This window comes from Eulemur rufifrons, chromosome 26 (assembly GCF_041146395.1).
Source record: "Eulemur rufifrons isolate Redbay chromosome 26, OSU_ERuf_1, whole genome shotgun sequence".
NCBI classification, from domain to species: Eukaryota; Metazoa; Chordata; class Mammalia; order Primates; family Lemuridae; genus Eulemur; species Eulemur rufifrons.
Window position 1 is genome coordinate 5,755,583 of NC_091008.1, and position 287,501 is coordinate 6,043,083.

At 46.5% G+C, this 287,501-nt stretch overlaps 4 protein-coding genes, 1 long non-coding RNA gene and 1 other non-coding gene across 11 annotated transcripts; 2 read left to right on the plus strand and 4 right to left on the minus strand.

Annotated features, from left to right (window-relative positions):
- Positions 1 to 22,867: 22,867 nt before the first annotated feature.
- On the minus strand, positions 22,868 to 31,133 carry LOC138375471 (uncharacterized). Its single transcript, XR_011231522.1, has 3 exons — positions 30,853 to 31,133; positions 25,460 to 25,560; positions 22,868 to 23,531 (listed from the first exon to the last, which is right to left on the minus strand). It is a non-coding gene; the product is annotated as an uncharacterized lncRNA (long non-coding RNA).
- On the plus strand, positions 30,904 to 140,612 carry LEF1 (lymphoid enhancer binding factor 1). 4 transcript variants are annotated; one of them, XM_069459055.1, is made up of 11 exons: positions 30,904 to 31,116; positions 33,454 to 33,520; positions 34,963 to 35,096; positions 108,765 to 108,897; positions 114,909 to 114,999; positions 116,561 to 116,644; positions 118,987 to 119,109; positions 120,216 to 120,378; positions 123,645 to 123,752; positions 127,068 to 127,116; positions 127,787 to 127,821. In XM_069459055.1, the coding sequence occupies exons 1-11, from the start codon at positions 30,904 to 30,906 to the stop codon at positions 127,819 to 127,821; spliced, it is 1,200 nt and encodes a 399-aa protein (XP_069315156.1). The 4 variants fall into 4 exon arrangements, with proteins under 4 accessions (XP_069315156.1, XP_069315157.1, XP_069315158.1 ...); XM_069459058.1 differs by lacking the exons at positions 30,904 to 31,116; positions 116,561 to 116,644 and adding exons at positions 32,302 to 32,331; positions 139,407 to 140,612 and having other exon boundaries at positions 127,787 to 127,827; XM_069459056.1 differs by lacking the exons at positions 116,561 to 116,644; positions 127,787 to 127,821 and adding an exon at positions 139,407 to 139,501.
- Positions 140,613 to 145,761: 5,149 nt separating this feature from the next.
- Positions 145,762 to 187,557, minus strand: HADH (hydroxyacyl-CoA dehydrogenase). Of its 3 annotated transcripts, none has more exons than XM_069459067.1 (9): positions 187,311 to 187,509; positions 166,707 to 166,835; positions 163,142 to 163,299; positions 160,431 to 160,557; positions 156,699 to 156,788; positions 152,653 to 152,725; positions 148,313 to 148,429; positions 146,895 to 147,044; positions 145,762 to 145,955 (listed from the first exon to the last, which is right to left on the minus strand). In XM_069459067.1, the coding sequence occupies exons 1-8, from the start codon at positions 187,440 to 187,442 to the stop codon at positions 146,926 to 146,928; spliced, it is 945 nt and encodes a 314-aa protein (XP_069315168.1). In that variant the 5' UTR covers positions 187,443 to 187,509; the 3' UTR covers positions 145,762 to 145,955; positions 146,895 to 146,925. The 3 variants fall into 3 exon arrangements, with proteins under 3 accessions (XP_069315168.1, XP_069315167.1, XP_069315169.1); XM_069459066.1 differs by lacking the exon at positions 145,762 to 145,955 and adding an exon at positions 146,204 to 146,703; XM_069459068.1 differs by lacking the exon at positions 145,762 to 145,955 and having other exon boundaries at positions 146,204 to 147,044; positions 187,311 to 187,557.
- Positions 187,558 to 199,205: 11,648 nt separating this feature from the next.
- On the minus strand, positions 199,206 to 212,185 carry CYP2U1 (cytochrome P450 family 2 subfamily U member 1). Its single transcript, XM_069459027.1, has 5 exons — positions 211,710 to 212,185; positions 204,680 to 205,315; positions 202,806 to 202,967; positions 201,041 to 201,208; positions 199,206 to 200,297 (listed from the first exon to the last, which is right to left on the minus strand). Exons 1-5 carry the CDS (start codon positions 212,173 to 212,175, stop codon positions 200,119 to 200,121), a joined length of 1,611 nt encoding a protein of 536 aa, XP_069315128.1. The 5' UTR covers positions 212,176 to 212,185; the 3' UTR covers positions 199,206 to 200,118.
- Positions 212,186 to 230,306: 18,121 nt separating this feature from the next.
- On the minus strand, positions 230,307 to 250,945 carry SGMS2 (sphingomyelin synthase 2). The gene is made up of 5 exons (XM_069459054.1): positions 250,393 to 250,945; positions 245,809 to 245,926; positions 238,972 to 239,125; positions 233,113 to 233,279; positions 230,307 to 231,052 (listed from the first exon to the last, which is right to left on the minus strand). The coding sequence occupies exons 1-5, from the start codon at positions 250,848 to 250,850 to the stop codon at positions 230,849 to 230,851; spliced, it is 1,101 nt and encodes a 366-aa protein (XP_069315155.1). The 5' UTR covers positions 250,851 to 250,945; the 3' UTR covers positions 230,307 to 230,848.
- On the plus strand, positions 236,117 to 236,178 carry LOC138375537 (U7 small nuclear RNA). The gene has a single exon (XR_011231529.1). It is a non-coding gene; the product is annotated as a U7 small nuclear RNA (small nuclear RNA).
- Positions 250,946 to 287,501: the final 36,556 nt, after the last annotated feature.

Consider the following 287,501-nt stretch of genomic DNA (forward strand, 5'->3'; position numbering starts at 1 on the left):
TTTTTTGAGGCAGAGTCTTGCTCTGTTGCCCAGGCTAGAGTGCCGTGGCGTCAGCCTAGCTCACAGCAACCTCAGACTCCTGGGCTCAAGCGATCCTCCTGAGTAGCTGGGACTATGGGTGAGCACCCACCACGCCTGGCTAATTTTTTCTATTTTTAGTAGTTCCTGGCTAATTCTAATTTTTCCTATTTTTTAGCAGAGACACGGTCTTGCTCTTGCTCAGGCTGGTCTCGAACTCCTGACCTCGAGCGATCCTCTCTCCTTGGCCTCCCCGAGTGCTAGGATTACAGGCGTGAGCCACTGCATTTGACCTTCTCTTTCTTGGTGAAACTCACAAACCATGGGTCAAATCTGTAGATTCTGTCTCATGCTCTTTACGTGTTTGCCTTCCCTTGAGTCAGGAAGGTGCTGGCGTGACACATCAGTTCAGATACGTAAACTTGACTCATGCTCTAATGTGCTTTGCACAGTATACGAAAGGAAGAACAGTTAACAAGAACGATCAGTGCCTCTTACAAATGCTTTAGCAGAAAAACCTGGACTTTAAGGTCCACTAGATGTGGATTTAAATCTAACTCCCTGATCTGCAGATGCTCATTTGTGAAATGAAGATGGTAAGACCTCCCTTTCAGGGCTGTTGTGAAGACACAGTGAAATCATGTGCAAACAGTGCTTAGTGCAGTACTTGGAACAGGGTAGAACTTAAAGGCAACCATTTTTATCATTAAGAAAATGTTTTCCCAAATCACTGAGGAACTCGTAACATCATTAATCGGGGTATAATTTTCTTTTCCTCCCTAAAAACTGTATTCAGTACTCCTTCATACAAACCTTTTTATTTTTACTTTTGGAAGCAGGGTCTTGCTGAAACCCCTGTCCTCGAGCGATCGGGTAGCTGGGACCACAGGTGCAAACCACCATGGCTGGCTACAAGCCCTTTTTTTTTTTAGACAGAGTCTCACTCTGTTGCCCGGGCTAGAGTGCCGTGGCGTCAGCCTCGCTCACAGCAACCTCCAACTCCTGGGCTCAAGCGATCCTCCTGCCTCAGCCTCCCGAGTAGCTGGGACTACAGGCATGTGCCACCATGCCTGGCTAATTTTTTTCTCTATATATTTTAGCTGTCCATATAATTTCTTTCTATTTTTAGTAGAGACAGGGTCTCACTCTTGCTCAGGCTGGTCTCGAACTCCTGACCTCAAACAATCTGCCCACCTTGGCCTCCCAGAGTGCTGGGATTACAGGCGTGAGCCACTGCGCCCGGCCTAAAAGCCCTTTTGAAATGATGAACATACAACATAGAATGTGAAATTAAAGAATGAATATCCCTCACTAGACCTTTAAGTAACAGTGTCTAAACGACCTCAAGAGGAAGGCACCGTGAGTGGGTGTCACAGATATCTGAATGCTTCCTGTCACCTGCTCACGTAGGATACAGACTGGTCCCATCTTTGGCTGGGGAGGGCGGGGATGATACTCAAAGTTAAAATTCATCAGTATCCCAAATAACTCTGCAATATCCCTTAGGAAAGTACACTTGGTTCTCACTATTTGTGGTAGTTCCGTTCTACACAGTTTCTAGAAACACCGCGTTAGCAAATACGAAGTCAGTGCTGCTAAGGGAAAGACCAGTTAGGTTCGTTCAAGCCTCTGATCACAACATTTTCATCACCCAGTTAAGGTATAACCTGTTTTACGCATATGTGTTTCAGCTTAAAGACACCTTATTTAATATATATTGTTGATTCACTGACATTGAACTCACAGCCAACAGCGCTATGACTCGTGCCTGAACAAAGCTTATCCAGCACACATATTTTCTCTGCAAGGCACATCAAAGATTTCTCGAGCTTAGGAACACTAGAAAGCGCTTCAGTGCTATGCTTGGGGGCCATTTTAGAAGGTGAAATCGCCCAAAAAATAAAAGCACAGAAATGCAAAAAAAACATGGCATTGAAGTGATCTCAGAAAGGACACATAATACGAGAACTGAAACCAGAAGGCAGAGTTTTGCCTCATTCAGCCTCCGCTGGGAACTTAACACATCGGGCGACTCCAACTTTTCACTCTCTGTTTCGGGTCTGTGAGTGCGTGAGAAGGGACCGCAGGTATCAATCTTAGCGGGCAGGTGACTTCACACACGTGAAATCGAGCTGGGTGTTCTCTGTTCCCTCCAGCTGGCGGATTCCCACTGCCCTGCTGGGAAGTGACCGTGACTCCCAGACCTGATTCCATGTCCCTGCTCTGCCCTCCCTCCACGCCCAGTGCCCCCCTAGCCACCACGGCAGGTCCCTGTGCCGATCTGTTTGATGTCCGTCTTCCCCAAGAGACTGTAAGCCTTGTGGGGCCACCGTTATGTGTGTCTGGTTTGTGACCCACCGCAGTGCCTGGCTCATAGCATCCCTCAAAGAATATTCGTGAAAAGAATGAATTAATAGGCCGGGCGCAGTGGCTCACGCCTGTAATCCCAGCACTCTGGGAGGCCGAGGCGGGAGGATCACTGGAGGTCAGGAGTTGGAGACCAGCCTGAGCAAGAGTGAGAACCCGTCTCTACTAAAAATAGAAAGAAATTATATGGACAACTAAAAATATATAGAAGAAATTAGCCGGGCATGGTGGCGCATGCCTGTAGTCCCAGCTACTTGGGAGGCTGAGGCAGGAGGATCGCTTGAGCCCAGGAGTTTGAGGTTGCTGTGAGCGAGGCTGACGCCACGGCACTCTAGCCCGGGCCACAGAGGGAGACTCTGTCTCAAAAAAAATAAATAAATAAATAAATAAAAAGAATGAATTAATAAATTAAATTAATTAATACCTTGAAGAATAAAGTCCCATGGGTACAAAACCAAAAATGAGTCTCAACACCAGGAATCAGTCCACATGCACTAAAACAACCCAGGTTTGGGACCAGAGAATAAGAGAGGTATCTGGGTCACCGCTCTGTGCCTCAGTTTACTCATCTGTAAATCAGGCATACCGGAAAAGCCCACGTTAGAGGGCTGTTGTGAGTATTAAGGTAGTCAGTGTAAATAAAGGACTTAGAATAGGATCCGGGATGTGTTGGCATTGTATATGATTAATATTATTATTCACTTTGGGCATTTTTCCTGGGTAGGGTACCCCAGGCCACAGGGCGAATGTGGGGGCCGTCTACGGAGGCTAGCACGTGCTGGGGGGCACATCTGTGGGCTGGTGATGCCCAGTGTCCCACCCTGGAGGAACACAGAGCAGGAACGGGCTGAGGCAGCTGCTACTCCCTGAAGTTTCCCGTTATCTACAACTTGGTACGGAGGAGAAAGTTACAACCCTGCTCAGATGCGCATACACCATTGCTGCTGTGTTTTCAGCCCATCTGCAGAGCTGGGCCAAATGAGAATTCCGTCTTTATCCTCCCAGGTCCCCAAGAATAACACATCAAAGAGCGTGTTTGCATCCCTGCAACAGATAACAGCATTGCCATAAGCTTCAGGGTCCACGCGTGCTACAGATAGAATGAATTAATAATCTCACATATTTATAAAATATGAATTAACCCAAGACATATAGAACTCCAAGTAAAAAATCCCTGCTTTTTTCAAACGGAGCAGAGAAAGACACTTGGATAAATGAAAGTCTAGTAAATTGGCATGATATGGCGTCACCCAATTGGCATTTAGCACGTGGAATAAATCACTCCTCTCTGACATCTGGGTGCATGGGGCTACCTCGGGGCTGGGGGGTGGGGAATCCAACAACTGACTTTTTAAATCACATTTGGTGAGTTGGCTATTTTTTTTTTTAACAATAGAAAGCAAAGTAAAAATGATCAGTGAGGATTCTGGAGGCTCTAGTGCATTTATAGAAGCCCAGTAAATTACTCACAAAAACCATGAAGCATTTATTGTCTTCTTTGTGTATAATACACCACGTCTGTGTGCAGCTTTGCTGCTTTGATGGTAAACAGCTCTTCTCTCTGAAACCCTGCCTCTGTGGCCCCGCTCTGTATCGAGAGAGGTTCCCTAATAACTGAACTGGTTTTCCCGGAAGACGGAAAAGAAAGCAGGGCAAGAAATGTATTAGACATCTTTCTTTTCCATAGTGGTGTCATGTTAATTTACACTCGTATTCAAAGATGTAAAGTTGCATACACTAGCTTTGAAGAAAAGTGGTAAAAAAATGTAAAACAGTAGCCTATATTAAACATATCAAGGCAAAGAAAAAAAATTGTTAGTTTATTCTACGAGGACACAATACACTAAAAATCAACCGTTTCTATTCTGATGTCCCTGATCCTGAAACAGAACAGTTTTCATATCTGCAAGAATGCTGTAGGCATGTGGATTATTTATTGCTGGGTTTGGGGATTATTTTATTGTTGAGTAGGCTTGAGGGAGACTATGCATTATCTATAAGATATTTCCAAACATTTTTAAGAACACCATCGTTAGAAAGGAAAGCAACTCTGGAATGTGAGGTTTCTATTTTGCCCGTAAAGAATTTTCCATTCAGAACCTAAAATAATACTATAGCTTTAATTTTTTTTTTTTTGTATATCTATCTATCTGCATATATAGATACATAGAGTGTAGGATTTTGGACCATGACGGAAAAAAATAAGATTTCAAAGAGAAGAAATCATTAGCATCACCCCCAGGTAAAGAAATACGTGAGCCGGCATGGAAGGCCTTTATATGTAAAGCCAAGAACACTTATTTCCATATTGCAAAATGTGTCAAGTTTTGCAGAGATAATAGCGTTGACTGAAGAATGTTAATTACAGTAAAGCTCCCAGAAATACCCTGAGCTAGAATCTTCTCCCTCTAGCTCGGGAGGGTCACCTTTGCCCTCCTCTCCTAATCTCTGGCCTTTTCCAAATGCTCCCAGGGGAAACTAGAAAATTTCCCTTTGGCAGCAGAGGCTGGAAGTGGCATCTAGAAGGACCCAGAATTTCCTTTAGCAGAAGCTCTCTAAGGGCCCTCACCCAGCCGCAGCCACGGGACAGACAGCAGGAGATTTGCCCAGAATCAGGTCTGCGAGCTCCGCCCAGCCGGGGCCACCCAGCCTCTTGGCAAGGTGTCACTGAGCTACAGCCACACGCAGAGCCACCTGAGCGAAGGGAAGCCATTCCTCCTGGTCCACATTCCTCCACTCTTCATGTGCCTCTGAGCCAATCCCACCCTCCCCAGCAGCCAGCACGCCCGGGAAACTGCACAGAATAAAACAGCACCGCTGGGAAGGAGCAGAGGTTGGAGCAGCCTGTGGTCTCTGTGCTTAACCAGAACCCCCGTCATCCAAACTTTCTCCTAAACCTGTTTGTTCACAGCGTAAAAATTACATTGCTGCTTTCCAAGCTCTTGTCCTGGGGGACGTGTGAGGCATAAAGGTTATTCGAGAAGAGGGATGATGAGAGATGGCCCAGTGCATACAAAATATACCTTGCATTAGAAGTTTCTGGTGTACTACGGGCTCTGCAGAAATCATCTCTGGAAGTTTCTATCATTGTTCCATTGCACAGAGGACAAAACTGAGGCTCGGAGACATTAAGTAACCTGCCCGAGATTACATAGCTAGTAAGTATCTGAGCTAGGATTTGAACCCAGATTTTTTTTTTTTTTTTTTTTTTGAGACAGAGTCTTGCTCTGTTGCCCGGGCTAGAGAGCTCTGGCGTCAGCCTAGCTAACAGCAACCTCAAACTCCTGGGCTCAAGCGATCCTCCTGCCTCAGCCTCCTGAGTAGCTGGGACTACAGGCATGCGCCACCATGCCCGGCTAATTTTTTTCTCTATATATTTTTAGCTGTCCAGATCATTTCTTTCTATTTTTAGTAGAGACGAGGTCTCGCTCTTGCTCAGGCTGGTCTCGAACTCCTGACCTCGAGCGATCCTCCCGTCTCGGCCTCCCAGAGTGCTGGGATGACAGGCGTGAGCCACCACGCCCGGCCTTGAACCCAGATTTTGAAGACCTCATGCTTTTAACCACAGAACCAAACCCTGCTGCTTATCTTGGTAGATTAGACAAACACAGACAGAATGGGAAAGAACTCATTTATTGATTTAACAAGCAATAGTTTCATCGAAATATGTATGTCCAGCTTATCAATAGCATTGGGATGTGAGGCATTGCAAAGGCAATAAAAAATGTTGATTTGTCATGAACACATATGCACACGTGTAGGTTCAATGAATGCAACAGGGCAAACACAGGAAGGCACGTGTCGGGCAGAAAAGCTGTATCACGTGATCAAATGATCTGATTCTGTGGTCAGAAGGGGTTTCCGCCAGCCTCGTGGACAAGGGCCTTTAGGGTTAACCCCAGAGACTGCAAAGAGTACGTTGCCGTTTCCCCGTGTGGGCTCATCGGAGCACACCGCTGCTGAAAACAACGTGGAATCCCGATTGGATCCTGGAACAGAAAAAAGACACGAACGGAAAAACTAACGTGAACGGAAAAACTAACGTGAACGGAAAAACTAACGTGACCTGAATAAAGTCTAGAGTTTAGTTCCTAGTGATGCACCCACAGTGATGTCTCGGCTTTGACAAACACACCGTAGTTATGTAAAATATTAACAGCGGGGCAAATCCGGTGAAGGGAACACAGGAACCCTGTACTGTCTTTAGAACTTTTCTGTAAAGCTAAAATTATCCCAAAATAAAATATTTCATTTTAAAAGTTAAGTAAAATTTGAATGTAAAAATAATAGGGAGAGACCGGGCGTGGTGGTTCATGCCTGTAATTCTAGCACTCTGGGGAGGCCGAGGCGGGTGGATCGTTTGAGGTCAGGAGTTCAAGACCAGCCTGAGCAAGAGCGAGACCCCGTCTCTACTAAAAATAGAAATGATCTGGACAACTAAAAATATATATAGAAAAATTAGCCGGGCATGGTGGCGCATGCCTGTAGTCCCAGCTACTCGGGAGGCTGAGGCAGGAGGATCGCTTGAGCCCAGGAGTCTGAGGTTGCTGTGAGCGAGGCTGACGCCACGGCACTCTAGCCCGGGCAACAGAGTGAGACTCTGTCACAAAAAAAAAATAAAATAAAACAAACAAACAAACAGGAGAGAGGGTGAGAGAGAGAGAAAGTGAGAGTGAGCACAATTTTAGAGGCCAGGAAGTCATCTTGCTGGTCTCTCGTATCTGCAGAGGAAAACCATGCAGGATGATTTTGCAAATGTTTTAAATGTTCTTATATGTTACTAATATGGTATAAGATCATTGACTGTGTATATTTCAGTAAATAGAAAAACGATTCTCAAAGATTAGAAATATACATCAGTTAGGCTGAAATCTTGATTTGCCGGAGTAACTAAGTCTCCAGCGAGCTTTTATCCTCCTGTGAGTACTTCATTAGGACGGATTCTCTTTGTGGGATGGGCATTAAAAGAATCTGCCGCTAGACACAAAAGAAGAATGAAAAAAAGGTAGCAAAAAATACCATGTTCTTAAATAAAGACTTATCCCAACATGTCAGGTTTCCTATATCAATCGGTAAATTTAACATGTTTCCAACAAAAAAGCGAACAGTATTTTTGTATTGGAACTAGACAAGCTGATTTCACCATCTACAAGTAAAGCAAAAAAAAAAAAAGCCATGAAAATTCAGAAAATTAGTACCAATAGGAGGGAGAAAGCTCTGTCTGACTTTAAAATACATAATAAAAATATAGTTTTTAAAACAAAATGGTACCGGTGAGTGACTAAACAAACTCACCCATGGAATAAAACAGAATGTCCAGAAATAGACCTAAATTTGTGAGTCAATTTAATATATAATACTAATTTCTTAAAACATTAATGGAAAGATGTTTTATTCAATAAATGGTATTGAGGCAAGCAGATGGCGATAAGGAAAATATCACTAAAGCTGCTTTTTTACATCATAAATTCCACTAAAATAAATTCCAGATGTTTTAAATATGAATTCATAGACAAAGCACATAAAAAAAATGGAAGTCTTTTTAAAAATAATCTATTTTGGGAAAATCCTCTTTAAGTATAATATAAAACCCTTAAGTCATAAAAGATAAGAAACGGATATCTATGTAAAAGCTTTCTGCCTGGAGGGGAAAAAAAACCTAAACAAAGTAAAATACATACAGCAAGCTGGTAAATATGTTTGTAATTCATATCCCTGAAAAAAAATACTAATGTTATTAATATATAAAGAGCTGTGGAAAATCAATAAGAAAAAATATAACAACCCAATAGAAAAATGAGCAAAGGATATAAACATAGTTTGCAGAATAGGAAATACAAATCTTTCTTTAAACTTTTGCAAAGGTGGTCATCTTTACTTATGTAAGTACACATTAAAGTACTCAGGGAGGCAGCAAATTCACCTTCCAGCCTGGCAAAGATGCAGAAGTTTGAGATCACACTGTGTTATCAAGAGTGTGAGGAAACACGTACTCCCATATATGGGTAGTGGGAGTACAGATTGGTACGATCTTTATGGAAAGCAATTTGGCGATCAAATTTCAATCAGAACCACAAATGCTCATAGCTTTTGACCTATCAATCCCTCTAATTATTTACCCTCCAGATACATAATTGCCAAATCACACGCGCACAAGAATATTAATTGCCACATTGTAGGTTCTAGCAAAAGATTCGAAACTACCTCAGTATCCATCAACAGAGGGCAGGTTGAATAAACTAGGGAACGTCTGGAATATTATGCCACAGGCAAAAAGAAGGAAGCAACTCTACAGGGACTGAGAGGGAAAGGCTTCTGCAATATATTAAGTTAAAAAGGCAAACCATGAATCAATGAATGGATGGCGTGCTGTCATTTGGGGCGTGTGTGTGCGCGCGCGTGTGTGTGTGTGCGTGTGTGTGTGTGTGTGTAGAAATGGATATAAAATCTGTGCAGGGGAACAGTATGGTTAGGGGGTCGGAGGAGGCTTGGTGATGGGATTTTGTAGGTTTTCTCTTTTGCCTAATTTTTTTTAATAATACAATCAATTCCATTTTTAAATAAGGAAAACCAACACAGTTAATTTTTTTAAGGAACTCAATCAAAGGCTCCATAACTACCCAAATTCTTTTCTGAAAAGAGAAGAAAGGGAAAACAAATAAAGCCACCTGGCTCTTTGGGCCCCTCTCCCGGGTCCTGGGCAGTCTCCGCAGTCTCGTCTTCTCCCCAGGAAAACAATGTCCTGTTAAACCCTCAAAGCCTCCCAGCTCAGTTGTTAAGGTAATTGTGTTTACTCTTTTCCAAACAGAGTAATTTGAATCAGAAAAGTAAATGTGCTCCGTCTTCAGGTTCTTTGATGTCATCTTCCTCCTTGCCCTGCGTGTGTGACACCCGCCCACGGCTCTGCCGCCCAGAGCATGACACACGGATTCTCTGGGCATTGCCATAGCTACACCATTCTGCTTGTGATAATGATGTAAACCAAATAAAACATAAGGAAAATCGAATTTGAAATAAAACAATAGGCCCTGAAAAATACGAGCTGTGTGGGTTTTTTTTTGTTTGTTTGTTTGTTTTTTTCTCTTCCCTTTGAACACTCCAGGCTGATGATGAAACTTTGGAGTATTTTAAAATTTCAGAACAATTTTTAGTGTGGTAGAGCCCCGGAGACAAGACGATTTTCCTTCCTGAAAATAACGTCTGATCAAGGCGAATGGTATGTTCGAGACATCAAGAGCCGGTGTCTGTGCCTCCTGAGCCTGTCGGATGATTTTCCCTCTAGACGACTCTCGTTAAACATCACATCGGCTCTAACTGTGATTTTAGGATTTTAGGTTCTTAAGACTCCGAGGCTGGGGGTGGTTTAGTCATCCAGCCCAGATCTATGCAGGGAAAGGACTGAGCAGTTCCTGCTGCATTAGATGAACTCTCTGAGTCATCCAGATAAAATCCTCTAGTCTGTAGGACACCTACTGTCCCCACCGCCCAAACCACCCCATGGTCACCCCCTGGTCGCCCTGTGACGTCCTGGGTCTACTCACCTGGACCTTTAGCTTCTTTTTATTGTTTCCCCCTTTTTTAAAACACTCCTTTGCCCTCTTTCTTTTTTTTTTTTTTTTTTTTGGTGACAACAAATTTGGGGTTGGAAGTTATTTTAAAAACAAGACAAAATTAGGGAAAGATTCAAAAGCAAGCTGCTAGAATATCCTTTGCTCATTTACCACCGGGAGGTTGAACTTCTATGATGGCATTTAAATCCTCAAGGTTTTTTTTTTTTTTTTTCCATGACTCTATGTACTTGCCATAAAAACATTCCTTTAGACTTTAGAAATTCTAAATAAAACAAGAACAAAAGAGTGTTCCTTCTTTTCAGCTCTCCACCCAAATGTTACCATTGTAAATCAAGGTAGCAAAGTAAAATTAACTCCTGGCATTTTAAATGTTTGCTGTCCCAGATATTTATTCCTTCCCGCTCCCCCAAATTTGTTTCATACAAAACAATGCTCATAAAAACAATAAATACTCATTCTTTGTCTGCTAAAAAATTTTAGATCAAAGTGCCTATGTGGCCCAAATCCTGAATACTAAAAAATAACGCTGTTCGTTCGGCAGGAAGACTTCGAGGCCCCAGTAGCAACCTGACCAAGTTTGGTTTCCAATTATCTCTAAGCACCGGCGGTGCTATGTGTATATACAATAATATGATACGATCCACTCCATATTTGCATAATACAATTGCAACAGGAGTTTCATTTACCCCTTAAATGCGGGCTGTGCCAGAATGGGATGCATTTTGGCATCAGACACACCGTGCAACCCTCTTATGGCTACAATTCAGTTTTGTCTTGGGCAAGAGGAAGACGGTATGCCTACGTCCCGGGGTTGCTATGACGACTGGGTGCAATAATGTATCATCCATCATGCTGGCCCATAGTGGGTCTGCCCAGCGTTGCACATGCCATAGTAGGTTGTTTTTGTGTTTATATTGACATATTGGCCTCCAACTACTAAAACGTCAGTTCCTCTGGGGAGGAACTAGGACTCCTCTCTCTCTGCAGCCTTGGAGTGCGTTCCATGCACATTGTAAAAACCTGACTTAAGCAAATACTGATTTTTTTTCATTCTTTCCTTGGGCTCAAAAGTGCTCCTATGTCCCCGACCCACGCTCCCTGGCGAGAGGGGCCTAGAGCCTCCCCTCCCCTGTTCCCCTGCCACGTTCTTACCTCTCCTGAACGTTTATAGGAGCTGTGAGAACCTCTGCTCCCCGAATCCCGAGCCCTGAACCGGGCCGGGTTGGCACGAACCGTCGGTACCCTTGGCAACCCTGGCCTGGCCGGGCCTCACCGTCTTCCACTAGCTGTGCTTCCCTTGGGGACACGCCCCCACCACGCACACACACGTGCACACACACACATGCACACACACACACACACACACACACAACTCCCAGGCTCAGAGTGCCAGGAAGCCGGAGCTTTCCACCCAGACCTGCAGACCGCGGCTCTCACACCTTCCTGCTGGCTTGACTTCCTCTGCCCAGAGGGTAAGGACAGCTCTGTGCTTCCCCGAGGTGCAATCCCCACCCCAGGACCTTTGCCTGTGCTTTGTTCAGGGACAGAGTTGTCGTCCCTGGGGACGTGCTCTTGGGTAATGAACTTGGCAAACGACTTCAAAACGAAGCCTGACAATCTGCTCCGGGGCGGGTTCTCCCCGGGTGGGTGTGAGCTGCCCACCTTTGCAAACTCTTCTGTGGTCCTTTACCTGGGCGTGTCTTTCAGAGCGTACTCGGAGAGATGGCTGAGGTTAATTCCACAGTCCAGGTTGACACCACTGTCCCGCTAACTTACTCAGAGACACGTGTGTAAGGATGGATCAGGGGGCTGCCCGTGCCAGGGACTGCAAGGGACACAAGCGTAGACTCAGTCCGTGTCTTCAGTGTCCTCGCTCAGAGGCAGCGCAGGACACAGGTTCCAGATGGCAGCTCAGCCGCAAGCCACCTGCATGACATTGACTCGAGCGAAAACGAGCTTTGCTCTGCGTGGTCATCGGGACCGGAGCCGCAGGGCAGCGGGTTGGGTGGGTAGTTTGCAGATGTTATCGGGAAAGAACAGGAAGGAAATGTGACACTGTCACCAACTGCCACTTCAAGGTGTTGCGCCCATAGGTGACTGGTATTTCCTTCTGCTCCTAGGAAAGAGCTCGGGGGTGAGGGAGAAAGGAGCAGGTGAGCTATTCCAAACGGAAACAGTTTTCAGTGATACAGGTGAAGCAAGTTGATCCGACCTGCTCCAGCATTTAAAGTAAAAAGATAGCAGCTTTATGGGGAACATGGCATGAGATGACACGGCCCCTGTGTGTCACTGCTTGCTGTCCCCCAAGGGCCCCCTCGGAGCACGGCGTGACACTCTCTCATCCTCCCAACGATCCCACAGAGCCGTGTCTGACTCATCATGCCCCAAAATTATACCCAGAAGGTCCCCCCGACAAACTGTAAACGCAACCTCATTAACATGAGCCAAAACCAGATGTCATCTTGATTCCTTCCCTCCTGTCCTGCACGCGCCATGAGGAGCCACACGGGGGGCTGGTCCCCAAACTTCAGCCATTTGAGTCTGTGATTTTCTCCAAAACCCTTCACCACCGGTCCTGTTATTCGATCAGCATTCTATTTAAACCAGCTATTTCAAAGGGTATCACAACAGCAAATAGAAAATCACTGTCACAAGAAATAGAAGACAATGAAAAAATAAATATAATGAAGACAAAAAAAAAAATACACCCCTGAGTCATTCCAGCAAGATGCTCCCAGCACCCCAAGGTTTGTAGCGTGAGGCCTGATCTAGCTCTCTGGTCAAAAGGGAAATAAGGCCGGGCGCGGTGGCTCACGCCTGTAATCCTAGCACTCTGGGAGGCCGAGGCGGGTGGATCGTTTGAGCTCAGGAGTTCGAGACCAGCCTGAGCAAGAGTGAGACCCCATCTCTACTAAAAATAGAAAGAAATTATATGGACAGCTAAAATATATATAGAAAAAATTAGCCGGGCATGGTGGCGCATGCCTGTAGTCCCAGCTACTCGGGAGGCTGAGACAGGAGGATCGCTTGAGCTCAGGAGTTTGAGGTTGCTGTGAGCTAGGCTGACGCCACAGCACTCACTCTAGCCTGGGCAACAGAGTGAGACTCTGTCTCAAAAAAAAAAAAAAAAAAAAAAAGGGAAATAAATTAACAAGTGCTAGAAGTGGTCTTATTAATAGAGTGTGAATTTTCCCAGAAGCAAATTACAATTCGGGTGCAAGGAGTTTACTTGAAATGTGTGGGGGGAACAGGGGAAACACACCCAGAAAGGTGTTGGGGAGTGAGGTAGAAAAAGGAAGGGAGCCAATGCGTGATGTGTGTTCTTGAGCCAGTTCTCACTCTGGGCAGGCAGAGCTTGCTTGTCCCACTGGGGAAGCTCTGGGGGGGGGAGGTATTCACACTACCAACTGTGAAGGCTGGTGCCCGGGGACGTTAATTCCCCAGCATGCCCGGGGTGCTTCTTGGGCAGCAAAGTGTGCTGCACCTGGGGTCTGGCAGGCGATGAAGGTGGAGAGATACAGGCACAGTTCAGGTACTGAACTGAAATTGAAAGAACAGAAAAGGAAATGGCTTTCTCATCATTTGAGTCAAAGGAATGAACTGCCGGGTCTGGAAATCACTCAAGAGCATCGGCCACACCACCGAGCTCAGGCTCCCCCGTGAAGATTTCTCCTTACTCTGTAAAGCCTGAGACAGCGCGGCAGGGACAGGGCTTCGCCCAGCTGTGCTGAGGGGCCTGGCCTCATTCATCCCCACCAGGACACTGAAAAGCAGCCCTTTTAAGATATTTTGTTTACTTTTCTCCCTATCAATTAGAAATAGCTTCGTCCCATCTGCCTGCCCAATAGACTTGTCTGAAAAATTCTTCTCAATAGAAGTAAGTCATTCAGATGGAAATCTATATTGACAACATAGACAAATGAGAGAATGATTGGTCACTTTTTTTTTACTACCCCCAGACTAGAGTGTAGTAGTGCAATCACAGCTCACTGCAACCTCCAAATCCTGGGCACAAGCGATCCTTCTGGCTCAGCCTCCCGAATAGCTGGGATTACAGGTGCATGCCACCATGCCTGGCTAACTTAAAAAAAAAAAAATTTTTTGTAGACAGGGTCTTGCTATGTTGTCCAGGCTGATCTCAAACTCCTAGTCTCAAGCAGTCCTCCTGCATCAGCCTCCCAGCGTGCTGGGAATACAGGCATGAGCCACCATGCCCAACCTAATTTTGGTCTCTTTTAAAAAGAATTTTTACCCTTATAAAAAGACCATCAAATTCCTTCAATTGACAGCTCCCTTGACTTGTTTAAAATACGATTTATTATTTACAAATATCAAACTACACCCATTTTGGGAATCACTACTATAACAGAGGATAGAGTAGCTATTAAATAGGTACAATAGGCTACCATACTTATATGTATTATGTATTTTTGTAGGTATTCTTTCATTCAACAAACATTTATTTGACTCTATATGTCAGGAACTATTCTGGTGCCTAAATATACAGCAATGAAGGAAACAGACAAAAAACTCTTTCCTCCAGAGAGCTGCATTTCAGCGGGGAAGACAGTCAATAAATGAGTGAATAAAACATACAGATGTCAGCCGGTGATAAGTGCCACAAACCAAGTGAGGAGAGGGGACAGGGAGTACCAGTGGCTGGGGGAAGAGTCATGCTTTTAACCGGGGTGATCAGAGAAGACCTCACTGGCAAGGGATATTTGGAAAGACCCCAGGAAGATGAGGAGCAAGCATGTGAGGACCCGGGGAAAGGTAACTACAGAGAGAGGAAACAGCCTGTGCGAAGTTCCCGGGGAAGAATGTGCCCAAGATTTGACACACAAGGAGAAAACTCACGCGGCTGGTGCAGAGTGAGCACGGGGAAGAGCGAGAGATGAGATCAGAGGAGTAAGTGGTCCACGAGGATGCTGCGGGATGCTGTGGACGGTGCCCTATTCAGGAGTTCCAAGCAGAGGACAGACATGATCTGGCTCAGGCTTAAGAGGATCACGCTGGCAGCCTTGAGGACAACAGTCAGGGACAGTGAGGCTCCTGTCAACGTCCAGATGCAAAGCGATGGCACCTTGACCTGGGTTGGTGAGAAGCAGCTGGCTCAGGCAAAGAAGGTGTCGACACACTGGATGGAGGAGGGAAAGACAAGGGTGACCGGTGGCCTGAGACTTCCGGCCTGAGCGGCTGGGAGAGCAGACCCACCATGGCCTGCGGTGGAGAAGACCATGGCGGAGCAGATATGGGGAAAGCTCAGAAGTTGGGTTTCAGACGCCCACCAGACCTCCACATGGAGAAGTCTGTGGGTAGTTGGATATGCAAGTTTATAAATCGGGGCTAGGTCAAGGTCAAGGTCAAGGTCAAAGATACCCCCCTGGGAGCTGTTAGCACAGACACGTGTTTGAAGGCATGAGACGAGATGAAGTCATCAAGGGAATGAATGAGAGAGAAGAGAGAAGGGCGTGAGAGGCTTTGCCACAGGGGCACCCCACCAGCTAGAGGTCAGGGGGAAGGTCATGAACAGGCCGAAGGAGTCCAAGGATCTGCCCAGGAGACCAGGGAAGAGCCAGGAGCGGACGGCATCCTGGAAGCAGGGGAGGAAAGTGTGATTGGTTGCGTCAAATGCCCACGAGGGGGTCAAGGAAGGGGGTTGAGAACTGACCACAGGGTTCAGCAGTTTTGGCCGAGAGCTGGGATGCAAAGCGTGTCCAGGGTGTGTTCAAGAGAGAGCGGGAGAAGAGGAATGTGTGTTCATCTGCTGCCTTTTTTGCGCCTGTGATTCCAGCACTTACTGCCTGGAAGCTGAAGAAATGTCTAATTATTTCCCTGACAAAATAAGGTCTAATTGAATATTAGCGCTGTTCAATTTAATTGACTGATTAATTTGGGTTCAAAAAAAAACAAAAAACGAAACAGTTTTTCTTCAACAGTAAAGGATGTTGCCTAAGTTCGCTAAATGACTGGTTTAAGTCTCTACTTTTTATATAAACAAAATGCTGGCTACATGCTAGAGTATGTGTACGTAGTGTATATAATGGATACACTGCATGTGCAGTGTCTATAGTAAATAAGTGACTTGTTTGTTCTATGTACGTCAGTGAGGCTATTCTCTTCTGGTCTTCTCTGTTATCTTCTGGTGAAGATAGCACCAGCCATCTGGAAGATAGGAAAAGGGAGCTAGCAGGAAGAAACAAGAGGAGCATACAGTGCTTTTGCATGATCTCCAAGCAGAGCGATGGAGTCAGTTCTATCTAATCCAGTACCAAGCGGATGCTCAGCGGTGCTCACAGTGAGGCTTGCAGCCTAATCACTGAGCTATCGCACAGCGTAAATTCAGTTACCAAAATGCAAAGAGAAATCTCCCCCTCTTTCCTTTTAAATTAAACCTTGTGTCATGTTCTTGGTCGGATCTGAATACAGTCCTGAGTTTTTAACTGCATAAATCAGCCGCGATGTCTGCGATACTCCTCTTATTTGATTGCAAACTCCTCTTTCGTCTCATTAAAACTAGAAGAAACTATGAGGAAATAGGATATTACTCATCCCCTGATTATTTGAAAAGCAAGGGCAGAGTTTGATTCCTAGGATCATAGTCCTAGGCTAGAAATATAATTATTATTGTTTTGTTTTCTTTCTTTTTCTTCTTCAATGAAAAGGGAGCAGAAAGACACCTTACAGCTGAAACAGAGTTACTTCCATGAACTGTTTCTTCCACAGTGCTGGGAACCCGAAGATAACAGCCTTGTATTCAAATATGAGAGGCAGAAAATGTCATTTACTTGAAGCACTCAGTGAAACAGAATAGGTTTTTTTTTTTTAAATCATCCATAGTAAGTGAGATACTCCCAGTAACCAATGTACAACGTCTGTGATGATTTTCAACATTTTTTCCATTTCAGTAACCAAAAAAAAAAAATGAGTGATTTTCATTTAAAGATCATTGTTGCTGTTGTTAGGATAATAAATATAATTAATCACAGAGCACTAACTCTCGGATAGAAAACAAAAACACACCTATCTTGGTTTACAAGTGAAGGAGAGAGACAAAAGAAAATATTGAGTTATTCTGTAAACTCTTTCTCCTGCTTAACTTCTCAGATTATAACTTTTATTATTTTCTCTGTCCGGTGGGTCTTCTCACAAAAATGAATCCTTTGTGTTTTAATTGTCAGCTCACTTAATGTTTCTAACTCACGTGGCTGCTATGCAAAGGTGTTTCTTGCCTGGGTAACTTTCTGGCAACCGATTCACCACTTAGGGCACCAAATCACCCTTCCTATCGGTTCTAATTCCCTCCATTTTCAGGGGTCAAGCTATGGAATTCTCCCAGCACAGGGGTGCAAACAGGTGATCAAGTGGTGTCACACCTGGCACAGGCTGCAGGGCCCACGGAGAAAGGAGAAGGGACGGAATCCACCTGGGAACAGTAGCAGGGGCAAGGCGCAGAGCCGGCAGCTGGGGAGAATTTTGCAGCCATACTTAGAGCAAATCCTTAATGTTGCTTTCCTATTATTGTTTATATTTCCCTCCCAGCAGGCAATGTCTCTGGGGGCTACCAATAATCCAAGCAGCTCTGACACCTCGCTAGCAAATCGTGTGACCTGAACCATGCGCTACAATCCATTCCATAGCCCTCTTTGGGACGGTTTTGACCTATTTCTTCATCAGACTATTTTGGCATGGACCTTTGAACCTATATTTAAGTTGATTAAATTCTGCCCTTCCTGAAAGGCGAGGTTTATCTTAGAGAGAGAGAGAGAGAGAGGGAGAGGGAGAGAGAGAGAGAGAGAGGAACTTCAGTTATTTCACAATGAAGGGAAAAAACGTCAGACTGCGTCCTGTCTGTATTTTTTTTAACACTTCCCATACAAGAAATTCAGGAAATGCTCTCTTTTCTACAAGAAGTACAATTTTGTGCTGCAGCCAGAAGATGTTCCTGTTGGCTGTGTTTAACTGCATGTGTGCAGTGGACGAGAGCAGACAGAGCCCAGGGGATGCCAAGCCTGGGATCCGTGGTCTTCCTCTCCCGTGTTTCCGCACCCACCAAAGGGCCTCGCGTTCCCAGGTCTCTGGCACAGAGCTGCCTCTGGAATCGCTCCATCGTCACTTGTTCCCATGGCCCCCTCCCCCAACGAGCAGTCAAGACCTCTTCTGACTGCTGTGTCTGCTGGGACCACAGGCGTCATTGCATCTGTTATACTGAAAAGCAATTCACAGTACAAATTATTTTACTACATGTACTGGGTCGGTGTTTCAATTCAGCACTCTGATGGTCAACCTCATACCCTGAGTTCTATTTCTCTCCTTCCTGCAGGGCGTAACAGGATTAGCATATTTCCTGGAAAGTCAGACTCCAAACTGACAAGTTTTTCAGATGGAGAAAGTCGCAGGGAGTTGAAGGAATATGTCCAAAACAGCCAGCAAGAGAAAATAGCACGCTAACGACAAGTGACATTTCACCGAAAGTGCAGCTTAAAAAGTTGCTTCGAAACAAGTTCATCTCCACTGGGCGCGGTGGCTCACGCCTGTCATCCTAGCACTCTGGGAGGCCGAGGCGGGAGGATCGCTTGAGGTCAGGAGTTCGAGACCAGCCTGAGCAAGAGCGAGACTCCGTCTCTACTGAAAATAGAAAGAAATTAGCTGGACAACTGAAAATATATATAGAAAAAATTAGCCGGGCATGGTGGTGCATGCCTGTAGTCCCAGCTACTCGGGAGGCTGAGGCAGGAGGATCGCTTGAGCCCAGGAGTTTGAGGTTGCTGTGAGCTATGATGATGCCACTGTACTCTAGCCAGGGTGACAGAGCGAGACTCTGTCTCAAAAAAAAAGAAACAACAAAAAAAAGTTCATCTCATAGGGGAAATTTTGGGGTGATTGAAATGTTCTGTATCTTGATTGGCGTGATGGTTTTACAGCTGTATATATTAAAACACATTGAATTGTACACTTCAGACCTGTGCATGTCCTGTGTTTAAATTTTACCTTTTTTTAAAAAAAAAAAACCCATGTTTCTGATTGCCATAAACTCCCACAGCCCCTTTGCATTAACTTCCGCATGTCCACCAGGTGGCCCTGACATCGTGTCCCCAACGATGCTGCGGCTGTGACACTGCTCCTAGCTCCTTGCTGCTGTTGTGCCTGTTGTCAAAATTCCCTGGGATCAGCTCTATTGTTTTAAAAATATTTTTTATGATATTGTATTTAAATTTTTATCTTACTACTTGAATAACGTTGTTTCATTGCATTTGAATTTCTTTACAAACACAAAGAAGAAAATAAAAATCACTCATGGCTCTGCCGTTTGGAGAAAACTGTTAGTCTTTTAGCGTCTGTCCTTCTAGATGTGGTCAACAGATACTGACTAAGTGCCTAAAGTGCCTACTGTGTGCCAGGAATTGTTCTAGACACCAGGCACACTGTGGTGAACACGATCGGGCCTCTGTTCCCGTAGAGTTTACACTCTGATAAATAAGATGTAGAGTTAGACCGTTCAAAGTTAAACAAAATACTTCTCTGAATATCTCACTGAGAGCCTTTTGAATATATTTGCAGTGTTCTTGTTGGCAAAATAATCTCAGCGATCATTAACGCGCTTAACTTTTTCTCTTAAACACCCTTCACTTTGGAGGTGGCATAAGCTGAATCCTTAACTTTCTGTCCTTCGGATGAAAGAAGCTACAGGTCAATTTTAAAGTCACGGCAAAAGATAACGTGTCCATGTGCTTAATTCCAAGTAATGCTGCTCCAACATAAAAGCACATCAAGGCCTTGGAGATAGATCTCTCACTAGAAGATTCTTTACCCATTTCTTCCAGGAAATGGCCTTGCTCTCTCTTTTGTTCACCTTCATCCTCTTATTGCATCGGGGGCTTAAATCTCTGAAATGAGGGGAGGACTGACTTTTGCAACTTTAAAGCTTTTGCCTAGGCCTAAGGTTAATGCCCTAATTAAGGTACTTTGGTGAAAACGCCAAGCGCAGGAGAGAGTAGACTCACTGTCTGGTCCGTGTGAGCCGAGCAGCAGCTGAGGACGTGAGCCTGAAATGAAGCCTGCAGTGGGACTGGGCTGTCCCCACGTCCCGTAGGTCCTGAGAAACCTTTGATCCTGCGTGACTCTTACAGCAAACTGCGAGTCTGGCGGCTACACAGGCAGGAGAAAGTTATTCTAGAAAACATAATGCAGAAAATCTTCAACTTACATATTTCCTAAAGTTCAAGGGTAAATCTGTTATTTTGAATGTAGAAAAAAATACCCAAGCCATTCGGCAACACGCTTGGAACACGACTACTCCCTGCACGCCTACTATGGGCAAGGCACCGTTGCAGTGTACTTAACATGATGATTATAATCTCCAGCTAGCTCGCAAAGACTTAATTCACACGCCAGAAAGTTGAAAGTCTGTATTTGTCATGAAAAATAGTGTATAAGAACATAGTGCTGTGATATTCTTTAATGCATTTTTGATTTTCTACTGTTTTGAGGGAAATGTACGAGGCACTATGGGGGTTACAAAGATGAATCAGACAAAAACTTGTCACCGAGGAGCTGACCGACTGCAGCTGCACTAATACAGCAGCCTCTGGCTGTACCTTCCACCAAACACTCACAATGTGGCAAGTTTGAGCCAACGTGTGCTGTGTGCAGACTGTGCACTGGATTCCAGACACTAAATATGAAAAAAGAATGTGAAATCTTCATGAATAAGTTTTTATGATGATTATATGTTAAAGTGGTAATGATTTCAACATTTAGGTTGAATAAAATATATTATTAAAATGAATCTTTCTTTCTAGCTTTTCAATTTAAAATTACATATGTGACCTGCATTATATTTCTATGGGCAGTGCTGACCTATACGATTATAGTTGCCACCCACTGAGTGCCAGGTAAGTTTGGTTTTTATTTTTATTTTTGAGACAGAGTCTCTCTCTGTTGCCCAGGCTACAGTGCCGTGGCGTCAGCCTAGCTCACAGCAACCTCAAACTCCTGAGCTCAAGCGATCCTCCTGCCTCAGCCTCCCGAGTAGCTGGGACTACAGGCATACACCACCATGCCCGGCTAATTTTTTCTATATATATTTTTAGTTGGCCAGATAATTTCTTTCTATTTTTAGTAGAGACGGGGTCTCGCTCTTGCTCAGGCTGGTCTTGAACTCCTGACCTCGAGCGATCCTCCTGCCTTGGCCTCCCAGAGTGCTAGGGTTACAGGCGAGAGCCACCTCGCCTGGCCCAGGTAATTTTATATTAATTATTTATTATCTTCCATAAGGGAGGTATTGCAGAGAAGGAAACTGAGGGTTCAAAGGTGTGTTAAATACTCATCCCAAACACCTTCCTAGTGTATTTTCCATGTACCAAGACCGGTTGCTGGCAGTGAGGATACGACACAAAAAAGTCCCTACCCTCATGGAACCTGCTCCAGTAGGAGAGAAAGCTAATAAACAACTACTGTAAGGGCAAAAAATACGCCAGGCAGTGACAGTGAAAGAAGACAAAGCCCACAAAAGAGTGGAGAGTGACTAGAATTGGGGTGAAGGGTGTCTATTTTTAAGATGACAAGATCTAAGAAAAAGTTGTCGTCCGAGCAGAACCTGGGTGAAGTTAGGGAGCGAGCCCTGTGAATGCGCACCTGGCCAGGAGCTTCTGGGCAGAAGCAACAAGTAAAGGACCAAGTTTTGTGTGCGTGTGTGTGTGTGTGTGTGTGTGTACACAAGAGTGCTTTGCACACTGGGAGCAGTGAGCAAGAGGAAGCCAGGCACCGGTTCACAGAGAGACTTAGAAGCCACAAGTAGGAAGTGTTACAGGATGACTTTCGATATTCTACGAGGCAGGGACTGTCACGGGGCATGCGTGGGACTGAGCAGTAGCAGAAGCCAAGGCCTGGCGCGGTGGCTCACGGCTGCAATCCCAGCCCTCTGGGAGCCCGAGGCAGGAGATGGCTTGACCTCAGGATTTCAAGGCCAGCCTGAGCAAGAGCGAGACCCTGTGGCTACAAAAAAAAAAAAAGAAAAAAGAAAAATTAGCTGGGCATGGTGGGGCATGCCTGTAGTACCAGCCACTCTGGAGTCTGAGGTAGGAGGATCGCTTGAGCCCAGGAGTTTGAGGCTGCTGTGAGCTATGATACCACTGCACTGTAGTGTGGGCGGCAGAGTGAGATCCTGTCTCAAAAAAAAAAATAAAATAAAAAATAGTGGAAGCCAGAGACTAGTTAGGAGGCTACTGCAGGAAAACAATCTAAAAATTATCCTGAGAATTTGAACTGCAAACATCAAATATCTGGATAATTCAAGCCTCAAAATATATCTGGGAGTCTGTGGTTATCTGAACTGGCAGTCAAAAATTACTGTCTAACTTCATAGGATAGTAGTTTATCTCTGTCCCTCGCTTTCTGTCAATTTAACCTAAAGGAAGTGGACTTCAGATTTGTTAATTGGCAGAGTGGGATCGCAGGACCTTTAAGTCAAATTCAGATAAGGCAAATTAGCTTCACTTTTGCCAAAAAATAGTGTTCCGTTGAGCCGGATGACAATTTTGTAGCCTGAACTACTTGTGCTGGCTCTCCCCACCTTTTGAATTCACGCCCATAATTGTTAGCTCTGAGTTTAAGCATAGCTGCACAAGCGAAATAGAGTTAAGGAAAGAACTGGAAATTGGCTGTGTCTTGGAGAAATGTGTATATTAGTAAAGATAACCTGACTTAATGCGTCTGTTTTTATGGACAGAGTGCTTAAAAAAAAAAAAAAAAAAAAGCAGGCATCCTCAAGGTCAAATGTTATGTAGGTCAACCCCTTCCTCTGAGAGCTAAATGAAGATTCAAAGCAGTCACCCAGTTTCAAATGAAAACAATGCAAATCAATCGCCAAGGACACCCAAAAGTCATGGCGTGAGAAACAGGAGGCTCAATCCCGACCCTCCAGGTTGGTTTATTTACTTTGATGAAACTCACTGGAAAATTGTTCGACTCCACGCTCCGCTGTACTTGTGTGAGCTGGGTTTTCTGGGCATGGGACGTGGGGCCTGTCACTCAGGCACTGTCCTGGAGCACTAGAATGTACAGACTGCACACATCAAAGGCAGCCTGCAACCGCTGGAGCTGAAATTTACACAGCTCTGTGCTGCGAGTAACTGGATAAACAATGAGACTAATGACCTTGTTCTACATTAATCTCCATATGGCTCAATTGGGACTGCGCTTGCCTGTAGGCGAGAAGGTTGTGGCTTTGGCTTCCAGCCTCAAACCAGGGATTAGGTGCTTGCCCAATCCTGACAGAGCCCAGGAAGCCTGAGAATACAACCCAGGCCGTCCATTTTACGAGGTGCATTTACCACAATTCGAGAAACACCTCCATTGCCATAGTCACTGGGGAAACAGATTTATAAAAACAAGTAAATCCCTTGGCCATGCCTCCCCTTCAGGGAGTTTATTTTCTTCAATAGAAGGACCCAGGTTTTCCATGAGTATTTTCAGAGCCTCCCCGTTCCCCACCCCCCAAACACAAGATAGAATCCTCAGTGCCTTGGTCTATGTTCCTCTTTGGGCCAATTATGAAATTTCAAAAAGCTTCATCTGTAAAGAAAAGTGAAAGGAAGGATTGAAGTCCACCAGTGAACTTGATCACCATCCACTTCTAATCCGGGGCATTTTTGGAAAGATGTTAAAAATAGAAGCTGCCTCCTAGGTGCCAGCAGAAATTGCTAGAGTCCCTTCAACATGCTGGGCAGAGCCTGAGGGTTGCTGCTAGCAGGAGGCAGCCCAAAGAGATGCATGGGGCATCTCTGCAGGATTCTGCACCCCAGGCAGCCTTGGGCCCCCGCAAAAGGGTACAAGAACACTGGAATAACCCCTTCCCTTCATCACTTTGTACACAGGTCACGATAAAAAGTTTATATTGGGAGGCTGAGCCCAGGACATGACTCCATTGGTAGGGTTACCTTAGGTTAGTTAGGAAGGATCACTAAGTACCTATGGTACCCCTGGTACTCCCATCATTACCCAGCCCTAGCAATAATCTTTACAGCACTGCAACTTGAGATGCCTTTGCCTGAGATATGTAATCACATTCTATTCTAAAGCACAGATTCTGGTGGGGTTCCCACAGTCTCAAAAAATACCTCTCAGACCCCTTTCTAGTCACTCTCCCAACCCCCAGGTTCTTACTGCTGATGTTAGGAGTATCTGATCCGCATATAAATTACCCCTGAGAACGGGCCATCACACTACTAAGGCTGTCTTCAGAGCTATTGTTGAGCTTTGTCAAATGCCTCACAGAAATAACATCGTTTACAGTCTCATTTTTCTTCGTCCATTTCTGAATTCACCAAGAGCCCAGGATAAACACGAGTGAAGGCATATTCCCTCTCTCCTTAGAATGTTCTCTCAACACACTCACTCTGGGGTAACAAATGCTACGGTGACTTTGGTGGTCTTTGTAACACCACTGCTGGGGATGTGGAGACGGTCACAGCGGTGGACCTGTGAGTGTGACACCATCCCCATTGGCACCTGTGGCAAGGGTTCCTAGAGCTTCCGAAGTTTTTGGGTTTGCAACTTAACAGGTCTCTTTAAAAGGATCGTGTTTGCTTCGAGCACTAATAATTCCTTCCATTTGTGCATACTTTCACAGGCATTATCTCACTTAATCGTAGGGTATTAGTACACCCATTTTTCAGAGAGGAAACTGATTCTGGCAGGAGTTAAACGGCCTGTCCCAGGTCACTCAAGGTTGGAGAAGGAGTGGCAGAGACAATCTCCAACCCAGGATTTCTGACTCCAAATCACACGATTTCAAACCAGTCTTTTTTTTTATCAGTTACCTGCAAAACTGCAGAATCCCCCTCAAGAAGTGTATTCGAGAAGGGATTTTGCAGTTTTCTAACCATAAAGACCAACATTTCTGACTGGTTGCCTGTAGGAAAGGATGCCCGGTGTCTATCAACAAGAGGATTTCAATTCACGGAGACCCACTGTGATAGTAGGAGTGCTTGGCTAACAACATTAACTCACACTGGTTTGCCAGCATCTAACCTCTGTGTAAGAAAACTACGCGGGGGCCGCATTGTGCGCAGAGCAAAAAAACCCCGATGGTGCACAAGGAACACGTGCCCACGTGTCGCGTCAGCAGCAGAAAGTGCGAAGCATCCTCCAAGAAGACCATATTTATGGCTGAAAAAATTCGCCTTCACATACCGGTCATTATGAACAAGATACTCTCCCTCATAAAATGACTGCAAAACAAAATCTGGAGAAAGTAAGTGTTTCCCTCTGTTCTCCGCATGGGATGCCATCCATGTGCTGGAGACCGGTCGCCGGGAAGCAGAGGGGACAGAGGCAAAGAGAGAGAGAGAGAGAGAGAGAGCGAGCCACGGAGGCAAGGCCTCTGATGAGGGTTGGTTTTGCTTTAGAAACTGGAATGTGTCCAGGCTTGATTTTTATTTTCAATTCCCATTTCAGATCCAGCTCCCCAAACTCTTTGATCTCGCTCCCTGTCTCCTTACCCGGAAGAGAACCCTTGGCCTTCTCAGCTGGGAGCGGGGAGCACACGTGGAAAGCCTGGCTCCGATCCATATTCTCGCCAAATTTAGTCACACAAAGGGGCCTGCGAGGGAAAGAAGAAAGGATGAAAGCGGCCGCCGCCGCGACTTCAAAGGCCCCGCCGCCGCGCCAGGCCCCGCGCAGGCGCCGCCCTCGGCCGCTGCAAGGCGCGGCTCGTGCGCGCGCGCGCGCGCCCCCTCTGCGCGCCCCCGGCCCGCGGGGGGAGGGGCCCTCGGGGGGTGCGGGGGTGCAGGAGGGGGGAGTGCAGGCCGTCGCGTCCACGCGGCCCGCGGGCTTCCCGGGCCCGGTCCCCACGCCACGTTCAGGCGCCGGGGAAAAGTTTTCAGGCTGGAGGCAAAGCATGGCACGTCCTGGTCCCCGCAGTCACTCCGGCCCCCGACGCCACCCCGGGCGTCCCCCGTGCAGCCCTAGCGCCGCCCCTCCGGATGGGCGCCCGAGTCCCTGTCGCGGAGCCGAGCCCCGAGGGCGCAGGGCTGCGCTCTCTCTGGCTCGTCCGCTCCTCTGCGCGCGCGCCCCGGGGTCCCCTGGTGCCCGTCGCTGTCACCCCGCCTGTGGCCCCTTCCTCGGGGTTGGCTCGGGGCGCGGAGCCCGCAGTAGGGTGGGGTGTCCTCCCTCGCGGACCGGGGTGGGACCCAGGTCCCCGGACGGCCGCGCCTCGCGCCCCCCTCCCCGTCGAGGCTCCCGGACGCCGGGCTCGGGAGAAGCCACCGGAGGGCGCGGGGGGCGGGAAGACCCCAGGCTGGAGCCCCGCGAGCTGCGCCCGCCCCGCGGAAGCCCGACGTCCGCAGGCGGCAGGATTTGGGAACGACATTGTCACGGTCCCACGATTTCCCTGTTACCCCGGGGGGGGGGGGCGTTGAGTTTGTCTGTCTTAGGAGGAGGCAGAAGAACCCCTGGGACACAAACTGCCACTTCCCTCGCCCCCCCCCTCTTTTTCCGCGGAGGCCGTTAAACCGAAGATGCCCACAGCTTTGACATCCTGGAGAAGCGGGGGCGGGAAACCGAGGGAGGGGGTCGCGGTGCCGCGTCTGGAATCGCATTATTCGTTTTCTAGCCCTTCTCCCCGGCTTCTCGCTTCCAGCACCCTCCTCCGTAGGCCCCCGCCGCCGCCTCTCTTTGGGATCCCACCGAAGTCGGAGCTGGGAGAGTCCAGGTGGCACAAAGGGGACACCCGACGCCGGGGCGGGGGCGAGGACGGGGAGGGGGGCGCGGAGAGGGCCGCGAGGGGCTCCGAGCTTTTCTCTGGTCTCTGTAATTAAGGGCTCACTGGACTGTCGGTCGCAGACTCGATTTGGCTGCAACATCGCCGGGGGGAGGGGTTTCTGGTGTGGGTGTGGGTCACCCTCGCGGTCCCCTGCCCCCGGCGGGGGGATGGGCTCGCCCCCCCCAGGCGCAGCGCGGGCGACGGCGCCCGTTGCAGAAGGAAGTGTTGATAGAAAACAAGTTCGCTCCCAAACTAAACCCAAACCAACCAAAGCCACCAGGAGGGGAAAAACCAACAGCCATTCAGCCAACCCTTAGCAATTGTTTCACGGTCGGAATTAAATCACATCAAAACGCCCCCTGAAACCCACATCCTGCGGGAGTGAACCTACAGCAGCCAACCCCCCCGTCGCTCGCTCGGGTTCACACGCGCAACCTGCCCCTGCCTCCGAGGGGAGGGGGCGGCGGTGCGGCTCCCGCGCCGCCCCCGCGACATCCCGGACCTGGGAGCCTAGCGGCGGCTGCTCGTGGTGACAGCGGGAGAGAGACCGCCCGGGGACAGAAGTGCCTCTGCCGGGAACCACACCAAATCTTGGAGGGAGGGAGGAACGTCTTCCCGGGGTTCCTTCGCTCTTCCTGTGTCCCCCTGCTTTTTCCCCCTCGAGAGAGACAGACTTTACGTGGAAAATGTCAACCCTGCCCCCAAGCAAAGCTTTAAAAAAATTGGGGTGCATGGTTTCTAGCAAAGCCACTTTCAGTGCAGCTCATGAGAAGATTTGCAATAATGCTAAAGACAATCAGCCGCACCACTCGCACGCTCGCGAGGACAAACCGCCGGGCAGATGCAGCCCGGCGCTCGGTGATTTCGTTAGAAACAATGTTTCCAATAGAGTCGCAGCAAAATGCCAAACGCAGCTACCTACCCTCGAGGGCCCTTCTAACAAACAGTTCCCACTAGTTATTGTTCCAAAATTTCCCATCTTGTTGAGCTCCTAATCTGCGGGACACCTGGAGCTGAGCTCCAAATGACTCAGGGAGTCCAGATAATTAACGTGAAGGAGAAAATGGATCCGTGTGAGTTTCAACACTTAAATAGGGGGGATGGAGGAGTCGTCATTTAATCTCTCCTCGGATTCCAGAAACTACCCTCTGGCCATTCTGTGTCCTCCCGGCCCCCGGCCCCCAAGGTTTGATGAAAAGGAACGTCTACTCAGGCTGCTTTTGTGAAACTGCATTTTCCAGTTCTTTTTCTGTTGGTCAAATTGGCACAGTTACGGGGAGGACTTTTGACTTTGTTTTCCCATATTTCTTTTAAGAACAGAGGGTACAAATGCCTCACACAGCTATCCTAGTCACCTTTCTGGGACATCCACTCACCCTGGTGCCTAAATTCAAGGGAAGTTGAATACCACCACCACCCAGAACACAAAAATTGGGTTTCTTACACACTGTAGCAGAATATTCTTTTTGTTTTTCTTCTCTAAGGCGTAGCACTGTCAGCTATTTAAAGCAGATTTAATGTTTTACTTTTCCTGGCTTCCTTCGACAGCCTTTAAATTTTACCCCAATCTCCCAGACAGAATTTACATGTGACTACCGGCCATGCTCTAGGGACCAAATGAAACCCTTTAAATGATGAAGTTTTAGAAATTGCTTCCCAGTACATTCTCATCCCCAAGTAGCAATCGGTAGGGGAAGTTTTAAGCGTTTATAGCGTTGTTACAGTCTTATACAAGGTCCAGCAGCCTGCAATTTCACCATCAGGAAGAGGGATCTTTGCCCGCCCATTTCTATATAATAGAGCAAAGCTCTGATTCTGTAGGTTTTCCTTATTTTCAACTTAAAGAAGATGGAGCTGCATTGCTTCCTGTCTCCTGTTTGCTGTTCTGAGGTTGTACAGATGGCCACTGTATTGGGTGTAATAATGTTGCCTAGATTTTCAACCCAGGGGGGTTGAGAGCCAAGGGAGGAACTGTGATGTGTTTTCAAACTTCAGCTCCGCTTATACTGTAACTTTCACAAGGATCTCCTTAAAACGCCTGTCCTTGTACAGAATGCATCAAAGAGCCTGTGGAGACTGGGGAATTTTTGAGGTTGTGTTCGGATTTGCATCTTCAAGGGTCCCTTTCAGCGCGCAGCCCAAGGTGCCAGGGACTGACTGCCCGTCCTCCCTCCCTCCTCGGGCTTTGCTCTGCAGGGTCCCTTTTTCGCCTTCTTTCGCCCCTTCTTGTGCTGCCTTTTCATTCTTTACGAAGTTGCCACACACTGCGGCGTGTGTTTCGGAAAACCCACGACGAGATCCAGCGTCAAACTCTCTCCTTTCAGCCCGTGGTGAGGACGCAATGAAAGAGAGATTGTTTCAAAGGCGCTCATTAAGACCCAGTCTTCAGTTTCTTCTTCCTCGTGCTATTTTTCTGGGTGAGCCTGGAGATTCGATTTTCTCCAGCGTGTGCTCCCTCGTCCCCTGTCTCCAAAGAGCGCGCGTGTGCGCGCGTGCTACTACACTTGGGGAAAGCCACGACTGTCTTTTCCTCGTCCTCCTTGCTTCTGCTCTCTGTCATTGGCTGGGCAGTGACTGCTGTGTCCCCCGTGCCCTCCTCTGGGTCCCCGATTCCCGCCTCGTCCCCTGTCAGAGCATCTATCAGTGCGGTGCGGATCGCAGCGCGCGGGCGGCTTCCCTTTCATCTTCCTCCCCGGCCCGGGCGAGGGCGGGAGAGTGGGAGGCGACAAGGAGGTGGGGGAGAGACCGGCCGGGGAGGGAGGGCGAGAGAGCAGATACTTAGATGTGAAGTTAAGCCACTCCGGCAGTGTTTCTGGTGCATTCCACGCGGGCACAGCGAGCCTCGCCGTGGGTGACGAGCAGCGCGGGTCCTTCCCTGCAGGCGCGCGCGCGCGCGCGTGCACACACACACACACACACCCCAAAACTAGGACTCGTCCTACAGGCTCTGGGAAAAGAAAAAGAAAAAAAAAAAAAGCTCTCACCACCTCCTCCTCCTCCTCCTCTTCGCCGGCTCCCCCACCCCTCCCCTGCAGCGGGCAGCCAAGGAAAGCTGGGGGCGGGGGAGGGGCGGGGAGGGAAGCGACGCAAGTGGGCAGCTTTTCAGCGCCGGCCCGGCGCGGGCGCAGGAGAAGCGCGGGGAGGCGCCGCCGCTCACCTGCGGGGCCGGGGCGCGGAGGAGGGACCGGGCCGCGCGCGCTCGGGCCGAGGAGCCAGGACGCGCCGGGAGCCCCGCACGCGGCCGAGCGCGGGCGTCCCCTCCCCTGGGCCGGCCGAGCCCAGGGCGCAGCTCCCGGCTGTGACAGAGCGGCCCGGCGGGGGGCGTGGAGCGCGGCGAGCGAGCCGCCAGGCGGAGAAACTCGAGCCGGGAACAAAGAGGGGTCGGGCTGCGTGCGTGCCGGCCCCGGCTCGGGGCACCAGCTTTTGGGCCCGAGGCCCCCCGCGGCGACTCCCCGGACTCGCCGTGCACCCCCGCACTGCCGGTCCCCAGAGCTCCCGGCGCGAACTTTATTCTTGGCAAACTTCTCTTTCTCTTCCCCTCCTCCCTGGCACCCCCCTCCTCCTCCTCCTCCTCCAGCAGATTAAATGCGCCTCGAGAAGGAAAACCGAAGCGAAAGGGAAGGAAATCAGCAGCAGCTTTGCAGCGGACACCTCCGGCCCGGGTGGCTCTTTATTTTTTTTTTTTTAATCCTTAAGGAAGTGGACATTTCATTATCTTCTGATTCTCCTTGCACCTCCTCCGCCGGGGCAAACGGAGCCTTTCTGCCTCGCTTCCCTCTCTTTGCTCGGAAAACCAACCGCTCCGTCGGCGTCCGGGGCAGCCGCAGTGGAGAGGTCTGCGGGGAGACGCGCCGCCGGGCTCCCCGCACTCCTGGGAGTCGCGCCCGCCCCGGAGCCGGCGTCCTCCGCGCGCGAAGCCCGGCCACGCGGGGGCCGTGAAGCCGCTGCCCGGGCCGGGGCCGCCTAGCCCAGCGCAGACGCCCCCGGAGGCCTCGGGGTTGGGAGCCGGCGTCGGGCTCCGCGAAACGGGAAAGCGCGGGCGGCCGCCGGGACTCGGGCGCCACCGCCGCCACCGCCGCGGCTGCTGCTCGGGCTGCGGGTCGCGGCCCCGCACGCGCCCTTCCAGCTCGCCCCTCTTTCCTGCTGTCGCCGCGGCCGAGCGGAGATTCCTGGGCCGCCGGGATGCCCCAGCTCTCCGGGGGAGGCGGCGGCGGCGGGGGGGACCCGGAACTCTGCGCCACGGACGAGATGATCCCCTTCAAGGACGAGGGCGACCCCCAGAAGGAGAAGATCTTCGCCGAGATCAGTCACCCCGAAGAGGAAGGCGATTTAGCTGACATCAAGTCGTCCCTGGTGAACGAGTCCGAGATCATCCCCGCCAGCAACGGACACGAGGTGAGCGGCCGCTGGCCGGCCCGGGGAAGCGCCGAGCGGGCGGCGGGGGGCGAAGGCGCCCGGCAGCCCCCGCTCACCGGTCCCGAGTGGACCCCCCGTTTGTTGGGGGGCGAGGCTGGGCCCCTGGTCGGCACTCCCGTGTGCGTTAGGGCGGGAGGTGGCAGAGTGTGCAGGAAACTTACTCCAAGTGGGTGAGACCAGGGCTTCGGTGGCTAAATGGCTGGTCTGCAGGCAGGACAAGCTGCCCTTGAGCGTAACGTTTCTCCTCCGGACTTTTCGGTGGGGCTAAGGGGGGGTGCATTACAGCGAGCGAGTCTGAACACTGCTGAGCAGCTCTTCCGTGGGACGGAACACAGCGTGCACCCGCTGTCTCTCTCGGTACAAGTCTGCAAAAGTGCGTTAAACCACCGAGGCTTAGGTGGAGGCGAGCGGGAGGAAGGGGCGGTGGGCGTGGGCCGGGGGCAGGCGGCGCCGTCCCAACCGCCGCCGAGCCGGGCCACGAGCAGCCGGCCGGCCCGGGGGGCGCGCGCCCGGGCTGCGGGGGCGGTGCGGGGCTCGGTCCTGCGGCCCCGGGAGCCGTGGGCGCGCGGAGCCGGGCCACGCCAAGGGTATACACCCTGGCTGCACCGCCCTCCAACGCCGGTCCCTTAAAGAAAAAAAAAAAAAAAAGTCTTTATTTGGGGTTAGTCTGGGCCCCGATCAGGCCTTAAATCAATGCAGAAGAAAGGCGAGCCCCACGGCGGCGGAAGCCGGGCCCCGGGCAGGCGGGGTGGAAAGCGCTTTATCAGATCCCCGGGCGCGCTGCGGGCGACAGCGCCGGTAACCTGAGCAGGGTAAATAGAGACACGTGGGTGCCGGCGGGAGAAAGTCCCGAGCGGGCTGCGCGGCGCGGGAGGGCGGGCTCAGGCCGGGCCCGGAGCTCCAGACTGGGGGGGGGGAGGGGGAGGAAGGGACCCTGACACCGGACTCGCCACTGGCCACCCCGGTTCTGGGGGAAATCGGGTACACAAGTCCTGACACCCAACGATTTCACCGACGCTTCTTCCCTCCAAAGAAACGTGGAGGGTATACTTTTTTTTTTTTTTTTCCCTTACATGGCATCCTTCTGCCCCCAAAAAGAAAGCGTGCGGTTTTGGGGGCGGGGACATTTTTGGGTTTTAAACAAAACGTTTAAGAACACACCTCAGATCGACCTCCTCCCTCCCGATGGCAGGGGTGAGTACACGTAGTATTGGAAGGCTGAGGCCCTGGGCTCAGAAAACTGTAAGGCTGTTTGTTCCTTGTCCGCTAAATGCAGTTTGAGGAGGACGTGGAGGGGGCCGGGCCTGCACCAGGCCCCAGCAGAAGATTTGTGACTGTGTGTGTTCTTGGGGGAGGAGGTCACTGTGGGGACACAGGTCCAAGAAACCAAAGAAGATACACACACTCAGGCTTTCTGCCAAACTCTCCTATTTGCAGAGCAGCCTCTTTTTTCTTTCTGCCCATTTTGCTTGTCCTCCCTTCCCTCAATAATTCTGCCACTTGCTTCCCATTTCCTACCCTTTTCTGGTCTGGGAGGAGGACTCTACTTTCAAGTCTGGGAACTCAGGTGTTGGGGCTTTGCTGAGCTGGTGATGGGCACGGGCAGACCCAGGGAAGACAGCGAAGAGGCGATACCACTGATTTGCACGTGGTTGAGTCTGGGTGGATGGCGGTTACCAACACTGATATCAACCGGGCTGCCTTTTAGATGTCTACAACCCAACTCTCAAATTTTCCTCCCTTTAAACCACAGAGCCGTTCTAATTTTCTCTCGCACTCAAGCCAGCCGCACTTCATTCAGTGTGAGCCTGAGCGGAGGGCACAGGACTTTGGCTCAAGACCTCATCTGAGTGGTTGACTTCTTTATGTTTAAAATATCATTTTCAGTTGCAAAATGACATTTCACGCTACTTTTAATCAGATCTCACTGAAGTGAACCGGGGTTGAAGAGGCTCCCGAAATGATCAACGCCATAAACAACTATCATATTAGGCATCCAAGTAGCCTTGCTATGTTTTCATAAACAGCGGTCAGAACGGCGTGTGGGGCATTCTGAAATTTACCATATTTTTGTTTTTCCTATTATTTTATACTTTTTTTGGTCCTGGGTGGATAAAATAATCACTCAAAAATACGTGTTGACAAGGAAAAGATGCCCCAGTACTCACCCTGAGCCCTGTCCCTCTTAGATTAGCAGAATAGATTGTGTTCCAAGACTCTTCCTCTGAGTTACCAGTGTGCACACACTTGTGTCATTATTGTCACAAACTCTAAGGTGATTTTCTTTCTTTTGGGGGTGGGGATTTGTGACACCAGGTGGCCAGACAAGCACAAACGGCCCAGGAGTCCTACCACGACAAGGCCAGAGAACACCCAGATGACGGTAAGACCCTGATGCTGTTTCTCCCAACCTAATCACGTAGCACATGTAATTTGTGTATATGAGTGCATTTCGCTTATTGAAGTTCAAGAAACTGGGACCAGGGGTGATAAAACTGTACCTACTATTTTAATACAAGGGTAAAGAAAACCCAGGAAACTTATCTCTAATGCATATTACATAACTTAAAAACCATCTCTGAAAGCGTTAGAGGCCTTTGGATTTCAGTTGGTTTCCAGAGTCTTTGGGGAAGAGGGAATGTCTATAATGAGTTTTTTTCTTTTCTCCCTTTTACCTTAAGTTCTAATTAGCTTAGACCTTTAATATTTTTTTCATGCATTAATATGAAGAATAATAGTGTACATCCATTTATTTTGCAGCAAGAATAATTTTGGGCGGATTTTCATTTGCGAAATTGCTGTTCCTTATTTCTTGTTACAATAAGAAGGCAGACAGCGAATGAACAGACTGAACGTGGTTCAGCAAAGCAGAATCTAATTGGTGAAAATATAAAATTTTGTAGGAACTGTGCATTTGAAGATGATAGATTTTCCCTCCATTTCTATTTCTTGCTAAAAACTTTAAAAATTATGTATATATTTAGATTTAAAAAGAACTCTTTGTGCTGTTAAAAGAATCAAGTAACCTACAGGGTTCCCTTGTCAACCAGCCTGCATTTCTGTTCTCCTTTAATTACTTAACAATTGGCCTGACCAGAATTGAAATGTTCTGCATACAACATGTCAAAAGGAGAAGGAGGGAAAAGAACTATACAGGCTTCCTCCATAGCTACAAAGTAGTTACACGGATTAGAAATCAGAAATACCTATGTCTATACTAAACACAGATTTCTTTGGCAGACTGATGTAAGTGTAGCATAAAACTAAGCCTCCCGGAGTTAACCTTTTAAAAATTTGAATAGTTGCCTGTATAACTAGCTACAACTCTCTCCCTCAGTACAATTTAGAAATTTTCTGGAACTCTAAAAGCACAGAGAGAATTTTTGAGTTTGCCTAAAAGGAGAAGCATGACTTCCAATGTATAAATATATGTGTGTATGTAGATAGCTGGCCCAGTGTGTTAATATTATAGCTTTACGTTTGTGCATGTTTCTTCACGTATCTGTATTTTTTAGTCCAGTTTGTTAGTATTAATAGAACAAATTAAATTAGATGGGTAACCCTTACTTTTGTAAAAACCTCAGTGAGTAGTGGAAGTACTGTTTGAACCACATGTTTTTAAAACATTTGGTTTGCTGTTAAGCCCGTAAGAGAATAAATACTGTCAATCTAAAATAGAGCATAATAATCCAGTTACAGTATTTTGTAAACACATCTTTTGTGTGAGGTCTGATTTGTCTTCGGACTATTAGAGTCTCAGAGGAAAAATACCGTGATATAAAAGGGAAGTCAATGCGTCATTGATTGTTCTTCGGATTCTCCCAGGAAAGCATCCAGATGGAGGCCTCTACAGCAAGGGACCCTCCTACTCGAGTTACTCTGGTTACATAATGATGCCAAATATGAATAACGACCCCTACATGTCAAATGGATCTCTTTCTCCACCCATCCCGAGAACAGTGAGTAACACACTGATGTTGCAAATTATTTTCAGAAATACAAATTAGTTTGCATTTTGGCAGAATGGTTATCTTTTCAAACTCACTGGAAATGCTTTCATTATGTATTGCTATATAAGTCATTGCTAAATAAGAGTGTTGTGAGGAATGGCCACCTTAAGGTAGTGCTACCTTTGATGTCTTGCACTTGGAATTTTAGCTTTTGGATTGTTGGCTAAAATTAGTAAATAACAGATCATGAGTTATAAAATAAAATGAAGTTTCATCAACAGATCCATGATTTTATGAGCCTTGTGCCTTCTATGTTAATGAGAGTAAAAACTTGATTTAATCTTGTATATGCTAAGGACTATATAGCTTTCAGTGTCCACAGCTGTGAAGAATCAGAACTGCTTCGGCTCATTTGGAGCAGAACATTCAGAATGTTATTTTGCCTTTTAAAATAGTGTCTCATTTTATTGTATTAGCTCATTGTATTTAAGATCGTTTGGTGGTGGGGGCGGTCAATGAGCTACTTTTACTTATTGTCAATTGTAGAGAAAGTATCACTTAAAGATAACCCTAATGAAAGCTGTTCTCTTTTAATTTTGTGGTTCAGTTAACTTTTAATGTTCTAAAAGTGCAGTGGCATTATAACTGTATGATGCAAGTTTGTAACATTGTGAACAATTTCAGGTTTGTTACTTGATGGCAGTTCTGTTTTCTTGGGAAGTATAAACTTCATTGACATAGCGAGAGAACATTTAAATGGTAACTTGTCTGGTATGGGAACATGAACTGTGGAGATGATGGAGTTCTCTCTGGGAATCATCCTCCAGCAGTGGTGATGGATTTTTACTGATCCATCAATATATTTACCTTCTCTCCCACCCCACCCCCCACTTTCCCGCCATCACCCTCCCCACCCCAAAGAAAAACACATGCGTATGGGTCTCAGGGATCAAAGTTTCATTCTCACTGACCCTCCTGGCTGTCAGATCCTGGACCCTAAAATGGAACCTGTGTTGGTTGACTTCTTTGCCCAGTGCTTTTCTACCAACTGCAAAAACCAGTTGCAAGCACCTGGGAAGAGGAGTGTTGTGAATACAACTCAGTGAATAGAACCTGCGAGGGTGGAGATCATTGAAGCAGCAGAGAGGAATGGCTCATAATCCACAGTTTGCAACAAGAGTGTTTGTGGTTCTCTCGATTATCCGGGGCCATCAATGGTTGAGATAATAAGTACATGAAATGTTATCACTTTGTGTGGGCCCTGCGATTTAGAATTTATTACTGTCCCACAAATCTCAGAAAAGATATTTGACCTGTCAGATAAGGGAATAAGATTTCTCTAATTTCCATATAACAGTTAGAACACTGATCTTAAGGATCTCATCTTGGAGATCTTGTGATGGTTGCCATAGGGAAATAGCTAGTTCGTGTTTTGTTTCAAAGGGATTCTGAAATATTTTATGATAGAGATGTCTTGTGGCACATACGAATCTCCTCCCTAAAAAGTGAATGAATTAATAAAAGCAAATATAGTTTAATATCCAAAGACCACCTGAAATAAATGCTTCTGAGTTATAAAAGTTGTGGGGGATTTTATATGTGATGAACTAAATATGCAAATATGTCATATTTCTTTGATAGTTGAGCAGGTTTTTTGTTGTTATTTTGGTGGGGAAGAGGAGAAGAATGTGTTTTAGATTAATAATTGAAGATTCCTGTTGAAAGCCTTTTTAGACCAACAGATCTTTTCAAATCAAAGGCTAGTCTTGGTCACAACAGAAAATACCACTAAAACAGTGTTACGCGTTTCAGCTGTGATACAGTTGATGTGTATTTGTAGAATTTATTCCTTAAAGTGATCAGCCACTTCTTTCAAAAACAATACTTTTTAAAAAGTCAGTATAATAAAAAGCTTTTGGTATTTATTAATAATCTCTAAGCATATTGAAAATGAACCTTTTCTCTCTGGAAGCCAACATTCTGCTTTACTAACCATTTTGAAAATTTCAGTAGAATGGAAGGTATTTATTGTTAGTATGTGTATTAAAATTTTGAGGTCGGTGAATCAAACAAGTCATTCATCGTTTAGGGAAGATTTGTGGCCAGAATTCATGTCGGCAGGGGTGTGGTCAGGAAACAGTCGCCTTACCCTGTGATCTGCCGCTTTGCTTTATTCTGTCGCATATTAGACTGTATTTAGGTTAGGCACTGTTTTTTCTGAGATATTCTGCAGTTTGCACAATTCCAGAAGCTTTTCAGTTTTAACCACAAGACGATGTCAATTTTTTTTTTTTTTTTTTAGGGTCTGACCAAAGTGAGTTACAGTCTTTGGTTTTTAATACCTACCAGCTGTTTTTAATGTGTCTGAGATCAAAAACACTTTAACCGGAAGGCGGCCTCTCTTCTTCACCCCTAACCACACTAATGCTTCCTTGCTCTTTAACTCTGTCCTTTAGCAGGGCTGAGTGTTTATGTCACTGACATCCACAGTGATGGGTTTTCATCTAGGGTGTGAGGAGCAGAGTGACCATTTGTGTTTGGGCTTAGGATGGGAGCCTGGCCCACTACTTATTTGCATTACAAACAATTGCTTGTTTACTGTATCTGCTGCCTGATGTGTTAGGACCAGGAGAACATCAGGGTGCAGGGGAGGGACTTGGCCACCATTTCCCTATAGAGAGCCTTGTGTTTGTGTGTTAACTACAGGTAATCCAGAGACTCCCCGCTGTGGCCAACTGGCAGGCATAGAGATGTTTCTGCTAGAATCTCATGTTAACAGGTCTGTGCGCTTTTGCTCCTTTTTAAGACAAACACTGGCCTTTGCATGCTCACATCGCTTTTACCTGGGACTTAAATGCAGTATTACCTATTCAGGAGAACCACCTTGAATCCAGCTTTTTTTTTTTCCTTCTGAAGGAGAATTTCAGTCGGCAAATGAACGTCTTTCTAGCACTGGAATTCTTAAGGGTGTAAATATGAAATAATAAATTTTTAGTTTAGAGACATTGAGCCTGCGAAGAAAGCGCCTGTCATAACACGTTTGGTGTCAGCGCGAGTTCATCAGGGACAGCAAACCCTGGCTTGAGTTGCTGTTCTTCCCAGAGTGGCCCGTTCAGGATTTTAGAGCGGGGACCCTGGAGAGTTTATGAAGAGCATCCTCCCAAGCCTCTCATTCACTGAACCTCATTTACGAAAATCCCTGTAGGCCCAATGGTAATGTGTTAAAAAGATCTTTGCATCCCTGGTTCAGTCCCGGCATTGGTGAGCTGGGCTGGTTTCACGTGGTGGAAGTTCCCATTGGCCTCGTGCACCGTGGTGGCCCATCTTGGGCGTCAAACTTCCATTTGTCCCTCTGCAACCCAAATGTTTAACACCCCGGGAGAGAAACATCGCCTTTCTCTTCAGATGCCTGGGGAGGGGATGGCAGCCAGTGCAGGAAGTCACAGCAAACGGCGGCTCAGGAGCCCCAAACCACAGTGACACCTGGTCACCGCAGCCCTGCCACCTCCCTGGCCCCCCAGAGGGTCTGTGTGATCTTTCTTAGAGTGAATTTTTAGGTGAGAAAGGAAGATATCTGGGTTCTCATTTCAGCTGTCTTTTTGATTATTTTTTTTTTTAAGTGGAAATTGCTATGAAAATGCTCCAGAAGTTCTTTTAAATTATTTTGAATCGCTTAGTTCTATTATAGGAGTTTTACCTTAAGGGAATTAACATTTGGATTTCTGACTAACAGGATTATACCTGTCATAACTTTGTCTCGCCAGCAACCCCCTGTCCCCCCTATATTGGCTTTTGCTTATAAGGAGCTAAAAATTTGATTTTGTCGTTGCTCGTATCTGGAATTCAGGAACTAAAGTGGACTTGTCTAATCAGTAAGCTTTGGAATACCACTGTACGTCACACGGCTGCCTAGCTCTGAAAATAATCACAGAAATAATAATTCAAGGGCGGAGGGAGACTGGCTTCTATCTAATGCAAGATTTTTAAGGCAGAGCGTCTTTATTTTACTGCAGGGAGCTACTTGACTTACTGATAAGTTATTTTTAATTTTCTGATTTCAGTTGTGCACTTTTCGAAGCTAAGCATATTGAGTTTTCCCCTTTATCTCAAGGATAGGACAAGTTTTAGGAAATGTATTCTATCTCGAATTTGGATGTAGATGTCAGGAGAACATGTGGGAAAATTCCTCAGGGCCCCACAACTTTTCTGTTTGATCCCTTCTTTTATTTATTTTTATTTATTTTTATTTATTTTTAGAGATTGGTATCTCTCTGTGGCCCAGACTGGAGTGCAGTGGTGTGATCATAGCTCACTGCAGCCTCAAACTCCTGGGCTCAAGCGATCCTCCTGCCTCAGCCTCTCCAGTAGCTGGGACTATAGGTGCATGCCACCATGCCTGGCTAATTTTTTTTTTTTTTTTTTAGAGGTGGGGTCTCACTACATTGCCCAGGCTGGTCTTGAACTTGATCCCTTCTTCACTGCACGTGCTAAAGCTATTGCTTAAGTGAGTATGCTGAGCTGAGTCAGTCTATAGGTAGCTAATACTGTAGTAATCAAGAGACTTAGTACTGCTTCCCACTATCCTGACATGTCCTTACTCGTGTAGAAAAGGCAGCCACTGGATGTTATTCAGATAATTTTAAACATATATTTTAGGCCAGGCGTGGTGGCTCACGCCTGTAATCCTAGCACTCTGGGAGGCCTAGGTGGGCGGATCGTTTGAGCTCAGGAGTTCGAGACCAGCCTGAGCAAGAGCGAGACCCCATCTCTACTAAAAATAGAAAGAAACTATATGGACAGCTAAAAATATATATAGAAAAAAATTAGCCGGGCATGGTGGCGCATGCCTGTAGTCCCAGCTACTCGGGAGGCTGAGACAGGAGGATCGCTTGAGCTCAGGAGTTTGAGGTTGCTGTGAGCTAGGCTGACGCCACGGCACTCACTCTAGCCTGGGCAACAGAGTGAGACTCTGTCTCAAAAAAAAAAACAAACAAACAAACAAACAAAAAAAAAAACACATATATTTTAGGTTCATTATTACTTTTTAAATACTGTGATCTTATGAAGCCACAGTAGAGGAACTATAGACTCTGCTGTAAACCCTTAAGTCATTTTAGACATATAAATGATCCAGTCTCTACAGTTTGGAGGCTCAAAGCCTGAAAATGATTTAAAGACCAGTAACAAAGCCTGGGGGTGGGGGGCAGGGTGGAAGCAGGAGGTTGCAGGGTACCAAAAGGAAGAGTGGGGAGTTGAGCAGAGGACTGGCCAGGGAGCAAGGATTGCTAACTCCGAGATTCTGGTAATCTAGCTGGGACTATTTGCAGAGTGTCGTCAGAGGCTGTGTAGGGGATTATAAAGTTTCTGTAAAAGAGTACATTTACACACAGTGCCCATTCTGGCTAGACTTCCAAACTTGCTGAAGTTATCCACATGCTGTAGGTGGATCGCTTACGAAGCTCACTGAGGGCTGGTGGTCAGATCCCTTCAACCTGCGTGGGGAAAATGCCAAGGGCAGTATAGAGCAGGAAGCTTCAGTTGCCTCCTACCCCCTTTCCCCTGCCCATCAGAGAAATATGACTGGCAGAGATACTGCATCACAGAGCGCGTAGAGATGTGTCTTATTTTTGCAGCTAACCAGGGGCCAGTAGCATCTTAAAAAAACTGGATTGTTGACCTATGCCTACCAATAATCCTGGGTAGAACTTGATGACAATTTTGTGGAATTGACTTTTGATCTTTGTTATAGTAATTTATTGTTGTTATGCTTACTTGTAAAAAAGATGCCTATCACTACTCTACTCAACATAGAGAACCATTGGATGAAGGGGTGGATAGAGGGAAGGCCCTCCAATATAAAAAGAGGAGTGGCCATAGGGTACCTTTTCTTTCTTTCTTTCTTTTTTTTTTTATTATGTCGTCAGCTTCTGTATGAAACAGTTATGAAAACAGAATTTTAAAATCTGACCTAAGATATTTTCATAAACCTATTTTTAATCCTGAAAAACTTTGCCATGAAAGCTGTCAAACATTGGTGATAATTGATTATCTAGTGATCAATTCATCAGGGACGATGAGATAGTTATAGTCAGCCTAGCACAGAGTAAATACCTCAGTAGATTTGCTGAATTAATAAAGCATGCACAGGAAATTTCTCATGTATGTTTTTGGATGTTTCTAAATAATCTCTCTTTATCAAACCAAATGCTGTGTGAATAGCAAAACTTGAAAGTATTTGCTAAATAATCCTTATTATTTTACTACTTCTCTGATTTGTTGCATCAGTGAATAAAAAGCGCATTAGACCAAGGTTTTTAATGAGGAAGTGAAAGTCTGTCCTTAAAGAATGTTAAGTTTCTAGGTAACCACTGAAATTAGCCAGCCAGGGGAGCTCACTGCTAGAATAAAAAAAGAACAGGGCCCTCAGATGAGGATTGATCTTAAGCAGCACTTATCTGTTACTTAGGTCCTAGAAACCTAATTGAAGAAATGGAGATGATAGAATGCTTTTTTTTTCAGAAGGATTCTTGAAATGGGAATATAATAGTCATACAAAGAAAAGCATCTTCAAGTATGTTTTAGTATCATGCGGTTAATACTTTTCGATTCACTTTTATTCTCTTCCAAATAGAAAGGACTTTTTTTTTTTTTCTTCCCCCAGTAACATTTAGGGTCTATTCAGGTCTTAAAAAATTATCTGTTCTTTCCAAATCCATGTGGCAACATCAGTGCTGAATTTTCTAGGCCACTGAGTATTGTAAATGGATTATGTCCTTTTGCAACGTGAAGAACAAAATTTTGGAGCCTGTCTTTGGGGGAAGTAGGCAGTGCCCGTGGAGGCGGAGCCTGTGGAGGCGGAGCCTGTGGAGGCGGAGCCTGTGGAGGCGGAGCCTGTGGAGGAGGGAGGGACTGGGGTGGATGCTGAAAGACCTGAGGTCTAGCCCCACGTCCATCATTTTCCTCCAGAAAGCCTTGGGAAGGCATTTCACCCCTATCAGCCTTTGTTTCCTTATTTACAGAATGGCATGTTAATATCTGGCTTACCCACCATTGAAGTTGATGGGAAGTTAAGATGGCACAAAGCCTGCAGAAGCACTGGGTCTTCCAGCTATGGCAGCAGGGCAGGAGTCTTAAGATGGAACCAGTCGGTGAGCGCCCTGGTCCCCAGCTGGTGGGACTTCTGCAGCCACAAGAAGTGCTTGGCTGTAGCTGGGAAACTCCCAAGAAAGGGAAGACACTTTTGGTTCCTCTTGTGTGCCCTGCTGACCCAGAATCTGGGCGCTGAGTGAGGAGGGCCTTACATTAGCCTTCAGAACACGTTTGCAGAGATAAAAGTTTGGGGGATTGTCATTGTGTTTTTACAGAGGTGGTTTTCCTCTCTTGGGCTCTTTTTTTCTCTTCTAATTGTTAGGAGAGCTCTGGATTCTCCTCTTTAGCCCTGTGGGCTTCTGTTAAAGGAATGAGATACATGAGGGGACAGATGTCTAAATTTCAGATTTGTTAGCTGAAAATTTCATATCCTTGTGATACTGATTTAACTACTTGGATGGGGGGAAAGAACATAGTTTTGGTTAGGAGAATTTTTGTTCCCCTCAATCCTTTAGGAGCTGGGTTCATTCTCCCCACTGGGAAAATGGTAGACAGAGGACATCTAAGAGCCACGAGAATGTGGAGGACCACAGGAGGGTTATTTTTTTCCCCTTTCGCATTTTCTTCTGGCTTAAACCTTTCTAGCTTGCTTGGCACCTGAAACAATCATGTCCAAAAGGATGTGTTGGCTGAGCAGCAAGGAGGAATCTATGTTCTTCTAGCCTCCTGGAAAATTCCAGTTTTCTTTTTCTCTCAGTAAAAGCCAACGGGCATTAAGTATATATCAACCTGGAGCCAGCTTCTGTTGTGCAAGATTCCTCGATTTTGAACGTTATATATGGTACCTGATAACGATTATGATCTTATCATCTTGGTATACTAGTTCAAATGCTGTGCATCAAGGAGAAAGGTGTATAATCTTACCTCCAATGGATTAGACTTTGACTTAGATTTTTAAGTCTGAAACAAAACCAAAAGCGCTGAAGTAAAAAACATTTACTGTTTGCTGCAATTGGGCAAACAGTCAGCTGGCTGGCAGTGTTAAGAAAAGAATCAAGTCTCCCAAACATTGCTGGAATTGTGTTTTTTTTTTGCTAATTTTTATGAATACATTAAAATTTTAGATTAAAACTCAAGATTTTTTTTTTTTTTTTTTGCTTGGAAGGGAAAAGGGAAAGCAAATGATTTTATTAAAAGTGTTACCTTGACTCAGACACTGTGCTAGGCAATTTATGTGGTTATCTTATTTAATTTAATCGTAATGTGGAAACTATGGGTGTTAGGGTATTAGGTCTCTGTGTTAAAGACAAGGACCCTATCGCCAGGGACCGCAGTCAGCTTCCCCAGCTTAATAAGCACTGGAGTCAGGGCCCTTCCCTAAGGTCAAAAGTGTTGTCTGTGTTCATTAAAAATAATCATATTTGCCTTTAAGAACACAAAGTACTTATTAAATGAATCATAATACTGATTAAAATGTGAAGCAGAAGGCAATTATTATGATGATTGTATTGGAAATTTCTTTTCAAAAATAACTTTTTTATAAAAATAAAAAATAGTCTTTTTATTAAAAAAGCAATTCATGTTCCCTAGAAAAATTAGAAAACTTGGATGAGAACAGGAACAACAAATATTAAAATCCCAGAATCCCATTGTCAGAGATTATCACTCTTTTAACTTTCTATGTGGCCTTTTAGACTTCTTTCTATGCACAAATGTAAATCTACATAAACATATACAAATACTTGTTACATATTCATGGCAATGGGAACATAATATACCATTTTGTAGCTTTTTCCCTCACCTATGTATATAATGGATATTTTTTTTCTATTTATAAATACTCTTCTGTATCATCATTTATTGCCTAATTTATTTAACCAGTATTTTGTTGATAGACATTCAAATTGTGTCATTTTTTTCCCCCCCATCTTATGCAGTATTATGATGAAATGCATATTCTCTAACTAAATCTTTATAAAATTCTGAATTGTTACTTTGGAATAAATTGTTAGAATCGCAGAGTCTAAGACAGCGCACCTTTTTAAGCTGGGGTTCACCCACCATTGCAATTTAACCTTAAAAATACAATTATTTAAAATATGTACCTGTTTACATTGAGCTTTGGTTATGGTTGGTGTTTTTGAGGCTGATCATTTTCATGCTGCTTCCGGTCAAGAATCAGGGCAGCAATAGATAGGAAGTCAGAGAGAGGGAGAATGTAATGGCAGCTTTGTTATTAATCAGGCTGGACGACATCTGGCAGTAGAGTGTCAGATTGGTTATTGGTAAGGCTGGGTGGGAGAAATGTAGCTTGAACCATGACACACACCGTGGACTTCCTTTGACTTCCCAAGTGAAGCCACCACTAAGCCACAGGTTCCCAACGCAGGCACGGGGGAGCCTCATGTCAAACTGGGGGAGAGAACAGACCCATGCTTGGGCAAGCTGGTCCCCAGAGAGAGAACAAGGGGTCAGTCCATCCTTGCCCAGTTTCTTCTTCTGGATCACCGAAGAGATGAGTCTCTCTTCCATGGAGAGGGGTGAGTGAGAAGCTGGGTAGATTGGCCAGGCTCGGGAGGCTGGGAGAAGGAGAAGAAGGTGCTTGTCCCTTCAGTCATCATTTGTGATCAATCAGAGCGTGGGCCAACTACAGCAATGGTAAAATAAGTGAGTAAGTAAACAAATTTATTTTGGGGCTGCCGCAGAGCACTGCTGTTGGAGCCAGGATGCCGGGACCCCTGTGCTCTCACTCGCTGTGTGTTCTTCACACTCCCTGCACCTTGGTGTCCTCACCTGGAACACTGTCACCTGTTCCACCGGTGGCAGTATATAGCGCTCGGCATTGGTAGTGGTGTTTCTGGAACGGGAGACGACTGCCTTAGAGTTACTGGTATCTCTGTTACAAAGGCAGGTGCCTGGGACCCTCTGCAAATGTCTCCCATCAGAGTCTGCAGGCAGGTCACATGGATGCCCTTTTAACAAGCTCTGGGCCGAGTATCCCGTAACATACATTTTGGAAAAACACTGACACGGTAGATGCCCAATAATTTCACCAAGGTTCAGTTAACACACAGGATTTGCTTACACCGAGAAAGCAGTGAAGCTGGGACTCCAAGGGAGGTTCCCTGGCCCCAAAGCTCACGTTCTCTTCCCTCCGCCCCCTCCAGCCCCATGGAGACCCCTGCACTCCACTCTCTTCTGGTCAGACCTCGAGAGGTCTTAGCCTCGAGTGCCTCCCCCAGTGATGGCAGAATGCAGCTCACATTCTTCAGCATCCTTTCAGGAGCTTTCCACGCTCTGGAACCGTCTGCCTTTGAGGTTTACCTCTTCGCCACCCTGCCCTGCAGCTTATGATCCAGCTGGGTTCCCCGACCCGCACCCTAAACCCTTTTCCAAATCCCCGTCCTCTGGTTCTTACAGCTTGGTCTCCCTGGAATGCGGTTCCCTCCTCCCTGCCGGCACCGTCTTGTTCGTCCTTACGGGCCCAGGGCAATGGCACCTGCTCTGTGAGGCTCCTCCTAAGTCCATCCCCAGTGAGGACAAACTGCTGTCTCACAGCTCTGGAACCAGGTTTTCTAACAGCCAGTTGTCCCTGTGTCTGTGTTTCTCGCTGATTGTTAGTCCCTCCAGGATGGGGAGCTTGTGTTGTTATTCATCTTGCTCGCCCAGAACCTGTTATACCACCTGCCACAGGGTAGGTTACTCACCAGATGTTTGTGGAATAAACACAGCAGAAATTTTAAAACTTGAAGAGCGTGAGACAGTGACACCAAATATCAATCCCTATTTAAACGGGGCCGCTTGAAAAACGTAAACTCATCCTGGATCACAAGGCTGGAATTGAGCTTAGAAATTATCTGAGGTTTGAATACAGAGTCCATTAGTTTTGAGTACCTGGTACGTGCCAGGAACTGTTCCAAGCGCTTTGTATGTATTAGCTCATTTAATCCTCACAATAACTCGATGCCGTCCCTAATATCCTGCCTGCATTACAGATGAGGGAACTGAGGCATAGAGAAGATTGGGAAATAGCGTAGGGGGGCATAGAAAGGGTTAAGGACCACTGTGAAACAGGTCAGGAAATGGAAGGGCAGATAAAGTGGGACGTCTGCTCTGACCACACAGCTAATGAGTAGTGGCATCAGGGTGGCATCAGCCCAGGTCTTGGCTCCCCTGCAAGGTACTTTCTGCAACTTCAGTTTCTCACCCACCCCTACTGGCAGTACTAGCTCACAGCAGGCGCTAGATGGTTGTTGAATGAGTGAATTTCTCATCAGGAAGATGGAAATGCTTTTCAACCTAGAGGAGTTTGGCAGGATAAGATGAGATAATGTACGAAGTTGTCCATTTCTTTAATAGAACCTTTGGTAGTAATGGCTTAGCGGGGCACATGAAGTTCAAAGGCGACCAGTTAGCTCCAGAGGGAGGAAGACGACGTGTAAAAGATGATGAATGTTCTAGTCTGATGACAAGGGGGCCATGTTAACGGAAATAATGAATTTAGAAAGAGGAGCAGGTTTATACACAGGCATTCGTGAGTTTGGCTTAAGGATTATTCTGTTTTCACTCTCATGCTAAGGAAACAAAATTAACCAAGATCTGGAACCAGACCATTCTGCGTTATGAACGTCTTTTTGGTCCCTGTTGCATTTGATGGAAGTCAGCGATGCCTCACAGAATCACTTTCTTTACCTATGCAGCCCCCTGGACCTTGACCAGAAACCTCTGTATGGTTATGAGAAATAGACTTTTTGCCCAGGGGTTACAGAGAGTAACAGTATTAATAATATACTAGCAAGTAATATTTAATGCATGTACTTTACATGCAGTTTTCTTATTAAATCTTCACTGTAGCACTGTGAAGTGAATACTATTAATATTCTCATGGTTTCAGTGAATAAACTGAGGCACCGAGAAGTTACCCGGTTGTCCCTTATCCCAAAGTTTAATAAGTGGCAGAACTTGGATTCGAAGCCTGGTATTTCTGATTCAGGAGCTGGGACCCAATTAATTCATAAACTAGTATGTCTCTGGAAAAAGTGTTGAGAGTAATCCTCAGTCTGGAAACTCCTTTGAGGATTGACAGTATCTGTTATACTATTTTATTAAATCATGTAAACGGATAGGTTTGAGCGATGGCTTAAATAACAGGTTCTACGAATGCTTGAAAATTGTCTTCTGGTTTATTCAACACAGAACCATGAAATTGCTCAAGGTGTTCCTGAAAATTCCCAGGAAATAGTTGTTCTTTGGGCATATCAGATATATTTTGATAAATGTCTGATTTTTATGGGATGGGATTCCCTATTGCTCATTTCTTGGGACCCAGTGTCCCCAAGTCTTAAGGACGAAATAGATTAATCAGATAGCTGTGTGAACACAAGTTTTTTGATTCTCAGAATCTTTTGGTAAATAATGTTGCCTCTTTACTCCATATGAACTCCATGTACAGGCAAAAATGTGTTGCCAAAGAGTATTCTTTGCATCATAAGCAATTAAAATGTGGTATGTGCTTCATTTTTAGGAATGGTTAGTGGTGATTTTTGTGGTGTCATGATGTTACGTTAAGTAAGAGAGATTAGTTTAGAATTAATTGGAATTGTGATTGTTGCTGAGAAGTTGCAACAGTTAGTTTCCTTTAAAAACTGAAGAAACTTTTCTTGTTAAGGAGATACTAGGAAAAAATCGTTGTGTCTTTCTCTCAAATCTTTTTTTGTTTTTTTTTTTTTGGTTGTTTGTTTAAAGGTAGTATATAAAAAAATGTCTGGGGAAAACCTGTGAAAGAACAGAAAAAATAAATAAAAATAGCTGCATTTCTATCATTCAGATACAATGGTTTCATTTTGATATACGTATTTTCAGATGTTCTTTCTGCATCTATACCTATAATACAAGCATTTTTATAAATGAGCTCATAAGGTTCTTATTCTATTGCAATCTTTTTTTCAATAAAAACATACATGTGTTCATCTTTCTATGTGAATAAATATATGTCTGTATCATCAGTTATAGTTATCTGGTGTTAAGGATATTTTTGTTGTTGTTTTAAGTAATACTACCATGAAACCATATTGAAAATATAATCTTTTTGTTTATGTAAATTACTTGTTCATAGCTTTCTTGAGCTTTTTATATATAAAGCATATTAACGATTTTAATCAACTCCTCTTGAATTAATAATGGTTCAAAACTATTTTACATCAAAATTACGATGTTCTTCTGTTTCTTTGCTACTGCAAAATTGAAATCTACCTGCCAATGTGTAAGCAATGAACTATTTACTAACAAGAAAATACTTTGCAGCATTGGTTTGGTTCATTATTTACATTTTATCGCAGGAGAGAAGATGCTAATAAAATTCTTTCGACTGTTGTAGGATGTACAACAAGCAGAATGCATGTCGTACTCTGGTTCACTAATCAGAAGGTATCTGTTATAGGGGCTCTGAACTAACCCTAAAGTTTAGGGTTAAACAGCTGTCCACGCGGAATGAAGATAAATTCCAAAGAATGTGTATTTCAGGAATGATTTCCATCCTAGAAATATTCACTGGAGGTACTGATTTTGATAGTGTGCTGAGCTGCATTGTGGACACACGCTGATAAAGGCAGTCTCCACCCTCAGGGAGCTTACACACGAGCACTGGGCCAACAGCTGTGTGTGTGGCACAGCTGAGCACAGAGGGAGGCAGGAGCCACATCACCAGCACAAACCCGGGGATGTGGGTGTGGACAGAGACCCCCCCAGGTCACCCCGCAGTATTACAGACTATTTTAGCAGACCCAGAGGCCTCTGGATTTTATATGTGCCATCGTTTCTTCCCCTGCTTTCGGTTCCGTGTGGCCCATTTGAAGCATGGTAGAGAATGTTTGGCTTACTTTTATTTTAAAACGGTCCTTTAGATATCTCTGTTTGAGCTGGGCCAGGAAAGTTGCTTGATAAATAGTTTCTTTTAACTAAGAGGGCATGCATATTCAGCCACCTAAGGCTACTTCAGAATAGAACTTAGAACTATTTATAGAGCATTTTTAAACGAACACGTTTATCAACGTTTCTGCCAAGTTAACGGAGAGTTGCTAAGAGTGGAGGTAGAAGTCAGACCCTCCTCTGTTTTATGTTGTCGGTACGATGTCAATTTTTCATTAGCACCACCAGCAGAGAGCTTTACTTGTAAGACATTTGCTTTGTGGACTCTTTTAGTGCATTTTAAACGGTGGTTGTCAAATTTGACTGCAATGAGAATTAAGCAAACAGAATTTCATGAAAGTAGATAGGTTTCCATTTATTTATGTGTATCCCACAGTGGCTAAGGATACCTGCTTTGCATCATGAGTGCCTGAGCCCGGATCCAGAATTAGCCAGTTACTAGCTACATAAGGGAAAAATTTCTTGCACCTTTTTGTTGCTGTCTCTTTACTCACCAGTACTTTGAAAAGTTCAGACAGCCTAAAGATGGTTGGAAACATAGCGGGAAATGACCAGTTTGAAAATATGACTTAGTTTACCACATATAGGAACTGTTTGGTCAAAATCCATGGCGGGAAGTCACTGTATTGCCAGGAATAGGTGTCTGCGTAGGTCTGTGAGTGGCAGGCCTGAAGATCCCTGTCCTAGACGTCACTTAGTGGATAATGCAGACTTTATGAGAGGTTCTTAATGTATCTAGTTGGGAAAAAAGAGCCAGAAATTAAATTTTTCTAAAAGAAATGTTTCCTTCTAGAATAGCTGGGCCTCAGGAAAGAACAGAGGCCCGTGTGTAGCAGCAAGAGAAGGGGGACTTGTAACTTACAAATGAGAACACAGTGAATTCAGGGACATCTGAGATGTTTATTCTTGTTTATTGTTTTAATGGTTCTTAAGTGAATTCAGTGATTTCTATGCAATGTGAAATTTGAAAATACTTGGTTTCCTGAGAAAAACATTTCAAAGCCTTTATATATATATATATATATATATATTTTAACCCCTGTTGTTGCTAATTTCATGGCAGGGAAAAAATACTGACATGAAGTTAGGCGAGTCATTGCCTAAGCACGTATCCTTGAACAAGTCCTCAACCTCTTGAGCTTCGGTTTTCTTACCTGTAAAGTGGTCACAGCAGAGTGGGCCAGGGGACACACAGTCATGTCAGCGTCCTTTCTGTGTTTCAAAGTCCTTGGACTTCTGGTGCCAGACTTTTAACCCTCTCCGAGAAGAAAACACATTTACATCTCTCTGGAGTTGTTTTATCAGTACAGGTCGAGTCTCTTTAAACCGAAATCAGAAATGCCCCAAAATCCGAAACTTTTTGAGTGCTGACGTGTGACACTCAAGAAAAATGCCCCATTGGAGCATTTAGGATTTCAGTTTTCAGATGGGGATGCTGAAGCAGTAAGTGTATAATGCAAGTATTCCAAAATCTGAAAAAAAAAAAAAAAAAAAATTGGAGATCCAAAACATTTCTTGTCCCAAGCATTGTCTCGGATAGGGGTTGAAAGCATCAGAATTTACCTTGGTGCTATGGCAAAGGAAGTTGTTTCTGCTCTAGAGGTGAAGCCGGGTCTGATGGCATGAGAAAGGTAGAAGATTGACCCAGAACTGCTTCTTGCCTGGCTCTGGGAGGGCATCTGATGCATTGACAACTTTCTGGGGGCACCAGAAGTGCAGACCTGTCATGACCAGGTGAGATCCGGGCAGCGAACCTGAATCATTCCACTGGCTTGCGTTGCTGGCTGGGAAAAGTCTGCCTTCAGAGCACCAGCCCGTACCTCCTTTCTGCTCTCCTCGTGCACGTGGCAGAGCTGAGCACAGAGGGAGGGCAGGAGCTACATCACCAGCACAGACCCAGGGATGTGGGTGTGGACAGAGACCGGCCAGGTCACCTCGGAGTATTACAGAAGAGTCTCGCCACCTAGCAGAGTCCTAGAATTCCTTGACCAGCACAGACCCAGGGATGTGGGTGTGGACAGAGACCAGCCAGGTCACCTCGGAGTATTACAGAAGAGTCTCGCCACCTAGCAGAGTCCTAGAATTCCTTGACCCCAGTTGTCATCCAAATGCTTCATTTTCATGGGTAAACATTTTGGTGTTTTAAAGTCACAATGTAGCGCAAGAGCAAGGAGTGAGCAACACAATACTTAGGAAGAGCATGTCCCGGAGAGTCTTCCCCTCTGGCTTTTTTTTTTTTTTAACTTGGGGAAGGAGAAATTTATTCACTTATTCATTCAGCAAACATTTTTTTTTTTCCAGTAGCTACTTATTTTTTAAAAACCAGTTTCAGTTTTATTGAGATATGATTCACTTACCAGACATTTCACCTGTTTAGGATGTACAATCTGATGGTTTTTGCTGTATCCACAGAGTTGTATCACTATCATCACAATCAACTTTAGAAGATTTTCAGCACCTCGAAAAGTCACCCCACACCCTTTGGCTGTCTCTCTCTTCTGTCCCCTTCCCTCAGCCCACCCCAGGCCTAAGCAATCACTGATCTATTTGGTCTCAGTAGATTTCCCTGGTTGGGACGTTTCATAAGAACAGAATCACACGTGTAACTTACAGACCCTTTGTGACTGGCTTCTTTCACTTGTATTCAGGGTTATTCGTGTTGTAGGTGTAGGTGTCAAGCTTCATTCTTTTTCCATTCTGGCTTTTCGTGGCCACTTCTTGCTTCCTGAAGGTTAGATCAGTACAGCGAGGAAAGGAGTTGTTTTAGTCTGTTTTGGGAAAAAGAGAAGTCAAAGTCGATTGGTATCTCAGATATCTAAATAGTAAGGATTTTTTTGGCTGCAGATCCTTATCAGTTAAAAAATTGACCATTGTATAAGTGTGTATGAATGATACACCTGAACTACATAATTATTTAATAACTTTTCATTTCAAATAAAATCAATAATTTCTAAATTACCTTGGTCAGCTTCTCGTCAAGTCTTGTCAAGTGTCATTATAGATTTTAACTCTAATGCAAGCTCTTAAAGATTGGGTATTAAAGGTAAAACAGTTAGCTTTGCCATTTTCTTGATGTTTCTTGTGCTTGCGTTGCTAACGTCATCCTCAATCCGGTTGGCATCCTTGACCATCTGACATACAGCGCAAAAGGGCCCCAGTGGCAATCTGTATGTTAAACATTTTTGTGAAGCTTAACATTTTTCATATAAGAATGTATATTGGGGCCGGGCGTGGTGGCTCACGCCTGTAATCCTAGCACTCTGGGAGGCCGAGGCGGGAGGATCGCTCGAGGTCAGGAGTTAGAGACCAGCCTGAGCAAGAGCGAGACCCTGTCTCTACTAAAAAAATAGAAAGAAATTTAGCTGGACAACTAAATATATATATATATATATATATATATATATATATATATAAAATTAGCCGGGCATGATGGCGCATGCCTGTAGTCCCAGCTACTCGGGAGGCTGAGGCAGGAGGATGGCTTGAGCCCAGGAGTTTGAGGTTGCTGTGAGCTAGGCTGACACCATGGCACTCTAGCCTGGGCAACAGAGCGAGACTCTGTCTCAAAAGAAAAAAAAAAGAAAGAATGTATACTGAAATTGTATTTTCTTCCTGTACCCCAGTGGATAATGTCGTGTGTTCTTTGCATAGTACTTTATAACCCAGTCCTCCGGGTTGATGGCTGGAGACAGTGAAGGGAAACTATATTCTTACTGGTTCCCATAAGATGCTTCTGACAGTCTGGTGGCTTCGTGCTTCATGCGAAGGTGTTTTTATGAGACCAGCAGGTTGGGCAGGATTCATGACCATACTCCCCTTCCTGGCTGGTCCTTCACCGCACAGGTTAGCTGCAGGTAACCCACACCTGGCGCTGCCGCACGCACGCTGCGTCACATGACTTGAGGTTGTGCCTCACGCTGACCTTGTGGCCTCTCCTGCTCCCGCTCCTTGTGGCCCTGCCCTCCAGCAGCCGTGTGGGAATTGCGGTGCCTGCCTTCTCCCAGATTAGATGTCTGCACCGGGGCACTGGCTATTTTAAACCAGAGATGTGCTCTGTGTGTGTAAGTGATGAAACTGCTTGAAAAGAGAGGCCTGTGCTTTCCTGAGCGTGTTGGAAATCGGGCACCATCGAATTTCTGACATATTCTTGTAGACCCTGATGGCAGAACTCTGCCAGTGCCCAGCGGGGACCTGCCCGATGAGAAGCTGTTCCTTGGGGCTGGAGGATAACGCAGGAGGCCAGTGCCAAATCATCTCTAACCACACAGGACTGTTTCCTTAACGTGTGTTTGGGGACCAGCTTTGTTCCTCACCGAAGAAATAACCCAAGGAAACAGGCTTAAATTGTTGGAAGAATTTAGGCTGGAAGAATTACTGCAGCGAGAGGGATTAATAAACACTGGCAGGGTTTATCAAAGGAAGGCATGCGATCTGATTGCTTAAAGGTTTTAAGAATAAGCGTGTGTTTGTGTGAGCGAGGGAAATGCCTCACCTGGAGGGGTCCCAGGCTGCGGGGGGCTGTGCCTGCTGACTCCTGTCCCCCACCCCTGCCAGCCTCCCCTCTGAGCAGTTTGGTTTTCTTTTCAGTAAGGAGCATACAGGCCCTTCTTGAGATTATATTCCTTCCTGAAGGGGAAAATAAATAGGCCGGCATATAGATGATGCTGTATAATGAGTCCCCTGTGTGTCATTAGAGTGTGTCACCTCACTTCTCAATTGCACGGTGTTTGCCGAGGGGCAGTCTTAGTGGTGCAGGAGCCCGGGGCTGCCGGGGTTCCGTGTGCCTCTAGCTGAGCCACCACTGTGTCCGTGTCAGGGCTGGTGGCAGAGCAGATGCCACTGTCTTCTCTCGCGTGCTGCCCAGGTGACCAGAATCCTGAGATGCTAAATTCATGGTTTGCAGAGGAGAGCCCTGGAGAAGGCTGGACTCTCTGGGAGGAGTTTGGGAAAAGCTGGACGCTCGTTTGCAAGCAGGGGCCCGGGTTCCTGCCATCAGCCAAGTGCTGACTTTTCCTTAGGTCTGAGTGAGGCCTGGACGCTGCCGGTGGCTCTTTGGCTTGTTGCTTTGCTGGAGAAGGCCGATGATAGAATCCTCAAAGAAAACTGGTTCTTGCCCGATAATCTCAAACCAGGCTGGGGCCTTGGGATATGGAAAATGTGATAAGCTCATTAGGAATGCAACCTAGAGAAAAAAATGTTTAATAACACGGGAACTTACTTCTGGCATTTTCTGAAGATGGCAAAAATAAGGAAAGATGGCATTTTTTTTCCCCCCAAGAAAAAAAGGATTTAGACTCTGAACTGTCCTCATTCATGTTTTCTTGCTGAATCCTGCTTTTGCAATTCTGAATTCATGCAGTTTGGCGCCCTTTCCTCCAAAACAAAACAAACAAGAACCCCCCAGTAGAACAAATGTCAAAACTAAAGCTGTTTTTTAAAGGGTTTTCTAGTTCAGCACAGTTACAGACAAATTTTTCAAAGAGAATTTACAGTTGAGTACCTTATACAGCCAGGTCTGTCGATTCAAAGTCCTTTCAAACAAAGGCAGCTTTTGTTCACCCTTTACTTGGTGTTTGGGAACTAAGAGGTTTTGTGCAGAATGAAGGGAGGCAGTTATTTCTTAGTCATTTCTTCGATGTCAATAAGTTTTAGAACTTTGTCGACTTGGAAAAGTAAACGAGTGATGGTTCATTGACTACTATCCACATAAACAGCACTAAATCCTTGTGAAAATGGGGACTTTATTAAATGGACATTCTTTTGGAAGTCTTCTATTTTCCCACTCTTTCCCTCCTAAAATCTTGTCATCCGATTACGTTTGGAGTTTCTGTATAGAGCTCTGTATATTAATTGGGGCAGACATTTTCAAAAGCAGCGATTTCAGTATTGGAATTAAAATATCAGAAGGTTTTCTTACTAGGAAGTGATCACTGGACGTACACACCACCACGTATGGCATTAGAGATACAGTGTAATGATTATGGCTGACCTGCTGGTTTTCTGTTGATTTTTTTAAATGCAGAAATGGATTAATTAATTACGCAATGGACTTAATAAGTCCAAAATGCCTTACTTTATTAACAACTCAGAAGTATTAATAATTTCACTCTTATTTTCCATTTTAAGAAAGAACGGTGTTGGCATATTTTGGTTAGTACGTTCTTAAGAATTTTTCCGCCTTGTTTGGTGGCCTCAGGGTTTGATTCAAATGCCAAGGTGTGAGCCTGGCAGACTGATCTGTGTCTGCGTCTAGAGCCAGAATGGAAAAGCCTCCTTTGGACTTTTCTGTTCTTCCTCTCCTGTTCCTAAGGAATCAGGAATCGTGCATTTACAATTTCCTGAATAAACTTACAAATGCAAATTTCGGCTCTGCTAAGTTGATTGAAGTGGGAAGCAGGTGAGGGGGAGGGGCGGGGCTGGAACAGCAGCCCCGGTGATTCACCTTGTGTCAGGTGTCTGCGTGGTCTCCCGACCCCCGGTGCCCATACGAGTCCCCCTCCCAATTGGAATCACTTACCCCCTCGTTTTCATTTTACCCTTTCGGCTCGCAAAAAGTGTGCATTTAGCCATCAGTTCATTTTGTGTGGTCTGAGTTATAAAATGCCCCCGCTGGTTTTTCCATATGAAAAACATGTTTTTCATTTGCGGAAACTTATATAATTTTTTTTTCCCCCTCCCTGGGCTTTCTTTTGTGCTGCTTCAAATTAAAAGCAAATGTATCTCCCTCCCCTTCCTCCGTGCTTCCCCACCCCCATCTTTGCATGTTCCAATTACAGAGTTGTGAAAATAAGTCATCTCTGGGCTTTTGTTACTTTCCAACAGCTATCGGTGATGTCAGAGTCAATACTAAAAGCATTAAGAATGCTGGCAGAATGTAATGCAGCTGCAATCCAACATGATGCTGGAAATGGGGTTGAGAGCATAAAGGCTTTCCATATTCCCAGGGCGCACAACTGCTCGCGGCCTTGGCTTTGATCTCTTCAAAGGCTGCTGCCTCCTCCTAGATGGAGAGGCTTGGCTGCCACTGGCTTGCATTGAAAAAAGGCAGAGGTCTCTATTCAGGCAGAAATCAATCACTGTGCAGAAACAATTATGTGTAATTCAGCCATCATGGAAACAGGACGAGATTACGGGTTTGTTACCTGAGTGACTGTGAGAAGACGGGGAGCAGGGGACACTGGAGTCCCGCTGGCTCGCCACGTCTCGATGACAATTATAGCCACATGAATGATGTGGCGGGCGGGGGAGGCCCGGTGACAAATGCCGGTCATGCTGTCCAGCAGAGCAGAAAATGAGGTTACAATTGGGAGATGATGTTTGCATGTGTAACCATATTTCAGCAAGCCGAACAACTTCAGGGAGCAGAACCTCAAAAACTCTTGTGACTCTTTCTAGGTATATACGCTAGTCTGTGAATTTGATATTGGCTTAATCAAGGGCAGAAATATTCCTGATAATTTGAGGATTATACTGAAAAGAGAAGGAAAGCCAGTTTAACTTTGGGTTATTACATTTGCTGATAGGAAGTCTATACTGCTGCTGGCCCTGAACTCTGAAAACAACTGAATTTCTATCTTAATATAGAAACTTAGTGGGTCTATCTTTAAACATCTTCTGGTTCAAGGCTACCATTTTTTTTTTGTTTTGAATCTGTTAATTTGGCTCAAAGAAAACATAATGTGTTTTCATCTTGATTTAAGAAGCCCTTTGGGGAAATTATTTTGTCAGTTGTACCATCTTCCCTTGTTTCCAAGTGTTATTTTTCTAAAGCAACCTTCTGAAACGCACTGAAGTTTCCTTTCATTGTGAATGAAAGCGAGGCCTTTTTTTTTTGCTGGGTAGGAAATAACTTTTTACTTTAAGTACCAGTGTATGTAATCTCACAGCCCTGGCACACAAAGCTGTCAAGGCATTCATTTTTATTTTAAACTTGCTCTTGTCACCCAACAAAGGCGTAGGAGTCACCTCACGCTTTGCTAGCTAGACCGACTCTTTGGGGGGAGGAAAAAAAGGCGAAATGAGTTGGAAATCTAGATGGCTGATTATAAAATGGCATCGCGGCTGCTCAGCTTGATACCCAGGCCCGGGCTTACCTTTTATGCCGCTCCAGCTCAAACATCAGAGGCGTGAGAGCTGCTTTGAGTTACAGATCTTCAAACAATAAGTCAAAACAAAAAATCAATCCCCTCCGGTCCCTGGGTGCAGTTATCGCAAGATAAAAGAGAAAAATAAAGTTATGCTAGAGCAGAGAGAGAGAGGACAGGAGCAGCTACGCCAGGGAAACACGGAGGAAAAGTGCAGAGTTGAAATGGGCCAGGCGTGAGCCAACATCAATGCATTTTTATCTTATCAGAAAGTTCTGGAGTTGCCAGTTCTTTTCCAACTGGATCCAGGCTGCTCCGGGCCTGCCTGGAGCATCAGCCTCAGTGAAGTTGCTTTTCCCTTCCCTGTCCAGTGTGGCCACGTGGGAATCAGACTGCATTTCACCCAAGGTATAAAACTTTGCCACATTCACCACCAGCAAATTAGGGGTTTTGAGAATCCCTCATATTCTGAATCTACGTCGAGGCGGGGAGTGTGTGCGTGCGTTTAAATGTCTCTTGAAAGCTGAGATTTACATGAAAAGTCAGGCAAATCTCTCTAGTGTGTATTCTTTCTTGAAGCCAGATTTCGAAAGGAGAACTGGAAAGTCCCCACGAATTCCTTCCGAGGTGAGAAATCTGTGTTTTTCCCCTTTGTTTCTCCTGGGTAATGGCAGATATTTTTGGAGATGCATTTGAACTGTCTGAAGCCATTCTGGTCAGCATTTTACTCTAGGAGCCAGAATGTCTTTTTGATGAATCCAAGTTATAGTTTAAAAAACAACAACAACAACAACAACAACAAAAAGAGCTTACATTTTTAGGTAGTCTTATAGAATAGTAAACCCAGTGGCTCAAATAATTAACTTCCCTCAAGGTCTTTCACAAAATGGCAACGTAGGTTTTGTTCTTATCCTTCCCTTTGGTTCTTCTGTATTTCCTTCACCGACAGAATCATGCACCTGAGCTGCTATCTAGGGCCAGGGTGGGAGGCCAGGCTGTCCCTGACCACTGGGCAGCCCGGTGTGCACCCTGCCCTGCAGGGTGGGGGGTGGGTGGGGGGCTGCATTTCCCAGCCCTTCTGCATATTAGCCTCCAGGTTTTGCGGGAGAAAGGGATCCTTAGCCTGTCATTGTAAAACTAGATGCCCTGCTATTTCAAGAAACCTGTTCTATATATAAACTATAGTTAATCATTTGAGTAAAACCATCGTAACTTTCATTTGCATAGCTCAGATGACTCACTGTTTTGAAAATTAAATTAAACGCAAATGGAAAACAACCCAGCCCTGCTGGTCGCAACTTTTATTTCCTGGGCATAGAGTTAACGAGCAGAAAAATGGCAGAGCCATCGCCACACATCTGAGACTTAGTTTTGTTTTGTTTTTTTTTTTTTTTGAACTATGAATGAATGTACTTTGCTGTAAATATTGACGCTCAGCGGTGTGTGCTGGAAGCCCTGAGAGAAGAGGTGAAATGATTCCTCCCAGTTTCTCCCCGTGGAGCTCTGGTGGGGAAATCTCAGTCTGTATTTTTAGGTCTTTGTCCCCTGACTGCCCTTCAGGCTGGGTTCAGCTAGTGTTTCCACTTCGGTCCCTCTGCCATTTCCTATCCTTAATCCCTGCTTGTTGTCCTTCCAGGCTGCTTAGAGGATGTTGTTGTAAGTGGCTTCATGTTTGCATGCAAAGGAAGGCAGGCAGAGGAGGAACGGGGGCAAGGTGGTATAGAGGGGCACGTGGGCACCATGTCCCAACAGCCTCCGTCCTGTCCTCAGTGGAAGCACCTTTGGACCCCTGACATTCTCAGCCCTAAGTTCTCAGCTCCTTGACTCTCATGTAGGCAGAGGCAGCTCCAAGGGGTTGGGGGGAGGAAGGCGGGCGAGCTTCCATGATCTCTGGCAATACCCTTAACCACCCCAAATAAGCATGCATGCTAAGGGAAAACATTCTTCCAGATGCAACATCTAATCACTTCTTCTAGCCAGATTGCTGTTCCTAAGCCACCTTCATGTAGGAACGTATATGCCAGGTAAGCTTACCTGTGTGTATAACTATAAGCAAATAAACATATATACATTATATATATATATATATATTTGTACACATAATGCAGTGTATAAAGCTCATGAATCAGATGCCTGTCCTCGAATCCCATTTCCACCCCTTAATGGCCGTAGGGCCTCAGGCACGTTACAAAGCATCCTAGTCCTCACTTTCCTTATCTGTACAATGGGGTAATAGTAAGGCGGTGAAAATGCAAAGCATACTTGGTATTTAGGTGCCAATAAATGTTACCTATTATTGTTTTTTGTTGGAAAAGAACAAGCCTGTTCTGTACTCAAAACATTACTTGAATTTTGGGACTGACTTTTTAAGATGCAGTCTCTCCTCTATTTGTGCCTGTCTGATATTTGCAATTTCCACACTCGACTTGTTCCCAAAGCCCAGGATGTGGAAGGAAATGTTGAGTCATGTTTCATCTCAACCTGTATTTCTGTTCAAGAAGCAAAACTAGGAGATCTTATTGTGGTAGTCCTCAGGATTGCACAGTCATGAAAGCAAATATACGGTTAATGATTTGTTAAACTCTTTGGTTTCAGTCACTTGGAATTTAGGAAAGCAAAATCATAATTCCCATTTTTCCCTAGCCTTTTTAATATTAATACGCTAAAGATGATTAGCTATCTCTCTCAAAGGAAAAACGTTTTAAAATTGCATGAACTTTATATTTTGACGTATTATATTTGGTCGATAAGTTCTGTAGGACAGTATTAAGTTTTTATTACAGAGTCTATGTACAATGTAATTCATTAGCATTTGGAATAATTGACGAGAAAGCTGTATTCCAATATTTTGGATCACAAATCAAATATAAAATAAGGGTTTAAAATTTATCACATTCAGGAATATGGTTGATGAGGCGAGCAGGATTCAGGTTAATAGATTATTACAGCCCTGCAGGATAAAACCAGACTCCAGACAGCCAAGTGACTGACACCTCCTAAATCCAGGCTTTGTCTCTGTTCCCACCTGCACGCACAGCCTCTGACCCTCACGCCAGCAAACCCTCAACGCCCGCTTGGCTCTTCTCGTATCTTCCAGAGCGTTTTTATCCCACGCAAACTCCAAACTGAAAAATCTAAGTTGCAGCGTGAAGAGAGTTTTATGATATTGAAAATATTGTTTGAACCTTCTATTTTAATAGGAAATTGCTAACTTCAATGATTTGTGGTGTTCTGCAAAAGATGTTGAAAATACCTATTTAAAAAAAAAATCTTACTCTTTGTCACTTCACAATTCTGTACTGCTTGAAGAACAATTATAATATTTATTTAGAGGAGAAGCCCCAAAATATATTTTAGCTAACACTAAAGTCCATTTTAAACTATTTAAAAATAAAAGAAAAATACTGACTTTTTGATAAGCCAAAAAACTAAAAACCTCAGTCTGAGTTAAATAGCTTTATCCTTACCAGAAATGACCACGTGGCGTCTCAGAATTTTAAAGAAAGACTTAGAACTCCTATTGGTAGCTGTTTAATTTTTAATGACTACTTATATATCATAACTTCATAAAAATTATTGGAAGTTATTTCCCTTTTTACCCTTGGCTATTTGGAGTAGAACGTTATTTTCAAAATCTTACAAGCATAGTAGTGGTAAATAATCACAAACATTTATGTTTTTTAAAGGAAAAAAAGCCAACTGTATTAAAGGGCAGATGACCCTAAACTATTTAATTTGCCATTCAGGCATACTAAGAATTAAACAGCATGTTTTATATGACGTGCAAATTATAACTCTAGCTCCATAGTTATAAGACCCCTAAAAAGAAAACTTCTGGCGTTTTGTCATACACATTGCTGAGCTTTCCAGATTTGATGTGAGGTCTCCAAACCTGGAATTGTTATTATTACAGCATAAGCATCTAAAATTTAAAAAAAAAAAAAAGGCAGTTTTAAGATGAGAAGTATTTGCACTGGCCCTGTGCTATATAGCATATACCTGTTTTTATAAAGATGAATTCTTTGATTTTAAAATACTTCGTAGAATAGCCAGTGGAACTGAAGTAGTGAATGTTTGGGGGAATAGGTGTAACAGAAAGACAAAGCAGAAATGGTAGTCAGAAGGATAGGAATTTTATAAAATGCAAAACCAATACTAATTGGGAATTTCATTGGTGAGAGACCTTCATGGAACTTGCAGTGTTTGCTTAGGTATCATAGAAAAGGTGAACTGTGCTTCACCATTTAAAATGATAATCTGAACACTGTTTTGCATTTAAGTTCAGAGTTCTTTCTTGTTTTCCTCTCTCATCTACCACGTCTTGTTTTTGTTTTTTTTTTTCTTTTTTTGGTTATCCTACTTTTAACTCTTGAAGGATTTGTCTTTTTATACCAAATTATCACCTTCCTGCGGGCAGTTGTGCTGCTTGCTGCCAGGTAAGATGACCACACGACCTCTCAGAATTTTAAAGAAAGACCTAGAACTCCTATTGGTATTTTGTTCATCTGGCCTGATGGTCTAGTAATTTATTTTTTGTTTTTTTTCTTGACTGGTTTTCTTTATGGATGGGTAAGGAAGAAGCCATACTGCTTGATGAGTACATGTCACATTTGGGCAGCGTTGGGGGTGGAGGGTGTTGAAGCCAAGAAGAGGAAGTTCTTGCAGCCAGGCTGGGGGTGGTGGGGGGCTGTGGGAGGGGCCAGGGAACTGCAGGCTCCCAGCTAGTTCCCCCCTGAAGGGCTCAGAGTGGGTAATTACCTACACTGCATGGCGGGAGGAAGGCTACAAGTCTCCACTTGCCTAAAAATACCTCCCCTGCTGGCAGGCCATTGAAGTGTCACTCAGCCGGCTCACTTCCCCCAGTACCCACTGTTAGGGGCTCTCCCCAGACAAAGGGGGTTGCTGTTGCCCAGGGCCCCTGTCCTTTCTGACTAGGGAAGCAGCTTTGAGCCCCTCTTGGAGGAACAGCTCCCTCTCCCGGCTCTCTCCAGTCATCCCCAGCCCCTCTGGGAGGGGACCCGTGTTGCAGGGTGGTCACTACCAGACCAGATGGGAGTCGCTTGCATCCCTGCAGTCTGGCTTTGCCCACCCCTCCAGGCTAAGCCCACTGTCTTCATGCTTCCAAGCCTCCTGGTTTGGGGACATTTGCTGTTCTGATCCCCCTCCTCCTTGCACGCTCCGTTTTGGCTCAATGGAAGTTTGGGTTTCAGACTCTGTACTTAGTGCTCCAGATTGGGCCTGACCCCTACCGGGTGGGGCTGATGACACAAGCGTCCCTCGTCCTGGACATTAGAGTTCTGTTCATGCAGCCGCAGGTTTTGGAATCTTAATAGCCACCTGGGCTCAAAGTGTTATACATTTTGGGCAACTAAAACTCCTGTCTTCGTCGGGCCTGTTGGTGTACGGACCCACGAACTTGAACTTGCAGAGTTTTATTGTGATAGGTATGAAATCTCCCCTTCTCAGCGTCGCTTGGCCATTTGTAGCCATTTTGGGTCTTTTGGAATCCAGCGATGCAGTGTTTTCCATTTTCTTGTCCTATGGAAAACTGAAGGCAGCCATCTGCACCCTCTTTAGAGTCATCGATTTTTTTTTTTTTTTTTTTTTTGAGACAGAGTCTCACTCTATTGCCCGGGCTAGAGTGAGTGCCGTGGCGTCAGCCTCGCTCACAGCAACCTCAAACTCCTGGGCTCAAGCGATCCTACTGCCTCAGCCTCCCGAGTAGCTGGGACTACAGGCATGCACCACCATGCCCGGCTCATTTTTTCTATATATTTTTAGCTGTCCATATAATTTCTTTCTATTTTTTTAGTAGAGTTGGGGTCTCGCTCTTGCTCAGGCTGGTCTCGAACTCCTGAGCTCAAACGATCCGCCCACCTCGGCCTCCCAGAGAGCTAGGATTACAGGCGTGAGCCACCGCGCCCGGCCTAGAGTCATCGATTAATGTGCGTGTAGAATCAGACTTACGCATATGACGGAGTGATTAACGGTACCCTTTGGGGATGTTGGGAGTTGTTGGCCTTAGACTTTGGAGTCAGATAAGAGCCCTGGATCTGCCTTTGGCTGGCTGTGTGTCATCAGCAGTTGACTTAACTTCCCAGGGTCTTAATTTCCCCATGGATGAAATGATGTTACCTCCTACTTGGTAGAGCAGGGTGAGGATTGGAGATCAAACGTGGAAGTCATCACGCACAGTGCCTGCCTAGCACGTCATAGCGGTCAACAAGTATTGGTTGTTCTCCTCTTTTTTTTTTTTTTTTTTTTTCCTGTTTTGGAATCACATTGATAAAGCTTGATCCTTCACCCCTGTGTGCCGGAGGGCTTGAAATAACTGTGTCGCCCACCAGCTGCACACGTCTTCTCTTTTCTAGAAGGTTCTACCGGTTCTTTTGACTGTTCCTCCTGTCCCCGGCATTATTGCACATTTGAACTTCAAGTAAAGAAGTAAAACAAATTAGCCGGGCATGGTGGCGCATGCCTGTAGTCCCAGCTACTCGGGAGGCTGAGGCAGGAGGATCACTTGAGCCCAGGAGTTTGAGGTTGCTGTGAGCTAGACTGACGCCACGGCACTCACTCTAGCCTGGGCAACAGAGTGAGACTCTGTCTCAAAAAAAAAAAAAAAAAAAACAGAAGTAAAACTGCGTTGTTTGAGTAGTGGAGCTTTTCCCTGGCCCTCTTGGTTAGTTTATCCGTTGGTGATTTAGGAGAAGGGCGACATGGAGGGGCAGAGGATGAGGAGGGAGGGAGCGTCATCCCTGTTTTCAGGGAGGTGAAGGACAGCTGGCGTGGAAGAAGTAGTGCACAGACTTGTGTGTTCACCGAGGACAAAATAAGACAGGTCCACAGTTCTTTATTTGTAAATTTGGAATTAAAAGATATCTGAAAGTTGCTCTTTTTTTTTTTTTTTTTTTTTAAATCTGGCAGCCCTAATTAACATGAAGTTATTTGTATTCTTTATTCCAGTAATTGTGAATATTCATATGCTTAACTGTAAAGGTATAAATGTGCTTGATTACAGAGTGCTGCCCCGGACCCCACTGGGGGCAACATACGATATACAGCAGCGGTCCCCAACCTTTGTGGCACCAGGGACTGTCTGCATGGAAGACAATTTTTCCTTGGACAGGAGAGGGTGTGGGGTGGCGGGATGGTTTCCGGATGATCCAAGCACATTATATTTACTGGCAGTTTATTTCTATTATTATCACATTGTAATATATGATGAAGCAATTATACAACTCACCATGGGTTGGGGACCCCTGGTAAATAGCGTGTGTGCCATTACTTCTCTAAAACCTGAAAGATTGAGTTATGTATGAGAGAGATGGCCCCGGGGTTTCAGATAAGAGCTTGCAGGCCTACACCAGAGGGTAGATGGAAGTCTTGACTGGACAAATACCAGTGCAGTTTAAGGAAGACTTTCCCACATGTTTAACAATAGAGTGAGATTCTTTTCCCACGTGGAGACATCTCAGACACAGATTATCACGCACGGTGGGGGTGAGGGAGGGTGCTATGAAACCATCTCTCCAAGGTGCTGTCAGAGGGAGTTTATTGGGTAGGAAACTGGACCCCTACAGTCCCTTCCAACCCTGCACTTGTTAACTGGGAAAACACAGTTTTGTACACGCCTGCAGTCCCAGCTACTCAGGAGGCTGAGGCAGGAGGATCGCTTGAGCCCAGGAGGTGGAGGCCAGCCTGTGCAACATGGTGAGACCGGGTCTCTTAAAAAAAAAAAAAAAAAAATCTGTTTAGCTCTAGGTAAATGAGCTCCCACGGAAGTTTCCCTGGGAGAACAGCCCTGTGGCGCTGGCCCATTCTGAGAATTAGGACACAAATTAAACAGAGAGGAGGAGCCTGTACGTACTTGCCTCCCATTTATTGCTTGCTCGCATCCCATGATTACACAGTCGCTGTAGAATTTAAATAAAAGCTGCGTGGTAAACCTGTCATGAGGTTGACGTAGCCCAGTGGGGTGTCAGAGTGTGGTCCCCAGATCAGCATCACCTGGGAGCTTCTCAGAATTGCAGGTTTCCACTCCTGCCCTGTGTCCCTTGAGAACTCTGCAGGTGAGGTCTAGAAGCCTGTGCTTACTCACCCCTCCAGGGGATGCGGATGCGGCTAACTCAGTGAGCCTCAGTGGCTACTTTTCCTAAAAGAAACAGCTGGAGGGGCCGCAGGACCTGCACGTTAGGGTCAGTGTAAGGCTGGGAGACGCACCGAGGCTGCTCCATGCCCAGGTGCTGTCCCGAAGTAGCTGTAAATGACACTCAAAACGTGGAAGGAGAATAGAGGAGGAATAGAGGGATCTAACTGGGACAATAAGAAGAGGCTTTTTGAGAAGCGTGTGCTTTAAGATAGGGGTGGCTGTTAACGGGTGCAGGATGGGACAAGCATTCCTGGCTGAGGGGACGGAGCCCTTGACCTCCCCACTGGGGAACTGCGCTGTTTCTCGAAGGCCAGTGGGGACACCGTAGGGAGTGCTAAGACAATACTGTCCGCCAGCTGCTTAATTACATTCCTCACATCATGTAGTTATGAAATCAGTTTTCTTTGGACCCAAGTGCCTTAGCCCTGTCTGTCCTTGCTAAAGGCCAGCACGTCAGTCTAGTTCTATGATTTGTTCTGGATTCCTGAATCTGTCAGCTGAGCCACCTAATTGGATCATCGTCCGAATCATGAATATAAACCTTGAACTGGCATTTGAAATCTCCCTTCGGGTTGGCAGTTGCAGAAAGGCAGGGTTTTGTCTAGGACTTTTAGCCTGTCAAAAATTTGAAAGTTTTATTTATGTTCCCAAAGAGCCCACGCCTCGCAGAAGCCACTGTTGTGACTCCTAGCATATATTGCCTTATATCCGAATTCTACCCCAAAACAAGGGCTAACGGGTGGATCTTCGACCACCTCGTTTTTAGACCACGTGGGCAATTCATGGAGGTTGACCTTGAGGCTGTTGCTTGAGAGTCCAGTGTTTCTAAGTGTCTTTCTTTCAGCCAAAATGATGGCTAGTGAGACAGGGAAGTGTATTTTTGTGGTGGTTGCTTGCACAAGTGTATAGGCACTGTCTGGATACTCCTAAGGGGTTTAAGTTCGAAGAAAGTATTTCTATAAAACACCTTGCCATCACCACCATCGCCACTGCTATCGCCATGTAATAGTTTAATATTGTTTAAGACAAAAAATAGGCTGGGCGCGGTGGCTCAGGCCTGTAATCCCAGCACTGTGGGAGGCCGAGGCGGGAGGATCGTTTGAGCTCAGGAGTTCGAGACCAGCCTGAGCAAGAGCGAGACCCTATCTCTACTAAAAATAGAAAGAAATTATATGGACAACTAAAAATATATATAGAAAAAATTAGCCGGGCATGGTGGCACATGCCTGTAGTCCCAGCTACTCTGGAGGCTGAGGCAGGAGGATCGCTTGAGGCCCAGGAGTTTGAGGTTGCTGTGAGCGAGGCTGACGCCACGGCACTCTAGCCCAGGCAACAGAGCAAGACTCTGTCTCCAAAAAAAAAAAGACAAAAAATAGGTATACCTCATCAGTTTTCTTCCTTTGCTAGTTAGGGAAGGAATCTTAAGTTCTGGGAAGCAACATGGAAGGACAAGGAAGGAAATATGTTATTGTCCTTAGTAGAAAATTAACTGGAAAATCTTTTGATGAGGTATAAACAGTTAATATGGTCTTAGGCTGATAATCCATCATCTTAGCACTGGCAGGTCACACAAGAGAACATTCTTGTGCCTTCCAGGACCTCATCGGAACTATCTAAGCAGATAGTTATCTGTCAAGCTCATAACAGTTTCATGTAAGAAGCATCATATAAGGAGTCTTAATAATTGGTTCTGGTCACCGTTCCTCTTTTTTTTTTTTTCCAACCTAAATTCCAATTGCCACTTTAAAAGTCCTTGTATGAACGGCAGGATTTGAAGGGCTATTTTAGCTCATCCTGAAACTCAAAGGGGAGTGTGTGAAGTAGTATTTTTTTGTAAGTGATCATTGGAACTAAGGGTGTTGTGGAAGAAAAGAAATGAAAAGCGGATCAGTAGTGAATACCTTGGTTACTATTCACTGTGCAAATAGCATTGTTACTCCTAACTCCGCCTAAGGGGACCACGTTTCTTTCCTAAATAGATACCGTCTGTTATTGGTGCTTCAGACATGCTAAGAAAATTGTTCAAAGAACACACAATGTGATTCCTAAGTCTAATCACAATGTAATTGTAGCCTAGTAAATACCCAATACTTAGAGCACATTTTTTGTGCCTAGGATTTGCAACCAAGTTTAACAAACATAAAATAAACTAAGCATGTTTCTACCTTTATGAAACAACTAGAATGCTGGGGTATGACCTTTTTATTAATAGTGAATATTTTGTTGTTGGAAAGACTTACAGAAAATGAGTAGAACCACCAGAGTTGTGTTGTTTGTTTATTTATGAAAATGGAACTTCCTGGCAAGGTTTTTATTTTCTACCTGGAGTTTTCTCAGACTCCAGAAAAGTGTTATTTTACTTGAATTGTTCTCTGTCTCTCTTTTTGCCTCTCCATTATTCATGAAGGATCATGTTTTTTTTTTTTTTTTTTTTTTTTAGAACAAGGCATCCAAAATTTATGCAATCCATACATGGTTTGAACTTCTAACTACTCCTTACAGGAAAAATCATGACTCTGAGGCTTAGTGAAACTATGATTCAGTGATATTTTTTTCCTCCGAAAATTATAATTTGCTTTGGAATTCCAGTGCTCCTGGAATGCTGGGGGTGAAGGGAGCGTTCTAATTGGCCACTGGTTCTTGGGAATGGGAAGGGTTTGTGTTTTTCTACTTTCTCTAGTGATTTGGTTGACTAATGTGCATTTTATAGTAGAAACAATCTGGAACTGACCAGAGTTCCATATAATCAGAAGGACTTTGAAGTGGCCACCATCCGTAGAGGTATTTAAGGAAACTTGTTTCCCTGTATTCCCTTAGAAGCAGCAGGTTTGGTAATGGGAGGAGTTGGAGAAAGAACAGAAACAGAAGAAATGTCCCGATTCAGCTTTGAGTGGCAGGGGAAGAGGCAGGGAAGAAGATGGGATCTACTGTACCCTCTCTAGGATTTTTCCTGGCCACCTTTTCCAAAGTGAAAGTGTCAGCCTGTGATTTAGAAAATGCTCTTTTGTTTTATCTGTGATACTATTTATTTGATTGCTATAAACCACTTACGACAGGCATTTTTATGGGTTTCTTTTCCTCTTTTTTATCTTTCAATCTGTATTAAAGCAACAACAAAGGAAGTAAAATGAGCCATACCACCGTCATAACTAACTCTATTCATTGTTATTTACAGTTTTTTCTAGTCCCTGCCCATAGACAGATGTGTGTATTTTTTTGCATTTTTATAATCCTGTCTGATTAGGATTATAACAATCAATAGGATGACACTGATTGTCCTTTCAATAAGTATGGCTGTTGTATCTTTTATATATTTATTTTCTAGTTTAAATGAACATATTTGACATTTTAGAAAGAGGACTCCTTTAGAGTCAGGCTTAAAATAAGTAATCTCTTTCCAGAGGTCAAAAGAGAGTCTAACTCAGAACTTTCAGTCATCAGTTTATCCTAAAAAGGAAAAAAAAAAAAAAAAGCCCTTTCCTTTATTTATATATTTATTTATTTTGCCTTGAGAATTTTAAAATCCCATCTTGTTTTTCTGCCAGTGACATTGATTTTTTTTTTTTTTGCCAAGCTTTTTTTTTTTTTTTTTACGGAACTATTTTTTTTAATGACAACTAAATAATTTTGTTTATATTGTAATCATTGACACGTAGGAGTTCTTGTTTTAATTTTCTTCACCTTTTTCTTATTTTTCTTGGACTCCCAGCTTGTCTTTGTGTAGGGCAGGGCTGAAGATTCTTGGGAAGATCCTGACTGCTGGTCTCTGCCTCCATTAGTAACATTTTTTTGGTGGGAACTCCACTCCTTCCCAATAGGCAAATGCTCTCACTTTTATTATATAATAGGGTTTTTGCATGCGTGTTTATTTTTGAGAGTCTGTTGCCTTCTCCTGAGAACGGTGTATAATTAATTTGCTAATTTTTTTCAATACTCACACATCATATATATTTAAACACACATATATAACATATAAGCCAAACTCCAGGGGCTGGAGAGTTAAAGTAATAGGGCCTGCGGTAACAAAATGGCCAGTATAGACCTTACAGAGAAGATCTGGGGCCATGTGGAAACCTCCAGAAAAAGGGACACAAGGACAAATACCCAGTCTCTGGCCTCGTTCCCTTTGCCTGGTCCCAAACATTTCACTACTTAAATTCCCGTTTCCCAGCCATCCAGACTTTTCTATGTTGTACAAGTCACACACCTGACTATTGCATCCGTAAGTTCTCTGTGACTGCCATTTTTCTGCTATTTATCTTCTTTAAATCTTTGGTTTTTTTTTTTTTTTATAGTGGCAAGAGTGCTATAATACATTTTCTGCTTAGCCGAGTGAGAAATGGCCACAATAGACGCTTTGATTCAGTGAGATGTGCTCTAAAACCTGTTCGGGAGACCACCTGTTGTTGTGTTTTGACAGGTAGATTTTAAGTACAAGAAGAAACAAGAGAACATAAAATTTATGACAATCCAATAGTACCTGTAAATACTTTATCATCAGCGAACCCCTGGGTTTGCTGCTCCCTGCCACTTCTCCCCCCCCCAGTTCTCTTTTTAGCCTGTCCCCAGAGGTCCACGTGAGACTCAGCCTCGGTGACTTATATGGCGGTCTTCAAGTGGGAAACATTCCCTTAGGTACACAACTTTATAAATGATGGAAGCAATTTGTAGATATTTTTCATTCCTTTAGTAGACCCCAAATTTAGAGGGCTTTTAGGTAACATAAGGAGCCCTCACAAAAGATGACCCAAAGAGTCCACTTGTTACATGAGAAGTCCCATGTTCAGGTACCAAGCCTCCCTTGGTTTTAGCATGCTGTCCTCAGCCTCTGCTCTTTCTGCCAAAATGTCCCCTCCCCTCCATGGAAAATGCCCACTCGGCTTCCAACCCAGCCCACTGGATACCTCTCCTGAGAAGCCTCCTCCAGCCTCTAGTTGGACTTAATTATTCCCATGAGATTTTATTGGTCCCTCACATACAGCATTTCCCACGTTGGATGGCTATGGGAAGTTGTTTGTTTACATCTCACCCCTGTCATTAGGCTGTGCACAGATCATTAAGGACAGGGACCATCTCTGCATGACCAGCCCCTGAAATAGAGCTACTCATACACCAATCAGCGAATAATGGAGTAAATGAATGGCATTTTCCACCTCATTTTTATAAACAAGGATAAAAAATCAGGAGATGAGTATGTTGAGAACACTATTAAATTACAGTTTACCCTAAATCCTGATTTTTTTTTTTCCAATAGTGGTTTATACTAACTCTGATTCTTTGGACCATTTTTTTTTTCCTTCCTTGTTCCCATCACACCTTAATGCACACAATAAAATACACAGTGAGATCAAATTCTAACTAATCAGCTTAAGTCCTGGTTGGGGACTTGGATGAAAAATTCTGATTGGAGAGGTTGACACAATTGACTAAAATAACTTCTGAACACTTACTGAAAATATCCACGATATCTTTGTTGTTCATTATTGTCAAAACTCTTGAACTGGCTTCTTATATACATGTGTATGTAGAACCTTTTGTGATTCAAGAAACTTCTAATTGGAGCTTTAAAAGTCCTTAGTGGAAAATGGGAGAATTTTAGAACATAATTAACACCACTAGGCTCAGGAATAGGAGCATTTCTTGAAACAAACAACAACAAAAATATTCCCCATTCCAGTAAAGTTGTCTCATGTACATCTAAGAACTTAAACATTCTAACTGGTGGGTTATGGTTGGTTTTGTGGGTTTTGGTGGTGAAAAATCTAAGCAGTGTCAACACTGTTACGATTAGTAACTTTGGAACTTAGAGTTTTAAGTAAAACAACATAATACATGTAGGATTACCTCATACATGAATCACCATGGATTTAATCAACTTTTATGGGTTGCATGAAAATGAAGTCTGTGGCCTCTTCCCTAGAGGTCAGACTACACAGTCAGACTCTTGCACTTAAACTCTCTGTCGGGGCTCAGTTATTTCCCAAATTTGACTGCTACACTGTTTGCCAAACACAGATGCTTAAAGAAAAAAAAAAAAGATTCTAAGGTGGTGTTATGAAGCAGACCAATGATTTTTCCGGAAGACCTCAAAGTTGTAAAAATCCCACTAATATCATATAAACTATCAATAAGATGTACTTATCTGGTGACCTTTCACAAATTTTGACTCTTTTATTCAGTAAATTCTCAAAACACTAAACATTTTACCTGTAATGGTGGGAAATTGAAACATGATAGGACATGGAAGGATATAGTTAAGAGTTGGAGTTCTTCCACTGGAAATGATATTGATATGTTGATGTCTGAATTATGTTGAATTGATAAATATAGTGAATACTAATAGGTTCAGTGCATTAGTCCAAAGAAAGATAATTGTTAGTCTATCGTGAGAAAATATGTCGGTGTGTTAGAATTCTGAGTCAGGAGGAGCTAATTCTGTATGATTAATGTTTCAGTACAGATTCATTTTTGATATAACAAGTCAAGAATAATGTCTCCCATAGGTTGGTACCATTTTTGCTCCATTAAAATATATGGAACAGGCTGGGTGTGGTGGCTCAAACCTGTAATCCTAGCACTCTGGGAGGCCGAGGCAGGAAGATCGCTTGAACTCAGGAGTTCAAGACCAGCCTGGGGCCAGGCATGGTGGCTCATGCCTGTAATCCTAGCACTCTGGGAGGCCGCGGTGGGTGGATCGCTCGAGGTCAGGGGTTTGAGACCAGCCTGAACAAGAGCGAGACCCTGTCTCTACTAAAAATAGAAAGAAATTAGCTGGACAACTAAAAAAAAAAAAAAAAAAAAAATATATATATATATATATATATATATAGAAAAAATTAGCCGGGCATGGTGGTGCATGCCTGTAGTCCCAGCTACTCGGGAGGCTGAGGCAGGAGGATCGCTTGAGCCCAGGAGTTGGAGGTGGCTGTGAGCTATGGATGATGCCACTGCACTCTAGCCAGGGTGACAGAGTGAGACCCTGTCTCCAATAAAAATAATCAAATAAAATGAATAAAGTATATGGAACAAATATGGTGATACCTAGAAGTTAGTGTTAGAAACCCTAAGTTTTAGTCCCAGTTCAAAAAAAGTTAGACTGTGGATGAATTACTTGCAGTTAAAAGAATGTGGAGATCCACAAAAGCTCTGAAATCTTAAAGTGTTTTCATAATTTGTTTAGTGGTCAAAGCTGACGAAAATTGATGTGAGACTTTTTATAGCCTTTATATTTTACACTTAGTGTGTTTAGCTAAAGAAATGATCATGGATCTGTTTAAGAGGTTCACACTCAACAAACTTAGTTGGGGTTGTTGTAGAATATATAGTATGTATCCTGTATTACTTTTCATATGTATTAATATTTTGAAAGCTGAAAGGCATCTGGCCCCATGTTTTCCACATAACACATGTGGACCAGAACATGAGTTACTGCATGCAAATTAGAATAACAATACCGCACAATTTTGCTAGGAGAAAAGTTTTTGGTATCAGACATATCCGGGTTTGAATCTTGCCTTTGCCTCTTACCGTGTGACCATGGGCGGGTTATTTAACCCCCGAAACAGGATTGTGTGTTTTGAAAGTTTTTAAAACACGGTGTGTGATAGATAGTAAGTCCTCATACTCAATACATGGTAGCTTTGATTATTAATTTTAGATTTAAAATGGACATTAACCATCTTAACAATTGGTTATCTGGCATCGTGGTTATGATGTCCTGACCAGCAGTTCTGCTGAAGTGAACTAAAAGTCCAGAGATACATTTTATACAGACACACACACTCTCACACATATATGCACACAAATATGTGTACATGCCTAACGTGTACTCAGACACATGCATACACATACCCAATTATTTTTCCAAACCATATATATATATATATATTTTTTTTTTTTTGAGACAGAGTCTCACTCTGTTGTCCGGGCTAGAGTGAGTGCCATGGCGTCAGCCTAGCTCACAGCAACCTCAAACTCCTGGGCTCAAGCGATCCTCTTGCCTCAGCCTCCCGAGTAGCTGGGACTACAGGCATGCGCCACCATGCCCGGCTAATTTTTTCTATATATATTTTTAGTTGTCCATATAATTTCTTTCTATTTTTAGTAGAGACGGGGTCTTGCTCTTGCTCAGGCTGGTCTCGAACTGCTGAGCTCAAACGATCCTCCTGCCTCGGCCTCCCAGAGTGCTGGGATTACAGGCGTGAGCCACCGCGCCCGGCCCCAAACTATACATTTTGAATGCATCTGGGACTGGCTAGAGACTAAGGGATAGTCAGAGGCCAGTAAACAAGTGACAGTGGGAACCTCGTGGTATAAATGGCCCCCTGAAGCCAGCTCTTTTCGAACGTGGTGACCCAAGCTCCAGGTTATGTCTTGTACGGTAGGTGGGACAAAAAGTAGAATCTAAAAAGCAAACCAACCAACCAACCCAACCTCAGCAGAAAGGTGGGACCCAAAAGGCTACATCCTTAGCATAAAGGTGAACTAGAAATAAACTCAGCCTCCCGGGGAACTGCAACAGAGATTTTCTGTCTCCAGTATTGTCTCTGGCTAGAAGAGGCAGGACGCTGTCCTGAGGATGACAACTGCAGCTGGCTGTCACGCAGGTTCGTCATCTGAGTGCACGTGATCGAGGTAGACTGAAAACCTCAAGCAGAGAACTTCTCACAGCAGAGACTTGGTTTGCTCATGCCCTGCCCACATGGCAGAGCAAAGACAGATTCACGCTGGGAGCGCCTGCTTATCAGTGTAGGCCTCAAAGAATTTCTGTAGATCAACTTCAGGAAATGGGCACTCATTAAAAAAAAAAAAAAAGGGGGGGGGAGAGAGAGAAGAAAAAAAAATTACAACATGAACCAAAATTGATTTGACACTTTTTTTTAATAGCCTTTGTTTTTCCCACTTAGTGTATTTTGCTAAAGGAACCACCTGTCTGTTTAAGGGGTACACACTCTGCAAATTCTGCAGGGAGTGTTACAATATGTAGTATGTGTCCTGTATGAACATGTGTCGCTCGAGTCAGACGACAAAGTCTTTAAATCACTATCGTCATATGTATTACCATGGAGCACTTAACTAGTGCAACTGAGAAACTGAATTTTTACTTTTAATTAAATAGCCACATAGCGAATAAGTACTATATTGGACAGTGTAGCTTTAGCAAATAGCATTATTACACACTTATGTTTCATATGCTTAAGAAATAGAAAAAGCAACTGAAAAATACGAGTAAAAGTCAAGAGACTATAAAAATGACCACACAGTTTTGAAAAATAGTCAAACAATTTCCTCTAGAGAGGAAAAAATATGATATTTCAAATTAAAAACTAACCTGACTGGGTTTGATAGCAGATTAGATTTAGCATAGCTGATTAATGAAATGGAAGTGAGAGCTGAAGAAGTTATACAGACGATATACGGAGACACAAAAAGGAAAATTATGAAAGTTAAGGTATGAAAAAAATTACATGCCAGGATCAACCCAGAACTATGATAATATCAGACAAAAGAAGATATATTAATACTTCTGAACTGTTATGCATATATTATGTAACGCAAAATATTATTATTTTGCATAATAAAGTAGCTTCAAGGTCTGCCGAAGAAAAACTGATAGAACCAGAAGGAAATAAAGACAAATCTACCTTCTAGTAGGGGCTTTCAACTCATCTCTATCAGTAATTGATAAATCATCAGGATCTTCCTCTCACCGCCCCCCCCCAAAAAGTCATTAGGCTATAGAAGACTTAGGCAACAATGAACAAGTTTGATCAAATGGATTATATGGATTGCTGTATCCAACAATTCCAGGATATGAAATATTGGGCCACAAGTAAAGTGTTAACAAACATCAAAGGAGTAGTTGTCACACAGACCATAAGAATTGGTCAGAAAACCATTAATTTAGAAGCAACGAGAAAAACCCTCTTTTATCAATAAGGAAAACTCTTCTGAAGGCCTCCAAGGTCAAAGAAAATATACAGGACTGAATGGTGATACAAAGTTTACATAGCAGAACCAGTGATGTGCAGCCAAAGGGTACTCAGAGGCAAAGTGATAGCCTTATGCTTATAATAGTAAACAAGAAGGACTAAAAGGTGCAGTAAAAGTGATGGATTGAGGAAAATGATTGAGGCACGAGGAGTGATTGTGGCACAGTGCAGGCAGGAGGTTACTGTCCTTTGCTGCTAACAGTCATTAGCCCCTGTATTTTGGGGGAGCACTAGTAATTTTATTAGAAGTCAGTTTTCAAGATCTTGGACAGAAAACGTTATCAGGTTATTGGGAACAGCTGGTCTAGAGGGTAAGAAAAGGAAGTGACGGCTCTGTAATGCCCAAAATACTAGTGCATGATTGGCTTGTGTGCTTTGGTATCTCTGTTCTTCCTCAAGAGAAAAAAAAAAAAAAAAAAAAAAAAAATCCAGCTCTTTTAGTTGAGTGGATCAGTATCAGCATGTTTGGTTTAGCAGCAAGATTCTCAAAAGGGTGCTCTCTGAACCTCTGGGGTCCCTGAGACATTTTCACGGGATCCATGAGAACAAAACTCTTTTCGAGATCGTACTAAATATGTATATATATACATATTTTTTTGTGTGTGGCATTTTTACTGCGTTGACATTTGGTATGAAAGCAGTGGTGGAAAACTGCTGGTGACTTAGCACAAATCATGGCATTGGCAGGAACCGTACTGGGAGTATTCTTTGCCACTCTTGGCTCAAAAAAAATGCTAGCGTCACACAGTAAAGCAGTAAAAGTTGCTAATTTTATTAACCCTGCACCCTTGAGTACATGTCTTTTTCATATTCTAGTGATGAAATGGGAAGTACACATAGTACATTTTGCAATGTAGCGAAGTGCTGTGGTTGTCTTGAGGAAAACACCAGGATGATTGAGTTTTCACTTTGCAAAATGGTTAACAGATCATCTATGGCTGTTCAGACTTGATTATTTGGTAGACCTTATTATCAGAACGAAATGAAACGAGACTATGGCTTTAAAAAAATTATTATCAAGGATAAAATTCCAACTTTCAAGCACAAATTAAAATCTTGGAAATCTTGTGTTCCTCAACACAAACTTTGACAGCTCTCCTATCTTTAAAGACTCTTCTGATGAGATCAGTGGTGATATTGACAAATGAGATTGTGATATTATTTAATGAAATGTGTCAACATTTGGAAGATTTGCAACATTCTTCAGATGGTCAGTGTTTGTCACAAAATCATACATGGTTGAGAGACTCATTTAAAGTGCAGGACAGACTGATGGATTTTAATGTAACAGAGTACTGGAAGTTCACTAATACAGTTTTGGATTCCATATTGCAGCTAATCTTTGAAAAATTAGCACTTTGTCCAGTGTAGTATGAAAGAGTAATATTCATAATTATCTTAAAAAGCTATTAAAACAATTCACCTGTTTCCAATTACGTATCTGTGTGAGGCCAGATTTTCTATGTAAACTTTGCAACTGATTTTTAGGCAGAAGCAGATGTGAGAATCTAGTTGTCTTTTATTAGGCCAGATATTAAAGAGATTTTCAAAAATAGAAAATGGTGCCATTGTCCCTAAACAAATATGTTCACACGTAGCAAATTTAAACAAATTATCATTTGAAAACAAATACTTCAAAAGCGTCTCAGTTTTAATTTCTGATATGGTAAATATTGATAGATAGAATCCATATAAACAAGCTCTTTTGGGGCCCTCAATAATTTTTAAGGCGTATAAAGGGTTCCGAAAACCAAAAAGTTTGAGAATCACTAGTTTAGTGAGTCAAACTTTTAGGCTCTTCTATGTAGGAAAGATTTGAGGCGGCCAAATGCACAGATATAGATTTCTTTTTGTAATAAAGGCCAATTAGTGATGAACCACCTCAGTCAACATGCTCCCAAAAAGGCCACCTCCTGGAATGACCACAGGCACACAAGTCCTGGCTCCCACATAACCAGAACGCTTGTACCCTCTAATATTTTGAAATAAAAATGTTTTAAAAAGGCCTAATGACCTTTTCTTGAGGGTTTTTTTTTCTTTAAAGTGTAGTGATTCTCACTGTCATTTCGTACATGACTGTAATATTCTTAAATGACACTTCGAGCATAGTAAATCTGAACCTTATTACATATGTAAAGTTGCTGCAGAAATTTCCTCTGTGAAAATTTATCATGAGAATTAGTCGCGTCCTTAGCTTTTACTCAATTAGCAAAACTTCAGTATGCACATTCAGAGGATATCAGGAATAGAAATCATCTATTCTAGAACCAGAGAAAGGTTGACTAAAGAAGGGGGAAGAAAAGAAATTAAAAATGAAAGGAAAAAAGAAAATTTCCCCATTTTAACAGAAAACAAGAGACAAATGGTTTAGCACCCAAAGACTTGCCTTTTTTTCTCAGTGTGATTTTCCATAACCTGGTGTTGAGCTTTTGTCTTTATGTGGGAGTTGGCCTTTACTTCTACCGATAAGACTGTGATCACAACCTTTCCTCTTGGCCTTTAGAGCTCGAAATTCCACAAAACACAATTATGAGAGATGAGAGCGAGAAACAGAGAAAAATCATCTTAACATGTATCCATATAATATTCCAGAAAGTAAAAAAAAAAAAAGAAATCATTAATACTGCTGAGCCCACTTTTAAGCAGAATTTACATCTATAACTTGTATAGTTGACCTGCTCTAAAGGCAAAGAAATTTTTTTTAAAAAATTCCTTTTAGGCCGGGTGCGGTGGCTCACGCCTGTAATCCTAGCACTCTGGGAGGCCGAGGTGGGCGGATCGTTTGCGCTCAGGAGTTCGAGACCAGCCTGAGCAAGAGCGAGACCCCATCTCTACTAAAAATAGAAAGAAATTATATGGACAGCTAAAAAATATATATAGAAAAAATTAGCCGGGCATGGTGGTGCATGCCTGTAGTCCCAGCTACTCGGGAGGCTGAGACAGGAGGATCGCCTGAGCCCAGGAGTTTGAGGTTGCTGTGAGCGAGGCTGACGCCACGGCACTCACTCTAGCCTGGGCAACAGAGTGAGACTCTGTCTCAAAAAAAAAAAAAAAAAAAAAAATTCCTTTTAAAAAATTTTATTTTTATGTTTTTTTTTTTTTTGGTGTAAGTTACTTGAATATATTTGATCATAAACCACATGCTGTCAAGTATAGCTCCCTCACAAGGATGCATAGCTGTTGTAAAAACACAAAAAATCCATGTTTGCAAAAAAGTTATAAAGTTTTACTCGAACCAAAAGGCAGCTTAAGAATAGATCAGACCATAACAAGTAATGTATGTCAAGCAAAACCCAGAAAACAGGTCGGGTGGATGTTGTGTGTTGCACTGTGTCATTAAAGAAAATGAGTCAAGATTGATCTAATTAACTCACACAGATTCAGCACATTCTGCCCACTGAAGCTGGCTGCAGTGGCCCTGTCCTGTCACAGCTGTCTGTGTAAATTGTTCACATGAGTCATACCGAGAAACAGCCTTTAAAAAAATAAGTAAACAAACTATCTGGAATCTTTGTCTTCTACCCGATAATCATCGAAGAGAAGCATTGTAATTATGTACCTGGGAGAGTCGCTGGCCTGAGGACTTTCTGAACCTGAAGTGGCCTCACTTGGAAATGTAGGAGAAATGTCTTTTCACTTGTCATTCATGGGACATACAATGTTTAGGACCGGTCCCCATGTCACTGTTTAGCAAATGCAGAGAGGCAGAGCTGTACCAAGATGCCTGGAGACAAAAGCATGAATTCCTTGCCCCCTTCTAACTTTGCAATAAGTGCTAATAAGCTCATCTTTTAGAAAGCAGTGTAGTGGAAATAAAAATAATTTATTCACTCTTATATTATGCTTGTAAGGAGAATGGGCTTTGGGGAGAGATCTGGATTTGACTTCTACATCTACCTGCCACTCACTGGCTGTGGGATCTGAGGCTACTTTAGTCTTTCCAGCCACATCCCTGCCCGTGCTCCCTAAAATGGGGGTGATGACCACAGTCTCGCAGGGTGGCATTGCATTAAACATGTATGTAGCGTGGTACTTGTCTCATAGTGCTCCAGATGGTCGTCCCAGTAATTGTGGCTGCCATCATGGATGATAGTGAGTTGTGTTTCACAAGGGCGAATTGCGTCGTGTTATCATCCTGCACCTTGGTTTCCTTATCTGCGTGATGGGGAGTCCATGGCTGATGTCTGAGATTTTTCCAGCCTACGTTTTCACTCAGCCTGTGCCAGCCTCCAGGAGGTGGGCGAGCTGCCCAGTGGGGGGCTCCTTCACGCCCACCCAGTCCCCCTCCCTGCTCTCCCTGACTGCTCAGCGGGAGGTCTCCTGATCAAAGCCCGGGAAAGGTCAGGCATTCCTGGAGGCTGTAGGAATCCTCCTTCCCGAGTCTCCTGCTGCAGCAGCTCTGGCTCAAACGGAGACGCTTTTCCAGGAGTCATTTTCCGAGCACTGTGGCTTAGCTGAGCTGGGGAGAAGTTACGGAGAACACCTGCTTGGGGGTCATTGTCAAAAGCTTTTGTTATGCTTTCGTTTTCTTTTAGGATGTACAAAAGGAGGGAATAGGAAAGTAGAGGCTGAATCTTGTCATAAGGATGCTAACAAGCCGTAAATTACAGGATAATCAAAACAGTACAGCTGTTAAAAGTGGTGCATAAAATATTTAATCAAGGGAAACAGTTGCAAAATAGTAAAAAACTAAATTATAAAACAGTGTCACAGGTTTGAAAAAATAAATATATATTTATGAAGCTACAATGGAGAAAAAAAAAAGATGGGAAAGAAATTTCTCTCCGTTGCTTTTTCCAGGTGGCAGTATCAGGTCATTTTTGTTTTGTTTTTGTTTGGATTTTCTGAATGTTTTGCATGAGTTAAATCTAATCAGGAGAAACAAAAGAAGAAAGAAAACCAAAGAAAGAAACCAAGTTGCCTTTCAGATGAGAAGATTAGCGTCTTCAGAGAAAAGAGGATGTGGAGTGTGAGTTGGGTGCAGTGAGTCTGCCAGTGAGGGCACCCCCGGGGCCTGTGGGCTCGAAGCTACGGAATGTGACCAGCTGCTTATTTGTGAACACTTACACAGTGATTTTGGCGTGCCAAAATCAGGCACTGTTTTCAGCATTCTAGAAATACTAGCCCACTGAATCCTCTCCACAACTTCTCGGAGCAGATCCCGTCATCCTTACTTTACGGGAAACTGAGGCACAGGGATGTGAGCACAGATCGGGACACACAGCCAGGGAGAAGCAAAGCCAAGATTCAGACCCCCGTTTCTCTGGCCACGGAGCCCACGCTGCGGCCACGCAGTGCTGTGCATTGTGCTGAGCTGAGCCACCGACGGCCCTTGTGGCGAGCAGCTCTCAGGCTGGATTTTGTATGTGCAGCCGTGGTGAGGTTATGTGGGGCACTGTGCTCAAGTACCTATATGGGGGGTACTGTGCTCAAGTACCTACATGGGGGGTACTGTGCTCAAGTACCTATGTGGGGCACTGTGCTCAAGTACTTATGTGGGGGGAGTACTGTGCTCCAGTACCTCCATGGGGGCACTGTGCTCCAGTACCTATGTGGGGGTACTGTGCTCAAGTACCCCAGGGGGCCCTGTGTGTCCGGCCAGCAGCAGACACAAAGGGCCCTCCAGACCCTTTTTTCTTACTCATTCTCTTTGCTGTCAGCTTCGCCTAGTTCACGTCCCCTGCCCTATTCGCTGTCTGGGTCCCAGTCTGACGACCACACAGCCGCCTTGGTCTCCAGGCTCTACTGTTACTTTGCCGGAGAGGCACAGTCCTCCCTGGGTGTGAGCACAGCAGTGAGTCTGCAGCTTCGCTGGGAATTGAAACTGCCATTTATCTTCCTTCTGTCGTCGTCGGGGACTTCAGTTCTCTCCCCCAAAGGAGCTCTTGGTGACTGCTCAGTAGAGGGAAGGAAGCAAAGGAAAGAGGAGAGGGCACGCCTGGCTGGAGGCCTTCAGACCACAGGGCTGCCCAGAGCTCTGTGTGTGTGTGTGTGTCTACACACTGGCAAAATGCAAGGACGGAAGTAAATGAATTTCAAGGTCTCTCACTGCTCCGATTCTTTGAAAAGGTTCAATGCATCTTTCAGCGTCTCCTGTAACAGATTCTTTTTTCTAGGATGGTGTATGCCAGAAGCAGAGACAGGTAGAGTCTTACCGTACCTTTCTGCAGCAGCAGTTGCAAAACTCCTTTCCTTTCTCTCTTTAGCCTCCTCCAGTCTGGTCAGTGCCTCAGCGTGTCTCACTTTGATAGCAGTGAACGTGCTCTGTGGCATCAGTTACGGATTTACTTTGGATGAAGAGTTCAGAGTTGACAATTCTTGGGTTATTAGCAAAGATCAGTATCTCTTCGAAGTGAACCACTTTAAAATAACATCTAAATAGACATTTTCTCAAGGTTAATGTAACAGAGAAATGACACACCGTAGAATGCTCACCGTAGCCACCGGGAGAGGAGACAGATTCTCCTCAATCTTAAACCAAATTATATCTGACTTCTCTTCAACAGGTCTCCCACTGGTTCTACTTACTACTGATCTTGGCTTTGCGTTGACGTGTTCATTACTCTGTGCCCATTGGTCTGATCTATTTGGAAAGCTCATTTCCAATACGTAAATTTGGATACTTATTTAATCCATGGCCAGTAGATGTTTTCTGTCTCTAACAGAGGAATATACGTGTGTGAATGTATGTGTGTGTGTTTGTGTGTGTGTGTACAAGTATATATGAAAAGAGACCTTTAGTTGGTCTGGGCATGGTGGCTCACACCTGTAATCCTAGCACTCTGGGAGGCCAAGGCGGGAGGATCGCTCAAGGTCATGAGTTCGAGACCAGCCTGAGCAAGAGCAAGACCCTGTCTCTACTAAAAATAGAAAGAAATTATCTGGCCAACTAAAATATATATATAGAAAAAATTAGCTGGGCATGGTGGCGCATGCCTGTAGTCCCAGCTACTGGGGAGGCTGAGGCAGGAGGATCGCTTGAGCCCAGGAGTTTGAGGTTGCTGTGAGCGAGGCTGACGCCACGGCACTCTAGCCCGGGCAACAGAGTGAGACTCTGTCACCAAAAAAAAAAAAAAAGAGAGAGACCGTTAGTTGAAGGCTTATAATCTAAAATGGATAATAAATAAATCACTTTAAATTCAGCCTCTTGGATGTAAGCTGCCCACGACGGGCCACTGAGAACACAGTTCGCAGTTCAGATGTTGGTCTCCTTGTGTCTGTTTCTTTTTAGGGCGGCAGCTCCCTGCCCTCGCCAAGCCCTGGGACAGCTCTCGGGGACAGTCCCGCCACGGGCACACGAGGGAGGGGTCTCTGGAATTCCTGCAGACCCAGGGTGGGAAGTTCTGCCCACAGTGCAGACCTGCTGGCGTTTGACACACGGTGACAGCCCCTGACGCTCGTCTTAACCTGCTCTTTAAACCCTTCCAGTGGGCAAGGCGCTTCCCTGCCCTTTGGCGGCTGCTCACTCATACCCACGTCACCTCCCCAGATTTAAACCCCGCGTCTCCAGCTCGTGGAGTTGGTCTGCTCCCGTGCACCAAGTTCACGTCCACATCTGGAGAACACCCCTGTTTCCACGTCGCTCTGGCTGCTTCTCCACACTGCGTACCTCTTCACCCCGTGCCTCTGCTGTTTCCCTACTTTGAGCTTTTCTTTTTTGCAGTAGTCTCTCCTCTCTGCAGTAGTCACTTTCTGGAAGGGCCCAGAGCTGGTGCCTCTCACCATCCTGTTAAGTTGATGGTGACAAAGATGACAGTGATGCTCGCCATACGTGTGGTTCTTCGCACACAAAGTGGTTTTACCCTTTATCGTTTAGGCCGAGCTTGCCTGGCTTCTGGTGACAGATTCCTTTGCTTCACTCTGAAAATATTTTTAGGTTCCTCTGCTTACCATATGGGGTAACAGTAAAAGTGAGAGAAAACCTCTGAAGGACACTTTTTTTCCCTTTACGTTTCTTGTTTTGCCTGAATGCTTAATACCTTCGGGCTATTACAGAGTCCTGGAGTGTGAACGCTTGTAACCACTGTCTTGAATGTGCTAAATTTCACAATGAAAAGAACAGATATGGATAACTTTTGTAAAAGTAAGTTGAGAATTTTGAGTAGCTGAAACTTTCTGAAGTTTCTCTCATATACTTGCCTTTAAAAAGAAAAAAGAGGCCAGGCTGGGTGGCTCACGCCTGTAATCCTAGCACTTTGGGAGGTTGAGGCTGGAGGATAGCTCGAGGCCAGCAGTTCAACACCAGCCTGAGCAAAAGCGAGACCCCCGTCTCTACAAAAAATTAAACAATTAGCCCGACATGGTGGCATGTGCCTGTGGTCCCAGCTACTCGGGAGACTGAGGCAGAAGCATTGCTTGAGCCCAGGAGTTTGAGGTTGCTGTGAGCTATGATGATGCCACTGCACTCTAGCCTGGACAACAGAACGAGACCCCGTCTCAAAAAGAAAAAAAGAGAAATCCAGGTTGCTTTAAAACGTTATTTAACTTGAATTCTTTGTCTTCACATAGTGGTTTTTTTTTTAATGATTTTAGGGTCTGGTGCTAAATCTTTCACAGCTGAAAGCAGAACACACCGACTTTCAGTTGGATCTGTCTTGTCTTCCTGGCAGAATGATTACTCTGAGCAGTGGTGACAGTGGGTGGCTGAGAGGTAGAAACAGGTATATAAGCGTTCGTCCTCCCGCCTCTCTCTCTCCTCTGCCGACAGCACACCTGCCCTTCCTTTATCCCTGGCGTCCCGACCACCCAACACGCTTCTGCTGTTCTGCATTGGCCCATCCTCCCCCCTGAAAGAGCGCCAGGGCAATCCTGCAGAATTCTTCAAAGAGCAGCTTTGTAGATGTTTTATGTTTTGCTATTTTGACAGCAGGAGATACAGACTTGGGTTCAGGGTGCTGTGATCTGTGGCAAAAACAGGATGTCTTAGGTGAGCCTGGCTGCACAGGCAGTGGGCTTGTGGCAGGGTGGGTGCTCCCCGGCTTTGGTCCCCAACCCCCCTCCCGCCCCCACAACAATTCAGTTTCTTTGTGTCCGGGTTTGCTTCAGGACGTGCCAACGTACGGCATAGGGGACCCCTTCTCCCCTTAATGAAGATGCCTAGACGTGTAGCTGCCTTCAGCCAGGCTGCGTGGCTGTCACCCCGCACATGCCCGTGGCAACGCCTAGGGCTCCGGACCTCGTCCACCTGCCATTTTCTGCCGTCATCAAAATATCTGTCCCCTGTGGGTTTCTCTCTGGTGGGCAGGTTGAAAAATCGGAGTGGATTTACTGGCAAAATGCATTTTTTTTTTTTTTCCTTTCTGGTGAACTGTCTGGCATTAAAGAGAATGGTTTCCGCCAGTGTCATTAATGAGTAAACACACTGTTAGGTTTGACATTAATAACATCTCCCCTTTGGGTGGTATTTTACACTTTGCAGCTCAGAGACCTGTGGCCGCATCAGGCTCCCATTCCTGGGCTTCTGGTGGTGTTTTCTCTCCGACACGGTAGTTTCTGGCAGTGCCTGTGTGTCTGTCTGATGGTGTCCTTCATGGGTATCTGCGGTGTGTCTTAGGGACACGTAACATTTTACTTTGTAGAGTTAGACTCCTGTTTGATTCTACCTTTTCCAAGAGGGCTGTTCCCTGCAGGGGTTCAGGGTTAACACGAGGAGCACACGCTAACCATGTCCACACTGAACCATTTGTTCTAATTCCACCTGGAGGCGGTGAGATTTGGCCACCATGCGGTTCATGTTGACCTGTCTTCACATTCTGTCTATCTAACAACCATTGGCATATCATCACTCTGAGCCAGAAACTGTTCTAAGAACTTAACTAATAGTCGCTCACTTGATCCTTAACAACACTAAGAAATGGGTGCTGTTATTACGATCCTTGTTTTCAAGTGTGGAGAAACTGAGGCACAGACAGGTTAAGTCACTTGCCCAAGGTTGCACAGTAAGTGGCAGAGTTGAGATTCAGACCCCGGAGGTCCGGCCTCAGTTGCTGTCCTCTTCACCACCGCACAGTGCAGGTGACATTTCAGGGGCCACTTTCTCTTTGCCTGGAGAGACCGGGACCAGGACACTGCGGAGGGGACGGGGGCACACAAGTGCACAACTGACCCGCAGGCCTAGGGACTGTCGTGCTGGCCCTCTTGGGCCTCTTCTCGTGGAAGCAAATCCCTCAGGGCCCTCATCTGACGGCACCAAACCATCACAGGGCTCCGGAGATGGAAGTTTCTGAAATCCCAGTGGCCACACAGTGTGTACCAAGGCCTGACATCCGACATCCTAGCACACCGCGTGGAACCCCCCTAACAGGTCATTACCACTGTTTCTCACCTGTCCCCGACAACCCAGCCCTTTGCCCCTTCTGACCCCAGCTGCGGACCCTGGAGGGGACTAGGGAGGGCTCGACTTCACAGGCGAGACGTCCCGCTAGTGGTCTGCCATGAGCACAGGACAGAAGTCCACCTGCCAGCTTTCTTGGTGTGCCAACACCTTTCTTCTTTTCTTCCTCCATCTCGGCCTTTCTTCACTCTCCCTCCTGTTACTAAATAAGGTGGAGGAGACCGATGACAGTCGGGGCTGGGAATTCATATTCTGGCTGAAAATGGAAAGAATCACTCACTGTTTGCAGCCATCTCTGGTTTTCCCCTCTTCTCCTGTCCTCAAGCAGGAGTTGTAGGGACGGCAGGGTGGCCCCGATCGATCGCTGGAAGGTGACTTAGCCCACAGTGCAGTTCATGGGCTGGGTCCCCGGGTACACTCGGCAGGTGGTGTTTTCAAAGACTAGCCACAGGCCAAGGTGCTGGAAATCCAGATAAAAAGTGCAGCTCCTGGCCAGTGTCGCCGCTGTAGGTGCATCTGGGAAAGAAGCCAGTGGGAGTGGAAGGAAGGCCCAGACCATCATGGCGCCATGGGCAGGTCTTGCAGGCAGGCGTTCTTCATTTGCCCCCATGGGGGTTCCATTCACATTGTCAGGAATAATCTTTTTTCTTCCTCCTTTTGGACTCATGCCTTCTTGTGTGGTGTATCCTATGGAAATATAGGGGTGGGGTAGTTGTTATCTATCCCCTATATATTCTGTTTTGGAAGAACTTAGAGAAAATTATTGACCCAATTATACCCAATCTAGCATATGGAAAGATGACCCATCATTCTCCCAATTTAATAAATGCTATTTTTTTTGTTGAAATGCCATAAAAGGAATTGTAACACAGAGAGCAGATGTAAGAGATGCTACGGTCATGGGATCAAACCTGCTCACGGTTTGAAATAACACGGATTGCCCCGTACTTAGCAGCTGCGAAGAGCTGTGAATTCTGCGCATATTTTCTTTGACTCTTACCATGACATTGTCAGGTGGATGTTGTTGTCTCCATTTTACGGTTGAGGAGGCAGAAGTTAAGTGACTGGACGAGGGTCAGGAAGGGAACAGAGTCAGGACCTCAGCCCAGGTCTGTCTGCGTGGAGTGTCCGTGTTGGGGGAGGGGACAGGGGACAGATGAGTTGGGTGACTTCCCAAGACATGTAGTAACAGGAGCATTTTTAGGAGGGTGAAGAAATAAAAAATGTTGGTATGTCTGTCTCTTTATTTGGGGAAAAAATCTTCTTTATGGTTTTTTTTTTTTTTTTGAAGAAAATACCAACACACATTCAGTCTCAAAGACAATTATAATATATCATCCTATGAGCAGCCTTCGAGGCAACAAGCAGTAGTATCACCAGGGACAGACTGAAGCTATTAAATTGCAAAGATGGTAAATGCCTACGACGTATGACGTTTGAGAGAAATTCTGACTTCAGAGAAATGATAGTAATGAAATGTGTTAATTTTAGAAAGTGAAAACGTGCCCCATAAGGAAATGATTGTAGTACTCAGTGACCCCCTGTTGCTGTGCTCAAAATAGCAGAGACAGAAAAATTTAACAGTAACGTACTCTTTGGAGGATGTTGATTCTCTACCTGGAACGCTGTTTAGCCAACAATGCCACCTGCCTTTCTCCCCGTCCCCTCCCTCCTGGGGGCTGCCTGCTCTGGCCGAGTACAGACCCTCGAGGGGAGACGGTTCTGGGACAAATCCTCATTACTTTCCTTTTCACACCTTTCCCCCACTAGACTTTAAAAGTGATAATTGCTTCAAATACTGGGAGAAAGTAATTTGTTTTGGTGAACTTCAAACAAATCAGTGTTCTCTAATGGTGACTTCTTTTTAATTACGGGGCTGGGCAGATGTGTATTTCTGTGGCCTTCCTGTACCTGCCCCGCCCCTTCCCCAAGAGCCTGGGACTTAATGATGGAAAATAAATTCTCTGGATTTAAAAAAAATCCTTGTGTGTGTACAATTACAGGTCATAGTGTAGAACCTCAGGGAATGTCTTGGCCTTTCAGGTTCCTGAATGTTCTGCGTCTGTTTTCTAGATCACAATTTACATTAGATGGGAGCAGAAATACCTAATGCTCATTCGTCACCGTTCTGAGCACCTCACATACTTATTTTTGTTTCACACTTTCATGGTCCTCGCCATGTGCCAGGCACCTGTTCTCAGTGGTTTGCAAATACTCATGCGTGTTCTCTGCATACAAGTCCTTCCGGGGTGATCCTGTCCTTAATCCCATTTTACAAGTGCGGAACCTGGGCGCATGGACATGGAGGGACTTGCCAAGAGTCACCCCGTTGTTAAGCGGCACAGGTGATACTCAAACCCAGGAAGCTGGCTCTGGGGTTCATGTTTAATCGCCTCGCTGTGCTGGAAGACGGCTTGTCCCCTTTCCATTCGTAGAGACTTTTCTAGATGATTACAGCCTCCAGCGAGTCAACCGTTGGCATTTAGCTCTCGTCTGTTGATAATGGAAGCAAACTGGGCACGGAGGAAGTGCTTACTTAGGCTGAAACACCGAGGCTACTGCTGATGGCCTAACAGGGAGTGGATTTCTCTTCTCTCCTCCAATTTAATTAGTTCTACACAGGTGCTAACTCCAACATGCCTGAAGATTGCATGCCCACAGCAGATAAGTAGCTCCTAGCAGATTTAACAAATTACCCTTTGTCTGCGGAGCTCCTTTGTTATCCAGACATCCCTGGGTAGAAACCTTAAGTTTTGACACATCAAAGTTTGCATGCTAAGCTGGGGACAAGGCAGGGACCTATCGAATTGGATACTTGGTCTGGATCCAATTCTGTGCTCCCGGTGGCAGCTAGAGAATGAAAAACACACATAAGTCGCCTCTAATTATTTGTAAGATCTTCGCGCAAGATTCTTTTGCACGTAATTAAGAGGGTTGATAGGGGCAAGGGTGCGAGGGAGGAGAGAGAAGCTTGCAGCTCAACAGGAAGGGCTTGTTTGCTGTTTATTTGCAAACCTACTTTTTTAACTGTAACTCCCGACCCAGTGAATGTGTAGCTTACAAATGAGGAAAGTGAGAAGTTAGTGATTTGTGTTGGTTTCATGGGTGCTCCTGTTGACCACGTGGAAAAGACCCCGTAAGACGAGCCAGTGGGTACCTTTCCAACCGCCGGCGTGTTTCCCTTGGTGGTGTGGCTGCTCTTAGTTTTCTAGAAGCGTCCCCCGTTCCAAGACCACGGGACAGCTCCCACATTTGCAAACAGTGGCTTTTACACACCCAGAAGGAAAACGTCAGTCTTTCTCCATGTGACGCTTTAACTCGGATAGGAAAAACCGAGTCCAGAGAAGCAAGAGTGCTGCGCCTCTTAACCAGGTCAGGCTGCAAGGAGAAAGGGTATGCCAGGAGTGAGTCAAATCTAGAAGAAGCTGAAAGTAAAGAAAGACAGCCCGCCGTGACAAACCGATGGCAGATAAGATGACGATAAACCGAGACCTTTTCATCGCCAGCACCGTGTCGGGGCTTGTTACAAAACAGTCATCTCTTGCAAAGCACCTGAAGGTTGATGTGGAAAATCTGAGCAATTTGGAGAGGAAATCTCAAAGTTGAAGCACACTCTCGTGTCATCAGGCTTGAGGTCCCCCTGCAGCCGGCCACTTTCCAGAGCGATTGACTAGGTGGCTGTGTCTCTTCGAAACTTGCGCGTCTCTCTTGAATTAAAGTGACAGTCCCACTCCACACAGCTCCCTTTGCCTTCCCCCAAGCCCTGCCCAGGGGACCTGTCCCCGGCTAAGCCAGCGTCAGTGCCGCGGGTGTCTTGGCTCTGAATTGTCAGAGCTGTGCTTTCTGGGGATGTCTTGGTCCCCAGCATAAGAACCTGCATGTGGCCAATTCTCAAGTCAGGTGTCTGCACTGGATGTCCTGTGTCTTGTCACTTCTCTGCCAATAGCCGGGAAAATGGCAGCGAGAGGCGGCCGGGGGTGGGAGTGAAATTGGACTGTCGGCCCCCACGACAGTCAGAGGATGTAACACCCCGTTTTATTTTCCCTTCAAAGGGCCCAGAATGTTCTCAGAGTGTGTGTGAAGACATTCACTTCCTTGACAGCAACACAGGGGGAAATTTTATGAAAAACCAAAAAATTTACGTGTTCGTCTGACTTCAGCGGCTGTCCAAAATTAAACTCAAAGCACACGACTTCTTCTTTTATATCATACAAGAAAGCCCAGGTGGCACTACAGTTTCCTTTTTTAATAAAATAAAACTTCTTCTCCGAGTATCGGGATAATGCATAATATTCTAGGTACAAATTTTGGAAAATACAGAAAAGCGTAAGAGACACATAAAAATCATCTCTAGTCTCACAAGTTAACATTGTGGTTAACATTTCAGTGCGTGTATTTCTAGTGTTTTTTTTTTTTTTCCTCTTTGTGGAATTGATATGAAATTTCATTCCCCCCCCCCCCCCCAGAACAAAGGCTGCTAAATCTGTGTGATCTTTAAAAAACAAAAAAGCAAAACAAAACCCGTTGCCTTCTCTGTGCTCATAAACTCTATCCTGTTGGCCTGCAGAGGCCGTTGACCTCGGCCCCTCTTCTGAGACCCGAGTCTGTGCATTTGGGTGGGATAAAAATGGCAGAAATCACACAGAGGGTGGAGAGAGCGGACTGTCAGTTTATCCTACGGGGCATGTGACGTGTGGCTCTTTGTTGTACTTTGCAATCAAGCTCAGGTGACCAGCCAGCTGCCGGACTCTGGGTGACACTGTGTGTGCCTGTCCTGCTGTCCGATCTCTGCTCACCCCTCTGTCACCATCCATTCCCCACCTGTCCGCCACCTCCGCTCAGATGGGTGTCCCCTCCGCGAGCACTCGCAGAAATAGGAAGGGGATGCAAATGTGTGAACTCCCTTCATCAGCGAGTGTTCTCTGACGCTCACATGCTGTCGCTTTGTTTATTTTTTATTTTTTTTTTTTTGCCGATTTGACTAGGTTGTGGGAAAATGATCTGTATTTCTGCAGCTGATCCTTGAAACTCACCCACGACGGCGGGCATCGTGGAGCTATAGGATGGCCCAAACCGGAGTCCAGAATTGGGGTGTGGGGCTGGCTGTCCTGCTTTGGGTGGGTGGCCCGGTGACCCCGAACAAGTCACTGTATGTTTGTTTGCCTTCCCCGCGCCCGTCCGTCCAGGCGGCCTCTGTTTGGGAAGCCTGGAAGCCTCTTCCCCTCGTCCCCACACCCAGGCTGTCACCAGGTTCAGCTCGGCTTTCCCTGCCTCCCCGGTGGCACTCACACTTGGGACCATTCCCACTGTCACTGTTGCTTCCCGCCCGGAATGTCGCCTCCTAATGGGCCCGGTTTGCTTTTAATGTTCCACATTGTGTTACCAGCTGTGTGCGTGTACATCTTACCTCCTCACCTTCCTTTCTGTCAGCGATAAGGTTGCGCCACGTCCCTCTGCCAGGCTTCCTGGGCACAGCAGTAGCGCGGTGGCCATTCGGTGACACGCACACTCAGTGGGGTAGATGAGCTGACTGACTGGGCCGTCAGTCCCCTCCGAGCCAGACCTCGTCACCGCAGAGCGTCTCTGGCTGAGCCTGGCCATAGCTTGGTGTCCCCGGTGGGGCCCTGGGTTCGGAGGGGCCACCCCTGGCGCCCAGCTGCTCTGCACGTGGCTTCTGTCGTTGGCCGACTGGCAGCCGTTGCGCTTGATTGAACCCTCGGGCTCCATCCAGCTCTGCAATTGCGTATTAATCACCTGCTCTGCACTCGATCACTTTGAAGTGGCCGTTTCCCCGCTTTCTTACGAGGTGAATGAATATTTCATCTCCAGCCCGGGAGTCACTTTCCGCATACCCGGTGACAATGACAGCCCTGATGGAAACTTCAGATCGGAAGGGACAGGGTCGCACCCATCCCTCTATCGTAAGAATTTAGCCAGATCTGCTACAGGGACGTGAGCTAGCAAACTTAAAAATTTCATTCAGATCTGTAAAAATCATGATTTGGAACGTCATGGACGTTATGCATGACGTTGAAACTACATGGGAAAATGGAGAAGTGGAGGCGAAAACAATTTTTGAAATTCTGAGAGAGCAGCTTTTAAACCTTTTATTGCAACCCCAGGAGTCTTCTGAAGGAGTGGATATCACATTAAAGCGGATTCTCACGTGCTTGTGAGTTTTAAAAAGTGCCGCGTTCTTAAGTACAGGGAAGACGTAAACCACAGTACTAAGCGCTTGGGGTGAAATGTGTGTAGGTTTCAGGTTACTGGTGGAGACTGGTGGCCGGTCCTGGGGACAGGGGCCCTTGAGAGCATGCCCGTGACTCAGAGTCTGCAGGGCACCTTCCCTCGGCCGCTGTGGCACACGCCTGGCTGTCCCCTGGCAGGGGAGACCATGCTGGGTCCCACCCAGGAGGTCTACACACTGACCAGTCACCCCCTGGCACTTGGAGAATCCCTGGGAAGGCTGACATGTGTGCCAGCGGCACCCACAGAGAGTCCCAGCGATACCACTTACGGGACAGCCCCGGAGAGAGCCCTGGGAGGGGAGAGGGACAAGGAGGGCTGATGGCAGTCCTGTGCCCGGGCTGCGAGATGGGCCCAGGAATTGTGTGTGGCGTTGGAGGGAGGGAGGAGGAGAGCGCCTAGGTGTGTCCTCCCTGTGACAGTGTGGGTGTCACCTGTATCTTATGCACAGTAGGTCTTGCTTTTCCTGCGGGTTGTGCTTTGGTTGTATTATGTGTGATTCCAAGTTCAGCCTGCTGAGACTCCCCTGTCCTCGCCGCACCCACAGTTATTACAAGGTTCAGAGATATAGTACGTATATACACACAGTAAAATGTCACCCGGACTTGCCCTCCGTAGAAAGTAAAATTAGCCTTCATTCAGCCCCAATCAGTTTTGGTGCCTTTAGTTTATTTTTTTAATTGGGATATAATTTCCATAACTTAAAGTTCATCGTGTAAAGTGTACAAGCCAATGGTTTTTAGTGTATTCACTGTGTTGTACAACTATCACCACTGTCGAATTCCGGAACATTCCCGTCACTCCAAAGAGAAACCCTGTGTCTATTTGCAGTCAGTCTCAGTTTCCCCTCCACCCAGCCCCTCTTCTGCTTGTCCCCACGGCTTTGCCTGTTCTGGACATCGCACGTAAGTGGAATCACACAACACGTGGCCTTTTTGTATATGGTTCATTTCACTCAACATAATGTTTTCAAGGTTTGTCAGTGGAGTGTCAATACTTCATCCTTTTTCATGGCTGAATAATATTTCATTGCATGTACTACATCCCCATTTGCTTATTCATTCATCAGCTGATGGACATTGTGGATTGTTTCCACTTTTTGGCCGTTATGAATAATACTGTTATGAACATTTGTCTACATGCATTTGGTGAACATATGATTTCAATTCTCTGAGGTCCGAGGAATGGACTTGCTGGGTCGTATGGTAGTTCCGTGTTTAACTTTTTGAGGAACTGCAAAACCGTTTTCCTGTCTATTTCTTTTGAGTATCTTTAAAGCTCTCAACATCAAATTCCTACAAATTGTTTAAAGGGAGTGAGGGGTTAAACAAGTCAACGCATGTGGTTAGAGAAAACACGGGTGAGTTAGTGATAAGTGGAGGAGGAAAAATTCGGGTTATGCTAAACAAAAGAAAACGTATTACTTACCCTGACTTACAGTATCTCCACATTTACACGTCGAAACTGGATTAAACAGGGTCGGTGGGGAAGGTAAATTCCCACAGATTTTTTTAATAGACATATTCAAATCGTGGTGAAACAAGGTTTAATTATTTGCCAGAATGAGCCATAACCGTCAGGTAGAGAAGACGCCCTGCGCACTAATTAGCTAGGAGAGTCGAGAGCCTGAAGAAATCACCATTATTAGCATAAACTGGAAAATTAAGGAGAAGGTGAAGGGTGCGGGCAGGTGGATTCACTCCTTTAAATGACGATGCTTTGTTCTGCGTGTAGAAATTTCCTAAATTTGTAAGAACAGCTGCATTCTGTCCTGACACCCCGTTGATCAGCTTGGCGCGGGGGTCACAGGCTTGCGAATAATTTACGTATTGATTTAGCATGTTCATTAGCACATTCGGATGATCCTGCACAACAACCATTTCTAACGCACAAACACAGGTGACGAAAGCATGGTTAAGAGGAAAGGGGCGGTTCTGTGGTGACCCTGTGTTTGGCTGAGCGGTGACAGCGTGACATGTGTCACACCTGCCTCTGGGGCCCTGGGGCCCATCAGGCCAACTTTGGAGACCCATGGAGTACGCAGGGCTGCGGTTCCTGGAAAACCAGAACATGGGCCGCATCGTGGTTCGGTGGAAGAAAACAGGATTGAGCCCAGCTTTTGTACTTGTACTTTCGGCCTTTTCTGAGCTTTCTCGGGATATTTACGAGTCACTTCTTCACGGGGTGATAGTGAGATCCAAATGAGACAAGGGACATGAAAACACTTTATAAACGTAGAGTTGCGCTCATGTCAACGTCATGGGTTTTGTTCCTGTTTAATTCTTTCTCTCTCAAGACATCAGCCTTTCCCCAGCTCGGAGTGGCTAATTCATATCTAGACCAGGCTGCCAAAGATATGTCCTCTCTGAAATAAAGTACTTAGAGGGGAGCTAGAATTCAGACTTCTAGAATTCCGCAGGCCTCTTCTTCCACGTTTTCTGCCTGTAGGATCACAGCTCTATCATCCTACAAGTCACTGTGACAGGTTCTGTCCCTAGGTTGAAGGCTCAGCGCAAACGTACAGGCCCTTGCCCTGGGAGAAATCAGGTTGGTAATAACTTCAGTGACAATTGAAATGATTTGATGACAGTTAAAATGCTCATGCTCTCTGTCTTAGATGTGTTCTGCAAGCTTTGCTGATGTCCCTTCAGATTCCAGCGCCCGCCGTCAGCAGGGTGGCCTTGATGCGTCTTAAAACTGATTGTTAAAATTCTCAGTGAACAAGTCCTTTCTGGCCCTGTGCGGTTCTTTCTTTTGCTTTCCTGATTTACTTCATCCGTAGCCACTTCTAGCCGTGGAGCGTCCAAACTGGGATGTGTTGGTGTATTAGAGTTCAGAGCTTTAGGACCCGAGAGGTCGCAAGGTCCCTGGCCCTGGAAAGGCCCCACTTTTGTCATTTGTCAACGCCAAGAACCCAGTGCTCGTGGGTTGCGGGCTTCAAGCTGTCGTACACGGGGTTTTGCCCTCCCAACGCCCTCACTCGCACTTTCCTTTCCTGCTGCCTGTTGCATTTATGGACCATCCCGGTGTTTCTGGGTTCCCCAGTATTTATGTGTTTACACTTCCCGAATTAGCTCACCCAGCCGTTCATCCATTCACCCGCCTCCACTCAAACATCGTGAAAATGGTGGTATTCAGGCCAACTGCAGTGGCTCACGCCTGTCATCTTCGTGCTTTGGGAGGCCAAGGCAGGAGGATCGCTTGAGGCCGGGAGTTCAAGACCAGTCTGAGCAACATAGCGAGACCCCCATCTCCACGAAAAATTTAAAAAATTAGCCAGGTGTGGTGGCATGTGTCTGTAGTCTCGGCTACTCAGGAGGCTGAGGCAGGAGGATCGCTTGAGCCCAGGAGTGTGAGGTTGCTGTGAGCTATGATGGCCTCACTTCACTCTCACTCTAGCCTGGACAACAGAGTGAGACCCTGTCTCAAAAAAAAAAAAAAATAAAATAAAATAAAATAAAATTCAGGTGTAGCAGCTGACACTATTAAAGAGGTAAATTGAGATATTCTTCAAGCATTTATATGGACCATATTGTCATATATTTACACCGTAGAAAAACATCCTGACATGAAGTTATCCTGATAGAAAAGCAGAGCTCTCCTAAGGCTGAAAATTAGTAGTGAAGCACAGTGATTAAGAGGGTTCTTTGAGGCCATTATTCATTGTTTCGGAAAATTTCAGAGTTAGGTTTATTTGGTATTCACTGAAGTCATGCACGTTGACTCAAGCAATAATGTTCTCCATGTCGGAAATGAGCTTAATGACTCCTTTTTTTTTTCCCCAAAGTGGAGTTAATATTGTATTTACATAGTGCTTTACTGTTTGCAAAGTATATTTCCGTGCATGATCTCATTTGATCCCTACACAAACACAGCCAGGGAAAACATTCACTTCATCTAGTGCGGAATCTGAACTCAGAAAGGATAAGTCATTTGCCTACGTTCACACGACAAATAGCAGGTAAGACCAAGAATAGTACCCAGGTCTTTTTTTTTTTTTTTTTTTTTTTTGAGAGACAGGATCTTGCTCTGTTGTCCAGGCTGGAGTGCAGTGGTGCTGTCGTAGCTGGCTGTAATTTTGAGCTCCTGGCTTCAAGTGATCCTCCTGCCTCAGCCTCCCAAGAAGCTGGGACTATAGGCATGCACCATACCCAGCTAACTTTTTAAAAATTTTTTGTAGAGATGGGGTCTCACTATGTTGGCCAGGCTTGTCTTGAACTGCTGGTCTCAAGAAATCCTCCCACCTTGGCCTCCTAAAGTTCTGGGATTACAGGTGTGAGCCACGGCGCCCAGCCTGCTGAGGTCTTCAGACTTCAAATTCAGTATGCTGTTTTCTGCCCAATAACTGGCCCCCACATCCAGCCTGGGTATAAGCATCGTTAAAGGAAAGAGTGTCTTTTTTTTTTTTTTTTTTTGCGACAGAGTCTCACTTTGTTGCCCAGGCTAGAGTGAGTCCCGTGGCGTCAGCCTAGCTCACAGCAACCTCAAACTCCTGGGCTCAAGCAATCCTCCTGCCTCAGCCTCCCAAGTAGCTGGGACTACAGGCATGCGCCACTATGCCCGGCTAATTTTTTCTATATATATTTTTAGTTGTCCATATAATTTCTTTCTATTTTTAGTAGAGATGGGGTCTCGCTCTTGCTCAGGCTGGTCTCGAACTCCTGACCTTGAGCGATCCACCCGCCTCGGCCTCCCAGAGTGCTAGGATTACAGGCGTGAGCCACCGCGCCCGGCCGGAAAGAGTGTCTTGAGAACATATTTGAATTAGCCCTCAAATTATTTTTGTTCCTTTCTCCCTCTTCCCAAGATTCATAATTATTTTCAGAAATTCCTAAGCTGATTCCCATATTCTCTAGACATAATTTATGTGACATTTCTTGAGGGAGCCTGCTGCAAAAACAAAAGCCTCTCATCTCTCTCCTTTTAAATACAATATTTAGACCGATGGCGGCTTTCTGGATGACGACTCTCCGCTACACGGCCCTCACGTTGGAAGCTGCGTTAATCTATTCTTTAATGCACTTGTGAAATAGTCTCAGTTATTTGCTTTTTTTGTGTAAAATTCATTTTGTATGGGTCACTTTCTAAAATAATCACACGAAGCGTTTTACGTTATTTGTCTACGTTAACTATTTTCTTGAGAAGTAAAAGGAAGAAGGAAAATGCCGGTGGATCTTGCACAAATTTCTTCTCCTTGCTGTGCCGCGGAGCTCTCTCCTGCTATCAGTTACTCACAGGTGATGCTGCGGAGGCCCAGAGGCAGGGAAGCAGGCGGAGCAGCCAATGACCTTCTGTGCCAGCAGGAGGGGACCAGGAAAGGAAGCCGGGTCACCCCAGATCACATCCAGTGAAGATCCGTGAAATATCTCAGTCTGGAATACTTTCAGACGAAGATCAAGATTGTGATCCCGTTGCTTGTTAAGGAGAAATAAGGAAAGAAAAGAGTATTTCCGCTAGTAATGTAGGAAGGGACTTGCTGTTTGCCAGTATGTGCTGTTAGGTGTTTGACAACCAGCTTGGGGGAGAGGGGACTGTTCACCTTTGCCAATTTCCGTGGTGTAAATAATCCCACCATGACCCATCTCAGGCGACCAACATGATAGTGACAGGCCCTCACCATTCCTGGAAATGCAGCCGTCAGCTCTCGTAAGCTAGAACAAGTCAGCGCCAGCATCAGCTGTAAACTCAGGGTGACGTAGATCGCTCGCGGTAAAGATAGATAGATCAGACATTCAGTCTCTGCCTTGCGTTCATCAGCATGTCCCCCTGCAAAAGATGGGAATGAAGATAAAATTCAAGGCCAGGCACGGTGGCTCACGCCTGTCATCCTAGCACTCTGGGAGGCCGAGGCGGGAGGATCGCTTGAGCTCAGGAGTTCGAGACCAGCCTGAGCAAGAGCGAGACCCCATCTCTACTAAAAATAGAAAGAAATTATATGGACAGCTAAAAATATATATAGAAAAAATTAGCCGGGCATGGTGGCGCATGCCTGTAGTCCCAGCTACTCGGGAGGCTGAGGCAGGAGGATCGCTTGAGCCCAGGAGTTTGAGGTTGCTGTGAACGAGGGTGACGCCACGGCACTCTAGCCTGGGCAACAGAGTGAGACTCTGTCTCAAAAAAAAAAGAAAAGAAAATTCGGGAGGCAAATATCCAATTCACAATAAACGGTACAAAACGGAGTGTATCTTTGATATTATATTCACAGAAGCGCCCTTTTTTCACCAGCAGAGAATAGCTATTGTCGTCTTTGCTACTATAGTTTTCCACGGACTGTAGAATATTTCTCTTTTATGATGTTTATAGAATTGAAAGTGTTCCTTTTTTTTTTTATGCCACCGCAACCAATATTTTCAAGGAAAATTGTTCATTATTTGGGAGCTTTAAGATGAACCGAAATGCACAAAATGATATAGAACCCAGTTTATCTAATCTGCTTTTCTTTGTCGTCTAAGTCTTCAGCCTCAGTTTCCAACTCATTTCAGAATTTTGTTTTTTAAATCCAAAACAAAAGGTTCTTTTTTCTTGACTCAGATTAGCATAGCCTGTGCATGGTGATGTCCCCAGCATTGTTTTCACTCCAGATAAAGCTCTGCTTTTTCTTCCCAGCCCGTATGCTGTGATGTAAAGTGGGAAAGATGGATTACCTGTGAAGGAGTGAGTCCATCAATAACCCATCATGAATATGCAAATGAGTCTCAGGTATTTTTAAAAGTCATCTGAGCTGACTGGCGGGTTGAAGAAGTTCCATGGAACAGCTATAAACTATACCATTTATTCATAAGAATCATTCTGCTCTATAAAATTATAGAGCGATACCATCTGGTAATTTTTTTCACACTTGTAAAGCGGCAGGGGGCAGTTTTATGCTAATTATCGTACAAATACTTGGTTTACTTGGTTCTAAACTTCCTGACGTGGCCCTCAGTGTAGGATATTAAAATTCGAAGCTAGATTGTCAGGGTTGCCACTGACCCTTTCTCATTTTCAGTTTCTTTATCCACAAATTTCCTTTCCCACAAAAGAAACGTTTGTTAAAAAATATGCCAACTTTTTGTGTAAGTCAAACTGGGGTACAAGAGGCGAAGGGGGCAAAACCCCTTTTTAAACTGTAAGCAGAGCTGCCTGAGAGACACATAACGCCAGTCATCCATGCCGGTCATTTGTGTCATTGTAAATTTTCTCACGGCTACATCAAAAAAGGGATAAAGAGGTAACATTAACGTTGGTCATAATTTTATGGAGCACAAAATGTCAAGTTATTTCGAAATGGTAATCAGTGTAAAAATATCGGGATATTTTGCATTCTTCTTTTCACACCAAGGGTTTGCAGTCTCGTGTGTATTTTGTACCTGGCGCATCTCAGTGTGGACCAGGCGCCTGTCAAGGGCCCAGGCTGGTGACCGGTGTCCTCGCTGGACAGCACAGTATAAATGTCACATGTGTGCGTTCATAGAAAACGTCTTGAGCTTCCCGATAAACCTACACTCTCAGGTCTTTATACCTTAGCCCTGACCTTTCTAATAACAGCTGAACCCAAAATAATGTATTTGTGTTGTATTTTCCCTTTTGATTTCTGAAAGGCTCTTCAGCAAATCCAGTAGAAAAATGAGGACTCCTTGCAGACTTAGCTGTTGCTCTTTTTCACTTATTAAAACACCCAGTTTTAGGCAGAAAATGCTTCATCCCTTGGTGCTTATTAAAATCGGGGAGGCTCGCGGGGCCGAAATGGGCACATCGGCCTTCCCGTTACCGTTCTGCAAACGCTTCACGTTGATCTTAAGACAAAAAATCAATTCTGGGTTTAAAACAAGGCACATGCTCTTTATGGTAACTTCAGTTGACCCCGTTTCCATATGCGACAATTAGGGTTAGTGTGTTGGTTTCGCCCCTGTGGAATTCTGCACCGTCAGGCTGAGCGGAAGAGCAGCTCAGCTGTGCTCCCCATCTGGGCAGCTGGGGGGCTTCCCTGACCTTGACCTCCACAGGCTCCAGCTTGCTCCCCCGGCCCCGGGGTACCCGGAGCCCATCTCTGGGCCCCCCACATTCTCCCCTTTCCCTCTGGACGTTCTGGGTCCCAAGGAGAGATGTGGGAGGGAGCGAGGTGCTGCCCTGACGGCCGGGGTCCCCCACTCCTGATCGGCCGTCCTGGGAGGCTGGGGTCCCCCCAACTCCTGATCGGCCGTCCTGGGAGGCCGGGGTCCCCCCCACTCCTGATCGGCCGTCCTGGGAGGCTGGGGTCCCCCCAACTCCTGATCGGCCGTCCTGGGAGGCCGGGGTCCCCCCCACTCCTGATCGGCCGTCCTGGGAGGCCGGGGTCCCCCCAACTCCTGATCGGCCGTCCTGGGAGGCCGGGGTCCCCCCAACTCCTGATCGGCCGTCCTGGGAGGCCGGGGTCCCCCCACTCCTGATCGGCCGTCCTGGGAGGCCGGGGTCCCCCCAACTCCTGATCGGCCGTCCTGGGAGGCCGGGGTCCCCCCCACTCCTGATCGGCCGTCCTGGGAGGCCGGGGTCCCCCCACTCCTGATCAGCCATCCTGGGAGGCCGGGGTCCCCCCACTCCTGATCGGCCGTCCTGGGAGGCCGGGGTCCCTCCACTCCTGATCGGCCGTCCTGGGAGGCCGGGGTCCCTCCACTCCTGATCGGCCGTCCTGGGAGTCTAGGGTCCCCCCACTCCTGATCGGCCGTCCTGGGAGGCCGGGGGTCCCCCCACTCCTGATCGGCCGTCCTGGGAGGCCGGGGTCCCCCCACTCCTGATCGGCCATCCTGGCAGGCCGGGGGTCCCCCCACTCCTGATCGGCCGTCCTGGGAGGCCGGGGTCCCCCCACTCCTGATCGGCGTCCTGGGAGGCCGGGGTCCCCCCACTCCTGATCGGCCGTCCTGGGAGGCTGGGGTCCCCCCACTCCTGATCGGCGTCCTGGGAGTCTAGGGTCCCCCCACTCCTGATCGGCCATCCTGGGAGGCCGGGGTCCCCCCAACTCCTGATCTGCCATCCTGGGAGGCCGGGGTCCCCCCACTCCTGATCGGCCGTCCTGGGAGGCCGGGGTCCCCCCACTCCTGATCGGCCGTCCTGGGAGGCCGGGGTCCCCCCACTCCTGATCGGCCGTCCTGGGAGGCTGGGGTCCCCCCACTCCTGATCGGCCGTCCTGGGAGGCCGGGGTCCCCCCACTCCTGATCGGCCGTCCTGGGAGGCCGGGGTCCCCCCACTCCTGATCGGCCGTCCTGGGAGGCCGGGGTCCCCCCACTCCTGATCGGCCGTCCTGGGAGGCCGGGGGCCTCTTTAACCTGGTACCTGGACTGGCACCAGAGAACCGTGCTGAGCCTATTCAGAGTTGATGGCTAATGAGGTTTAGAGGAGAACTTTCTGGAATTTGCCTTCTGCCCCTTCCTGTCACCCGTTGTCATTATGCAACTTTGCCACTGGGTCACAGGGCAGGGTGTAGCCGCCGCCTGTGCTCTGAGCTCTCTGCGTGGTGCGTGGGGACGGCTCCCACTCCCGACTCCCCACCCACCGTCCCCGATCTATGTCCCACGGACCTGCCCACGCACCGCTGTCACCAAGCTCACGAAACTTGAGCCTCTCCGTAATCATAGGGTCATCATGCGGTGACTGCATTGGCAGAGCAGCTCTGTCTTGCAACAAGGCAGCAGTTTTTAATCCAGGGAGCGGGGGCCACTCTGTCCCCTGTCCCCGCCTGTGTTTGCTGCCCCTCCCTTGCCCGCTGCCCCTCAGCCCACGGATGTGCGATTGTGTCACTACTTGTGTGTACGGACGAGTGCGCACAGCTGCCATCTGATCTTCGGTGTCTGTGACCAGAAGACGCGAACCAGGGGGCTCTGGCTCCCGCTGATGTCCTTCCACACCCACACGAGCCCCGCAGGGTCCCTGCGCTCTCCCAGCTGCCGGTCCAGGCAGACCCTTCCCCGCCTTGTGTCCCTGCCACCCGGTGACGCTTTCTCTTGCCGTTCTGTGTGCCCCGTCCCTTTATTGGACCTCTGAGTCTGTCACTGCATTGCTTGATTCTAAATATTTTACCACTGGCATGGTAAGTCTCAGACCTGCTTTTGTTTGTTCTTTTGGTTTGTTTGTGTTGAATAACTCCAGTTCTTTCTCTTGATTTCTTTCTTTCTTTTTTTTTTGGTGATCATAGCTCACAGCAACCTCCAACTCCTGGGCTCAAGCGATCCTCCTGCCTCAGCCTCCCGAGTAGCTGGGACTACAGGCATGCGCCACCATGCCCGGCTAATTTTTTCTATATATATTTTTAGCTGTCCAGATTATTTCTTTCTATTTTTAGTAGAGACGGGGTCTCGCTCTTGCTCAGGCTGGTCTCGAACTCCTGACCTCGAGCGATCCTCCTGCCTCGGCCTCCCAGAGTGCTGGGATGACAGGCGTGAGCCACCGCGCCCAGCCCCCTGTGACTTCTTCCTTCCCCTCTTAGGGAAACGTTTCAGCTGTCCGGTGATGGCGAAGGTCTCTGGGCTGTCCCTGTGGCTCCAGAGCTGGGCTCATGGAACCTCTGGGTCTTCAGAGCCTGGAACCTCGTCACTGTCTGGAAAACGCTGCTGCGTCCCAGCCAGCAGTGGTCTCAGATCTAAAAGCCACAGCAGACCTGAACCGGGCGTTTCACCTTGGTGGATCTCGGGAAATATCTTCCAGCACTAAGTGCCACTTCTGAGGCCTTGTCAATGCAAGAAGCCATGTGTCCTTCCGGAATAAATCGAATCAGCTGCTCTTTGGGGGGAAGGCTCTCGAAGCTCAGATCCTCCCAAGAAGGGGAGGCACAGCAGGAGGTCGCGTGGCTTCGTTTCCTGAGCACCAGACTCCTTCAGAGTTTAATAAAAAGGAAAACGCCACCGTAGTGATTGAGGCTGGGTGACATTCTTCATCTCAGTTGGCCGGTGGTGCGTTAAAATTCCCCTGGACTCAGTTCGTACCGAGACGACCATTGATGACACACACGGCCAATGGGAACAGAACCCGAGACCTTCGTGTGCGGCCAGATCTTGCACTTTGGGCTTAGCTGGAGTCTGGGGACGTGGGAATCAGGACTAGCCACCAGGCCAGCGGGCTTGTCCCCCGGTTACTCCGCTTGCTAGCAGGCCAGGACCCGGCCATTCGGGAGCTGAACCGCTTTTTTCAGTCCTTCCCAGAACCACATCCTTGGAGGCCAACAACTTTCTGACACCTGAGGCTCCTGCCAGCGGTGAGCGGGTCATTTCTGGGAACGCTGCTCTGGGGGTGGCTCTCCAGCTCCCTAAGGGGCCACCCACTCCGCGTCCGCGGGGGGTGTGGGTTTTACTGGCTGGGATGCCAAAGAGGTCCTTACCTGCGGGGACCGGCCTGGGTGGCGGCCAACCAAGCTTCCTTGGAAGGGTTTCCAGGCCTGGAGGGAGAGGCGGCAGTCGGGCTCTGCAGCTCTCTCCGCTTCTGCTGAGGTGCCTCTTTGTCTGCGGTGACGCCTGTGCCCGGGACAGAGACCACACAGCCATTCCATCGATGTCACACGCCGTGAGGTGTGGCCAGATGGTCGACTCGCTGTCCAAGGTTTTATGAACTTGGCTCTCAGAGAGGCCACGTGGTGCCCCGGTAATGAGCTTCTGCTGCTAGAGCCAGACTTTGGCATTTGGAGCCTGGCGTCGCCACTTACGAGCCGTAGGCTCTTGGGAAAGTGACTGAGCTTCTCCGTGCCGTCTTCTCCCCCGTCAGAGCAGATAATGACAGTACCTGCCCCAAAGCTGGTTGTGAGGATAGAGTGCTAAGCACACGGTAAGCGCTCGGTGTGTGTTAATTGCTGTCATTACTGTGTATCACGTGGTCAGGACAGCCTGATGGCGATTTTTCAGATTCAAGAAGGGAGTTCAGGCCGGGCGCGGTGGCTCACGCCTGTCATCCCAGCACTCTGGGAGGCTGAGGCGGGAGGATCGCTCAAGGTCAGGAGTTCAAGACCAGCCTGAGCAAGAGCGAGACCCCGTCTCTACTAAAAATAGAAAGAAATGATATGGACAGCTAAAATATATATATAGAAAAAATTAGCCGGGCATGGTGGCGCATGCCTGTAGTCCCAGCTACTCGGGAGGCTGAGGCAGGAGGATCGCTTGAGCCCAGGAGTCTGAGGTTGCTGTGAGCTAGGCTGACACCACGGCACTCTAGCCTGGGCAACAGAGCAAAACTGTCTCAAAAAAATATATTTAAAAAAAAAAAAAAAAAGAAGGGGGTTCAGGCTATGTTTGAGTGCTGAGTGTATGCAGGACAGCTGTCTTCAGAGTTCACCCTTGATTATTTTTTGCCATTGTTTCCGTTCCTGCTCTTTCCGTCTTCATCCCCTTTCCTCGGCTCAGCCACCGGCCACCTCCTTGAGGTCAGAGAATGCGCAGCTGGAATCAGAAACCAAGGTCTCAGGCCTCGCTCGGCCACTTACTGCCACTGGAACTCAGACAGGACCCTGCACCTCTCTGAGCGGGAGTGGAGAACTTGGAGATGACTTATAAGGCTGGAGTGATTTGCATGCTTGTGCCCCGGGGCGGTGCAACAAAGAGCACGCGTTGGCAATACCTGGTGATTCTCCGCTGGAAGTTAAGACTGACCTGAACGTACCTGTGAATGGAAAAGAATCCGTGTAATTTGCACCCTTTCTCCCTCCTCCGTCCCTTGTGGTGAGATGTGGAGTGAAAAAGCACGTGAGCGGGAACCAGGAGACTTGGGTTCCAGTAAGTGAGGCGCTATGTGTATAGTACCCAGCACAGAATAAGAGCCCAAAGCATCGGATTTTGCTACCACTTGATTCCAATCAATCATTGGGTGGCCCAGGGGTTCCATTCCCATTGTGTCGCCGTGATCCTGTGTCACTGGAGCTGTGCGGTGACTGGGTGCTTCTGTTACAAGTTCTGACAGTAGCCCCGGCTTGACCACCCGTCCCCTGGTGACCTCTGTTTCTCAGCTTCCGGTCTTAGAAAATAAGGAGCTCGGACAAAATGCACTTTAGGTTTCTTACAACTTTAACATAAAGGCATAGAATTAGACACACACCGTCTCTCCTAATACCTGGTTCATTTTCTTCTTAGTACCCGATGGTATCTTTGCAGATTTTGCTCATCTTTTTTTTTTTTTTTAACATATTCTTTATTTCCAGCACCCACGCCCTGTTGCTTGTCCCGACTTCCAGACCCCTAGAAAGTAAGCTGCGTGAGAATCACGGACCTTCCTGTGTGTTGGTGATTGGTGCTAGAATAGCGCTTGGAGCATGTTAGGTGCTTAATAATTAACCCACATCTATACCTGTAGAGCTGTGCGTACAATGTGGTTGCGTGAATCTGTCTGCGGAGACTTCGTAGTCATTTGATTATTGTTCCCTACCTCCTCCCCACATGAAAATACACCAGTGTTATTAGGAGATGAGCAGAACAGAATTAAGAATGGTTCCTCTGTCAGTCTTCAATTGTAACCAAAGTAGCAGTGCCAGGATCTCACCCTGTGCATGCACAGAGCATCAAAAGGACAGTGACTCCTGAAATCAGAGGAAGCCCACAGAGCTCAGGGCTGAGGACAGCTGACTGGGGTGTCCGTGTGCCAAGAATCTGCAGTGTGGACTGGAATCCGCTTTGTTCCGTGTGTGTACGCGGTGGAGACGGTTGGTGGGAGGCAAAGCATAACCCTTTAGGATGCTGCTCACACATGACTGAGACTTCATATTCCTTTTATTATTTGGCCACAAAAAATGGACATCATCTTTGTTGGCCTTAACGTACCTACTGGTACTGCTTTCCCTATCCATCTTGCAAAATAGAAGACAAGGCCAGAGCTTAAATTAAAATCCTCAGCTTCTTATCTCCTTCCCACAGGAAAGCAAATCTGTGTTGAAAACCGTAAAATTAAGAGGAGAGCGAGGATAGCATAATTTAGCAAAAATTCATGGCACCAGACGCTGAGTTATATGACTGGAGGGATAGGTCAGATATTAAGAAATGCTGCTTGCTAATGCAAGTTCCTTAAGAGGATGCTCTGGAAAAAAGGGCATGCCAAAAATATATATATACATATTTTTATGTATATATGCGTATAGATACACATATATATGTATTTCTGGAAAATTTCTGCAATGCTTACCCTTTATAACTACCCTAAGAAAATATCTTTGTAGATTGTTTGGCAATGACACTTTTGATGAGACTTGCAAAATGAAACTCAAAGCAGTTATATATAGAGTTGAAATATATTCATTTAAAGTAGTTGAAATACATTCATTTTAACATTTGGGTGTTGAGATTTTTGTCTCCTACCTCTGTGTCTGTCCACCCCCACTGCTTCTAGCATTCTAAATTCCTTGGATTTAAGAAGCTCATTCTGTGTATTTGGCAAACCCATCATTAATACTTGAAAAGTAGTGAAAGATTTTTTTTCACACATTTACGTGTATAGATGTTTGTGCCGAGGTGTATAGAGAGAAGTCGTGCGGCTCCAATAACGGTGCTCTATTTCGTAGTCGCCAAGGGCTGTGTGAGCTACACGAGTTCTGCCATCAGAGAGGAACTGATAATTATAAAGTAGAGAAAATCTAGTATAGAATTATATCATTGTCCAAAAAAAAATTATGATTTTTTTTTTCTCCCCTTTGGTTTTTTTCCCCCCATAAGTTTCTTTCGATGAAGGTTGCAATGATAGGATAAAAGGAGAATTAAGTATCGCTAGGGTAATTTTTTCTCATTTTCCAGAGGGTAGTCCTTCCCATTGGGGCCATGTACCTTTTATACCTAACTGTGCAAAAAAACATCAAATTCGGAATCAGTATATGTGATAGGTACAATCACCATACACAAGTGTGTATGAGAGCCCTCCACCATTCCAAATATTGTGCAGTTTTAGGCAGGTCCTCAAATTTTTTTTTTTAAAAACATGAATATGTGCTTCTGGAAGCAACTGATTTCACATGCATTTCAGCTGATAGTGCAGTACAATCTCACTAATTCAAACTAATTATGGTGAAAGCGTGTCTGAACTGGGGAATTCATTGTATGTCTCTTAAATTCATGTTACTCATTACTATAGTGTTTCTAAATAGAGATTTTTCTGAAACTGCTTTAATTAGTATTAATAGATGGGTTTAAAATCAGAAACAAACATCTTTATATGCATATAATTGTGTTGAATTTCCTTTCTTTTTCTGGGGGGGGGGAGGGTTATGAAGTCTCTTTAAAATGATCCCCCTAGTAGAGAAGTTGGTTAATGGGTATAAAAATGCAGTTAGCTGGAAGGAATAAGATCTGGTAATTTCCTAGTACAGTGGGGGAATTATAGTTAACAATATTTTGTTGTATATTTCTTCTTTTTTTTGAGACAGAGTCTCACTTTGTTGCCCGGGCTAGAGTGCCGTGGCATCAGCCTAGCTCACAGCAACCTCAAACTCCTGGGCTCAAGCGATCCTCCTGCCTCAGCCTCCCGAGTAGCTGGGACTATAGGCATGCACCACCATGCCCGGCTAATTTTTTCTATATATATTTTTTAGTTGGCCAGATAATTTCTTTCTACTTTTAGTAGAGACAGAGTCTCACTCTTGCTCAGGCTGGTCTCGAACTCATGACCTCGAGCGATCCTCCCGCCTCGGCCTCCCAGAGTGCTAGGATTACAGGCGTGAGCCACGGCGCCTGGCCTGTTGTATATTTCAAAATAGCTAGAAGAGAAGAATTGTAATGTCCTCAAGACAAAGAACAGATAAATGTTTGATTTGATAGATATCCCAGTTATCGTGATTTGGTCATTACATATTGTATGTATGTCTCAAAATATCACGTGTACCCCCAAAATACATACAACTCTGATATGACAGTAATAAATAAATAAACAAAGTGATCCCTCTAATTTAGGCAGAACCTGCCCTTGTCTTGCCTACATGACTCATTTACTTAGTACGCACTTTCTTGGGGGGAGTAAAGAAACGACTTCAGCTTTGTCTGCAATCAGAATGATCAAGAATTTCAAATTGATGAAGTCTTAGTAGGTAACCTGAACTTGTAAAAAGTGTTGTATAAATTTGGGCTTCCAAATTATTAATAAATAATAAAATTTGTTTGTAAACAGAGTATAAGGTATATAAAGTACGGTAAAATATAAAATGTTAATAATTAACACGTGAAAGCAATATTTCATATTGTGCACTTAAACTCAAGATTGGAAATTTCCTTTTGTCAATGAATACTTCTGGAAACCAGAGAAGCTAAAGATCGACTAAAGCACGGTGGATAGTCACGTTTGATGACAGAGCTATGACATGTGAAAAAAAATGATACGATTCTTAAAGATGTGCAACTGTAGGATTACAGATTCTGCAAACTGAGGGGATATCTCAGTACCCCAAATTTATATGTACTGGGTTGTTTAAAAATTTGCCCTTCAAATCGGCAATATTCATTCATTTATTTGTTCATTGCACAGTTTTTTATTGAGTGCCTTTTTTTTTTTTTGACACCAGACACGTGTAATGAATTAACAGCTTACAAAGCATTATTGAATTTTATTCCAGTAACTCTTTATTGAGCTTAACCCGAGGAGATAGCCCAAAAGGAATCGTGGCTATGTATGTACGGAGGTTCCCGTCATGCGGAATAATCGTGAGCAACATACGTCTCTGCAAGGGGCCCGGTGAATAACTGATGGTCTCTTGGTGGGACATGCGTGGGCTTGGACAGTATGTACCGTAGGAACATTCTGAAGATCTAAGTGAGACGATGTCGTCGCCCAGGTTGGGCGATGAATCTTGGGTTATGTTGACAACTGCTTCCTGCTCCCGTGTGACTTTTTTTTTCTCAGAGAGGAGATAGGATCTGGGCATCCACACTAACTGTCGCCCTCTTGGTTCCTTTGCAGTCAAATAAGGTGCCCGTGGTGCAGCCGTCCCACGCGGTCCATCCTCTGACGCCCCTCATCACGTACAGCGACGAGCACTTTTCTCCAGGGTCACACCCGTCACACATTCCGTCCGATGTCAACTCCAAACAAGGTGAGAGCCCCCGCCTGGCCAGCCAGGTCCCCCCTGAGTCCCCCTCCAGGTGCCTTTGCCCCACGTCACCGTGTGGATCCAAGCACACTTGCAGAAGACAAGTGTCACCTATTGGCCGGCGACGCTTTAGAAACCCACAAGAGTCTGTTACTTTTATTTCTCAAGGTTAAAAAGCAGAAGAAAAGACCAGTGTGGTCATTTTCCAAGTGACAGCTCTGAAAAGCTGTCATCTACAGCACAAACCATTATGTTGGACAAAGACACTAAACATTCAGTACAGTACTCATTTATTTCAATATGTGTAGGGTATTTATGGTAATATTTTTAAAAAGTTGGGAAAGGAAGTAGATTTTTACTTCGAATGTTATTCTTTTGAGCCTCTTGTGATTTCTTTTGGTTACATTGTGTGGTATTCTCTACTCGTGATTTACCAGCACTAGCTTAGATATTGCGAATCATAATTAAAGTACAAAACTCTCTCTTTTCAGAGCAGCATGAATCTTATTTTGCTTTTCTACATTAATATTGACTTCTTCGTTTCTCTACATTAATATTTACTTTCTACTTTCATTTTTGGAAAAATGTATAAGAAGTTTGAAAAATTAAAATGTCCAGTTTCTGCCTGATCCGTGTGGGTCTGAGTGGGTAGCGGGACAAAGAGCTCTGGTTCTCTGAGCCTTCTGGTGCCACCTCCTCCAGGCAGACCCCCTGGCTGGCTTTGCTGTCCCAGGATGGCCCGTTCTTTCCCTGCACACTTGGACTTCAACAGGGTCTTTGAAAGTTCACAACGAAAGATCTCACAAACCCACGTGAAGGCAGAGAATGTAGAGGGGAGACATTTGTCCCTGCCTGCGTCTCACCCTTTGGTGCAGCCCTGCATTTGACCTGTACCAGACGACAAAATGTCGTGAGGGTGTGAAAAAGAGTGGAGCCCAAAGGCTGGGTGTTGGGTGTTCTTTCCACTATTATTAACACTTCGAGATTAAACGCTGAACACTTTTGGTTCTACTTACTTGAAGACTTAGGTACTGCGGGAGCCCAGGTGCCTTTGCTGATAGAAAGTAGGAATCACCTCCACAGATGTTTCCAGACTCACCTGTGACTCCTCATCCCCAGTCCTTTCCTCCACCTGCTTCCTTTAGTCAAGCGATAGGTCTCCCTGGCTGTGTGCGAAGATGGACAATCGAGAGAGGCGTCTTACAAAAAAGGCTGCCTTTCAGAGGGACGCCAGCACTGTGATCTCGGTCACGGTGAGTTTGAGGGGTCCTTGAGGAATCCAAGAAGGGACACATGAAGTGGACGATTTAGACTCGTGGGCCAAAATGACCCACATCTGGGAACCATAAGGATGTGGGTGAGGATTAAACAATGGACAGAGAAGCCTCCAGCAATTAGCAAAAAGAACCCAACAGTGTGTTATATTTAGTTTTAACTCTGTATTTATTTAACTAACAATCCGGTAGAGCTTACTGTGTCCCAGGTCCTATCTGAAGCACTTTGCAGCATTAACTTATTTAAAAAGAAGAACAATCGTGGTTCAGTAGTTTTTCCCCTCAAGAAATCTAGAACCGTTCAATTTTTAAAAGAGACAAGTTTGTAACTGGCAACTAATTCCGTTTATATTTTCTCCTCTGTTTCTATCTCTTACTGCTACCCTGGCTTGTTTTACCTGATTGTAATTTATATCATTGCTTCTCAAAAAAAAAAAAAAAATTTTTTTTTTTTTTTTTTTTTTTTTTGAGACAGAGTCTCACTTTGTTGCCCAGGCTAGAGTGAGTGCCGTGGCGTCAGCCTGGCTCACAGCAACCTCAAACTCCTGGGCTCAAGCGATCCTCCTGCCTCAGCCTCCCGAGTAGCTGGGACTACAGGCATGCGCCACCATGCCCGGCTAATTTTTTGTATATATATATATTTTAGTTGTCCATATAATTTCTTTCTATTTTTAGTAGAGACGGGGTCTCACTCTTGCTCAGGCTAGTCTCGAACTCCTGACCTTGAGCGATCCACCCGCCTCTGCCTCCCAGAGTGCTAGGATTACAGGCGTGAGCCACCGCGCCCGGCCAAAAAATTTTTTTTTTAAAGAAACGCTCTAGAACTACTGAGAAGGGACTAGTGGGCATGACCAGAAGTTGTCTGCTTGTAGTTTTTTTAGTCTTTATTTTGTTCTAAAAATCGGTGTGATTTTTATATTCTAGTCCATATACTCTTTGTGCTTATTTTGATATAAAAATTCTGTTTTTAATTACATGTTTATCCCGGGCCTTATGTGCCTCATCATCATGTACTTCTGGAGATATGTAAACTCTGGTTTGGAAAGCTCTCGCTTACATGATACTGAGTTTATATAATTCCATCTGAGTACTTCCATGGCCAAAAAAACAAGCTCACTAGATCTCTTGCTTTGATTCTTGTTCTCTCCTGCCTTTCGAGGCACAGCGGGTGGCTGAACTGGTTAGAGCATCATGATACTGAGGCCAGAGCTGTTCCCAGTAGGCTAGTTAGGTGTATCCAAAACAAACAAACCCAAAGAGCGTCATGTCCAAACTCTAGCTTTAGACAGAACTACCCGGTAAATAGAGTAAATATAAACTGTCAGCAGAACCTATTCTCCCTTATGGAAAAATAACTTAGGGTTAATTTTCTATTAAGGAGTAAATTAGTTTCACTTCTCTCTCTGTGTGTGTGTATGTGTGTGTGTGTATGTATGTAGGAAAGAAAGGAAGTTCATACCAATCATTTTTTCCTTCTTATTGTCAGTCTGGTAAAAATGTTAAAGGAAAGCTTTTAGGAAATACTAGATTTAAATACCTGCTTGTATCTTTGTAGTATCCATTTTCTCCTTATACACAACAGTAAACACTTACATAGCACTTATATTTTATACCAGGCACTTTTCTGTATTACATAGATTAATGCATTTATTCACAACATCCCGTGTTCTGTTACTATTCTGATTCTACAAAATAGTAACAATTAAATAACTTACTCAAAGATACGTAGCTAGCGAGTGATGTATCCATACAGTTTGACTCCAGAATTATTTTATCTCTGTATTTATAGAAGTTTACTTACTAAAAGCTTAAAAATCTTTAAAGCTATGCTGAGTATATCCTCCAGCACATAGTAAGTGTTCAATAAATACTAGTTGACTAAATGACGCGAGATGTGTCTTCAGTAGCATGGAACTCGGTGGAGAGGCACACACTTGTAGGCATCTTTGGAAATAGGATCTTAAAAGAGCTATTTCAAAAATACAGATCCATTTTCTGCTCACAGAATGCCTAATCTACATCATGTACGTGTATGTCCAGGTGAAATGATTGATGATATTGACCCAGCATAGCGAATGGGTCCATTTCATTTCACTTGTTCGTTTGTTCAGTCGGAAATACTCCCGGAGAGCCTTCTCTGCAGACAACTGTGGTTTGCTACATAAATTGGCAAAACGTGGTCTTTTTTCCCAAGCAGTGTATAAGCTCATGCAGGAAATCATTTGCACAAACTATAAAACGAAATGAAGAACATCCCAAGTACCACATTAAAAGTACAAATAGGAAGTTATAGATTCAAAGGAGAAAGAGATTTCTCAGAGCTATAAAAGTCAGAGAAAACTGCCTAGGAGGAGGGGCATTTGGAAAACCAGTAGAATTTTAATAGCTACAGAACCTGGCACATAGCAGGTGCTAAGTAAACGGTAATCCTCTCCTTCCCCTTCTAGCAGAAAAACCAAATCCAGCTAGTTTGTATTTTTTGTTCATTTGAATCACTCTGCAGTGTTCTGCGTGTACTTAGAGCATGAGCTAGCATGAAGAGCAAGAGTTTTAAGCTTAAAGACACGTGATTGCAAGCAAGTTACGTTTCTGTATTGCAGTGATCAAAGCCAAGGACAGAACATACTTTATGTGTAAGCTACACAGATGCCTGAACAGTCTCGTAACCTCTCTAGACCTTAATCTCCACGTCTGCAAAATAAAGTGATTAAAATAGGTAATTCAGATAGTCTGACCTCTAACCATGATTTTCAGGTTAACATATTAAAAAAAAACAACATTCACATTTCCACTGAGTTCTAATGTTCTTTAGAGTTGGTCTGGTTGTATTGTTTTTGTTTTTGTTTCCAGAACAGAGTGATTCCCCCTTGAGACCTCCGAGCTTTGCAGGGAGGTATCTGGATCTTGGAGTGAGGGAGGCAGCAGGTTGAAAAAACTCACCAATGATTCTTACATGTCAAGAATCACAGGCCGGGCGTGGTGGCTCACGCCTGTAATCCCAGCACTCTGGGAGGCCGAGGCGGGAGGATCGCTCGAGGTCAGGAGTTCGAGACCAGCCTGAGCAAAAGCGAGACGCCGTCTCTACTAAAAATAGAAAGAAATGATTTGGACAGCTAAAAATATATATAGAAAAAAATTAACCGGGCATGGTGGCGCATGCCTGTAGTCCCAGCGACTCGGGAGGCTGAGGCAGGAGGATTGCTTGAGCCCAGGAGTTTGAGGTTGCTGTGAGCGAGGCTGACGCCACGGCACTCTAGCCCGGGCAACAGAGCGAGACTCTGTCTCAAAAAAAAAAATAACAATATCACCCCTGCAGTGTCTGTTAGGGTCACCCCTGCTAACTGAACCTTCTCAGACCCAAGAAAAAAAAAACGGAGGGGCATAAAATTTGGGGTCCACTGTGACCAACAGAATCAATATTTCTAGCAAAAAGTTGGTTTTTTTTAAAAAAAAAAAAAAGGAGATTTGAGTCTGTTGGTTTGAAAAATAGCAAATCACTGGCTGATCTCATCATCTAAGCTCTCTGTTGAGAGATTAAAGACCTCTGTCCTTCCCCCCTACTTTCTGTAAGAATTGAGAAATATTTAAGTCTGTTCTAACTTCAAAGTCAAATTAACATCAACTCTGCAAATAGCACTTAAGTTATTCCCAATGTCAAGGCCTTCAGTATCTTCTCAGATCCAAATGAAATCTACAGGCATTTTAAATAGTGCAATAGCAGACTATTTAAAGAGCATCTTCCGCGTGCTCTCTTAATTCTGCATCTTAGCCCTACAATTACAGTCGCTCACTGTTCTGTGAGTTAAACCTCGGAGTGTGTGCTCCTCCGTGGAGATGGTATTCAAAAGCCGTCATTTAGCTGCGAGAAGAAACTTCCGGGGCCCTTTCCTATTCAGAATCACTCTCCCCCAGATAAATTAAAATCTAAGTTTTTGCCTTTTACGTTTCATGCATTTGTCTGGGCTCTCCCCCCGCCCCCATACCTAGAGTAAGCTACAAACAAAGGGATGTCATCTGGGACTAGGATTAGGTGTCCTCTCTGGCTGGTTGTCACAGCTACAGGGCAGTGCGCTCCGGGGAGTGTGAGCTCAAGGAACAATCTGGGGGCCACTGGCGTTTTCTGTGGAATCCGACTAATCCAGAACGGCCTGACCTTGGGGCCCAGAGGACTCACCTCGGCCGAGAGCTTAGTTGGAGGCGAAGTGGCGGAGACCAGATGAATCATATCAAGTGTGACCATTGTGGGGCTGACGACGATCCCTAATTAATCTTTGATCCTCCGAGGTGTCACATGCCCCAAATCTATGTGTCCATAAGGGAACCAACGAGAATGTAACAGTGGCAATTTCCCTAATCCCTGAGCACCACGGCCAGCCGTCTGCTCACCGAGGGCTGTCCTTTGTCACCCAGCACACGACGGTTGTCTACCGTTTTATTAACCAAAGTGAAATACTGAGGGCCAATCGGTAAATAATTGAAAAGTCTGTTTTGCTGACTGTCCCACTGGCAGCCGATTTTCCGCTCAGGGTCCGCTGCTGGAGGACCCTGGTCTCCCCGACGGTGGAAATCTCCAGAAAAAGCTAACAGACTGACTCGCCTTCACTGCATGGGAAGAATAGATACTGTTTCATTCTAGACCTTCAGCGTTCATGGCAGGAAACATGTTGTTGCTTTTCTGTTGCTCTGCTGGTCCAGCTGCCGTGACCGTGAACCAGGTGCCTCTGTCGTTCTATTCCGCAGGCATGTCCAGACATCCTCCAGCCCCCGACATCCCGACCTTTTATCCCCTGTCTCCGGGCGGCGTGGGACAGATCACCCCACCTCTTGGCTGGTAAGATCCTTCCCGCAACCCGCAGCCAGGCGCGTGTGAACGCACGTTCTTGCATTTTCCAGTCCTGGAAATTAGCCTTGTGAACGGCAACTCACACGCGTGGAGTTGAAGACATTTCCCGTCAACAAGCAAGGTGCTAACTGCATTCATTGCAATTTAAAAGATTAAAAAAACACACAGACTTTGCAATGGATCGAATCCGTTGGCTAACGTGTGTAGAAAATGACTGTACAGCGTTTGCTTTGAACCGTAGAGTTCTCTGGATTCCATTTGTGGCTTTGGGCATTTCGCTGTGGCCGCACGAAGTTAGTGCTCCATGTGGGTTTTCACCCCCTGGGTTTTTTTTAGGAGCAACTTCTATTTCTGAGACATAAACTTAGATGCCTTGAATATCTATCTCTGCCTATAGGTGGGCAAGTGAGGTAAACGACATAACTAGAGAGAAATTCAATAGGATAAGAGCATCTTCTGAATTGTGATAAAGTAGGCATCCAGTCTGAGTTCAGAGTAGTAAATTTGGGGTCTTTTTTTTTTTTTTTTTTTAAGAATCCGAATGCTTAATGCTCTTTATTTTGTTGTATTTCTAAAAACATTCTTACTGCTGCCTTCAAAGTCTTTTAATTGATAAAGATAAAGGACATTATTTTGGGAAGAAAGAATAATTTTATGTAGTGCCACCTGTTGTAATCGTTGCCCTCCTCCCACTCCTGTCCTCCGTGTCCTTCCCCTCCCCCCTTCTCACTCATGGACATCATCCCTCAGCTCTCTGTCCCTGCAGCCCCATGTCACTGCTCCCGTCTTCCTACCTGGGCCACCCTTACCTGGTGGGTGGCCTTTCTCTCTGTCTTAGCCAATAACCGAAGTGAATCGACTGCGGACACTTTCAGCCCTAGATCAGTTATTCTGTCTGAGCTGAGCTGCTTAGGGGCACAAATGCTGTGACGAGTTGCCCCGCTGGCAGCGGGACGTAGACCCTGCAAGTGACAAATGAGGGACATGGGAAGGACAGAGGGAAAGGCGGGCTTCCCAGGGTGGAGGGAAACTAACGCCAGTGAATTGCACTTTTATTTCTTGACTCTAACATGTAGATATGGGGGCGGGGGGAGATGCGGTAGTTTTTCAGTGTTTGTTCATTTGTATATAAATGTAAAATTTGATTTCCTCCTTTCTTCCCTTCACCTGAAATTCTCAAAGATCCTGATAAAGAATCCACTGAGCTCCTTCCCTGAAGGGAACATGTCCCAGTTCTCAGGGGTCCGTGATAGTCAATAAGCATTTATTAAGCGCCTACTTTGTTCAAAGTAGTAGTGGGGTTGGGAGCGGGGGAAGGGACTGGGTTGTTTCCAAGCCAGGGGCGGGAGATTCCCTCGAAGGCAAACGATGCTTCGACTGGGTGGAGGGCGAGGAGGGGACACGGTCTCGCGTCTGCGGACATGCTGTGGCCCGTGACACCCCCACCGGGTTCTGTCGGCCCATCCCCGCCTCCCCCATTCCCACTCTCGATTGCCGGCTGGTGACTCGCGCTTTGTCATTGACGGGCTCCTTTCTTCTGTGACCTCAGGCAAGGTCAGCCTGTGTACCCCATCTCGGGTGGATTCAGGCAGCCCTACCCATCCTCACTGTCAGTCGACACCTCCGTGTCCAGGTAGGTGGAGGCGGCGCCCGGGGCGCCGGAGGACACGTGGCTCTTCTCGTGCTTGCGTCCTGCGTGGCTCTGCTCGCCGCGGGCCGGCTAGGAGGGGGCGTGTCGCAGCCGCGTGTCTGCAGCGGGCCTGGCTCCCACACTAGGACATTCCTGGGTGGCAGGAGCCCACGGGGTGCCCCGGCCCGACCAGCTTCCCGGAGGAGAATGCATTGTCCCCCCTGCCAACTGTGGGCCGGGAAATGTCCCCAAAGTGGAGCTTGTCGGATTCAAAATATGCTTGGGGGGTGGAGTAAGGGAGGAGAGTAAGTCCTGGTGTGGTCTGAGTTCTGCCATCTGCGTCCTTTGGGGACAGTGGCATCCGTCTGATGAGGCAGTGTTGGAAGATGCCCAGGGAGCCCGGACCCCAGAACCTTCCAGGCCGCGCAGGGCGACCGTCCTAGTGTGCGAATCAGGCCCTGTGCGGACGTGGCCGCGCGGTGCCGCCCGGGGACCCTGCTCTGCCTCGCCGCGGGCTGCTCTGTGTGACGCTTTTGCTTCCGGAAGGGTCGGCTTCTGTGCCCCGAGCTCCATGTGCGCCCACGGTGTAGCGTCTGTGTGTCCCATGTGGCTCGTCAGGGCAGCTAGCGTTGTCGTGCTGGGAGTCAGACTGCTGAGTTTTAACCGGTTGTGAATCTGTCTGTTTTTTACGTGGGTGTGAAATTGTCAGTTTCTGGAGTGAATTACAGCTTTAAAAGAAATAATTATTTTTTTTTTTTTTTCCCAGTGAGTTGTAAATCTAGCTGTGACCGTAGGTGGCGGGGAATTGAATTAATATCCTTCCCCCTAAAACATACTTTTACACGTTTTAACGTTGCAGGAACTATATGATGACAGGATTTTGTCACCGGCAAATGACCAGCATCATGTATTTTTGCAAACTGGACATTGAGCAAAGCAACAGTATTTGGTCAAATACTTGTATTTTCACCATGCTTTCTTTTTTTTTTTTTTTTTTGTTTTAGACAGAGTCTCACTCTGTTGCCCAGGCTAGAGTGCCGTGGCGTCAGCCTCGTTCACAGCAACCTCAGACTCCTAGGCTCAAGCGATCCTCCTGCCTCAGCCTCCCAAGTAGCTGGGACTACAGGCATGCACCACCATGCCCGGCTAATTTTTTCTATATATATATTTTAGTTGGCAAGATAATTTTTTTCTATTTTTAGTAGAGACGGGGTCTTGCTCTTGTTCAGGCTGGTCTCGAACTCCTGACCTCGAGCAATCCTCCCACCTCGGCCTCCCAGAGTGCTAGGATTACAGGCGTGAGCCACTGCGCCCAGCCACCATGCTTTCTTAAAAGTTTAAAATTTGCTTCTGAAATACTCCATATCCAAGCAGAGTTCCTTTCCTGAACAAGGAATGAATTGTACAGACTGTGATGAAAGATTTGAGAATGTTGTTATTGTTGAATTAAATGTTTCCTTTCAGACAGTTGGAAAAGTAAAAGTTTCTAAAACACATCCCAGTTTATCCAAAGCACCTGTTGAGAGTGCTGTCTTTATTTATTTATTTTATTTTTCTTGCATGGCAGTTTCCCTCCTCTGTGTTGGTTGGTGGTGGATGTTTTCAGATTCCTTTTATGATCAACAAGTATATTTGGGATAAAGCCTTTAGCAGGGATAGTTTTTACCTCGGTGCAGAACTGGAGTCTTCCCCATAGTCAAATCTCTCCCCTTGATTCTGTTCCCAGTTTTCCATCAGCCTAGAGCTCTCAAATATTACTTTATTTCTGCACAGAAATCAATTCATACGATGTTGATGGAAACCTAACTAAACGGGCCTCATTCCTGTCCCTTTTAGTTGTTCCCTCCTAATATTAATATTAATAATGAAGAAGTGAACAATACAAGAAAACTCTCAATGTGATGGTTTTCTCAGGAATGTAGGCAGAGATGTTGAAATACGACGTCTTTAGCTTTTACTTAAAAATAATTTAAAAAGCTACATCTTCATAAAATGTTATATTCCCAGTCATTACTCTCATTGAAATTCTTCTTTGAAAATTGCTTTGCAAGAAAAATGATTCACCTTTTTTTTTTTTTTTAAATCCTGTGGTCCACAGTCCTCCCAGGAAAAATGTCAGGTTCTACTATTAGTTTGAAGAACTACAGGGGATAACTATAAATATTTTGCACCTGACTACAGTGAGAAAAAATTAATTATTAGCCCAGTCTAATTTACAGTTAGTACTCCAGTGTGTAACTCTTAGCCAGCAGCGGTGGGTGGATTGTTCTGAAATTCCGTCTGGCTTTTGCTGCAGCAGCCAGCAGGACGTATTTTTTTTTTTTCCTTCTCTTTCCTTCTCGTAGGTTTTCCCATCATATGATTCCTGGTCCTCCGGGTCCCCACACAACTGGCATCCCTCACCCAGCTATCGTGACGCCTCAGGTCAAGCAGGAACACCCCCACAGCGACAGCGACCTGATGCACATGTAAGTTTGCACCTGGGCCGGCCGCGGCCGCTGCTTCTCTGTTGCTGATTCTTCCCCTCTCTCTGTCGTCCTGAACTCCCGTGCAGCTCTCTGCCCTCAAAGCTCTATCCCCGGGGACATGAAGCAGCTTGACTGTCACCGCCGTGACTTGGATTCTGAGATTGCAAAGGGGCACAGACCTTACAAGATCACGGGGACCTCACCGGGGAGGAAGGAGTCTCCGGAGCATAGGCAGGCGCTGAAGGATCTTGAGCTGGTTACCCACGCACCAGCGGGTTGCAGTTTGGGCCAGACTATTGAGGGGGAGAACTTGTTGGTACCCGAGTGGATTCGATGGGAGGGTTTAATGCACTTCCTTCTGGAAACGCAGGAACCCCGACTCGAGGCTTCAGCAGCGCAGAAATCAAGAGAAAGGGAGAGACACACAACGCCCAGGCTTCCCTGTTGGGCCAAGGTTGTCTCAGACTATTAGACCAGGGCTAAATTAATTTGCCCTGAGGAGATTAGTAATCGAGCTGCTTAATCTAGGTTCTGTGGGTGGGGGTGGGTAGGTGGGGGGGGCAGGCAGCATGTGACTGTCCCTAAACTCCTCGCAAATGCACGCAGAGGCAGCACGCATTGCTCAAGGGAGAGGGTCGAGAGCTTCATTAGCTTCTCAGCGTGGCCCTGGACCCCCCAGCCCCGAAGTTAAGAACCTCTGTTCCGAAAGAGGACGTGATCGGCTGTGTGATGCGTTCAGCTTGCTCCGAGGTGACTAAGCAACTCGGCCTCGGGGCCCTAGACGGAGCATCGTCACAGAGCCAAAGCCATTTCCATCTTGCGTTAAACACTTCCGTTAGCTATAGCTGCCCTTCCTCAAATGAAAGGATTTGTATTCTCAGAGAGCTGCTGCGTAGACAAGAAGCCCCGTTGGGCGGGTGGTTTGCAACTCAGCGTTCCAAGTGAGTCGAGAGCTGCTCTCCCGAGGTGATGGTGTCTGGGGTGTGAGGGTCGTCCCGGCCTGAGCGCGGCCACGTGAACAGGTGCTTTGCTTCTCTCCTGCCCCCTCCCTTCCTTGTCCCTTCCACCCCCGCCCCTACCTACCCACCGCCACCACCGCCTTGCAGGAAGCCTCAGCATGAACAGAGAAAGGAGCAGGAGCCAAAAAGACCTCACATCAAGAAGCCTCTGAACGCTTTCATGTTATACATGAAGGAGATGCGGGCGAACGTCGTGGCTGAGTGCACGCTAAAGGAAAGCGCCGCCATCAACCAGATTCTGGGCAGAAGGGTGAGTGTGGGGTGGCAGGTACACGCTCCTGGCGACCATGGAACCGCTTCATTACACTCTGCCCGGATTGAATTGCTTGTCAGGCGGTCACTGAATGCGTTTGTATAGCAAGAGCTTCGGGAAGTGACAAAGGGCGCAAGATACGATGACAGCCTTTAGGGAGATGAAACAGGATGCATTGTCACCCATTGGACTGTCCCTGACACATAGGAACTTCCTGTAAATGACACCTGGTTTATTGTTCAGGTTACACGTCCACTGTCATTACATCATAGTTTCAGAAACGCTTCACCTTACTCTGTTGATGTTCTTCACACGTGTGGCAGCTTCTTTTTTGTTTTGAGACAGAGTCTCACTCTGTTGCCCAGGCTAGAGTGCCATGGTGTCAGCCTAGCTCACAGCAACCTCAAACTCCTGGGCTCAAGCGATCCTCCTGCCTCAGCCTCCCGAGTAGCTGGGACTACAGGCATGCGCCACCATGCCTGGCTGATTTTTTCTATATATATTTTTAGTTAGCCAGATAATTTCTTTCTATTTTTAGTAGAGACAGGGTCTCGCTCTTGCTCAGGCTGGTCTCGAACTCTTGACCTCAAGCCATCCTCCCGCCCCGGCCTCCCAGAGTGCTGGGATGACAGGCGTGAGCCACCGTGCCTGGCCAGCTGCTTAATTTGTGACCCTGTGTATGTGTTTTTGCGACCTCTCAGAGATTCACGGTGTGCGAGTGAGCAGCCGGGTGAGGACGGTCCAACGGCCCTTGCGAAACATACAGCATCACGTGTTCCCTGTTGTTGGTGACCATTTTTACCGTGTTTGTTCCAAACCTGGTCCACGTGAGCGTTCCTAGCAGAGCGCACTTGGGAGGCTGCCTGGCCGTGTCTACAGGCGGGGACAGGCCTTCTAGCATTATCGATTCCCACTGGGAAGCTGCAAAATGCAGCTATTTCCAATCTGCAAGGCTCCAGGGATTCGTGGGGAGGGCGCGGCGGTGGATTATAGTTTTTCCCTGGTGTCCCGTGTGTGATGCCCTATCTCCCTGTGGCTTCTTAAACACTTAATAACAACAATTACGATGATTCCCCAGCCCAGATCACAGCAGATGACTGATGCCCATCGTCTCTGAAGAGCTCCGCCTTAAAAGCTCATGACCATTCATTCTCCTCGACTCTTTAAAAGAAGAAATCAGAGGAGAAGGGTTGCTGTTTTTGCGTTAGCTGTGCACAACTCTTAGCTTCTTCCTCTCTCTTTCCTGTGTTAAAGGCCCCCTGGCCGTCCCGCGGGAATGATTTTCCTGCCCAAGAGAATGAGGATACGCTATGAAGAGACGCTTCCTACTTGCGACAGTTGCTACTTTCTCAGCTCCCTTGACGATCCCCAGGGCCGGGCATGTGTCCTCAGGGATGGTTCTCATTTGGGGTCTTTCTCTGTCTTTGATTTAGACACCTGTTTCTATTTATAGGTCTCCGAGATCTTTGATTAAGATCAGGTCTTCTTGACTCCCCTCCGGCAGGGCGGCCTTTGCTAGCCCTTTAAAGTCCCCGGCTTGAAAATCACCAAGTTTTACACCGGGATAATTAGAGTTCTTAAAAGTGGATCCTTAAATCCATCCCAGAACATTTTATCTTTTGATTTTCATTCATCTTTACTGTATCTCTAAAATAGAAATGTTCGTCCATGTGACTTAATCAGAGTTTTATTTCAAATTCATATTATAAATAAGAATAGCACAAATCTTACTTTTCAAATAAGCTTTTTCTATTCAGACCTTTCTGGCTAATAAAGGAATTCCATTTATTAGAAGTTTATTGTGAGAATGTTTTTATCTTGGAACTGTTTAAGTTTCTTTGAATTAAATGGGTCTTTCCCCCACAACTTGTGAAACCTTGACAATGAAATTTGATTTTTTTTTTTTTTTAGAAGATTTAAATTTTTCAATAGGCAAAGAGATAGAAAAGTGATTTTGGTCAATTGCGTGTCAGAAATTCCTGTAAAGGTTTCAGAAATTCCTTTAAAGAAAGATCATTTTTCTAGTCTCTATTTTTGTTTTCAATGTCAATGTGCAGTACCGCTGTTGTTTCACCCAAATGATCTCTCATTTGCAAGTAGGTTTTGCGCATTAGCAATATCAGGGAACTAGAGGCAACTGAAAATGCAAACAAATAGTCTAGTTTGTGCCTTGCTTTTTCTCCTTGTATTTTATCCAGTTTTGCTAGCTGGGGTCTTCCTGTCAACCCAAGTTTCCTGCTGTAACTGAAAAATCCCTGGCTGTTTGGGTAGAAGACCCAACCTCGATATGTATTTTGGGAGTTAATTTATATTTGTGATCCTGGGTTTCTCCGCAAGTTATGAAGCTGCCATAAATGACGTAAAATTATACCGACACATTGCAGTACTCAAAAGCGTTGTATATAGGGGAATAAATAACACTTGTCAAATTAACAAACAAATTTAAGATGGAAGACTTCTTTCTTGTCATTCTTTTTCTTTTTGTCTCTTTGTTCATTTATTTTTTTTCTTTTTGGTAACACTTTGTCTCTTGCAAATCATATTTGTTTAGCACCAGAACTAACTGTGTAAATTCCAGGGATCGGTGTATTCTCAGAAAAACCAAGGATGATCTGTCTGTTCCATCGTGTCCAGGTTGATCTTTGCCTGCGAGGGTCTTGGTGCCCGGGTTTAGCAAGCTGTTGGTTGTTAGAGGTGGGTGAGATGGGGAGAGACCGGCACGGACAGGCTGACTTTCGATCTTTCTCTCTCTAGACAGCGTCATATGATGAAGGTTTCAGACTCTTCATCTGACACAGTCGGAGAAATGTCCCTGGGAGGAGAGGGTGTGTCTGTCTTAAAAGACATCTGGAAATTATCACATTTTGCCCAAATAAATAGTACTTGGGCTCAGATATCAGAATACGTTACAAACCATGAAAAAGGGGCTACGTTGGGTGTTGAGGTTGACCAGTGAAAGTTCTTTTTAATTTATCCTGGGAAAGAGAAGGGGTGGGTGACAGAGATCATTTTACTTCGGATCCTTTGATTGACTTTGATGTGTTCCATGTGATATCGGAGAACAGGATGAAGAAACCGAAGTCTGAGTTTCACTCCAGCCACCAGACTCCAAGCACATTTCTGCAGCACGTGGTCTTTCTGCCATTTAAAAATAAATCAAAGTCTCGGTGCTTACTATTTCCATTTTCTGATGTTGGAAGCATCAAATACACTGTTCCCGTTGTGCTTACTTTTGTGTGTGCCTTGCCCTCCTCTCGTTCCAGTGGCATGCCCTCTCGCGGGAAGAGCAGGCTAAATACTATGAACTGGCTCGGAAGGAAAGACAGCTACACATGCAGCTCTACCCAGGCTGGTCCGCGCGAGACAACTATGTAAGCCCCCGTGCACCCCTCCTTCCCTTTGCTTTCGGAAAGGAACCGTGTTTTAGGGCGTGTACAGTGCTGGTACTGTTTCCTATTTTTGGAAGTTAATGATCTTTGTAATACAGATTTCATGGATATATTGCACTATGAAACCTTTGAGCTGGCATAATATTTTTGGTTTTTGCTATAGGTGCTAATATTTTTTTTTTTAAATAGAGCTTCTTCTTCTTTTTTTTTTTTTTTTTTTTTTTTTGAGACAGAGTCTCGCTCTGTTGCCCGGGCTAGACTGCAGTGGCATCAGCCTCGCTCACAGCAACCTCAAACTCCTGGTCCCAAGCCATCCTCCTGCCTCAGCCTCCCGAGTAGCTGGGACTACAGGCATGCACCACCATGCCCGGCCAATTTTTTCTATTTATATTTTTAGCTGTCCATATAATTTCTTTCTATTTTTAGTAGAGACGGGGTCTCGCTCTTGCTCAGGCTGGTCTCGAACTCCTGACCTCAAGCGATCCACCCGCCTCGGCCTCCCAGAGTGCTAGGATGACAGGCGTGAGCCACCGCGCCCGGCCTAAATAGAGCTTCTTAATAAAAAGAGAAGCACCTTTCATTAAAATGTTGATTAAAAAGATAAAAATAAAAGCCCATAATTTTACCACATAAAGGCAACAAACATTAGTAATACCTACTTACATTTCCTTCTAGTTTTTTTTTTCTTTGAGTGTTTAATTTTTTTTGTATGTCTGTGCACACATACGCTTTTGTGCCACCCTTCTTGCTCTTACATATAAAAAGCAGTTTTCTGCTATGGCATAGTTTTGTTTACATATATTAAAATTCCATTGAGTGAACGCCACGATTTACTTGATCATTTTTTTCCTGCTTTTAGACATTTAAGTTGCTTTCTATTTTTTTTTTCACAAATGCAAATAATACTGTAGTGAACATGTCTGTACATAGCTGTTTTTTTTTGGTAATTATTGAGTTAAAGGATATAAATAGTTTAAAGTTCTTGATACATATTGTCAAGTTGCTTTCCAAAGGATTGTATCATTTTACACATCTTATAATCACTGTGTTCAGGTTTCTGTTTTGCCATAGAATAATTAGAACTGGGAAAAGAAAAAATTCATATTAATGTACCCTGACGTCTACTACGTTTTATATTCAGACACAGTAGGTATTACCATGTCTAAGGTGTACTGATTTTGTTGGCAAGAATTACCTCATCTATATTGCCAGTTCTCTTCCTGTTGTAACGTTTGAGCATTTTACTAATGCAGTCTTGAGATGGCAAAGACTCTTTCTGAGAAACTATATTATAAATGATACATTTAAAGTTTTACAGAGGGGAATAATTTTGGCTATTTAAGCTCTCAGATTGTGAAGCTCATTCCTGCATTGGTTCATTCAGTCTGCTATAACAGAGTGCCACAGACTGGGAGGCTTATAAACAGCAGAAATTTCTCTCTCACACTTCTGGAGGCTGGGATGTCCAAGACGAAGGTGTGGCAGGTTTGGTTTCTGCTGAGGTCCTGCCTCCTTCCAAGTCTCCTCGTTCTGTCCTCACAAGCTGGAAGGGGAAGGGAGCTCCCTAAGGTCACGCGCTCTTTTTTTTCTTTTTAGAGGTAGGGTCTTGCTCTGTTGTCCAGGCTGGAGTGCAGTGGCATCATCGTAGCTCACTATGACCTCAAACTCCTGGGCTCCAGTGATCCTCCCCCCTCAGCCTCCCGAGTAGCTGGGACACTAGGCACGCACCACCACGCCTGGCTAACTTTCTTATTTTTAAATTTTTTTTGTAAAGATGGGGTCTCGATACGTTGCCCAGGCAGATCACAAATACAATCTCTTTTATAAGGGCACGACTGCCATTGGCAAGGGCCCCTTGCTCACGCCCTGAGCTACCCCCCAAAGGCTCCCCCTTATTATGCCATTGCATTGGGGGGGGGATTTCAACAGGAATTTGAGGGGCTACAAAGTTCAGTCTGCGGTAATTCTAGTGTTCTGTGTAAGACTAGTGTTGGAGGTGCCAGCCAGGACAGTCTTAATATTGCCTTTTAAAGAGGGCAGAGTTGAAGCCCTGGATCAACAAACAGCTGTTGCTATAGATGCTCCTGTGGGACTTCAGTTCCCACGGGGACAATAACGGGATTGCGGGTCCGAGGTCATGAACACGTGTGAACTTATTTCTGGAAATGGGCTGCACAATTAGCTTCCTGTGATTGCGCTGGTCAGGGTTTGCAGCTTGCACGTGGGCTGCGATGACAGCCCAGGAAGTTGGAGTCCTGCTGTTTGTCACTTACGAGCAGCACGGGCCACTCTGCTGAGCTGTGTCGATAACAGCCATGTGCCGATTGTCAGGAACCGTCTTAAATTCTTTCTGTCTCATTTTCTAATCCTGCCACAAGCCAGTGGCGTGAGCATCTTGTTATCCCATTTCTCAGGTGAGGGAGTAGAGGGGTGGAGGAGGTGTAGTAGTTTGCCCAGGGCCACGTGGCAGGCGGCTGAGCCTCAGTTTACACCCAGGTCTCCCTGACTTCAAGCGCTACTCAGTGTCCCTCCTCCCAATGATCAGCTCGGGCTTCGGTCCCTTCTTGAGACCGCTGTCGTTGAGGAATTTTTGCCCCTACACTGGGCTTCTGTTCTCCGAGCAGCGACCACCGTCTCTGTGCGGAGCCTTTGCAACGTCCTTTAACGTGGGAACTTCAGTGTCCCAGCCAAAGGGTCACAGGTGGCGTCTACGCAACCTGTCCTGGACGTGTCCTGCCTCCGTGGGCAGAGCCGATTTTCCCTCTCTGCCCCGTGCGCGCCTTGCTGTGCTGTGGATTTTACTTAGCATCGCCGGTGGGATGCCTTGACGTTTCTTTTTCTGATTCATAAGCGATGAGTTTTAATTTTGAAAAAGACATAAAAGAAATACCCACCTATTCTCCCCCCCTCTCTCTCTTTCCCTGTCCTGCCCTCTCTTCTCTTCCCCACGTGGAAGGACGGGAAGAGAGTAGTTTTAAAGAGAGCTCGTGTCCTGGGAATCCACCTTTAAAGAGTTTGCTGTGCACAGTGTTTTCAAGGACGTTGCTTTGTGTAGCCCCTGAATGGAGGGAAAGCCCAGGTTTATGCTATTTTTATAATAATCAAAGCCAGCCCATCCATTAGTAAAGCAGACGGAAGCCAAGCAAGTGATAACACAGTAGCTAAAGATACTGTTGCAACAACAGTGCTGTAAAGAGCAGCCACTGTAGCCCCGTGTCACCTGCCTGTGCGTTCGTGTCGTGTTCTCTGTGTGCGCGGTGCAGTCTGTGACGTGACCCGGTGCCGCTGTCCTTGCAGGGTAAGAAAAAGAAGAGGAAGAGAGAGAAACTGCAGGAATCTACATCAGGTAGGCACCGTGCGACTTCCGGTCCGTCCCCAGCTCCCGACGGCCACCTCGTACCGCAGCCTGCGCCCTCTCCACACTGCGTTCTTCCGGGGCTGTCACTTGAGCGCCTTTAACTCTGCTTTTCTTCCTGAAATTCTTTAAAAAAAAGACCTTTCTTTTAAACGTGACTGTGAGGGTACACATACAAACTCCTTCCCAAACCCTGTCACCTGGAGTCCTGGTTGTGGACTGTGGGGTGTTTTTATTTTGTTTTGCTTTTTTTTTGCTTTTGTTGTGTGTGTTCTCTTTGCTTTAACACTTCTGCTTTTTTATCTATTTGCTTAACTCCTTAAAATGTCATTTTTACCATAATTATACACTAGGCTATCTTGTATCCCCTTGAGAATCTCTTCTGTGATTTGGGGTTTTTTTTTTTTTAAAAAAAATACAGAACAATGATAAGGTTTGTCTTCCTTATACATTAATTCAAGGCATCGGTGAGGTCCCATTTATTTCCCCTTTTTCTCTTATTGACAAGAAGGCCGCCACTTGTACTGCACAAATAAAAACGGCTGGTATAAGAACCATAAAAGTAAAGCAAACAAGGCCACGTGGTGTCGTAGCTACTACGTATTTGGAATGTACGAAACCCTCTTCAATAAAAATTTGTTAAAGACACAATTTTCTGCAGGTACAGGTCCAAGAATGACAGCTGCCTACATCTGAAGCATGGTAAGATCGACTCTCTGGTCCTTCTGCTGACGGTAGTTGGGAAAAGAGGCCACTTGCTTGTGAATCTTCTTGCTCGTATTAATGTCATTCAACGTTGCTCCTAAAGGAGGGAAAACTCAGCCCAAATCCAATCGGTGCTTTTAAAAATCTGATGGTTTTTATACCGGCTATGTATTTGCAATAATATAGCGTGTGCTTTTCTCTCTCTGTCCCTTTGTCCCCATCTATTCCTTCTCCATTCCCTTCTCCTAAATCTGTCTTCTTAACCGTTCCTTGCTGACCAGTGGCAAATCCGCTGACTTAAAAAAGAACAAATGACCAGAAGCAGTAAGCAAAACGCCATCGTCCTCGGCAAATCTGGGTGGGTTTGAGGAGCACCAGTCCAGCCCTGGACTCAAGAGTTTTTGCTCCGTCTCTGGAGACTTTTCCTTAATTGCAATGACAGCTAGACACATAAAAGTACTTTGTTTCTAGTGAGTAAGATACATGCGCTTCATATATTTAAAAATACATCAGGGGTACTTGCTAAATTAACTGTATTTCTTCTATCAAGCACTTTATTGGGAACCCTTGCTAGATTTCACTCTGGTATTCACAGGTCATATTAGCTTTGTTTCTTCTGACTGTAGTGGTTTCACTTTTGGCCACACGAGCACTAGCCCAAGGAACCTGGCTTTCGAGGCTTGGTCTTTATGTATGAAGCTTTGAATTGATGGTATTTCTGCATCTTCTTGTAACGGTTCTTCCAAAGACGCTACCTTTGATTCTGCTCTGTCTCCCTGGGACCCCACGTCAGTGAGTCACCAGGTGCCATCGGCCGTGGCCCCGGTGAGGTGCTCAGACTTTTCCATCCGGACGGAGCCTGAGTGATTCTTCTGCCGGCTCACCCCGTGTCGCCCGCAGAGGGACTGTCGCCAACACAAGTCGAGTGTGTCTCTTCCGTACCTAAAAATAGTCGGTGCCTTTTGTTGCCTGGAGGACACGGTGCGTGCCCCCTGGTGGGGAGGCGGCCTCTACCGCCCCCTGCAGTTTGCACCTTAGGTCACTGTTGATCTCCGCCTCGGCCCCTGCGGATTGGCCCAGGCAAAGCCGTCCTGGGCTCCGTGCAGAGGGCGGGCGCCGCACACGCCGTCTCTGTGCAGTTTTCTCAGGAGAAGCACATTGTCCCGCAAACCACCCGGCCCGCGACTAAACCGGGTGACCCCACCTAGACAAGATCTTAAAACTGAATTTGGTGCTGAGATTTCAAGCAGCTTCCCCCAAGCAGGAAGCTGGCCGAGGTTTGGTACCAGACAGACGTGAATGTTAAATGACCCGACTGCCCGGTCAGTCTGCCTCAGCTTTGTCACCTTCCTTTTCCCCATCTGTGAAATGGGAACAAGGACGCCTGCAGCCTGCGGTTGTCCGTGTGTGGTCCGGCTTCGCGCCCCACCCCTCCTGCGGAGCCTCAGCCTGTTGCCCTCTTCTCTGCGGAACTTTCTTGATCTTTATTCACATTCCCCAGGTCTCTCAAAGTCCCATCATTGCGGTTTTATGACATCAAAACGCTTCTCAGCTAATACCGAGGGGCAGGGTTCCTCCAAGTGAAGGGAGCACCATCCCTTCGTATAAGTCGCCAAATAGCGTATCCAAAAACAGGTCATGATTATAGACCATGTCCACATTTAATTTGACTCAAGGGCTGTTAATCGAGGTCGTCTTCGGAGCCGGCCGCCTGGCTTGGTGGCTGGGAGCAAAGCTATGACTTGGTCACGGCCCTGTCCCCTAGAGCTGGTGGCATTGTGGTAGGAGTAAATCCAGTACGAAGCACAAGCACACGCTTTGTATTTTTTTTTTTTAAAGAATCCTGTCCTTTTAATTACTGAGTACTTAGGATTGGCCGGCAGTTTTTTTTTTTCCCACGTTCTGCCTCTTCACTGAAAGCCCCAGAAGCGCAGGGTGCGAAGGGCTGGGCTTGTTGCTGTAGTCCCTTCTGTTGGCACCAAACTCTTTAAAGGTGACTATTTCTGTTAGGAGTCCTGCAAAAATGTATTTCTGTGCTTCGCAGTTTGGTATTCAATTGGATGTTCTCCACCGTTAACATTATTTCAGATGTAAAAGATGAGGCTGGGGCGCTTATTTTTTTCTAAAGCTTAAGAAAAACAAAAACACAACAACCCCCCTCCCCCAACCGTGTTTCTGAGGAAGCCACCCAGCCCCGCGTGGGGCTCTGGCTGGTCGCTGTTGTCCCCTCGTCCCCCCGATCGGCCGTGGGGGCTCTGAAGTCACTGTCCCCAGCCGTCCCGGTTTGCAGAGCAGAACTGGCGGTCAGTGGATAAGAATCACGTTCAGGAAATCAGGACTGACAATACTCCTGTCCTTCCCCTGCCCCTCCTGTTCTGGGAATCCAGACACTGCTGTGGGTGTGGCTTGTTCAGGCGTCACTCAGCGTTCACGGGGCACCTCACAGATGCCGGGTGGAGACTTGTAGGACGGGGACACACAGCGCTGGGGGAGGAGGCAGGTCCCTGCTGTCACGGTGCCGACCGCGTTGCCGTGGGCAGGTCGGTGACAAATTAGCAGGAACGTACCTGCGGTAACAGAAATGAAACCGAGCGACCTGGGTCTGCGTTAGGCTGTGGGGTCAGGAAAGGCTGCCCTGAGGAGGTGACTCTCACAAACGGCCGTTGTCATCCCAGAAGAATGGAGGGGCCTTCTGTTCTGGAGCAGAGCAGGGGCAAAGAAGTGACAGACCAGGGACACAGCGTGTGTGTTGCAATGAGGCCGCCCCATGCACACTGTTCAGACCGGGCAGGTCGCTCAAAGCCTCTGGCTTCTCCGGTGTGAGCGACAGGATCAGGCCAGAGGCCCGACGGTCCCCGTCTGCGGCTCCCTGGAGCCCAGTGTTCTGGCCGGCTTTGCTCCTGCATGGTCCGACCGACGCCCGGTGTTGCTAAGGGACGCGGAGCTCTTTTGTATTTGCGACCTTGGTAGGGTTTGAGCGGGTCCCTGTGACCCCAGAGCACCTGTGCGACCCTGAAAATGACTCGTGCGCGACGCGGCTGTCCTCGCGTCCGGGCACCTCCCCAGCGTGGCCGCGGCTCCTAGAAGCGCCGCCTCTGTGCTGGGGTTTCTGCACACGTGCAAAATACACACGCAAGCAAAACAAACACAAAAAGCGCACCATTTTAATATTAATAGATTGAAAAGATATCTTGAGATATTTTATTCTATAGTATTTCCTTTGATTGTATGACACCAAAGCGTTGGTTTAAACAAGCTACTGTTGGGAGGTGGACAATCTTCTAGACACGCTCGCCCGCACCGTGTTTCTGGACATGGCGTGATCTTTATCCTGTAGGCCTGGTAAACTAAATGAAAAATTAACATGTGCTTTTTACTAAATAAGAACTTCAGCCTTTATTTCTCTGGGGCCAAGAGGTGCGTGGAGAGGTCACCCCTAAGCGCAATACAGGATGCAGGAGTTAATTGCGCCGTGCTTGGATTTACGGCTTAAAAAAAATTGTTTCTAGGGTTTTGGTAGATGATGGTGTTTTGGTTGATGACGGTGTGTTGGCTGATGACGCTGTTTTGGCTGATGACGGTGTTTCAGGAGCCTCATGAGGTGCTTGAGGCTCGGGAACTTGGGGCTCCTGTGTCCTCGGAGCCCCCCGCAGGGCCGACAGCTGCAGTAGGAAGAGACACACAGCAGGGCGGCAAGACGTCTGCAACCCTGAGCTGGGAGTCCGGCCTCAAGCCCGACACTCAGCCCTGGCAGGTCCTAAATACGTTCCCTGGTCAGGCTGGGGAAAACCATTTATTTCCCTGTAATTTCTGAAGCTCATCCTGGTAAGTTTGACACTTTTGCCTGAAGTTCGCTCTGAATTCTTTCCCGCAAGTGCAAATGTAGCCACCAACATTAAGTATCTGTCAGCTTCTAGGCTGACATGCGGAGTTAGAAAACAAAGCCAAGCTTTTAGAAAATAATAGAATTCCAGGAAAGGTGCAGGCAACTGGAGAAATCTTAAGGCTTGTCCGAAGTCTCCAAGTGAAAACTAAGGCTTTGACAACTAGAAAGTTAAAAACTGACGTCCCGTTTTCCATTCTTCATCTTTCTGTATCATACTTAGAAGGCGCCTGACCTGGAATTATCACTAGGCAAGCAGGAGTCCCCCGGGGCATTCGGGACGCTGGGGAGGGAGCGTGAGTCTGGGGCTGGGGGCTGCCGGACTCGGGAGAGCCGGTGACACACCGCAGCCATGGCAACGCGTGGCTGTGCAGCCCCCCCTGGGCCCAGGTGGGCATCTCCTGGGAAAAGGTGTGCGTCTTGCTCAGCACTACCCAGCGCTTGGCCTGCAAGGGCCCTTAGCGTGGCGGCCCAGCCCCGTGGGGGACCTGGTGTTGCCGTTTGGCCACAGCGGGAAGATGCTAAGGAGGCGACTGCTGGCTCGCCACTTGTCTTGCCTGGGAGACAGCGGTCTCGGTGGCCTGCAGGGGCTCCCCCCAGGCCCCTTCTCTGGGAGGGCTCCAGTCTGGAGACGGCCTGCCCACGTCTTCCTCCTCCTCTCGCTGTGCTCGTGTCCCCCAATCTCTGCTGCGCCCGGCACAGATGAGCAGAAACCTGCAGAGACAGGGACAGGGACACTTGTCCACAGCGCTCCTTGGAACATTCAGATCTGACCGGCGAGCTCAGGCTGGGTCACGCTGTCTCACTTTGAGACGGCAGCGCAGTGGCTGTGGCCGAACTGCGGTTTCCAAGTTCTGACCGTGTCCCCGGGACCCTCAGGTGCACTCAGGGGAGCCTTTGGACCCCCAAGGGCAGGGAGCAGCCGTGCTGGCTTAAGGAGAAGAGGGCCATGGATTTTCAACATACAGGCGCATCTTGTGAACCCGAGGACAGTCGTGCAGGTGGGCCGAGGAACGTGCTAGAAGATGCCCTTGGAAAGCTGTGCAGATACTTTTCTTGCCTCTTAGATCTGCCCCCACCCCCCGAAATCACATCCAAAAGTCCCCTGCAGACTGACGTCTTCAGTCCTCTGGGCCGCCCGCCCAGAGCTCCCAAGCTGTCGTGTTGTGAGTGACAATATCGGTTTCGCAGAGACAGGGGACTCTGCTTAGCCCTGCTTGGCTCACACTTCTACCCCGGCCCGTCGTCAGCTGTGGCCAGAGACGGTCACTTGTACACAGAGGGAGCCGGGGCTGGCCTCTCCGGCCTCGGGTGGGTCGGCGCTGGGGGCGTTCAGCGGGGACAGGGTGGCCGGTCATCAGGCGTCCCCAGCAGCCACCGAGGGGCGACAGTCGCGGCTGGTGAGACAGCGAGACGGTGGCGTCATCCGGATGGCGGGGCCTTCGTGAAGGAATCGGGAGAGGTTCGTACACGTGGTGAGAGTTTTTACGGCGTCTGTTGCGTGGTCCTTTCCGTGGATTCTGTTCTCTTTAGTAATCACAAGAGCGAGAATCGCGCCGCCTTGACAAGCAGAGATGGGAGCAGACCCTCGGCCGTCACCAAAGGACCGGGGGAGGGACAGAAGGACGTGAGCTTGTCGGACCCTCTCGAGAGGCTTCCTGTTCGGTTTTGTGCATGAAAACCCAGGAAAGCGAATTAAGATCCATGCACTAAAGTAGCTTATTGGATAAAAAAGTTATTTTGGACAGATTTTGTTTAATGAAATGTTTTTTATCACTGAGCCAATGTGTGGACACGAGCCCCTCTGGATGAGGGAGTCCCCAGAGAACGAGGTTTACATCTGCAAGTGTCAAAATAGGTAAATTTAAAAAACCCTTGTGGATACAACTCTATCTTCAATAGAGTACACTGAACTTAAATATTTCTTTTTTTTTTTTTTTTTTTTTTGAGACAGAGTCTCACTCTGTTGCCCAGGCTTGAGTGCCGTGGCGTCAGCCTCGCTCACAGCAACCTCAAACTCCTGCCTCAGCCTCCCGAGTAGCTGGGACTACAGGCATGCACCACCATGCCCGGCTAATTTTTTCTATATACATATTTTCACTGTCTATATAATTTCTATTTTTTAGCAGAGATGGGGGTCTTGCTCTGGCTCAGGCTGGTCTCGCACTCCTGACCTCAAGCGATCCTCCCACCTCGGCCTCCCAGAGTGCTGGGATTACTGGCGTGAGCCACCGCGCCCGGCCTAAATATTTCTTAATATTTCTGTCATTTCACAGCGCGCATGACCTGTGGTACAAGCTGCCAGGAGCACAGTGGTTTGTCACTTTTCTAAATGACCCCAAATACTGTGGAATTTTAGGAAACTGCTTTTTATCATTTGTGTGTGCGTGTCGGCCTTTGCCATTTGGGACTCTTCCTCTCCCCCCCAGTAATATCTTTCTTCTGATCTGCTGTGTGGATTTAGGAGCCAGAAAAGGGACGCTTAATTCAATAATATATAAATTAACAGTTGGATGGGTCTGAGGGTGCTCTAGCAAGGAAGGGTAGACTGTGCCTTAGTTTCCTGACCTTCCTGTGATGCCTCGAGGCTTGGGGACTTCCTCTCCCTCCGCTGGGTTCTTCCCAACTGACGCTGCAGGTGGCTGAGACCCAGATGGGTGAAGCGACCCTGCCGAGGGCTGTGAACTTCAGCAAAGCAACCTCATTCTTTGGACAGAAGGAGAGAAACGTTAAGAGCATTTCAGTTGAACAGTACTGCTCACTTTTGTGCTTCAGGTTCAATTCATACCTAGCCTGAAATGCTCTAAATTTTTAGGTACATTCTCTGAATATATTTTTTCCCTGCTGTCCTCTTGGTAGAACTTTTTTCCTCAGCCAGCACTGTGCTCTTGGAGACATTCTGTTTCGTAGGAGAGACGTTAATTATTTTGCAGAGTACACCATGGGTCTTAATTTTCTACCAGCAGTTAGAGGTACCTACAATGAATCTTGCTACCCCAAATGCGATGTGTGGGGTCGGGACGGCAGAAATGGGACTGTCATTTATGAGCCACAGGCCACACCCGCCCGGTGTGACGTTTACTGCCGGGGAGCAGCGGCCACGCGCACATGCTCGGTAACCGTGGAAACAGGCGGGTTGAAAAGGAGGACAAGCGTCCACTGACCCTTCTGCGTCATGTTTGGAGAGTGAAGTTGGCATCGTTAGGGCGGGGACATGGGTTAAGGTGCGAGGACTGGGGACCGGGTGGAGACTTTGGAGGCGGGCGGATGAGCTGGGGCCACCTGGCCCGTTACTGTCCTCCGGGAAGCGCCTCAGTTTACAGAACCGAAATGGACGTGGGAGGCTCTTCCTCGACACTGTGCTCGAGATGTTTCTCCAGCGTTTCTGGCCGCGGTGGGGACCTGAGGGCCCAGCCTGCTGCCCGGTACGTGTCCTCGCAGGAGAGACACGAGGGGCCGGGCGATCAGGAAGAGAACTCAGTAGCTGCAGAAACCCCCCGCCTGGCGTGATTCACTACTAGTGACAGGCCTGTCCCAAAGTCATCAATCGTGACGTTGCCAAAGTCTGACCGCGACTCCCTGGGAGTGACTGCCAGGGACGGGGCTGCACAGACTCGGTCGGTCCCCGTGCCTTGGGGTCACCTGGCTCCCAGGACAGGGTGAGCGACCCCTCCTCCTGGCCACCAGCTCCCGGGAGTCTTGCGGTTTAGGGGACTGAGTAGTCTTGAGAGCTGGGACTGGGGACAAGTTCAGCTGCAGAAACAAAACCCAGTTTTCCTTTTTCGTTTCTGTCAAACACGGGGTGACGTCCACTGCCAGGGGGCCGAGGGCAGCTTCCGTAGATTGTATTTGCAATGGCAGAGGAGATTTCAATCTCGCAGTTGATTTGCGTGTTTGGTTCTCTTTATCATCCTGCTTCCAAACCGAGCATGGTGCCCTGGAGGGGCCGCGGTGTCCTGGGTGCAGACGTCCCCCCGCCGGGACAAAGGTGCTGCCGCCTGGGGGTGGACGGACAGACAGACGGAAGGCGGGAAGGAGAGAGGAAAATGAGGCTAATTCAGCTCCGAGGGATGGTGCAGAGAGCGTGTAGCTAGAGCGCGAAGGCTCGTGTGCCACCGGTTGGCTGGGTGACGGGGGCAGGTTCCTTGACCTCACGTGTCCTCGACGTCCCTGTCTGAAAGTGGGTGGGCACGAGGAGCGGTCGCGCCATTCCGTGGAACCGCGTGTGTGAAGCCTGTCCCCGCGAGCTGGACAGCAGGCCGACTGTGTGGTCCTGACCCCTCACCCGCCTCTCTCCGACGAGACCACCTCGATGGCAACCAGCCGGGCCCTCCTGTGGCACCAGGAGGCCGGGGAGCAGCCCTGCCCCGCGACTCTGCAGGGGCCACCTTGGCCATTCAGTGGCTACAGGCCTCGGTCCTGCTCAGACGGCAGCTAGGTCGCGTCTGCTTCCGGCTCTAGAAGTCCATTCTTCCCTTCCTGCGTACACACGTGACACCGTGTGACAGAAGAGTTCGAGCCCTAAAACAACAGGCTGCGGTCAGGTTTCCCTGAGACAGAAGAGCCTAGAAAGTTGGCACGAGGTGGGTGTGGTCCTGTCGTCAGGCTGTTTCTGCAGTTAAAATCTGTGCCTCCGTCCCCGTCTCCCCAAACTAATCGCCAATCTCTTCTCGTCAACTTAGTGTCATAATGGAAACCATGTTTAGGCTCCTGTCCCTTGCCTGTGGCCTTTGGGAGAGGGGTGTGAGGATGAGGAGGAAAGGCCTGCTGTCCGGCTCACTGCTTTTGCTTCCTTACTGGTTCTGAACAAGGAGGTGACGTCACATGTTATTGGAGGGGGGACATGTTGTTCCCGGAGAGCAGCTTCGCCGCCCTGCCCCCACCTGACCACTGGGGACGCCTGACCCTCTGCTCCCTGACCCCAGGGGTCAGCCACAGGACAGCCCGGGGCAGGGGCTGCCAGGCACTCAGCTGGTGGTAGGATTGTGCCTTTCTCTGGACTAGCAGAGAAGGAATTTCTTTTTTCCCTCTCTTCTCTTACCTTCTGTCGGGCCCATCCTCCCCGATGGCCCCGGTCAGGGCTGCGTGTCCCCCAGACACAGGCCCCTCTGGCGCTCTTAGAGTCCCTGTGCCCGTGGGGATTCCTGGCTCTGTTTGTCAAGACTGGAATTTGGTCCAGGAGAGCGTCAGGGCCTGTTGGGCGGGGCGCCCACTGCACAAACGAGGGCGGAGACGGTGCCGGCCGCTCCCTTTGAAGGCCCCGCGGGCGGCCCGCGGTGATCATGGCTTTGATGCTGCGGATCCCGGGTGGGCTGGGGTGGGCCGGCCCCGCTCAGCCGCAGCCCCCAGCGAAGCCTCAGATGTGGGGAGGCCCCGGCTCCGGGCCCTCATGCCTGTGGTTTCTTGAAAAGAATCTGGACGGGACCCGGTTTGTATCCCCACAGCGACACCCCAGGGCCCCGTCTCTCCCACGTGGAGCCAACAGTGGGTCGAGCCTGTATTTCAGAAGCGACACCGGTGAGGGGTTTCTCTCCATGTTTAAAAACATGAGTTGCACGGTAAGGACGGCGTCCCTGCGGGGACCGGCTGCTGTCCAGGCCAGCGGCTCCACGGAGCATCTCGGAAGCCGGCTTTGCGGGAGGATTTGAGGCGACACTGTGGATGACGACTAACGGGTGGGAAAATGTGACGCTGCAGAAACAGATGACGTAGGGGAGATGTGACCTTTCCCAGGCAGTGACGTACTGTCCTTGAGCTGTGGCTGTCTCCATGCAGCTGTGTGTGTCTCGGTGATGACGCTGTCCCCGTGCTCAGCCCGGGAGGGGAGGCCGAGGGGACGCGTGGGGCACTGGAGCTGGCCCGCTGCGTGGGGGGGCCGGCAGCGTCGTGGAAATCCTACCTCACTAGTTCAGGGGCCCCCTGTGCCGGGGTGGGGACGGATCCCCGGAGAGGGACGGGTTGTCCCCTCCCCCCAGCAAGCTGGCACCGCAGGCTGCCGTGGCCGGTCTGAGGCCACCAGCCCAGGACGGCACGGCCAGGCCTCGCCGGGCAGCCGAGCGCTCTCGTGGCAGGATGACAGGGAGACCGTCCAGGGACAGCAGCCTGGACCAAGCCTTTGAAAATCTCTGATGCGAAAGTAGAAAGTCCGTAGGCACCAGCCCCGCCGGGCGCCGCGGGGCCCTGCTCTCCTCCCGGGAGAGGCCCCGTCCTCTGCCCTCTGTCGCTCCCTGATGCCCCTGTGCGCCTGTTAAACGACAGTGCCACAACGCCGCACCGCAGGTCTTCCTGTTCAACAGGGAAGGGTCAATTTTGCAGAGCAGGAATTGGAATCATCGTTGAAAGACATCTCGGTTGAAAACACCGCGGGGCCCATTTCCTCCCGTCGTGCGTTTGCTCGTTGGTGGCCTTTTCTGTTCAGGAGCCACGCAGAGGCGCAAAGGGTGTGTCCGCAGGTCCGGGTCGTCATTCCCAGGGGCGGCGTTGGCGGCGATCGCAGGGACGGCCCTGGCGGACGTGCTCTCGGGGCTGGGCCGAGCACTTTGTAGAAGCCCCTGAAATGTTTTAGCCAAACCCTCCCCCCACGACAGCCTGCGGGGCAGGACCCTCGCGTTTGTGTTCTGCAGGCCCCGGTGCGGGGAGGGCATTGCTGTAGGCTGCGACTCGCCACCCAGAGTTTCACTGTCATCATGCAGCTGCGTCGGAGCTTCCTTCTGTTTCTCCTTACTGCAAAGCAGGAGGGAATCCAGGATGTAGAATTCGTCTTTAAAAGGAAACTTCTTCTTCTACCAAGGCTGCCACGGTCCCGGGCAGAGAGCGCTGGGAGTCGAGCGCGGCCGCCGAGGGGTCCAGGTGGGCAGGGGGCTTCCGGCTTCCCTGCCGCGGAGGAAGCGGCCGTCCAAGTCCAAGTTCAAAGCGGCGGAGGCAGGTGCTCCCTGGAGGGAAGGAAGGAACTTGGCAAAGCTTTCACTTTCCTCCCGTCTCTGTCTCGTCTTGTTACAGTGTTACCTTTTGTTTTCAATCACTTCTAAAACTCTCAGATCATTAAAGGATTTGGGGGGAGGGCGTTCTTCTTTTGAAAATCATTATGATCACCAATATTGAGCAACAATTACTTCCAGTACTTGCTGAGAGATGCAGGTTGTTGGAAAGGGAAAAAAATCTTAAGCCCTTACACCTTGGACCGTGAACAGGAGCCAACAGAGCAGGTGCATTGTGCTGGCGCTTGTCACGGGAGCTGGCGCTGCCCCGAGTGGTGTGACTGTGTCTCAGACCTGTCGGGGTCACACGCGGCTCCCCGCAGTGTCCTGAACACACCCAACACTCTAGAATGATAAGTCGTCCCCGATCCGCCTGTCCAGCTCCTATTTGGCCATTCCCTACAGGTGTGTTTCAAACATGTTTTTTTTTTTTTACTATGCCCCAAAGTTTTAAATACACTTTACGCCATAACCCTGTACCTATATACACGTGGAACCAAAGTGGAAATTTCAATACATTATACTTAACTCTGTAATGTATTCTGAGGATTTTCTGGCTACCACCGGCCAGCTCATTCTAGCCGTTCCCAAATCCACACACTGGATTAATTAAAGGCAGAGGTCTTAAGGCACGTGCTGCGTGAACGAGAGCTCGCGGTCTTTGAAAGGCCTGCGGCCCATTCCTATTAACAGCATGTCGTTTGTTCCTTCCTGAGGTGGAAAACGAAGCTCATTCCCGACCTGCAAAGCCAAGGCAGCGGCCCCGGGACCTCTGCTGGAGATGGAAGCTTGTTGAAAACCCAGCCTGTCCCCGCGGCCCGCCCGGCCGACCCCGCGCGGGACGCTGACCCCAACGCCACCCTGAGGTCCCTGCTAGAGACGCTGATCCGTAAAGACAATCACTGCCAAGCCCCACTCCGCCTCCTGCAAGAGCCGAGTTGCAAAACAAAGCATAGAAAGGGTTTCTGAAAGGAAATGAAAACGCACACGAGGCGGCCAGCAGCCCCTGGGTCAGCTGCACGGCTCCTGTCCCCTCGTCTCTGTGTGCACTGCCCAGAGCGTCCCGCACCCGAACCGTCACCTGGTGGGGACAGTGACTCGGCTGTGTTTGCCACACGCACCTGGAGCACCTGGAGCCAGCAGCCGTCAGCACCCAGCGGAGGAGTTGGCCGAAGAGCCCCCTCTTCCTCTCCGTCTTCATCTTCCTGTTCTTCCTTTCTCCCAAAGCTTTTATTTAACAGTGCAAAAGGATCGATCTTATGTTTGCTTTTTTTTTTTAAACTTGAATTTTTTTTTTTTTAACTTACACTTTTTTAGTTTTAATTTTTCTTGTTGTATATTTTGCTAGCTATGAGCTTTTTAAACAAAATTCAAAGGTCTGGAAAAGTTCGAAATACAAAAATGAAAAGAAGCCTTCTTTTCCTGGGAGACAGCTTTGCGGCTTCTCTGTGAATTGCCTGTAGCCCACAGTGGCTTCTCGCCCTCCTTGGGAGGGGTTTGGTGGAGCTGAACAAACGCAAGAGCAAAATCCACTCCTCGGTAGCCACTGGCAGTTCTGTTTCACTTTGTTTTTCCTTCTGATTGTGTTTTTTAAAACAGTAAACCTTAACAGATGCATTCAGCAGACCAGTTCGCAGTGAATTTTCATTTCTTTCTTTCTCACCCCCCCCTTATTGTAAAAAGCCCAGCACTTGAATTGTTATTCCTTTAAATGTTCTGTATTCGTATCTGTTTTTATTAGCCAATTAGTGGGATTTTATGCCAGTTGTTAAAAATGAGCATTGATGTACCCATTTTTTTTTTTTTTAAATAGCAAGGCACAGCCTTTGCCCAAAACTGTCATCTGACGTTTGTCATTCCAGTTTGAGTTAACGTGCTGAGCATTTTTTAAAAGAAGCTTTGTAATAAAACATTTAAAAAAAAAAAAAAAAAGGTGTCATTTGATCAAGAGTGAAGTTGCTGAGAGTCTAGAGTTGGTCATAAATTAAACCCACCGGCCCAGAGCTGCTGCACAGACAGGAGCCATCGTGTGCCAGGGAAGCTGTGGGCGCAGCCACCTCTGGGGACGGGCCACGCCCGCTGCACGGGGGCCTTCCCTGCCGGCTGGGCCCCAATCCTCAACACTACTCGTGCGCTTTGGGGCCCCGCTGCCTCCAGGTGTAGCTACGAAGCAGGGTCAGAGGAAAGAAGAGGGTCACCCGGATTCAGACGGGAGTGAGCCCCTTCCCTCCCGAGCACCCCACGGTCCCCCTGGGCTCCAGACATCTGCCCGCTGCATGGCTCACCGGTTCTCAGACTGGGCTCCCCAAATCACGAGTCCCAGTGGGGAACACAGGTCTGAACCTCCGCCCGTCTCCCCAGAGCCTGCGTCTTCCCATCCTTGAGTTTGCATTCCATAATCTCACCTCTAGCTTTTGTTACACTAGTATGTAAGTTGGTATCTGATTTAGCAAAAACTATACATTTTAAGTTTAAAGCATTGATATTTCATGGTCTTTTCACAGTGGTTTTCTGGCCCTCGAATTAGTTTGAGAACCATTGATATCTCTGGTCTAACTTGAATCTCTCTTGCTGAAATCCTACTTCTGTTTCCCTCTTTAAACTCTCAGTACAGCTGAAGAACAGCTGGCTCCCATGCTCGTAATACCCCTCCCCATACTGTACTTGAAGATCGCCATTAAATCACCCCCCTCCAATTTCTCATCTCCAGGCTAAGTAATCCCACTTCCTCCAACCTTTCATCATCAGTTCTTTAATCATTTTCATTACTATCCTCTGGAATGTCTACAGTTCGTCTTCATTTAGTCCTAAACTTGAACCAGGGGGGGGGAAAAAAAAAAAGTATATTATGTTCAGGGGGACCTGCTGGTTGTAAAGTTTTCATATTCAGCCCTGGCCAGAACTTCACTGGAAAATCATCTCTCAGTTTTCTTGATGTACACAAACCAAGTAGGTGAAGCAGGCTAAAGCCGCCACCACGATCTTTTCGGGAGTGACACAGAAAATCCAACAAAATGGTATAGGAGGTGACATCAGGGTGTTGCTTTTTGGAGAGGGAAAAAAAAGATGATAGCAATTGATTGGCTCTTCTGGATCTTACAAAGGAAACAATTAGAAGTCTGTTCTCAAGGCAACAGACGAAAGATATATATATACCTGACACTCGAGGCTTGGCCACGGCCCACTCGGCTCTTCTCTCCCTTGGTGGCTCCTCTATGCTTTTATGACCTACCAAAAAATGAATAAACAGTGTTGAGAGAAATGGATTGTTTGGACCTCTCTGAGCCAGCTGTTCCTTCCACAAACTGGGTCCCCCGCTCGTTTTCTCTCTTTCTTCCAGAATGAGTTTTCCCGAGTAACTTTGATGTCATGGTGCTCCTTCCCGGCCCATCCTGCCAAAGTCTTGCTTTCTGCGGGCAGCGGCTCTGGGGAGGGACGGTCAGGTGTCTCCCCAGAGATGGGGACCAGAGCAGGTGTCTGTGTCCAGAGGGACACTCCGGCCACTCCTGTTTGATCCGGGAGGAGTTGGCGGCTTCCTTACCTGCAGCGAACTCGGAGCGGAACTGCGTGCCAAGGAGGGACGGGTCAGCAGCCTTCCTCCCGGGAGCCGAGCCTTCTCTGAGGGCACAGCTGGCCCGCTGGTCCCCGCGAAAGGGCGTTTTCCTCCTGGTGTCTGTTCGGTTGCTAGGGTTGCTGGCAGCTGCCTGTTTAGCTGGGAGGAGCCTTCCCCCTGCTCCGTGACTACAGCTCTCCTAAGCACAATAATCTTTTCCTCTGGAGTTCCAGCTGAGTCTGGAAACCTCTCATAAAGGCCCCGTGAGCAAGATACAAGATGTCCGTGTGGTTTTCCTTTTAAAGAAGAAAGTCGTGAGAGTAATGTCTGGTTCCGACAGAAAAGAGAAACTTCAATTCCACGTGATGTCGTGGTTGTTTAACAAATTGCATTTACTGCTTGCTTCTGCCACGCAATGGTACCTCCCGTGCATGGCGGGCTGGCGAATTTTTTTTTTTTTTTTTTTGAGACAGAGTCTCGCTTTGTTGCCCGGGCTAGAGTGCAGTGGCATCAGCCTAGCTCACAGCAACCTCAAACTCCTGGGCTCAAGCGATCCTCCTGCCTCAGCCTCCCGAGTAGCTGGGACTACAGGCATGCGCCACCATGCCCGGCTAATTTTTCTATATATATATTTTTAGTTGTCCATATAATTTCTTTCTATTTTTAGTAGAGACGGGGTCTCACTCTTGCTCAGGCTGGTCTCGAACTCCTGACCTTGAGCGATCCACCCGCCTCGGCCTCCCAGAGTGCTGGGATTACAGGCGTGAACCACCGTGCCCGGCCGGGCTGGGGAATTTTAAGAGCTGCCCCCGGGAAACCCAACTTTGGAGGCTACGTACACGTGAACATTTCGACTGCTTTTTAATAGCAACTGCAAAATTTAGCGACAGTTAAGCATCTTAACGCTAAAGCCTGTGATTCAAAATGCCATTTATTACAGAGGTTTTGTGGAAAGGAGACTATGGTTCTCTTGCCTGTCATTTAGTGGATACCGTTCTGGAAGTTGCTGTTCGAAACCTCTGTGACTCTCCCGTGGGAAAATGTCCACTGTCCCACTCTGCAGCCAGAAGTGGCTCAGGGAAGATGGGAGAGGGAGGGGTGCACCAACAGCAGCTGTGTAAAACACACATCAGCACGCATCAACCTACACTGAAACTGTATTCATATAATTTACAGTAAAACCCGAGAACGCAAGTGAAAACTGGCTGTTATTTTTCTGCTTTTATTGCACAAACAATGCTGAAGTTGTTTATCATCAGCAGTGCTGTGGGTCGCAGTACACTTGTATGAAAAAGAAATAATCACGCTCCTGCAATACATTTTTACTAACCGTGTGGGATAATGGTTCCGTCCTTATGGCCATTTCACCAGGCATGTCCAGGAGAAAAAAAAAAAAAAAAACAAACAAACTTCTCTAAGTTAGATAAAGAGAGTGGAGCTGAGAACTAGAACCCAAGTCTGTTTAATACCAAAGCCCGTGCTTTTAGTTCTATTGATTAATCCTGCACCAGCTATAGTTGGTGATTTGTTTATAAAACGTTGACTAGAATTAGCATCAGTGACGGAGTTCTCTTTCAGGAGTTCAAACTTTGTTCTGCTATTTCAAAACAGTAGCTGAGAAAAGAACTGCTAAAATAGACACAAAACCTGGTTAGGAAACACCGATTTAAACAATAGAATTTACACAACCAAATGGCTTCTTTCAAAATATAGTCTGGAAAGCACAGCAATGATTCCATTGTTCAAAGCACTTTGTAGATTCCTGTTTTTGCAGCATCAATGCCTGTTTACAAGAAGATTAGTCTCGTAAAATTATAGCCACACCTTGTATTTTTGGTAGACTTAGGGTGAAATGTTAAGGGGATTAAAATCAAGGTGGAACAAGACAAAGGCTTGTCTCAAACGTGTGAACAGCGTAGCAAAGAGAGAAATCGTAATTAGCGCATGTTGCTGTGTAAGCCCTGACTAACATCCTGGTTGCCCCTCTGCAATGAGAAATAGTCGAGTCTGAAATGGGTTTCTGAAAGCTGCTGTGTTAGTCCAGCAAAGTTACTGTTTAGCAGAACCCAGTGGAGAATCATTTTACACCACCAGCCGTGTAGACCACGGGCTCCCAGTTCCAAGACCCGGTCCCGCCCTGACCCCAGGCTGCCCCGTTTACCGGTTCCCCAAACTGGAAATACACCCCGCAGTGGACATCGGAAGAAGTTAACCAACCGTTTTACCCCGAGAAACTGGTATTAACAGTGAAACTTCTCAACATTAAGGGGCCGTGATTTCTATTTTGCAAAGACGTCTTCACAAGCCTCAGAACCGTCCTTCAGAGAACGCCAGTTTACTGAACGTGATCGAAGTCTAGCTGACGGCTACCCTCGGAGGCTCACTTTATCTTTTTCAACATTTCACAAATCGTATGGTTTTCTTTTTAAATCTCCAATTTTCACTGCTATTGGAGGAATAAAAATATCACTAAGAAGGAAGTAGAGGAGAGAGAGAAAAATATAATAGCCTCTTGGCATAAAACCTGGCTGTTACGTTCCAGGGGCATGAAGGAGCCCGGCTGCTGTTGGGGACAGGGCTGGGAGTGGGGACCACAGAGGGGCCCTCCCTGCACGAGAGCTGCCGGAACAGTGGAGGAACACGCGAGGCGCGGGGGCTTCTCTGAGGCTGGGTGATCACCCACAGGCTGAGCACACAGCTGCAGCTGGCCTGTTTGCAGACAGGGCCCTGACAAAACGAGACCTTCCTTGTCACCGCCGAACTCTCCCGTGGGAAGCAGCTGGACCCACAGAGAGCGCAGGAACCTGGAGTCCAGGGAGAAGCAGCCGCGCTCCACCTCCCATGTCTAAGAAGAGGAGGATGTTCCAAATCCCCTCCTGGTCCCGAACACGGTGCATGGAAAAGTCTTTTGGAACGGACGAAAGGATGCTCAGAGGCCAGGCCTTTCGACTATTTGGTAGGCGAAGAGCACCTTTCAACACACCGGCCAGAGAGACTCCTTGACCCCCTCCTCTCATCCCGGCAGCCCGACAGCCACATGGCTGAGGTGGACTCTTTCTTAAAACTCGGGGTCGCCCAAGAGCTCTGCCACGTCTAGGCCGGGGGCCCACATCCTGTGGGACTCTGGTCAGAGGGTGAGGAAGGGAAGCCCCTCCTCGCCCAGGGCTCACGACAGAGGTCAGGGGCCAGCCTGGGGGGGGGCAGGGAGTGCCAGACCACCATGGAAACGGTGGCATCTCCTGCCTCCTCTTGTTCGTTAGCCAGTGGCTTCAAAGAAACCGAAGGTGTCCTAAACCAGTTCTCTGCGTGGGAAAAATATATGTAGTTACTTATTTTCCCACTAGAGATTCAAATTTTTAAAAATTAATAAGTTCCCTTTTCTCAAATGAAACGAAGAAAAAGACCTCTGAAGTATGAGAACCATGACCCAGGATGCCAAACAGATGTCTCCATTTTGGAGACAGTCCTGTCTGCAAGCCGGGATTTAAGATTTTTCAAATTTGCTATTTTATTTAATTTTAGCATCAAAACCTAGTTCTAATTCGGGCTCTGCCACAAAATATCTGGTGACTTTGGGCACCTCACTGCGCTCTCTCCTGACGAGACCACCGGACCTCAGGACTTCTGACGACTTTCCAACTCCACAATTCGATCTCGGAAGACACTCTCGCAAGCCAATGATTAAAAGCAGCTCGTGTTACCCTGTTTCACTCTGTCGGCAAAGAAGAAACAGATGTTCCTTAAGAGTTGTTCTCTGTGCTGTTACTGCTGCTTCCCTGGTAAGAAATCCGGCAGCGGTGCACAGGCAGGTTTTGCACAAATGCCTTCTAGAACCTTCCTTCTCTAGCCCAACACTGCCGCTTCAGAAAACAACAGCGGGCCAGGAAGATGGGATTAGCTGTCTAAACTACCAGCTTGTTGCTTTTACAGTCACTTAAGCATAGGACAATTTTTAAATTATACATGTTTATTTGAATTCAAATTTTCACAGACTAAAAGATTATATGGTATCAGAGTCAATTTATAGGCTATTTGCAACACCGATTTCTCATGGAGGGGAAAAAAAACCAGTAATCATTAAGGTTTGTGGATCCGGATGACCATGAAGACAGACGTCGCCCAGCAACCCGGGCACACGGAGAGTCCCAGCCACCCAGCGACGGCATCTTAATGACAAGTCGCATAAAGACAGAGCAGCTCACGTGCCCGGAACGCAAGTAAGGCTGGAGGCTGCGGGCAGCGAAACGCTCTCACGGAGGCAAGATTCGGGCGCCGCCTGCTGCGGCCCTTCACGGCCACCACGCAGGTGCCAGCGGCTCGTGACAGCCCTGTGTGGCGTCCCTGGCTCGCAGAGGAAGGACTGTCCCCGGGGTGGGAGGGAACGCAGCAGGCAGTTCTTTCCAGAAACGGCATGGTTCGAAAGAAACGTTTGCTCTAAGGCACCAAGGGTGTAAAGCTTTCTAGAAAATACACAGAAATGGACAGGCTGACAAAGGGCATCCGTTCTCGGTGGAGGAATCAGTCACTGTAACTAACGTCAACAATCACTTGAGATCACATCAGACCCTGCCCGGCGAGGGGACGTCTGGCCACAGGGGACGTCCGGCCGCAGGGCACACCCGGGGACCCGGCGCGGCTGGCGGGCGCTCACCGGTTCCTCTCGGAGCCAGACGGGCTGCGCGTCATTTGTACTTGTAAAAGCCTTCTCCGGTCTTCTTGCCGAACTTCTTCTCTGCCACCAGCTTATTCAAGGCTGGGCTGGGCTGAAACATGGGGTCCTTCGCGTCTAGTTCGTGCCACCCTGTCAAACGGAGGGAAAGGGCTTAGGGCAGAGTGCTGGGTTTTACTAAACCTCGGCGTTCCCAGGGCAAGTGTGAAGGCTCAGTGCGCGGGGAGGGTCTCCATCCACGCTGATGCGGGAGCCGCTCGGGCATCACGGCCAGCAAGGCCACCGCAGAGCGGCACCAGGAAAGGCTGCACCGCAGCAGGTGGCTGCCACCCACCCCCGCCGCCCTGCACGGCCCTCCCGCTAATCCCAAAACACCACCAGAACCCAGTGATTTGCAGCTTGGACTGCTCGGTGGCGCAGTAAACTTTCAGAGTACATGTTAAAAATCTGAATTCCTACTACTAGTATTTTGCAATCTCATAAAATTCAAGCTTTCAGGCTTCAACTAGAGCCCTTGCGGATTCTCCCAGACACGTAAGTATTTGCTGTGACACTTGGGAGTAGCAAGCTACATGCAGCTTCAGTTGTGCAGTTGTTGTTGTTTTGTTTTGTTTTTGAGACAGAGTCTCGCTCTGTTGCCCGGGCTAGAGTGCCGTGGTGTCAGCCTCTCTCATGGCAACCTCCAACCCCTGGGCTCAAGCGATCCTCCTGCCTCAGCCTCCCGAGTAGCTGGGACTACAGGCATGCGCCACCATGCCCGGCTAATTTTTTCTATATGTATTTTTAGTTGTCCAGATCATTTCTTTGTATTTTTAATAGAGACGGGGTCTCGCTCTTACTCCTGACCTCGAGCGATCCTCCCGCCTTGGCCTCCCAGAGTGCTAGGATTACAGGCGTGAGCCCCCACGCCTGGCCTAGTAGTGCAGTTTTAATAATTATTTTTACCCTGTCTTCAGAGCCACTACATTAAAATGGATACATTTTTAAAAAACGGTTGTGTATCTTAATTGCGATGGAGGTTGCACAAATCAGTACATGTGATTAAACGAGTGCGCCAACGTCACTTTCCTGGTTTTAACACTGCACTGTGGCTGTGTAGCATACAGTCCCTGGGGGCAACTGGGTGAAGGGTACACAGAACATGTCTGTGCTGTACTTGCAACTTCCTATGAATCCGTAATTATTTCAAATGAAAGTTACCCTGTTAGGAGACACGAGGCAGTCACAGTCTTCCTCTCCTGCCATCTGTGACCTGAATCTCCAACCTAGTGGAGCGGGACTTTGGAAGATTTTTGCTAGGACCCTCTATGATTTCTGTTTTAAGCAAGCGTTGTAATTCACACGTCAGAGAGACTGCCCCAACTCGACAGAGAGAGACAAGGAAGCACTGCAGCTCCTACCGTCCACGATGAACTTTGTGGTGTCCAGCCCGACGTAATCCAGAAGCTCAAACGGCCCCATGGGGTACCCGGCTCCCAACTTCATCGCGGTGTCAATGTCCTCCTTGGACGCGTCACCTGAGGAGGAAAAGGCAGCGCTGAGCTCCTGCCACCCTTCCTGCCATTCTCCCTGTCATGGGATTATTCCCAGAGTTACTAGAATTTTATACACTTGCACATTCAAAAAAAAAATGACTAGAGTCAGAATTTCTGGCTTGGGTGAGATTTCATCTCAAAGGCACATACTGAAGAGGTCACAAGATTTTCCAGCCGCTGCGTCATGTGAGGTAAATCCAAGAGCACGGCCACCTTGTTCATGGAGAGAGCCGGCCCCGGTGCCCGGAAACAATCCGATGGATTGGGACTTTCTAACTCTGGAGCCATTGACTAAAGTATCATTTAAAGCTAGAGCATAGTTTTGATTTATAAATGGGCTTTCTTAAAAAAGAAAAGAACTAAGCTTTCTGGTTTTGTAGGTATTACATCAATATTTTTCCTTTCTAGCTTTCTTGGTTTTACAAGTAATGAGTATTCCCCTGGAATCACAGCCACACAAACGCTTTAGTCAAGAGACAACTGGTTTTTTTTAAAAAAGCCCAAACCTGATTCAGAATTGCCATGCGTATTTGAAACTGTGTTGAGTAGACTAAGACAGGGTCAATGTGCTTTTCCCTTAGAATTTTACTCTTAACATGTTGTCCTTGGGCAGTTAACTTTATAGAAAACAACCTCTTCCCTTTCTTCAGAATCAGAAACTGGAATAGTCTGGAACAAGTGGCTACCCAGAATTTTGTTCCAAAGCAAAAAGAAGCAGTCAATCATACCAAAGTTAAATAAAAGGGGGGAAAAAACCACTCAGGATTTCATATCTAAAAATCACAGACTTTTAGGCATGAGAAGCAGGAACTATTAATAATTACACATCAATAGACTGTATTTTCTAAAGCACATAAAGTATTAAAGTAACGCCCAAGCATTTCAAGGCAGTTGAAGGTGATTAAAATACCACTCAATTGTTTTTTATGGGTGATAGATACTATTATATTAGTAGTACACTAATTAGGAGTACAAGCTCCTGAGAAATCAAGATTTGAGTTTTAGGTCATAAGAAAGCAAAGAATACAAAAATAACCACATATCTATCTATCTATCTATCTATCTCAGCCTTATCAGGAAGCCTCATTCATTTGCTCATTCATCCAACTTCATTGATACCGATTATCTCGCAGCCACCCGCGACTTAGAGTGAGGCAAAGAAAAACAGGACAACCACTCAAGGCACTTGTGCTATGAGGGGAGGACTCAGATGAGTAAACCCCAAATTTCAGCACAGCAAGTGCTGAAGATTCATGAAGAATTTACACAGCTCTGTGCGGCAAAGATGGAGAGATTTCTCAGCCTGCCAGGATGTCACCAAAACCACACCGTGGGCCGGGTGCTGCAGGGTGACGAGACTCCCGAGGCCTCGGCGGGGAAGGGCGTTCTGGGCAGAGTGCGGCAGGCGCGAGACAGCAGTGAGAAGGGACAGGGGACACTTGGGGTGCGGCTGCACAGCTCACGGTGGGCTCTACTCGGAGCATTTCGTCAGACCCCGAGGCTTCTAGGCTGGCAGCGCCCGGAAGGCGGGAAGTGACGGCCTCGTGGGCTTCTCCCTCGGGGCTCAGCCTCTGCCCTGTGCCCGGCGCTGCCCTGAGACACCTGCCGGCCCAACCTCTGACTTCCCGAGGCCTCTGCTCCCGTGTCGCCTCATCAGAGAGCCCCTCTGCTCTCTGCACACAAAACAGCGCCGCCAGGACTCCCCCAGCCCTCCCCACAACCTGGCGTGTCCCCGCACGGGGCCATTTACCACGGCCAGGCCCCCAGGGGACAGGAAGCTGACAGCACAAACAGTTCCCACTTACCTGGAGCCATTTAATCCAATCTATGTTCGAGGACAGGGCAATGAACCCTAGAGGCAAGACTGTAATTCCAGATTTGCGAACTCGTTTGAGGGCTATTTCATTTCAAAAAATAGTATGAAGATACAGCACACATCGTAAAAAAAAAAAAAAAAAAAAAAAATCTAAATAGTTCCCCCAAATCAGCACAGCTCTAAAAATTCTATTCTGAGTGAACGCAGAGCAAAAGAGGCAAAATGCAAAAAGAAAAGGAGGAGAAATAAAACACACACACGGTGATTCGTGTGCCGAGAGAGCTCGATGTGGAATGTTCTAGACCAGTCATTCCTTAACTTCTCTGGAGTTCAGGACTTTGAGAATCCGACACTCTCTCCATAAGAAACGCACAAACACACAAAACTGCATCAGCCTTAGGAGGTTCGTGGGACAGACCCTTCCAGCGCCTCCAGGTAAGGCCCCTAACTGGAGACGACAGGGCGACAGGGCGACAGAGCCACAGGGCGACAGGGCGACAGGGAGAGGCTCCCCGAGCGAAGCCCGGGACCCGCCCCCGCCCGCCCCTGGCGGCTCCGCAGCGCCACCTGCCGGCCGCTCCCCGCACGAGCAAGCGCGCCCCGCGGCGGGGTCGGGACCACGTCACCGTCACCATCACCGTCACCCAAGCCTGGCCCGTGCAAGCACGTGGGTGTGAAGATGCGGAGGCCCCAGATGCGGCTCCAGAAAAGAAGACGAAGTCAGGGAAGGAAGACACACGCCGCGCCCCCGGGAAGGGAGTGGCCAGCGACCCGAGGGGCGGCCACAGCGTCAAGAAAGTGATGACAAGAGAGATCACGTCCCGCTCAGAGCGCTGCGAGCACGCAGGTGGGCCTGTGAGAACGGTGGGAGCACAGTCTGCGGCGGTGACAGCCGGGCAGAGGGCGAGGAGAGCAAGGCTCTGGGGCAGGGCTTGGGGACGGCAGGTCCCCACAGAACCACCGAGCCTGTCCTGAGCGGCAGAAGGGACGAGGCAAGGGGCCGGGGCTGTGACGCCGGAGCCCACCCCGCAGCACGGACTGGGAGGAACCGGCCCCCAGACAGGACACCGAGCTGCCCCCCGGCCCGACAAGGCTGGGGACAAAGAGGCAGGGGGACCCCAGTGACAGGCTGCTGGGGACCGCAGCGCCAAGAGTGAGCTCAGAGCACGTCCCGTGGGGCCAGGTCTGCCTTCAGCTGCTCCTCGCAGGTGGCCGGCGGCGGGGTGGGTGCAGGGCGTCCCCCTGGTGGCAGCAAAGCCGAGAGGGGCTTCCCCTCGCCAGCGGACGCGTGCGTCTGGGACCGTATCAGGGACAGCGCGCTCCAGCGAGAACGCCACCACCAACAGGTGGACCACCCACAAGGGACATTCTAAACATTACATTTTATTTAAAAAAAAAAAAAGAACCCAAACACACGACTGCCGTGCAAGGCGGGGGGAAATGCTCCGCGCTTTCTTTGAGGTGTAATTAGGCGGATTTGTCAATAAACACAGAAGTGCTGGTTTGATCTTGGAGCAGAAGTGTGGCCAACGCTTCCGCAAACCAAAGAGAAAAGTTTTAATATTTAAAGCAGGTTTTGAGGAAGCAAATGTGCTCTCATCTCTCCGCAAGAGCCGGTGTCAATGTCTTGTTGCACAGTGACATTCCCCAGCGCGAGCATCTGCGAATGCGGTGACTGAGGACAATTCCGCTTGCCCTGCGCCCAGCCCTGCTGAGGCCTGCTCGCCTTCAGGCAGACAGGACAGTTTCCTTCCCGGAAACAGGGAGGGGGCGGGGACAGGAGGGGGCGGGGACAGGAGGACGCAGGTCTGTCTGTGACCTTGACCCAAGTCTGATATTTTTACCACAGGGAAAACCACTCTTTCTCAAGTATTGAGGGAAAAAATTCGGACCACTCTTAAGATTGACAAAGCGTATCGTGGCACCAGTCAGCACGGACGGACAACGGACTGTTAAAAACCGTCCTTGTCACGTGGCAGCCTTGGCAGGTATTTCTCCCCCACTGTCACAGAGTCACAGGTTTTACAACCTTAAGGGACTTTAAAGACCCCCAGCCTAGGGATTGTACGTTGTGAATATCATTTTTAGGAGCGAACCTTTTAACTAACAACAGAGATCCGGGGTATGACCCAGGTTGCTGTCAATTGCTCCGGCTGGACTGTGGGGGGTGGGGGGTGAGGGAGGGGGTCCCACAGCTGCTCTCAGAGGCCTCATAGAGGACCCAGGGGACCCAGGGGGCCCCGGGGACACAGGGACAAAGGTACCGGGGCCCAGGGGGAGGCTGAGCTCTCCCACCCAGGAAACGGGTGCTCCTTCCCTGGTCTGCACGGCCCTCGCTGTGGACACGTGAGGACCCCAGACGCCGCCCCAGCCCGGTCGCCACGGATACCTCGCTCGTGCAGCCTGATGGCCTCCATGAGATACGGCACCAGGAGACGGTTCACGATAAACCCGGGAGTGTCCTGTTTCCGGAGACAGAAAAAGACAAGACAAGTGAATTTTCATTAAATCGATCTTTCGTGAAGTCACCACATCACCCCTTCTTACCCGGAATTACGTTGCCTACACTGGCCAAGCTACATGTTTTCAACACTTGTTCTAAAGCACCGGCACGGCCTCATCGCTGTCTCAGGTGACAATTCATGTAGCAATCATAGCTCAGCACTTAAAAAAAAAAAAAAAAAAATCCAACCCAGTTGCTTCCGAGGCACAGGGTCACCACGAAGGCAGAGCTTGGCTTGGGGCAGGCGGACCTGGGTCCAGCCCCTGCCACCCCCGCCCACCCTGACCGTCCTCTGAAGCTCAGTCTGGTCGCTGCAGGTTGGAGGCGTCATTCTGCCTCGGAGTCGTGAAGACAAGTCAGAGAACCCACAAAACGCTGTCGTGGGGCCCCTGCACTCCCCCACTTCCCTGTCGTGAGTCTAGAAGCAGCGGCCTCGGCCAGGACAGTCTGGGAGGTGCAGCGCTGTCCTGGCCGCACAGTGACCTGACCTGGGACAGGTGCTGGGGCCAACGAGCAGAGCCCCCGGCCTTCCGCGCAGGCACCCAAGACCCCCTGCGCCCTGGGCTGTCCCCTGTGCCACACGCTCCTGTCATCAGTTTCCCGCCCGGCAGCTGACACGTGATCACCTCTCCCAGAGGACTGTCGTGGGGTTTGGATGCATCTCTTCTGGGGACTTGCGAAGAAGGTCGGATCGGCAGACTGATTTTTGGGTAAAGCCAAATTTCACTACATAGACGGCATCTTTTGTCACGAGGCCGTGACCTTGCTGAGGGCAGAAGTCCCCACCCTGGCTGGGGCCTCGGACCCTGCGGCCAGCACACACCAGGCACCCACGGGCACTGCAGCAAAGGTGCCAGGCTCTGCTTTCCTCGAGGAGCACCTGGTCGCTCGCGGCGACAGCAAAGCCACAAGCTGCCAACTGCCGAGCACGTCGGCCGGGCGAGACCAGCCTCCGCCTGTCACCACAGGAGCACAAAGACGCACTAACGCTAAGAAAGAAAAAATTGTTCCCTGGGGCCACAGTGTTTTATTATGGAAACAGAATAAAAACTTTGGAAACAAAATGATCTTTTCTAATTTAATGAAAAATCTGTCATTTCTTACTGTTTTCTGTTATTTCTTTCTGTGTTTTTTAAATAGAAAAGTAATATAAAAATTTGAAAATTAGTAATGTAAAACATAATGTGAAAACGTGAAAAATAGTTCGCAAGAGTAAAGTGTTTTTCTTGACTTGTCAGGCTTCAGTGTAATTTAAAGGTAAACATAAATAGAAAAATAAAATTTATTGATTTCTATTCATTTAAGCCACATTTCTAGAATCAAATGGTCAATATTAACTGTGACAATAAGAACATCAACAAGTAAGATTTGCACAAACCAGATGCAGAGTTCTGCCAGGGGCCGCCCGCCACCAGCCCAGAACAGCAGGTGACAGCAGGGAACAGCAGGTGACAGCAGCGAACAGCAGGGAACAGCACGGCAGCAGGACCTGCCTGAGTTACATGCACTTCATGAGGCCCCGGGCTCAAAACTAGCCTGAGTTAAATACAACTCACATGGCCGTTACTGTGTTAACCGAGATTATAAAACAAGGTTGATTTTACAACTGAGGCATAAATACTCCTTTCAGCTTCAAAAGGACTTTTGTGTAAACTGAGGATAGGAACGCAGAAATGGAGAGCACACCACACGCAAGGTGAACGTCAGAACGCGGCCTGGGAAAACCATTTGCTCCAATTACCCCGATCACTGTCATCCTCCTCTACAGAAAGAGCTCCGAGCGCTCGCATGGAAAAAGTGCTGAAACTCACAAAATGCTTAGACTCACTAGTAATCAAAGAAATATTACAACAAGAGAGCATGTGTGTGCCAGAAACTCCTTCCCGGGGTTTCTTCCCCGTTATCACAATATCCAACGCTGTTGAGGATGGAGAGACAGGTGCTCTCAGAACACTGTGAAGACACACAGTTCCTCAATACAGCAATTAGTTTATGTATCGCACGCCTTGCATCTTTCAGACTTTTACTTATTAAACACATTTTATTTCCTGTTACTTACTATGTGCCAGCTACTGTTCTAAGCACTTTACAAATATGAGTTCATTTATTCCTCGTAACAACCCGTGAGACAGGGACTGTTACTATCCCTGTGTGAGGCACGAGGACGCTGAGGCACAGAGAGGTCGAGTAACTTGCCACGGTTACACAGCCGGGACTCACACCTCGGCGAGCGAGTGCTTGCCTTTGACCTTCACACCACACTCTCCCCAGGGAGTTGCAACACAAAAACACACTGCAGAAACACTCACGTCGTTCTTCTGCGTCAGGTACTGGGAAACTATGACATCACAGACCAAATCCAGCCCACAGCCTGATGGTGCAAACACGGTTTCACTGGGTCACAGCCACACACACCCCTGCTTCCCCGTCACGGCAGCAGAACTGAGCGGCTGCGACAGGGACCGCGTGGCCTCCAACAGTCACCGTCTGGACCTTTACAGTGAAGTTTGCTGAGCCTTGTCCAGTGTGGTTGCTCTAAGTTGTGTGGGTGCCTCCGAAGAGCTTGAATAGTTCACCCCGCAAGACCCCCAGAAAGCGCAAAGACACCACACAGAGAAAGGTCCAGGATGATCTAACAAGGACAGTTTTATGAGACAAAGAAGTTTCAATCCCCGGCGATGCTGTGGCCACTCTGACAGAAGAACGAGCCATCACTGCCCGTGAACTAGTGACTGACGTGCCGCAGACGTCACCGGCTTTGCCTGCACTTCCCCTGCGACACGCTTTTGCCTCCCCGATGTTCTTGCTAATGCCATCACCACCTTCCTCCAGCAATGCACAAATGGGCAAGAAAGTGCAACCACAGTATCTAGCTATTAACGTGATTTTAAAAAATGCAGATAATTTAAAACCATAGAACTCAAAATGGGTGTTAAAAGTGACACTTCCCCTGGGCCGGAGGAGGCAGCACGTGCCGGTCTAGTCCGGTTCCTGAGACCCCCTCGACCGATGGCTTATTCAGGATCCATGAGCAACGTGAGCTTTCGTGGGTTAACACAGTACTGTGAGCTCAAACTTAAGAATATTTTAGAAAGCAAAAGTAGGCCAGGAGAAGAACCATATGATATCAAGGATCAAGATCAAAAAGGTAGACGAGTTATTGGTAAAACTTTGTAACTGTGTGGCATTTGGCGACCCAACTACCCCTTTAGAAAAACTGCAAAATCTTGCAGAAGTATAGTCCTTAAGTTTTGGGGAAACTGAAGAGGAACTAAAAGAAATGGAAAAACTGAAGGTAACCAAAATGAAGTAGGTTATCCTTCCAACCGCTGGGGGTCATTTTACACCACTGGGCAGCGTAAGCAGGGGGAGAGCTAGAGGCCAAGCGTGCTTTCTACTCAGCCTGTGTCTTACTGAGATACAGCACAACACACAAGAAAACACAGGCAACGTTCCACCGGGAACCAGCTTCATTAACGCTGCTCTGGGCAGGCCGGTCTCGTCCTGTCTCAGCCTTTCCCCAACCACCTGCAGTGCTCTTTCCAGAAGTCAAGTCCTAGTTTTCTGTTGGGGATGTGTGTGTCCACCAGCTGCTGCCGACACGCAGGGTCCTCACTCCCAGCGGCCCAGCTGATGGAGCAACAAAAACCATTTCTGAAAATGCAGCCACACAGACAAAAGCCAGGGCCAGGGAGCCGAGCCCTCTACTCAGCGGAAGGCCTGGCTCCGCTCGGGTCGCAGACGGTCCCGATGGCTTCAGGCCTGGCTGAGGAGCACGGCTTCCCTGCCTGCAACGGGAACAGACGCCCAGGTGGCTCTCCGCAGCACGTGGGCAGCCCTGAAGTCAACAGTGCTCCTCCTCACATCGTTCCAGCAGGAGGAGGAAATCGGTCAGGTTCCAGAAAACATCACCGCCTTCCCAAGCTGTCTACCTTGCAAGAGACAGGGTGCTTTCCCAGGGCTTTGCTGAAGTCCACCAGAGATTCGAACGTCTTCTGGCTGGTCATGGGTGTTTTAATGACCTGGAAATGCAAAGCAAAGAATTAGGACCAGAGAGTCGGCAAATAACTTCAGTAGAATGGTTTGAGGAAACACCGATCAAAAAAGGGTCCAGACAGGTGACAATAATTTTACAGTTTCAGTATAGTAGGGATCTCGAGCCAGAAACAAAGTATTTCCCAAAAATGTCCATTTTAAGACAATGCAGTACTGCAGAATGTACAAAACCAAGACTTAAAATACAAGAGAGTGTGCATGTGTGTGTACGTGTGTGTGCGCGTGTGTGCATGCGTGTGTGCGCACACGTGTGTGCATGTGCATGTGCGCATGTGTCTGTGTGCGGTGTGCGTGTGCACATGTGTGCGTGTGCGCGCGTGTGTGTGCATGCATGTGTGTGCATGCGCATGCACACGTGTGTGCGTGTGTGCATGTGTATGTGTGCGTGTGTGCGTGCATGTGTGTGCGCGCGTGTGTGCATGTGTGTGTGCGTGTGCATGTGTGTGTGCATGTGTGTGCGTGTGTGCATGCGCATGCACACGTGTGTGCGTGTGTGTGCGTGTGTGCATGTGTATGTGTGCGTGTGTGCGTGCATGTGTGTGCGCGCGTGTGTGCATGTGTGTGTGCATGTGCATGTGTGTGTGCGTGTGCATGTGTGTGTGCATGTGTGTGCATGTGTGCGCGCGTGTGTGTGCATGTGTGCGTGATGCATGTGCATGAGTGTGTGCGCGTGCGTGCATGTGTGCATGCATGTGTGCATGTGTGCACGTGTATGTGTGCATGTGCGCGCGCTTGTGTGTGCATGTGTGTGCGTGTGTGTGTGTGTGCACGTGCGTGTGCATGTGTGCGTGTGCATGTGTGTGTGCATGTGTGTGTGCGTGTGCAGGACAGTTTTACAGACTTTCTTGCTGAGTCAGACCGAGGCTCGACTGCACTACTCACTGGCTGTGTGGCCCTGGGTACGTTTCTTGAAACTGAAATGACCCTGAAATCACTCTGTCCACCTCACGGAGCTGAGAATGAGATGAGATGGGGAGTAAAGCCCTCACCACACTCCTAGAAGGTACAAAGTGCTCAGTACATGCTGCTCTGGTCGTTTTACTTGCCATCGTTAGTGACGTCAGAGTGGCAGCTGGAAGTGTAGGAGAATACGAGGATTGCCCTTCAAATTCCCAGCAGGAACCCCCTTCTCATATCACAGACAGTGAGAAAGAGCCCCAGGAAGATGGGAGTGATCTGCCCAAGTCACACGCGTGACTCTTCCTCCGTGTCCCCACGCTCTCCCACACAGATGTGCCCCAGGCCAGTGGCCCTCGTGTAGAACAGACTCGTCCTGCCAAAGGCAGCCTGAGCTGACAGCGGGCAGGGCCGCGGGCAGGGCCGCGGCCAGGGCCTGCCACCCGCCGCGGCAGCGCTCCTGACCCTCCGGGAGGCACAGGGAGGCACACAGCTGCCACCTCGAGGGCATCTACGGGAGACGGCACCAGGCGCGCCGCCTGGCACGGTCGGCCCTCAGTAAACACTTAGAGAATTCATCCATCAGAAGTCAGAGTTCGGCAAGTGGACAGACCCGGGTGAATTTAAACTTTACGTATTTACATAAAATTTCAACACCAGTAAAGAACTTCGACCAGAGCCAAAGCAGACGGGCTTGGCTCGTACTGCAGACCCTCCGTGAGACCGAGGCGGGTGCCTCACCGCTCTGCTGAGAAACGGGGGTCACGATGCTTGGCGTGCCCCCCCTTTCAGAGGGCCTCTGGCTAACGAGCTAGCGAGCCGTCTGTGCGGGCTGAAAGGCGTCTATAAACGAAGAGGGCGCTATCACCCGTGCCGACGTGCTCACGGCCCAGGACAGCAGGAGGCGGCACCCAGGAGGCCGCCACAGCCGCACCTCACCCCGCGTCACCCCGCGTCCGGGGCCAAGCGCAGGTGCCACGTCATGGCACTGAGGGAGGTGAACGTGCGGAACAGAAAAAGGGCACCTCGCAGGCCGAGATGAGCAGCAGGACAGACGGACCAGGAACGGCTGTGGGACCACAGGCAGACGGCAGCCCCAGAGCTGCTCGGGAGGCCGCCCCGAAACGTCTCCATCAGAACCAGAGACCCAGCCAGGAAAAGGACGCTGTTAACTACAGAGTTGTAACAATACGGTGTTGGTTTAAAGGAGTCGATAGCAAAGGTCCGTTGTTTTTGTGAACAGGAGAGATGCATGTTTGCTCATTCATTTAACAAACAGCAATGTGCTACATATGGATATTCTGCTCTTGGTTTCCACGGAGTCTGTGGAGAAATATGTGTGTACACACACACACACCCACCCTTAAATGAGTCCAGTCCCAAGTGAAGGAGCCACTCAGCTCATTATACAATTCATTGTGGTGCTCACCACCAGCAACACATAGCAAGAGCTAAAGTGAAAGAACAAACATTGTGGCCAGGCAAGGCTGCTCACGCCTGTAATCCTAGCATTCTAGGAGGCTGAGGCAGGAGGATCTCTTGAGGTCGAGAGTTTGAGACCAGTCTTAGTAAGAGCGAGACCCCCGTCTCTACTAAAAATAGAAAAAATTAGCCGGGCATGGTGGCGCGTGCCTGTAGTCCCAGCTACTGGGGAGGCTGAGGCAGGAGGATCGCTTGAGCCCAGGAGTTGGAGTTGCTGTGAGCTATGATGATGCCACGGCACTCTAGCCCAGGTGACACAGCGAGACCCTCTTGCTGGGTGGAGCAATGAGACAGAGAAAGGAGGGAAAGGGGGTAGGCGGAGACGGCAACAGTGAAGACGATCGACCCCAACACACACTCCTGGGGGGCCGGGGCCAGTCCCTGGAGGTTTACCTGGCTCCATGTCACCCACGTGGGCAGCATCCCCCACAGTTCGCACGGCAATAACTCCTCGACCTCAGAACAAACGCGACTTTAATAGTGGCTGCTTCCCAGACCCTGTAATTAGCCCCTGTGAAGGCAGGTGGCCACCGTCCAGGTGCAAATCGTCTGTGGTGACTCCATGTCCCTCACACCCAGGCTCCAGGCCGGCAAGCAGACGCAGGACGCCGGCGAAGCCCTCCCTGGCCTTCCCTCCACCTCCCGGGGTCGCGACCCGGAGGGTCAAAGCTATTGGAAGCTGCTTGTAGTAGGTCTGATCACAACACACAGGAGACAGGCCTCCTCGGGGACAATACCAAGGCACTGTCACGCAGGGTAGGATGCACCGCAGGAACGGTGAACAAGGTGGTATTGCGGGTCTACCACCTTGCACTTGCAGCACGGGGCAGACTGACCCGACAAGACAATCTGGACGTGTGCAGGTCCCCCTCTGCGGTCCCACCAAGCCAGTGGTCGCTAACGCTGCCTTCCCGGTCTGATGCCTCCGCCCTGCCCACCAGGCCAGGCTCAGATACGTAAATGACATTCCCCAAAGTCAACAGCCCTGGACAGCACTGGCCAAAACACAGGGCTGCGAAGAAACCAAGTACAGGGACCTCCCTGGATACTGGGTGCTTGTGACATCCTGTGGCTCTGAAAAGGACAGACTGGGGCAGGAGAAACAAGCACAGGGACAACCTTGTACCCTCCTGCTAACATCCACGCCATGCCATCCCCGGTGGCAAGGCCGGCGTGACTCGGGACGGCAGGACCGGGAAAGCCGGCGGAGCACGCAGACACACACTGACCTCCACGAGCTTCATCAGCGGCACGGGGTTGAAGAAGTGGAGGCCAGCGAACCGGTCCTGTCTGGTGGTGGCGTTGGCGATGCTGGTGATCTGCAGCGAGGAAGTGTTGCTGGCAAAGATCGTGTGTCTGCGGAGAGAGAAAACGGCGGCGTTTCAGAACGAGTCTCATCCTGGAAACAGCCGGCAGGGTCCGATGCACGGTGACCGCTGACGGCCAGATCCACGTCCTGTCCCGCAGAGCAAGTCGGGGAAAAGACACATCTGCATGCGAGAGGCTGAGACCAAGTGACCTTTATTTAAATCTTGAAATTTTAAATTAAGTAAAATTGGAATTACCTGTTCCAAAGGTATATTTACCCTTCACCAATCTTTTCGTAATTGTGGGGAACGAAATTTCTCCTGTCTGCTTATACTGGTTAACTTCCATGGTACGTGAGAATAAAAGGAAGTGGCTAATCAAGCCACTTAACCAACCCGAGTCACAGAGTGACACTCTAAGTGATCAATGACTAACGACAGAAAGGATGTACCACAGACACCTAAAATCAACAAAAAACTCTAAACACACACCTAATCTTCAACCAGAAACGTCTGATAATAAACATTAATTAAGGCCTCTTCCCTCACATGAACAGCTTCACTCTTCCATTGGATGGGAATTAAAATGCAAACAGAAAATCCGACATGGTCCGAAAGAGGTTTGAAGGTTACATGGGTAGATTTGGGGGGGAGGATATCCATGATTCAAGCTCAAGGTCTTCTGCCTATAAAATCCCCTCAAAAAGCACTACCAACTTATTCTGTGTGTACAAAATATTAAATTATTAATATTTAAAAGTCCACACTGACTTAAACCAAAGTTAATTTTTAAGACCACAGGACAGTGGCGGGTGAGTCTGAGACGCCCAGGCTCTCCTGCAGCGCCACCTGGTGGACATAGGTGCACAAACCCGCCCGCTGTGAGTTGCACACGAGGGCCGGGCAGGGTCCTCACTGACTAGACAAAAAAAAAAAACATCTGAATACATTTCCTTCTCCCATGACAGGCTCTAACTGTAAAATTGACAGTAAAGTCTATCTCAATAAAGCGGCTTACAAGGAAACCGCACGTGTTCGTTGAGGGTGGTGACCTAGGACGCAAACAGCGCAGACAGGCACGGCCGAGGGCCAGCAGCAAAGTGACGTCTGCAGACACCTGCCATGGTTATGCCCTCTCCTCTCCGTGTCGTGTTTCGCGCCAAGTCAGGTGACACGGCCTAGGACAGTGCCCGAGACACAGCAGGCACCCGGGGAAAGTGAGCGGAATTCAGTCAGTTTCCTAAACCACTAACTCTGGACAGCGGGCACGCCACCGCCATTCTGCTCACAGGAAACCTGGCCTTGGACAGTTACACCTGGGAAGGTCTTAGCAATTGTGGACCCTAAACTCACACCCCAGATGGCAAAACTGAGGATTTCTGCAAGGTCAGAGAGAGAAGTGGCTGGGGGCTGGCACCGGGCCCTCGGCAGCCCCTGTGCTGCCCGACACCGACGCCAGGGGGCAGGCCGGCCCTGCAATGCCACCGGGAATCCCCACCCTTTCAATAGAGGCGAAACTGCTGGATGAAACTCCCCTTCCTGGAGCGGGTGTTTCCTTATCTTGGAGGCCGACTGGGCAGCCAGCAGGGCTATGGAAAGTGTCTTGTTTCTGTCAGATGTTCCTGCGGCCCCTAAATGCCAACGTGAAACGCATGAGCACGCCGATCGGCAGTGCCACACGGACCACAGGAGGACAGGTCTCTCCTCCTCATTAGGGACAGTGCCTCTCCCGCCACCGGGGCCACACAGCTCTGAGGGTTGACATTCCAATAGGCTGGTATGCAACTGTCACTCTTTAGCCACTGCTCGATGGTGGCTCCCTGAGAATTGCTTGTCACATAATTTTACTGTCATTCAGTTCCAGCCAAGAAGGGGCCAAGCAAACCCCAAGAAGAGCATGTGTCAGTCAGGCGTCACAGTCGCCAAAAGCCAGGAGAGAAACACAGGCGAGGGCTCTGGAGTTTGGGGGGAGCAGAGCATCACGAGAGCACAGGCTTGTTGCCACGGCACAGACAGTGCCAAGGCCGGGGCGCCCCTGTGCCTGGCCTAGGTGTGGCTGGCCCTCCTCTGCCTCCCTCTGCCAGGAATCCTGGTGAGCAGTCAGCGCTCCCTTAATGCTCCTCGGAGCGTTTTGACGGAACCCAGACAAAGCTCAGCAGAGGAGAGTTCTGGGGAACTTTGCACAAACAGTGACATTCCCAGTTGTCTCATTCTGTTGGCCCCACCCAAAATAGGGGGCGACGTGAAATTGCTCTGAGGTTGCTGGCAGTCGTCTAGGCATATACCCAGCCTGCTCCGTTCCCGGGCACGGGAGGCCCACGAGCAACACGCTGCAGGAAACAAACAGGCCTGTCCCTGGGTGCACCCCACCGTTTTGCCGTGGGTAACTCCACCCTCCCTGGGGACAGGGACAGATTAGGGCAGCTCAAGCCTCAGGGAGCAAACCGGGAGTGGGGTGGGGGACAGGGGCAACAGTACGGGCTGTGCTGCGAACAGCTGGGGGGCAGCAGAAAGAGAGGCAGAGGGACTCGGCCAGCAGATTCCCGATCCTGGAAGAAGGCAGCAAGCGAGGAGGAAAGCTCGCGGCCGGGGACAGCCCTCGGAACCCGGAGGGTTGCCCAGGGATCACGTACTCAGCGGCAAACTTGTCCAGCCTTTTGAAGAGCTCGTTCTTCACCGCCAGGTTCTCGACGATGGCCTCCACCACCAGGTCCGTGCTGTGCACCACGGCCGCCGCGTCCGTGCTGGTGGATATGCTGCCCAGGGTCTTCTCCACAAACTCGTCGCCGGCCTAATGCAGCGGGAGGAAGGAGAAGAGAGCGCTCAGACACAGCTCCGATGCGCTCTGTGAAATGCCCAGAGATGAAACTCCCCGCATTTCTGCTTAGGGAGGCTGGCATCCCAGGGCATGCCCAGGCACCAGGGCAGGAGCCTGCCTGCACGCGATCCCAACTGTGTGATTTTTCAGCCTCGTAGTTAGCTCTGCTTGGGTTGCCAAATTGCTCATGGCACCTGTTCTGGAGCCCCTGAGCATCCATGAAGCTGGTAATTGTCTCTCAAGAAAAGGGCAGGAGTTTAGCTCAGCACCACGCGATAGTCTCAGGGGTGGCGCTGCCTGATCCTCTCTAACAGGCGGCAGAGCCGAGCTGGGCAAGGCGAGAGCTGGGGGAGGACGCCGAGCTTAGCAGGCGTCACCAAATAACTGCTCGTCGCGTGCCGGCAGCCGGGGTTTCAGACACGAGCCCGACACAGCGCTGCGCTCAAAGAGCCCGCAGTTCTGTGTTTCCCTCAGTTCCCTCCTGTGACGCCAGGTCCCCCCACGCGGACCGCAGGTAGGGCAGAAACAGAGACGGTGCCTCCCTGAGCTGCCATTTTATTTCAAGAGGTCACTTGTCTACAGGGCATTGAAATAGTCTGAATCACCAAAGGCATCCAAAATCATCACAGAGTAAGTAACTAGATCTGAGCTGTTACATAGAAATATAATGTGAGGTGATAGGTAATTTAAAATTTTCTATCGTCTACGTTAAAAAAAGCAAAGACGTTAATAGGTGAAATTAACTTTATTTAACCCAATATATCTACGACACTATCACTTCAACATGTAATCAACATTAAGTAACATTGAGATGTTTCGTATTCTTTTTTTCCATTCAGTCTTTAAAATCTGGGGTCTGTTTTAACCGAGAGCACATCGGCATTCGGACCATCCACGTGCTCAAATGCCACGTGCGGAGACTGTACTGTCAGCAGAGCCAGGCACGGGGAAACTGAGGCCTCCCTCTGCCACGGTGTCCCGGCAGCGGACAGACACAGCAGGGGAGACTCCTAAGGAGCTGCTGGTCAGGAGCTGAGCAACTCCGGCACCGGGGCCAACTGCTCACCTGCTCCCCTTCGGGGTCTGGCTCAGAGCCTCAGCCCAAGGACAGGGCTGGAGGTTTGCACGGTAAACGAGGGAAATGCCAGCTGTCTGGGTTCAGACTCACTCTGCCCTTGACTCCAACCCTCAGCCCAGGGCTCTTACAATCCCCTCCACCTGGACCCCCATCATTACACCCCCGGTATGGGGTCCCCCAAACACAAGGGACAGGTGAAGATCTTAATATTTACCTTGGTATTTATTCTTTGGATTTCATCAATGAGAGCACAGAACTATCTCCGCTCCCGCCCGTCTGGTTTTTAAAAGGTGAGTAGGCATTAGGAAAAACGCAAACCAAAACCACAATGAGATACCGCTTCTCACCTAAGATGACTACAATGGGAAAATAAATAAAACGGAACAGAAAATAGCAAGTGTTGGCCAGGACATGGAGGAATTGGAACCCACTGCTGGTGGGAATGTAAAGTGACAGTCACTAATGGAAAACTTCTGGTTCCTCAAAAGGGTAAACACAGGAGTGCTACAGGATCCAGCAGTTCCACTCCTGGGTATGTGCTCCAGAGAAATGCAAACAAGGACTCAAACCAATAGTACACAAGCGCTCATTACACATTATTCACAATAACCAAAAGGTGAAAACCACCGGATTCCATTAACAAATGAATGGATCAACCGAAAGGCCGGCCCTGCTGAAATAACAGGAACGTATCTAATCCCGCAATTTTCTAGCGGCAGCTAAAGACGGATCCTGAGCTCTGCCCACTCTCCCCTCTTCTCTCCCCAGCCGGCTGGCACCCTGTCCTCACAAATGTGGAAAAGAGCCAAAGACAGAAAGGAAATGTAAATCTTTCTTTTCACATTCACCAGAAACTGCTTTTAGAATTTGTTTTATGGCCTCAAGGTGTCCCTGAGAAACTCCAGGACAGACAGCAGGAGGACAAACTCCAGGCCTCAGTCCCCCGACCAAAACCATATCTCTGCAGAATCCCACCCTCTGCCATAAGCCTTACGGGCTCAGAGATAACAAGTCCCCGCCTGCCTGCTAATTACTCCACAACAATTACTGTTCTTTCCTGCTTGCTCTCTGACCCCCTGGCTGTGGCGCTCCCTTCTCTTTCACTGGGAGGCCACCCCGGTCTTCCTGCTCTCCCCCTGCCCCCTTCCCTTCTCTCTCTCTCTCTCTCCCTCTCTCCTCTAAGATTATGCTTTTCTAACTTTTATATCATAATGTCTTCATGAGAAAGAAATCTTTCTCCACCCGCACCATGAGCACCCACTAGGCTTTCTGCCCTGACGTTAACCAAATGGGGTGCAGGCATGAAATAGAAGTCACTTAGCTGTAGAAAGGGATGCAGTGGCACATGCCACGGGGCGGGTGAACTCTGAACACTTTATGCTGAGTGAAAAGTCAGACACGGAAGAGTAAATACTGTATTCCACTTACATTATGAAATGTGTGGATGTAATTAATGCCATTGAGTTATGTGCTTTAAAATGGTTACAATGGCAAATTTTATGCTATCTATATTTTAAATTAAAAAATTAAAAAGGAACTAGACACACCACTGTGGATACCAGAGGCAAAGACCACAGAAGGTCTATTTACACACCTCTCTGCCAGTACACGGAGAGAGAATCCAAGCCCCAGGGAAAACAATCTTAAGCAACTTTAACAAGATGACAAAAGCAAGCAAAAGTTCACTCGGGTGACCTGTGCAGTATTTCTAATTAAATGCAAACTCCTAAGTGAAAGTCACTGGAAAAGCTGCCAGATCCGATGACAAGTTGGTAAACCAGAGTCCCCAACCTCCTAGGAGCTCCTCAATTTCCCCTCTCTCTTCTGCTCCTGGACAGGGAGAACGATTCACTCTGTTTTCCTCTCTAGCTTCCCATAAATAGGCAGAAGATACTATCTAAGCAACCACAGGTTTCTACCTAAATACAATGTTTATTATATTATTCTTTCGAACTCACAAGTGCAAAAATCATCTTCCTGTTTCTCCCTCTTCCATCCTTTGAGCAAAACAAGTGTTCTTCAATTCCAGATTCTCAGTGTTCTTCTAGAATGAGTTTACCACCTGCCAAAACTTTCTTTTCAACCTCAAATCCAGGTTAACGTCTCCTGTTTCTAATCAGCACCCCCCCCCCGACTGTTTGGTGATTGTGTTATTACATTAGTTTAAAGTTATGGGGAAATGAGTTTTACACAAACGCTCTAGAAAAAGAAAAAGAAAGGAAACAAAGGCAGAACCCTCACCCCCACTAAATGCGACGCAGACAGAGGACTGGTCTGAAAGACACGGATCGTCAGGAGTTACCTTAGGGTTTTCTGCAAACTTCTTCTTAGCCATTCTCCTGAGGCTGTCCTCGATCCCCCTCCTGGACTTTGCCAGGATGTCCTCTGTCTGGTCCACCAACACCACCATGTGGCCAGTCGCTGCGGCAACCTGGAGCAACAGAAGAACAATTTCTTTTTAAAAGAAAGAAAACATAAACAGCGAAAAAGGAAGAAGAAACCAGTCGAGTTTCCTATCCCGTGTGAATTCTGTCACCAGGCCACTCCAAATATTGAATGAACATGACGACAAGCCGACGACGTTCACCAGACACGTGTTCCTTGCCAGACACTGTTCTGCTGTTCTCGAGCCTTTCTGCGGAACACAACAAATTCTCCAAACAACCTTATAAGGCTAAGAAGCATCTCCAGGATCACGCAACAGGTAGACGGCAGAGCTGGAGCTGGAATCGAGGTTCTGAAGGCCACGCTCTGAACCCCCTGCCCTGTGCTCGGACGCTGGGCCCAGGCGGCTGCTGGAATTCCACACAGTCAGGAATCCGGTTTCTCAGCTTCCCGAGCTCAGCAGCCGGGTCAGAGCAGCCGCTGCAGCCCTTAAATCAGCAACAAGTACGACTTAAATAATCGTGGCACAGACTCCTGTCCCCAGGGCATCGTGACAAGACTCAGCCGTTGAATTGTATATTTAAAAATGGCGAAAATGGCAAATTTTATATGTATTTTACCACAATAAAAAAAAATTAAAAGGCAACTAGACACAGCACTGTGCATACCTAAGGTGCAAAATAACAACAGGTGCCCTATTTGCACAGTTCTCTGCCCACGTAAACTTTCTCCCCGACCTCCAATCCCACCCAACCAGGCGGTTACTCACTCCTGTTTGCTAGGTGGCACTCCCTGAACTCAGGCCAGGGCAGGACGGGTCACCCCCTTCACCAGGCCGCGCTGCAGCGGGAGCCACCCTGAGGTGTGGAGTGTGTTTAGTGACAAGCCAATCCCTGGGTCACCACAGTGTGGCAATAGCTGCAGCAGGGACCATGGAACAGCTAGTGTGGCTAGAAACAGGCCACTAGGTCGCCTCACAGGCAAGTGTAAGTGCAGCGGTTCAGGCCGGAAGCCAGAGGACACATGTGGCCCAACACAGCGGAGACCGAGGCCAGAGGCCAGGACAGTCGAGACGCCCTCAGGACACCAGGAAGCCCCTGCAGAGCCACCGCTTTGGAACCTCCATGGCACCAACAGTGCGTAGGAGAGACGCACGGCAGCTGGAACGAACCTGCCCGTAAAAACAAGGAGGTGACAGTAAAAAACAGTCCCAAACCATGACTGTCATTGTGAGATTTCTGAAGTCAGGCAGCTAAAACTCAAAGCAGAAAACCAGTGAGGAGAAGAAACAGGAACAAAAGGGCACAGCCTACAGGCAAACAGGTTCAATCCCAGAGCAAGATTCCCCTGGGACGGTTTCGAAATGGTAAGATGGGTTTTAAGTGCAAGGCCATTAACAACAGCACCGACGGCTTCTGAGAAGGCAGCACCCAGCAGGTGCACGTCTGAGCCTGCCGGGCCTGCAGGCAGGGTCAGGACTGGAAAGTCTGACAGCCAGGGCAGGGCCGGGGGCAGCGGGGCAGGGTTATGCTGGTAACAGGACAGGCGCAAGCAGCAAACCTGCGCCGTCATCGGAAACGCGTGACACCCACAGGCAGGCAGCACAGTGGCGACAATGCCGCAGACACAAACAGCCACCGATCCGGGCCAAGGCTTCTCCCTAAGTGACAACGGACCAAGGCCCACCTAGGCGACAACTCAAATCATGTGATGCGAACTTGAAGCTCCAAGTCAAAACGTTCTAAGTAAACATCCATTCTAGGTAAAAATTCTAAGTAAAAATTTAGAAACTGAGCAGAAAGACTCAGCACAGAGAAAAAACGGTGGACTAGTGTGGCCTCCCAGCCCACCGCTCCGGGGCAGGAGGTGACGAGCGGGGACAGCTGCCCACGCATGGGTGGCTCCCTCCAAAAACAGCATCGTGGATTTGCAGAGAAGCAGCGTGGACACTCAGCGCATGAAAGAAGGTGATGGAGAGACACATTCCCAAAGACTGGAGATTGGGAAGAATTCAACAGAAAACAGAGATCCGGAGGGCCACGCTCACCCGGCCGGCGCAGTGCGACCTGACCAACACGTTTTTACAAAGCTAGTATCAGTCTGATTCCTAAGTCAGGAAAGGACATAACAAAAAAAGAAAACTACAGGCCAATATCCAATATGAATATAAACGCAAAAATTCTCAATAAAGTCCTAGCAAATCAAATTCAGCTGCTCAACAAAAAAATAATCCATCACAATCAACTGGGCTTCATCCCAAAGATGCAGGGATGGTTCAGCGTACACAAATCCATAAACGTAATTCACCACATAAATAGAAGTAAAAACAAAGACCACATGATCCTCTTGATAGATGCACAAAGAGCATTCAACAAAATTCAGCACCCTTTTATGATACGAACGTTTAACAAATTAGGCACAGACTGAAATTACCTCGATATTATAAAAGCCATATGTAACAAACTCACAGCCAACATCACACTGAATGGGGAAAAATTGAAAATTTTCCCACTTAGGCCGGGCGCGGTGGCTCGCACCTGTAATCCTAGCACTCTGGGAGGCCGAGGCGGGAGGATCACTTGAGGTCAGGAGTTTGAGATCAGCCTGAGCAAGAGTGAGATCCCGTCTATAGGAACAGTAGAAAAAATTAGCTAGGCATGGTAGCACACACCTGTAATCCCGGCTACTCTGGGAGGCTGAGGCAGGAGGATCGCTTGAGCCCAGGAGTTTGAGGTTGCTCTGAGCTAGGTTGATGCCATAGCACTCTAGACCAGGCAACAGAGCAAGACTCTGTCAAAAAAAAAGAAAAGAATAAAAGAAAATATTCCCAGTTAGAACTAGTACAGTAAGAACAAGGTTGCTCTCTATCACCACTTCTATTCAGCACAGTGCTGTAATTCCTAGCTAGAGCAACCAGACAAGAAAAGGAAATGGCATCCAAATGGGGGCAGAAGAGGTCAAACTATCACTCTTTGCAGACGACATAATCTTATATTTAGAAAACCCCAAAGATTCTGCCAAGAGACTACTGGAATTGATAAATAAGTTTAGCAAAGTCTCAGGTTACAAAATCAATGTACACAAATCAGAAGCATTCATATACACCAACAAGAGTCAAACTAAGAACCAAATCAAAGATTCAATTCCTTTCACAATAGCAACAAAGAACATAAAATACCTGGGAATATATTTCACTAAGGAGGTGAAGGACCTCTACAGGAAGAATTGCAAAACACTGAGGAAAGAAACAGCAGAGGACACAAACAGATAGAAAACCATACCATGGTTATGGATCAGCAGAATCAACATTGTTAAAATGTCTATACTGCTCAAAGTGATCTACAGATTAAATGCAATCCCTATTAAAATACCAACATCGTTTTTTGCAGATCTAGAAAAAATAATTCTACGTTTGTATGGAACCAGAGAAGATCCCATATAGCCAAAGTTACGAAAAGCAAAAAGAACAAACTGGGAGGCATCATTTTACCAGACTTCAAGCTATACTACAAGGCTACAGTAACCAAAACAGCATGGTACTGGCACAAGAACAGAGACATAGACCAACAGAACAGAACCGAGAACCCAGATATAAAACCATCCAATCTTTGACAAAGCAGACAAAAACATACACTGGAGAAAAGAGTCCCTATTCAATAAATGGTGCTGGGAAAATTGGATAGCCACATGTAGAAGACTGAAACAGGACTCACACCTTTTACCTCTCACAAAAATCAACTCACAATGGATAACAGACTTAAACCTAAGGCATGAAACCATAGAATTCTAGAAGAAAATGTTGGAAAAACTCATAGATATCAGCCTAGGCAAAGAATTAATGCAGAAGACCCCAAAGGCAATCACAGCAACAAAAATAAATAAATGTGACCTGATCAAATTAAAAATCTGCTGCACAGCCAAAAAACTATCAACCAGAATTAACAGACAACCTACAGAATGGGAGAAAATATTTGCATGCTATACATCTGATAAAGAGCTAATAGCTAGAAGCAATGTAAAACTCAGGAAAATCAGTAAGAAAAAAATCCAATAACCCTACTAAAACTGGGCAAAGGACATGAACAGAAACTTTTAAAAAGATAGACTAATGGCCAACAAACATATGAAAAAATGCTCAACATCTCTAATCATCAGAGAAATGCAAATCGAAACCACAATGAAATATCACTTAACTCCAGTGAGAATGGCTTTTACCAAAAGTCTCAAAACAACAAATGTTGGCGTGGATGCGGAGAGATAGGAACACTCCCTACACTGCTGGTGGGGACTGCAAACTAATATAACCTCTATGGAAAGTAGTATGGAGATACCTCAAAGAACTAAAAGTGGAACTACCTTTTGATCCAGCAATCCCACTACTGGGTATTTACCCAAAGGAAAAAAAGTCACTCTACAATAAAGACATCTGCACTCGATTGTAAAGATGTGGAAATAACCCAAGTGCCCATCAGTACATGAGTGGAGTAATAAAATATGGTATACGTGTACCATGGAGCACTACTCAGCCACAAAAAACAGTGGTGGTCTAGCACCTCTTGTACTATCCCGGATGATGCTGGAGCCCATTCTTCCAAGTGAAGTGTTATAAGAATGGAGAAATGAGCACCACATGTACTCACCATCAAACTGGTACTAACCGATCAACACTTATGTGTGCATATGGAAGTAACATTCACTGGGTGCTGGGCGGGTGGCTGGGGGGGAGGGGATGGGCAAATGCACACCTAATGGGTGCGATGCGCACCGTCAGGGATGGACATGCTTGTAGCTTCAACTTGGGTGGTGCAAAGGCAATATATGTAACCTCAACGTTTGTACCCCCGTAACATCTTGAAACTGAAGGAAAAAAAAAAAAGACTCAGCACAGCAGGTCCGAGACTGCTATTCTCAGCAAAAGGCTGGCTGGCAAGGTTGGCTCTTGGGTGGCATCAGGAACTTAAGATTTCAGGAGGGTTCCTGCCATTCCCTGATAAGTACGACTCACTGTGCCTAAACGGCGTGTGCCAACGGTGTAGTTCACGCTGAGCACCTGCCTTCCTTCTCACGGTGTGGAACTTTGGAATGTGCCAGGCAGTTGGTGCCCACAAGACCAGCCCCGACACAGAACCTGAGCGCCGAGTGTGGGGCGTGGGCTCCGGCTAGCGAGTGTGCCGGGGCAGGCTCCCGGGAGTTGACAGGAGAGATGCGCTGACACGTGGCTCAGAACAATGGTGGCAATATGCCACGGGGAAGTGCGATCCCATGGGTTCACACGGGAGATAACACCGTGGTGACACGGGTGTGCTGACTCACGCCTCCCAGGAAGGCCAGCAGAAGACACGCCGGCGATTACTGTAGTTTGGCCTAAGAAACCTACTGCCTACACAAGCGAACCTCCCTCGTCCTGAGTCCCTCGTAAGCTCCCCAATAGACAGTATGTGACAACATGTGTTGTCACGACTTGTTGCTGGGGGGAATTAAGTGTGTCCTGTGGGGCTCCCCTGGGACAGGACCCTTGGCAGCTCCTGCCTGGTCTCCTCTGGACTCCAGCCCACATGCCTCTTCCCTTCGCGGATGTTGCTTCGCTTTGTGCTAAATCACAGCGTGACTTTACGCTGGGTCCCCTGAGCCCTTCTAGTCAATCACCAAACCCGGTGGCGGGGGGTGAGGGGGACCCCAACGCAGGAACTAAGAAAATAAACTTCAAACCCAGCTGGAGGTGGCGAGGAAGCTGAGGCGCTCTGAGATGGGCAGCCCTGGGGGGGCACAGCGGCAGGTGGGGGCATGTCACCGATGGGACACACGTGTCACGGATGGTCCCCAGTCTGTGGGGCTGGGGCAAGGGGAGGTGCAGCCTGGGGACCTTCCATGTTTGTTCTGGCTCCTCTGACAGTCCCTCCGGAATGACACAAGTGATTTTTACTGTGTTTCTCTTAACCTCAGCCCAGGTTGACCCTTTGAACAAGCCCAGCAGCATTCCCGGGATTCCTGCCTGTCTGTCCCCATCCACTTGCCCCCACTGCCTCCAGCAGGCAGCCCCCGGGCTTTATAGCTCCTCAAGGAGTTGGGGGGACGAGCATATTAGGCACGAGGTGGTGCCAAAGCTGAAGGGACAATGTGGGTAGTGTCCTCTCACGTAGGGAGTTTACAATGTCACTGAGAAAACATCGAAAGACCAACCAACAACCTGGGAAGTCAAATCAAATAAAACCACCAAAGTGAGGACCTCTGTCAGCCAGCAGATCTCAGAACACCGGGAGAGGGTGAGAAGAATACACCAGAATGGGCTCAACTTCTAAGGAGCAAAGTATCAACCGTAAAGAGGTGGGGTGCAGCAGGCCAGGGAGGTGGTATCACAGCTTTATTTCTAGAAAGCCCTTTCCAAGTTATTAGAATCACGTTTGATTGTGATTGTCACTGGGCATTTTTGGTTCTGTTGCAGCTGAGCCACAACGCCGGCCTCATGATTACTTTTTTTTTTTTAAACTGTAAGCAGAACCAAACCTAGAGAGGAAATACCTTCAAATATTTAAGTAAAACAAGAGGCATGCACATGTGTAAAAACACTAAATTCAACCAGGGAAAACCACGGCCAGAAACGTTCTCGGGGTAAATGCTGACTTTCCACTTCTCTCTGAAGTCCTCTGATAGACACCCCCAGGGCTTAGAGAAGACGGGGGCGGGGGGGTGGGGGGGGCTGATACAGTCACTGCCTTGGTCCATCCTGCCGTCTGGATGGGCACAGCAGACAGGACACACACATGCAGAGAGTCGCCAAGACACCGCTATTGGATCAGGGAGCTCCAGGCAACGCTCCAGGAGAGCAAAGTGCACGTGTCAAATGACCAAGTCAGAGCAACTGGGTGTAAAATGTTTATTTTCCCATCTCACAAATGCAGGAACAGCGAGGAGCGGCCAGACCTAATCGGAGAAGAGAACAGATCTTTCTTCTTTTGCAGAGTTACTAACTGCTCTCGTTCCTGCTTCGCAAACTTTCCCTCAGCCCCGCTGGTCGGTCTCTCGTCTCCCGTGGGAACTTCAGCTCAGGTTTTCCCCCCATCTCAGTCACGTGCCTGGAGTATTTCCCACAATTTTGGATTCTCTCAAATGCCCAAACTTGCATTTCTGGTCTAGTGAGAAGGCAACAAAATGTATGCTCTAAATGCTTTTATTCCTGGCCGTTTCTTTTCTCTTTTTTTTTTTTTATACTTTTTATTTCAGCCTTTCTTTCCTTGGTTATCTCACAAAACTTCAGGGAAGTATGAAGGAAATCTTACGGTGTAGACATTCCACAGACACAGATAGAAAGGACACTCCTGCTTAAACCTAAAGTGCGTCAGGTAGTTAGGTCTAAATGAAGAGACTACAGACGGAGAACAGAAATTTTAATTCTCCTTGAAATAGTTTCCATTTTAGGGTAAAGCTCTGTGATGTAGGTCACAATGCATTAGACGGCAATAAACCACCGTCACAGCATAACTTCAAGAGATTTCAAGCTAGAGCAGCATGCGCATTTCACCCACCTGCAGAGATCAGCCCAGTCTACAAGTCCAAGTTCCCTGCAATCACTTCTTACAGACATACCCTAGAGAGACAAGGTCAGCAACCTCGTCAGGGCAACTTCGTGTCTTGTTCACCTTGCAAACCCCAGTGTCTGACCCACTGTGAGCCCTCAATGCATGAACAACACAGAACCCAATGCCTGGTCCATATCAGATGGTTAATAAAATATTCACAGGATCATGGGTCCAATGTCCTATGAGTCTATTAGCCTACTGCAGATGGGGTTGGTGTTCCTCCTACTGGTGAGTTCATCTAAATGGACTTAGTGTATGGGAGGACTGCCCTTCCCTCCACCCAAACTATGAAAGCTACACAACTCTCGTTCCAGACCGGCTTGACAGGCCGAGCTTGGCTTGTTATTATTAATGGACTTGTCCTGTTTCTCCTGTGAGATCCTCGAGAGCAGAGAGAGCCAAAAGAAGTCAGTCTCTACCTACCCTCGATTAACGGAAAGAACATAAGCTTTTAAAAAGTAAAAAGCCAAATGCAGCAAAAAAAAAAAAAAAAAGGTTCCACGTACAGAGCACCTACTATGAGCCAGGCTCATACTCTGCATTCTCCAAGACTATTTCTGATCACTCCAACAACACTGTTGAAATAGGCAACACTTGCATTTTGCAAAAAAAGAAATGGGATTAGAGAGGGTTTGTCACTTATCGAAGATCACTCAGCTCTTAAGCCAAAAAGCCAGGATTCAAATTCCAAGACTGCCGGGCTCCAGAACTTGTCTTCATGTAATCCAGTTAGAAGAGTAAAAGGGATGTTATCTTATTTGTTGCAACAACCAGCTTTTAAGATACAATAAAAATAAAATACCAAGTTACAGAAATTCCATATTATTGATTTTTTTTTTTTTTGGTATTCTCTTTCCCCTGTGCCTTACTTAGCAACTAGTATGGACTTGGTATCGATATCACTAAAAAGTCCTCCTGAGAAATCACACGTCAGTTCTTCCCCAAAGTCCTAACTAATACACCTTAAAATAGTCCTTTATGAAACTGGCATCACCATTCCATTTTACAGATGAGGAAAACTGAGGCTTAGAGAGGTTAAATAACGTGTCTGAGGTCCCATGGCTAGTAGGGGGAACAATAACACACTCATCAATGAGCACCTTTTGGCTTTAATCAAATCAGTCGCAGTATTAGCAAAAACTACTTGATAAACAAGAGCACCAGACAGATGACAGTTTCCACGTCAGCACTAGGGACTCAAAAGCAAGACAAAGCACCCGCACACGTCGTAGCTCTGGGACAGGAGTTCTCACAGTGTGGGTCCTGGGCCGGCACGAGCAACGTCACCTGGACTTGTCAGAAATGCACACTGCCGGACTCCACTCCAGAGCCGGTGAATCGAACCTCCGGTTGGGACCCAGTGAGCTGTGGTTGAACAGCCTTCCAGGCGACCCACTGCTCCAGGGTCTGTGCCCCAGTCTGGCTGCGGATTAGCATCGGACGAGGAAGATTTAAAATGACCACACTCCAGGCCCCACCTGCGGATGTTCTGACTCACTTGGCCTGGGACGGCGCCTGTGCACTGGCGTTCTGAAAACACCCCCAGATGATTCCGACGCACAGGGTGCCAAGCACGGCTCTGCCATGACCCGTCAGCCCCGATCCCTGTTGCCACCCACCGAAGCCATTCCTGGTTTGCCTCCTGGCTCCGCCAGCTTCTGAGAGGGTGCCAAGGTCTTCCCGTTGCCCTCTGTCCACCAGAGAGTTCCGGGCATTATCCCGAACACGATACTCCGAAGACTCCTCTCTGCAAACTGCGGAAAGGTCGGGCCCCACCAGGCCCCTTTCTGCCTGGGACTCTCCCCCATCAGGGTCTTGTTCCACCTCCGCCAAATACAACTTGCTTCTTAATCCCTTTCTTGAAGGTCAAGCCCTGCACTTGTTTCCTCCAATTATGCTCCTTCCAGCCCCTTCCCCTGAAACGGCTCCCTTCTAACCTTGACCTCTGGCCACATCTGCACCTACCGTGCCCTGTACTGATGATCCTTGATGGTTTGTCTCGGGCTCCTGGCTAACTAACCTCCACCAGCCTGGACCTAGCAACCCGCCCACAGGTCGTAATCCCGGGGGGAATCCTGAGCCTCCTGGAGAAAGGGAGGCTGGAGGAGCCCATGGCCAGCTACAACCAGGGACCACGGAGGTTCGCCACCCCTCATAACAACTCCCGCTTAGAGGGCTTTCCAAGTGCCGGACATCAGGCCTATCATATGTCATTTAATTTTTATTTTCCCAATTCTCCAAGGTCAAACGCCAATTTTAAGGAAGTGTCACTTTATAGTTCTGTAGTTTGTTCTCTTGAAAATGGGATAAGTATGACATTAAAATCTGAATTAAATGAGCATATGACTGGTTTTGATATCTGGAACAGGAAAATTCACCACACTGTTACTATGATATGAGCAATTAATTATTCCTTCAAAGTGAGGATCCGGGCAACACACACGTCTACCACATAAATATCGTGCTGACCACCGTGAGGCTCAGCCGTTTGGTGTTCAAAGTCCTCACCTCAACATTCTCAACTGCCTGAAACTGCTCCATGCGCCCCTTTTCTTTCTTCAACCTATGGTGAAATGTTTTTGGAGGAGGCACTGTGACTTCACCTGGCACAAATGCCATTGTGATCGCAAATGTACCCACGGGGACGACGTCTCAGATCTCATTAGTGATGAAAATAAACATGCATGGCACCCAGAATATGCTTCTATTAATTTCAGGATCATCAACCAAAGGAAAACACAAATTTTAAAATTTCCTATACGACTTTTGGATTTCCAAAATAAACCTGAATACCCTAGTTTGAAAAACAATGGCCTCATCTGGCCTTCCTGGTGATTGTTAAGATCAAACGTTAAATAAAGAACGTGTATATGGTGAGTTACAATACCAAATAAACACTCAAACTGAACACAGTGTTAACAGCTCGTGTAGCATTCCTCTTGTTAACCCTGAACACTAGTTTAGGAGCATATTACCCTTCAGCAGTAGCCTCCTAACCGGGCTACCAGCCTCCGCGCTCATCTCTCCCAACTCTTAACAGACGTTGGTTTCATCCTAAAGCACAACTCAAACACCACCTCTGCGGCTCACGCTCCTTTCTCCGACAGTCACCCCCGTCTCAAAGTGCAGTGACTGCGAAGGCATCCTCCACAAGCTCTTCTTTTTGACCATGACATCTCACTTCCATCTAACTGCTTTCTTCGTTCCCTTCTTGTAAAAAATTATCCCTCATTGCTCCTGAGGCCGACCTCTTTCCTACGTTAGAAACTGGTGGTTCCTGGTTACGGGTTCCAGTGACTTCTCCAGAACAAAATCCACAGTCCTGCAAAGTGGTTAAGTACTTATTCACAGCTTTTGCTTGGTTACATGCTGGTTTGAAGCTAAGACAGAACAAGAAGTGCTATGTTTTTCCTGGAAGCCAAGTGATTGTATTGGAGTATATAACCAACCTGGACAGTGGCGAAGCCTTTGGACAGTTTGGGGGGGGAAAAATGGGTTATTACAAAATGCTTCCCATCAAATGACCAAAAGGCACAGATGACAAACTTGGCTTCTCAGAGGTGAGAGCTTTTGAGCTCCAGCCCCAACCCCTGCGCTCCCCTGGGGACGGACCAGAGCTCCCGTTCAGAGGCCCCCGCTGGGCACATCACTGCAGTCAACTCCTCCACTGGCCACTGCCTGCCACGGACTCAGCGTCTGCCCTGTAGCTGTCCCTGGCCCTGGCCTATGGTGGCAAACTTTTAATACCCTGCTCCCGGAGAGCTTGCACTGCTCAGACATTATCCCAGCTGATCCTGGCCCTTGGGGGGAGGCACGTCACCCCACTGTGACAATAAGCAAACTGAAGCCGACACGTGGCTGGGTTCTGAAGCCAGAGCTGCCTGCTCACGTGCTGCTCTTGACCCGGGACGGCACGTCAGGTCCGAGGGCGACAGTCTGAGGTGGCACCGGGCAAGGGCCAGACTCCAGAGCCCGTCGGCCGAGTGGGAGACGGAAGATATTCCTTAAGCTCTGCAAGCTGTCTCCTTATCTGCAAAACCGGAGCAAGAGGGCTGCCCGGGAAGGTTAAAGGAGTTAATACAAGCCAAACCCCCCTCACAGCGCCCGAGACACTTCACACTCATGAAATGGACACAGGAGTGACAGAGCTATTTTTTTAAAAGCCTCAATTTGTAAATTACTTTAGGAAAACGTTCTCAAGACATCATGACTAGTTTTGTTGCCCAAAACACTTTGTGACAAACTATGTAACAGTCAAGTTATTTTGGAACTATGAGAAATCACATTATTAGTTTGTAACGATAGGAAGAAAAAAAGGAGCCATATAACCAGCCTTTAGTCAATTACCAAGTGAATAAAATTCTGCAGAAGTCTCTCTTTGTTATTTTGGTGAGCAGACTGCCCATCCTCTCATGTGGCTGGAATGCGAGGAGGGAGGGCAACTGGAGAACAACTGCTAAGTGTTGCCTAAAGCAACGTCAGCATTCTTGATGTGGTACGTCCGCCCCCGGCATTTCAGAGTGGATTTGTGCTCAACACACTCCAACACATGAATGTGTCTTACGTCTTTTAGCAAAGAGGCTGTGGACAAGGCCAGGGGCATGGGGACCCCGTGTCTGTGCCCATCTGTGAGGGCACACGTGTGCGTCAGGTGAAAGACGGGCACGGACACACAGAGTTCACTCACTGTCCTCCAACACGGGTTTCTTCCCTGTCACGTGGAGTCCACTAAGACACCCAGCTTCTCAACCACTGTAAGAGATCAGCTCTTAGGGATCAGCAAGAGCATTTACTGTTCAGGTTTATTAGGTACAAATAATCACGATCATCAATTTTTAGAGCAGGAAGATACCCCAGAAATCATCCAGTGTGGTGGCTTTCAAACACTTTTAAGTCATGAAGTGGTTTTCCGTGGGCATGCATACAGGAGACCAGTATGTAAAACCAAAGTCAGAGAAGGAGGGTAGTCTGGGAACCACCAAGGAGATTCATGGAACCCCGGAAGTCCATCAGAGCATGGTGTAAAAACCTCTGATCTATTTGCACTCATTAGGATGGCTATTACAAAAAACAAAACAAAAGAAAGTGTTGACAAGGATATGGAGAAATAGGCATCCTTGTGCATTGCTTATGGGATGGTAAAATGGTATATCTGCTATGGAAAAGAGTAAGGCAATTCCTCAAAAAATTACAAATAGAATTACCGTATAATCCAGCAATTCTATTCCTAAGAATATACCCAAAAGTATGAAAAGCAAGCACTTGAACAGGTATTTGTATGCCCATGTTCAAGCAGCATTATTCACAATAACCAAAAGATGGTGGATGAATGGATAAACAAAATGCGGTCTACACATACAATGGAAATATTAGTCAGCTTAAAAGGGAAGGAAATTCTGGTACACGCTACAACATAGAGGAACCTTGAAGATACTTTGCCAAGTGAAATAAGCCAGTCACAAAAGGTCAAATTTGTATGATTCCACATACACGAAGTACCTAGAGCAGCTAAAGTCATAGAGACAGGAAGCGGAAGAGCAGTTGCCCGGGGCTGGGGATAAGAGGGAACAGGAGTGACTGTTTAATGGCTACAGAGTTTCACGTTTGCGAGACCAAAAGAGCTCTGGAGATGAATGCTGGTGATGGCTAGGAATGTACTTAATGCCACTGAATTGTATTCTGAAAAATGGTTAAGATGTAACGTTTTATGTTATGTGTCTTTTACCACAATTAAAAAAAACCACACAGGGGGCCAGGCGCGGTGGCTCATGCCTGTCATCTTAGCACTCTGGGAGGCCGAGGCAGGAGGATCGCTTGAGGTCAGGAGTTCAAGATCAGCCTGAGCAAGAGTGAGACCCCGTCTCTACTTAAAAAAAAAAAAAAGAAAAGAAAAAGAAAGAAAGAAAGAAAGAAAGAAAAATTAAAAATGATTCGCCAAAGGTAAGACGCATACAGGCACTAGTGTTCCCTCTGAAAACTAACTCTGAGAAAGGTGCTTCCGTCTGAGTCACTCACTCCATCAAGCCCTTCGGTGGCTCCCCAAGATCACAGCATGAACTTCAGTTCTGCACACGGCACGCAAGGCCCTAAGGATCAGGACCCACCTCCTCCTGGACACGGCTCACGGCTGCCTGAAGCGTGACACTCCACCACCCACAGGCCTTGTGGCTCCCACATCCGCCCCTCACGTCCCCCTCACCCCCAGCCCTTCACTTGGTCTCACCTTCTCCCCGGCATCGGCTCATTAACTAAGCCCGAGTACCCCTTCCAGATGATCCTCTCGGCCCCTAGCCGTGGTTTCCCTGCGCTGCTGTGGTGTCTCTGCGCATGCTCACACTGCACCTACCGGCTGTGCGGTGCCCATCTGTACCCCTCTCCCGAGGCTCCCGACTACATGGGGTTCATCTTTGTACGCTGAGAACCTACACCCTGTTTGGCTGTGGTGGGCCCCCAGGGAATGGTGACAGGCACATCTGGTGAAAAAGTCAAATGAGATCTGGTGGCTCTTGCCATTGGTGTAGCTGAGAGCCTCTCCTGATGATGGGGAAATAATTCTATTATTGAGCGCCTTTATTTAGAAAAGAATTGCATGGATCTTGGATAACACTCACTCTTCTTGAATCATGCAGTGATACCACCCAAGGTACTGCCAAGCTTCTGGGACGGAGATGGCAGTGGAGGGGTGAGCTACAAAAGGAGAAAGGCCTCTTTTTCTCCTCCCATAGACATCTGTTATTTTTACAGAAAATGACAAGGACTCTTCCTGGCGCTTTAACTTGAGTGACCATAATTTAAATCAATGCAATGAGAACTCACTTTATAATACAGTGACCAACAAACTGTAAGACCTTGATGCCAAGCAGTGTGCAATGGAAAAAAAAAACTTATTTGAAGGCTATGTCCTCAGCTCCAAGACTTTTCTAGGCCTGGGGGAAGGCAGGCTTAGCCAGAGAGGAAATATTTTTAGACAAGGGTGCTTCAGAGCTGTAAAAATAGGCCAAGTGAACAGCACACGGGTTAAAGCCCTTGAGTACTCTGGCCACAGGACCAGGCAAACGTGCCAAGCAGAAGCATGCTGGATTTATATATTAAACATATTTGCAAACGTATCACCAGACTTGAAGCAGCTTCTCTGAAGCCCAGCGTGAGTGGTCAATCTGCGAGAGCCACATCAGCTGGCCCAGGGAACGGTCTCCCTCCCACGCCCCCTCCGCAGCAGTTCCGCTGGACGTCCCACCAGCGCCTACATCACAGGGGGGCTGCATTTCATCAACATCACATTTGGAATCTCTGAAAAATCCCAAAGCTATGCAGACTATCTACGACACCCCAATTTTTATTTCCTCCAGATTCCCAGAATAAGAAGACGAAGACTGTGTTCCCTGAGCATGACCATGGCCCGGAGGCTGCTGTGCCTTCACGTGAAGGCCTGCCCTTGTGGATTCTTGTGGTTAGATCCAGAGAGGAAAAAAGTCGTAAATCAGTTGCATCTCCCAGAGCCGGCAATTCTGGGTTTATGATTACCTCTGGTTGTGCAATATCGTGAACTCTGCCATCAGAACAAGCTGTCCTCACTAACTTCAACAATCAGCAGAAGGCATTCTATTCAGGCTCTCCACAACCACTGTCAACAGCTGGTTTGTTCTTAAAACAATAAATTAATTGGCTGGCCTCCTCTATCAGACTTCGATGTTTGTATTTCAAAAAGTATTGCTAAAAAGCCAAGAAAATATGCCCCTGTTTTTAGACTAAAAGTCTATTGGACATATAATTATTTTTAATTCAATAAGCATCCAGGCTTAGTAACGTAGAGGAAATAACTTTTCTTCCAGGCCTTCCACCCACAGATTCTGAAAAGGGGAAGGGCCAAGCAAACGTGCCAACAGCAACAACCAAGTCTTAGTTATGTTTAAGAATCCCTGGCTGGGCGCGGTGGCTCACGCCTGTAATCCTAGCACTCTGGTGAGGCCGAGGTGGGAGGATCGCTCGAGGTCAGGAGTTCAAGACCAGCCTGAGCAAGAGCGAGACCCCATCTCTATTAAAAAAAAAAAAAAAAAAAAAAAAAAAACAAGAAAAATTAGCCAGGTGTGGTGGCGCCCACCTGTAGTCCTGGCTACTGGGGAGGCTGAGGCAAGAGGATCGCTAGAGTCCGGGAGTTTGAAGTTGCTGTGAGTTAGGCTGATGCCACTGCACTCTACCCCTCTACCCAGGGCAACAAAGTAAGACTATGTCTCAAAAAAATAAAAATTAAAAAATAAAGAAAAGCATCCCTGAGATATTGCCATGATGGACACTTTCTGGGTAGAGAGTTACAAATCCAAACTGTTCTCGAGGAAGAATGATATGGCAATGTTTGTTATGATGAGCAATTTTTTTCTTTTAGCTATTGCTGGAAGGATCAACAACAATTCAGGTTTCATGTCTAGTCCAGGAACTATAAAGGAGAGAGCAGAGCAAAGAGCCCTCCTCAGAGACGAAGGTTCCAGAGCCTTTTCCAGAACAGAGGAGACACTGACCAGGACCCCTCTGCAGAGAACCTATGGCTGAAGAATGACAACAGCAGTAACAGGAGGAGGAAACTCTTTGGGAAAAGATGGAAGGGGGAGAAGGAGGGAACATAATGAATGAATGAATGAAGTCTTGGCAGGTGAGTTTGAGTCTACCATGGGCAGAAAGATGGCGGCACGGCACCCAGATGGAGATGATCACAGATGACTCTCGCCTTTGAATGTAGAGGAGACGTCAGCCTGGTACCTGCCGATTCCAGATATCCAGGATTCCCTCATCCATGGATGCCACACTCCTCTCCACAAGACAGCACGGGCCAGAGGGGGAGGCAAAGCTGTGGTTATCTCAGCTTCAGGGATCCCCAGACAGCAGAACAGAAGAGAGACCCAAGTTCTGGCCCCAGCTCCACCTCTGACCCTTGACCCCAAGTACCATGTCTGCAGGGCTCACTATTATACTATGAAATGACAGACATCAAAATGCTTTGAACAGAATAAGATGTCATTCGTGGGGAGGTTTTTTTTTATGTGCCCGGCTCTGCTCAAAATGCTTTACGAGCATGAATTCACCGCAATGCCCAGACAGCCCCCACCGCACGCCAAGCTCCACAGCGACAGCCCCAGCCCCAGCCCCGGGGCAAGCGAGAGCCAGGCGGGCACTGGGTGGCTCTGTGCCTCACCGAGGAAAAATAACTCAATGTGGGCAGAGGAGATCCCGAGAGGCAAAACGTCATCATCTGCCTTCTTCATGCAAACTTGTGGGGAGGAGCACAAGAACACTTAGATGCTTCATTCAACTCATCAGTCTTGTAAGAAGTGCTCAGAGAGGTGGGAGACCACGTCTGCTAAAGGGAAAAGGAAAATTTGAAGACATGACAAAGGCGGACAAGGCTGATTATGAAAGAGAAACGAAAACCTAAATCCCTCCTAAAGGGGAAGCAAAAATGAAGTTCAAGGATCCCAGTGCGCCCAAGAGGCCTTCTTTGGCCTTTTGCTCTGTTCTGAGTGTCACCCCCAAAGCAAAGGAGAACACCCCGGCCTGTGCACTGGTGATGTGCCAAGGAGAGAGAGGTGGAAGGAACCTCAGCAGACGACAGGCAGCCTGGTCAAAAGAAGGCTGCAGAGCTGAAGGAAAAATAGGAAAAGGGCATTGCTGCACTCTGGGCTAAAGGAAAGCCTGATGCAGCAACAAAAAAAAAAAAAACAAAACAAGTCGTTAAGGCTGGAAAAAAGCAAGAAAAAGGAGGAAGAGGAGGCAGATGAAGAATATGAAGATTCATGACCATAGAAATGCACACAGCTAGTAGCTTCTTCCTTTCTTTCTTTTTTCTTCCTTTATAAAGCAAAACAACTGTGCCCTGTTCAAGGTTCATTTAATGCTATAAGCTTCTTTGCTGGCCTAAGTATCCGGTGAAGACAAATTGGTAATCAAAACCAAGCCAGGAGTGTACAATAGGCAAACACATAAAACAAATTAACTCACTTACATATTAACCTGCGGCGTAAGGGATTTCTTAAAAATTTAAAACAAACAAAAGAAATGACAAGCAAAGTAGATACTCTGGGAAAATTACACACATACAAATGACCTGTGCTCTGATCAAATGTAATTAACCGTGGACCTCACTCGTCTTAAATTGCTTAATTGCTTGAGAAACGCATCTGCCTCCCACAAAATCTATTTAAATTTTTTCAACCTGCTCAGCACAAACTAGAACACATGTTTAAAATGATGCATTTAAAAAAATGAAAACTGTAAGCAGAACTAGACCTTGATTAACCTTAAAACTGCTTCAGAAAGTTCAAGAGAATGAAGCTAAATGTGACTTAGCATAACCTAGAAGCTAGGCTGTGCTTTTCCTTTTATGGCTTTACTAAGAGTTAACAGCAAAACGGTGGGTAGGATAAAAAGAGCCGTCTCTCTTCTGAGAGGTCCCTGTAGTATTGGCTGGTCTTTGCATTCACGATTAAGCAAGATGGAACAGGAAATCCTGACCAATATTCTCCATCTGAGTATCAGAGGACTACCTCAGCAGCAACAATCAGGGGTGGGAGGGCACATGAGAGGAAAAGGGCAAAAGGACAAGGACAACTGCGATGAAGACAATAATCCTAAAGGCAACTAACATTCCGAGAGCTCTTATTATGTGCCAGACATTGCTAAGTGCTTGACATGTGCTAATTCACTCTCTCCTCTCCCTATGAGGACAGTACTAGTATTAGTCCTACTTTAGCAATTAGGGACCCAATGCACCGAGGTAAAGTAAGTTTTCCGTGTCAACACAGCCAGCTTGTGGCAGAGGCAGCGTGCAGGCCATCCGTCTCCCTACAGCGACGTGGGGCCCCCATCTGTACTCAAAACACATCCATTAGCCAGCGGCACTCAACAAGCAAAACAGACTTCCCCGGTGCCAAAAGCTGTCGGTCAAGGAGCATAAAGAATGAGGCAACACTGCCTGGGACCGCAGGCTACTGGGTAGAGTGCAACGGGTCAGCTAAACCACTGAAAACACTGCACACAGAGATACTTTGGGGAAACGATGGTTTCCCTCCAGAGGATTAGAGTTGTCACCTAAAGTAACTGAGGTTGTCCTAAACGCTGTTACAGAGGATGGAACGACTGTTCACTATGTAGACTTCTGATCTTTATTACCTTTCCAAATGACATGTTTCCAGCCCAAGGGGTAAACAGCTCTCTATTTCCGCCTACAAGTCTCAAAAGGCATTCCCTGGTCCAACTCCTCAAGGATTTGATGGTCAAGTTTGTGTTCCCCATCAAAGTCAACCATTTCTACGCCCTTTCCTCCCAGGTAAAATCTCCAGTACTATATCCACAATTTTAGATGCTGCCTCTGCCTTTTCACGCAGCACGACGTACTTTTTTGGCCAGTGACGGACACAGCACTCCAAGAACCGAGCATCCTGACTTTGTACAAAAGTTGAGGTCATGCTTTCTACTTAGTTTCTAATCCTCTTCAACTGCTATCTTCAAGGACACCATTCACAAGCCTTTCGGGACCCATTTGCTATGCTGTTACTGGAAGTTTAGGGCCCTAACATATTGTTACTAAGATGTTGTTTAAATGTTTCAAACAAATACATTGTTTTATTCCTTCCCACAACAAATCTCACTCTCACAGCCTTGGGAGATTTTGATGCAGCCCCGGGATACAAGTGCACTCAAACTAAATTTTCTCTTGAGTATAAGGTTGGCACTTTTAGGGTAAAGGGACTTACTCCTCCTATCCCACATACAACACAGATTTTGGGGATACCACATCCTAGCAGCCAGGGCACCCACACAATAAAAAGGGCGACATCATGTCCAAAAACAAGGTCTCAGAAGAAATGGGAGACTGAGAAGTCAGAAGGATAAAACATTCCGGAAATACAGATTTCAGGATAAAATGCAATTAAGTTAATATGCTGTAAAAAATATGCAGGGAGGGGAAAATTAAGATATGTAATACTAATAGTAAAACTTTTTTTTTTTTTTGTAAGCAAGCATGGAAGTGTGACTTGGTTGGAAACAGACACAGAAAAATTAAACTCACTCATGAATGTGGTCACTTAAATATGCTTCCCAGGAAACATTAAATGACCGCAACTGCCACCCGCCCCCCCGACAATGCAAGTTGCAAAAAGGACTGAAATGTTAAGAATATAATCAGCCAGGATATGAAAATCATGGTTCTCCAACGTGAGCTGGAATGTAACCGTTAAAGTGAAGTAAGTACAAGCATTACAGTATCCGAGTAACACCTGCACAACTGACCCTGAAGCACGGCGCTGGCGAGCGGTGCAAAGCTGTGCAGACGCCCGAGATGAGCGACTGCAGCTGGGCCCCGGGCCGCTCTCCCTCCCCCTTCCCCCGCTCAGCACCAAAACCGCGCGCGGAACTCTGCACGGAGGGCACTACGTCAAAGGTCAAAGTTGCCTGCGCGGCCCCAGGCGGCGTCCGCGGACCTCAGCAAGCCGGGATTCGGCGACTTTACAGAGTGCTACAAAAGTGCTATCTAGGACTCTTTGCAACGCAGCGAGCGAAAGTAACCAGGGGGAGAGGGAGGGGACAGTTTAGGCGAGGAAACCACTCCGACGGAGAATGCAGAATTGTCATACAAAATAACTGACACATCAAAAAAAGCCAATGGCAGCCCAGGTCTCAGTCGGAGCCAAGCCGCGAGCCCCAACGTCAAGCCTGGACCCTGTGCACACTGTCTTTTCTTGCACGCCCGGTTCCGAAGTGCATTCACCGACGCTCTCCAGGGACCCTTCGTCGGGCCTGCGACGGCCAGAACTTTAGCACCGAGGAGACCGAGCATCTGCCCAGGGACGCTGAGTTTTGGGGGAGTGGAGGCTGCCGCGCCTCCACGGGCCCGGACGCGAGGGGGGACGGGGGGAAAGTCCCCGGAGTCCCGCGGGGCCCCCGCGGCTCACCTGCGCGATGCCCGCGCCCATCAGCCCGCCGCCGATCACCGTCACGTGCTTGACGATGATTTTCTTGGCGGCGGCCGAGGCGGTGGACGAGGAGGACACGGAGCGCACGAACTGCCTGGTGACGAAGGCCATGGTGCGGCGGCGGCGGCGGCAACAGCGGCAGGACCCGGGCGAGGAAGGCTCCGCGGGCGCCAGCGTCCGGGCAACCTTTTGAGGCGGACACCCTGGCGGCGCCGCCGCGCGCACGCGCGCGCGCCCCAAGCCCCGAGCAGCCCCGTGACGTCAGCGGGCCGCGGGGCGGGGACTCGAGGCCGGCTCCGCCCATTGGCCCAGGCCGCGGGCGCCGCGTTCGAACGTCTGAGCGCGACGTACGGAGCCAAATGGGCAACGCGGGCCGCTGCTTTTCGCCGCGGGCCTGGGTCCGGCTGCAGCAGCGGGACCCCGAGACTCGAGTTCCGGTGTTGGGTAAGTCCAAGTCCTTATTTTGAAAAGCTCCCGCCGCCTTGTTGTATGCATTGCGCGGTGTTGTTGTATGCATTGCGCGGTGTTGATTTGGTGAATGCTCTCCTTTGATGCTCGTGCATTCCTGTGGCGTAGAATAAATACGTGCCTCTCGGCTGTGGTGGTAATGGACCCAAGAGGTACACCCTTGGTTGATGTCACCAAATAATCCACTCTAGGAATTACTTTCACCTGTCACTGTTGCTCGTTAAGTGGGGGAAAAAACTTAGACTGCTAACAGCCAAAACGGATGTCCAGTGATCCATGAATTAAACATCAGGCCCAGAAAAAAGAAGCGGAGAGATGACTTTTAGTTGTGCATTTCAGTATTGGGCACCTATCCATGCGGTGTACATACGGACGGTTTAAGGTCCAAAGAACAACCTCTGTGGAGCAACTGATAATACCAGAAAGCAGGGGAAAGGACTGTCTTTCCGAATAATAGAAAGCTTGATACCAGCCAGCTCAATCTTTTCACTCGTGCGCACTTTCTAGTTACTGTGCCTTAGTGATACAGACTTTTTGTTAATGTATTTACTTTATTTTTAATCGTTGTTCAAAGAAAACCTTAAATTTAGCAGAGTTTATTTGAGGAAAGAAATGATTTGTGAATCAGACAGCAACCTGAACCACAAAAGGTTCAGAGAGCTTCACTCAGCAACAGTGGGCGGGCAGTAGTTACAGACAGAAAAAGCAAATGACGCTGGGAAATGCCCTGATTGGGTTAAGGTTCCCATGTGCCTCATTTGGACATAACTGAGCAGTTTGCAGCTGGTGATTAGCTGAAAGCTCGGCTGTTGTGATGGAGACTCAGCTACTTGTTACAAGAACAAAATCAGATGAGACTGCAGTTTATTTACATATTAAGGTAGGTTACAGTTGGAGTTGACTGTGTAGGGAGGCAGCTTTAAGCCAAATTTAATTTAATTTAACAATTTCCCCCTTTTAGTCAGCCTCTCAATTGTGAGAGATTGACCTAAACCTTGTGCCTTGACACGGCTTCCTGTCACTGTCATAATGGACTTGTTTGGTCTCAGGATGGAACTCACAATTCACAATGTTAGATTCGCTGGATGATTTTGCTTTCTTCCTGTTGTTATTCTAATTGTAAAGACACCATTTGATGAACCAAGGATGGCTGCGTACAAGCATTTAACCTCTTGAGGGGAAAGAACACAGCAGGGAGACAATTTGGTGGCTATCAGGAGGATAATACCAATAAACGGAGGTACACTCCTTAACAGGAGTCTCTGCAGACTGAACTGATTAAAATCAAACAGTTCAAAGTTCAGACAATAAAGATAATTCCACAGTATTGGGCTCCAATTGGTCATAGTCTTTGTTCAGGGCACTACAACGATTAAGGGTCATAGGTCGCTGAATGGCCTGGTTAAAGGAGGTGTCCATTTTTGTGGTCAGCCTGACAACACAAGTCGTAATAACCTGGAGATCCACTTGAAAGAAGCATAAAAATTAGCAAAGCTTGGAATAGCCAACCTTGACATTTACCATTCAGGATGCCTGCAAACAAATTGTTAGCTGCTCCCCTAAACATATCGTGTGTTCCTTTCCCCTGAGAAATTTCCTTAATGTATTCAGTTGGAAGTGTCTAGAGAAATGGCAGTATCTGCCACCTTTTATTTATTTATTTATTTTTTTATTTTTATTTTTTTTTGGAGACAGAGTCTCGCTCTGTTGCCCGGGCTAGAGTGCCGTGGCGTCAGCCTCGCTCACAGCAACCTCAAACTCATAAGCTCAAGCGATCCTCCTGCCTCAGCCTCCCGAGTAGCTGGGACTACAGGCATGCGCCACCATGCCCAGCTAATTTTTCTATATATATTTTTAGCTGTCCATATAATTTCTTTCTATTTTTAGTAGAGACGGGGGTCTTGCTTTTGCTCAGGCTGGTCTCCAACTCCTGACCTTGAGCGATCCTCCCACCTCGGCCTCCCAGAGTGCTGGGATTACAGGCGTGAGCCACCGCACCCGGCCTCTGCCACCTTTTAAATTAGGATTTCTGTAGCAGTTAAATTAGAGGAAAGATAAAGTGCGACATTCGGTTCCATTCAGTACCATACACAAGTCCCCAACATGGGCAGAGAGGAGATCTGAAGTAGTATGATGCCCCATTCAGTGTCTTTGTTGAATGTGGATGTTCTCATTCACTTTTTGGAGAGTGGCTTCTACCCATCTGAACCCCTGGGATGTCTGATTGGCTACAAAATCCAAGATTTTCCCTAGTTTATGGATTAGTTTCAAATTCCATAAGTCCATGCAACCAGCACCGCACTACTGCCAAGAGGAAGCCTCCAGGAATCCCACGGGAACATTTCCTCAGTGAAAACCAGCTTCCCGTCATCTATTTCGAGATGTACTGATTTCTGATACTGACTGCTGTAACCTCTGATTATGGGAGATATTATTGGAACTTTCTGGGAAAGCTCTTTGGAAGGCAGGAGTGACTAGCAAATAGCAAGATCTAAGCCAACAAAGAGGCAGAAGAGAGTAAGCAAACTCTTCACAGACCCACGATAGGCCCTTGGGGGCTAGAAAAGTGGGTCACCTGGTGGTCTTTGAGCAGAGGTCAGTTAAATTGGTTCTTCTGTAAGTCTGCATAGCTCCTGAACAGGGTCCAGTGGGAAGCTTAATTTCTTTGTGGTCTCTTTATAGCATGCTATAAGGGTGCAAAACCACAATTAGTGGAAAAGCACTTTACTGGCTATAATACAGTGAGATCATACAAGCAATTACTCGTACCCACCTAGGTAGTCGCCAGGTGTCGAGTACAAGATGCCTGGAAGCATGCTGTACCTTTTGCAGGCATCACTCTGATGGGTTTTCTTTCTATTTTTTAAAAAAGTTTTATTTATAATTAACACATTATAATTGCACACGTTTATGGGGTACAGTGTGATGTTTCAATGCATGTATACATTAAATAATGATCAAATCAGGGTAACTGGTATATCCATCGCTTTCAACATTTATCATTTCTTTGTGGTGATAACACTCAAAATGTTCTCTTCCAGCTATGTTGAAATATACATTGTTACTAGCTACAGTCGTTCTACTGTGGAATAGAACACGAGAACTTATTCTTCCTAACTGTAACTTTGTATCCACTGAGGATCTCTCTTCATTCCCCCCACCCCTACCCAGGTTTTGTATATTCGGTGGCAATTAGGTTATTGATTGGAAAGATAAGTGTACTATTTCCAGCAGGTGTAGCAAAGCAAATAGCAGCGACGTCTAGAATATCAAGGATAGCTTTCCACTCTCCCGATGGGGTTCAGGGTGAGTGTCCTTAGCAGCACAGAGAGGCACTGGCATTAGTGGAACTGTCTCCTGATGTGGGGACATTAGTCCACAAACCCAACAATTGCTCTGGTTTCTTGCTAGAACATAAGCCTCTGTTAAAGCCATTCACTGATTATTGTCCCAAAGGTTTTTCTGTAAGGAAAGAGGAGGAATTACAACAACGGAAAATAGGGGGGAAAGGAAAAAAGATAAGGCTTTCACGATGGCAGAGAAGTCTTCATCTGCAATCTTAGGAAAGCTGTCTGTATATAGGATGCCATCTGCGTGTAGGGAAAATTTTCTCTGGTCAGCTTTATTTTAAGATCTCCAACGGGTATACAGTTCTAGGAGTCTGTAGCGGCCCTTTTTGAGTTGAGAGATGGGGATCCAAGATGTGATGCCTTGAAGTTTTGCAGCACAGTAGAACTTGGTATGGTCCCTGTCAACAGAGTTCAAAGGCATACTTTTCTCCAGTGTCATTTCCAAAAGACATTCTGAAGATTCCAGATCATGAAAAGTTTGATTGTCATCAGTTGTTGGGTCAAGAAGGGCTGCTTTTACCTGGTGAAAATATGCTTTGGCATAATACCTTGTACTGCTGAATCATGTCAGTTCCCAAGAGCAAGAAATCCATGAGGCCTTCCAGCAACTATTTCATAAGCGTTCAATCTGTGTTTTCCAGTCGGAGTGGCTCTGATTGCCATCAATCAGTAACACGTTTCCCCAAGGCAATCTCATCAGTTCAGTTAGCTTTTCCTGATGCTATCGTGTTTGTCACACCTTATTTAACTGTTTGACAACCTGTCCAGTGAAATGACTACCTCCATTTCTGGAAATTTCCGCAGCAATGCCCCATAAGGGAAACACATTTTCTAATAATCCTTTAGCTACTGGTAGAGCATTGGCCTTACTGCATGGGAGAGCTTCTGTACAACCAGAAAAGATTCGCTGAAGGTGGCGTCTTTTACAACGTGAGGGAGAGTTTATTTTTACTCTGTTGCTAAGGAGATGAAATGTTCATTCCACCCCAAACACAGATTTTTGCACACACGGAAACGGTCGCCTGTTTCACCGTAAGCATTAATGGTTGTGGGGATTCATCGAGTGTAGGTTAGGATTCTTTTTTGTCTTACAGGAAGTGAAATATTTCCAAAATGTTGAGAATGAACCGTATGTCCAACCTCAGCCGGCAACCTCCAGAATGCTTGCACGAGGTCACAAGTCTCACCAAGTGGGACGATGAAGATGGTACAATACCGTCCAAGGGGGCAGTGACCTCTAGAATGTGGCCTTTGATAGAAATTATACCTTTTGAGGCACCTACCTAGGATCTCCAGGTGTGAAGTTTTATAGCTCTAAAGTTAACCATTTACTGGCCTTAACAACAGTGGTAATAACGGCTTGCTTGTGTTAAATGGTTTTGCATGCGGTAGCAGCCGATGTTTACTGAGTCCACGTCTGTGTTCCACCCTGTGCTAGGTACTTCACATGGAATAACTAAATCCTCAAAAGAACCCTGTGTCGGCCGGGCGCGGTGGCTCACGCCTGTCATCCTAGCACTCTGGGAGGCCGAGGCGGGTGGATCGCTCAAGGTCAGGAGTTCGAGACCAGCCTGAGCAAGAGCGAGACCCCGTCTCTACTAAAAAATAGAAAAACATTATATGGACAACTAAAAATATATATATAGAAAAATTAGCCGGGCATGGTGGCGCATGCCTGTAGTCCCAGCTACTCGGGAGGCTGAGGCAGGAGGATGGCTTGAGGCCAGGAGTTTGAGGTTGCTGTGAGCTAGGCTGACGCCACGGCACTCACTCTAGCCTGGGCAACAGAGTGAGACTCTGTCTCAAAAAAAAAAAAAAAAAAGAACCCTGTGTCGTAAGTACCAAGGGTCCCCCTCTTGTCCAGGTTAGGGAAATGGAGGCCCAGAGAGGTTTAGAAACTTAGCTCAAGCTATCACACACAGCTGATGGACGGCACCGGCAGGATTCCAATCCAGGACAGTCTGTGTCCAGGGGTCATGTTTTGACCACATGCTGTTTTGCCTCTTCGTAACAACCCTGTGGCTTTCATGCTTTCCTCACCTAAAAGAGAAGAAACTGAGGCTCAGAGCACTTAAGCCGCGAAAAATGTCTTGTCTTGTCAGGAGAACAGGAGAAGCTGCCTCAAATACATCTCCCAACTAACGGAGTTCATGGGCTTTTAAAGGACGGGCCACGTGCCTCGGGGCAGGTCATGGTGTAACTAACTAGGGGCTGTGTGCATTGGGGGCGGGTTGTAGGGGATGGCGAGCTGTCAGGAAGTCTGCCCAGGGGCCTTCAGAACCTCGAGTCCTTTGTCTTGCAGAAAACCCACCATTTCTGGGAAACAACTCAAAAGGTCAAGTAGTCAGTTAAGGGAGAGGATTGAAGATATATAGATGGGGTCATTGAAATGTGTTCATGGAGCCAGGTACAACTCCCTTCTTTGTGGTTCGTTCCTCAATCTTGGAAAATCAGGACAGCGACCTATCTGGCTGCTTCCTGCTGACGTGGGATGTAGTTGGGGTGTGAGGAAGCATGAGAATGTTGGGCTTGTAACTGACAGTTTTTAGTCCATGTTGTTAAGTCGCCACCCTCTCCCCACGGAGGCAGTGGTACATCGATAGAAGTACCCGTCCGCCTCTGGGACCCCTGCAGGGAAATGTTGACCCAGTGTCCCCCAGATGGAATTTCCATCCCGAAGTCCTCTAGTCACTCATGAAACCAGTTTTAGGGGGCTAGTGTAATGGGCAGCTTTTGACCTGTCATGGACTGACAGGGTGGTAAGTGGGTGGTAAGGGTTTCTAACAAGCAAGTGTCCCCATTGTCCAGCTGTTGAGACAATCACAGGCCCAGGGAGTTTTCTCCATTGACCGCACAGAAAAAAAATACACTCAGAAGTTGCACCAATTGTACGCGCTCCTGTCTGCCTGTCCTGCTGCTAGCTGACGTGTCACCGTTTGCTGACATACTGTCGTACACATAGACGTCCCTGGCTGTCCAGTTGCAGGGAGGGGGTTGAGGCCGATTGGTTGGACAATTGCCAGGCTGCTCTTTTGGCCCTCACGCCTATCGTAGACAATTCTCTGATGTCCTCCGTAGTGCCTGATGACTCCCTCCCTGAGCGGTAAAATGGCTTTTAATAACTCAATTTCCGGTCCGTATGTAATTTTCTTATTTTCAGAGATAAGATACCTTGTTTCTTCCAGATAGCTTTATGAGCATGCACTACCATAAAGGCATACTTAGAATCAGTCTAGTTAGCGCAATTAATTTATCCTTCTGGGCAGATGTCCCGGGGGGTGGGGGTTATATCTCTATTACCCGTCCGTTGGCTGGTAACCCCAGCACACCTAGTTTTGCATTGTTCCTGTTTCATAAAGCTGCTTCCAGCCATAAGGAGCTCCACATATGGGTCCAACCGGGGCTGGTCCGTTGAATCTGGGCAACTAGAATACACTTGGTCAATCATTTGAATGCAATCATGGACTGGGGAAGAAGGGTCCCTAGGCAGCAAGGTGGCTGGATTGAAGGTGGACACCACTTTCAGAGTCATGGCAGGGTTCCCTGACAAAGTAGGCCGATACTTACTCAAGTGGCCAGCCCTTCCCGGAAGTCTCCCTGACGCTCCAGTGAGGGCAATACACGGTGCATGTTGGGGACAGTCACTGTTGCCGGGGGTAAACTTTTCAGCTTCCCATAAAATATCACAAGTGACAGCCACCCTCTCAAACAGGTCGGCCATCCTTTTGTTACCACATCCAAGTGCTCGGAGAAATAAACTCTTTGTTGTTTGTGACCCCAAAAGTTCGTGTCAATACCCTTTGTCTACACCTTACGTCTGTGCACTTGGTCAAATGTTTCCTGAGAGGAGCAAAGCTTTACTGTTTTGCATACGATTACATTTCTTGTTACCAGGGAAGAATGAACATACAGCTTCTACAGCTAAAATCGTATTAAATTAATCCCAGGCCCCCAGAGAAAATTCAACTTCCAGTGTTAACTTTTGCCTTTAAGATTTTTAATAGGGAGATCTTTTTTTTGTCCACAAGAGGGCAGAATAGGGCTTTTGAATACATATTTTACATAGTATTTAAAATCTTTGTTTTTAGAGAAACTTCTGGGCCTTTTCTTTAAGTGTACATGAGAGAAGGAACTGCAAACATAGCTTTTCACTTAGGCAAAATTCTTCATCTTAACGATTTTAACAGTTCATAAGATACTAGCCATTCAACATATTTCTTGAATGAGTAAGTGACTAGCTTAAAACTGATGCATATTTTAAAGCAATACCATTTAACTTAGGTGCTTGAAACAATAGGAAGTAGGAATCTTACCTTTGATTGCTTTAGGTGCATCCTTAAAATTTGGCATCCTGCTCTCAGTTTATTTTATTTTATTATTTTTTTGACCATATGGTTGAATTAGACCAGGGGTCAGACAGAACGTGTAGCTTTTATTTCTGGACCTAAGAGTCCCTGGGCTGGTCATTTCACTTCCAATCCCTCCATCTCTTTATCTAATAGGAGAGTAAATTAGATCATCTCTAAACTCCCTTTTAGCTCTAAAATTCTATAATTACAAAACCCTATTCCAGTTGGGGGGGGGGTTGGTGGTAAACAACCAAACAAAAGACCCAAACAAATGACCCTAGCCTGCCATCATTTTAAACTAAAGAACTTTTCAATAAAAATGCTCAGTGTGCTTTATTGAGAGCTCTTGAGGCCTTCATTTCACAGATGGATATTACAGTATCATGAACCCAATAGGCTCTGTGCTGTAAGAAATCTGTCATAACTCAATTCTTTACAGGTGAACAATTCACAGTCTAGTAGGACATCGTTCATTTATTTTTAAAGGAAGAAGAAAATTTGAAGAAACATAGAATTAAGAGGAAAACAAAAATCAGCCATTTCAGTCATAAGTCAGATCGTGTCCCTTCTCTGCTCAAAACTCTCCCACGGGTCCAGCTCACTCAGATAAAAGCCAGAGTTTTTCCCCCCGGAGACTCCCGGCCACTAGAACTATCATGTCTCCTACTGTTCAATCTGCCTCAGACACGCTGCCTCCCTGCTGCTGCCGGGATATTCCAGACCACTCCTGCTGGGAGGCCTTTGCACTTGCTGTTCCCGCTGCCTAGAATGTTCTTTCCCTAGATATGAAGGCTGCACTTGGAACAGGACAGTTTGTTCTTGAGATGGAATTCATGTGCTTTTGAATTGCACTAGTAACTCGGCATTAACAAGTTTATTACTCCTTAATTTATATATGCATTTTGAGTATTCCTGACCAAAGAGTTTGTAGCTTACTTTGGTTTATCATTTCAAGAAAACAACTATTGGTTTTGTTGATTTATTTTTTCTATTGTCTATTCTCTATTTTCTTTATTTCTGCTCTAATCTTTATTTTTTTCCTTTCCTCTTCTAACTTTGAGCTTAGTTTGTTTTTCTTCCCCCCTAGTTTCTTGAGGTATAAAGTTAGGTTGTTTATTTGAGATCTCTTTTTTTTTTTAATATATGCATTTATCACTATAAACTTCCCTCTTAGTACTGCTTTTACTGCATCCCATAAGTTTTGGTATGTTGTGTTTTGGTTTTTGTTTGTCCCGAGATACTTCTTAAATTTCCTTTCGTTCCAATTGCAGTGTAATCCACACTTTTATCATCTCATCTACAATCTAACACAACCTCTTCACTCACTCAGTTCCTTTGCATTTAGTCTGTTAGCTTTTCTTTTCTAAAAAGCACAAATCCTCAAGGCACCTAAAGATTAGCCTATATCTCATTCATCTGTATTGAAAGTGCTTAAGTATATTTCTAAAAAGAAAAAGAGCAGTATGTAGATAAGAATATAGAGTCAAAAATCAATCAATACTTGATTATATAATATTCAGTTCTTTTCTTCTTCCTCTTAATATGTTTGTATTAAGCAAATATTATTTCCATTCCTTGAGCATGCAAAAGTCTGCCTAGGATGTGCTAAATCAAAGGAAAAATCTAGCTTTGAATTTAAAATAGCCCTGGAATGCCATTCACAGACTAAGAAGATCTAACTACTCAAAGTGTGGCTAAAACAGATGAGTCGGAGGTTGGGGAGATCTGATATCTCCACTGATCTGAAAAACAGAGCAGGCCAGGCGTGATGGCTCACGCCTGTAATCCTAGCACTCTGGGAGGCCGAGGCGGGAGGATCGCTTGAGGTCAGGAGTTCGAGACCAGCCTGAACAAGAGCGAGACCCCCGTCTCTACTAAAAATAGAAACAAATGATCTGGACAGCTAAAAATATATATAGAAAAAAATTAGCTGGGCATGGTGGCACATGCCTGTAGTCCCAGCTACTCGGGAGGCTGAGGCAGGAGAATCGCTTGAGCCCAGGAGTTGGAGGTTGCTGTGAGCGAGGCTGACGCCACGGCACTCTAGCCCGGGCAACAAAGCGAGACTCTGTCTCAAAAAAAAAAAAACAAAAAAAGAAAAAGAAAAACAAAGCAAGGAAACGTGTTAAGTCACAGGAAGCCTTTCTAACGGAAGTGTTCAAGTTCAAAATTTCATCTTTTCTTTTTCATTTACTTCTCAAAGTACCAACCACTCTGAATCTTTTCTTTCCCTCTTCTCCATCAACAGGAAGGGCAGTAACAGCCTCCCTCTTTTAGGAAACGTGATTGAGAGGCCCCTGGACGCGACCTAGTTTCCGGCTGCCTGGAGCTTACGTTCCGTGTTCTATTTAAACAGCTAAGGCGTCATTCTAAGTTTGTTCCAAATGGTTGTTTTAAATGATGAACAAAAGTCCAGTAATTTTTTAAAAAGCTGGCTTTAATTGACATTAACAAATAACACACACTGATTTTTTTTATTACCTTTAAGCAACAAAAATGCCACCTGTATTTATTCCAATGGGGTGGGATTTTCCCCATAAGTACACTTCTGAAGTCAGTCACAAGTTGAGGGGGCATCCCTAAGGCACGGTGAGGGCGGCAGACAGCATGACACCCTCCCCAGGGGGAGCTGGGTCCTTGCTGAAGGACACACAGAGCCACAGAGGGGTGGCCGGCGATGGGGTCAGGCAGGGGCAGGACCGAGAAGTGGTTCAGAAATTGCTCTCGAGTGACAGAAACCAGTAGATTCAAACCCACTGATGCTACTTTTAAATCATGCGCCTTCACTTCTCTAAGCCTCAGCTTCAGCAGAGACAAAATGGCATCCTCTTAATAGAATTTCTGCAAGAATTACATGAGCCTACAAGTCATGCATTCAGTATGCTACCAGCATGAGGAAAGGCTCCGAAATACGGTTGCTTGTACTGTTACCATGGTTACTTCTGTACACAGAGTTCTGTGGGAGAAGAATGGAAAGGGGCGGTCGTTCTTCGGAGCATTACCTCACCGGGGAGACTCTGGCACTCTGGGCTGGCCAGCTCTTCCTTGTACAGGACTGCTCCGACCTTCAGCATCCTCACCCCAAGGCAGCCAAAGTTCAGTAGCACCTCCATCATCATGATAACCGAAAAACGCACCCACACAATCCCAAACTCTCCCCAAAGGGGGTTGATCTCCCTGTTGAGAAGTGCTGTTTTGGAGGGGTCTTCTGTATTAACAAACACTTTAGTTATCTTAATAAAGAATCAGAATACTTCCTGTCTTTGAGAGTATTCAGGGATCAGATACACTCGGCCTGGTAGCCGGGAGAATAGGAAAGGAATGCTCGATATAGCTTGAAAGAAGAAACCTTTCCTGATGAATCTGAGTATCCAAATTCCCAAGGCGGCTGGGCGCGGTGGCTCAAGCCTGTCATCCTAGCATTCTGGGAGGCCGAGGCAGGTGTATCGTTTGAGCTCAGGAGTTCAAGACCAGCCTGAGCAAAAGCGAGACCCCCGTCTCTACTAAAAATAGAAAGAAATTATATGGACAACTAAAAATATATACAGAAAAAATTAGCCAGGCATGGTGGTGCATGCCTGTAGTCCCAGCTACTTGGGAGGCTGAGGCAGGAGGATCGCTTGAGCCCAAGAGTTTGAGGTTGCTGTGAGCTAGGCTGACGCCACGGCACTCTAGCCCAGGCAACAGAGTGAGACTCTGTCAAAAAAAATAAAATAAAATAAAATAAATTCCCAAGGCCACCATTTGGGGCGTAAGTCACAGGGCAGAGCTACATCTTTGCAAATAATTCAGCAGGAAGGAATCTTGCCATGAAGCCACTTCTTAGCCAGGCTCCCTGCTCATGTAGTTGAACTAGAATACAAACATACAGATTTAGACAATAACTTTATAGGGGATTTTTAAAAATCTGAATTTCTTTTTTCCCTCAATATACTAGATATGGGTCCACTTCATCCCATTTCTACAAAAAGTAAAAACTAAAATCATAAACAAAAAGGTAACAATAACAGAACAAGCCTAAAGCAACTGACATAGAATCTGTGCTGAGAGAAATTATACCTCAATATTACCTAAAACATCCACACCCCTCTCTAACAAAGTATTCCAAGCTGAACACCGTTTTTCTGTTGTCATAGGTCTCAGGAAGCCAGCAGGTAGCTCTTCTTTTGCTCCTGAATTTCTTCTCCAGAACTTAATAGCATTTTAGTGCTATCAGAAAAGATAAGAGGCATTCAACCTTCCTTTGGTACTGAGAGGTAGAGAGAAGGCAAGTTTTGTTGCCCTCGTTTTGCACCTGGGATGTCTGAGGCACTAAGCGAGGAAAAGACAGGCTCATTGGTGGAAGCCACTGCAAATAAAATCCTCAGTACGTTGGTCCCCGTTCCCAAAATCACAGACTTGCGTTACTAAAACGGCTCTGAGGAATCCTCCAAGACGAAAGCTCTCGTGGGCTCTAGCTCTTTCCAGTCTTTCTCTAATCGGAGCCTAACCTGGATCTGCTGAGTTGCCAGATACACTGTCAACTGTAGCAGGAAGAATCCGTTTAGAAGGACACAAATTTATATATTTTATGTTTCCATATTCAGGTATCTTTTTACCATCTCTTCTTGGAGATGCTCTTCATCTCTTAGAAATGATTACATTGAATGGATGTGGGGCTAAAGTGAGCCCAAACCTTCCCGTCAGGATGGGCTTCTTAGAATCCTTAGGTAAAGCAAACGTGAAGCTCTGCATCAGGCTCACAAACATCAGGAACAATTCCATCTTTGCCAGTTGCTCTCCCATGCACACCCGCTTCCCTAAAAATGAGGTCAGAAAACAATTCAGGAATTATACTACCATCCCTTTTCCTATTTCAAAAAGTACAAATGTATATATGAAACATCTAAGTTGAGTCCTTTAAATGCAGATACAGAGTTTAAAAATAAAATCGCCACCCATACCAAATAGCCTCCACCGCGTACGCTGATCAGACTCTTTACATGCTAAGTTCACGTTTTAATTCCTACCCACAGGAGCCTGTTCTCCTCCTAGACGGGAACTAGAGACAGCTCCAATGTGGCAGCTCCCCTGTCTCTTCCATGCCTGGTTATCACTTTCCTTAACTCCCACCTGGAAGATTTTGGGGGTGGGGGTCTGATAAGAATCTCTAGAGCCTTCCTTTTTCCATAGAAAGAATCCCATGTTCCTAACTTAGGAACCTAAAAGAGGAACTATTGAGATGAGAGAAGCCACGAGACTGGCAGGTCAGAAGTTGCTCTTAACTCCAGTGGTTCCCTGGGACCCAAACAACCACCTTGGCAGCTTGGTGACTAGAAAGGACGATTTCTAGTCATATTTAAAGATTTAAAACCAACTGCTTTCATTTTATTTTTAAAACCTAAAATGAACTTGGTGGATCTGCATCATCTAAATTATTTCTCTCTTCTCTTTCATCAGCTTGCCAAGAAATATTTTAAAAACAACGACACGAAATAAGATTTCTTTTTAGTTCTACTTCTTTTTTTAAATTACGCCATCAAAAAATAAAAGTGAAACCGACCTATCCCAAAAGGAATAAAGGTTTCTTTTTTAATAAGTTGTCCTTGGTCATCCAGAAATCGATGAGGGCAGAAATCCTCTGGTTTCTCCCAAATGGCCGGGTCCCTGTGTATCGACCACAAGTTGGGTAGGATCATTGTGCCTTTAGGAATGGTATACCCTTGAAGCACTGAGAGACAGACAGACACACAAACCACAGTGTCATTCAACATGCTTTTACTAACGGTTCTCCCTAAATATCACCATCTCAAAAAGAGTAGTTGTATACCTAGCATCTTAATGGGCTGAGACTAAACTTTGAGGTACTTGGGGTGAGATCTTATCAGCTGGCCCCCTTGTCTCTACACCGTCCCGGGATCCAGCCCGAGACCGGGCACAGGAGGTGCTTCAGTGGATGTTGACTTAACGAACGAAATCAAACCATGAAAACCTTACAGTTAGAACACTACAATAGAAACAATAGGGCGTTCCACATAAACTTGCCCTGAGAATTACAAATTCCTAATATTTGTACAAAACTTAACAGTGTATAGTCATTTATGGCCATACAACAATATGATGAGGAAGGTAAACGAAGATAAAGGGATGTCCTCGAAGTCACCCCTGGCTTTTACCAAGTGACAAGTCAATATCCACCCTGTAAACAATGCCCAAAAGATACTGTACACAGAGTGCATCTAATTTGCACCAAAAAAACTGTTACGTGATGGAGTGTCATTTATAAGCAACTGCCTCTTATAACTGTCTTACTAATGTAAGATTAATCATTAATATATAATATATTATTATTATAATATTAATATAAGTAGCCCATTATTTTATGGGCTGTCTCCAGAAGAGGTGAATTCCTTGGTAATAGGGATATTTAAAGACAGTCTGGGCCGGGCGCGGTAGCTGACACCTGTAATCCCAGCACTCTGGGAGGCCGAGGCAGGAGGATCACTTGAGCTCAGGAGTTCGAGGCCAGCCTGAGCAAGAGCGAGACCCCGTCTCTACTAAAAATAGAAAGAAATTATATGGACAACTAAAAATATATATAGAAAAAATTAGCCGGGCATGGTGTTGCATGCCTGTAGTCCCAGCTACTCGGGAGGCTGAGGCAGGAGGATCGCTTGAGCCCGGGAGTTTGAGGTTGCTGTGAGCTAGGCTGATGCCATGGCACTCTAGCCCGGGCAACAGAGTGAGATTCTGTCTCAAAAAAAATTTTTTTAAAAATTAAAAAAAAATTAAAGACAGTCTGGCCATGCCCAAATAATGTCCCTGTTTGACTGTAGGTGAGAGGTTGAAACGGGTGACCCTAGAATCAGATGGGCTCTTCTAATTCTTTAACATGTATGCTATGACTGTAGAATTTTAAAAATTTAAGATAATTGGCAACTGAAATCCTTAATTCCACATTTAGACTCGTTCTTCCTACCTCCGTGAAAAGGACCGAGAAGTGCCTTTGTCAGTCAGTTCTAGAGTGTTTTTTCTGCCGACACGGCTGATTTAAAGCGCAGCATTGTTGGCTCTGCCGGCATCAGCACGGATGCTGTGAGGGCCAGAGCGCCGTTAGTGAACCTGAGCAGAGCTGGAAGGCCGGCACAGCTCACAGTGGACGGCTGAGGGCTCAAACATTCCCTGGACTTTTCCTTCCCGCCAGCACAACGCTAGATGCACAGAAGGATCGCGCTAGACAGTGGTCACCACACCCGTCACCTGGGCTCCGCTGGATCAGGGGCTGTGCTTCCCTCGAGGCCATTCAGGGAGGAAGGCCCCGGACTTGCCTGTTTTCTCCAGGGTCCTGTGAGGAATGGCGAGCGGCACCACCGCACTCAGCCTCTGCACCTCCATGATGGTGGCTTCGGTGTAAGGCATCCGGGCCTTGTCGGTGAGGGACGGGGCTCGGTTGGGACCAATGACCCTTTCGATTTCTTCGTGAACCTTTTCTACACAAAGAGGAAAGAATCAACCAGAAGATAAGCCCAGGAGAGCGTCGGGCCCGCCCTCCCGTGGGTACTTCCATCGCCACCTGCGCACAACTGGTACGTTGGCGGCACGGCCTGATTCTGCCTCAGGGAAGTGGAGCCTCGGTCAGGCCGTCCAGGTAGAGACCGCCAGCCCCAGGGAGACCGTGTGACTCTCAAGGAGGACGGCAGAAAACTCTGGACTCAGGAGCACCCTCAGTGACACTCTTGTATGAGCATGGACGGACTCCCTAAGCTGACCGTGACAACATGTGACAGTGCAAGATGGCCCTCGGCTATCCCCACTCTTGGGGTTCATGTCCTGGTGCAGTCCCCTCCCACTTTGCTCCAAGTCGGTCTGTGTGACCAACAGAGTAAGGCAGAAGTAAAGGCATGCCACTTCTGAGATTACGTTCTAAAACATCCTCATCTTTGTCACCCCACTCTCCCTTAGGTCACTTGCTTCGTGGAAAGGTCAGAGTGGTAAGGAACTGTGGCCGTGGCCAGCAGTCACGTGGATAGCCATCTCAGACATGGATCCTTCCGTCCCAGTCAAATCTATAGACGACTGCAGCCCCCGCCAACGTATTGACGACAACTTCATGAGAAACCTAAACTGGAGCCCTCCAGGTTCAGCCACTCCTGGACTCCTGATCTTCAGAAACTACATGTCATAATAAACGGTGGTTGTTTTAAGCTGCTGAATTTGGGGATAATTTGTTACTCGGCAAGAGTCGACTATTACAGGCAGGCAGAATAGTGGCCCTTCCAAGATGTCCACACCCTTAATCCCCTGTAACGTGTACGTACGATACCTGACATTGCAAAAGCCACTACGCTGGTGTGACGAAGGTAAGGGCCTGGAGAAGGAGAGATGGTCTAGCTGTGCCCGTCTAAGTTCACGGGCATTAACGTCAGAGAACATCACCCACCTGAGCTCCGCGTCAGGGGGAGATGTGATTACAGAAGAATGGTCAGAGAGATGCACCATTCCTGGCTTCGGAGAGGCAGGAAGGAGGCCATGAGCCCAGGAAGCTGGAAAGAGCAGGGAAATGGACTCTCCTTTCCAGCCTCCGGAAAGGAATGCAGTCCTGCCAACATCTGGATTTTTAGCCCAGGGAGACACTTAGCAGACTTCTGATGTGTACAACTATAACAAATCTGTGCTATTTTGGCCATTCCATGTGCGCTAATGTGTTATATCAGCAAAGACACTAACACCCCGTCCTTCCCTGTGTTCTTCCACTGCCGCCAACACTCACTGTCTATTGGTGCTAAGCGGGCGGCACTGGCCGTGACCTTGTGGAAGTCACACAGCCTCTCTGGGTCTCTGTTTTCCATTTTCAAAACGAGATGAATGGGTTCAGATGAGCGTTACGATCCCCTTCAGCTCTAGAATATTCTTCTCTAAAGGTCTTTCAGCCTCACAGATTTCAAACAGAATCAGATTCAAACAGAATCAGACTGTAGAGATTAAAGCAGAAATAAGCAAGTTACGATGTTAGTCCTGCTGTCTGGAAACTTGGGGTTCCGCTGTTAACACCTTAGCAACTCCCTAGGAGATACAAGTATTTACTCTGTTTCCCAGCCTGAAGACACTGCTTAGTGCTAGGAGCCACCAGATCACTGAGGTTGTTAATCCTGATTTAAATAACCTGGTTTTGCCATGCATACAGGAAACATCTAGTAATTACCTTGTACACTGGGGTTCAGTGACATGTACAACAGGCACCAAAGCAAGGAGTTAGTTGTGGTATCAGTCCCAGCAATGAAGAGATCTCCAATGATATAAAACAGGTATTCTTCGTCAAAACTGCTGTTGCTGTTGTTTTTCCTCTCCTCTTGCATGTGGAGAAGGTACATGTCTATGAAGTCCTGAGGGTTCTCAGCATTCAGGGACTCCTGGTGGTCTTTGATGATTTTCTTAAGGAAACTGGTTATATCCTTTTCGATTTGTCGTAATTCCTTAAATGGTCCGAAGGGAAGGTAGTAAAGCCAGGAGCAGATGTTGACCAGGAGAAGCTGGCTGTTCATGCAGATTTCTAACCCTCGGGACATAAAACCAAGCAGTTTCTTGAACTCGCTATTGGCGTAGTCAAAGCGTTGGCCAAAGCACAGGGAGCAGATGATGTTGGAGACAGCATTGCTGACGATGGGGGAAGGACAGAAGGGCTCTCCGCCGTGCTTCTGCATCTCCTCTCTCACATACTTGAACTCCTCGATGATCTTGGGCTCCAAGCTAAGCTTTCCCAACCCAAAATGGCGAAGAGTTGAATGAGAGAACCTCCTCTGTTGTCTCCACACTGGTCCATAATGTGCAAAGACAACCCCTGCAAAGGGGATACCAGGAAAGAGAGGTGAGAGCGAGCATTCCAGACGCCACTGAACAGGACCTACCAGGAAACGGATTCTGTATTTGTCAGGTGTCTTATATAAAGTTCATACACAGAGAAAGACCACTAGCCAAGAAGAAAGATTAGCAAAATTTAGCTATCAAGAAAATACATGTTTCTAAAAACAAAAATCATATCCAATTAAATTAGGAGAATTTGCTATAATGTTTATTATTATGGAGAGTAATGCCTGGTGAATTGAAAAGTCCTGGGTTTTGGCCGGGCGCGGTGGCTCACGCCTGTAATCCTAGCACTCTGGGAGGCCGAGGCGGGTGGATTGCTCAAGGTCAGGAGTTCGAGACCAGCCTGAGCGAGACCCCGTCTCTACTAAAAATAGAAAGACATTATATGGACAACTAAAAATCTATATAGAAAAAATTAGCCGGGCATAGTGGCGCATGCCTGTAGTCCCAGCTACTCGGGAGGCTGAGGCAGTAGGATCGCTTAAGCCGAGGAGTCTGAGGTTGCTGTGAGCTAAGCTGACGCCACGGCACTCACTCTAGCCTGGGCAACAGAGTGAGACTCTGTCTCAACAACAACAACAAAAAAAAAAAAAAAAAAAAGAAAAGTCCTGGGTTTCCAAAGTTAGCGGGCATTTCAAAGTCTTGTATTTCATAAGCGTGAATCCAGGCTTAGAAGATACTTCAGGCTAGATACACCCATATTCTTTTTTCTTTTCTTTTCTTTTCTTTTTTTTTTTTTGAGACAGAGTCTCGCTCTGTTGCCCGGGCTAGAGTGCTGTGGCATCAGCCTAGCTCACAGCAACCTCAAACTCCTGGGCTCAAGCGATCCTCCTGCCTCAGCCTCCCGAGTAGCTGGGACTACAGGCATGCGCCACCATGCCCGGCTAATTTTTTTTCTATATATATTTTTATCTGTCCAAATCATTTCTTTCTATTTTTAGTAGAGACAGGGTCTCGCTCTTGCTCAGGCTGGTCTCGAACTCCTGACGTCGAGCGATCCTCCTGCCTCGGCCTCCCAGAGTGCTTACACCCATATTCTAAACGCTTACATTCTGAACATTCTGAACAGAAATATAGTAACAGATTGACATGAGGGCAGAGACAGACCTCACCATTAGAATCCCAGCTTCTGGCATGGTGCTTGGTACATATAAATGTTCTCATTTGTTCCAAATAGTTGCCATCACTTAGTACTTGTCAATGTTTTTATTTTTTGCCAATCAGAAGGCTGAAATGTATCTCATCGAATTTTTATTTGCATTTCTCTGACTCTTACCAAGGGTCAGAGCAGGTTTTCACTGGTTACTGGCCAGGTCTCCTATTCTGTAATTTGTACTTATGTGCTACGTAATTTTCTTTTTCTTACGTATTCTAGATGCATGGTAGATTTCTTCTCTCATCATGTGAATTGCTTTTTTCACTTTTGAAATGGTACTATTTGATAAACAAAGTTTAAATACAAAGAGAGTTGGATTTATCAGTCTTTTTCTTTATGATTTGTGCTTCATGTCTTGTCTTAGAAATCTCTTCCTACCATGAGTTCATAAACACATTCTCTATTTTCTTGTGAAATTTTTAAATTTTGCTTTTTCTATAATCTACCTTGAATTTATATTTGTGTTAGGGACTCCTACCTCTGAGGTAGGAATCCAAATACTTTTCCCCATTTAGATAACCTATTGTTCAAGCATGATGTATCAAATCCCACCCCCCTCCCCGGCCACCTGTAAAACTGCCCCTAACATACGCTTCCTATACCCACATGGGCCAGTTTGTAGGCTTCTAGTTTGCTATATTGGTCTATTTGTTTATCACTGTACGTAAAATACGTTGCTTTAATTACTGTTGCCTCATAAGAACATATAAATATACTTTATGATATGTTTTAATATCTAACAGGGAAGTCCCCCTCCTCCTCAAAACCTTGTTCTTTTCAAAACAGTTTTTGGTTATTCTTGGCTCTTTACTCTTTTATAAAAACTTTCAAATCAGCTTGTCAAACCCTATAAAAAAAAAAGCCTTTGGGATTTTGATGGAAATTGTGTTTAGTTTCTAGATTAATTTGAAAATTGCCTTCATGATAATTAGACCTGTTTATAATCCAAGAATAAATCTAAACTTGGTAATGTTGTTTCTAAGCTTTTTTCAAAAGAATTGGTAGATGTGGTTTTCTGTTGTTTTTTTAAAAACGTATATTCATCAGTGACAATGGCTTATAAGTTTCTTTTCTTATGCTGTACTTGGTTATACCGGCCTCCTAAAATGAGCCAGGATGTATTCTCTCTCTGAAAGCATTTGTCTAAAATTGAGATAACATGTCCCTCTTTTCCTCAGGTTTATTCTGTTGTTCTTTTTCTAATATATAAAGGTGGCCATCTGACTCGTTTTCAGACTTTTATCTTAATAAATGACTTGAAGTTCTAGTTTGCCTCTGGTATTGGGCACATGCATTTTCATTATTCAGTTTGAAGTTTAAATTTTTTTTTCTAGTATGAATCTTTTTTGCTACCTGGGTTAATCTGTCTTATGCTGATTTTTAATATTTGATGAGGCTTGATTTTTAGCCTCGTATGGGGCCAATTTTAATAAAATTTCCAAATAAAGTTGAGAAGAATGTTTATCCAAGTAATTTGGGGGGGTGTAGGGTTTTCTATATGTCCAATAAAGAAAGCTTGATAACCGTTGGAATTGAATCTTCTGTATCCTTAGCAAACTTTTATCTACTCGCTCTCTGAACCATTCAGATATTTACGTTAAAATATTTTGCTACAATAGTGGATTTCTCAGTTTCTCTTTGCAGTTCTGTAAGTTTTTGCTATATGTAGGTAAATAATGATGTAGCTATATAGATTTACATCTATAATGTATCTGTTTATGTTGTTAGATACATGTATGTGCTAGATGTCATAGAATGAGAATTATTATATCTTCCTGGTTTAAAAAAGGCTTCTTTTATCATGTAATGCCCTTCTTATTCTTACAGTGAAGTATGGCAAAGCATATTTTGTCAAAAAGATAGCAGCTTTTCTTTTTAGAAGTATTTTCTTAGTACTGTATAAACATTTCCTTTCTTTACTTTGAACTTTTCAGTACCCTTATGTTGGGAGAATGTTTCTTTTTTAGGGGGGAAGGATTATGTTTCTTTTAAAACATGTAATTGGATTTTTAAAAATCCATTCCGGCAATCTGTCCTTAGCCATTAAGTTTGGTCCTGTTACATTTATTCTAATTACTAATTTATTTCTAACACACTATTTTAAGCTTTTTATTTATCTGCTGTGTTCATTCTTTTACCCCCTCCTTTCTTGCTTTCTTTTGGGTTGAGAAAAACAGGGTGAATGTTCATCCTTACATTTTAACATTCCTATTTAGTGTCTACGCGAGTGGTCAGCAAATGGCAACCCACAGGCCAACAGCATTCTCCCACCTCTTTTGCTCTGGCCAAAGGACTAAGACTAGTTTTCACATTTATAAAAGGTTGTAAAAAAAAAAAATATCAAAAGAACAATATTTTGTGATATGTGAAAATCAGGAGATTCAAATCTCAGGGTCTATAAATAAAGCTTAACTGGGACGCAGGCATTTGCTTACGTATGTTCTGTGGCTGCTTTGGTACTAAGGTGGCAGAGTCAAGTATGTGGTTGCAATGTAGGCTGGAGGTGGTGGGAGAACAGAATAGTTTTCTCTGCTGGGGCCCAAGCAAAGACAGAAAAATGTCCTTGTTGTCTTTTGCTGGCAGCCAGGTTTGTTGAATGTTCTTTGTCTTTCACCCAAAGTGAAGCCCTTCCAGGGGGCCATCTTTGTCTAGAAGCAACTTTTTTATCTTGCATGGTGGAATCAGCCTGGTGTGTCCAGAGCAGGAAGGCCAGGTTGAAATGCATGAGGGAGAGCGGACAGAGAGAAGGGCAGGAAGGCAGGCCGGGCCATCCTTCGGGGCACAGCACGTCCCCTACGGAGTGGGGAGGCGACTGGTTGCAACTGGAGAGCTACATGGTTCAAGTCATGCTTTATTTAAGAGATCCTTTTGGCTTCTCTGTGGACAAAAGACTGGAGTGGAAGCAAGCAGGCTATTTCAGAGGCTGCCGAAGTGTAAGATGAGAAATGATGGTAGCTTGAATGAGGTGCTAGTGGTGGAAACGGGGAAAAGTGGACGGATGCAGGTTATGTCTCCGCAGTAGGAATTGGCAGGACTTGTGGACTGACCGGAAGGGGGCGGGGAAGGTCTTAAAAGGAAACAGTAGCATCAGAGAGAGAAGGGAAGTGCATCCCGATCTGCAGGGAAGGGAAGCATGTTGGGAAACACATTCTCAAAGAGGTGACCAGGAAAGCACAGGTGTTGGTGAGGATGCGAAGAAGGTGGGAGCCCTGTGCGTTGATGGTGGAAATGTAAAATGGTGCAGCCACTGTGGAAAACAGTACAGCAGTTCCTCAAAAAATTAAACGTAGATTGATCATACGATCTGGGTGTCCACCCAAAAGCACTGAAAGCAGAGATTCGAACAGGTGTGTGTACTCCACCCTATTCAGAGCAGCATTATTCCCAGTAGCCCAAAGGTAAAAGCACCTGAGTGTCCGCCAACAGATGAGTGGGTAAATAAAATGCAATATATACAGTCCACCCTCTGCATGCATCTGTGGGTTCAACCAACTTAGGATCAACAAAATTGCATCTCTACTCAACATTTGCAGACTTATAAAAAAATCATTATTCCCTAATCGATATAGTATAACAGCTATTTGCATAGCATTATATTAGGTATTATAAGAAATCTAGAGGTGATTTAAAGTATGCAGGAGGATGTGCATAAGTTGTATGCAAATACTCCACCATTTTATACCCAGGACTTGGACATCCTTGGGTGTTGTCATCCACAGGCAGAACTGAAACCAGTCCCCCATGGACACCAAGGGCTGACTGTACGTACAGCGGGATATTATTCAGTCTTCAAAAGGAAATTTTCACACAGGCTACAACATGGGTGAACCTTAAAGACGTTATGCTAAATGAAATACGTCAACCACAAAAGGGCAAATACTGTATGCCTCCACTCATATGAGGCACCTGGAGCAGTGAAATTCATAGAGACAGAAAAATCTCAGTTTTGCAAGATGAAAAAAGTTCTGTGGGTGGACGGTGGCGATGGTTGTGCACCAAGGTGAATGTACCCAATGCCATTAAACTGTGCACTTAAAAATGGTTAAGATGTTAAATTTTACGTTACGTGTATTTTGCCACAATGTTAAAAAAATGAAAAGCAGGTGGAACTCTAGGCAGCCATGAGATGCTAAGTCTAGGTGGACGCCAAGGGTGAGGTGTGAACTGTGGCATTTGCTTTTCAGTGGAACATTTAAAGTATCATGATCATCGTTACCATGAGTTTAAAATCCTGATGCAAAACTCTGGCTTTGTCAGATCCCACAAAGCCCGGATCTCTCCCTGCCATGTTCCAGGTACGGGAAAGAGCAGTTCATTTGCTTAAATAAATCCTTGTTGAGCACCTGCTATGTGCCAGGCAGGAATGACTGCGTCCTCCTAGATGTCAGCCAGTCCAGTGGCGAGAACCCACATCCAGGCCCAAGGCCAGAAAATCATGTAGCTTCAGTTTGGAAAAGCGCTAGTGCCACGCACCTGGCACTGCCAAGAGGGCCTAACCCACTCCCAGAGGCAGCGAGAAAAGACGCCCCCGAGGAAAAGGCATTTGAGTTGACACCTGACTGCCTGGAGTGACTCAAGCCTGAGACCTCAGCCAGCCAGTAAGACGGCTAAGAAACAGAGGCGGCGGGAGTTAGAGAAAGGGGAGATTGGCGATTCCTCTGCAGCAGATCACGTGTTCTCTAAACCACAAAAATGCCCAGTTTAGACTCTGATGAGCAGGAATCACAGACGCCATGAGCCAGTGTTTGGTAAGAATCAGCTCCTACCTACCGTGTTTTCAGGACTTCCTATCTTACTGGAAAAGAGCTGCTTCAACTCTTGCATTCAACACTCACGAGATGAAAAGAGTATCTTTTCCTCTAACACGGCCACAGTTTCTCTCTGGTGTCACAGCCTGAAGCTTGAGGGAGGGAGAGACTCTCCCCCCCCCCAAGACGGAGCCTGGCTTCACACCTGTCCTCCCCTGCCTGTCACCCTCCCTCGACTTCCCCGTGGGTCGCCTACTTCCCATCTGGGAATTCGAAGGAGTCACGCGTCTGCCACTTGCTCCCTGGGACCCTAAAGACACCAGGAAGGGGAGGCGTCGCCGCAGCCACCACCCGTTAGTGCGGGACGCAGGCGGCCGGTGCGCAGCTGGCAAGGACGCGGAAACCGCAGCCCGCGCGCACCCGGAGGCCCGTCCGCACGTCGCGGCCGCGCAGCCCCGGCTCACCCTTCTCCTTGGTGACGATGGAGATGAGCGGCACCCGCGGGCGGTCGCTGAAGACCTCTGCTTGGTGCACCAGCGCCTCGCGCACGCTCTGGAAGTCGTTGAGGACCACCACCAGGTAGTGGCCGATGAAGAAGCTGAAGATGTCGCCGTACACGCGGGCCAGTTCCGCCAGGACCAGGTGCGGGGCCAGCGCCGCGGCATCCGTCCCCGCCACTCTCGCCCGGCTCCTCACCCAGCACCGCCGCCGGAGGAAGGGCGGCAGCAGCACGTAGCCGAAGTTGCCCACCAGGGGCCAGGGCCTGGGGCCCGGCGGGATGCCCGGGGCCCGGCGCCAGCGCAGCCAGCTCCAGCCGAGCAGCGCGACGAGCCCGCAGAGCAGCAGCGCGCCGCCGCCCGGGTCCAGCCGCAGCAGCGCGGGCCACGGCGCGTCCTCTGCCGGGGGCTCCCGCGGCCCCGGGGAGGACATGGTCGGCGCGCGGCGGCCGGTTCCGCTAGCTGACCTGGGCTGCGCGCGCAGCTCTGGCCGCCGGCGGCCCTGCGAGGCCGGGGGGCGGGAGCGCGGAGGGGGCGGGGTCACGGGGCGGCCCGGATTGGCTGCGCGCAAGCCCCGCCCAGTCTCCGGCCGGCGGGGTGGGCGGAGCCCCGGATGGGCTGCCGCTGCCGGCGCAGGGGGGCGACCCCGGGTGGCCCGGGGGCGGCGGGGCTGCGGGTTCGCTGCGGAGTCTGGTTGCGCCCCGCTCTGGGTTGCACCGGCGGGGCCTGCCCCCCAGTCCCGGGTGCCCGCAGTGCGGCCCGGCGCTCGGATCGGCTGTCGGTCTCCTCGTGTCCGTCGTTCGCCAGTGACAGACGGAAACGTCAGTGCAGAAACCGTGCCAGGGTCTGTGCTGGGCGCTGGGCAGCCGGGGCACAGGCCCCTGCGACGACGCGGCCTCGACGCCAGCAGCGCTGCCCCGAGCTGGGACACTGGGGTCCCCACCCTGCGCCCCCAAAGGCTTTGGTGTATCGTTCCTGGTAGCAAAAAGACAATGACTTCTTTATGCAAACCGGGATTCGCGGGAAGAAATGACCCTTTCCTCCACACGGGGAAGCAGGATGTGGCGAGGCCGAGCGGAGTAGAATTTGCAGGTGTCGCCAGCCTGCGCTGCAGAGAGGGCCCTGGGCGCGGGTGGGCAGTAACGCTCCTAGAACTTGCCCTGGGCAGGACAACCCGGGCCTCTTGTGTGCGGAGGGTCAAAGCTCAGTGTCTGGGTGAAGCAGAATGTCTATTAAGTCTTAAATCCAGGAATAGAGAAACAAGAATTTGCTTGGGGATTGAAACAGCTAGCAATATATAAAGAAAATTAATCATTTCGAGGAGGCGTGGCAATATTATTGTTGGTATTTGACCAGCCGTGAAATGCTGAGGTTGAAATATTAACTACGAACTGGATAACACTTGCAAAACAAAGTCCTTCTTTTATCTTCCCTGATAATGGCTTTCCTTTCTGTCTTCTACAGGCCAAATCTTGAGGTTTCTATTTATGTTCCATTGACTGTAGAATTGTCTGTATTGAACTATTTTTTGTATGGTCCTTTGCATTCGTTCCTCTCCCCGTATTAAAAGTTGGAACACCCTGCTGTACTTACAAAGCGGTGACTGGGCCGGGCGCGGTGGCTCACGCCTGTGATCCCAGCACTCTGGGAGGCCGAGGCGGGTGGATCGCTCAAGGTCAGGAGTTCGAGACCAGCCTGAGCAAGAGCGAGACCCCGTCTCTACTAAAAATAGAAAGAAATTATATGGACAGCTAAAAATATATATAGAAAAAATTAGCCGGGCATGGTGGCGCATGCCTGTAGTCCCAGCTACTCAGGAGGCTGAGGCAGGAGGATCGCTTGAGCCCAGGAGTTGGAGGTTGCTGTGAGCGAGGCTGACGCCACGGCACTCACTCTAGCCTGGGCAACAGAGTGAGACTCTGTCTCATAAATAAATAAATAAATAAAGGTGTGAGCGAAGAAAACACGGTGAGCCCTCTTTATTCATCCCATCATCCATTTTATATTTTTCTATTAGTAAGTGCGGCCGGTAGGATATGCTAAATTTCAAGGCCACGTGGTTCTCACACTATTTTTGACATGATTTTCATAAGGCGTTTTAAGCTTACACCCCCCAAAAACAAACACATTTGCACATCTCCTGTAATTAACCATTACTTGCTAGATTTCTTTTCTCATTCTTTGAATTTTTAAATTAAATTAGAGAATTTAAAAAAATTGAAACTACTTGTTTGTAGATATGATCTTCACCGAGTCATCTTATTCTCATTGGAGCTCCACCCTCTGAAACAGTAGCAACTAACATTTTTCCTACAAACAACGTAGGTTCACAAATGATTTTAAAATAGTTGAACATGCGGCTGATCTAACAACTCTGACAGCTGCCTTCTTATATTGTGCAGGATATAACTGCATTTATGGCGTTTTCCTAAATACTCTCTTATGTTCGTTAGGTTTACAGCTCTGTAAGGCAAATAGGAAGTGTTAAGGGCCGCACTGTGGCCGCCTCCCCAACTCTTGTTGTACTCCTGATCCCAAGTACCCTAGAATGTGACTGTATTTGTAGAAAGGGCCTTTGAAGAGGTAATTAAGCTAAAATGAGGTCACATGGGTGGCCTCTAATCCAATCAGCCTGGCGCCTTTATAAGAAGAGATCAGGCCACAGGGAGAGGAAAGGCCACATGAGGACAGAGCACGAAGCCAGCCTGGAAGGTCCCGAGAGATGCCTCAAGAAACCAACCCTAACAACGCCTTGATCTTTGACTTCTAGTCTCCAGAACTAGGAGGAAATACATTTATGTTGTTTAAACCACCCAGTCTGTAGTACTTTTTATGGCAGCCCTGGCAAACTAATACAGGAAGCTGTATTGTTCATAATATCATAAATGAACTACTTTAAACAGGAAGCCACGTAGCTCATCCAGTGCTTCTTAAGGATGCATTTCCCCAAATTACATCGAGAGCATTCTTGCTAGATAAAGGAACACTTTCTGCTTCATCTTTCTTATTTTATTTTTTAATTAATTAATTATTTATTTATTTTGAGACAGAGTCTCACTCTGTTGCCTGGGCTAGAGTGCCGTGGCATCAGCCTAGCTCACAGCAACCTCAAACTCCTGGGCTCAAGCGATCCTCCTGCCTCAGCCTCCCGAGTACGTGGGACTGCAGGCATGCGCCACCATGCCCGGCTAATTTTTTCAATATATATATTTTAGTTGTCCAGCTAATTTCTTTCTGTTTTTTTAGTAAAGACAGGGTCTCGCTCTTGCTCAGGCTGGTCTCGAACTCCTGAGCTCAAACGATCCGCCCACCTCGGCCTCCCAGAGTGCTGGGATTACAGGCGTGATCTGCCGCACCCGGCCCATCTTTTCTATTTTAAATAGCTGAATAAAATAATACTTGGAAGCAGTAGAGGAAGAGAGTACTAAAAGATATTTTGGGCAGGAAGAGGCAGTAAGCCAGACAGTGGAAGCATTAAGGAAAAAAGTATTTTTACTGAGGGCCCAAAGATGATGGTAAACCACCCACTTTCCCTCTGAAATCCCTCTTGCTGTACATGGATTTTGGCCAGAGTTGTTGGTTACAGTATGCCTGAAATAGCTAAGCACTTCTTATTGTGTTATCAAGAGTGGTGTTAAATTACTCTATTTGTGAAACTACAATTGCCCAGCTGGTTTGTACTTCCTCAGGAGGTAAATGCCACACACCACTCCCATGCAGAGTCAGTGAACATCAACAGAGAGAGGACGTATGGCTTAAGAAGGATTTGCAAAATGCTAATGGAAAGGGAAAGTAGAAATGTTACTAATGCTATTTAGTTGCACAGCTCCAATGCCATTTAAAAATTGACATCTTCGCTTCCTTTAAGTTCCTATGATTTGCTTCATATATGCGGCTTTGAGAGTCTTCTATCTATGTGTTTGTGTATTTCTTTATATACCCTCTGAGCTTCTATGTGCCTTTCCTGAAATTGGGATAATAAATGTACCTACATCAAGCATAAGGATTAAATGAAATAATTGCACAGTGTCTATCATTTAGTTAATGCTCAATTGGTTAATGCTCGATAAGTATAAGCTGTGATTAGAATAGTTATTGAGGCCCGTGATGATACTTTAAATGCAATAGTTTAGCACTGTTGCTGCTTTCCCTACAGTCACCACCCGTGTACCCCTTGAAGATTTACTAAACTTTTTCAAGATTAGACTGTGAGACTGGCCAGGATATTGCTTTCCACATTTAGCCTTTGTGCCTAGCATGGTGAATACATGAATTTTCCCATCTTCAATATTACACAATTCATTCTTCTCCACTTGCGTGTATGGACCATGATTTACTTGGAGAGGAGATGAAGGGAGAAAGGCCCTTGAAAAATCTAAATAATATCAGCGGACGGTAGAATCTCAAAAGTAACAAAATCCAGTTCCCAAAACTGGTCTTTATTTGGAGACAGTGGTGCCAGGATTTGGGCCAAAATGAAAACAGCCCAGGTGTCCTTCAAAAAAAGAGGGTGACAGGGGAGGGGGGACTGTGGTGTATGTTTTCAGTGGCCCACTACTCCACAAGAGAAGGAATAAAGTATGACATACTCCACAGCGTGGATGAACCTCCAACATGCTGAGTAAAAAGGCCAGACACTAAAGAGTTCATACTGAACGACTGCATTTATGTACAGTTCTAGAATGGACAAAACTGACCTATGGTTAGAAATCAGAAGGGGAGAGCGGTAGATTGGAAAGAGACATGAGAAATTTTTCTAGGGTGGCAGAAGTGTTCTATATCCTGGTTGGAGTGTTGGTTACTTGGGTGTATGCATTTGTCAAAACTGAAGCGTGCATTTTACTGCAGATAAATCATATCTCAGTAAAACAATGATTTTGGTTTTGAAGCCAGTGTCTTGGGAGAAAAAGACAGGAAGAAGACTTCGCAGGTTGGGTTCGTGAGATGCAGCTATTGTGTGCCAGGCACCTGCAGTAACAGTCAGGTGACACGTTGTTACAATAACAACAGTGATTAGAGAGGGGTTTGGCATACCAAGAGAAAGGGAAAAGTGGTTAAAGACTAATATTTCTCTTAAAAGATAGACATAACTCTAGTTAGCCCAGCCATGATTGTTACCAATTCCTGATGTTTTATTTTTATGTAGGCCAAAACGTTGCTGAGATCCCTGTGGTTCCTTATTTCTCCCTCATTTACTTCCATTTACTGTGCAGAGAACATTGTGGAAACCACAGCGGACCTCTGCCCAGATCTGACTGGGTTGTCATGGGCAGGTTGTTAATCTTTCTGACCCTTGTCGTCTTCATCCGGTAAATCGAGGGAGCCGTAACACAAGGACTCTCAGATTCCTCCGGTGCCTAACATTCTCCTTCTTCAGTGGCTTTTCGTGACTTTGAACCTGACCTCTAATTAATAACACGCTTAGTCAATAAAATCGGAAAGAACAAAGTGTCAGCCCTATGCATCAACAAAACTAAAGCAGGGTAGCTACTTCCTGGTTCAGGTCATTGTGCCTGGCCCTTTGCCTAATAAGGAAGCCTCATCTCTAAGTCTCTAGGCATTAAATTTTAGAAAGGATACTGAAAGGGTTACCTACTCCGTCTTTTAGGCAAGAATGTGGCACTGGAGATACTTTGTGATCAAAGAATATACTCAAAGCAAACCAGATATTTCAAAGTCAATCTTTTATTCAGATTTTTAAAATAGCAATATGTAGTTGTATAGAAAATTTGCAAATGCAGGAAACTGTAAAGGAGGAAATAATTATCACCAAATTCTTGCTACTCAGAGCTAATTATTTATAGTATTTATGTATGTATCTTCCCTGTCTCTTGTATGTATGACATTTTTAATCTTTATAAATTCCAATAAAACTTTCTTTATAAAAAGAGGCAAGAACTGGGCTTAGCCTGCAGGCTATTATTTCCTGACTCCTGGACTTAAAAAAAAAAAAAAAAAAATGTAGTCCATTGTTTAAGAATATTTCAAAATCCATCTTACCAATACAATGTTGTTAATACTCTTTTCAGGTTTTTTTCTATTGTGGACAATACTGTGATATACATCTTTGATTATTTCAGTAGATAAATACTAAGAAGTGTACACACACACAGAGGTGTGCACTTTGCCTTTCTACCTCTCAGAATTGATTCCGTTAAGTGTGATATATATAGTCTTGCAGATATCTGATGCATTTAGATAGATTTTCCTTCCCCGTCCCCCATAAATGACATCGTACTATGCTTTTGGTTCACTAACGTGCTCTTTTCATGTTCACCATTGTATTTTCAGAATCTTGCCATGCCAAGGGGTATCAATTATCCTCTTCCTTTTTTTTTTTTTTTTTTTTTTTGAGACAGAGTCTCGCTCTGTTGCCCAGGCTAGAGTGCCGTGGCGTCAGCCTCGCTCACAGCAACCTCCAACTCCTGGGCTCAAGCGATCCTCCTGCCTCAGCCTCCCGAGTAGCTGGGACTACAGGCATGCGCCACCATGCCCGGCTAATTTTTTCCTATATATTTTTAGCTGTCCAGATAATTTCTTTCTATTTTTAATAGAGACGGGGTCTCGCTCTTACTTAGGCTGGTCTTGAACTCCTGACCTCGAGCGATCCTCCCGCCTCGGCCTCCCAGAGTGCTAGGATTACAGGCGTGAGCCACCGCGCCCAGCCCATCCTCTTCCTTTTTAACAGCTGCCTAGTATTTCATCGAATAGACTCACTCATAGGTAAATATTTACTGTGCAGCAATTGTCAAGCAATTCTTGGCCCTGGGGATACTATGTGGACAACATTACTTGCCTTCCCTTCAAGGAGCTTACTTCTTAGTCGGGGAAGACAGACAACAGACAGACGAATGCCTGACGTGTCAGTTAGTGACGGATGTGGTGGAGGAAATGAAGCACATCAGGAAGATGGTAGGAGTTTCTACGTGTGTGTGTGTGTATGTGTGTGTGTGTGGTGTGTTGCTGTCTCATGTAGGGTGTTCAGGCAAGGCTCTTCTTGAACAGACAGCCGATCACGTGATGCAAAGCTTGCAGATACCTGGGGGAAGAGCATTCCAGATGCAGGAAACAGTCAGTGCAAAGGGCCTGAGGCTGAAGTATACTGGGACTTTTCCAGGAAGGAGGAGGCCAGGTGGCCAGAGTGGAAAGGGAAAGGGAAGGGTGCTAAGAGGTAGAATCAAAGAGGTAGCTACGAAAGGCATTGTAGAGTCTGACTTTTACTCTAAGATGGTGAGTTACGGAGGGTTTTTGAGGAGGAACACCATCATCTGGTTTATGTTTTAACAGAATCACTCTGTCCTCTAAATGGACAAAGGTCAAACTCAGCAGACCATTAAGAGATCAATTTAAGTATGTCACAATTTATTAGCCAAATATCCTGTCACAAAATATCTAGGTTGTTTCCAGTTCCTATTACAAACGTGCTGGAATACTGGAAGCTTTTTGTTTTTTATTGTGACAAAAATATACATAATAGAAAATTTACCCTTTTAGCCATTTTTTAAGTATAAAATTCAGTGGCATTGAGTACGTTCACAGTATGGTGTCACTATCACTACTATTTCCAGAGCTTTTCCATCATCCCAAATAGACACTCTACCTGTTAAGCCATAACTCTCCATTCCCCGTTCCCCGCCACCGGCCACGATCCCTCTACTCAACTTCTGTGTCTATAAACTTGCCTATTCTAGGCACTTCACATAAGGTGAATCATGACATTGGTCCTGTTACATCAGGCTTATTTCACATGATGTTTTCAAGGTTTATTAATATTGCACGTGTCAGAATTTCATTCCTTTCTATGGCTGAACAATACCTCATTCTTTTGCATGTGGATATCTAGTTTGCACAGAATTTTTTGTTGAAAACACTGTCCTTTCCCCATTGAATGGTCTCAGCACCTTTGTTGAAAATCAATCGACCATGTATGTGAGGGTTTATTTCTGGCCTCTCTGTTCTATTCCATTAGTCTGTATGTCTGTCTTTATGCTGGTACCACTCTGTTCTGACTACTGTACGTTTGTAGTAAGTTTTAAAATCAGGAACAGTGAGTTCTCCAACCATACTTCTTTTCCAAGATTGTTTTGGCTATTCTGAAAAATTTGGCTGTACTGGCAAATAATTTCTTGACAGTCCCTTGAGATTCCACATGAATTTTTGGATGGGGTTTTCTATATCTGTAAAGAAACACTATTGAGAGACTGCATTAAAATCTATAGATTGATTTGGGTAGTATTGCTATCTTAACAAGATCAAGTATTCCAATCCATGAATGTGGAATGTCTTCCCATTAACTTAGGTCTTCTTCAATTTCTCTCAGCAATTGTTTATCCATTCATCTGTTGATGAACACTTGGATTGTTCCCATTTTTGAGCTATTGTGAATAATCCTGCTGTGAATATTGGTGTGCAGGTATCTGTCTGATTTCAATTCATTTGGGTATATACCTGGGAATGGAATTACTGGATCATTAGGTAATGCTTTTGGCGAACCACCAAACTGTTTCTACAGTAGCTGCGCCATTTACATTCCCACCAGCAATGACAAGGGTTCCACTTTCTTTATATCCTAACCAATGCTTGTCATTTTTTTTTCCTTAATAGCCATCCTAATGGAGGTGAAGTATATATCATTGTGGTTTTGATTTGCATTTTTATAATGACCAATGATGCTGAGCATCTTTTCACGTGCTTTCTGGACATTTATATATATTCTTTAGAGAATGATCTATTTAAATCGTTTGCCAATTTTTGAATTAGGTTGTTGAGTTGTAGGAGCACTTTAGAGATTATTAATACCAATCCTTTATGAAATATATGATTTGCAAATATTTTCTCCTATTCTGTGGACTGTCTTTTCACTCCCTTGATACTTCTTTTGAGCACAAAGGTTTTTAATTTTGATAAAGTCAAACTTACCTATTTTTTTTCTTTTATTCCTTGTTCTTTTGATTTCATACTTAAGAAATCCTTACCCAATCCAAGCTTATAATGAGTTCCAGGCTGCAGAGAGCTATGATTTTATATCCTGCAACTTTGCTAAATTTATTTATTACGAGGGTTTTTTTTTTTCATTGACTTTTTAGAGTTTTCTGCATATAAGATCATGTCCTATGAAAACAGTTAATTTACTTCTTTTCCAACTTCAGTGCCTTTTCTTTTTCTTGCCTAATTGCTCTGGTTATAACTTCCAATACTAAGCTGAATAGAAGTGGAGAAGTGGGCATTCTTGTCTTGTTCCTAATCTTGGAGGAAAAGCTATCAGTCACCACTGAGTGTGATGTTAGCTGGCTTTTTCAATATAGCCTTCATTATGTTGAGGTAGTTTCTCTTTATTCCTAGTTTGTTTAGTGTTTTTTATCATGAAGCGGGGCTGAATTTTGTAAAATGCTTTTTCTGTATCAGTTGAACTAATCATTGTTTTCCCCCTTTCATTCTGGTAATGTGATGGATTACATTGATTGATTTTCATATTTTGAACCATCTTTGCATTCCAGGAATAAATCCCATGTGGTCATGTTGCATACATAATCCTTTTAATATGCTGCTGAATGCGGTTTGCTAATACTTTCTTGAGGATTTCTGTGTCAATATTCGTAAGAGATATTGGTCTGAAGTTTTCATGTATTTTTTAGGGCTTTGGTATTGGAGTAATTCTTAGAATGAGTCACGCAGTGTTCCTATTCAATTTTCTGGAAGAGTTTGGGAAGGATTAGTGTTAATTCTCCTTTAAATATTTGTCAGAATTCACTAATGAAGCCATGGTTTAGGGTTTTCTTTATTGGAATGTTTTTGGTTACAGATTCAGTATCCTTACTAGTTGTAGGTCTATTTAGATTTTCTGTGAATGTTTCTTCATGATTCTGTACTGTTAGGTTTTGTGTTTCTAGGAATTTATCCATCTTATCTAGGTTATCTACTTCACTGATGTACATTTGCTCATTGTACTCTTATAGTACTTTTTTATTTTTGCATAACCAGTAGTAATGTCCCCACTTTCATTTCTGATTTTATTAGTTTGAGTCTCCTCTTTTTTTCTTAGTCATTGTAGCTAAAGGTTTGTCAATTCTTTTGGTCCTTGCAAAGAACCAACTTTTCGTTGCATTAATTTCTCTGTTGTTTTCTGTTCTCTATTTCATTTATCTCTTCTCTGGTCTTTATAATTCCTTTTTTCTGTTGGCTTGGGTTTCCTTTTCTCTTCTTTTTCTAGTTCCTTAAGATCTACAGTTAGGTTATTGATGTCCTTCTTTTTGAAAATTTCACTCTTAGCCCAGTTTTCTCTGCATCCCATCGGTTTTGGTATGCTGTGTTTGGGGGTTTTTTTCTTGCAAAACACCTCAAATTTTATTCATGGTACAGAAGTATGTAACAAGCGACAGACACATCAGTACAGAAAAACACTGTAATTGTAATTGCAATCGTAAGAAAAATCAGTAGCATTTGACAACGAACCTATGCCAAGGACCAGGTTCCCAGTTCCAAAGTAATTGGCTACTAAGGAAATAAAAACCATGACCTTTGCCTTAAAAACAACCAAAAAAACCTTAATAAACTGTGATGGTGACCTGCGATGTAATGGCAACAGGGAGCCAGCGAGCTGCCGTCAGCAAAACTCAGGTTCCAGCTCTGACATTTGTGAACTCTTTGATCTCATAAAACTGGGTCGCTCCTTCTTGCCGTTACTTCACAGGGTTTTAAGATTAAAGAATGTATGTCAAGCGTTAACTGAAAAATGCTGTGTCCCATTACAGGTGCCACATGTGAACTAAATGTACGTTACATGCACACGCTAGCACATAACCCATTACTATTCTAACGCATATCATATCCTTCTGATTGTCTTGTGGACTTTTGCCTCTCCCAACATTTGGATGGAAAATCTGATGTCTATTTTGCAATTCTGCTAAAATACGAAATAGAAAAGAATGGTAAAATTCAGTGACAATACATCCAGAAAAATAATTAGCTTTCAGTTCCCCAGCACACCTAGCTGGTTAGCTACGAAGGCACGCCCCAAGATGTCCTTAAATTTGCAAACCCAAGACACCCTATTTGTTAATTGAGATAAAATATGCATATATAATTTACCATCTTTACCATTGCTACATGTACAGTGGTAATAAATACATTTATATTATTTCTCCCCCATTCATTTCCCTCCCCACTTCCCTTCCCATCCTCTGGTAACCACAAATCTCTCTATCTTCATGAGATCCACTCTTTTGGCCCCCACATATGAGTGAGGCCATGTGATATTTGTCTTTCTGCACCTGGCTTATTTCAGTTAACAGAATGGCCTCTAGTTCCATCCGTGTTGCTGTATATGACAGGCTTTTATTCTTTTTTAATGGCTAATGCTCCATTGTGTACATATATACTGCATTTTCTTTATCCATTCATATGTTAATGATGCTTAGGTGGAGTCTGTATTTTGGCTATTGTGAGTAGTTCTGCAGTAACCATGGAAGTATCTCTCTCTTCCACATACTGATTTCTTTCTTTGGGATACATACCCAGCAGTGGAACTGCTGGATGATATGGTGGTTCTATTTTTAGGTTTTTGGGGGAACCTTTATACTCTTCTCCATAGTGGCTGCACTAAAATTTACATTTCCACCAACAGCCAAAACACCACACTGTACAGAATTCTTTATGATGGGCTTAAGAGTGATAGGTGAGTCTGTACAGTGTAGACGTTCACGCCTTGACAGCCGGAGTTTTATCTGTCAGCAGCTCCAGTGCCTGGCTCACAACGGCACGCACATGCTTGGTGAGCAAAGTCTACTTTCCCATCTCTCCTGTCTCTCAGCAGGAGATTGAAAACATTAGAGGCCGGGCGCAGTGGCTCACGCCTGTAATCCTAGCACTCTGGGAGGCCGAGGCGGGTGGATCGCTCGAGGTCAGGAGTTCGAGACCAGCCTGAGCAAGAGTGAGACCCCGTCTCTACTAAAAATAGAAAGAAATTATATGGACAACTAAAATATATATATACAAAAAATTAGCCGGGCATGGTGGCGCATGTCTGTAGTCCCAGCTACTCGGGAGGCTGAGACAGGAGGATCGCTTGAGCCCAGGAGTTTGAGGTTGCTGTGAGCTAGACTGACGCCACGGCACTCACTCTAGCCCGGGCGACAGAGTGAGACTCTGTCTCAAAAAAAAAAAAAAGAAAAAAAAGAAAACATTAGAGATGAAGAGTATTGTCAAAACTCGTGGCCACCTCTGAGCAGCACGGCATTATCATTTGGAGAGACTGAGGCTCTTTGCAAGGTCAAGCCTGTAATGACCTATTTTTTTTTTTTTTTTTTTTTTTTTTGAGACAGAGTCTCACTCTGTTGCCCGGGCTAGAGTGAGTGCCGTGGCATCAGCCTAGCTCACAGCAACCTCAAACTCCTGAGCTCGAGCGATCCTCCCGTCTCAGCCTCCCGAGTAGCTGGGACTACAGGCATGCACCACCATGCCCGGCTAATTTTTTCTATATATATTTTTAGCTGTCCATATAATTTCTTTCTATTTTTAGTAGAGATGGGGTCTCGCTCTTGCTCAGGCTGGTCTCGAACTCCTGAGCTCAAACGATCCGCCCACCTCGGCCTCCCAGAGTGCTAGGATTACAGGCGTGAGCCACCGCGCCCGGCCTGTAATGACCTATTGTACAATCAAAACCTTACAGACTTGAAGCTGAGTCCTTGGTTACGTGGCCAGACAACACTTTTCTGTCTTCACACGCGGTGGGGTGGGAGGGAGTTGAAGTGAACATGAATTCACCTTCCAGTGAGACTAGCCGAAACCTTTTATCTATTGTTTGCACATCCAATCCTGGTGCCAGGACTTGTTTGGACACACCACTATACTTTACTAAAATTAACAGCTGTGAGGTGAAGATCTCAAACCAAAGCATGGATGATAACCATTTTCCCCACCCACCATTCTTAGTCTGGTTTCAAAGTGGTTTTATTACTTATAAAATTTGCCCGTGATTAGAACGATTCAAAATGCCACTTCTAGGCTGAGCATGGTGGCTCACACCTGCAATCCCAGCACTTTGGGGGGCCAAGGTGGGGAGATTCCTTGAGGCCAGGAGTTTGAGACCAGCCTGAGCAATATAGCGAGACCCTTTCTCTACAAAAAAAATAGAAAAATTAGCCGGCGTGGTTGCATGAGCCTATAGTCCCAGTTACTTGGGAGGCTGAGGCAGGAGGATGGCTGGAGCCCAGGAGTTTGAGTAGCTATCATGACACCACGGCACTCTAGCCCAGGTGACAGAGCTAGACCCTATATTAAAAAAAAAAAAAGAAGAAGCCACTTGAACTGCAATTGTAAAGTTGCCTCTTCATTCCTTATTGGAGTTAGCTTGAGGGACACAATTACCACTTTAAAAAGTTTCACTATCCTTAGCACTTTCAAAAATGCCCAAATACCGGCCGGGCACGGGGTGGCTCACGCCTGTAATCCTAGCACTCTGGGAGGCCGAGGTGGGAGGATCGCTCGAGGTCAGGAGTTCGAGACCAGCCTGAGCAAGAGTGAGACCCCGTCTCTACTAAAAATAGAAAGAAATTATCTGGCAAACTAAAAATATATATAGAAAAAAAATTAGCTGAGCATGGTGGCGCATGCCTGTAGTCCCAGCTACTTGGGAGGCTGAGGCAGGAGAATCGCTTGAGCCCAGGAGTTGGAGGTTGCTGTGAGCGAGGCTGACGCCACGGCACTCTAGCCTGGGCAACAGAGAGAGACTCTATCTCAAAAAAAAAAAAAAAAAATGCCCAAAGATTTTTATCCTGGGCGTTTGTATAAAGAAAATCCTGGATGAATTAGCCCATTATTAAAAGCTCCCATTTAGTGCCTTTTCTGACGAATAAGAGTCCACGCTAGTGTCTTGCACAGTGGGCAACCTTGGAAGCCGTGACCAGCAAAATCAGCATGGCAGTGTCTAGCAGAGTGCAGTTGAGGACAGACCCCCAGACCCCCCTGTAGTGAAGGTGTGAGGAGGCACGTCAGAACCAAGTGACAGAAGGGACTCTGCTTTCTTTGAAGAATTATTTTTTTTCCCCTGTGAACAATGAGAATCAGAATCACATGTGTGAAACTGATTTTCTTCTCCTTTATAGGGTTGTGAATTACTTTTCACCTTAAATCCATGAATTGATTTTAAACATAGTGCTTGAAGATAATAACCTTCTTGTGGTTTACATAAGTACTCTAAAACTAAACAAAGAAATCTTTAAGAAAAACATTTTTTACATGGAAAGAAACAGTAATACTAATTTTGAAAAGACTGTTGGTGTCACCGTGGTTTATTGGGTAAATACAAAGTATAGGCTTTTGCATTTTTTTTAAAGCAAAATGAAAGAACCAAGAACACATATCCTCTTTAGAAGAGAAACATAAATTAGTTTTAACTAACAATTAGGCACTTAAAAATGTAAATGTAAGATGACACTTTAGAAGTATAAACTATATTTACACTCCTAAATTCCTCCTGAAATGTTTTTACAAACACAAAAGCACAAACATGGAAAACACATTTCTGAACAAAGATAATTTCGTTTTTACTAAAAAAACAAAAGAACCTGAATTCGAATTCCATATACGACAGACCAGTGATTAAAGTACTGGTGGGAAAGAGAAAAGAGCTTCTGACATTTACATATTTGATTAAAATGTAAGCATTTAATAAAACTATTACAATAGCATACAGTAGATATCATAATGAAAAATATATGTCAGGAAAATAATGAATTCTAGACTTAAAATTTTACTTTACAACAAGGCACTTAACACATTGAAACAGTACAGTAAATTTCCAAAAGAATGCAATTGGCTACCTCTCAAAACCTTGTTTTGTGAACCTTTTTCTTTTGTGAATATACTGTAACATAACCAGACACTTTGCAGCATTAGTCATTGCATAGGAGGTAAATTAAATAATGAATTCCAACTTGGCAACTCGAGTAGCTTATGCCCATAGTTTCTTCTTTTTCTTTTATAGATCACTTTTAAATAATTCCACAATAAAGCACTCTTCTCTTTCATGATTCATTTAGAATACAGCATAGTTAGAGTAATGAGTAATAAAATAAATCAGAACTTATAATGTGTGCATCCGTACAAAACCTTCTCTTTGGGTACCTTTGACATGATTTTCAGTATTTGGGTATTGAAGTCAAGAGCACTTCTTAATAGAAGAAATATTTTTAGCAACTTAGTCAAAGGAATTAAATTATTGCAACACAAGGACATTAAAAAATATACCAAGGATCTTTATATATACAAATAGAAAAGCCTTCAACACGTGGCATATAACTTATAATAGGCTTGATTTAAACATGTAAACTCATTTATTAAGAAATTCCTTCTCACACTTTCTTACACGACCGAGGTGAGTGTGTTAAGACCGGCTTACATTTTTTAATCAGTTTTACAGTGCAAAACAAAAACAACAACAAAAGGAATTAGGAAAGAAATGTTCAAAATATTCGAGGGACAAGATGAGAACTTTTCAATTAAAAGAAACTGCGTGAGTTTGTTGTAGCATGTAAATTAAAAACAAAACCCATAGAGACAGCCACCTTGGTGTTTTGAAGTCAACAAAGTATAGGTAGTTATAAAGGGATACAGTAACGATTGTGATAGTGAGAGGTAAAAATGTTACGCAAATTTTTCTTTGATCGAATGGATAAAAGATTACAATTGTAATCTTTAATTACCCTAATAATCTGAACACATATTCTTTTGGGGGAAGGTTTAAAATGCTTTTGAAATAATTCCTTTCACATGATACTTCCAGATTACTGGGGGTGGGGGGGGGCGGGGAATGCCTTTTAAAAACTTGAAAATAACATTTTAAAAAGTGGTGTTTACATTCCAAGTCCTACAAGTTGCCACAAGGGGGCACTGGTAGGACAGCAGTCAACCCAGACGCGCTGCCATCTGCAAACCACAGCCCAGACCGCCTTCCTCCCGCAGCAAGACCCGCTTCCCAAGATGCCGGTGAAGTAAACAGCAAATTCACAATTGCTTCGGGTGCAACTAGGGAAGGGTGCTTTATCTGCAGATCTAGTGGAGAAGCTCAGAAAGTAGAATCGGAGAGAACTTCATTTCCATTTGGGAGCATTTAGGGGAAAAATGTAGCCTCACCTATAGGACCTTATGTGTTCTGGATATTTCACAGACAAACTAAATTACAGGAAGAACTTCAGAGAGGAGCACAGACTTACAGAAACAAGGATAATGAGTAAGATCTATGTCTTAATCGGCAAAGAAAAGGTGCTCCCAGGATGCACTGTTTTAAAGGCAAGATGAAGATTGTTTTAGATCCCAAAGTGGCATGTCGGGTTCAATGTCAACTTTGCTTTCCTACGTGTGAGTTTCGCTGTTTCTCTTATTTCTCTCATCTTGAAATTTTGACTCCCGTCTCCTCCTCAGTGTCAAACCCTGTGCCTCCTTCACGTGTGCTAGAGGCCACGACACATACGTGTATATGACACATACATGTAAAGACCCCGGGATCGGCAGTGTCCGCATCATTGGTGTTTTTAAAGTTCTTTAAAAGGTGATCGTCTTATTTTCTAAAAAACGGGATAACTTGACTACAATGCAAGGCTTACTGTCTCACGGTGTCCAATGGTCAATACACAATGATTTTTTTTTTTTTTTAAAGCTTAAACACTTTTCCTCGCTCAATCGAAGAAAAGCAGGTTTATCCCAGACACAGCTGAATAAGGCTCTAAGGTACATCGAATGGTTGTATTTGAATTAGAGGCTCAAGGAAAACACCGGTATTAGGAGAGCAAAACCCAGGCTTCTACGTGAGATGATTTTCCTTATAATCAGAAAGGAGGAACTTAAAATGAGTGTTTTCAGGCAGAACACCGTGTTCTAGCACAAGTGTTGCTATTTAGCAAATGAACGGAAGTGAAAATTATATGGAATTATGTCTAAACGCATCAAGTAAACTAGATAGGTTTATTATTGGTTTATTGAGTAAGAAATACTGGAAAAATCCTTGAGTTTCAAAGCCTGCCAAGGATACCTGGGGTTTCAATTCTTGTTCAGAAAATCAGATTAGAGAGTCTTGTTTCGTGCCTTTGAATTCAAACTACCCTTCCTTTAGTGGTTATTCTATGACATAAAGAGCCATTCTGAAAACATACACAGAATTTTAGCACCAAAGGATGATGACTCTTGTGAACAGATTTGCATTGTGCTTTTCTCAAGCAATTTTAAAGGTCAATTTTGCATAGTCAAAGCTGACTGTAACAATAAATTTCGGGATGTTTTCCATTCTAAGTGAAGGGAAAATTTCTCCTTCAGCATAAACCTAATAGTCTCCTCCACCCCCTGGGTACCTCCGCCCTCTGCCCTAGTGTTGATGATTTTGTAACCTTAACACTGTCTCTAAGGTTACTATTATAGCAGTCTTGCAAACTAACCTTCAAGTAGTTAAGAAATGAAGCCAAGAATTAGCCAAAAGATTCAACAGCATTCAATAGTGCACTAAATCTGATAGCATTAAATCTTACCAGATTTTTTTTTTTTTAAATCCATCTCTTCTGCATCACCTCAAAGAAATTTAGAAACAATCATCCTCCCCCGCGACTGTGTAGCTGTAACTAACGCACTGAGTCCAACAGTGTATTATAGTGAAGCACCATGTTACAATTTTCCCAGCGTAAAAGTGAAATCATTCAATTGTGGTAGATGTCTTAGGACCAGTTTATGAGCGACTGCGTTCCTGGCTAAAAGACGAGCATACATTAAACTCTTGGGCTCCACCTTGGTTTTTCCATAAAGCACACTAAAACTAGGAAGCAAGCGTCTTCAACGAAATGTGACCAAATGTAGGTCTGAGTTCCAATGAGGAGCCCGACCGGGAAGGGAGACAGGCTTGTTCCCAGGTCGCGTGGGCATCGGGTGACACCCACGTCTCATCCTGTGCTCAGACAGGTGGCTGCCCCGGGGGTACCAGATCCAAATGTCCCAGGCAGACAGCATCTTAGTGTGTATACAAGACCCACCTATTAGCAGAAATAGCCACGTGTTTCCTGGATATCTGTCATTTTAAAGCAAAATATTTTACGCATATGTAAAATCCATGAGGCATGCCAAATACTTTCTTATTTACTTGGATCACCTTTGTTTTTTAAAATAAAATTATTAGGCCAGGCACGGTGGCTCACACCTGTCATCCTAGCACTCTGGGAGGCCGAGGCGGGAGGATCGCTCGAGGTCAGGAGTTCGAGACCAGCCTGAGCAAGAGCGAGACCCCGTCTCTACTAAAAATAGAAAGAAATTATATAGACAGCTAAAAATATGTAGAAAAAATTAGCCGGGCATGGTGGCGCATGCCTGTAGTCCCAGCTACTCGGGAGGCTGAGGCAGGAGGATCGCTTGAGCCCAGGAGTTGGAGGTTGCTGTGAGCTAGGCTGACGCCACGGCACTCTAGCCTGGACAACAGAGCGAGACTCTGTCTCCAAATAAAATAAAATAAATTATCAGTTAAAACCAAAACAAGTAAAAGTGACACACAGTGCATCAGGTGGCAGCCGCCGTGCACGTCCCCAGCCCCGGCCCCGGCCCCGGCCTTCCCTGCAACGGGGCAGAAACAAGATTCACCGAACTTGACCTACGACCCCTGGGTCTGCCCTCTCTAAGCCCAATCAGGTCATTGTCAACATCACGTCATTCCGTTTACACAGCGGCTGGACACATCCAGATATTTTATTGAAAACATTAACAAATTCTTCTGACCTCGGAAGGAAAAAAAATCCTGAAAACATTTCTTTAAGAGAAGGTCGGAGTGGAGAAGGAATCGAGAAAGGAGTAGCATGTTCTTTGGCACCTTCAACAAGCTCCTCGGTCACATCCCGGCTGGAAGGCTTGTCACCCACGGAGGAAGAGCTGCGGGAGAGTATTTCTTTGTCGGGATGAATAAAAACAAAAGCCGGTCAAAGGGCAATACTTTGTTCATCTTTCTAATCCTTGACACAAAATTTGGTCCACTTCTTCATTCGCCAGTCAGTTCTCCTAAAATTAAATAAAGGAACAAGACAATACCTTTGGTTGTAGCGTTAACTCTTTTGGTGGAAGAGCTGATGCCTCTGTCCTGCTTCTCAGGTAGATTTCTCGTTATCCTCCCCGATCTTCTGCACCCGCGAATACTTTTTGCACGATGATTTGAAGCAGCCGGGAGGCCAAGACAGGGGCCAGGAGAAGCAGCAAGGAATTGAGCCTTGTACGTTCTTCTCGAAAAAGTAAAAGATGGGGAACCACCAGGCCCGAGACAAGAAATTAGTCTGTGAAGAGACCTTCAAGTTCTGTAAAAGGTAGGAAAAAAATAAATAAATAAAATGAGATACCTCTTTCTTCATTTGCACCTGAATTCAATTGTCATTGGCTGTAACTGAACAGGGTGAGCAGAACTGTGATCAGGCGGCTGTCACCAACCTCGTGCCCTTTCCCTGACTCCGCATGACACGTCCCCCAGCACACACGGGTGCCCTTCCCTTTCTGCCTGCAATGCCAGGAAGAACAGGGACTCGGGGAAGGGGTGTGAGGATGACTCAGGAGGGATCATTGTCAGCAGGTGTGAGTGGGCAGATCTAGGGGCCAAGCGAGTCAGAAGAGGGAAAGGAGAGCTCGGAAGCTTGAACATATTTAAGAGGAAACATAAAAATTTCAGTTCAGTGGTGTCAGCAGACATCTAGATGGAAATAAGGAAGATGGGAATAGGAGACTAAAAAGTAGGAAACACAGCTACAAAGAGAAAGAAAATTTATCCTTAGAAAGGGCATTTATTGGCCAGGCGCAGTGGCTCACGCCTGTAATCCCAGCACTCTGGGAGGCCGAGGTGGGAGGATCACTCGAGGGCAGGAGTTCGAGACCAGCCTGAGCAAGAGCCAGACCCCATCTCTACTAAAAATAGAAAGAAATGATCTGGACAGCTAAAAATATATACAGAAAAAATTAGCCGAGCCTGGTGTTGCATGCCTGTAGTCCCAGCTACTCGGGAGGCTGAGGCAGGAGGATCGCTTGAGCCCAGGAGTCTGAGGTTGCTGTGAGCTAGGCTGACGCCACGGCATTCTAGTCTGGGCAACAGAACGAGACTCTTTCTCAAAAATAAAAAAATTAAAAAAAAAGAAAGGGCATTTATTAGTGGGCACCAAGAGTTGGATGCAGATCCTTTGGCAATGACATATTTTAATCACTCACAAATTCTCTAAACACCACATGCACTAGACAACATGGCAACTCATTCACAGATAAATCAGTCATGGGACATGGATTAACTCTGTTACACCAAAGACACATGCCAAGGCCAGGGAAACACAGAGAAGGCAAGGAATAATTCTATCCTGAGACCAGAGGAAAAGAACAGGAGTTAGGGAAGGCTTCCCGGAAGAGGTGGCATTTGAACTAGCTCTTTAAGAATGAATGGGAGGAGAAAGAAAAGGTCATCTGGAAACAGAAAGAAGCAGACACAAATAAGAAAGTATAAGAAGGAAGCCAAAGAGCACTGTATCTATCACCAAAAGGTGTACCAAGTCCAGTAATGCACAAGCTATTTATTTTGTCTGATTTTTAAAAGTCACTGCCATCTTTTCCTGAAAATTAATTTAAGTCCTTTGAGGGCAGGGACCATGTCTTACCTCGCTGCACTATGATGCTTCTACAGGGTAGGTTCCCAGACTTTTTTTTTTTTAGTACCCCAAAGCCACAAATGCTGGTTTCTAGACTTTAATTTAGCACATGTATCTTCAATGCTACTATAAACTGATTGAATTAGTAAAACAGTGCTCTATGATTTTATGGCATTCTTTATCCTTAAGTGGCACTTATGTCTTCGAAGTTCTTTATTTTACTTTATTTTAAGAAGCAAGGCCGGGCGCGGTGGCTCACGCCTGTAATCCTAGCACTCTGGGAGGCCGAGGTGGGCGGATCGTTTGAGCTCAGGAGTTCGAGACCAGCCTGAGCAAGAGCGAGACCCCATCTCTACTAAAAATAGACAGAAATTATATGGACAGCTAAAAATATATATAGAAAAATTAGCCGGGCATGGTGGCGCATGCCTGTAGTCCCAGCTACTCGGGAGGCTGAGGCAGGAGGATCGCTTGAGCCCAGGAGTTGGAGGTTGCTGTGAGCTAGGCTGACTCCATGGCACTCTAGCCTGGGCAACAGAGTGAGACTCTGTCTCAAAAAAAAAAAAAAAAAAAAAAAAAGAAGCAGTAATGGGTAGGAGTTTAAGTGAACGGACGGAAACCACACCTTTGGGGGCAACGGCAGTCACTCCCACTAAGCTCGGCCAAACCCCCCTGCGTGAAAAGGGCCAAGTGCATCTAAAGAAACGAGATCATCCGAGGGTCTTCGCCGCGCTCACCTTTTCGTTGGCCATCGAGTGGTACCACCAGAACAGCCGTGTCGTGATGTAGTAGGCGATGACCACGTCGACGGTGTAGTGCTCGTGGGCCACCAGGATGCACACGATGCCGGCCGCGCTCAGCAGCCAGCAGGTCAGGTGGTACCACCAGAAGTGACGAGGCGAGTCTGCACGGCGGAAGAATGACAGCGTTAATCAGAATCCCAGGGAGGAACTTCACGATCGCAGTCTGTCCTCGTGACCTTAAGTGGAATAATCTAGAATCAGGAAGTCACCAGAAGAAAACTGGGGACCTACAATGAGACATTAGGAAGTGCCCGGGCTTTGCTCCGGTAGGAGCAGGAAGAGGCCCCTGGCAGCGGGTCTCATTGTCACTCGCTGGGGAGTTTGGGGACAGTAGGCAGTTGAGGTCTCGCCCACTGCTGATAAGCTGAGTGATAAGGACGAGAACGGAATTGTTTCTTTTGAGCTTGGCTGGGATTGGCTTATGCCGGCTCACATCAGGGACCCCACTGGAAAGAAAAACAGGACGGATCAAGAGAAAAGGCAGCAGGGCCGGGCGCGGTGGCTCACGCCTGTCATCCCAGCACTCTGAGAGGCCGAGGCGGGAGGATCGCTCGAGGTCAGGAGTTCGAGACCAGCCTGAGCAAGAGCGAGACCTCATCTCTACTAAAAATAGAAAGAAATGATCTGGACAACTAAAATATATAGAGAAAAAATGAGCCGGGCATGGTGGCGCATGCCTGTAGTCCCAGCTACTCGGGAGGCTGAGGCAGTAGGATCGCTTAAGCCCAGGAGTTTGAGGTTGCTGTGAGCTAGGCTGATGCCACGGCACTCACTCTAGCCTGGGCAACAGAGAGAGACTCTGTCTCAAAAAAAAAAAAAGGAAAGAAGGAAGGAAAAGGCAGTTGTTGATGAAAAGAAGGGGAAAAATGAGAAAGCAGGAGTCATTTCAGGTCTTCCATTTGCATCAATTCTTCCAGGTGTGTAGGGTGGGGGAGGAGGAAATGGCACCGTGGCCAGCAGTACTGTGATTCTCAGCCGTTTTGCACTGTTATTGCCAAGGGCGACCATAAACCACCGCCTGGGTCGAGCTTGGGATCCGTGCCCGTTCACTTACAGACTTTTAGCTTTCCTTGCATGTCCACTGGGAAGCTCAGTCATTGGAATCGCTGCTCAGCGGGGAGACAGAGCTACAGCACTCACCGGGCTGAACGCGCTCACACACCACAAAGCCACCCCACACAAACGTTAAGGACAGGTAGAGCTGCCATCAGGGTTCACCTCTAATAACTTGGCCAGCTGGGCTTTGCTTTTTTTTTTTTTTCCCCTATTTTAAAGCTTTATGAGTTCACAAGTTAATAATATAATAATAACACAATAACTTCATATCTGACTGTGTTTACATTCACAGCGATATTTACTTTCAAGTGCAGAAGAAAGGCTGACTAGCAAAGATACCTATTTCTAGAGCTTTAGATGAAACATCAAATCAGGTATCATTCAAATAAAAGAATACATTTTTTGTAAAATAGCTGTTACTGCTCTGTTGGTCCCAAGTGAAACAGTAAGAAAATGAACTTGAATTTGCATTTGCAAATCTGATTGTCTAGGTTTGGATGTGGTCCTCATGACGTCTCAATTGCTTCACCTCGCCACTAATTTCCTGGTGGATAACGTAGGGGATCCCAGAGCTTTCATGCTGGGAGGGGCCTCACTCTTGCAGCCCCCACCACTGTTCTGTTGGGCTCAGAACATGAAAATTGACCTTGACATTTAGAAATCTGGAGGTCTCGCTGAATATGCATCCTCCCCACTGCAGACCCCATTCCGCCCTCACTGGGGGCTCACACCAACCCCGCCTCCTTGCTCGTAAGTTCACCCGGTGTTTACTGTAAACGTTCTAGATGTTTGCCCAAACCAGCACTATTTTGTATCTGTTTATTCATAAAAAGCAAAGCTGAAATAGGTAAGGAGTAAGGTGGCGGCCTGAGTGATCATTTTACTACTCGTGGGACTGAAAGTGAGGTTTCGGGAATGGCTGGAAACCCTAGCGGTGCTTTCTGGTGAACATGTGTTTCCTGTACACGACCCCAGTGCGACCCCCGCTCATTAACTGGGAACACCGCTGACCCCAGGAAAAAGATTTAACATAAACCATATTGAAGCAGAAATGGCCAAACGGTGATCCTGTTTGCTCTCTCGCTTTCCTGTGAAGATAACAATGAGCTAAAAAAATAAAAGACGATGACACCAGTACAAATTAACTTCATTAACTTGGCCCTAGTTGGTACTGAATAATGGACTTGGTATGGTGGCAGAGTAAATAAAAATTAAAATAAAAAATTTAAAAAGCTGTTCTTAACTAGCCAGACATTTGGTACTAACAGCTAAGGCTGATTTCTCCAGGAGAATTTTTTTTTTTTTTTTGAGACAGAGTCTCGCTCTGTTGTCCAGGCTAGAGTGCCGTGGTGTCAGCCTAGCTCACAGCAAGAGCGAGAAACGGGGTCTCGCTCTTGCTCAGGCTGGTCTCGAACTCCTGACCTCGAGCGATCCTCCCGCCTCGGCCTCCCAGAGTGCTGGGATGACAGGCGTGAGCCACCGCGCCCAGCCTCTCCAGGATAATCTTATAAGGAACCGAGGCCTTACTGGTAATATTTGCACAGCTGTATAAAGTCTCTTTTTCTAACCCAAATTTTCTCCCACATTTTTATATGTTCCCACAACTGAATGTAAATCCACTCATGACAATGGAGCAATCGAGTCCAAACTGATCAAAAGGCAGGAAAGCAAAAAATAGATAAATGATGCCTCTCATTCTGGAAGGAAACTTTTCAAAGAAACCACTAGAACCGCGGCTTACTCAGAACACACAGTATAATTTAGAAGATAATCACTTTTCCTAATTACACAGGAAACAGACATAAACACAGAATGCCCTGTTGATGCACAATTGAGTTTGGATTAAGTGTTACAGATTTGCCATTTTATTTCTTACCAAAAATAGCATTACAGCTCCTTTAGAATCTGTCTAACGGGTTTTCCTGTCCTCACCGGAAGACCCAAAGGGGGGGAAAAAAAAAAAGAAAGAAAGAAAAAAAATATTTCTCACCAAAAATTGGAAAAAACTGGAATGTAATTCTTCCCATGCTCTATGTAAACTTACACAGTTTTAAAAACCTGAAAGCAGAAGCATGTCTTGGGAAAAAAAAGATCTCTAGTTACTGAGTGGCCTTCACTAAAGTAACATTCTAATAAGAGGTGAGAAATTGGGGGCATAGTCTCTGGTTTAGGCTGCTAAAATCTGAATCCTTGACTCTCCAAATACTCGCTGTGGTCTGTAGCAAGACATCTTCTCTATATTCCAATTTCCCTATCGGAAAAATAGGACCCTCCCCTCGTGGGTGGGCTGCAAGGATTAAATGAGTTAATTTGCACCAAGGGCTTAGAACAGTCCCTGAGCCAGAGCAAGCATTATGCCTATTTGCCATTATCGTCAATGTCTGTTAGTCTCCAGGTATTTAGAAAGCTGACTCGCAGCCCCCTCCCCTCGGTGTTTTCCCTTCATTACTTCTGTGGTTTTCAACCTACGAGAACCTTCTCTCTGACATGCAACTCCCCCCTCGCCCTCATCCCCATCCTTTTCCATATGGTTCTTGTGAGCCTCAGATTAGCGGGAAGATCCTACAACTCAAATGTATCCCTCAGCACTAGAAAATGACTGATCTTACAGACAGATGGAACTTGCCTTGGCAAAAGTGAGAACTATAAACCATACGCATCATTCCACCCACCACCTAGAACCGGTAACTAGATATTAGAAATGTAATGACTAGGCCGGGCACGGTGGCTCACGCCTGTAATCCCAGCACTCTGGGAGGCCGAGGTGGGAGGATCGCTGGAGGTCAGGAGTTCGAGACCAGCCTGAGCAAGAGCAAGACTCCGTCTCTACTAAAAATAGAAAGAAATGATCTGGACAGCTAAAAATATATATAGAAAAAAATTAGCCGGGCGTGGTGGCGCATGCCTGTAGTCCCAGCTACTCGGGAGGCTGAGGCAGGAGGATCGCTCAAGCTCAGGAGTTGGAGGTTGCTGTGAGCGAGGCTGATGCCACGGCACTCACTCTAGCCCGGGCAACAGAGCGAGACTCTGTCTCAAAAAGGAAAGAAAAGAAGTGTAATGACTAAATTCAAGGAAGAGACCACCCTCTGATGACGGTGCAGAGACAGATCTAGGCCTCCCCGCCCCCGAGCCCCCCGTGAGTGTGAGAGTAGAAATAAAACGAAAGACCCCTTCAATTAAGTATGACGACGGCCCCGCGCTGGACACGCTACTCTCCCTGCTATAAGTCTGTACATGAAATCTACAAAGGACACAACACAGAAACTACAGTCCTCACAAAAACATGGGCTTTGTCTATTACAGAGAACCTCAATTCTGTTGTCACACTGCCCTGAAAGCAGAACTTAAACCTAAACCTGCGCGCAGTCTACAAGGCAGCAATCCACTTCTGCAATCCTGGAAGGCTGCTCTTGCTGTCCACACTGCCGTGCGGTCCGGCTAAGCCCATCGGGATTAACGAGGGGCCGAGGGAGGAGGCCCGAGCAGGAGGCTGGGGAGGGGAGGCCACGTTCTGCTAGTCTCCGGCCAAAGACCTCCCTTTTAACATGCCAAGAGAAGGGACTTGAGCTAAATCTCTGCAAAACACTGGCCGGGGGTAACTTGGAACTAAAGAGGAAGGGAAACACTGACCAGCTTTGCAAAGATAAAAGCAGCCACATTATTATTCTGAAAGGATTTTGAGATAATGGGCCTAAATGTACAAAACCTCAGAAATCTATAAAAAGGTGATCTACCGGGCATTTGAAACCAAATATAACTCTACAACGAATAAGACATTATTTTGGCCATAAAAGCTATGGGAAAACCCAAGGATTTTTGTATAGTGGGAACCGAGTCTATAAACATGGGAAAACTTTTTCCTCTCTTTGCCTCCATGTGTCTTCTTGAGAAGAAAATGATCAGTATTGGGAAAATGTTCCCTGACGATGCCTATATCAAAGCATAGAAGCTGGCTGGAAAAATGACAAAATTCGAATACAGTGGGACAAGGAAATGTTTTCAAAAGAGAAAGACATTAACTGACTTATTTGGAGTGACAGAATGGAAGTGTCATACAAGTAATTCAAAGGTCATTTACATTGGGCTTTAAAATGTACCAATCCTTTTTCGCAAGAAACTTAACGATTTTTTTTAGTTCCAATATTAAGATAGCTTTTCGTGCCTTAAGACGTACAACCCAAGGCCGGGTGCGGTGGCTCACGCCTATAATCCTAGCACTCTGGGAGGCCAAGGAGGGGAGGATCGCTCGAGGTCAGGAGTTCGAGACCAGCCTGAGCAAGAGCGAGACCCCGTCTCTACTAAAAATAGAAAGAAATTACATGGACAGCAAAAAATATATAGAAAAGTTAGCCAGGCATGGTGACGCATGCCTGTGGTCCCAGCTACTCGGGAGGCTGAGGCAGGAGGATCGCTTGAGCCCAGGAGTTTGAGGTTGCTGTGAACTAGGCTGACGCCACGGCACTCTAGCCCGGGCAACAGAGCGAGACTCTGTCTAAAAAAAAAGGAAGTACAACCCAAGGAAAGAGGTGTTTTGGAGGCGGGTTAGGTGCCAGAGAGAAGCCAGGGCCAGGTGTTTAAGCTTTCAGGGTTCAAATCACATAAGTGTTGAAAACAGCTGAAAATACACCTATTGGTTTCTCTCCACTGATCCAGTGGAATAAGGGTCCCATCGGTTTCAGGGTCTCGGGATCCCTGTGTCTACGGCAATCGGTTCAGGGGGAATGAGCCATTACTCACATTCTTTGATGAACAAATATGTAAGCGTCAGCAAGACCGTGTGGCCGCTGAAGAGGAAATCTCCGCACAAGCTGTGTGAGCCAGTGATGGACAATCCGCCCCCAGAGATCAACCGCAGAATCCGCTGTATTTTTGCCTGAGAGTCTCCGTTGAGCTGCGGGACAGGAGAAGATTCAGAAGAAAATTTACAAGCTGATAAAAATCAGGGTTCAGCCTACTTGTGTGAGTCTTGGGTCACCGGGTTGTGTGATTTGTTTTTTTTTTTCTCTGTAACCAAAAAAAGTCAAAAAGGATCCAAGGAGAAGTTTCTCAAATTGGGGTGTTTTTTGTTTTTTTTTTTTTGAGACAGAGTCTTACTCTGTTGTCCAGGCTAGAGTGCCATGGCATCAGCCTCGCTCACAGTAACCTCAAACTCCTGGGCTCAAGCGATCCTCCTGCCTCAGCCTCCCGAGTAGCTGGGACTACAGGCATGTGTCACCATGACCGGCTAATTTTTTCTAGATATATTTTTAGTTGGCCAGATAGTTTCTTTCTATTTTTAGTAGAGACAGGGTCTCGCTCTTGCTCAGGCTGGTCTCAAACTCCTGACCTCGAGCGATCCTCCCGCCTCAGCCTCCCAGAGTGCTAGGATGACAGGCGTGAGCCACCGCGCCCGGCCTCGAATTGGGTTTTATACATTGTATTGGCAAATTTTACTGACACGTTTTAAATTATTCAATATGTTACTAATAATATGTCTTGGTGGTGGCGTGTCCTTGGGCAAAGCTTTTAAAAAATATTAATAACCAATGACTTCACCACAGCAATGTGCTTAAAAAGCAGACCAAAGCTACTTTCTTTCCTTTCTGCAGGGGAAGGGAGGGTTCTGACGGTGAATATCTGATGCAGCTGTTCCTCACATTGCAAATATCCTACCTTGTACTCAGTAGGCAGCTTAAAGTGTACATATGGCTGTATTAATATCTGCTCAAAACAGTTACAGTTAAAAAAAGGAGCTGCAACTCAGTAAATAATTTAAAAAGGTTTGAAAATGATGCATTAGGGATATATTGGTAGCTTAAAAATGAGTAGCTTTGATCAAGAAAAACACCCCCCAAAGAAATAACCTGCGTGCTTAGCAAGTCAGGGGAGCCTCTCGGATCAGGGTACAGAAGCCCCTTGACGTCACTGTGAAGGTATGAGGAACAGCACGGGGCTGGGGCCGGAGCTGAGGCCATGGTCACACGTCTATGCCCGTTAAAATTTAATCAGGCAGAAAGGAGTTGGTCAAAACGAACAGCAGGCGTAGCAAATTGGAACGGTGAGATGTTGGGGGCTGGATGGAGGGTCCAGATCAATCTAGCACGAAGCAAACAGAATGAGAAAAGAGCACGTAATCGTATACACAGAAGCAGACAGACAGCAAGCCCAGGACCGACTACGCATTTGGGACCTGGGAGGACGGGTGTACGACGTGCTGTATTTCATACTCCATGGATGATTCTTCCGGGCCACTGGCCCCGGAAGCGTGGCCAGCCCAGCCGTGCTAGTGATTGGTTGGACTGTTTGGAGGTGAAGACAGGGGAGGGTCTTGTCCAGGTGGATGCATGGTGGGGAAGGAGGGTGAGGTGTATACGGACAGACGGGGAGAAGAGTCTAGGAGTAGAGAGATCAAGGCAGTCCCCGCAGCGGGTGGAAAACCATCCCGTCCAGGACAAGTAGGTACTGGGGACAGATTCCTTGCCTAAAACATCCCTCTGGTGTGCCTCAAAAATGTTCTGATTTAAAAAATCTTATGGGCCGGGCACGGTGGCTCACGCCTGTAATCCTAGCACTCTGGGAGGCCGAGGCGGGAGGATCGCTCGAGGTCAGGAGTTTGAGACCAGCCTGAGCAAGAGCGAGACCCCGTCTCTACTAAAAATAGAAAGAAATTAGCTGGACAACTAAAATATATAGAGAAAAAAGTAGCCGGGCATGGTGGTGCATGCCTGTAGTCCCAGCTACTCGGGAGGCTGAGGCAGGAGGATGCTTGAGCCCAGGAGTTGGAGGTTGCTGTGAGCGAGGCTGACGCCACGGCACTCTAGCCTGGGCAACAGAGTGAGACTCTGTCTCAAAAAAAAAAAAGAAAAAAAACTTAGGGATCTGGAAAGCCTTTTGGTATTCCAAGTGACCTTATAAAAGGGCAAACATACCATGACTGCTTGTCACTTGGGCGAAAGGCACTGCACAGAAAATGACATAAAATGGATTGATTAAGGGTGGGGCGAGAAACCAGAGGTTTCAAAGAAACTTCACCTTCCTCAAGAGCTTGCCCATGGGAGGCCCAGGGGGCAAAGGTGTGTGTGGGCAAGAGTAGACCGTCCTTAACCAAACACGTCAGGCAGTCGTAGGTGATCTTGCCCTGAAAGACAGGATCTAGACGGCAGAGAACATCCATCCTGAGGACGACAAGAGGCCTCAAGACAGAGTCACGTGACTCGCTCCGGGGAGCCCCAGAAAGAAAAGGTCCCCTATAAACTGCACAACGTATCGGGACTGGCCCTTGATATCTAAGGTAGAATCGGACTCTTGCCACATGCCACCTGCCTTATCAGATAAGCCACAGTCTTTCAGGAATTTGTCGTGAGGTTGGTACAAACAGCCGTCCACACTGAGATCAGGTTGAAAGGTACACACACTTTGCCCAACCGTTGTGTTCTCGGTTTTAAAAGGACACATTCTTCTTCATTTCAAAACCAGAATCATTTTTTTCACCCATCCCAACGCTATACTCTAATTTTCTATGGGCAGAAACGCTTAAAGCCATCGGTCCCTTTAGAGGCAGTCAAAGGTAGAAACAAACCAGGAGCTGAAATAAGTTACACATTCTTTGCTCTGCCTTTCAGTGGTGTTGGTGTATGGAGATTTCTACTAGCATCTGGTTCAATCTGCCTCAGAGAACAGAGGAAGGACTCTCTCTTCTTGCTCTTTCTGTCTTGGTTCTTAACTCCTCAACCTTGTCACTGTTATTGAGACATCAGATCATTCCTGGTATAAATGCTAAACAGACTCCCAAGAAAGGAAAGAAAAAAAGTAGAAAGAAAACTGGGGAAGGGAGGGAGAACAGTGGGTGTTAGGCTTGATGGATTTTTTTTTTCTAGGTCTATTCTAGTTCACTGAAATCCTCCCAGCACGTGCCACGTAAGACTCTCATTCCTACTCATCTCTGCATTTTCAGGTGCCATTCTACGTCATTACTGAACGTGGCATTGAAGATGTAGAAACCTAAGAGGAGAAGCCTCAATCAAACTATCAAAGCAGGGGGTGGGGGGATGGGATGGGTGCATACCTACATGATGAGTGCGATGCGCACTGTCTGGGGAATGGACACGCTTGAAGCTCTGACTCGGGGGGATGGGCGGTACATGGGCAATATATATAACCTGAACTTTTGTACCCCCATGATAAGCTGAAATAAAAAAAAAAAATCAAAGCAGACAGGGCTGCAAAGGCTCCCCCACTATAACCTTTGTACTCCACTTCCCACACAATAAATCAGGTGCTGGGGAGCCCGGCGTGCCTGCTGCTACACGAGACACCTCGTCACCTGCACGTCCCCTCGGTTAAGAAGAGCCGTTCTGCCATCCCTGGCCAATGTGAGCGTGAGCACCAGCCCCAGAGAACCTTCCCAGGAAAGGGGCATCTCACCATCCCGGGCAAGCATTCTCGTAGGTGGCAAAATGCATTTCAAAAGATAAATCATTTCGGCCGGGCCTGGTGGCTCACGCCTGTAATCCCAGCACTCTGGGAGGCCGAGGCGGGAGGATCCCTCGAGGTCAGGAGTTCGAGACCAGCCTGAGCAAGAGTGAGACCCCGTCTCTACTAAAAATAGAAAGAAATGATCTGGCAAACTAAAAATATATATAGTAAAAAAATTAGCCGGGCGTGGCGGCGCATGCCTGTAGTCCCAGCTACTTGGGAGGCTGAGGCAGGAGGATCGCTTGAGCCCAGGAGTTTGAGGTTGCTGTGAGCGAGGCTGACACCACGGCACTCTAGCTCGGGCAACAGAGCGAGACTCTGTCTCAAAAAAAAGAAAAGAAAAGATAAATCCTTTCATAACAACTGGGCCAAACGTCATCTAAACACACTTTAGGGAACACAGATTTTGTGCCTGCAAACCAAAGCTCGGGTTAGCAGCTGATGCAAACTGCAAGCAAAGCACTTGAAGTAAACCGCAGAGTTGATAGGGGAGAAGGCAGTTGGGAAACCGTGACGGCCGAGGGTCTCACTGCAGTGGCCCTGCGATGACACCTGGCGAGTGACGGCTGTCCTGGGCATCTCGTACTAGGTCTGACGCCCTCCCACAGCGCCTGGCTGGAGCACGCAAAGTCCTGCCACTGCCGTGGTCACAGAGGGCATGCTGGAGAGTCGGCCACACAGGGGACGGGGACATTATCTAATAGCCTCGGAACCACTGAGATCTAAGCAGCACCCAAGGCCAGCAGGGGAACAAAATTGATGTCGCAGTTCTGACTCCTGTTCTGTGACACCCCTGTCACCTCCAGTCCAAGCTCAGGGATTTGCGTCTGTTTTACCGAACACAGTGCAGGCACCCGTGGGCTGCGTGTGCTCCAGGAAGAGGCCCTGTGACAGCTGAGCGCGGGAGGCGATTAGTGAGGATGTTCCCGTCGTTTCCACGATGAGTGTTTGCAGCTCCGTCGGCCGGCCGCACGTTCACTGATGTGGTCCCCGAAAATTGCAGCTCTCCCACGGAGCACAATCTTTAATTTGCTCCCTTTCTGTAATCACGGCAATTCGTCCTGCAAACCTCATCCGCCGCTTGTTACTGGGACGGGTTCTGCCTGCCTTTCGGTGGCCATTTCTCCGCTCAGCACATCACAACGGCCCATTCGAAGGGTTTATTATACTTCTGAACGCCTCCCACACCCTTAAATTAGTCCCACTAAAAATCGGCCAGTGTTTAAATTCAATATGCGCACTGTTTAATTACTGCTACTTTCTGCTTTGATGGCTTTGGAAAAGTATAGCTTCTCTAAACCACACCTATATTTGGTGAAGGAGACTGTCGACTTCTTCAGAACAACTCTGTTTTCCTTTTGGCTCAGACATCTGTTTAGTGTTCAGTAAAATAGGATGCTAGACTCCATTCCTTTGTCCAGAAAGCACATGCTTTTAAGTTTCCATTCTGTAAGCCAGGGTGTCCTGGGGTCTAAGATGATTAACTCCTCTCTCGAGAATTGATTCTACCTGTAGAAACTTTAAATTCCTGCTTAAGACAGTTTCAAGCCGGGCGCGGTGGCTCGCGCCTGTAATCCTAGCACTCTGGGAGGCTGAGGCGGGTGGATCGCTAGAGGTTAGGAGTTTGAGACCAGCCTGAGCAACAGCGAGACCCCGTCTCTACTAAAAATAGAAAGAAATTATATGGACAGCTAAAAATATATATAGAAAAAATTAGCCGGGCCTGGTGGTGCATGCCTGTAGTCCCAGCTACCCGGGAGGCTGAGACAGGAGGATCTCTTGAGCCCAGGAGTTTGAGGTTGCTGTGAGCTAGGCTGACGCCACGGCACTCACTCTAGCCCGGGCAACAGAGCGACACTCTGTCTCAAAAAAAAAAAAAAAAAAAAAGAAGACAGTTTCAGTAGACGTTGCACCGTATATCTCAGCAAAAGACCATTCTATCTTTGCAACTGTTAAAAACTTTGGGGTCATCCTTGACTTCTTTCTCTCAAACTGAAATCCCACTTGTTAGCACATCCTGTTGGTCCCACCTTCAAAATGTATCTGGAGTCAAACAACAACCGCTCAGGACTTCCACTGCCAACACCAAGGTTGACGTTCCCACGGTAGACCCAAGACCCCAAGGACTCTGTGGTCTGCACCACCCCTGACCCTTCACGGCTCCACTCGGACACACTGGCCTCCCCACCCTTCACCGAGCCCCCCGGGACTAGGCTCCTGCCGTGGCCTGGAGCTCTCATCCCATCCAGGTGGATCAATTCCTCATCTTGGCTCCTACTCAGATGTTTTCTGATTAAAGCAGTCCTTCCTGGCCGGGCACGGTGGCTCACGCCTGTAATCCTGGCATCTGGGAGGCCAAGGCAGGAGGATCGCTTGAGCTCAGGAGTTGGAGACCAGCCTGAGCAAGAGCGAGACCCCGTCTCTACTAAAAATAGAAAGAAATGATCCGGCCAACTAAAAATATATATAGAAAAAAATTAGCCAGGCATGGTGGCGCATGCCTGTAGTCCCAGCTACTTGGGAGGCTGAGGCAGGAGGATCGCTTGAGCCCAGGAGTTTGAGGTTGCTGTGAGCTAGGCTGACGCCACGGCACTCTAGCCTGGGCAACAGAGCAAGACTCTGTCTCAAAAAAAAAAAAAGTCTTTCCTGACCTCTGTATGAAATAGTTCCCACCCTCAGCCTCCCTTTCACCTTACTCAGCCCTGTTGTTCTTCATCTGACTATCTCTTGACTTATCATCATGTGACAAATTACGAATCTGCTTATCATTTTTCATCCCTCAATGGACTATAAGCTCCAGGAGAGCTTAGATTGCTGCTACACCACCTGCTACGTAAGCTTGACCCTTGTAGAACAAACGCACTAAAGAAGCAGCAAACGAGAAGGTAAGAAAGCAGGGAGTCTAACACCCCCCATGGTAATTTTCAGTTAGCAGAAAATACATTTTTTTAGCACAAACACAAACATTTTCATTTCTTCCCTCCAAATCTAAAGAAAAATAGAAAACGTGCTGGATTGCAGTTAACACGTATGGAAGAGTCTAGAAGAATGCACGCTAGCGAGTAGGTGCGCAGTGCCTGTTTTCTGGATTCTCCTACGTGGTAACTGAGAAGCGCTTACCTTCGGGGCACACTGGAAGTGCATCCCGGGCACCGGGAGGGTAGTGACGTACATCGTGATACAGCGGTACAGGTATAAAGTCCCCAGGATAAAAAAGAATCTGCGCCCCACTATTGACCTAAAGGGAAGACAAGTTCACCGGTTACTCTGATTCCTAATGCAGAATAAAACAATGCTTAACAGGATAAGGAATAATTGACACACAACGTCACTAACAAACCAGTTTCACAGAATTTAGAGGCTTATTTGGAGGCTGCCCGTCTCTTTGATCTCTTAGAGAGATGGCGCCACGGTTTGCAGAAATGAAGAGTCACAGACTGCAATAAATCTGAGTGGTTTGGGGCCCAAAAAAATGAGTGTGGGCCGAGCGCGGTGGCTCATGCCTGTAATCCCAGCACTCTGGGAGGCTGAGGTGGGAGGATCACTCGAGGTCAGGAGTTCGAGACCAGCCTGAGCAAGAGCGAGACCCCCGTCTCTACTAAAAATAGACAGAAATTATCTGGACAGCTAAAATATATATATAGAGAAAAAATTAGCCGGGCATGGTGGTGCATGCCTGTAGTCCCAGCTACTCGGGAGGCTGAGGCAGGAGGATCGCTTGAGCCCAGGAGTCTGAGGTTGCTGTGAGCTAGGCTGACGCCACGGCACTCTAGCCTGGGCCACAGAGCGAGACTCTGTCTCAAAAAAAAAAAAAAAAAAAAGGAGTGTGAGTGGAGTGAGGGAACTAACTAAGGCAGAGGAAGAGTCTAGATAATCACTTCCCAAAAGTCACTTTCTGCTGGAGGATTCAATGGACCTCTCTACATTTCAGTCAACTCACCGCATTAATAAAACCCTCTCTCGAGAACACAGCAAAGGACAAATGAGCTACAGTAACAGAGGAATTAACTAATGAACCAAAGTGACATTACATAATTGGACACACGGGGAAATGTGACAACTCATTTAACCCAAGTTACATAAGCAAGGTTTACTTGGGAACCATCCAAAGGAATTCTGACAACTTGAGCATGAACTGCTTTCTCTAGGACTATATTGAGATTTAAGATGTCCAAAGAGTCCTCATACATTTAATGACATTTAGTAGCAAAGATGTAAACTGATTTACTCTTGGCCAGGCGCGGTGGCTCACGCCTGTAATCCCAGCACTCTGGGAGGCCAAGGCGGGAGGATTGTTTGAGCTCAGGAGTTCGAGACCAGTCTGAGCAAGAACGAGACCCCATCTCTACTAAAAATAGAAAGAAATGATCTGGACAGCTAAAAATATATATAGAAAAATTAGCCGGGCATGGTGACACATGCCTGTAGTCCCAGCTACTCAGGAGGCCAAGGAAAAGGATGCTTGAGCCCAGGAGTCTGAGGTTGCTGTGACCTAGGCCGACACCATGGCACTCTAGCCAGGGCAACAGAGGGAGACTCTGTCTCAAAAAAAACAAAAAAAACAAAAAACTGATTTACTCTTGCTTTATTCAATCTCAATTTTAAAAAATCCCAGAGATCCTTTTCACTAGGATTGCTAGTTGTAAGTTCCCTAGAATGTCAAATACATTACTCTAGGTCTCCAATTTTCAGGGCTCTCAAACTTTCAAAACTAGTACCGATCAAAGACTTCTAGAAAAACAGGCAGTTTCAGCATGTGGCAAATCTTTGAAGTTTTCTCCAAGATTGTGGTTCTGACATGAATCGAGGTCTAATTCAGGTAACTGTTGGGACTTCTAATTTGAAGGCTTATGTATAAATATATACTTTCAGCGGCCTGTGTCCAATAGCTATTTTAAGAATATTCCAGGGTTTCTGGGGTCAAAAAAAAAAAAATAGACAAGGACACCACTTAGACTGGTAGGTGAAAGTATTTATCCCAAAACATTTCTTTTCAAAGGCTTGCTATTCTAGCTTTGCTTTTTCTGGGACTGCCAAGGAGCAGGTCTTAAACAGTGCTGAGTCTCTCTCCTTGGTTAAGTGAGAACCGATTCGCCCTTTGGTTCGACCCCAGGCTCCACAAGACTGCTGTTCTCAACTGTGCCCCACGCTGTTAGACAGGCAAAGCCATGAGCAGAAATTATTATATGTCAATTACATCCATCCCAGCTTCTGAGTTCAGCTGTGTGCAGAACAGAAAACCAACGCAGAAGGTAGGAACATGCGCTGTGCAGCCTTATTTAGAAAAAGAATTACTGCTGATGTTTTTTTTTTCCTATAGTTTCGAAAGGCACTTTTCTTTTTTTCTTTTCTTTTTTTTTTTTTTTTTTTTTGAGACAGAGTCTCACTCTGTTGCCCGGGCTAGAGTGCCGGGGCGTCAGCCTAGCTCACAGCAACCTCCAACTCCTGGGCTCAAGCGATCCTCCTGCCTCAGCCTCCCGAGTAGCTGGGACTACAGGCATGTGCCACCATGCCCAGCTAATTTTTTCTATGTATTTTTAGCTGTCCAGATAATTTCTTTCTATTTTTTTTTAGTAGAGACGGGGGTCTCGCTCTTGCTCAGGCTGGTCTCGAACTCCTGACCTCGAGCGATCCTCCCGCCTCGGCCTCCCAGAGTGCTTAGGATTACAGGCCTGAGCCACCGCGCCCGGCCTTGAAAGGTACTTTTAAGAGAGAAATCAAGTAGGATTTCTCACTCAACTGGGATGTTCAAAACAGGTTATAAGAATTAGTCCACTATTTACTAAATTAGAAGAGCCAAAGATTTGTGGCTGAATCAGCAGGTATCATTAAAATATATTGCCCAGCTATGTGACCGTGAGTTTGGACATGGTAGAAATTTAAGGTGGTGATGGAGAGGCAGCCAATGACAGCTAGCTGGATGGAAATTCTACCAGCTACTTCCCAGACCCTGGAAAATTTCTCTTTTCACGCATACGTGAGTAAAGCTTTGCCCCAAGTTAAGGAGAAAGCAAACATCTGTGGCCCAAGCAGGCTTTTGTAGTCAGTGTCAATTCCAGACACTAAAAAGAAAAACCCTAAAGTTCAACAAATATATTCTCTGCTTTTAGCTTAATAAGGCATGCTATCACCACGAATTTCAGAAACAATTTACTTCTACTAAGTAAAAGACAATTAATAAGTCTGTTACTGAAACATATTATAAAAACATGTAAAGAGAGTTATGTATTTAAGAATGACTTTAGTTTGTGAAATAAGTTGTCAAAACTGCAAAGTTGCATTGGAGGAACATTTTAGCAAAGATAGATGGAATCCCTCTGATTGCAAAGCAACAAGGAAGTAAAAGAATAATACTGTATAAATTGTCTCTTCTAGAAATGATATTATGTCATTAACACTGAAATCCTATTTGACTTAGAATTTTCAAGTTATATTAAGTTAGCGCACGTTACACTTTTTAAAGCCCCGGATTTCGGGCAGTGTTTCACTCAAGCTCATACTTCAGTGATGTAATTTCTAGAATTCTAGCAGGAAAAAACAGTTCAGTGGTGAACGAGAGCAATGGAGGGGTCTTAGTTTTTAGGGACTAGAGTCAGAATTCATACAGAGAAGCAAAAATAAGCACGTCTGAGCTGTGTCCAATTTTTTAAGTGTCTTCCAAGCAGAAGTGGCTGATTATTGATACTTCCTGATTCCTACACTGGTCTGAAACCGGGAGGCCGAAGCCAGTGAACCATGAAGCTGCTTTGGGTGCCAAGGGGAAATCAGAAGGCAAGTGTGCTTTAGAAATCTCAAACCAAAACCACACGGACCCAGCTCCAAATTCGGTTTCTTAAACCCTCGTGCGACTAGATGGCCAGGAGGCAAAAAGAAGAGAAATGTAAAACGTGAGGACTTGTGAACCGAGGCAGAGCTCCGAGCGGGCTGATGGCTGTAAAGTGACAGAGTCATCACATCGTGAGTAATCAATTAGAGGGTTCCTGGCCGCCGCCTTCCCCCGCCTGTCAAGAGCCTGAAATAACACACGCATGACGGAGTGAGTGTTATTCTTTCCAAGCCTCTTGACTTATCACACAAATACCACAGCGCTGAGTGGCTGGACATCAGGAACTGCACCTTAAATTCCTAAACTCTGAGTCACCCACCACAGGGCTGCTGTACACTGGCCACTTTCACACACAGTCACTCAACAAACGCTTAGCGAACAGTGACCGGATTTATTCCACGTGGACATGTTTCTGTTGCTCTCTTTCATGCCAAGTCTGGGTAAGATGGAATTAGGGGGAAAAATCAAGAAAAATAATCTCGGCCGGGCACGGTGGCTCACGCCTGTAATCCTAGCACTCTGGGAGGCCGAGGCGGGTGGATCACTCGAGGTCAGGAGTTCAAGACCAGCCTGAGCAAGAGCGAGACCCCGTCTCTACTAAAAAAAGAGAAAGACATTATCTGGCCAACTAAAATATATATAGAAAAAATTAGCCGGGCATGGTGGCACATGCCTGTAGTCCCAGCTACTCGGGAGGCTGAGGCAGGAGGATGGCTTGAGCCCAGGAGTTTGAGGTTGCTGTGAGCTAGGCTGATGCCACGGCACTCTAGCCAGGGCAACAAAGCGACACTCTGTCTCAAAAAAAAAAGAAAAAGAATCTCAATTACATGTCTACTCAAGCCAACGGTAAACCCAAGAACCGTATCAGATCTACTTACTTGTATCTGAGAAACAGCCACTGGGTGAGCCATAATCCGAATAATATGATCCCGTTTATTTCTGATACAGAAAATGCCCATTTCACCCGATCGATGTAATCGAAAAACTTGTCGGGGAGCGGAGGGCTGAGCTCCTTGGGAGGGACCCTCTCGTGCACGACCGTGATCATGACGGTCGTGAGGACCAGGTTGAAGAGCGCGTACACCAAGGCTATGCCAGTTTTCCACCACTCCAGGGGGAATTTGTTCCGCGACTCGGTGGGCATCGCGATCTGGATGTAGTCCGGGTACTTCTTGGCGCCCTTCCGCAGCCCCGGGGGCAAGGTCTTGGCTTTCCCGGTGCCATTTTTGTTTTCCTCCTCGACAGGCTCTGCGGGCCCCGTGTAAGTGTTGGTGGCCTCGTTGGTTTGATTTTCCATGTTGTCCTCCAGTTTGGCTGTCTCTATGATGATATCCATTGTGCCCCCCAGCCTTCAGATCAAAAGGGAGAGAGCGAAGTCCTTGTTCTTTGTGGAAATGTCACTGTCTCAAACCCTTCTGTTTCCCAGATCCATCGGGACTGTCACAATGAACCTGGTGTCCTGCTGCACGACATGGGAGGCGGCCGCCCGCGTGCTGTCCCTCTGCACGGCTGTGTGCTGCACGCTCGCCGCTTTCAGGAGACCAAGCCAATTCTTTCCCCCAAAAGCTGTTACTGTCTCACCTAAAAGCAAATAAAACTGTGTTCAGCGACTCTGCGCCTCCAAAACAAAACGCTCTCCCCACACTTGTGGCTTCTTATGAAGTCACAATAAGCCACAAACCGCTCAGAGACCACATCACTCCTCCCCAAGACTGTCTTTTAGAAACTCCGGTGAGTCGCTTATGTGCATTTAATAATTGTCACTTTCTGCCTTTGTCAAGATAGTCAGTTTTTTTTGGGGGGGGGGGGAGGTGCAAAAAAAAAAAAAAAAAAAAAGATTGTTTCTATCTTCTTAAAAACCTAAAGTCTTTTTAAAGTGGTTACTTTCAAGAACAGATGCAAGAGTATCACATTCCGGATATTTAAAAATGGCCCTGCCTCAGTTTATCCTTTTACATTCAGAGATGCACACCAGATACAAGGAACCTTGGCAGCCTTCTAAATAACAGTGAAAAGGTACACAAAACCTTAGCTATCTCTCTCTTAGGTTACATGTAGAATTTGTTATTTGAAGGATAAAACAATGTACTGCAATTGCCTGGCAAATTGGTAACTATGAATGATAGCATTTTAATGCAGCCACCGCAATGTCTAGCAAGCAACAGAAAGTGGCATCCAGAGGACCAGCTTGGAGCACTTACCCACCACGACACCAGCAGGACAGGGTGCCTTTGGCTGGAGCTCCGCAGGCCCCAGAGTGCAAAGACTTCTTTCCAGCACTGAGCAGCCACCACGGCCAGCTCTTTTATACCCGCTGGCGACACTGCCCCAGCTGTTCTCGATTTAGGAAGGCGGTATTTTAGTCGCGCTGCACAACCCGGCCACCTGGAGAGGTTTTCAGACCTCATAATTAGTCCCCACCCTGAGCACACTGCACAGCGTAAGCACAGTCCTCCTCACTGTAAACGCTGCTCCTTCCAGGGTGACTTCAGGAAAAAAGGGAGGAGGAGTGAAAACTCAAAGTGGTGACAGTCAAGCCTTTCTTTTTTTCTTTTTCTTTTTTTTTTTTTGAGACAGAGTCTCGCTCTGTTGCCCAGGCTAGAGTGCCGTGGCATCAGCCTCGCTCACAGCAACCTCAAATTCCTGGGCTCAAGCGATCCTCCTGCCTCAGCCTCCCGAGTAGCTGGGACTACAGGCATGCGCCACCATGCCCGGCTAATTTTTTCTATATATATTTTAGCTGTCCAGCTAATTTCTTTCTATTTTTAGTAGAGATGGGGGTCTCACTCTTGCTCAGGCTGGTCTGGAACTCCTGACCTTGAGCGATCCTCCCGCCTCGGCCTCCCAGAGTGCTAGGATTACAGGCGTGAGCCACCGCGCCCGGCCCGAGCCTTTCTTTAATGGAATAAAAAGGGAAAAAAAAGTTAAAATGGCACAGGCAATAGGTGCGGGCAATTTGTTTGCAATTACGGGGGTCAAACACATCCACTGCAAGTGTTTCTTGTGTCCCTAAATGCCCCCGCACTGAGGGACGTGAGGGGGGGAATTAACAGGGTTTAGAAACACCCACCCTGAACATTGAGCCAGAGAGCCTGCAGTCTAACCAAAGAGACAGAGCAGAAATGACACAAGGTCACTGGAGAGGACGGAAGGCGTCCTGTGAACGGAAGGCGAGGGATGAGCTGATCGCCCTTGAACTCTCCGCCTCCCCATGTCCTCCTGCCGGGTGTCCACGTGTCCAAGGAGCTTGGGATTTTGAAACCCCATTTCACCGGTGGACGTATGGGTGGTCTTTCTAACGTAGCTACCCAGTTCTAGAATACAGAATGTAGAACAGAACAAAATCCAATGTTTTTTGTTTTTTTTTTTTAAAGAGGAACCACTCAGCCACCCGCCTCCTGGGACTACCGTGAGAGTGACTGAAATAATTAATCGTGAAGCGTTTGTGCCCCTGGGGACAAGAGCACTGCGTGAGAACAGTGCCCGTTTATCGTCATTAGCGTGGGGATTGATATTTTCCTTGGGACTTCATTAAGAGGATTCAATAGACACAGCACATTCATCAGGTGTCGCCCAACTTTGGGGACGCAATGTTTGGCATCAAGATGACGATGACAACATAGTCATTCCTACAGTCTTCCTTTTTCGCCAGTGTCTGCGAAAGTGACAAAAGCCACAATGGCTCCTCTCGATGGATGGCAATTCTACTAGTTCATTTGTTTGGCGTACCAAGCCAGGGCACAAAGCCGATGCCAAGCTTGCCAAATCCTCTTACATTACAAAATCCTAAAAGTTAACCTAGATGATATTGAAAAAGTTTAAGATCTCTACAGACACATCTCCCTTTTGAAGGCAAATACAAATGTCTGAAACGTTCAGTACACTGATATTGTTAATATTTTTTTAGAACTAGGTATGACTTATTCTATAAATGTAAGGAAGGTTTAAAATTAGAAAATGATGGCCGGGCGCGGTGGCTCACGCCTGTAATCCCAGCACTCTGGGAGGCCGAGGCGGGAGGATCGCTCAAGATCAGGAGTTCGAGACTAGCCTGAGCAAGAGCGAGACCCCATCTCTACTAAAAATAGAAAGAAATGAGCTGGACAGCTAAAAATACAGAGAAAATTAGCTGCGCATGGTGGCGCATGCCTGTAGTCCCAACTACTCAGGAGGCTGAGTCAGGAGGATCGCTTGAGCCCAGGAGTTTGAGGTTGCTGTGAGCTAGGCTGACGCCACGGCACTTTAGCCCGGGCAACAGAGAGAGGCTCTGTCTCAAAAAGAAAAAAAAATTAGAAAATGATTGTAATAAAATACATCACAAACATATGTAAAAAGAAATGGTTATCTTGAGAAAAGCCAAAAGGCATTTGATAAAATTCAACATCCACTTGATTTTGCAGGGAAAAGTATCCAATAGTAGCATGTGCATTGCTAGCCTCGTTCAATGTCAACATCACAACTGTAGCTGTGTAATATAAGCTCTCATACCTAGTGGGGAGCCTACCTCTACTTACTACCTTCCTTCTAACCCCTAAATGAACTTTAGGATCTTTTTGACAAATGACAAGAAAAAACACATACTTCTCCATCATTGTGCTCCTACATTTTACTTCTACACTTCTGCCATTTAATATCGTTCTAGTCAATTAAGCCAAGATAAGAAAAAGAAAACAGGCAAGTAATGACTGAAAAGCAGATTAGAAACGTATATGTGAAAACCGTCTATCTCTAACATATAATATTCAATGGGAAGGTCAAGTTCTGTTTACAAATTAAACACACACACAGCTTCCTTGGAGAATCAGTAATATAACCAGTTCAAACACTTAATAAAAATACGGTCACATACCAGATGAAGTAGCCATTACAACAATGACAAAAAATACCCTTAAGCCCTAATAACTGGAAGGAAACATTCAGCACATATATGAAGAAAGCTATAAAAATTAATAATACTGATGGGGATAAAAGAAAGTATAGCATGTGCATAGGTGGGAAACTGAGATATTAGACAAATGAGGATTTGATGTTAACATAGTAATATATAATGCTAAGCATTTTTTTTTGTAACAATAGGATTTTTCCTGTAATTTGACAAAAATGACTCTACGGTTCATCAGGGAATACAAATGGTAGCAGTGGCAGTTTTGCACCACTAGACTATGTGACATACCTAAAATGGCACTTTTACCAAGTTACCCTATGTTATGACTTTATCCCAAAGAAAATAAGATGTATGCAAAATATTTTTACAAGTATGTGTTCAATAGGTACTTATAAAACTGAAACTAACCTAATATCCAAGAACAGGCTTAATAAATTACAGTTACCTTAATATTATGAAATACTATGTAGTGACATTGTAACTATAAACCTGCAAGACTGGCTGGGCACAGGGGCTCACACCTGTAATCCCAGCACTCTGGGAGGCCGAGGCGGGAGGATTGCCCGAGGTCAGGAGTTCGAGACCAGCCTGAGCAAGAGCGAGACCCCTGTCTCTACTAAAAATAGAAAGAAATTATCTGGCCAACTAAAATATATATATATATATATAGAAAAAATTAGCCGGGCATGGTGGCGCATGCCTGTAGTCCCAGCTACTCGGGAGGCTGAGGCAGGAGGATCGCTTGAGCCCAGGAGTTGGAGGTTGCTGTGAGCGAGGCTGATGCCACGGCACTCTAGCCCGGGCAACAGAGCAAGACTCTGTCTCCAATAAATAAATAAATAAATAAATGAAAGGTAGAGTCCCAGGGAAAGGCAATTTACAATACAGACGATGGGGGGAGGTGAATGAAATGAACAAAGGAATAAATAAATGAGCAAATGGATAAAATAGGAGGTAGGTAGGCGGATCATTCATATATACCTTAAATCAGAGGTTCTCAAAAGTTAAGGGATAGCAGTTGGGGAATACCAGGCATTTGAGGAGCTTTCCCTAAATGATGCCTTCCGCTGGCCCCGAACCTCCTTCCCCACCTCCCTTCCCCTTTGTCCAGGTGTTTCCAGCATTTAGCACAACTCTGAAATTTTCTACTTCCCAGCCCTGTCTGGACTTACCGCCCGGCGTGAAGGGCCTCAGAGAACAAACCGGGCTGAAGGCTTATCTTTGTGTTAAAACAGTTACCTACTTTAGCAAATGAACAAAGGACGTCCCCATCCTGTAAACAGACGTTTGCACCTTCAATAATCTGAACCGTAATCTTAGCGATTCACAAGAAGCTCTGCAGGACAGGTATTGATTGGGTGGCTAAGACCATCCCATGCAACTGGTATTACCCGCTGCGTGTTTGCTGGTCAGCTGAAAGCAGCCAACACTGGTCCAAACACCCTGGGCTTATCAGCAAGGTTAAATCTAACAGTCTAATTGAACAACCCTGGCAATTAGTTGCTCATCCATTCCTAGCTTTCCTTATATACACAGAAGACTTACAGACCTAGAAACCGATTCCCTTGGGTTTTAATGCCGTGGGGGTTAATTTATTTACTCTGTAATACGAGGCTGCGTAGATTTACCTATTGAAGTGAGAAGTATGTGAAACCCATTTGTAAAAATCCCACTTCATAGATTTAAAAGGCATTGGAGTCTGATATTAAAGCTCATATTTTCTCCCAAGAACCGGGCTGGTCCAGGGAAGAAGGAAAAACAGAAGCTGAGTCTAACAGTTTCACATTATAGTCCCCAAACCACGTGAGACTTTCTAAATGATACAGAGATCTCCTGCTAAGTAAACAGATGACAGATTCAACAGTGTATTTCCTCATCATCAAAATTAGCATCAGGAAGCTCAAAGAGGTAATTCCATATTTTAATCTTATTTCCATTGAATCCAATCTCCACTGATGCCCCTACATAAATAAAAGTGCTTGACTGTAAATAATCACTTGGAGTTGTTTTTTAAAACACACATTTGGTATCAAAAACCTATTATTTAAAAAAAAAAAAAATCACGCCTGTAATCCCAGCACTCTGGGAGGCCGAGGTGGGAGGATCACTCAAGGTCAGGAGTTCGAGACCAGCCTGAGCAAGAGCGAGACCCCGTCTCCACTAAAAATAGAAAGAAATTATATGGACAGCTAAAATATATATATAGAAAAAATTAGCCAGGCATGGTGGCGCATGCCTGTAGTCCCAGCTACTCGGGAGGCTGAGGCAGGAGGATCGCTTGAGCCCAGGAGTTGGAGGTTGCTGTGAGCTAGGCTGACACCACGGCAAAAGAGTGAGACTGTGTCTCAGAAAAAAAACCAAACACAGTGACATGGAAACCACGTCTAGATTCAGAGCATTACACAGATAACCCTGGAACCCCGATAGCAACTCGCCATGATGGCAGTACCCTCGCCCTGCACGATCCTGATGTCGGTTTTGTTTTTTTGTTTTTTTTTTTGAGACAGAGTCTCGCTCTGTTGCCCGGGCTAGAGTGAGTGCCGTGGCGTCAGCCTCGCTCACAGCAACCTCAAACTCCTGAGCTCAAGCGATCCTCCTGCCTCAGCCTCCCGAGTAGCTGGGACTACAGGCATGCGCCACCACGCCCGGCTACTTTTTCTATATAGATTTTAGTTGGCCAGATAATTTCTTTCTATTTTTAGTAGAGATGGGGTCTCGCTCTTGCTCAGGCTGGTCTCAAACTCCTGACCTCGAGCCATCCTCCCGCCTCGGCCTCCCAGAGTGCTGGGATTACAGGCGTGAGCCACCGCGCCCGGCCCCTGATGTCGTTTTTGATACTCAATTTTCAAAGCGTGTCATGTTGAAAGGCCTCGGGCGGGTTTCTTCAATGATTTAGACTTACAACTTCTACAATTGCTGTCTTTAGAATCACAGAAGAATAAATAAAACCTTGAAATGGATCCCCCTTCTCCCTGGATTCCCTTCCTTCCTTCACAATCGGGCCCCAGCTCTCAAGCAGCCGTCCGGAGCGGGGAGGGCGAAGCCACCACCTCGCAGAGCGGATAGTGACAGACCCTGGTTCTGGCGCTTCCTGATGTCAATACGCACAACCACGTCACAGGGCAGGTGGCCCCATCACCCCATGTCAGGTATGAGAAGTAAAACTCAGAAAGCTGGCACATGGCAGAGGCAGGATTCGAACCCACCTGAGTCCGTGCTCCTACCAGCCACTGTGCTATGTCGTGATTTTTTGAGATCTTGGGCTATTTTTGCAATTAGCAATGTGCTATTTTTGTCCCCACCCCCAACCCCCCAGAGCAAAGGATTCCCTGGCCTGTGAGTCCTTTTGGGGACAGACTGCACGTGCCTCCGTCCCACCCCCTCCTCCCCAGGGTCGCCACGCAGGTAAGTAACCACCTGTGTCTGCCCCGAGGGGCGACACGCTCCCAGACACCAGCCGGCCCCACCTCCTAACGCAGCCACCAGCTCTGGCTCACCCGATGACCTCAGCGCCCGTGTGACCATTTGCCCCGCTCTGCGGGTGACTTACGAGAGGGGCATTTCCTGGAAACAGTGTGGTCAGACCTGTCACTGCAGTGAAGTGTTCGGGGGCGTCTGAGTCACTCCCGTTGCCTGGTAACCTGTTTGTGTTTGGCAGGAGGACAGCAAGGCAGGCGCAGGTACAGTCAGACACGGGGCAGATGTTTGCTCAGCGTCACCCGCTCCCAACACGAGACTGTTGACTCAACGCTTAACCTTGACACTGTTCCTTCCTGCTTTCTCGCTGTGGGGAGACAGCATTCCAAAGGCCCCATGCTGTGCAGGGAACCAACAGATCCTTCGTGGCTGAGATACAGGCTACATTATTTTTCCTATCGAGTGTTAAAGAAAAACTTTCTTTTTTTTTTTTTGAGACAGAGTCTCACTCTGTTGCCCGGGCTAGAGTGCCGTGGCATCAGCCTAGCTCACAGCAACCTCCAACTCCTGGGCTCAAGCGATCCTCCTGCCTCAGCCTCCCAAGTAGCTGGGACTACAGGCATGCGCCACCAGGCCCGGCTAATTTTTTCTATATATATTTTTAGCTGTCCAGATAATCTCTTTCTATTTTTTAGTAGAGACAGGGTCTCGCTCTTGCTCAGGCTGGTCTCAAACTCCTGACCTCGAGCGATCCTCCTGCCTCGGCCTCCCAGAGTGCTAGGATGACAGGCGTGAGCCACCTCGCCCGGCCAAGAAAAACTTTTAAGACAAAGAAAATTGCAGGATTCTTACATACAAATGCGAAGTGGAATTATATGGTGTCGTGGGAGTTACTCGCCATTCCTGTAAGAATTAGGTCTCTCCTGAATTCACAGCTAATGAAACACACTCCCAAACAGCCCTGACTCACTAATTCTGACTTCACGGTCAAGAGGGAATCTTTTTCAGACAATCGGCGTTGACACATTTGGTGGCCTATATTCTACCCCAGAAAAAACGGTTATACTTATACACATACCTGTCTTTATTTTTTCATAACGAGAATTGATTACCACGATATGTTCATCATGGCTTCAGAATCGAGGGTTCACTCTCCAATACCATAATGAATACGACTAGATGTCACGGCTGGGCCCGGTTCACCTTACTGACCTGTCTTCCAGTATAAGTCACCATGTGTGCCTGGGTTACCCTAGAAGCCGAAAATCTGGAATAAAACACTCCAGACTTGTGTTCCATATAAATTCTCCAACAGTTCTTGCTCTATTAGTTTGTTAGTCATTTGTATGCATTAAATATTCAAAGGAGAAAAAGTGGTTTAAAAAAAGCCACATTGGCCGGGCGCGGTGGCTCACGCCTGTAATCCTAGCACTCTGGGAGGCCGAGGTGGGTGGATTGTTTGAGCTCAGGAGTTCGAGACCAGCCTGAGCAAGAGCGAGACCCCATCTCTACTAAAAATAGAAAGAAATTATATGGACAACTAAAAATATATATAGAAAAAATTAGCCGGGCATGGTGGTGCATGCCTGTAGTCCCAGCTACTCGGGAGGCTGAGACAGGAGGATCGCTTGAGCTCAGGAGTTTGAGGTTGCTGTGAGCGAGGCTGACGCCACGGCACTCACTCTAGCCCGGGCAACAGAGTGAGACTCTGTCTCAAAAAAAAAAAAAAAAAAAAGCCACATATACACATACATATCAGATACTGGTATATATATATATATTTATTTATTTATTTATTTATTTTTTGTCCTTCTTTTCAGGGGACATGCCTGCCACAGACACAAGAATGTAAGAAGTAAAGGTGTGCCTCAATGTCACCTCTAATCTTAGTGGGAAAGTCCTGAATCCTAAGTTTATTTGATGCTCATGGACTGAAGGATACAAACGAGATTTACAGTATTCTTTTTCTCATTAAATAATCGCATCCTAATATTGGGGTTCTAAGATGCCTGATATTTATTAAGTACCTTTAAAAGTCAAACAGATAATATGAACTTTACTTTGTTTTTGACAGCTACAAAATGGGTACATAAGTTTACTTAGCAAAGATTTTCAACTTAAACATATGTTAAAACTTTGTATCTTCCAAAATACTTTTCTTTTGGAAGGCATATCTCGGGGGGAAAAAAAAATCTTTCCATGTCTGAAAAATTCTTGAATTCTACCGGATAAGCGCCATAGCAGGTTTAAGAAAATGGCACCATGATTATTGACAACTGGATAATTGGAAGTCACAATTATTAGTGGCAAGAAATGAGGGGGTGAATTACTTTGCAAAATATTTTAAAGTCCTTTAAAGTCTCAAGCAGGTTTCCCAACTTGGGGGTTGTAGTTGAGAAGTGGATCTCTTGATGTCCTGTAAAATGTTTTGGTTCGTGCACAGAACTGGGAATAGCAACCTCAGCTCTTCAGACTCTCAAATGGGAAATTTAGTCTTGGGAAATGAAACTGCCAGCAGAGAGCTGAGGATTTAAGCTCCCAGATTTGTTGCTATCTGCTTACTGCAAATTTCAGTAACATAAGAGATGAATATTCATTCCCTTGCTATCACTGAAGATTTCTAATAATTCAATGAAAGTAGAGCCCTCTCTCAGACCGTGAGCACAGCTTACTGCATTTGTGAGCCCTGAGAGCAAAATTATCACTGATTGTCTCATTTCTGAAAACCTATTTAACCTTCATTAGATATTTGAATATCTGTGATGGCCAAGAGAATGAGACAGAGCTTGCCTCTAGCTGCAAGGAGTTTGTAGTCTAGCTGGGGAGACAAATCTTTATCACACAGGGAGATAAATGTTTGGATAATTAGAAGTTCAAGACTCTATAGGATCACATTGCCAACGCACACAACCCAGTCCGGCATTTAACCGACAAGACTGGGAAAATATCCAGACCCTGATACCAGGATTTAAGTAGAAGTATGTGATAAGAAACTCTCCCCTCTGGGAGACAATTTAATGACATCTATCAAAATTATACATATACTTTACGACGTGCAATCCTACTTTCCAAGTTTATGCAGATATAATTACACACACGCACAATAACCTACACACAGTTATTCGGTGCAGCATTAAGAACAAATGCTCGGCTGCAACTCAAATGTTCATCAACAGATCACTATTTAAACTGTGGTATGTCCATAAATGGAGTTCTCTGCAACTGATTTTTTTTAAAAAAATGAGGAGGGTCTCTTAGTACTGATTTGTTACCTGCCTCCCCCCCCCCAAATATACTGTTATGAGAAAAACATACATTGCAGAGATGTAGTGTGCTATCTTTTCTATTATAAAAGGGGAAAGCATGAATTCCTATTCCTCATTTACTTATTTTTTTTTTTTTTTTTTTTTTTTGAGACAGAGTCTCACTCTGTTGCCCAGGCTAGAGTGAGTGCCATGGCGTCAGCCTCGCTCACAGCAACCTCAAACTCCTGAGCTCAAGGGATCCTCCTGTCTCAGCCTCCCGAGTAGCTGGGACTACAGGCATGCACCACCATGCCTGGCTAATTTTTCTATATATATTTTTAGCTGTCCATATAATTTCTGTCTATTTTTAGTAGAGATTGGGTCTCGCTCTGGCTCAGGCTGGTCTCCAACTCCTGAGCTCAAACGATCTGCCCACCTCGGCCTCCCAGAGTGCTAGGATTTCAGGCGTGAGCCACCGCGCCCAGCCCTCATTTACTTATTTATGCATAAAGAAATTCTGAGGCTGGGCACAGTGGCTCACGCCTGTAATCCTAGCACTCCTGGGAGGCCGAGGCAGGAGGATCGCTGGAGGCCAGGAGTTCGAGACCAGCCTGAGCAAGAGCGAGACCCCGTCTCTACTAAAAATAGAAAAGAAATGATCTGGACAACTAAAAATATATATAGAAAAAATTAGCCGGGCATGGTGGTGCATGCCTGTAGTCCCAGCTACTCGGGAGGCTGAGGCAGGAGGATCGCTTGAGCCCAGGAGTCTGAGGTTGCTGTGAGCGAGGCTGACGCCACGGCACTCTAGCCCGGGCAACGAAGCAAGACTCTGTCTCAAAAATAAATAAATAAAATCAATTTTATTAAAATAAAAAAAAAAGTAAAAAAATGTATTACTATAAAAACGGTATACTTGGAAAGTAATCCTCTCTAAGCCCAAGTTAGATCAACCAGGCACCTGCGGTGTTGCAATAAGCGTCCATAATGCTGCAGCGATTGCATCAGCGCTTAAGATCGCTTCGTTTTCCAAATCGGGTTCCAACTCCCTCCTTTCCGACTTGTGTTCAGCTGCCGTCTCCAAGGGGGTGTCCCCAGAGCACCTGCGACTGAGTCCGGTCCCTGCGTCCCCTCCTCCCGTCTGTCTGCTGACGGTATTTCAGAGGTTTTTTTAACCCTCGGGAGAGCAAGGGTTTTGTTTTGGTCACTGCCTCGTTCATGACGCTGGAAAGAGCGCCTGGCACACAGCAAGGGTTCAGTAACTATGTGTCGAATAAATGTATCCCTTTCTTCGCCCGGCTTCAGTGGGACAGACGCCGCCGGACAGAGGAGGGGACATCGGTGGTGTCAAGTATTTAGAAATGGTTGTCATTCCTGGGACCGGCCCAACGCAGGCACTCTAGTCTTAGCGACATTCCTGGAATTATTCAGAATTTTACAGAAAGCAAACAAATAATCCTGCAGAATGCTGTGCTGAACAATGAATCTTAATTAATTTGGGATTACATGGCCCTGGGGTCCATCTTAGGGCTGAAATCTTTTTAGGCAAACACCGCACTAAGCAGTAATGATGAAAAAGAATGGCTCTCTTGGCTGGCCGGGCGCGGTGGCTCACGCCTGTGATCCTGGCACTCTGGGAGGCCGAGGCAGGAGGATCGCTCGAGGTCAGGAGTTCGAGACCAGCCTGAGCAAGAGCGAGACCCCCGTCTCTACTAAGAATAGAAAGAAATTATATGGACAGCTAAAATATATAGAAAAAATTAGCTGGGCATGGTGGCGCATGCCTGTAGTCCCAGCTACTCGGGAGGCTGAGGCAGGAGGATCTCTTGAGCCCAGGAGTCTGAGATTACAGTGAGCTATGATGTTGCCACTGCACTTTACCCAGGGTGACAGAGCAAGACTGTCTCCAAAAAAAAAATTGCCCATTTTAAGAGTCAAATGAGTCCCAGTTGTAAGGTGCCCAGAGCAGTAGTGTGAAAAGAGAAAATCGTTTGCACTAAAAATGCAACTGCCGTTATTTTCAAGCATAAAATTATCCTTGAAATTAAATTCAAAGCAGTCTCTGCAGTGAATTGAGTTGCACAATGTTAATCACCACGGGCGAAACCACTTCCTCAGTGGCAAGGAACGGGCGTAACTACCACAGCTCTTTATCTTCAACTTAAATAGCTATGAAAACAGAATAATTTTGCTAGTAATAACTTCAGTAATGTCGCTGAATAGATGCGTGGCTAACTGATATTTCTTTGAAGATTTTTAGTGCATGAACTTTTTAAAGGCTGAGACAGTTCACTGAATGTTCTCTTTTGGCAATAATGGAAAGAGGTTAGGAAATTTTGGTGTGACGTCTGTTTCTCTTGCTGTCATTTAAAACAGCAATATGGGCCGGGCGCAGTGGCTCACACCTGTAATCCTAGCACTCTGGGAGGCCGAGGCAGGAGGATCGTTTGAGCTCACGAGCCCAAGACCAGCCTGAGCAAGAGCAAGACCCCGTCTCTACTAAAAATAGAAAGAAATTATCTGGACAGCTAAAAATATATATAGAAAAAATTAGCCGGGCATGGTGGCGCATGCCTGTAGTCCCAGCTACTCGGGAGGCCGAGGCAGGAGGATCGCTTGAGCCCAGGAGTCTGAGGTTCCTGTGAGCGAGGCTGACGCCACGGCACTCTAGCCTGGGCAACAGAGTGAGACTCTGTCTCAAAAGAAAACCCAAGAAAACAGCAATATGGCCCGGTGTGGTGGCTCACACCTGTAATCTCGGCACTTTGGGAGGCCAAGGTGGGAGGATCACTTGAGCCCAGGAGTTTGAGGGTGCAGTGAGCTATGGCAATACCTGGCAGGCAGCCACCTTCAGCTCGTGCAAATTACACCTATGCTACAGCGTCAGGAAGCACCAAACCTACCGTTTCCAGACGGCAGTGCGGCAAATCCCACCTTGGTCCCTGCGGCAGTCGACCCTCTGCAGTCTCGTAGCAGATTCTTTCTGAGAAGAGCGGGTCCAGGGCCAGGGGATGATAGCTCTGGGAAAAGAAAAAAATGCAAGAGGTTAAATAAGAATGATGCTTTGTGTTATTGGGTCTCTGGGCTGGAGGTAACATGAAGAGCTCTGTGAGACTGTCCCTCTAGAAGACTCACCAGAGAGACACTGGCTCGAACAGGTACTGGCGTTTCAGGAGGAGAAGAGCCATGCAGGCATTCATTCCACTGATATTTAACACCTGCCAGCCCCTGTCCGGCGATGGAGCAGGCAGACAGACTGCCTTCCCTCGTGATGCTCGATTCGAATGCAGGGACAGGTCAACAGGACGACCATGACAAATGGACTCAGAGCAAGGCTGCTCTGGCTGATTTAGGGCAAGCCATCAGGGAAGCCTTTTTGAGGAGACGGCATCAAGTTAAGACTTACACAATGGGGGAGGGAGGAGACAGCTACTAAGGCAGAGCACAGGGGCAGAGGGGGCAGCTGGCTCAAAGGCCCTGGGGCAGGAAGGAGCCAGGAAGTTTTAACAGGTGGAACAGCATGAGCGGCCGGAGCACCGTGATCCAGGAGTGGAGAAGTGGAGAGCAGGGGGCAGAGGGCAGAGGGCAGTGGCAGAGGGTTCTATAGGCCAGAAGAGGGACTGCATGCATACAGGGCAAACTAAATGCCAACTCGGTCAATGTGCAGTGCACAACCTGTGCACCTTCAAACAAAATGGCGGCAGACGCGCTCTGAAATCCACACAGCTGCTGGTATCTTTCAGTGGATCATTAAGTGGCTGGAATGTGCCTCGTGGGTGAACATCAAGTACACGCCACGGGTCGGAGGTCCACGGTTCATGGAACCACAACAGGAATGTCTAAAACTACAGCCCGAGACGACTAAGCTGTGCATATATGTGTATGATTTGGTAATTGATTTACGTTATCTTTTAACCGCCTAATAAATTGTATTAAAATCTGTGTTTAACAACCGCAAGATACACACCCATCTGCAACCAGAAACCGATTTTTAGTTGAGATCCCACTTTCATCGAAAATACTCAACTCGCAGAAGAAGTTCAAGAACAAATGTGTCCCTCCTAGGCATACACCCAAGGAAAATAAAAATGCCAGTCTCTGTGCAAGTACGGTACACAAATGTTCATAACAGAATTATGCATAATAGCCAAAAAGTGAAAATAACCCAAAAGTCCATCAACTATTGAATGCATAAACAAAATGTGGCCAATCCATATAATAAATGATTTGGCAATAAAAAGGAATAAAGCAGTGATACAAGCCACAGCACAGATGGACTCTGAGAACATTATTCTGAGTGGAAGAAGCCAGTGACAAAGCCCAGGTGTTACATGGTGCCATGTACATGAAGTGTGCAAAACAGGCGAATCCACAAAGACAGAAAGATGAATGGTTGCCAAGGACTGGCGGGGAATAGAGAGCGAATACTAGGCCGGGCACGGTGGCTCATGCCTGTAATCCCAGCACTCTGGGAGGCCGAGGTGGGAGGATCGCTCAAGGTCAGGAGTTCGAGACCAGCCTGAGCAAGAGCGAGACCCCGTCTCTACTAAAAATAGAAAGAAATGATCTGGACAGCTAAAAATATATATAGAAAAAAATTAGCCGGGTGTGGTGGCGCATGCCTCTAGTCCCAGCTACTCGGGAGGCTGAGGCAGGAGGATCGCTTGAGCCCAGGAGTCTGAGGTTGCTGTGAGCTAGGTTGATGCCACGGCACTCTAGCCCGGGCAACAGAGCGAGACTCTGTCTCCAAAAAAAAAAAAGAATTTTTTCTTCAGATGAAATGGTATTAATCTTAAAGTGATCAATCAGCCATAGCAATGTATTTTCATTTTAATACTTGTGGGGTATCACTAAAGAAAGTAGGAATAGATTAACTTCCTTGCAGTTCGCAGGGACCAGCTGTAGCATTCTGCAAGGAAGGGGAGTAGGGGACGGTGTTTGTGACCAACCCCTGTGTGTCCCCAGACAGACACTTCCCTGGAGAAACCTTTCGGGACTCTCCAGACAGACACCTTGGCCTGTTCCATGTTCCTCCTTACTTTTCTCCATCGAAACACTCTGCTAATCTTACTTATTTAGTCAATTATCTGCACAGATCAGCTTGGGTCTTTTCTGCCAGACTGTAGGCACCATGACGGAGGGGACCACAGCTCTCCGCTGTCTCTTCGGGACAGAGCCTGGCACAGAGGGGATGGCTGTAAATATCGGCTCGCTGACCAGCTCCCACTTTATGAAATGGTGACGTGCGAGTTTGCACTTGGAAGGTTCCAGAAGCAGAGTCCATACCTGCGGCAGATGTGAATGTGGGTGGTGGGGAGGAGAGGGGGAGGAAAGACCCACTAATTTAGATGGGCGCTTTCAGAGTCAAATTTTATTACCAGAACTCAAAAATAGTGTTTTCCAATTATAGACTCTTAAATTTAAAATGTCTTGAAAGGGCGCTCTGTACTTCTCTCTGCCTAATGCAAACTGCATTCAAAACGTCCAAGAAACGGGAGTCTTGTCTTTTAAGCCCAAAGGAGGTTGAACAACAGATTGAAAAGCCCTGTGTCTCACAACCTCTGCTTTCTGCAGTCTTTATGTTAGGTCTTGCACGGCCCAAACAATCAGCTTCTAGTGCTTTCCTTCCCGACACAAAGTTGTTATTGTGAGTCAAACTCCCAAACGCCTCAGAGTCAGAAGAAATGACAAGAAGGTCACGTAGCATCGTAACAGTGAAAATCAAATAATTTTTAATTCTAACAAACTTCTTGAAATAACCCCTCATATTTTAACGTTGGAAGTGAGAAAGTATTTAACCTCACTGGTGAGCAAAGACACATGAATCAAAGAAGTGAGGACAGCATTTTTTTTTTCACATATTAAATTGCCTTTTAACAAAACCAACATAAATGTATCAAGTTGCTCTCCAGGACTATTGCAAATACATTTCTTATATTTTATAAACCTCCTTAGACTGTGAACAAAGATTTAGCTCTGAGCATATTAACCATGACATTGTACAATCTACCTGTCCAATATTAGGGGCTGCTTGAATAAACTGTGGTGGGTGGATACGATGGAATAATGAAATATTCCTTTACTATGTTTAGTGGGGAATGACAAGTGGTTCATGATATATTCATGGGTATAAAACAATATGTATATGACCTATGTAGTCTGACTTTTATTATTTATTTATTTATTTATTTATTTGAGACAGAGTCTCCCTCTGTTGTCCGGGCTAGAGTGTCGTGGTGTCAGCCTCACTCACAGCAACCTCAAACTCCTGGGCTCAAGCGATCCTCCTGCCTCAGCTTCCCGAGTAGCTGGGACTACAGGCATGTGCCACCATGCCCGGCTAATTTTTTGTATACATGTTTTTAGTTGTCCATATAATTCCTTTCTATTTTTAGTAGAGACGGGGGTCTCGCTCTTGCTCAGGCTGGTCTCGAACTCCTGACCTCGAGCGATCCTCCCGCCTCGGCCTCCCAGAATGCTAAGATTATGGGTGTGAGCCATCGCACCCAGCCAATTTGTCCTGTTTTTGAAAAGTTGTATCTGTAAACATACTTGTGTCTGGGAAGATAATCCAAAATGTTAACAGGCAATAGATCTACAGATGACTTAAACTTTCTGTTTGCTTATCCAGGTATAACATTTCCTAAAATAAATACAGGTTGCGATTGTAATTAAAAAGTTAAAAGATGAGACTAAAATTCCCAAAACAAATTTCCAAATGCCTACCACATTAACAGTCTCTAAAACAAAACAAAACAAAACAAAAAACGTTTATTGTGACAAACACATCTGTTTAATATCATTATGTACTAAGGATAAAAACAGTAAAACTTTTCTTTTTGGTCATTGTGTGTGGGGGGGGAGGTAAGCAAATAAAAACATGATGTCCTGGAATCTCAAACGTTTTCTGTTTAGCAAGATGCCATTTGTGGCCATGGACCACTGAGCGGCAGGGAGGTCAGCCTTGCCAGTTAAATATACTATAATTATACAGTCGATAAAATTAAAGCAAAATGTACATATTTACTATAATTACTACTCTTGCTCAAAACCCTGCCTTTGAAAATAGAAACGAAACCAAAAGTAAAAATGAAACAAGAATTTTAATTCATGAAAATGAACTAAGACAGAAGCAGATTTGGGAGGGGGGTTATCACAGAGAAGCTGTCCCCTGCTCAGGGCAGGAGGACATTTGTTGGGAGGCAGAGTGACTCCTCGGGACGCATGGAAGTATTATCACTGAAACTGCAAAGATCTTGTAGCATATATACCTGAGTGGTTAATAAAAAGAGCAGAATAGCTACACGGAGCAACTCAGCCAGAGCTGAGCTTGTGCAAACTATCCAGGTTCGTTTCCCAGCCGTCCAAGCCTCTTGGTTGACTAAATGGTAACTGCTAAGATTATGTCGCTGGTAATCCCTTTCCTCTAGTTTTTATTTTTCTTTCACCTAATCTTCTGTTGTCCTTGCCCTTAAGATTTCTGAGAGGGTGGTTTACTCCACCTATGCACTAGTTATCAGCTGTTTGCTTCTCTTATGAGAAATGCGTTTTAAAAGATGAATGACTTGGCCGGGCGCGGTGGCTCACGCCTGTAATCCCAGCACTCTGGGAGGCCGAGGCGGGAGGATCGCTCGAGGTCAGGAGTTCGAGACCAGCCTGAGCAAGAGCGAGACCCCGTCTCTACTAAAAATAGAAAGAAATTATCTGGACAGCTAAAAATATATATAGAAAAAATTAGCCGGGCATGGTGGTGCATGCCTGTAGTCCCAGCTACTCGGGAGGCTGAGGCAGGAGGATCCCTTGAGCCCAGGAGTTTGAGGTTGCTGTGAGCGAGGCTGACGCCACGGCACTCTAGCCCGGGCAACAGAGCGAGACTGTCTCAAAAAAAAAAAAAAAGATGAACAACTTGTGCTTGGTTTACCTGTGCGCTACGCCCACCTCAGACAGCTACAGTTTGTAGGTTTCCTACGTTCTTTCCAAGCAATCACGATACAAATTTCATATTAGCATATTTATCTAAACCCCCATTTTACAAAGCAAAGTCTTTTAAGTCTTCCTTTTTGAGACAGGGTCCTGGTCTATTGCCGGAGCTAGAGTGCAGTGGCATCATCATAGCTCACTGCAGCCTCAAACTCCTGGGCTCAAGCGATCCTCCTGCCTCAGCCTCCTGAGTAGCTGGGACTATAGGCATGCGCCACCACGCCTGCTTAATTTTTCTTTTTCTTTTCTTTCCTTTTTTTTTTTTTTTTTTTTAGATAGAGTCTCACTCTGTTGCCCAGGCTAGAGTGCCATGGCATCAGCCTAGCTCACAGCAACCTCAAACTCCTGGGCTCAAGTGATCCTCCTGCCTCAGCCTCCCGAGTAGCTAGGACTACAGGCATGCGCCACTATGCCCGGCTAATTTTTTCTAGATATATTTTTAGTTGTCCATATAATTTCTTTCTATGTTTAGTAACACGGGGTCTCGCTCTTGCTGAGGCTGGTCTCGAACTCCTGACCTTGAGCGATCCACCCACCTCGGCCTCCCAAAGTGCTAGAATCACAGGCATGAGCCACCGCGCCAGGCCAATTTTTCTATTTTTTTGTAGAGACCGGGTCTCACTCTTGCTCCGGCTGGTCTCGAACAGGAAGATCCTCAAGCGATCCTTCCCCCTTGGCCTCCCAACATGCTAGAATTACAGGCGTGAGCCACCACTCAAGTCTTTTAAGTTTAAGAGGAAAGATGATGTGTAAGGGAGAACAAAGTAGGAGTCAAGAAATGAAATATTCAAGATCCCAAAGAGTTATGTGGTGTCCAAATGGAGGAGACGATCAGAGCACGAGGAATAACTGGAAAAGGGGAAGAAGAAAGAAGGAAGGGAAGTGAGGAACAGAGTCGTAGAAGTTTTTGCAAGTGAACCTTGAGCAAGATGAAGGAAGATGAAGCAAAGCACCCAGAAGCTGGGAAGACGAACACACTGAGGGTGGGCGGTGGGGTGAGGGGTCAAGGTCAAACAGAGGACCTGCTGGTGGAACCTGTGATGCCACCTGATCTCTAGAAGGCTGTCACAAAATGGGATGGGGATGCTGACCTAGGAAATAAGGCAGCCACATGTTTTTACCTTGGGCTTTTGAGTCATGCCTGGTGAGAGGCTACTACAGGGAGGAGAATCACTTGAGCCCAGGAGTTTGAGGCTGCAGTGAGCTATGATGATGCCACTGCACTCTAGCTCTGGCAACAGACCAGAAAGCGAGATGACCATACGCTCTCTGCACGGGCTTTAGACACCTTGGCCGCCACCCTGATCTCAGAATACGGCGCCTTCAAGAGAAGGATGAGGTTTAGCACATGGAACAAGAACCCCTGAGGTTTAACCCTAAAGTGTTACCCTTACCCTAAACCTAAACCCTATACCTAACTCCCTAAAGTGTCTAGAGCTTGCTACAGGGAAAAGTAAAGAATAATTCCTATTCATCTTTGCAAGAAGGCTTATAGACAGTGAATAATCCCAGGTTTCCATCACGTGTTGTTAGGCACTTTTCACACCCCACAGAATGTGCAACGCAGAAAGTGGACTCTAATGTCACCTGTGGACTTTGGTTCACAGTAGCAAATCCCACTGGCTCCTTAATTGTAAAAAACTGGACCACACTAATGCGCAAAACGGAGGGGTGAGGAGCACGGCTTTGAGGAACTCTCTCCTTTCTGCTCAGTTTCTCTGCAAACCTAACACTGCTCTGCAAAATAAAGCCTATTGATGCACCACAAAAATTACTTCCTCAAAATGAGCTGTAAACTCTTAGCCCTTTAAGGTAGCAATAATTGTTTGCAAATAGTAAAACCAGAAATAGTCCAAACAGTGTGATTTCTAAGTCCTAAAGCAGCACTCCAATGTTAATAAAAAACAGCCACCCCCCTCCCCCCGCCATGTCCTCTAAGAACAATGACAAATTCGCTCAAACACAATCACGGCTCCGAAATTGCCTTACGGTTTGAAAGCACTTAAGCCTTCTAGAAGCGGAGAGCCTTCTAAATGTGGCTTAATGCTGCTGAAACGACATTTGTGGCCGGGGCTGCGTTCCATCTTGCGGCAGAGCAGGTTTGGCTCTGCAACTTCATCGCTGCACATTCCACGCGCGTAGTCAGGAAGGTGATGCCGTCTATAGCGAACGGCAGGGCTCGCCTCACCCCTGCTGAGATGAAAGCTCCGTGCAGCGAGCAGCGTGAGCACATGCAGAAGGCGTCAGCACACGCGTGCAACGTGCATTTGCAAAATGGTAGCCGGATAAAACCACCCCTAAGCAACGACTTGCCTTCCTTCCAAAGTGACATCTTTAGGACAACCCTGAAGAACATTCTCATAGCCCAAGGCTCCCTTTCATGGGGCCCCCCAATTAAAGAGTTCCCCAGCTGCTTGCCTCGAGGGACCACACTGCTAAAGCAGGTTTATCTCTTTAAAAACCTTGTCTACATCTTCTTTGGTGTTTGGGCCCCCATTCGGTTCGTAATGATACACAGTCGATCATGGAGGGAATGATGGGTACAGACCACACGTAACTGAGGAAGGTGCGGGGTGCGTCTCACGATACTTCCCCGCAACGCTGCTTCCACTCTTCCTCACACTCTTCCTCCTCCCTTCCAGATCGCAGGCTCCCTGGCCGCTCCTACAACACAGGGGGACACCCTCTCTCTTCGCAGGTGTCTCCTACTTCGGCTACCAAATCCAGACTGGTCTCCTCAGAGGCTCGGAGAGAGACGGTTGTTCTAATCCAGGCCTCTGATGCATCTTGCAGACCGCCACAAACACTGCCCACTCATGGTGTGGCCCAGGGACTCAAGCCCTAGGCGGTTCCACATGTGGCTGCTCAGTGGCCTGGAACATTCAGTGCAGCCTTTTTTTTTTTTTTTTTTTTTTTGAGACAGAGTCTCACTCTGTTGCCCAGGTTAGAGTGCTGTGGTGTCAGCCTCGCTCACAGCAACCTCAAACTCCTGGGCTCAAGCGATCCTCCTGCCTCAGCCTCCCGAGTAGCTGGGACTACAGGCATGCACCACCATGCCTGGCTAATTTTTTCTCCATATAGTTGGCCAGATAATTTCTTTCTATTTTTAGTAGAGATGGGGTCTTGCTCTTGCTCAGGCTGATCTCCAACTCCTGACCTCGAGCGATCCTCCCGCCTTGGCCTCCCAGAGTGCTAGGACTACAGGCGTGAGCCACCGCGCCTGGCCCAGCACAGCCTTTTGTCTCATGTCTCCTGAACAGTTCGTTCCTCTTCCTGGCTCAGCAAAGCTGCCGGGCTTCACCGTGCTCCTGGCTTGAGGGGACAGGGAAGAAGACTTCCAAAGCCTCTTTCCTGGGAGAGCTAAAACCATCTGTCATAACTTGGATTCACTCTGTCCCCAGGCCATGGAGATGAGGGAACAGATGGTCTAGTCTCCGGTAGAAACCAAGATAGACCAATGGCTGCACAAATTAGCAAATGAAACAAACACTGGTGCGGACTACTACTCAGCCATAAAAAATGAACTAATACCTTTTATAACGATCTGGATGGAGCTGGAGCCCATTCTTCTAAGTGAAGTATCTCAAGAATGGAAAAACAAACACCACATGTGCTCACCATTAAATTGGAACAAACGGAACAGCGCTCATGTGCACAGATAGAAGTGAAACTCATGGGAAATCAAGCAGGGGGGAGGGGAGGACGGGAGCGGTGAAATCACACCTGACAGGTATAACATACACTGTCCGGGTGACGGGCACACTTACAACTTCGTCTCAAGCAGTACAAACGCAATGCATGCAACCAAAATATTTGCACCCCTGTAATCTTATGACATTTTTAAAAAGTATGATCCTGATGATAATAAAAATCATGAAAGGATAAAAAAAGAATTTTTTTTTTTTTTTTTTTTTTTTGAGACAGGGTCTCACTCTGTTGCCCGGGCTAGAGTGAGTGCCGTGGCGTCAGCCTAGCTCACAGCAACCTCAAACTCCTGGGCTCAAGCGATCCTCCTGTCTCAGCCTCCCGAGTAGCTGGGACTACAGGCATGCGCCACCGTGCCCGGCTAATTTTTTTTCTATATATATTTTAGTTGTCCATGTAATTTCTTTCTATTTTTTTAGTAGAGACGGGGTCTCACTCTTGCTCAGGCTGGTCTTAAACTCCTGACCTCGAGCGATCCACCCGCCTCGGCCTCCCAGAGTGCTAGGATTACAGGCGTGAGCCACCACGCCCGGCCAAAAAAAGAATTTTAAGAAAGCATTTGAAGTATTTTCCTTTTAAAATTGGCAAAAAATCATTGTTATCCAAATGAAAGGCCTCAAAGTCCATTGGCAAAGACAGGTGGAGGAAAATATAGTTAAGGTATCTAAAATGGTAAAGTTGTTTTTAAAGGTGCCTTTCTTATTACATCAACATGCAATTTTCAAGAGACACTGTGACATGAAAAAAAAAAAGAAAGAAACATTTGACAACACGTAGTTAAATTCCATTTAAACAAGAGCTCTTTGAGGAGACGGACTGAGGGTCATTTTCCTGGTTCATTTCAGAAACTCAAATCAAGTCTCAACGAGAGCGGACACTCATTTCTTTAAACACCCCTAACACTTTGGTTACACGCCTTCCCAACCTGGCCAAATCCAAGAAGATTTTAAAAAGAGGTGTTTTGATCACCTCCTGCAAACTGACCACTCCTCAGCTAAAAAGATACAGTTAATGCAAAGCACATCTGTCAGTAAGATGGAAATTTGATTAAAGAAACAGCAGCCAGATTCTGAAAGATCATTTTTTCTGCCATTTTCAAACTTCCATGAAGCTGAGTGGTCACCTAGAACGCCCTTCCCAAAGCAGCCCTGCCTCGCACGGTGAGCTTGCTCTTCAGCCCTAACCCAGAGCGTGAGATCTCTGAGTCTTTTCATGTGAAAGGACCCTCAGGATGAAGCACTCTGTGCCCCAGTGCCACCTCTGGTCCCCCTTGTCATGACACTCTCTGCTTACTCTGCTTCTCGCTGTTGACAAGTGTGTCCATGGCAATCCACGGTGACACATGCCACTTCTACACTGCTGCCTCCACACACAGCAACTATTAGTCACACTTGTGGTTTATAAACACACAGAGAAATGAAGCTGGCTCAGACAACTCTATGTGTTAAATTCTGGATACGTTTAACGAGTAAATCCAAATTCTCTGTAGCATATAATCAGCTCTCATTTAAATGAATAAAAATACTTTGAGGACAAATGATTCGAAGAAAGCATTTTGTCCATGGTTCCTTCTTTTATGTTTCATGTTGAAGGGATCAAAGGATTCTAAGAATTTAAAAATATCGGCCGGGTTTTATCCCAACACACCCTGGTCACCCTGTTCCAGAAAAGTATGGGAAGCATCTACCAAATTAATTAATCACAACTTTCCAGACATCCACATCTTCAGGCTGTGGAATAAAACTCGAACTCCTCATCCTGACAATCGCCATCTTCCCAGATCTGGTCCTTACCAAGAGTGCCTTGGGAATAGCACCAGATTGGATTTAGGGGGCGGATTAATCCTGACCTTCCCTGGTAATCTTAGTTTCTGCATCTAAATATAAAGAAGTTAGAAATTACTAGATCATGTAAGAATTTTCTTTTCTTTTCTTTTCTTTTTTTTTATTTTTTTGAGACAGAGTCTCACTTTGTTGCCCAGGCCAGAGTGCTGTGGCATCAGCCCAGCTCACAGCAACCTCCAACTCCTGGGCTCAAGTGATCCTCCTGCCTCAGCCTCCCGAGTAGCTGGGACCTACAGGCATACGCCACCATGCCCGGCTGATTTTTTTCTATGTATATTTTTAGCTGTCCAAATCATTTCTATTTTTAGTAGAGACGGGGTCTCGCTCTTGCTCAGGCTGGTCTCGAACTCCTGACCTCGAGCGATCCTCCCGCCTCGGCCTCCCAGAGTGCTAGGATGACAGGCGTGAGCCACCGCGCCCGGCCAGTAAATCATTATTTATTTCAGAAACCTCGTCTCTTCCCCACCTCGGAGTTCTTTGGATAAAGTCATCTCTGCTGTTAACTCCATACAACTGACCATTTTTCAAACTTTTTTTTTTTTTTCTTTGCCCTACTGCACACTTGGGTGTCTTAAAAGACCTGGAAAGTTTCGGTTCCACCAGCCTGGTAGCAACTGACTAGAGCAACTTCAAAAGAGTTCTTTTTAGCAAGTTTTCCTTTTTTTTTTTTCTTTTGGTGGTTATTTTGCCACCACGGGTGTGGAAGTGTGTTTTCTTCTGTGCTCCTTCTCTAGCTTTGTTTTCCACTTCATTATCCTCTTGTGGCAACACCCCAATTATACCCGTTGCTATGGAGATATTAAGTGTAGTGCTAATGGCTAACGCAGGCTTGGTCCTTTAGGTGGAGGGATCGAAGCAAGAGGATGACATAAATCTTGTTTTTGTGCAAATGTTTCCTAGTAACAAAAACAATTACTGTTACTAGAGACTGTGGGATAGAAACTTCTAGATGGGGTTTGCTGATGTTTTTAGAAGGGATTGGCTTTCTTAACAAAAATATTAATTTAAGATCCTGGTCCTATTAGAGGTAAGACCCTTTAGACATTAATTCCCTATTTTAATACTCTCCTGCTTGTTCTTTAATTTATATCCTTTGTTTAATAGGATGTTGCCCCACCTAGACAAAATCTTTTGTGGATGTGATCTTTTAAAATTCATTTCTTAAAAGCTTTTCAAAATAAAAACAATTACTAAAGGAGTTTTTACTGAAAACTCTTAAAATTCATTTCTTAAAAGCTTTTTAAAGGGCCGGGCACGGTGGCTCACGCCTGTAATCCCAGCACTCTGGGAGGCCGAGGCGGGAGGATCGCTTGAGCTCAGGAGTTCCAGACCAGCCTGAGCAAGAGCGAGACCCCGTCTCTACTAAAAATAGAAAGAAATTAGCTGGCCAACTAAAAATATATAGAGAAAAAATTAGCCAGGCATGGTGGCGCATGCCTGTAGTCCCAGCTACTCGGGAGGCTGAGGCAGGAGGATCACTTGAGCCCAGGAGTTTGAGGTTGCTGTGAGCGAGGCTGATGCCACAGCACTCTAGCCCAGACAACAGAGCGAGACTCTGTCTCAAAAAAAACAAAAAAGAATGATTTCCATGGGTTTTCACGTCCGGGAAGAAAGGACTAGCACAAAGCAGCCTTCAGAATCCACCATGGCAGCTGGCTTGGTGATGGCAGAGAAGGAGGAAGAGGAGGAGGAGGAATTATGCAACCCTGGGCAAAGGACACTTGGCCCGGGCCAGGCAGTGGCTACAGAGGGCCAGGAAGAGAGCAGCAGAGTGATTGGGAAACAGGAAACCCAGGCTCATCATCTGCGTCTGCACGAGGGAACACAGGGGCAGATGATACAAGTGCAGAAGCAATATTCGAGAATATGCAACTCCTTAACATAGCAAACGTGGGTGCAGTGGCGCCATGCTAGGAAATATACATAGACACAAAGTATAAACTCTGCTCAAGGCACTCACAGTCGAGAAGGAAACAGTAGCCACAGAAAATCCTGTTACAATGTCGCAGTTGAGCGACAGAGGAAGGCGTAGGTGCTCTGGAACAAAGAGGAGCCCCAGGCCTACCAGGGTGAAGTGACAGAGGGGACAGTGAGCCAAGTTTGCTGCAGGGGACACTGGAGGCCGAGTCACCAGTGCTTAGATCGCTCCTCTAAAACCGTTCAACACGACTGCAGTGTCCTCCACGTGGCTGAACCCAAGGCACACCGTGTTCTCATTTCACTCAGCTCCTCCAGAACTTACAACAGAACAAGTTACTCCACCCTGTTGCAAACACCGGGTTATTTTGTCATCTGCAACAGGGCTCTTCTGGTCCTCCTCCTCGCTGGTGCCGCACGGTGTCCTGTGTGACCCACTGTGACCTGTTAACTCTGCTATTCCTCGGGGCTCCTGTCCCTCTAGGGGTCCCGTGACTGTGTACACCCCCTCTTTGCTGATGTGACTGTGGCCCTGCTCTCTGCGTCGCAAACGGCTACCGGACACGTGTCTGCACCAAGATGACGATGGGGCCACCCAGACTCACCACCAGCCAAACGCAACTCCACGCACTCCAACCCCCGCACCCACCGAGAAGCGAGGAGTCACGCTTAACTTCTCCTGCCCTCTCGTGTCACCACCGTCCCTGGAAATCTCCAGACTCCCAAACGCACCCACCGTTCTTCATCAACTCGCCACCCCCCACTCCACGCTGCATGGCTTCCCATACAGGACGCTGGCGACGGCGTCACGATCGTCTCCTTGCTTCTATTCCAGCACCTTCTACTCCACTGCTCTGCCCGGCAGCCGGAGGGCTCTACTGCAACCGTAAACCAGATCTCATCCTCTTTCTTAGGTGACTTCGCAGTGTCTTGTCACGGCATTTGCAATGAGACCCACGCTGCTCACAGAGCCTGCAAGTCCTGCCCGTGCCGGGCCCGCCTGCCCGGCCACACCTGTCCCTCACCTGTCTCGGGGACAGCCAGACCGGCCCCTCCCCACTCCTGGGCCACCAGGCTCTTCCCCTCACAGGCTGATACACATGTGTGTCCCCGGCCGAGTCTTTCTCACCCTTCACATCTCAGTGCAAATCTGACCTCTTGTGAAATGTTTTATGACGAGTACATGACAGTTGGGAATGTTTATGGGGTCCATGTGATGTTTTGATACAGCCACACAGTGTGTAATTATCCAATCGAGATAACTGAGACACCCATCACTGCAGGCATGTATCATTTCCTTGTGTTAGGAACGTTCCAATTCCGCTTTCAGTTATTTTAAAGCACAGCATAACTTATTGCTGACTATAGCCTCTTTGTTGTGCTATGAAATATTGTTCCTTCTACCTAGTAATGTTTCTGCACCCATCAACCAGCCCCACTTTATTCCCCCCTCCCCAGACCCCTCCCTCTAGTAACCGGCATTGTACCCTCTGCCTCCAGATCAATTGTTTTCTGGGCAAATCTGACCCTTCCAGCAAACCTCTCCTGACTCTAGTACCGTAGCCTCCCCAGTCACCTTCTGCTTCCTTTAAACAACTGGTTGGTCCAGGCCGGGCGCGGTGGCTCATGCCTGGAATCCCAGCACTCTGGGAGGCCAAGGCAGGAGGATCGCTCGAGGTCAGGAGTTCGAGACCAGCCTGCGCAAGAGCAAGACCCCCATCTCTACTAAAAATAGAAAGAAATTCTATGGACAGCTAAAAATATATATAGAAAAATTAGCCAGGCATGGTGGCACATGCCTGTAGTCCCAGCTACTCGGGAGGCTGAGGCAGGAGGATCGCTTGAGCCCAGGAGTTGGAGGTTGCTGTGAGCGAGGCTGACACTACAGCACCCTAGCCCGGGCAACAGAGTGAGACTCTGTCTCAAAAAAAAAAAAAAAAAAAAAAGAACTGGTCCAAATCTAAACTTCACCAGTTTATTGCCAATCACCCTTCCCAGCACCATCTCCTCTCTCAACACATTCACGGTCTCCACTGGAGGCAAAACCTTGACTTTTGTTCGCTGTAGAATCCCCGGGATCAAGAATAATGTCTAGCACACAGCAAGTGCTTGGAACGTGTGCCTGGTGCACTAATTAATTCCAGAAGGAGCTGAGGAGGGACTGAGAATATGTCTTAGCCATCTGTGCAGTATATAGCATAGGTATCTGATAAAGCAAGACACTGACAAAATCCGAGAGAATCCATCCTGAGAACTCACCGAGCGCTGTGGCTTGCCCCGTGGCTGGGGGAATTCTCCGCTATGAAATCCTCTGCACTTAGTTACTTCCCCCCTGCAGACCTGCACTCTCCTCCCTGCCCCCTCCTCCCCTCCCCTGCCCCATCCTCTCTCTCAGTCCCCCTACTGTCTGTGCCTGTGTCTTCTCACTTTCTAATCCTGTCTGTTCCTGGTGGCCGGATTGCTAATACCAAGGGATGACCCCTCTGCTCCAGGTTTCACAGTGGCCTTGCTCCCCAAACTGTCGCGATAAGCAACTGGGCAAGAGCACCCATTAGTACACGACATTATGCTTATACACGAGGCAAGGACAGGACGCGGGTGGTGGTGGTGACAGGGGCAGGCAGCGAGGAGACAGGTGAGTTGACGTGGTGACAGGCTGGGGCTGAGACCCGGCCAGGTACACAGCCATCTCCCTACACCCATGGATCTAATAATCTAAATATGTCATTGATTGGCTGAGGCACGTCTTCTGGCATTGAAATGCAGAAATCTAAGCTATAGAACATTTTTTTTTTTTTTGAGACAGAGTCTCCCTCTGTTGCCTGGGCTAGAGTGCCGTGGCATCAGCCTCGCTCACAGCAACCTCAAACTCCTGGGCTCAAGCGATCCTCCTGTCTCAGCCTCCCGAGTAGCTGGGACTACAGGCATGCGCCACCATGCCCAGCTAATTTTTTCTATATATTTTTAGTTGTCCATATAGTTTCTTTCTATTTTTAGTAGAGACGGGGTCTCGCTCTTGCTCAGGCTGGTCTCGAACTCCTGACCTCGAGCGATCCTCCCGCCTCGGCCTCCCAGAGTGCTGGGATTACAGGCGTGAGCCACCGCGCCCGGCCTATAGATAATCTTAAAGAGACAATTCACTGTACCATGTGGCTCATTAACCTACACTAGCAAAAGGCACTGGAACCTTCCTAGGGTTCCACTAAGGCAGCTCCCTGATACAATTCAGCTGTTAAGATACAATGTAGCAAAGTCCTTGAATGGCAGCTGTTAACAGATTCATGCAGGGTATTTTTCCCTAATGACAAGGCTGGTTCGAGCTGCCCCCGTAGCCAGCTGCTGGCCACGCACATTACCCAGCACTCGAAATGTAGCCAGTCAGAACTGAGACGTGCTGTGAGCATACAATACACACCAGATTTCAAAGACTTAGGAAAAAATGTAAACATTTCATGAATGTTTATATTGATTACAATTGATAACATTACATATGATAATCTTTCCGTATATAGGGTTAAATAAAAATATTAATTTCACCTGTTTCTTTGTATTTTGCAACGTGGCTATTGGAAAACAAATCACATACGTGGTTATCGCGTGGGGCCCGCGTGAGCTCACGGGGCAGCGCTGGGTGCTTGGGGGGTGACTGTCTCCTGGGATGGGGGCTGCTTTTTGCAAGCTCAGAAACTATTTCATCAGTTCACCTGGGAGAAATAGGCGCTGGAGCTCTGGTTCATATGAACAAAAGACACAACAGAGAATGTCAATCTTTACATTTATCAGTGACGGCTGGGAGAGGGCTCAGACACCCTTCTGGTGCTAGTGACAGTTATGTACTTGGCCACCCACATAGCCAAGTCATCCTCATTTGGCTCCCGAGCGATCGGCAGGGAAAAGCAAGCTATTGACCAAGAGCTGCTTGCCCAGGATAAAATGCAAACAGATGAGTCAGAGCGTCCTATGGGCACTGCACCCGCGGACCCAGGGCTCAAGAAGTTTCGAGATTGCAGAAGTGAAGGCCTAGGAGAAATCTCCTCCAAAAGCATTTTAGAACACAGACTAAAACTTTCTCGCCCGCACATCAAGTGTTCAAAGCTATATGTTTATAAGAGAAAAATCGATCCATCTTATATATACATTTTTTCCCCTACAGTAAAAAAGTGACTCCAAATCTAAAAAGAATATATTAAAAAGAAATGCAAATGTGAACATATTCTATCTCTATGGCTTTACAGTTTCCAAATTTTTTTAAACTTCTATACCATGCAGTCTCTTCCCCCTAGAAACTGCTACATATATGCATATTATCCAGCTAGCTTTCCACCTGTATGTCTCAAAAATTACCCAAATCCTTTACTATCCCTGATTTCATTTCTTAAGACACAGGAAAATGCCCAAGATTTTATTGCTTACGCTAGTACTATTTCTACATTGTACAAGAGGGAGGCCCCTAACTAAAAGAAACTGTCTCATTATATGAACAACTAAAAATCTATATAGAAAAAATTAGCCGGGCATGGTGGCACATGCCTGTGGTCCCAGCTACTCGGGAGGCTGAGGCAGGAGGATCGCTTGAGCTCAGGAGTTTGAGGTTGCTGTGAGCGAGGCTGACGCCACGGCACTCACTCTAGCCCGGGCAACAAAGCGAGACTCTGTCTCAACAAAAAAAAAAAAAAAAAAAAAAGAAACTGTCTCTAAATTACAATGTCAGATTGTTATTACGGGGTTCCTTTAAAAAAACCGACACAAAACAACTAACCCCGTTATAATTCTTGCTCTTTGTCATTTCAGAAATTAGCACTGTGGTTCTGAGACGCCACCTACTCCACAGGTTTACAGCCCTCTAGGTGCTCACGACAGAAGACCCGACGCTTGACACCACCTTTTGCTTGATGCGTTATAATTTAGGACGTCCTTGTGGGGCAGCTCTCGTTCTCAGGGAATTCCTAACGTTTCCAGGCAAGGAGAACAAATACCGGATTTTAGAAAATTAAAGAGATTCTGGAGTCAAAAGGCAAGTGACAATCTCTACCACTATCATATGACACCACTATGTGGACACAGACCCACATTTCCAGTAAGCAACTGTGACCAAAAGAGGCCAGAGGAGCCTCTGCTTACTCTGGAATCACTAAGACTTCTGCACTTTCTGTCTGAAACCTTGGTACTATCATTTTAAATATTTGCTGGGTACAGAAATAGACGGAACTATCAAAAGTTAACTCTCCCTCCCACAAAGCGGTTCATTTTACATGCAGAATAAAACAGCCCTCAAAATGTAAATACCTGCCACGCTTGATGCGTCCGTGACAATCAGTCGTGAGCTCAGGCAGCTCTTTCCCATGGTGGCATAAGGAACAAGTCGAACAGACCGCTCTGGATCAGTTCCTATGGCTGCTGTGGTACCGAGTTACCCAAACTCAATGGCTTAAAACAACACCGTTTTTTTTTTTTTTCCTTACAGTTCTGGAGGCCAAAAGTCCAAGATGGATCTGAGCTAAAATCATGTCGTCATCAGGGTGTACTCTCTACACCGGGCCCACCCGGATAACCCAAGATAATCCTATTATTAACATCAGCTGATCAGCAACCTTAACCACCCCCCCCCATCTGCAAACTTAATCAAGTATCCCTTATCTGAAATGTTTGGGACCAGTAATGTTCCAGGTTTCGAATTTTTTTTTGCATTTTGGAATATTTGCATATACACACTGAGATATCTTGGAGATGGGACCCAAGTCTAAACATGAAATTCATTTGTTTCATATACACCTTATACACATAGCCTGAAAGTAATTTTATACAATATATATTTTTAAATATATATATATATACATTTTTTTTTTTTTTTTTGAGACAGAGTCTCACTCTGTCGCCCGGGCTAGAGTGCCATAGCATCACCATAGCTCACAGCAACCTCAAACTCCTGGGCTCAAGCGATCCTCCTGCTTCAGCCTCCCAAGTAACTGGGACTACAGGCATTTGCCACCATGCCCGGCTAATTTTTCTATACATATTTTGGCTGTCCATATAATTTCTTTCTATTTTTGGTAGGGGGGGGGTCTGGCTCTTGCTCAGGCTGGTCTCGAACTCCTGATCTCACACAGTCCACCTGCCTCGGCCTCCCAGAGTGCTGGGATCACAGGCATGAAGGAAACAAAGTTTTGACTGCGTTTTGACTCAGACCTATCACATGCGGTCAGGTGTGGGATTTTCCACTTGTGGCGTCACAATGGCGCTCAAAAAAGTTTCACGTTTGGGGGCTTTTTGGATTAAGGATGCTCAACCTGTACAACATCACAGAGTCATGGGTTCTGGGGACAGGATATGGACACCTTTGGGGAGCCACTATTCTGCTACCGGCGTTGCCAACAGTAATTAGAAAACAGTCAAAGCAACCTCATGTGCACAAGCTACTCTGCTCTGATAAGGATTCTTAACTACTTTAATTTGCAGTAGGTGAAAACCCTAAAGCTAAGAAAATAAAGGCTGTTACTACAGAACAGCAGGCCTGAGCGTGCTGTTCTTGCCCAGCTGAGGGTGCTGACCCGGGGAAGGGAGAACGCCTTGCTCCTCACCTGCACTCAACGCCAGGGCCGCCTGGGCGCTCAGAAGCTTGGAGAGAAACGTCTGACGATACCACCGTGGAAACAAAGCATGCGTGTCTTTCAACAGCAATCGTGAAATGCACAATCCGGTTGTAATCCTCCACATGGCAAAGCACAAGCAGTTGCTAGAATGTTTGCAGAGGGGTGATTTTCCCTTTGATAAAACTGCGTGCACGAGGACACAAAGGGGACCCAAACTGGGAGACACATGCCGGATTCTACGATCCCAAGTGCAGTGGCTAGACAGCATGCCTGCTTCCAGAACCTAACCCAGCTGTGCACTAACTCAGCTGTGTGACTTTAGACAAGTAACTTAATTTCTCTGTCTCAAATAAAGCTCCTCACAATGGGGATAATATCTGCCTCCGAGCGATTCAGGAGTAAACGAATTAACGGTTCTATGTACTTAGAACAAACCCTGGCACAGAGTGAACGCATTAAATATTTGTTGAACAAAAGTTTAAACGTTCCTGTTTGCTGCTTACAACTTGCCAAACTGTGTTCCAGGGGAGCCAATGTCTCAGCCCTGAACGAATCTATCACAGAGGATGTATTTTATAGAGGTGCAAATGCAGTCAATGACATTCTGGCAGAAGCGGTCTATCACACTAATTTAACACAGACAATGCCTTTTGTTGCTGTTAAAGTTTGCAGTAATAACCGGACGGTTAAACAACTCAACAAACAAATGCAAGTGGCAGGACACAGTGGCCGCTGTGTTAAATAAACCGTCTCGGGGCCTCCTAAAGAAAAACCGCACAGTGTCGGCGAGGACAGTAGGGTTTGTGATTCGCAATGGCCCAGCGTTTTCTGGGACAGTGGTGTTCATGGTACGATACTCCCCAGATGCCACAGGTCTGTGGGGGACAGTACCAGCTGGACCAACGCGACCAGCGTCTGCTGAGAGGGGCAGGCGTATTGTGGCCGCTGCTTCCAAAGCTTTTCAGCAGGCACAGCTGATGTGATGTCTTACGAAAGTTCTCGAATGCACAGCCAACTTCAATCACGTTATCTGAACCCCCGAGGAGAGGGGGAAGGAGAGGGGGAAACAGGACCGGACCCTCCCAGCCCAGGCAAGATGTAACCCGCAGAAATTCCACCGCCAAATCATGATTCCATCCGAGACAAGAGGATTAAAACCTTTTTAAGAGTTAGAAGCGCGGCGTAGACGCAAAAAATAAAAATAAAAAGATAGCCAAGCCACTGAATAGCCACCATGAGCCAGGCATGACTCTCCCTGTTGTACACAAACCACGTCATCTACTTCGTGCAGTCCCTTTAAAGACAAATACTATTTTATTCCCATTTCACAGCGAGGAAATGGAGTTCGTCAGAGGAAGCTGCTCAAGGTCACCTGGCGAGGAGCACGGGAGCCGGGATTCAAGGTCAAGTCCGCCCACGCCTGTCGGGGCTCGCCTCTGGCACTGAGCCATGACCTTGGGCAGCACAGGCCAGAGAATCATTCCAGAGACTGCAGACAGACACACCCTAACCCCAGCCCTAACCCTATGAAAACATGTCCCCCGAGCCCCACTCACCTCCAAAGCTGGTGGAGACACAGCGGAAGGAGCCTGGGCCTTAGGATCAGCTGGGCCTGGCCCGAACCCCGGACCCGAACCCCCAACCTGCTTCCTCCCTGCTGCACACACTGGCCCAGTCCACCTTCCCAAGTGGCTTCTCCACGGTGGAGACATTAACACATTAGTAGTAGAACAATGTCTGTTTGCAGGGCTGGAGGAAGGTGAAGACAGCACTTCACTTCCTCTTCCCCAGCCCTTATCTCCTAGAACCTACCAGCATTGAACCATCACGTTTTCCCACACTGGCTCCACCTTCTGCGCGGGGTGAAGCTCGCAGAACCAACCGGATTATTTGACCTTTTCAAAGGCTCAGCTTCACATTCTACCAATGCTTCCAGTGCTCCTGAAAGGCCTCCACTTCTCTGGAGACGGGCTGCTTTCTAGAGGGACTGGGTGCTCCATGGCACCCCAAGTTACTTCAGTGGTCCATGATTCCAAGCCACAGTTTGACATTTGACCCTCTTCCTTACCCCTAAATAAAAACTCATTCCGTCCCATTTTCTCCAGCTGCTAGATGAAACTACCTAATTAAAGTAATTCCCACCTAGCACTCTGGGAGGCCAAGGCGGGAGGATCGCTCGAGGTCAGGAGTTCGAGGCCAGCCTGAGCAAGAGCAAGACCCCGTCTCTACTAAAAATAGAAATGATTTGGACAGCTAAAAATATATATAGAAAAAAATCGGCCGGGTATGGTGGTGCATGCCTGTAGTCCCAGCTACTCGGGAGGCTGAGGCAGGAGGATCGCTTGAGCCCAGGAGTTTGAGGTTGCTGTGAGCTATGCTGATGCCACGGCACTCTAGCCCGGGTGACAGAGTGGGACTCTGTCTCAAAAAAAAAAAAAATAATAAATAAAAATAATAAAAGATTGATTCTTATCTTGTATTTTACATTTCCAATCATCTTAATAAAAAGAGGTGATTAAATTTCAGGGGTAGACACTCATCCCCCAATTTTTTATCTTTTAAAAAAATTATGTTGATCAAGAACCTCCAAAAAGATAAAGAAAAAATAAAAAAAGAGAAAAAAATAAGAAAATTATTATGGGTACAATAATAGTTGTATGTATTTATATGGTACGTGTGATGTTTTGACACAAGTACACAATGTGAATTGATCAAATCAGGGTAACTGGGGTATCCGTCACCTCGGGCATTTATCATTTCTTGGTGACAGCAACATTCCAATTCCACTCTTTTAGTTATTTTAAAATATACCCTAACTTATTGTTGATTATAGTCACCTTGTTGTGCTATCGAATATTGTTCATTCTATCTAACTATATTTTTGCACCTGTTAGCCATCCCCAATTTATCCCCTGCTCCCTTTTATGCTTCCCAGCCTCTGGTAACCATCCTTCTACTCTGTCTCCATGGGAGTAACTGTTTTTAATAAACAGCTCCCACAAATGAATGAGAACACGCGAGATTTCTCTTTCTCTGCTTGGCTTAGTTCACTTAACATAATGTCCTCCAGTTCGATTCATGATGTTGCAGATGACAAGATTTCATTCTTTTTTGCAGTTTCGTAATATTCCATTGTGTGTATGTACCACAATTTCTCTATTCATTCATCCATGGATGGACACTTCGGTTGATTCCAAATCTCAGCTATTGTGAACAGAGCTGTCATAAATTTGAGATACTGAATTCCCATCCTGTGGATATACCCAGCAGTGGGATTCCTGGGTCATATGGTAGTGTAATTGTTAGTTTTTTGGGGAACCTCCAGACTGTTTTCCATGGTGGTCGCACTAATATACATTCCCACCAACGGTGTATGAGAGTTCTTCTTTCTCCACATCCTCACTAGCATTTGTTATCGCCTGTCTTTTTGATAAAAGCCATTTTAACAGGGGTGAGATGATACCTCATTGTAGTTTTGATTTGCATTTCTCTGATGACTAATGATGTTGAGTGTTTTTTTTCATAGACCTGTTGGCCATTTATATGTCAATGTCTATTCAGATATTTGCCCATTTTTTAAATGGATTATTTGATTTTTTTCCTATTGGGTGGCTAGAGCTCCTTATATATTCTAGTTATTAATCCTTTGTCAGATGGTTAGTTTGCAAATATTTCCTCCCATTCTGTGGGTTGTCTCTTCACTTCGTTGACCATTTCCTTTGTTGTGCAGAAGCTTTTTAGCTCGATGTGATCCCATTTGTCCAATTTTGCTTTAGTCGCCTGAGCATTAGTCATTCCCCAATGTTCCATAAATGTGATGCCTCCAATTCCACGGATTCAAACGAATAGTAATTTGCCCTCATTCAGATACTCATTGAGCACCTTCTTGGCATAGGCAAGTACTGCTGGGTAAACTTGGAGTTGAGGAGGTCTAAGGCCCGTATTTTAGCTCTTTCCCAATTTTTTCTGATGTTGACTCTGACCCATGGGTGCTCTCCTTCCAAAGCCAAAATGTATCGCCATTAAAGAGCTCCAACCAGGCCAAGAAGTGGTACTCAGCTGAACGACCCTTAAGAGTCTTTCAGTTGCCCTGACTTTCAGTAGCCGGCTGTTTTTTCTGCCTCTCTGGCCTTCAATTTGTTACTTCTCTTCCATTTCTCTTTAACAATTTTACTAAAATTTACTTTACTTTTTATTAAATAGTAAATAAGGGTATAGTGAAGGAAAACTGTACACATAAGAAAAACACTCAATCCAATTAGTAATGCTTTTTTTTTAAAAAAAAAAAAGAATGTCTACAAAAGTTTGGTTTGAAAGTTTTAAGTGATACTATGAATTTAAATAAAATCAATAGATATCCAAAATTATAAGGCTGAATTTCAAATTGTTGTAAGCAAATCATCA

Bases quoted from the DNA above. Each gene is read 5' to 3' on its own strand.
- LEF1 (XM_069459055.1), top strand. From the start codon at position 30,904: ATGCCCCAGCTCTCCGGGGGAGGCGGCGGCGGCGGGGGGGACCCGGAA. The intron at 108,898-114,908 runs GTGAGAGCCCCC...TCTATTCCGCAG, and splicing joins CGATGTCAACTCCAAACAAG to GCATGTCCAGACATCCTCCA. The intron at 123,753-127,067 runs GTAAGCCCCCGT...CTGTCCTTGCAG, and splicing joins GGTCCGCGCGAGACAACTAT to GGTAAGAAAAAGAAGAGGAA.
- HADH (XM_069459067.1), bottom strand. From the start codon at position 187,442: ATGGCCTTCGTCACCAGGCAGTTCGTGCGCTCCGTGTCCTCCTCGTCC. The intron at 166,836-187,310 runs GTGAGCCGCGGG...CTGTTGCTCCAG, and splicing joins TGGGCGCGGGCATCGCGCAG to GTTGCCGCAGCGACTGGCCA. The intron at 156,789-160,430 runs GTCAGTGTGTGT...TTGCATTTCCAG, and splicing joins CGCTGATGAAGCTCGTGGAG to GTCATTAAAACACCCATGAC.
- CYP2U1 (XM_069459027.1), bottom strand. From the start codon at position 212,175: ATGTCCTCCCCGGGGCCGCGGGAGCCCCCGGCAGAGGACGCGCCGTGG. The intron at 201,209-202,805 runs GCAAGTCCGGGG...TCTGTCTCTCAG, and splicing joins CAGGACCCTGGAGAAAACAG to TGCTTCAAGGGTATACCATT. The intron at 200,298-201,040 runs GTCGGTTTCACT...CCTCATTTTTAG, and splicing joins CTTTATTCCTTTTGGGATAG to GGAAGCGGGTGTGCATGGGA.
- SGMS2 (XM_069459054.1), bottom strand. From the start codon at position 250,850: ATGGATATCATCATAGAGACAGCCAAACTGGAGGACAACATGGAAAAT. The intron at 245,927-250,392 runs GTAAGTAGATCT...TCTTCCCTTTAG, and splicing joins TGGCTGTTTCTCAGATACAA to GTCAATAGTGGGGCGCAGAT. The intron at 231,053-233,112 runs GTGAGCGCGGCG...TACCTTTTACAG, and splicing joins ACTCGATGGCCAACGAAAAG to AACTTGAAGGTCTCTTCACA.